Below are 288,358 nucleotides of genomic sequence, written 5' to 3'. Positions count from 1 at the left end.
TGGTGTTTGCCCCACTTGCTGATTGTTTATAAGGTTATAAAAATTGGCAGATAGAAAAATGTCAATAGGTGTGTCTGCCATTCGGACCTCATCATCCATGACTATTTTGGTCCATTTGAGTTGTTCTTCCAATTCTGGGAGTAGCTTTGAAGTTAGGACCACTCCTAAATGACCCTATTTTTGTTCTACACTAAAACTGTGTTGTATCAGGTAATTTGTACCCTTCCAGCCCGTCATTACAAATCCCTTACAACATAACTTTCCTCAGTTATAAAGTCTGTAAATAATTTTGAGATTTTCTTCATAAAATATTTTCCTACCACGTATGTGCTTTAGCAAGCGATTCTGCATTTTAGTATTTTGTCTCCAGGCTTCATACTCTGTAATGGCATACATCACTTTCTCACCATGTGCTTGCCTGTTCTACCACTCGGCCACACACCAGAATTTGCAACAGGGTTCTTATTCCATGTAAGAATTTCCAGTATATTTTTTATGTAATTGCTTAACATTTTAACATATGCACTGTATTTTAATAACACAAATTTTAAACCCAAAACTATGTTTGGAAAGACAGCTGTCTATTGAGCAGCAGAGGAGGCTTTATAATTGTTTTTTTCTATTACCCATTTTATCAGAGCGAGTTACTTAACATCAGGATGAACTGAACTGAGTGATAGACATGGGTGATAGTATTTGGGTGGTCTTCAAAACACACGTTTACATTGACTTAGGTTATCAAGGGACAGCAACTCAGCTTTTCCCAAATAATGTGTCTTTTCAAGATGTCACAAGAGAGGAACTCCACTGCTTGCATAGATAGGGAATGCTTCATGAAAACTGGTGTTTCATTCAGCAGCTGAAGGCTGGATGGAGGCAAAATGGGAAACTCTCACAAAGAAGCACCTAATTCTACTGACACCATGTTATAGCTTTTTAGCTATGAAGGATTTCCATTCAGGAGAAATCAAAGTGGAGCTCGTAACTACCACAAAATTCACCGTGAGAAGCACTAATAGAAGAAAATACCTTTCAGGAATCTAGATTTACCCTAAAGCCTATTATAGTCTTTTCATAGTCTTGTCAAGGACTGCTTCCCTCTATCTAGATACAATAACATTTCTTCAAGTTTACCTGAGGAACCTGGTATCTGGGACCAAAAAAAAAAAAAAAAAAGACTCTAAACAGTAATATATAAATAATATTTACAAAATTTCAGTGGAATAGTATCCATCTGAGTCATCTATGAGTAGTAAGCATTGTTTAGAAATCTCAGCTGTTATAATCAGCAAAGAAGTTAAAGAAAATCAAAAAAAATTTTTTCTCCTTTTAGGCGGGGCAAAAGCATTCGCGACGAGTTACCTACTGATAGATTTAAGAAATAGAATCTTGAATGTTACATTCTGCCCTTGTTTGTACTTTTGGTACAGACATAAGAAATAAAAGCAAAATAGACACAAAGCCCATAACATTCCATCTGCAATCTCAAACTAAACAGAAGAAACCCAAAATACCATGTCTTCATTGGCTACCATAAAGCAGCTAATAATAAGACAGGCCTGCTCCCACACAGCATAGTAGTGGCATTCCCGTTGACTCCCGTGGAAAAAGATCAGGGGTAATATACTCCAGGAATTCAGAGAAATTACTTGGAACAAGACCTCCCATGTCAGGAGCTCATTAACTGTTCTTAGTCCTAAATGAGCTAGGCATTTCAGTAACATCCCTCCCTTCCACCCTCATTAAGTCTTATAACACTGCTGGTAATATTTCCTTCAGAGCTGATGAACTTTCTTTAAAATCATTTACTAAATTGTGTGCCACCTCTAAGAACAATGTAATGTTTGTCACTCTCCAGTGGTTGGAAAACTGACTTTCCATCAAAGACATTTCCTAAAATGTGTATTTTTAAAATTTGTCCTTGGCTTGCCATTACACATTTTATTAGGGAAGTGTTTGATTGGCTCCAAATGCATGTGATAAAACTCCACGTGTATAAAAACATTTTTATTTAACTTCTGTGACTTTCACAGGTTTGGCTCAGAGAACGTAGTCACCTCAGATAGTGCTGCTTAAACTGTCATTCACAGGCCATAGAACGGTATGGGACGCTCTCACCTCACCAGCAGCGTGATTTATTTCATTTTTAGGAGGATAATGGTCTAACAAGATAATAGCCTAAATGTAGTCTAGCCACTACATTTGGGGACCCACTGAAGTCTAATGCCAGGTCATCTATATGTTGCTTACAGATTCTTCTATGCACCATACTTTGCTGCTGTTTTTAGCATTTGTCTGTATTCCAGCTGTATAAATGATAAAAGATTGCTGCTGTGCAGAGACAAGAAAAGGCACAGGAGCTGCACAAGATCAGTACTGAACTAAGCACGTTCCTGTTTTTACAGGCAGTAGTCTGTGGTTTGAAAACAGGTCAAGGAGGGAACATAGAGCTCGCTCTCGCATGGTCCAGAACACTGTGCCAGGGAGCTTGGGTTCCCTCCAGGGGTGGTTTTTCTCCCCATGTTCTCCGCTTTGAAATTGGTCAGAAGGGGTCCATAACAGCACAGAGCTAAACTTCATTCAGTGGGACCCACCAGCTCCTATGCCAGGGCTGAACCCCAGAGCTCCTCATCAAACAAGGCCTGGCTGCAAGGCCTGGAAGGAGTGGTGTAGGCCACATCCCAGCAGCCTTCACTTTTGCTAAGCCTGTCTGGAATTACAGGGGGATTTTTTGAGTCTCAGGAGTTGCTCTGTGACAGTGTGCAGCTTCAGTTCAGATAGTTGCAGCTGGGAACACTGAAGTTGGCCAAATTTCCAGTCAAATGTTTTTTTGTTTTTTTTTTTTTTTTACTTTTTAGTTTATTACACAGATGATATACATGGTTATCGTGTTTCTTGTGGGTTTTTGTTTTCCTCCCCACTCCATAAAAAATATTTTATTATTTCATATACCAAAAGATGCCTAAATTTCTGCAAGTTGAGAAGAGTAATCTTCAAAACATGACATAAGAACTTACTTTTATTTCTTTGACTCAGAAAAAAGAATATAGCTCTGGCTTATGCTCAAACCATAAGTATGTCTATTTCAAGAAAGGATTTATAGGACTTAAACCAAACACTTCTTGAAGTTGCAGATACCTACAGAAATCTACACATAGTTCTTGTAGGGCATATTATTTAACAGTGATTGCGCAACACAACTTCTGACATGGACAGGCTATCTTTTGTCTATTTTACTTTTTAAATAAATGAAAGTGTAAGGAGTATGGAAAGGAGCACTAGGGATGTGAATAAGACCCAGAGCCTTCAGGAACCAGGCCTGTTGACATCGGAGACACAGATATCAGTGTCTCAGCCTGGCTAGGCAGAGTGCGACTGATGAGGTCCTGCCTTGCCCAGTGACTGTACAAGGTGATGCAGCACTTGGGCAACGTGGCAGGAAGCAGAACACCAGACAGGTCCCAGAAAACTGAGCAGCAAAAGATCAAGCAGTATCAACATACTGGCTGCAATCTAAACTGACAGTTCAAGAGAATCAAACTGAACTTGCCCAAGCACAGACTACAGAGCACGAAAGCCACAAAGGAATAGTGCTTGGTGATGTGCAAACACACACAACTATCCCTCCCTGGGAGCCAACAGAGAAAGTAAGACAGAAAACAGATTTCAGACCTATCCAGGAGATGCTGACAATTTCAACTATAAATAAATAAAATAGATGCTTAGAGAAAATGTTACAAAAAGGAACTGAAAAAACAATGATACTGCTGTTGTATACATTATTTACACCTATAGGGCTTCTGGTCTGGCCTTATCTCAGCCCTAACTCATGTCAAGAGAGCACGTGCCTTATATGACTGTTTGCCCTCACATTCCTAGCAAATTCCAAACTCCTGCAAGATGAAGAGCAGTCTGGGCATGGCAGAAACACAGGACTGGATCTACATTTGCAAAACATGCAGAGCTATTTTGCTGTGAAATGTGTTAATACACTAAATGGTGAATGAGTAAATAATGTAGAACATGGTCTTGAATCATTATTCTTTGTTCCCTTCAGAATGAAGTTTGCCCTAATTTGGATGCCTTCCTGCAATATTAAGCAATAAAGGAGACCCCTGAGCCATTGCATACCAATGTATTTATACTCCTCAACTAAATCAGCCGTTATGAGCATTTGTCTGTAGGACAGGTAATGATGTAGAAAAAGTCAAAAGTAATATTGAAAGAAAGGGAAAAACTGTCAGCTGTAGCATAGCTGATAAAGTTACATTCAGGAAACCTTTTCAGGTGCTTAGAGGAGCCAAGGATGTGCTCTGATGCGTTCTAATACATAGCAGAGACCTATTTTATAGCCTAATCGAATTTGATGGAGTTATTCAGCTTAGTTTGGGCCAGACACAATAGGATATCTCATGGAAAGCAGCATCTGACTCAATATGATAGAACTCCCACCATAAAAAAATAATTTAATGAATGCCCACCACTTCCAGAGGAGCTTAAATTACATAAGTGGATCAAGGCACATTTAAACCTGTTAGTGCACCAGTCCTGAAACATTATTGCAAAATGGCTGAAGAGTCTGCAAACTACAGCTTTGCAGATGCCAGACTTCTGATTACACTGGGTTTTCATAATCTCAACATACCATTTGTCATCTGGAGCACAAGGTGCCTCTGGCAGGGAGATCTTGTGCTGAAAGGACTGAACCAGTGGCCAACAATTAGAGGACAGCCAAAGACAGAGGCCTTGTAGGTCACTTTACACGCAGAATAGTATGAAATGGTCTTCATAAAGAGTGGGCCAGACTCTCAGCTGATGTAGATCAGCACAGCTCCACTGACATCAGCTGGAGCTTTTCTGTGTTTATGCCCTGTGAGAACACGGTGCTCCATTTCTTCAGATACTTAAAAAAAAGTCTTTGTTCTTCATTGCAGTTCATCAGTCTCTACTGAAATCGTCACTAGCACTTTTTACCCCACCACTACAGATTTCAAAACATTTTTAAAGAGAAAGATCATAAACCACTATCTCCTTTTCAGAAAAGTAGATTGAGGCATGGGTAGATCAGGTGACATGGTCTAACACAAACCAACCTCACATCTGAGGACAAACCTCATGATAACATTGCTATAACAATGCAACAATACTTCTGTTATATTAGGTTGTCCATGTCTAGATCTAACCTGGTTTTCGAGTATACCCCTCACAAGGGCTGTAAGCTGTATGCATGCATGTTATCTTTGCCAAAACCAGCAGCTGGCTGTTGTACACTTCATTCTTTCCCTAAATATGACTGGGTTTAGGAGCTCACAAGTGGTCTCCTAGGCCTGCAGTTTAGACTTCAGTGACCAACTTCCCAACCACCTTTTCTGTATTGCTGCCTTCTTTTGCATATTTAGGTTGCATAAATACTGAGCTTCCTCCCAGCTCCACCTTGAGCTCTAAAAGTGCTTTACAACCCATGGAGGCTAATCATACCTCACATCTAGTCAGACACATAAAGGATATATTGACAACATAGAATGTCTCATGAACAGCTTCTTTAAATGTATTTAGGGAAAAGGTTGGAAGAGAGAAACAAAGCAAACTTTCCTGCAAAAGAAAAAACGTGTATTCTTCTGGGACAGTACAGTACAAATGTGACAAAGGAAAAAATATAAAGAAGATGAAGCAGTTTCATTAAACATGCTATTGCCATTGCTTCTGCTATGAAACAAGTATCACAGCTCTTTTATTACCACCTTCTCACTGGCTTTGCTTTTCTCCCATTGTGTTTTCCTTCAACCAATAGTTTCAGCTACACCTATATTTTTTTAAAAGTGTATTAACACCATTTATCTGGGCTTAAGTTAACAACTCTTGTGGAGTCATATGGTCAAACAAAAAGCCAAAACGAAAACCGTGTTATGTCCAGTCACTCTTTCATGTCATGACTGGGTTGAGCAAGCTGGCAGAGAGAAAAAATATGAAGGACAGAAAGTTCCAGGAAAACTTTCAAACTTGCAATTCTATTTACTTTTATCCTTAGAAGTCTGAGGGCTAAATGTATTTATTCTCATTCTGGCACTGCTTTGCATCAAAAAAAGTTGTGTTAAGGGAACAGAATTTGAGAAATTCAATACAAAGTGAAGATCCTTCCCTCATCAACATGTTCTTGGAGTGTGTAAATTCACGTCTCAAACTCAGAGCAGGAAAATAATTTTGTGACCAGTTGTCTCAGCTTAAATTACAACTGTAATATCTATAAGGTACTCTGAGATTTCTAGAATTTAGAACAGGCTGAAAAGTACATATGGCTAAAGACAACATCTCCATTTACATAAAAAGGGAAACAAAAATATTGGGGAATGGGTATAAATATAGAACAGCGCTCATGTAGAAGAGGATTCAGAGCTCTACTGCATCTCCTTAAGGGATCTAAGCAGACCACAAGGTTGGCCCCCAGATTGGATCCCTGAAAGAGCAAGTCTCCAATACAAGCATTCAGATGGAGAGAATCACTTTGGGGGGGTCACTTTGTCACATATTGCCTCCCATCCACACCTCTGCCCAGGCACTGCAACTGCTAGTGTCTGCAAAACCTTTTTATGACCCATCTTTGCCTCCCCGTACCCAAATCTGAGCTATGTGGAGATACAGTTGGACAAGAGCAGTAGGACTACACTAGGAATGTGTATTTTGCAAATTATCTACTAGGGAATCTAAATGAACAGCTCTTACCTCTCAACAACTCTTACTTCTTTCTCTATGTAAAAATGCTCATGCGTGAACTTCCTTCCAAAAAAAAAGCATATGTGAAATACCAAACGAAGGGGGCAAAGGAGAAACTTTTCCCGATTGATAACACAGTTAGTTGTTCAATGTACTGTTTCAGATCTATTCAGAAGTACTTGAAACAGATTTCCATGAAGAAAACACTCATGCCACCAGCTTCTGTAATTCTACATGTTAAGAGAGGGTTAATAACTGCTCATAAATTGTTGTTTCAGCAAATCACCAAAGATCAGTGATGAAATCCAGTTCTGTGTTCTAAAGAAGCCACAACTCTGAACTGTGGACCAGAGGCACAGAGAAGTGACATGGGTGCTGCCCTTCTCTGAAGCCTCAGGCATTCAGAATGAGCTTGATGGATCATTGTTTGAAATTTCACAATCTCTGGTATTGAGTAAGATGCAGAAATGTATTAAGGGGGGTGGGATAGAAGAGAGACAGCATTCATTCTTTTTTCATGCCTTTGTCACAAATGAGTGGACATATGGGAAGAAAAGATGAAAAGATGATACTGAGCTTATAGGAGAGGCAAACAAGTACGCTATAAATCTCTGAATTGCTGGTCATTCAAAGGAGAAAGAAAAATGAAATGTTCTGGTTTAATCCTAAATCCTCTACATGAAGGTAGACTAACAACTACCAAATATACCCATCAGCAAGCAGTTTGGCATCTCTAACTTTGGGGATTTCATCACTTTAACAACTCATCAGGGACTCTGATATGATCTTGCTATAGGGAGAATGAAGAGTGAAAACATTTACTTTTTAATCCTTTGTTTTCAGGATCTCACCCAACAGAGAACAAAATTTAAAAATATGAGATGAAAATTAAAATTCTCTTCCAATTCCTCCTTAGATGTGAATTTTCTCTTCATTCCAATGCACCTTTGCTTTCTGGATGGAAATCCTTCCATACAGTTTCCAACACTAGACCACCTAATTGTTTTTCTAGCTCTTCAGGAGACTAAGGAAGGGACATCTTGTGATTTCTCCCAAGTGTGAAATCTGAGGCATGATTAAAATCTTCTGCTGCTCTTTTTGTTTGTTTGTTTTAAAGATAAAAAAACAAACAAGAAAACATGGTCAGGTTTAGGTCCTCAAAAAAGCATCTACAATCCGTCTAAATGCAATATAGTCTCTTCCAAAAGTAGGTGCACATATATTAATAACAATAGAGCTGAGTTTGCTAGCATTGCTATTTCTACTTTAAGCAGTTTTCCTTTTACAGCCTTTTGAATAGCAAGAATTGGCATTTCTGCTTTGTGAGAATAAAACTGCAGTGTCAGCACTCTACATCATGCTGAGACCTCTTTGCAGCTGCTCAACCACAGGTACTCTTGCTGTGGGGAAGAGCAATTCCTGGAGGGGAGGGGAAGGGAAGGGAAGGGAAGGGAGTTGTGAGAAACACTAAAACCACTAATCATCTGGATGGATGCAGTCTTGGAAATGGGTGTGAAAAAGGGTAATATGGATCCTCTTATCTGGTCTTCCTGATGATTGTATAACTTGAAACATGTCCATTTAGAGCTCTGTGCTCAACAATTCTCACCACACATGCACATTTTCCTGAGGTAAAAGAGATATGCAGGGATGAAACCAGTCTGTGTCATGTTTCTCCTCTGCTTCTGTCAACATAAAACTGCAAAGAGAGGGAGTTATCCTTCACACCCATTTGCTCTGTCTGCTGCATGCTCTTGGAAGTGAGTAAGCATTTCCACAGGCAAAGCTGCTTTTGTACTCCTTCATTTTAAAATGGCTGTAACTTATTCTTACAGCACCAGGAAGAGCCAATCTAAAGGCTACCAGAAAGGAGTAGTTAGTGGATTCACCTTGAGTTAAGTGGGCTTACAGGTGAAGTCCTGTAGAGCTCATCATTTTTTCCCAGTTGGTATCTGCACTGGAATCCTGTTCCCTCTATACCTCACCATTGCTTGTAGTATTGTCTATGCTCCTGGCTGCCTTCAGACATATCAGGTAACCCTTACCAGATCCAGTTTTCTTAATTCAAGTAATCATAAATGCATTTTCTTTCATATTACTTTATCTCTAAGTTACATCTGTCCATATACCTCAGTGCTTCACAGGATTCTTTCCAACTCTTAGGAAGTAATTTTTGTAGGTACTAATTTCAGTTTCATATGGCTTGCTTGTGATTCATAAATCTTTTGATCCAGTGAAATGTTCTGGCTTGGATGTCATGCTTCAGGGCTGAATTCAGCTTAGAATCTGCAGTATATATAAACCTGAGACAGAAGAGACCTATTTTGTTCCATCTGCTTATCTTACTACCAACGCTGAGTCATGCCCCATGGCAGATTTACTATTAACTGCTCATCTTATATTAGAGCCAAAAGTCTCTCTCAGACTTGGGGCTTTACTGTGTCATGTACCACACAAGCAGATGGACAGCCCTTGTCCAGGAGGGACAACGAAGCAATCATCTGTACTCTAGCACTATCCTTGTCTTTCTTCTCTCGATAATAGTGAAAAGCGCTTCTGATTCAGATATAGAATCTCTTTCCCCTGCCTTCCCAGAACGAAATTCAGAAATTTATGACTGGATGGCAGATTCTAGAATAGAAGCTGATATTGCCAGGGCGGAGGCTAACAGGCCTCCACATCATCACTGAAAAAAAGGAGCTTGTCTGCAAGAAAAAGAGGTAACAAAATGACAACTAAGAAGTAATCTCCTGCAGAGAAAACAGTTTTGTAGATAAAGAAGCAGCACAGTGTCAAGATGCTTCAAAGACGTAGATTATAGAACATCACAAAGGTTAAGTGATGATGATGCTATCATTCAGCATCACTAAGTATTTGCCATGAGTTGTACTTTTAGGACTTGGATTCAATTTATACATGCTGTGCTTTTATTCTGCATGGTGTGTTTAACTTTGAGGATTCTATATCCCAGAGAGCTATCAGAGAAATAACAGCTGAAATCAGAGTTCTTTACACAAAGAGAGACTTTGCAAGCAAAATGTTTTCCAAGAGAAACAGCTACTGGAAAGAAGAATTAACTAAAGAACTAGATTAAGGCAGATAATGCAGGAAAAATATCAAATTTCTGACTTGAATTTGGCATGCTACTTTCTTCTAAAAGTTTACTCATTCTCAGTGGAGAGTTGTTTTTTCTTAGCCAACATTCTTACCAACTGCATCTAAAAAGTTCTTCCCTGACCCACTCCTAAAAGGAACATATGTAACACCATGCTTCTGCTCCAACATTTAAAATTAATTCAGTTTGGAGTCCGTTGTACTACTTGCACTCTGGCAAAATCAGCACAAAATCACAAAGGTCCCTTCCAGCAAAGGTAGCTAGTTAAACTGAAAAAGACTGAGGAACTGGGGACAAAGCAGAACATTCAAACAGCTTTCTCCTCATTGTTACACTACTGAATATGAATGCCAGAAGATAGATGAGGTGTAATAAGAAAAAAAAAATAATAAAAACACAATGAGAGAGAGAAAAACAAAGAGAGGAAAAGTTCATAAAATGGAAAGATACGTATGGGAAATAGACACAGTGGAAACAGATGTTGATATATAACATCGTCTCATCGTGATTCAACTGACTAAACCTCACCAGAGGTCATGCAGCGTAGGAAGAGGTTTCATTTTCATTTGGAGAAAGATAAATGTCACCACTCAAACAAACTAGCTGCAGGAACTTTTCCTGTCTGAGTTGCTTTTGCTAACTCATCTTTAAAAAGAAGCCTGGCTCTACTAGTGAGGCCTGGATCACATTTAAGGGTGGGACCTGAAACCCTTGTCTTCTTTTTAGTGGAGACTTAAGACATGGTTGTTTGGGACTTTTCTTTTTCATGCTAAGCCTCTCCCAGTTCTTAGTAGGGTTCTAACAGGCCTACAGCAACACCAAAGAATCTAAGAAGTGCTGATTTCTCCCACAAAACTCAGGGCTTGCTATGTTTAGCAGTAACAACCACACAGCTCATCTCCCCATCTCAATACCTGCATAGCATTTACCAACTAGGCAAGCAAGTCCTCAGCACGTGAGGAGGTTGAAAAGGCCAAACTCGGTGACAGATCTGAGGCAGTAGGTACCACAGCCTCACTGAGGAGTGGTGGAAGATGTGCCTGTGGGACAGGGCTCTTAAGCAACGGGCAGAAAACCAGAACAGACCAGATGAGGTTGCTACAAGATTTCCTCCAGTGAGAATTCTCACAGCTTTAACTGACTCCAGAGATTTTCACCTATTGTTTTAGGCAAGCCTTCTGACCACATAATCCTCGCATACAGCTGCAAATGTATCCACCTACATTCAGCATACCCTGGAAAGATAATGGCAACTATCTTCTGTGGGATATCTTTTAGCATTGGTTCTTACATCATCTTCAGTAAATAAGTCAGGGCGGATCTAGTTGCATGTGTTTTGGAAAGAGGATAAACAGTAGAATTTTATTCTGGAACAGTCAAGTAAACATATTTTAATTTTGAAAAAGTAAAATTATGCAACAATTCTGTAGTGTGACCTTAGACAAATACTGAATTTAAAATTATTTGACTAAATTAAACAGACAATGATTCTGAACTGCAAAGCATATGCTGATCTGGAAAAGGCAAAAATATAAAGAACTACACAACTACTAACTTTGTTGTTTGTTTTCACCTTTTGCTCCCCTGTAAACACTTTAGGACAAATTTTACTTTCTGTATCACACTGTGAAATCATGCCAGGTGCAAACACAATAAGCCAGGCCCAAAGAACATAATATAAAATATAAGGAATGAAGTTTCACCATTAAAATAATTTACTCTTTACAGCTACTGTTTCAGGAGGACTGCAGGAAGTGACATTACAGATTCTCTTGGAACATATTCAGTGATAACAGCCCAGTTTTACATCTAGTACAAAGTACATTCCTGTAAGTCTAGTGCAATGCTACCAGTTTCAGAGTAGTTACATGAAATATACATTGGAAAACTGAATTTGCCTTCATGTTTTTAGAACCACAGCTCAGGTCCAGAAGAAATGTAAAGGAAGATGTAAATTGATGTGGTGCTTCTCTATTTCCTCCCCTTGGTGTATCCAGTACAAAGATATACACCTACTTAGGTGCACATTTCCGACCTAGCATTTCTGAACCAAATAAAGCCCTGAGTAAAGACTGAGTTCTGCACCACATTAATGTAATTCCTGTGCACCTGGGAGCATCAATAGATTGATCTCTTACCTACCCTTATGAGCTTGTATTGCTATACTGAGTGCAATCTACTTACTGATCTGCAATTAACATCACTCACGTAGCACTAAGAGAATCAAAGGAGAGGCCAGAATAATTTAGAGGGTCTTACTTGAAAATTCTTTGTTCAACCTTATGCAGGGCCATTACCACCTGCATGATTAGGGCCAAATGCATTGCTCTAGGTGATGTTAATACAGCGACTATAAACCTCATGACAGTCTACAGCTTCCTCACGAGTGGGAGTGGAGGGGCAGGCACCAATCTCTTCTCTCTGGTGACCAGCGATAGGACCCAAGGGAACAGAGTCAAGCTGCGACAGGGGAGGTTCAGGCTGGATATCAGGAAAAGGTTCTGCACCAAAAGGGTGGTTATGCACTGGAACAGGCTCCCCAGGGATGTAGTCATGACACCAAGCCTGTCAGAGTTTAAGAAGCATTTGAACTGTGCTCTCAATCATATGGTCTGAATTCTGATTTTTGGGTAGTCCTGTGTGATTGGGTAGACATTAGAGAAAATGTTCGACCTCTAGAGGGTGTTTTGAGGGTGTCCCCCCCCTCCCCCCCGAGGAAAGGTGAAGCCAGGAAAATATATTTAGACCATGCTATTACAGAGATATTAATACCTGAAGAGGAAAATTTGGCTCTCCTGTAAAAGTTACATTTATGCCATAAACGTCCCCACTCAGTGGAGAACATATATTACAGCAATATAAAAAGGAAGTTAAAAACATGTGTAAGACAAGTCGCAAGGGAAATGATGAGTGTTGAAGGCTATGTGTTATGTGTTGGCTGAAGATGTGGGGGAAATGTAAATTAGTTGGAAATTGATTAAGCAAGAGGTAGCTAACAGAAAATTAAAAATAATCATAGTAATAATTAAACAAAAAGACTTTTATTCAGATAAGGTCAATAAAATGTAAATGAAAAGTAAATCATTTCTGTGAGAAAGTACATTGTATGTCCATTCTGCAGCTATTAGCAGTAAAATGGGAAGCAAAATGACAGTTCCTTGGGATTTCCAAGGGTATTCCATGGAAAACTGAAGTAACACCGTAAGATTAGACAACACAAAAGATGATGCACTAGAATATCTGTGTTTGCTGTAATTGTTTCTCGAACAGGAGGCCCTTATCCCAAATTAAAAAGCCAATTCTATCCTGATAAAATGAATGCCATCCATATTGGTCTTAATGACTTTTCCATAAAACAAACAGCAAGGACTGAAGAAGATCATAGAATCATTAAGGTTGGAAAAGACCTCCAAGATCATCTGGTCCAACCATCCCCCTACTACCAATGTCACCCACTAAACCATGTCTCTAAGCACCACATCCAATATTTCCTTGAACATTCCCAGGGATGGCAATGCCACCACTTCCCTGGGCAACCCATTCCAATGCCTGACTGCTCTTTCTGAGAAGAAATATCTCCTAATTTCAAACCTAAACCACCCCTGCAGAGCATCCTTAGGATGACTTTGAAAGAGACACTTCAAAGAGAAAGGAATTACCTTGCTGAGATCTCAGGAAGAACCGTGCTAATGTGCTACTCCCCTACATTTTTTTCCCTTTCACTTTAAAAATGAATACATTACTACATAAAAGAGAATTCCTAACTAAAATGCTCATACTGCAGTGGCTATTTTCATTCATCCATTGGCAATTGAAATATTAGTATTAAACATAAAAATGAAGAAGTATTGCATGGGTAAGAAGAAAGATTAATAAAGTTAACAAGCTCTAACAAGAGCCACAAGTCAAAATTAAAGCCAGATTTCTTACTGAGCTTTCTGAAGAAAGAAATATCTTGGGTTATATGAATATAGGGATTATTTTTTTGATTTGTTTCTGAAGTCAACTTTGATATTGTATGTGACAATTTTTTATTATTATTTCATGTCAAGTATGCGTTAATATATAGTAGATTTACTGACAAAAGTAATCATAATATACCAAGTCAAGTTCTTTTGCTGAATTTAGTCCAGGAGAATAAGAAACAAATGCAGTTCTGAGAGGGTAACTGGAGTTGAATTATAACAATGGAATAATAAAGCAGAGTGTATCCAAGAGCAAAGCCCAACCAGAAGAAAAAAAAAAAATAAGTAAAGGAAGAAACCAGATTAAAAGTTCATATAACAATAAATGTCTATAGTATGATGAGCCAAAATCATCTCTAGAGTTTCATGAGTGTTGAATTTGGCTTTAAGTAGGATTCCTATTTATGGGGAATTCAGACGATGGGAAAGAATCATTACACAATACCATTTCAATGAAAACTAACGTCATTCAAAATCAAAGTGGGAGTTCAGAAAGTTATCTGAATCATACAAGCTGTCCTAATCCAAATATTCATTTTTGTTGGATTCAGGCAATAGATTAGTTTTCTTCTTTTCGTAATGATGGACATGCACATGTCTACTTGGCTGATTGCTCCTGTGGCACTTTTACAGAAACAATAAGTCACCCAGAGAAGATTTCTATCCTCTGGGTATTCGTGTGCCTCATAGAGGTACTCCAGCAGTGCACAGAGAATGGAAATGTCTCCTAGGTTATTTGGTGCTGTTACACTAGGTTATACTTCCAAAATATTGGTCTGTCAAGGTACATGTATGCTTACCTCCATATGTGTATGTGTATGAACACATATGGTTTTCTGTCTCCTGCTCCTCCACCTCTCACAGAAGAAACTAATAGCACGATACTTCTGGATCACTATAAAGTTATTTTTTGATTGGAGCCAGAATACAAGCAAGAAGTACCATGAACATAGTTAAACAGCTCGTAAACTTGCTAGCACTCAGACTCTCTCTTTTGTGTTGGTACAGTACCTCAGGCAACAAGACCTAGCACTCCTAGGTGATAGTATAGTATGAATATCACCTAGTATAGTATGTATGTGTACATATATATATATATATAGTAGGTGATACTGATACATATTTAAAAGAAATACTTGGCACAGGTGTTCTGAAGTTTTAGAAGTGGATTGACATGTCAAAAAATGCTATTTTACCTGAAAATCTACAAGCAAAGTTTACTGCCTTAGAGTCACTGACTTCTTCATCAGAAGGGAAAAAACTGTACTAGAAATTCAGATTGTTACTGGGTAATCACAGCTGGTTATAGAGAACATGTAGTGGATGAAGGTGAAGACCAGAGGCTTAAGCATTTAATGATGTTTTATTAAGTTTTTTAGTTACCCTCTCCTTCTGTACTTCACCCAGTACTAAGGCAAGGAAAGTTTTGATGTTGAGGAAAGCAGTATTCATCCCCACCCGAACTTTGTAACTCTTGGTAAATATCTTTCAATTTAATTTTCTCCTTGCACTAAGTGCAGATGGTGTACATGCTAGCAGCCACCCGGCACAATGGGAGAGGACAGACAGAGCACTTGCACTGCAGGGAGCTTTAATAGGGGACCCCACTACCTAAAAAGCATTGGAGCAACCATTGCATGTAACTAAGACCACTTTTTGCTCCCTTAATCAAAGAATTGGAAGAAAACCAACAATGGGAAAACAGAATGGGAAAAAAAACCTCTCTCCCTTAGAGGAGATTCCCTGTTTGGATGTGCAGAAGACGACTGTGGACAGGCCCTTTCAGCAGCAGCTTGTGTGTCCTACCCCAAACTTCCAGTATGCTGGCTCCGTGTCTCTTGCCTGGAAACATTCCCAGCCTGGAGACAGACATCCCCATATCACGTGATCCCTTTTATTCCCACTAGTAAGACTGTTTCAGTCTTGGTGGAGTCAGATTTTCCTCAGAGTTTCCATTCAGACGAGAGAGAGAGAACTTGCAGCCACCACAGTACTCACAGCTATTAGTCCTGGCCAGCTGCAGTAAATCCTGCCCTATTCAGTCAGCTTATTACTGGAATAAAATATCAACTTCATTTTATCACTCTCTTTGCTCCTCAAGTGTATAATTACAAGTCAACTGTGGGTCACACCGTTTCCATAACACCAAAGAACAGAGAGCCTGATAAGAGCCAGAAGAACAACTCGCACTGATTTTAATGGGATTTGCCTCAAACCTTTAACAGCTAGCACACTGGCAAAGTTGTTGCAGGTCACAGGGTTAAAACACAGAAGGAGAAAACAGGAGAGTGTCTGCATCTTAGACATTATTTAGGAAGCCATTTGCCTCTCTGTTTCAGTACCCATCAGAAACATGGAGGCATCAGTAACTCAGTACATTATGAAGCTGTTGAAAGGCTTTATTTATACACATTTTGTGGGACTCACAGGAATAGCACTGATGAGGAATAAGAACTGAAAGAGAAGGGTCTCTCCATTTCCACCTTTCACTCAAGTGTGACATTAACTTCTAAAACAACAATGCAGTCACACTTCATCTTTATTAAAGGCCTCAGACCTTTTTGGTGAGCATCAGCTTTAAACAAAAAACAAACAAACAAAAAAAAGCTCTCGGCAGTGAAATTGTCAGAGTCTGCTCTCCATATCACGTCATCCAAAAAACATTAGAGAAGGACCCCTCAGCCATCTAGAAACAGTCAGGCAACTAGCAGCTAGTATGTCAGCAACAGGATGAATTATGGCTTGTGTGATTTATTTGTTGGACATTGATATAGAAATCATTTTAAACACATCTATAAGAATTTTAAACCACAGCAGTGGTTTGATTTTCCCAGCGACAGCTTTAAGACTAGATAACAGCAAACTGCAGTACAAATAAATTGGGATCTAAAATGAGTTGCTTCACTGAAGTTCATGCCTTGTGCTAGTCTATATGCACATGTTTGCAAATGAGTAAACTAATCCTCTTTTATTGTCTGGTATTCCCTAGTGCCTCCTGAAACCAGTATTTAATTTACACGTTGTATTCCTGGTATCCAGTATGGTTTTCAAGTTCTTGAGAAAAGTTCTCTGCTTCAGTTCTCCACATTACATCACATTCCAAACATTTAAAAATAATAATTTTAAAACAGGAAGTTGAAGGTGCAATCTTTTTGCTGGCTTGACCACAAATAAAAATGAGAAAGTATTGGAAAATCATGCTTTTCACCAAGCCATGGAAAACAGATGAAGGTCAAATCACAGCTATCATAGCTGGAAATTCTTTCAGACATCCTGCAAAGGCATTACATGATTAAATGTTGTGGTTGCTGGCTGTTTTTTTCACTCTGAAAGAGATGTGACCAGACCTGGGTATACATGAACAGGAAAAGGAATATAGTTCCGCACTTGCATTCAGTTATCCGTAATACATTCACATGGTCTTACATGAGATTTCAGAGGATATTTAAGCCAAAGTAATAGAGCACTGATGCTGAAAGTAACAATTCCACCTTTTTTTCTCCCTACAGACACTTGCATGGTGCCACCCCCTCCCTTGTCTTTTCTCTAGAGCTTTTGTGACGTTTTGTAGAGATTTTCCATTCTGTGATTAGGAAATATATACAATTTTTTTTTTTCCACTTTTCTTCCCTTTAGCTTCAGGAGTTTCTCATGGAATCTCACCTTACTTGTGTTTTTCTTTGCAAATACATCCATCCTGTAATTTTCTTCAATACTTTCTGCTCCATGACCCTCCTGCTGGTTATAGGCAGGTCACATAAAACCCCTGGTACCAGTCTGACAGGAGGAAAACTGTGACACATGAAGCTGAAAGGCCTTGGTGCACAGCTGACAACTAACCCTGCAGACAGACTCTGTGAGGCAGCTCTGGTGGCCAAACTCTCATTCATCCAACAACAACAAAATAATCTCACCTTCAATGTATGCATTCACTCCAGATATTTGATGCTTGGCTGGAAGAGCCACACCCAGACGTGCTCAGATATCACATGTTACAAGGCCCTCTATAAGGAGCAGTGCCTGCCTCTGGGACACCGCTGCACAGGGAAATCAAATTCATTTCACAGTGTCAGGAACATTCCAGCTGCAAGGCTAGGTTTATTTGCTTATTTTCACAACTCACACGAAGGAAATCCATGAAATTCTGCATTGGAGGGAAATCTTTCCCAAGATCTAGTTACAAAAAGAAACTCTCCAGACTGTGTGTGGCCTCATTCCCAGCTGTGCCATTGTTCATTAGATGTAACTAAGGAGGAGGCTGAGGATGAGGTCCATAAAAAGCCAATACATTTCTCTTATCCTGGGGCCAGTTCTTTGCCAGCCCAGCCCTTCCATAGATGAAAGCACTCCAAGAGCTGCTCTAATCTATACCAGCTGCTTCGCCAAAGCCTGATGTCGGTTGGGAATTGCTGCAGCACAATCCAGTCAGGTTCCCTTCCCTACGCTGCCATAATCTCCACATGTAAGGCTGCAGAAACACATAACATAGGAAGATGATATGTAACAGGGAGCTGCACACAGAAAAGATTGCTCTCCCAAGGCAACCTGACTGCTTCCCACCCTCTTCCTAACAAAGCAGCAATGAAAAGGGAATGAAAGGGAGACCAGCCCCAGCTCCAACAAGCCTCTGCGCATATCAGATGCATTTATTGTTACCAACTGCTCCAGCTCACAACATTCTCTCAGAAGTCTGCAAAAATGGCCCCTTGGGGTTAGCAAGAACATGCCCTATGAAAAATGATCATAAATCTTTTACAACTCTGCAGTCCTCTAGGGATTTGATGTGCTGAGGATCTCAGGACTTAGGAGAGTCATGAGTTCACAGCATGACAAAATTTTAAGTGTATGCTAGCTTAGCAAATGGAAGTGGTCAAGTGTATTTCAAAGCTCTTTTTGAACTGTTGCTGTGAGATATTCTAGCTCTGCAAGTCAAATATCATCTTGGAAGTAGGGAGACAGGGAAGGGATGGGCACACACACAGAAGTGAAAAGTCTTTCTCCAATAAGAATTTAAAAGAATTAAAAAGTATAGCGACAGTAAAGCCATTGGTGGCCAGTTAGCAGAGCAAGCCTGCAAATCCACCTAGCATTCAGGATTTGCACCTCACTGTCCCTCCAATCTGTAACATGAGTTTGGTAGCAAACATGTTAAGTGAAAAGAAAAAGCAAGAGAGTCCCAAACACTATGCACTAGAATAAAATGGTTATTTCTCTTATTTAATAGTTTACTTATGCAGAAAAGGATAATTCTGAAGTAGTGAATTTAGCCTTACAGCAAATCCTGACTAAAAAAAAGTGGCAATAATTTGTGTGTGTGTGTATATATAGCTTTTCCACTGAAATTAAGTTTTCACAAGAAACATACTTTAGCGTTAGCATTTTCTGTGTTTTTTCCTCAAAATACATTTTCTCAAAACTTAAAAATTTCAATAAAGCTTTTTGGTGAAAAAGTGTTCATCCTCAAATCTTTAAGAACTTGGCAAAAGTTTTTTTAATTCAAGCTTGCCTTTTCCAGTTTCTTTAGTTTTGATGTTAAAAAACATTTTCACATAAAATGAAGAAATATCTTTTAAAAATTATTTTGGTGGAATTACTTTATTCATTAAAAAATCATAAAATACCTTAATGGCAAATAATCTTCCCTTCACCTCCCTTCTAAAGGGTGAGAAATTAGAATGAAGGGAAATTGAACTAAATTTGTAGCAGAGTCAGGATGAGAGCTCCATGCCTAGCGTGGCTCCTCACATCAGCTGTTCTCCCTGGCGTGGGGGGAAGGAACTATTTCATATTTAAATACCAATTCTGGGCCTTAAGTACATTTATGGATATCTTACAGTCCAGGTTAATGCTCGCTAATTAAAGCAAGGCTTTTTAGCTCAACTTTTTTTTTTTTTTCCTGTGACCCTTATTCTACAGTAGAAACGGCATATAAGTGAAATCTCCTTTTTAAAATATATCCACAAGCTGTTCCGCTGTCTTCCAAGCCAAATAGCATGTCAATGGGCTCTGTGTTTTCAGTGATGTCAGAAAACGCAGTGGCAACACTGCAGAGCAGTGTGAGGATCTTCGCACACCAGCTTCCAGGTCAGAACCATGCACCACGGGCACGCAGCAACAGCCCAAACTCCCATTACCCCAAGGCATTTGCACCACCACATTCCTAGTGTGTTTGGTATACAGCATTAAGATGTATTTTGCTTTATTATTAGAGCATCACCAACGTAACCTTGCCTAAATACTTATCAGTGGCATTTTATTCCCAGTGCCTCCTCTACAAGGTGCAAGAGCATTCCTGGAATTGCATCTGCACACTCTCTGCCAGAAGGTTTCAAATCACACAGAAGCACTTTCAGTTCCATTACACACAGGATAAAATGTAAGGCAGTAGCTAAAAAGTTACTGCTTGGCTTTCTCTTAACACCCTGTAAGGCTTGCACAGAATTTGAAAAGTGTATGACTGGGTTTAAGACATGACATTTTAAGATTTTAAGTTTTTAAGATTAGAGTAGTAATGCATCGCCACTGAACAGCTATGTTAGAGTGTTTGCTGGGTTTGGTCACAAAGGGAATGCACCTACTACTGCTGTGTATGCAGCAAGTTCTGATTATCTGAGGTCAGAGAGCGAAACCAAGTAGAGAGGTACTGAAAGCATGATGAGATATACTGGAATTAGGAGGAAATACTGTTTTAAATGTGTGTGCTAACTACCAAGGTAACTACAATGAGCTAAGAGTAAGTCACATCTTTGAGAAAGTAAGTGCCCAAGTGAATCCCATTTAACGTTTTTCTCATCCATCTTCTCCAAACTACATTGAAAAGATACAAATACAGATTGGCTGGAAATGTATGAGGGTGGCTGTATTCTGTGAGTAGCTTTAAAGAAACTTAGTTGATGTAGAAAATTAAACCATTCCTTGTTCCTTATCGGCAATACCCTGAAGCAAAAGAACACCATGAGTCCTGGCCAAGATCCCTAACTGTTAACACAAACTCCATTCATACATTTAAAAATCAGTGCAAGGGCAAAAGCAGGATAAAAAGGCTGAAATGTGAAATATCAAACTTTCTGCTTTAATTATTCAGATCTAGATCTTGGGCTGTGGCCAAGAAGCATTTTGTAATGCTCAGGAAGGGGGATTGGAGTGGATATGTATGTATGGCTTTAAAATCATGGCTTGCCCCTAGAGTATATCACAGCAGCCAAGAGACTGTTCTAATTAACACCTGCTACTAATAGTTCCAAAGGGTAATTCTGACATCTAAGGGTCCCAAAGCAAAAAAATAAATCTGTTTTTCTTGCATCAACAGTTATAAAGGAGGAAGAACTGAATTTCCTTTGCTATTCTTGCTGTGAGGGGAAAATATATCTTCCAATATGTGGAAGAAATTTGTTAAAGGAAGTTTTGAGACAAGAGAATGTCACCAAATACCTTTTCCAGTACTGGAAAAATCAGACCTTCAATGTGCTTTGCTGTACATCATGAATATAATTGTAAAACCTTTTACTCTTAGTCAGCTTCTTCAAATGTTCCCATCTTTGCCAGAGGGATTCCTTTGTGGAGACAGAAGAAGGACTACAAATTTTTCTTCAGAGCATATTTTTAGCTGAAATATGAAAGGGTTTGTTTTTATCTTAATTCAAATGAAATTGATAAGCCAATTTGAGAAAAGCTGCTTGAGTTTTTTTTGTCCTCAGAACAGGAATGGAAAGCATCTTTTTCACAAGTAATCCAGATCTCCCAGTTGCTCTAGAATAAGTTTCTCAGTTTCCCATGCTGCACTTTAAGTCATGAGCATCAAGCTGACACTCAGCAGCTAAATACTTCATAGATGGAAGAATGGAAGAGGAAAACTAGAGACATATTAAAAAAAAAAAAAAAACTAAAAAAAACTAGAGACATATTAAAGGAAAAAAAGTATGTAACTCGAACTGCTTGAAGTAACAAATGTCAACTTGGTTTTAGCCATATTGAGAAAATGAAACTCATGCCAATTTTCAAAGATTGTTTCTAAATTATTTTCTTTAATTAATTGGGTATTAGAACCACCTTCAGCTTTCCTCCACAAGTTAGCATTTTTTAGCACCTCCCTATAATGGAGCTGGGTGAATTCTCCTCAAAAATGACCTTGATCAAATACCTTTCTCAATAAAAAGCATCTTAAATTATAAATTTACTGCTGCAATTATTAGATACAAGTGTGCTAGCTTAAAAACATATACAGCATGCATTTAGGGTCAGAACTCACAGCCACCAAGCTGTAGACAAAAATATTTTCACTTCACACTCTTAATGCCCCTAGTCCTTCTCTCTCCCCACAGTGTTCTTTCAGTGGTCTCTTAATCTCTCACTACTTAATATCTGGCAAGAAAATCTGAGCAAAGGACAAGGGAAGAGTTGGAAAGTCACGTGGCTTCAGGACGTAGTATGTTGAGGGGCTTCTAATGACTAATTGGTCTCAGCAGTTCTCCAGCTACTGACCTCCCTCACCCTTAGCAATATTACTTGGAGAATTTTAAATGAAAAATTTCAAGCATTTTAAGAAAAAAAGAATCTAAAAAATTAACTGCAAGACTAGAGTGCACTCTTATGTTCCTGCAGACATTTATCTAATGACTAAATTTATCCATGTATAAACAAGTTTATACAGAGGTACAAAAGCTTCAAAAATCTCATCCAACTCTGGTAAACCACTTTCAAAAGTCAGGAAATTCCAATGGGAAGGTTAGTTACATTTGCATCTGTATTATTTTCAGTGAAATTTTTAATATAATCCTAGCCTCTTTGTCTATACTAAAAAAATGCATGAAGCGGTTAAACTTTTATCTTTTAAACTAAGGCTAATTATGCCACTCAAGCAAGCAAGCATGAGACCATGAAGAATTTCAAATTGTTTTTTCACATTTTGAGTCTCTTAAAACATTTTGATATCCCTCTAGCTTTAATTTTTATTGTTGTTGTTGTTGTAAGGGCAGTCAGATGCAAGCTCTGTAGAATGGTTGTGGTAAAGACCTCAGATTTAGGAAACTTCTGACTAAGAGCCTTATTTTTTCCCATCTTAAAATCCCATTTTAACATTTAATAAATCTGCTTCTCTGAACATACCTCACCCTAGATGAATTTGAGCAGAATAAAGAAAAACAAAAAGCCCTAAGGAAAACAATAAAAATAAAACCGAATATATTGAACTATTCTGCAAGAATAACTAGTCCTTATAGTACGTCCAGAAACCTGTCAGAACTGAACACCCCTAGCTTACACATTGCATGAGCAGGATGCATTTAAAGTTTAAGGATATACTTCTAAACGTATTATTAACATTGAGATAATTCAGAGTACTTAATGAACTTTAGATTTGGATCAAAATAATACATGGCATATGAAAGGAGGAGGGAAAGAAGGATAACATTACATGTGTATAGTGAAGATACAAAGATGAACAAGAAGGAAAAAAGAATACTGTGAAGCAGTTTTTACTTCACTACACCTACTCTATGCTTATCTGTTGAGAGCCATTTCCCTACTACACAGGTAGGTGTGTCTGCATGCAACGGGGGCTCTTCTAGTATGCATGGGTACACCAGACTGGTTCCTCCTGCTGCTACACACGTAGCAACACCTAAGCCATAAGCAAAACCAAGACAGAGTAAAGTTCTACTACATTCAGTGTTCTTAAGTCACCAGTAATTTGAGCTATCCTTAACATTTTTAAAGGGTTGCTAACGAAAAAAAAAAAAAAAGGCAACCAAGAAAAAAAAAAAACTGCAACAAGTTTCTTGTATTTCATACCTCAGCTGGTACATGAATCAGTGTCATCACAACTTCTCATTTTTCTCTGGGATCAATTCTCTTAGCTGAGAAGAGCTTTCTTTCTACTAGGGATATACTCCTTTTTCGAATGGAGTATATGCAAAACTGAGGAACAAGGCTGATAAAATAAAGACAATTTGAAAGATTAAGAGCATTCAGCTGTACTGCCAGAGGGGGAGATTATCTGCTTAGTGCCACACCCCAGCTGTACTAATTAGAAGTGAGGGTAAGGTGGGAGAGACCAACCCTCCTAAGATGAGTCCAGATTCTGTTTCATAATGACTTCCTTAAATATATTCTGCTCTATGGAACTTAAAAAAAACTGTTTAAGTGGTCTGAAATAAATTGACTCAGTGAATGTCAAACTAAGGGAGTGAAGTTTTATTCATTCACAGAACATGTATAGTGCAGAAAACTGAAAGGAAAGCTTCCCCCACAGACTCTTACCATTGTTCCTTGCCCTGGAAGAATGCTGGATACTTTGAGAGATAAGAAGCACGATCATATTAGAAATAAGGGATAAACACACTTATAGTATATATCATCATCACCATCTCTCAAAATCATCATCCACCATTCATATAGCCTGGGTTGGTGTTTGCACCTTCTTTTCAGAGCACTGGCATTGCTTCCTCTCTTTAAAGCAGGATACTGCATTGGGTGGAGCAGGGGTCTGGTCCTTCTGTCTTCTGAGTCTGCTGACCAGGTTGTAACTGTAGTGTGATCTTGAAGGATGGATTGCAACTGACCAGGAGGAATCCCCAGTAGTCACAAGCTCATTTTCCAACAGTGGCAGATGATGGTTAAACTTGCACCCAGTCACAGCCAAAACACTGAGGAGAATGCCTCATGAAGAAGTGTTCTTTCGTTTGAAATTACTTCTTTGAAGGATTATGCGTATGGTGACCTGATACAATTTACCAGAATCTGATCAGAAAACTATTGTTCCTTTGTGCTCTTTCTTCCAATTTTTGCATTCATTTTGCCTTCTTTCAAATTGTTTTGTAAAGTCTTCAGAGAAGGGACCATTATTTACATATCCATAAAGTATTTACAGCTTGTCATATTTAGAACACATATTCTTGTAATTTCATTTTTCCAGCATTTATTCCAATTGTCTTATTTGTATAATAAATGAAAAAAAATACTGATTAAATGAAATTAGGAAGGAAGTAACAAGACTTTTTGTATGGGAGAAGAATAGAAACTGAAAGGAGTCGAATAAAATCAAACACAAACTATTCTTAACATGCACAGCCTTTCAAAAGACTTCATAGTGTGTCCTTTCTCTGGGAAAATTTTCTAGGATCTGAACTTCAATGCATATGAAATATCGGTGCCTATATGCCCTCTGGGGTCTCTCTGTAGTACAACAGCTTTATCTAACCAGCAGATCAGATTGACTAAATCAGATAAAATTTTCCACTACAGCTTTTCTAATGCAGCTTAAAATATTCCCAACTCTACCACTTATTTCTAGCCAGCTGTGTAGTATACCATCACTGGTGTTGGCACAACTGTTTGTGGTATCACACCTTACGATGAATTAGAGAAATGATCCTGCTTCAAAACAACCCAGCAGAAAAGAAGGGTGTTTTTCAGCCCTTGATCCAGTTTACCACATGGTCCCACAAAGACTTGTGCCAGCAAAACTGAGAGGAAAGTGCCAATGATAGTGATGAAGTAGGGCAGTGGGTGCTTTGGTTCTTGTCCCATAGGGCATGGCCTTCTATAATGAACTGAGCTTTTTAGAGACTTATTTTAACATTTGGACAGCACTCAAGTTTCAATGGGAGCAACCACTGAGCTTTTTTAAGCACCTGGAAGCAGCAGACAAATGATGCAACACATTTTCCTGATAGACAGCCATGGACAAGACTAAATATTAGTCTTTTCTGTTGGGAGCTTATCCAAAGAGCAAGCCTTCCAACTCATGGTAGTTATGTTAGAAAATTTATTCTGTGTCTTCATTTTGTTTCATCAGTATTCCCTTTTTTTCCTTTTAAGAGTTTCTATATCATACCATGTCCACTGTCTATCTAATCCAGAAGACTTGTGTCAGATGCTACAGAATAAAAACAACACCCTCATGTTTTGCACTTCAGAAGCTATGTTATTCTCCAAACTCGTTAAAGTTTTAAGACTACAGAACTGTCCCTCACCCACTTCCAACCCCCATATTATCAATGATCTTCAGTATGCAGAAGAGCACAGCCATTAGTACAGCATGTGAAACGACAATGGGAAAGGGAATCCACCCGGTTTCATTCTGAATGTTATGTCAGTTCCTGCTAATCTTTTCACTGGAAAACCATGACACAAGGAAAAACTGCAAAGGTGAAAGGATTTCACACAGGGAAAGCTTATCTTATCTCCATTGCTCTTCCAAATCTTGTACTAGGTTCCAGGAAGTATTGATTCTTTATTTATTTTTACATTACTGGAATAGATTCAAAAGAGACTAGTATTCTTAACACTGAAAGAGGTGAAGGTCTTATCTTTTATCTGGGAAAAACTAGAACATCTCAAAATTTCACAGTACTCGTTTGTCACATTCATGAGGCCAGGATCGTATTTAACAAACTTGGGGTCTGGTATGAAATCATCATAAAGTAAGCAGTAGAGAAAGATATTTGTGAGGTTTAGGGCAAGGAAATAAAGGAAACAACACTGAATATGTAATACTATGTTGATGGGTATTGTAAAATTATTTTCTATTCTTCTGATGGCTTGAATATAAGCATCTTATAAATGGCATTACAGCTACAAATGCAGAATACTAAGGTTGACAGCACTTAAAATGCTGTAAAAAGTCTACAAAATCAGGAACAAACTATAATCAAAAAGAAAAGAAAGAGCTTCTGAGATGTATATTTAAAGTTGCAAAAAAAACCCCACCCAGAACTAGTTCAATTGGCTTCATTACAAAATAAACTCCATTTCACAATTGACTAATCATTTTAAAGTTACTGTATCAATTAGGAATCAATATCAAGAAGTATAGTTATAGTGTCTTTTTTTTTTCTTTTTCTAAAACTGGAAGTAAGAAATAAATCTTCGATATGCTCCATTCTACCGGAAGTACCTTATTTTTTCTCTTCCATCTTCTTTCACCACTACAGATCCCTGTGCTGCAAAGGCACAGATGGCACAAGCAGCTAGGGTTTAAACATAGTTCCCTATATCAGAGAGAGCTGTATCAAAGCTTCCTATTCTTTCCTGCAGTGTATTCTATGCCCCCTAATCTTCAGTGGGGCTCAAGGCAAAAATTTGTAGATCCAAGACTGAACAACTGATCCAAGGCATTTTAAAATGTTCTCTACTAAAACTAAAAGTTTATTGTATAAACAGCATTTATAATAGCACATAACTCTAAAGCCCTTTATTTACTTTTAATGAAATATTTTTAAAATAGAGCTACATTGCATATTATTTACACCAAAATGAACAGAAAAGTACATATGGAACTACTGTAAATAACAATAATAATAATATTTTTTTAAAAAAAAAAGATGTCTTCTGCTTCCTGGAGAAATAGATTATGAAAGTCAAAATGTGTCCAGATAGCTTCTTCTGTTAGAAAGAAAAGAAGGAAACTAAGAATAAAAAGAAACCACACATACTGAAAGCTGAATATGCTGAGAATTCATAACACCAATAATCTAAGTGTCAACATATTATAAGTACTTACTATAACAACAGACAGCACATGTGAAGCAACATGCTAGAGGTTACAAAGAAATCAGTGCCTGAGCTAAGAGTAGAAGCCAAGTATTCTTTTCTGCACCACTCTTTTTTATCATTATATTACATAGCCATATTTATAAAACAGGTCTGCATTAATACATCTCCAGATAAGCAATTCTCAGTGTCTGACCTTTTAAAATGAACCATAGTTTAACATATTAAAGAAATGTTTTTCAGTTCCATTAAGAAAAAAAAAATCATTAGGTAGTGAGCATGTTGGTATTTTCTTCTCTTCATCCTATATCTGTCTTTTCCTACTATTTGCAACTAGCCATATGAAATCTTCAAAATAATAATAATAAAAAAAAAGTATTTCATGGGTCTTTCTTCCTTAAAATGTGGAGTTAGCAGAATAAAGTGCTGTTTCTCCCCCCTACATCCACAAATTTTGCTGTTTTCTTTCTCAAGAGAAACCCCACACATCCCAGTTCTCTCTCTCATATTTCCCGCATTTATTCCTTTTCCTCCACAACTGCCTCCTGAAGCAACCAGTCAAATGCTTGAGAAAGAAGCAGACTCCTTTGAAAGCCATTGGCAATGATCTCTCTGTTTTTATTTTCTTTTCTTTATAGTTAATTTGTAATATTATTTAAGCCACTGTGTTAGTGAAAATGCTGACTTGCTAATGGGACTAAGATCATCCTAGCAATAGCACTTATTATAAGAGCAAGAGAGATCCATCTGGTGTTTTGGCTGTGTGACAGTCCTGAACTCTAAAGATCTGAGTTTAATTTTCTGCTCTACAGCAAACATCCTGTATGCCTTTTAGCAAAATTTCATGACCCTTAACCATCATACATTGGTGAAGTATAGGTAATGCTTTCTTGCTCTTGTACAGCCACGCCAAGTGACTCCATCACAAGAAGTACACTCCCTTCCTCTGCACCCCTTCTTTCTCTTTGCTAAGTTCTGTTCTACTGCCACCATTATCAGCATCCTCCCATAGCTTGGAATGGCCACCATTTACTGGATTCTCAGGAAAAACTAGTACCACACTTAGAAAAAGACTGAAAAAGGTCCAGAAGAAAGCCAGCCTGACTAAAAAGCAGGATAAAGTCAGATTCTAAAGCAAGAAAACACTTCATAAAACTCAAGCGTTGGCATGTTAAGTGAAAAAAAAGCACAGTAAGACAGGCAAAAAAAAAAAAAAAAGTGTGGGAAGGAACTTGCAAAAGATGTAAGAAACTAATAATGAGCCATCAGCAACTGCAGTTCACCCCAAAGTTCTAAGGGAACTCAAGATGAAATATAGAAGTGCTACTTGTAGAATAAAGCTTCTTGCCTAAAATTGCTTTGGTACTAGAACAAGGTGCCATTTTTTTTCAGAAATTCCAGACAGATGCAAGGAAGACCTAATCAATGAGCCACACAACACTCTGGGCAAGTTAGCGGAAATTATTCTGAATAATAAAGTTAGAGGACACATGGATAAAAATGAATAGGGAAAAGTCAACATGATTTGTTTGTTTGTTTGTTTTTAAAGAAAAATTGTGCCTCATGAATTTATTTAATTTCTCTGAAAAAGCAATTAACTATGTGGACATGGAATATCCCTTTGATATGGTCTACTTGCATTTCCAAACTGCATCCAGTAATGTTCTTCAACCAAAGACTCTTAAATAAACTAAAAAATATGGGAAGGTCCTTGGATGGATAAAGAATCGTTTAGAAGATAGGAAACAGAGCTGAAGAATAAAAATCCAATGACATCCCATAGGACTCTGTGCTGGGACCTAAGCTTCTCAGCATATTCAGAAATGAATTAAAGGGGAGAGAATACTGAGGTGACAAAGAATGGTGATGACACTAAACTATTTAAGGCAATAAAGAAGAGAGACAGTTTCAGAAAAGCCTCATGTTAATGAGTGACTTGGCAAAGAAAGAGCAGATGAAATTCAGATTAGATAAATGCACGTGGGAAAAAACAACCTGAACTTTACATACAGTTGCTTTGGGCTGACTATTACCAAGCAGGATGATAATCTCGAGGTTTTATTAAGTAGTTCAATTAAAACACAATTTTAATATTTTCTAACAGTCAATAAAGCATGTGGAATATCAGAATTTATGAGGACAGGATTATTCCACTGCATAACTCCCTGATGCATTGGTATCTTGAAAACTGTGAGTCAGTCTGATACTTGTTTCCCAAAAGAAATAAGGTAGAATTGGAAAAGATATCAAAAAAGGACAAGTATTACTGAAGATAGGGAGCACAAACCAGGAAGACTGAAATCATAGAATCACAGAATATCCTGAGGTTAAACCATATATCTAAGATCATTGTCCAAAGACTTCTCAAACATTGACACACACGGGTTGTCCCTTCCCAGGTGCAGAATTCAGCACTTGCTCTTGTTAAACTTCATATTGTGTCTCTACTATGCAGAGAGCATGAGCTGACCAGCACCAGCATCACCTACCTGGCTTCATGAACATCCCTGTCTCAAAGATCCTGCTGCAATAAGGCTCAGGCCATGTGAGGGAACCACTGCTCCACTAACCATTCACTTCATGACCAGTTCTGGTCTACATCAGTTCTGCTTCTTTCCCTAGTGAGTGAGACCTGCTGGAGTTAGGACATTGGGTTAGATGGATCTTTGGTCTGATTTAGCATGACCTTTCTTACATTCACTACTATCTGCTTTTCTAACTCCAGTCTCTTCCTCACCTTCTTCCTCTATACCCTATTTCTCACAGCCTCCTGGAGTTGCTGCTGTGCTTGACACACTCCTATTGGCCATGTCTCTGCAGGCAGGAATGGCTAAAAGTAGCTGAAGATGCTTGTGAGTAGAAGTTGTAGGACGCAGTGCACAAGGACATTTCTCAGGTCACTGTCTGGGCAGTGGCAGCAATAATTATGACTCTCTATCCTTTTCCAAAGAGACATCTAGTATCAGACTTCTGCTAGCATATTTATAGCAGACTTTTACTAGCATATTCAGAGAGAAAATCAGAAAGGCTAAAGCCCAGCATGAGCTCAACCCAACCACTATGGTAAAAGATAACAAAAAATGTTTTTACAAATATCAAATATATTAAGGGTAAGAGGAGGGCCAAGGAGAATCTCCATCCTTTACTGGACACAGAAGGTAACATGACTACTGAGGATAAGGAAAAGGCTGAGGTTCTCAATGCCTTGACAGATGTTGCAATAAAAATAAAGTCTGGTAGTCATGGCCATTTACAGTCTTGACATTCCATCCTTCTACAAACTGGGTCTGGATAAGATCCTTCAAATCCTATTCTGCTGTTCTTAATAGCATTCTGGGATGGGGCAGCAAAATAAATGATCTGGCAGAAGGTTTAAGGCCAAAACGAGAGAACTTTTCCCTCAACACACTGTTAAAAAGAATTCATTGCTACATGATATGAGCACTAAATAAACAAAAAGGTTCAGGAGATAGACTATTGGAAAGTAGGTCTATTATCATGACTAAAACTCAGTGCTCTGGATGCAGTTTCTAAACCACTGCTTGAGGGAAACTGAATATAGAGTTCACTCAATACTTTCTAAGAATCTTCTGTTGAACAGTATCACAGACAGGCTGGTAAGCTGGATGGATCAGCAGTTAGACACAAAAGGGCTGCTCATATGTTCTTACACAGGCATTTCTGTAATTGACTGATGTCTTTAACTCCATTTCAGTGGGGAAAGGAGGTGAAGGATGGATTCACTAGTAAAGTAACCTTTGGTAGAACACAGTTTGAGATTGATGCCATTATAAATGTCAGTCATTAATGTTTTTTTAGACTGGGCACTCCTAGCATACAGAGCAGTTAAGTTGACAGATTCATGCTGAACTTAGTAATGTCTGCAAGGTAAAGGTGAAAGTAAAGAAGCTAAGATTACTTTAGCAAAAAAAAAAAAAAACCTGACTGCATTAGTAAGTAAATCTGTTTCTTAGTTAAAAGACACCAAAGTTCCAAATCTGGACACATTATTTATACTTTTTCTCCTAATGTTTAAAATCACACTAAACATTTTTTTTCCTTGGCTATATGTTAGGAAAAATAATTAATAGCTATTAATACATTAGTATATTAGTATTTAGCACTTAGACTGACTGGTATACCCTCCTGAGGTCTCTGCCAGTACCAAGATTCACTGTATTCACAACATAACAGAGATCTTTGCAAGGACAGTACTGCACCACAGAGGTTATAGCCTAGGAAGGAACGTAGTGTACAGAAGAGAAGGTAGTGAAGCAGCCAGATAAAATATTTTTGTGAACTTCTTATTTAAACAGGCAATTATTCCCACTGGGGCAGCTGTGCGCTATTGCTCCCAGTGAATATTCAGGAAGAAATGAATAGAGTGGACACTAATCACTCCTGTCAAGCTCTGGATAAACATCAGTAGCATCTCAGGTAAGCAATATTAAAGGCATTTGCTAAATCTATGATTATAAATCTAATTCATCAGGAGTTCATCAGTGAACACAATCTGATCACTTCCTGAAGAATACATAATTGTGTGTGTGCGTATAACTCGCATGTCACTGGAGATCCTCCACCACATCTGAAAGGAGAGTGAAAGCTTCAAAACAGAGAGAAGCTGGAGATTTTTGTTAGCATCAGGAGATGGCTCTTCATTATGGAAGCCAAAGAAAACCCAGAAAAAAGAACCCAAAGGAAATTGGCACCTTGCCTTTTAGATGGAAGGCATTCAAAAATAAACTTCAGACAATGGCTCTAACACCTCCCTAGTGATTTTTACCAGCCAAGAAACAATTTGCATTCACAGCTCAAAATTGTGCCCGCAGCTCTAAAATGTCAGTATGGAGCACTGGCTAATACTAAAGCAAAGATGACAACGGCATTTGCCTCCACAGGACTGAATTCTGCCACAATGGAAGCAGACAGTGTGGTCTGAATTCCAGCATCTTATGGACTCCTTTCCATTACAGAGTGTAAAACAATGCAAATTAAACACAAAGCTTGTAAGCAGGATCTGTTCTACCAGCTACACTGTAAAAGCTGGTTTTGGCTTCAGAATTTCATTTCAGTTGTGTGCTTAGGTAGTATTATATGGTAATGGAGGTTGGCCTACAAGTTAGGGAAAACAAACTGTAATTTCATTTAAAGCTTTCCCACACAAAGAACAATGAAAAGACAGAGGTTGTTCTCCACATTCTTACTTTTTAAAAATAATGTAGCTGGAGATCAAAAACTGTGATATCAGTTTCTTCTGTAGAATACAAGCAAATGTATCCAGATTCTGCCATACAGTTGTTAATCTCTTGAAATCTCTGATTTTTTAGTTTTTCTGTTTTACAGTTACAGTTGAAGAATTTTCTTTTTCCTATCTTGAAGTAGATTGTACTACTATAATACTATCTAAGACACTTAGGAAAAGTTCTGCATAGAATATAAAATATAAAAAGTTTTTGCAGTTTGTGGGAGGGTCAGCAAAATCAGTGACCATTATCAAATGTGTTAGTAGTTCTACAGATACAAACTTGCTGGTTTTCGGTAAAATTTGCTTAGGCATGACCACTGGTGACAAGAACAGCTCTAGTTCCCAACTTCGTACTGAAAATATGCCTTTAACCACAACTAGTTAAAAGCTTGGACAGGTCCTTCAACTTTTGGTGGAGTTCTGGTAAAGAAAGAAAAAAAAAAAAAGATAAAAATACTAGAAGTGAAATGTATCATATTTTAACCAATAACTGACCGAGGAAGTCCTGAAAACACATAAATAAATAAATAAATAAAAATCCTTGTTCCAGTTTTCATTAACTACATACTTGGGAAGGTATTTACTTACAAATATCATAAACTAAATCATGTTTGATGTTTTATGTCAGCAGTGAGATCGGAACACATTTTCAATTCATGTTCAATGAAGAAATTACTCAAGGTTAAAGAAATATTGGAAGTCTTTCTTTTCTGTATCTACAGATACAAAGTAAAGCTTTTAATGTTTTCTGTGAACATGAATTAGCATCATTCTTATGAACTATAAATGGCAGTTTAGCTCTTTGAAAGAAGTAAAGTATCAGCTGCTTCCTCAGCAGTAACAACTAATCCCCAAAAGCATCAGGGGACTGCAGAGACATTGTCACTTCAGACAGTGGACAGAAAACTAGTTGGTCCTTCTCCTTGTCAGTCATCTCATTTCAATATAAAGGAATTTATTCCCGATCATCACCCCATTTCGTAGCACAAAAATAAAAATAAACAGCATTGAAACACGTACTATTAACAGCATTTATAGCATTTGATGGCCTTTCAGATTGGGTAGTCTGTCAGGTCTCCCCACAGATACAACAATGAATTAAATTTTCATCAAAGTCCAACTTTTGGATATTTTTTCAATATCCAACAAATACATTCAACATTATTTACAGACACAGAACGTAGTTTGAGACAGTACAATGACTATGAGCAAAGTCAAGGAAATTCTCCACGCTCAATTAGATGATAGGGCAAAGAATAAGACTGTTCAAGTCAGAGGTAAAAGACAGATGAAAAAGACTGCCAGTTCACTGGTATGTGAAAAAGAACAATAGCAGTGGTACAGAAGTTTCTATATGAATGTTAGAAATCAGAAAATTTAAATGCAGAAACTGGTACATCTTCTCCCCCCAAAAAAAGAAAAAAAAAGTCACAGAAAATATTGCCTCTCTTTCACCAAGATTTGGATATGGCTATCTCCTTGGGACATTGTAATACCAGGATACAAAATACCCAAGGAAAAAAGCAGTAAGCTGTGTTGGTAATATAATATTATTGTATGTTAAAGAAAGTTTGAAGTCAAAAAAAGATTAAAGAGGTAAACCACATCAAGAAATAACATAGAATCCCTACCAACTGAGATTCCAGATCAGTATGAAACTATAGTATTGCATATACTTTACTGACTCAGATGGTGATGCTTACTTCAATACAGTTACTTGCAAGGCTAACTGTAGACTTCAACAAGCTCCATGTATATAGAATGGACATCATACTGGAATATGACACTGGTACTATATTTTGATGTACAATCAACAAATGGTTAATGGGGTGGACAATTATGGATCCCATGACAAAAACAGCCCTTGACCTGTTGCTGAGTGGTGCTCAGGACCAGGTTTAAAAACTTTACAATTAAAGAATTGTGGCATTGACTTTAACATGCTTAGAAAACAAACAAACAAACAAAAAACTCAAGAAACAACACAGTTGCATTCACCTTCAAAAATGAGAAATAGATTAAAATGAGAATATATCCTTTAAAAACAGGTCCAAGAAACAACTGAGAGACTTAAATCCTTTCAAGCAGTATGGTGTTCGTCTAAAGATGCCCTACTAGATGCACGTGGTGAATGTATACTACATATTAAGAAAACTTACGAAGAAATAGAATAATACCAATGTGGCTAGCTAGAAATATGAGACATAATTAGTAATTTCAGAAAACTGGATTTGTATTCAAAACTAATAAACAAATAAATAAATATCATTAGCTGTTATGAGTTAACTTTAAAAATACTATGATTCTACTGTTCAAAACCACCATGCTTCAGAGCTGAACTTTAGAAACATATTTCCAAAAAGCTTAATAAATTATAATAAGTATTTTTTTTGAATAGATCAGAATTAGGAAGCCTGTCAGAATCTTTAGGTTTGAGAGATGATCTGTACAAAACAAACAAAGAAGCCATCAAACTCTGAAAAAAATAAAACCATAAGTAAAGATGCTAAATGAATACTTTTTGTATGTGCCCAATATGGAAGACTTTTGGAAAATTCCCATGAAGGAATCTACTTTAACACAGAGTCCAGAGGTCTGCTTGAAATTTAAACAACTATAGGAAATATTATAGGACAAATAACAAAATGAAAAATTACCAGTCACCAGGACCAACAATGTCCTAAAAAATCTGTGAATAAAACAACACTCTTGTGTAACCTCTGTTACACTGTAGCTTAATACAGTTTGGGTACCTAAGGATGGGAAGGTGACATGTTTGAGGCCAGTTAAAAAATAAAAATAAAAAAAATCCAGTGGAGAACTGGAAAACTATGGATCAGTAAATGATGTATTGATAGGATCTGTAACAGAGAATAGAACTGATGGAAACTTGGATAACTCTGATATCCTAGGGAAACATTAGGATAGCTTTGGTAAAGGAAACTGCAGCTCACAACCTTGTTGAAGCTCTTTGAGGAAATTGATAAGCACATGGGTAAAGGAGATCTGACTTTATTTGGATTTCTTGACTCACAAAGACAAACACAGTAGCTCAGATGTTTCCATGGCAGTAAATGCAAAGTTCCTAGTTCTAGATCACATGCTAAAGGACAGATACATTCAGAGGTCCCAGGAATCCTCCCTCTCAGACGGCACATGGAATGACAAGAAAGCATATCAAATATACCCCTCAAAGAGACAGGACTTCCCAGCTCCTGCTACTTATTAAAAGAAATAATATCACATGGGTATGTTCTCTCCCTTTGCTTCCAACATCTCAAAATCTTTTATTCTTTGTCCATCCTCCAGCTGTTAGGCATAGCCGCATCTGCCTCAATCCCTCAATTAACTTAATCCTTTCTCGTCTTAACAAGCAGTTGTAGATGCAATGTATTTTTTTGAAGGAGGAAGTGGAGAGCCTTCAGAGTTCTCTGCAGTATTCAGAAAACTTTCCTACAAAATAAAAATTCACTTTGACAGACATATTTTAGAAATATAATAACTTAACTTTCCCTCCAAATTCTAGCAAAGGTTGGAGCAAAGCTGAACTCACACTGTTTGGGTATCCTGCCTGTTACAGATCAAGCTCTAGGGATAATACATGTTCCTTTAACCACCGTGTGCAAAAGCCAGCAGTCTGAAAAGCTGTTTGGCTGCTCCTTAAAGACATGCCTCTTTTACCTATTCAACTGCTGTCCATGGAGCCAAAATTCTTGGGGCTCCACTTAGAAGTTGCCTACTTCAAGGGTGCTTTGGTTTGCTCTCCACAAGGAATAGGACCAGAAAAATCCTCCATTAAAAATCTGTCTGGGAAAGAGTTAATATCTCAGTAACACACAGTTGCTAACACAAGATGATTTAAAGAAGAGTGTGGATCTGAAAAGAACACAGTTTCACAGAGAGAAGCATTCAGCTTTCATTCTAAGGGCTCTGGTGTTTTGCTTTAATAACAAAACCATTGTTCTGTTTCTCATAAAAACCAGCAAAACTATATTTGCCCAATATTGTATTCATCTAGATGAGCTCAGCTTTAAGATGCTTGAAAAAATTGTGCATTTAAGTGCAATTCTGACCATTAAAGACCAGGTAAAATCAGCTGGCAAAGATACAGCACAGGGTAAGTACAAGCAGGATGCTCTCACCATCTGTCAGGCTCTGAATGTCATATTTATTCCCCTGATGCTTTGGGGCATTGTGAGGGCACTTTTGTGCCAAAGACTTAGCAGGAATTTTATTCTGTTGCTTAGCCGGCTGGCTGATTTTCTTATTACTTCTCCCTTCAGATGGCTGTTTTTGATTTAAACCATATGTAGAAATTTTTTCATCCACCTTCAAGATATTCCTCAAAACTAACGATTCCATAGTGCAAACAAAACCTGGAATTTAGAGAATCATCAAATCATTTAAGTTGGAAAAGACCTTCAGGATCAAGTACAACCATCAACCTGACTTACCAAGTCCCATCACTAAACCATGTTCCATAGTGCCATGTCTACACATCTCTTGAATATCTCTAGTGATGAGGACTCCACCACTTCCCTGGGCAGCCTGTTCCAATGCTTAGCCACACTCAGTGAAAAATTTCTTCCTGACATGTAATCTAAACCTTTTCTGGCACAACCTGAAGTTGCTTCCTTGCATCCTATCACTTGCCACCATAGGAAAGAGACAGACCTCCTCACTGCAACCTCCTTTCAGTTAGTTGTACAAAGTGATGAGGTATCCTCTCAAACTCCCCTTCCCAGTTCCCTCAGTCACTCCTTATATGTCTAGTTTTCTAGTCCCTTCACCAAGGATTTTGTTGCTCTTAACTGCACATGCTTGAGCAACTGAATACCCTTCTTGTGGTGAGGGGCCCAAAACTGAATGTAATATTTAAGATATGGCCTCACCAATGTTGCATGCTAAGTGAAAATCACTTTCCTAGTCCTGCTGGCCACACTATTTCTGATACAAGCCAGAATGCTACTGACCTTCTTGGCCACCTGGGCACACTGCTGACTCATGTTGAGCTATCTGTCAACCAGCACTCCCAGGTCCTTTACTGCCAGACAACTGCCCAGCCACTCTTCCCCAAGCCTGTACCGCTGCATGGGGTTGTTATGCCCCATGTGCAGCACCCAGCATTTAGCCTTGTTGAGTGCCATAGAGTTTCACAGGGCCCACTGATCTAACCTGTCCAGTTCCCTCTGCAAACCTTCCTACCCTCAAGCTGATCAACACTCTCACCTAACCTGGTTTCATCTGCAAACTTACCGAGGGTGCACTCGATCCCCTTACCAAGATCATCGATAAATATGTTAAACAAAACTGGCCCCAGTACTGAGCCTGCGGGAACACCACTTATGACCAGCCACCAAACAGTTTTAACTCCAATCACAGTGAACCTTTGGGCCCAGACATCCAGCCAGATTTTACCCAGCTAACAGCACATCTGTCCAAGCCATGAGCAGCCAGTTTCTTCAGAAGGCTGTGGGAAATATTATCAAATGCCTTGCTAAAGTCCAAGTAAACAACATCCACAGCCTTTCCCTTGTCCACTAAATGGATCTTCTCATCATAGAAGGGGATCAGATTAGTCAGGACTTTCATAAACCCATACTGACTGGGTCTGATCATTTGGTCATCCAATATGTACCATGTGGTGGCACTCATGATTATTTGTACTATAGGACAAATGTAAAACAGAATTGATAACAATATTTAGAATACCTCGAGCTATACATAAAATTAAAGTTTTACTGCTTTCATGTGAAAGCTTCTAAATACCAATAACCAATTCTGCAAACTGAGTCACTCATGTTAATGAATTATCCACTCTATTATAGGTATAAGCTTGTTAGCGCTGTAAATTCATTTTTACAGGGTTTATATATATATATATAAACCAAAAACATAAAAATAATGAGTATACTAATAGTATTGAACAACTTGCAAGAATTGGAACTCTGGTATGTCTGAATTCAAAAAGATTTCATGTTCCAGCACTGTAAAGTTTTAGCATGGCCAAAACTTGAAAAGAGCTGAGAGTCGTGTAATTTGGTGATATCTTCCAGTCTGTAGCATGAAATATTACTTGAATTTCATCTTACTGTTGTGGTACTTACAAAATCTTGCCTATATGATCAAAGATGGGACCCATTATTGTGGATCCTGCACATGAGCATTGTCAGTGGTTCCATACCTATGAGAATCAAGACTGGAGATTGCAAGGTTCCTTAAAGTCACAAGAGAAGGGGATATAGTCAAGAAAAAGAAGGAGAATCCCAGTTGATTTTTCTTCCTGACATTGATGGACATTTTGCAATTTAAGTACAAGGGGCTGGGACACCAAGCCAATGTAAGTATACCACCAACGTAAGTACAAGGGGCTTGTACCGGGACAGGATTTCACCCATGGTCTGCATTAAGCAGACAGAAACTGAACTTTGATTCTTTGATGTCTTGCCTTTATTTCCATTGCAGAGGGTTAAGTTAAGTGATGCCTCATTTCTAACTACTTTTGCTTACAAGTGGAAGTTCTACTTTTTATCTAGATCTGTGAGACTTCCCTTCCTTTTTACATATGTCAATTATCTTTCAGCATTTCAGTAATGAACTAGTGGGTGTTTAAAATGTTGGCCAACAGAACTACCTTAATAAAGAAGTCACATAAAAGTACAAGCTCAAGCACAGTTTGAATTAAGCACATCAGGTTTTGTTCACTCAACTGGAAAACTAACATTTGCTCAGCTTGGCAACACTTTGTGTTTACTGGTGTCTGAACGTAATGTACAGATCTCTCCAACACAGTGTTTGTTCAGTACCTGTGCAATCATCCATTGCTAGGTTAGAGTAAGCTGACAAATTTCCAAAGGTGTTTGGCCTTCCCAAAGAAAATGATTTAAAAAATCTTTAATGCTTGGAAGAATTCTGTTTTCTTCTGTTTCATATATTCAGCTGTGCAAATTGGTATGCTTCTATTGTTGAAGAAGTTTTGACCCAGTCTCATTTTTTATTTAATGTGTGCCATTTAAGATGAACAATTCAATTAATAAAAGTTGAACTACTTTTACCAACAACTCAATAGCTGTGGGCAAGTCTATTCTACAAAGTCTATCCTACAAGAGAAATTCAGACAAGCTTTAAGTTAGCCTACTTGGAAGGAAGTCCTGCTGTGGAAGTACAGACCTCAAGACAAGCTATATATCCTGGATAAACTGAAAGTCAGGCCATTCAGGCTAGCAAAGCATTGTCTTTTCCTTTTACTTAGAGTAAATCTGAAAAAGCCTAGCTTGCTTCAGGAGCATGAGAGGAGGTGTTTTAATATGTACAACAGTGCAGTTTTCATTTCCAGGGACAATTTGGGTTATTTCTCACAAATTTTTCCATGAGCAGCCTGCAAATTATATTGACCTAGTAGTCATAAACTTGCATTATCACTTACTTGTTAACCAGTAAACAAAATGATGTTTGCAGTATTTCTTTATATCTCAACCTAATTGCCCTCTCACCTTTTTAAGAAGGCAAATAAAGATCACAGAATCATAATGGTTGAGGTTGGAAGTGACCTCTGGATGTCATCTTGTCCAATCCCTCTTTGATATCATCATTTCCATCTATAAATTCCTCTCCAGGAGTTGCCAACTGGCTATTATTTCCTCAGCAAACAAAACAGCTACTAGATCTACTGCATAAATTTACGACAATTTATGCATGCAGAGCTGCCATTGTTCCTAGGTGATCATGCTGAATTTCTCTGGTGGCAACTCATCCTTCTACATTCTGTCTTCCCTCATTTAGCATCATTTTCTTGCTCTGCTTTTGATGAATTTTGTTTTCATAGTCTCCTTAACTGGTCTTGTGCTGCCATCTCTCTCCTACAGTTCTGCTGCTTACAAGTCTCTGACTCTCCCCATTCCTTCTGTTGTGTTTTATACGAGTTCCCAAACAGATTCCTCAGTACTTGATAACTTTATCCTGGTTGCTGGACTTTCATTCATCCATTCTTCCCACTGTCAACTTTGACTCCTGCTTTCACTGAGCAACAGCTTGAGAACAGAAGAGTCCTTTGGTTTTGGCAGCAGCACTCTAGCCTCTCCATACAGAGACAGAAAAGCAGATGAGACTAACTGTATGGAATGAATTATGAGAAAAGCAAGAATAGAATATGATCCAGTCAAAACCAGTGACAACTACACTTGAGAAGTCGTTCCCTAAACGTTTTTAGGAAAGCTTAAACTACAAGAAAGAAATATAAAGCACTGGCCTTTTTTCTTTTGTAAGTACATTGCTTAATTTGTCATAAGATCCAAATGATACTGTCTTACCCTGTAAAATAATCTGAAACTTTAATGGAAAATACTAAGCATAACTCTAGCTGTGGTAGTAGAAACTGAGTATGATCGTCCAGTGCAATAAAAGAAGTATGACCACAGAATTGTAACAAGCAGAAAAGGAATATAGAAACTGATTGTGTTACGGTCTCAACATATACACCATCAAACTTTTGATGCACATTATTTTCACTCAGATAGTTTGCAGCCGAATAGTACCTAGTATCTGTGAGGGTAAAAGTGGTTTTCAAGAAAAAGTTTCAACAGAGCAATCTGACACAATACAAGAGCAGAATCAAAGCAGCTCATTCTGAGACTCCTACACCTCAGCTGTCTGCTTTTCAGGGATCTAAGTCAGCCTAGGTTCATTTTGGTCACCTAGAATGAAAGGGGTCATGAACATGGTTTGAAGTTGCCTGATGGCCCAGCTCTTGTTTCTGGTGTCTCTGGTAGGGGTTGCTGTGCATTTAACATGCTGGAGTGAAAATTCTAATTTAGTTTCCACTATATGGAGCCTTGTTTTTATGAAAAAACAGACAAACAAACAAACAAAACAAACAAACAAAACAAACAAACAAAAGTTAAGTGTAATAATATTTAACAACTTTTAATTTCTAGCAAGTTGTACTGACCGTACCTTGAGCAGCAGACTTCTAAATAAGTTTGTGGTCAATTATAACTGTCCTGAAGGGAAATACCCATCCTCTCTCAAACTTAGTATCTAGACCCTCAAACACGCACATCTAGAACAAAATATTAAAAGAACCTTTTGTAACTCTGACAACTATACTGAAATTCTGAGATTGTATTTTTAAAGTCTGGTGCAAAACAGCTGGCTGTATATCTTTTTTTTTTTTTTTAGTTTTGATCACCCACAGAAAAGCAAGAGGTAATAATGCTAATTAGCATGTTGTTAAATCATCATCCCTTAGCTCTGATACTCTGTCTTTCACACACTCCAAAGTCTTCTATTTCCCAGTAGCATGGAATATTTCTCGTGATTCATCCTCAAATGAGAGTTCACTCTGAGGCACATGACGCAATTTCTATATGAATACAGAAAAAGTCAAAGTTACACTTAGCAGCAACTGCTCCACTTCCACAGTCTCTGTGGAAACAAAGTTCAGCTGGAAGCAGTGTGGAAAAGGCAATGCAATCATCATGGTATTTTAAATTACTCACAATATTGTGTAACCCAATTAGGTTATGATATGTCTGAAAAGAAATGTTTTTATAAGGCACTACTTTAAAGACAAATGTGGATAAGAAAGGCTTTATGCAAGATAAAGATCATAACTGGAACTATCAGTGATTCTCTGCTTTTGTGTTTTCAAACTAGTGTAAATTGTATTCCTCCTTGCCTTTTTTTTTTTTTTTTTTTTTCAGGATATGTGCCAATGGAAAGTCTGATCAACTCTGAAAAACAAATAGCTTTGTGTGGCTGTTAGTGATATTCACTGGCCAATTTTTAAGAAAGGTTTGTGAAATTTTGGGAGCTGAAAGGTAACCATTATTTTTTAAAAGTTCTAATTAAGATGTCAGACTGGGCAATATTTAGAATCCCGTGTAATTTGATTGTGTTGGCCTATTTAGATAAATTGCTTTGGAAAGACAAATAAACCAGCTACTTAAAATGTCCAAGAGGCTCAGGCTTCGTTCCAGTGTTTCAAGCGATGACTGAAGCAACAGCCTTTTGTAACTAACAGCCAATCCAACGATAGACATCCAAGTGTCAAAGTCTGATACAAAGAATGATACAAGTGCCTGGATCACCGTCACTAATAGAATAAACAGTACACAGTGTTATTTAAGCACAAGTGCTCCATTTGTTTCCTCTTTGAACTACAGACCTTTGGAGACTTGCATTAAAGGAAATGAACACCCAAAGTTTGAAACATCTGAAGCTGAGACAGCGTCCTACGTAAACCCATGGGATTGTTTGGGTTTGTTTAGTTAGTGTGATTTCCGTTCAGTAGATGTACTAAATCTGCATGACAAACCCAGGGTTTAGGACATATTAATACTGTGCCGTCAGTAACCTGAGACTCACGCTCTAAAATCCAATGCTATCCTTGAAAATTCAAAATAGATTCTGGCCCATTAATATATAGTTTATCAGCTTGCACCCCAATGAACTTTACACTCTCTGTTGCCTTTTCCTTTTATCAGCAGTGAACGTCAAGAGTAGAAAAGGTTAGAAAAGTGTGTCTGATTTCCAGAGGAAGCAACTTAATACTTTCTTGTCCTTGTATCCATTGTTGTAGGGTAGGTTTGGGCATGGACAGCTCTCCCAAGAGGAGGCTGATGATCTTCCTGGCAATCTATCCCAATGGCACATTTTTGGTGCTGTCAGAGCAGTCTTTTTTTCCCTGATCACTGGTTTTATCTGCTGCTCCTACACTGGTTTTATCTGCTGCTCCTATGCAATGGGCAAGTTTAAAGTCAGAGGTAGTGTTCTGGCTTTGGGATTTTTGTGCCATTTTCCTTGTACAGCAAATCTCATGTGACACAACCATGGCTCAGTTTCAGGGGTTTAGAAGGGGAATTGTGAAGCTGCCAGAACAGATGGAACAAAACTTTCCCTTCGAGCTGGGGGCATGGAGAACACAGTAGCACTCTGTGACACTTTGGCATAGCAGCAGGAGCACTCTGCAGCCCAGGTCCGCTTCCTGTTCCCAGGCTGTGCTGTGGATTATGCTCTGAACTCCCTCCAGCGCATCGGGACACCCGACTACACTCATGCCAGGCAGCACCAAGGAGGATAAGAGAGGTATTTGCTCCTACTTGGGCAGACCCTCGTGGTTCCTTTGACATTTTTGTTGTTGTTAAAGGGGTACAGAACATTTTCCTAGCCGGAAGGCAAACAAAACACAGAAACAATTTTGCATGTCTTTGAAGCTAATGTACCTGCTCTAACACTGCCTGGAGACTTCATTGGGAGGGATAACACACCCTGTTTCCATTCCCTGTATTTGCATCTGAGTTTCTAGGGCTTAATGAAACAAAGTTATATTAAAACTTAACTTGCTGCTCTTCTCCTTTCTTTCAAGATAACAGGAAGAGTAGGGCACTAGGATCTGAGAAAGTTATTACAACCATTAATTGGATGCTAGTACCTGAAGTACTAAATCAACACAACTTCCAATTCATTAATCAGGTTTAAAGCAGCAAGAACAGAGTATTGTGGCACAAAAACAAAATAATCCCAAAGCCTTGAGGAATGGCAGTTCACATGACAGGCATGTATAGGAGTTCCCAGCCAGGGCAGCAGCCAAATTATGTGAAACTTTAGATACAGGGTAGGCCCTGGCATGCTCAACTTCCCCAGCTTGTTATTTTATATAATTAAAATTAAATTCTTCAGATTTCTTTTCTTTCCTTAAATAGCAAAGAAGATTGGGAGCAGGACTGATGTTTTCTGACAGCTGTAACCAATCACAGACTTGTGCGTTTTGAAGTACTGTTTTCCTTCCATTACTTTTGCATTTAATTTCACAGTCTTCCTGTGTTGATTTACTCCCTACTTCCCTAATTCACATCTAATTCTCCTCTGTGCTTGGCATGGCTGTGCCCCACAAATGCTCATATACATGGACTCAAAATTAGTAATGCAAAATTTATAAAGGTTCTGCAAGCCTCTTGCCATTTCTCAAAAAAATAAAATAAAATTGAAAAATGAACAGTAGAAAGATATATTACACTTTCTGGTGAAAAACAGAAGTGCCACTGTAGTCTCTCTTTGCTTAGCCTTCCTACTAACAAAGGCAACTTGTTATATTGGTTAATGTCATTGTTAGTGCAGATAAAGAATTTTACCTATAAATACTGTAAGATTACTGCAGAGCTACAGCAAGGAGACTTGGGACCAGGGCTCTTCCTGGTTTAGCCACAAGCTTGCATCTTTACTTTGGCCAAGACACTTCATATATGTGAAAATTTAGCCAAAAGTTAAAAGTGGATATTCCTCCTTACCTACCACATGAGAAAAAAGAGGGCAGATTTAATTACTGCTTTAACATGTAGGAAGAAAACCTGCAGAAACAGTATGAATAGTAAAATACTTTGCAGAAGTACCAGCTCACTGAAGTTACTCGTAGTAAGCCAGGGCCAATTTTTAGAAGATTATTGTTGCTCATAATACTAATTATTTTATTTATCAACCATCTCCATGCATCCTCAGTATTTGGCATGCAGCATTAAAAGTATAATAAATAATAATTAAAATTTCATCAAGCACACAATAGAGAAGACAAGCAAACGCTAAACAGAGTAATAGAGCATTGAAAAGTAGGCTTTTACATCTCATCCCCTGTGTAGCTTCCAGCACCATGCTGGGACATTGTTTCGGTACTGACACAGATGGAAGAGCAACCCCTGTTGAGTCACCCACATCAGTCCTGGCACCATGGAAGATACTGCTGTCAGCACCGACTTGAGTAAAGAACAGCTCCTCCCTACAACACCCTCTCTGCTGCCCATAGCATAGATACTGCTAGCAGCAGGCCAAGACTCTGGTGGTCATAGCAATTGTTAAGGAAAAACACTCCTATACTCCACAAAACAATGGACTTCCCCCAGAATTACCAACTTGGAAAAAAACTTGCACTCTTCAGGGTCAGACAAGATGAAAACACTTCCAGACGGGCAGGGATCAGAACTGATTTAAGAGCCCAGTTATACGCAGCAGTGGTTGCTATTTTGCAGATTAAGTTTTGTGTATGCTTGAACAGAATGTGTTATAGGTTTACCTGCACAGAGCAGCATCTCACAAAGGGAAATTCTTTCCACTTTACAGCAGTCTGCTGGGATCCCACGAAGATTACACAGGCTTTGAATGCCAGTATAAAACAACAATTGAATATAAAACATGAATTGTCTACTGTTTCATAAAAAGATGCAGTTGCAGTCACATACCTGACTAGTCTAGGCCATTCATCCCCACCTTCATTCAGAAAAGCCACTTTGAAGAAAATGGTTTTGCTAGGTTCCAAATGTCTTCTGTCCATTCATTCTGTTCCAGCTTCTAAAACAGCTAGTCTCATTTGTTTTATTAGCTGACCTTATCTGTTCAGCACAGCAGCTCCGGTTCCTCAGTAAAAAGAAAAAAAAAAAAAAAAAGAAAAAAAGATACTTTCTCAAGAAGACTGAGATGTCTCAAAGTGACAGGTCCTCCATCAGAGGTCATGGGATGTCTGGTTCATATGTTGTCTTTCAAGTGCTGCAGAATAAAGCCAGAAGGGTCTAACCTCCCTCTACTAACTAATCACTCTATTAAAAACTCATCCTTGCTAAAAAATCCCCATCCAGACGGGATCATTGCTGCTGAAGCACTTCTAATACCAAGCAGCAACCACAGAGGCTGATCAGGAAAAATATAACTTGTATATTTTATTTTCTATGTTAATTTTAGAAGAGCAAATTTTAGGATACAAGAAGGATCTTCAGGAGAAAAAAAAAATCTATTTTACTCTATTAAGAATTATATCATTTGAATTAGAAACTTGCAGAATGCAAGGGTGACAACACCCACACTGCATGGTCAAGTAGCAAAGCTCTGCTGAAGAATCTTATGGATGTTATAAATTGATATAGATTCAAAATGTTTCAGCACAAATTCATGGAAGAAAGAAGAAACCCTGAGGCTGTTAGTAAATATAAGTTTATCACCACCGGTTCAGGAACTCCATGAAACAAAAATTGTTGGTTGCTAGGAAAATACCCTGAATAAGAAACCCATGATGTATTTGCACAGTTCTTGGTATTGTTCCTTGATATCCTGAGACAGGATTCTAGAGTAGATGAAACTTTTGCTTAAAATTGTACCACTGTTCTTGTGGTTTACATTCCTGAAAGAGTATTTATTGCCTTACTTTGCATTCAGGTACTTTTTCTTTCTAACAGAGTGTTTAAAATCTTGAGTGGTTTGCTCCAAGCTCAGTTCTTGCCAATAAATGTATGATGAAAGTTGGATAAATCAGGGGTTATTGCCAGCAAGTGCCATGAGTAGCCATAGCATGATGGTACAAGCAGGCAGTGATTGAACACGTGGAACAGCTAGAATCGGGCAAGAAGGGTTTACGATCGTGAATCTAACCAGAAAGAATCTGAAAAGAGCTGGGATATGTAACATTCCCTGGATTACCCAGAAACTTCCCTACCAGAGGGATCATGTGAACATTAAGTAATGATGTGATAGAAAGAAGAAAAAAAATCTCTAATCAACTCATGACTAGTTAATTGACTGCTGGTGCAAGAAGAGTAGCTGGCTCCACCAAGGTCAGAGGCTGCAACTGAGAACAGGAGGCAGGGAAGAGAATTGGGGGACAGATTAGAATGGCTAACAAATAACAAACAGGAACAAGAGAATGAACGGACACAGGCACAAGCAGATAATCCAGTTGAGCTGGAGACTTGTGTACTGAGACCCTGAGGTAAAGAGTAATTAGCGGTGCAGGAGTTCACCTGCTCTGAAAGGAGATGGAATTTTGAAGAAAATTTACTCTATTAAGAATTATATCATTTGAATTAGAAACTTGCAGAATGCAAGGGTGACAACACCCACACTGCATGGTCAAGTAGCAAAGCAACAACCAGGGATGTCGTGTGGACCACTGTGAACCCTCAACTTAGAGCCAATTCCCCCCTCAAAGACTACGAAGGTTTGAAGCAAGAAAAGAAAAAAAAAAAAAAGAAAAAAAAAAAAGGACTTTGTCAGAACACAGGTTAGAATAACTATCCTTTCCAAAAAAAAATAAAAAAAATAATAAAAAAAAAATCTTAAAATCTTTAAGTAAAACGGAGTAAGATTGATAGTATCTACAAACAAATTTCCTCCTGCCCACAAATGAGTCCGTTCTTTTAGGCATGGTCTCAGGCCAGCATCATGGCGATTTTCTGAGCTGCAGCAAATGCTGCACAGTCCCTCCTAAGTCCCCAGGAATGTTTATTTCCATCACCTCTTCAGCTTGGCAGTGTCTGTTCCATGCTTCTCTCTGCAATGTCCTACTTTTGCCTCTTGCTGAGCTCTCCCTCTCTGAAAACCCCACCCCACATTCTGAAAACTCTGCCTGAGCGCATTCATTACTCCTTGGGGAGAAGTCTTCCTGCCTTTCTCCAAAGGTTCCTGACCCCATCAGTCTCTTTTTAAAGAAGCATGTCATATAAACTCAAACAAACAAAGCAAATACGACCCATTGCACAAGGATTACAAGACAAAAAGTTTTGGGAAATGGAAAGTTGCATGTGCCCTGAGGTAAGATCAACAGATGAAATGCCAAGAGAGCAACTCTCAGGAACTCTGAAAAGATGACCCAAAACCTAGCCATGAAATCTGAAAAACTATTCTCCTAACTTGCTTTACGCTGGTAAGATTTATTATATCTGTATTTGGTGGATGTCCTAATGGTTTTTATTCAACAATTTCTACCACAAAACAGAACTTACATTAGGCCAAGAGGAATAACACTGCTTTTCTAGACAGGGTGGATGTGGGTTGAATTTTTGGGAACAATTCTAGTAAAGCCAGATTTAGTTTGTTCTGTCTCTATTGCTGATGTTGGTTGCAGCAGTCTGTGCTAAGTGCTGCAGTATGTTTTATCATTGCCTTTTGGAAGTCATCACAAAATTGACATTTAACTGATTTGCACATTGCTCCAGAGCAATTCTCAGATTCCAAGATAAAACCCGAATTTTAATTTTCAGCACTTCTTATTGTTCTCATTTCACATCTCCCAGGAACCTTTTGTAGACCCAGTCTTGTACTCTGGTTTAGTTCCTAACTGAATTTGAGGCACCAGGAGGTAGACAGGGGAAGGTCAGGAAGAAATACCACTTCATACTTCAGTGGCATCCTCAACCACAAAACAAACATAAGGTAAGATCCACACTATTGACCTACAGCTAGATGGAGCTTCTGAGAAGGTAACAAATGCATTTTCCTGATACTACCACTGAAACGTTAGCGAAACCGATTTGCCCACTCTTTCTATCAACCTACCTTCCTTATTCATTGAAAAATCTTGTGTGAGCTGTAATGCAGTGTGCAAGTGCATCAGACATGCTGACTTGGCCTCATAGTCATCCTGTTCTGTGGAGATCATTTAAGTTTCGTTTTTCAGTTGGCCTTTTCCAGACAGTGTTTGCTGGTTGTTTTTTTTCAGTTCTACCTGATGATCACTTTATTAAGGTATTCAAAAGGAGACTAGAATAAACTTCTTGTTTTAAATTTGTAAAGAGGCCAGCAGGTTATTTGTCTGCTTCAAGAGCTGTATTGTCAGAGGATAGATCTCAGGCTGAAGCCTCCATTAGCAGCTGTAGGCTGGTGCCTCCTTCAGAGGCGAAGAAGAGAGATCTCATTACTGTAGGACAGTTTATGAGGCCAGTACACAATTCTACAAACCAGGCACACAAGAATGCCTCACTTAAAGCTGATCTCCATCCAAAACTGCCAGCAGTTCTGACTACCTTCCTTCCATGCCTATTGCTAATGAGGAGAATTCTATAACCCATTCTTTAGAGCAGGTGAGCTTAAACAAACTAATACAAAGCTTGGCTACCCATTCCTACTTTTGGAAGTTTTTAAAAGACAGCTATAGTAAACTTTCTTCTCTTTGTGGCATTTAGCACAATGGGAGCCAGGAGTTAGGCCAGTTCCTATGTGATATAATAATGCAAACACTCTATAGGATGTTCCTGGCTTTTCTTTTCTTTCTTTTTTTTTTTCCCTTGTGGATCCTACACTACTTATTATTCTTTTGGTAACCATTTCTTCTTATAAAGTGCCATCAAAATTACAACATGTACTCCCTGGAGTACCTGTGACTTCAACTAACAACTGGCCTTAAAAAACATTTTAAAATGTAACATAACTGCTTTGTGCTGAATACATTCACTAGAAGCTGCAGATAGAAATAAGGAACACTAGTTGATTTGTACGTGCCTGAAACATCCACTGGAATTAAACACCACAAAGAAATGGATAAAAGCAAAGTAAATATGCTATATTTAAGCAGTTGCAGTGTATATGCATTGTATATACAGCCACATGCAACACTCGCAGCTCCTTCTCCATGTTGGTACTACTGCAAGACCATATAATTTATATATAAGCAAGGTGATTAAAAATGTGGACCAAAACATATAATGACATATTTTATTATAGGTTATACATATTACATAGATATAATACCATTATAGTTTTATAACCAGATCAATGGCCCTGTGCACCAGAAATCATCTCTGAGAGACAGAAAATTTATATACCTATGTCAGGTATAGAGGGTGTAGGATAGGACAGGTCTAAGTTCGTATCACTAAGATTCTCCGTTTTATTTCCCTGCCCTTATCACTTTAGACTACTCTATCCTTCCTCCCAGAGAAAACAGGAGTGCAAAAAATGTAACATTAATACAAAAAAAGAATTCCATATCTCAGTGAAGGGCTAGAGGGGAGACAAAGCGTATGTAGCAAATTAAACCGGAATTTGGCAAGAGCTTCCAGGTTAAATCTTGGATGCTGGTGAAGACTGTAAATAATCTCAGCTGAGAGTTATTCTAGCTCAATAGCCTTTAGGCCAACCCACCCCTAGAACCCCATAAAATTAGCAGTGGGGTAAGCAGGAGCTGGAGCCAAAAATCACTTTTTAAAATCCAATTACAACATACCACTAGTTAATGTCAGTTACTGTTCGTTTGAAACATCATTTTGAATGCAAGAATGTGTTTAAAATATATTGCTGTAAAATAACATCTCTCTGCTCCTATAACATCTAAAATAGTCACAGTAAAATTTGTCCTTGATGCTGTTGCTGTGGCATCTGTGATTACTCCTATGGCTTTACTGCTTGTGTGTATGAAATCTTGTAAATTCATGATTTCAGTTGACATCACTACAGGACACCATCAAGTAACAACTCCTTTCTCAACCTTGCTGACTTTAGTTTTACAGGTAACACTAGAATTTACCTGCTGATGATAGAGAAAAAAATGGTCTGAGAAGGAAAAAAGATGCTTACCATAAAAACAAAACAAAACACAACAACAACAAAAACCACCTGCAGATCACATAACTATGTAAAAGACAAGCAAAAACTCTTAACTGCAAGAGGAAAGGGAATACATAATTGAGGAGAACTGAATTAATAAAGTAATTACAGGCTTTTAACGAGTGATTTCTCCTGATATAAAGAAAGTGTAGCTTGGCCATCAGTCAGTCAGTCAAGAGAAACCAGAATGAGAAAATATCTTTATATAGAACAATGCAATGCGTATGCAATACAATGCAATGCATATCATCTTAGTTTTGGTTTTACTTTGTATTTGAAAATATAATGCAAGGCTTTGTTTTTCCATGAAATGCTTCCATAGAAATTTAGATCTACAGAACTTTTCAGGAACGATTTTTTTTCCCATTAAATACTGTAATAGCTCAATCATTTTGAAAGTTTAAATGCATCCAGTCCCACTGATTTCAGTGATCTTTTGTTTAAGGCAATAAAGGACTTACCATGGAATCCAGAAGAAACACTCAAGGAGAGACCCCACTGTGCAGGCGGACACGGTGAACCCCACCTGATTTAAGTGCCTATGCAAGCCTATGCATTGAAAGTAGCTGTCTGGTTTCCCTTTTTCTCCCCCAATGGAGATCTAGTGAACACAGTTAGTACAGGTGGCTGCAATTCATTTGATCAAGGCTTAGGTATTTCCTTTGGGGCAAGATGAATCATGCCATAGGTCCTGGGTACTCTGCTAACTGCAAAGGTAGGTTTGTTTAAACAGAGGCATGTATTCTGTACAAACCCAAGTTTAGTCAAATGAATCTCATTCACACTTGGTAAGAGGCTTGTCCCATTCAAGGACACCTCTGAAAAAACATGGTGATTCACAGCCAATGTAAACACCCACCCCTATTGTAAGACTACATGTTGCCAAATTTATTTTTTGTACCATAATGGCAAATAAATCTTTTATCTAAATAAATGTTTTAAACACACCCTTCTAAAGAAAAATATTGTCTCACCTCAAAACTACCATCTTAGTTTTTAAGCAAATTTTACAGTAGACAAAAGAAAACAAATCAAAAATCCAAGAGCATTTTGTTGTTCTCAGAGCAGGCTAAAAAACAAAATCAGACAAAATAAATCCACATCAAGCATATAGATTTCACCAAAACAAACAAAAAAAAACAATTACATAAAACAGGTTTTTACATGAATTTGGCAGTGTTAGGCAAATGAATACAGATGCTATGTGCTGCTTGGAAAAATAATTTATTTTGTTAGCTTACAAAAATGGTATTTCATGTTACACTTTAAATTATGAGTAAAGCTAGCAACTTTGAACCTGCAAAGGCACTAACAGTCTCCTGAGATGCGATAAACACTTGTGATCTTGCTTTAAGAAACAGCTTGGTGTAAGTCCGAGTCAGCAAATAGTAACAAAGATTGATATTTTTGTTATTATCTCATTGGCTAACATTTTACATTCTGATTGCAGAAAGTAGGTACAAATGTTGATGTTACATTAACATATGAACTTTCTTGGTAGAGCAATAACCAAACTTATACATAAACATACCTGCAGATCCTATGTCAAGCCACCAATTTACAGCAGCATATTCAAAGCACAATATAAGGCTTTCTTATACTTTGAAATGTAATCTACATGATCTCACCACTTAGTATTCTGCCTGGTACTTTATTTAAAGCGAGATTTGATTCTCGCTGCATGTTGATATAAATTAGGCATAGGCATACTGAAGTCAGTGCAACCATACAACAATAAACCTGGTACGCTGATGTGACACGAGTCAGACCTCATGCATGTAACTGAGCACTGCAAACTTCGCAGGCTGACAAGGACACATGCTTAGAAATAACACAGAAAGAAATTTCTCCTTTTATACTTCCACAATCATTTGTTCCTAAATACATGAGAGGTGTTCTGAAAATGCGAACTGTAGATTTAATTGTACATGCATTCATGCAATTCACAAAAATAATAGCCAAGCAGTAATTTAATTCATTATGTAGTTTTTAGCACTGCTGAGATGATTTTTTTCCATCCTAAAAGATGGTAGCTAATGAAAAAAAAAAACACCAAAAAAAAAAAAAAAAGATGAAAATATCTTGGAAAGCAACCTGGTATCAAAGCTATCACATAGCCAAATGTTGAAAGACTTACTGCAGAAGTTAGAGAATATCTGAAAAATAGACAAAATTGTTTTTATTTCAGAAGTCTCTTTTTCAAAATAAAGAAATAAAGGTATAGCAATAATGTTGCTCTTTAGATGTAAGATATAATTAGTTTCTGCCTACATATATGAAAATTTTAACTTTAGGTACTTTTTGAAGTACTGTTTTTTGTTGAAAAACTGTTGTGAAACAAAACATAGTGGTGAGTGTTGTGAAATACAGCTGATACATCTTAAAGAGATGAACTATCCCTCCTTTAAGGTTTAATTATTATTTTGAAAAACCTGTAGTAACCCACAATAACAACAAACATTTTTCTGAATTTCTCAAATTTCATAGTTTCATATTAAGGCCATTAAGTACAGTGGTTTTCATTATATAATTGAATTTTAGTCTTCTTGAAAAATAAAAGTACTTATATGAGAGCCCAATTGAACCCCAAATCTTATTTCTGAGATTTTTTTTTGAGAAAAATTCTAGTTTAGAAAAAAGTGATGGTGTGTAATTTTTCCAAATACTTACAGTCTGCTAAGAAGATATTTTGATAAGATATGGATTTTTTAGTATGTATTTGTTTGCTCACTGGACCATCACATATAGTGGACTCGGAGACCTCCAAAATGCAGTGAAATATAGGTTGAGAATATTTTTCCTTCTCCTTTCTTCAAGCTCATCGTGAAATGCTAACTCCAGTGATATTAGTGACAAGGCCTCTGCTAACTTCAGTGAGGTCTGGATTTCAAAGCACAAAGGATTAGTTTTCTTTTAGGCCAATAAAATTTTACAGTGTATGATCATAAATGTTTACGCATGTCTATGACTGTAAGATATGTAATTATGTGAACAGGACTATACTTGATGTCTACGCAGCTATCGCAAGTCTCAACACACCTTTACACTTTGGAAATCAAATATGGAAGAAACTGGTTACTTCAGCAATGTCAGATTCACTAAGCTGCCTCTCTACTATGTTTTAGAGGAATGAAAAGTAACTGTATGTTTATACAGACGCACAGAATCAAATCTATGAGACAGAATAAATAAGATATAAATTTAACAAAGAAAAGACATACACATTTTTTTACAGAGGTTTTCCTAATACTCTGCTGAGAGTTGAATTTATATGGGAATGTGGTCAGGTAGCCTTTTATATTAAATCAGGAGCTGGAGTCCTTGCTGAACTACTACTGGCAATGGTCTTTCAAGGACTTTATGTCAGGAAATAATTGCTTGCCAATGAATTTCATTCCTGTATGCCTATCACCATTACATTAACAGGTAGGAGGTTTAGAGGTATCTAACCGACCTTTCTGACTTTATACCAGTACAGAGCACCCTGCACACATCTAGTTCAGTGGAATTCCGAGATTTTGTGCAGTCACTTTACAGCATACTGCAGCAGCAACCCTAGGATGTGTGGACTAGAAAATGGGGACTAGAAAATGTGATGTAACATGTCCACTGTCACATGTGTTGGATGCCTGGGCAACCTGAGCTTGAGAATTTCCCAACAGAAATGCCAAATCACAAGATTCATTTTGTTTCACTTTTAGAATACTAAATGTGAAAAGCATTGTATTTTATTTCAATTAAATAAAAACAAAAGATCTGAATGAAAATTACTCATGCAGCAGTTAACTTAATTAGGAGAGCCTGTTATGTGGTATTGGGATTAGCTGCTTTTTTATTTATCCCTAAATTAAACAGGAACTAGCAGCATAAAATGATAAAACATTCCAGAACCGAAAAATGACTGTTTTTTTTTTCTTCTCACATAATCCCAGGGGAAAACAAACAAACAATACCAAAAAAAAAAAAAAAAGCATTTGCTAATAAGCAAATATATAAATTTCAGCTTCAAAAGTGATTCACCTTCAAAAACAGTGTTACACAGCATGAACACTCTTGCATTACCTACTGTCTAAATGCCTATTTGTCACTTTTTTCCAGCACACCTCATATAAGAGAATTGCCCAAAGTATAATCAAGTCTAAGACAATGTAAGTGAGTCTCTTACAGTAAAAGATGATATGAGATGGGACTGATGCCTGTTGATTAATATATTCAGGGGCTAGAAAGGTAGTCTATAAAAGGCAGTCACTCCAATTTAAGAAATGACTTGCATTGTGGAAAAACGAAGTGTTTCTTGACTTTGAGACTTCATTTTTCTGCTTTCACAAAGATATTTCTATTTTACAAGAAAAATCCACCCCACTTTTTTTTTTTTTTTTAAACTTTTCTGATCAGTGCTTCATTAACATATGAATCTCTAATCACACAGTGGACAGCATGCTAACAGATCCAAATTCCATGGCTGGAGAGCCTGCTGATGTATCTCACACTGACTATGGATTCTGTGCTTTTTAGCTTTATGACTTCACCAGAGACCTCTCTGGTGAAGACAAAACAAACAACTCCATGGTTTCTGATGGATTTACTGACATTCTCTTAGTCAAAACATACACAAAAATTCTGCCAGCTACATGATGTCTTCATGGTTGCAGCTGTTTGGATGAGATTGTGTTGTCAGTGTTGGACCCGGCGGCGAAGGCCTCACTAAAAATGATGCACTCACTGAGCTGCATATACAAAATAGGTTATTCCACAGATGCTAACTGTTCTCTTGGCCAGTAGTAAAATACAGCTCATCTTCATCATTTTCCACAGTAAGTCCAAAACTGGGTCACTGGTGGTTTCTGTGAATAGCCTAATGCCAGTACATAAATTAGGCTGACTTCCCAGTTTAATGCTTGCTTAACAATGTGAGTGACACAGAAATCTACATTTGCAGAATGATACTGCGTGATCTCCTTTAGCAAATTTTAGTATTGCTTCTCAAAAATATTTTAGATATCAGCAACTGTTTCTACTGAGGGTCAGTAATAACACTGACATACTGAAGAAAAATTCTTTGTAATATGAGATTTTGTGGTTCTACACTGTACTTAGGCAGATCTCCTGCATTAGTCTGTAGTCCTTTTTAGGCCTTTTTTCTGCCTGGAATTAATAATATTTCAGGATTACCACAGTAATGTTTATCTTCCGCTGTTTTCCACTACAGACTGATAGTAAAATGAATGATAACACTTAGAAAAATCTCAACAAACCTAGCAAGATAAATTTGCTTTTGCCTGTGGGATAAACTCTAAAATTAGACTTGTGATCTGATAATAGTTTACCAAGTAAACTTTATTCTGGCAAACAAATAAGAGTGGCAGAATTTACAGGAAAAAAAGATGTTATAGGCAACAAGTGCCTTCATAATTACTGTCATTCCCTGGGCATATCAACTACCAAACTATTAATGTGGATTAAGTGCAGAAATTATGATATGTATTCTGACATACTAGTGCAATGTAGATGACAGACGAGAAAAACAGTCCAAGATAAAAACAATTCTGGTCTGACAACAGATGAAAATAAAACAAAGGAAAAATTCCTGAGTTATTCAAGCAAAACACCAACTAAGGATCCATTTGCCTAAGTAAAGATAGCAGAATTAATCCTAATAGAGGTTTATTCATACAGTTTCTGTACTTAAATATAATATTTTAATGAAAGCATGTTATAATCAGGTTCCAAGATTATTTAGTTTGAAATAGTACCACACAGGTGCTTAAATAAAATGATGAGAAATTAAAAAAAATCGTCACTGCATATTTTCTGAAGGCATATGATATTTCAGATTTTACCACTATTATGGCAAGAAAAAAAAGGCTCATTCCTACAGGCTAAGTAATGGCAGATTTGCAACTTCAGCTTTGGAAACACGACTGCTATTGTTGTTGGTACAAATGATAAATGCTGGAAGTTGCTGTATTTTAACCACAGTAACCTCTTTCATTTTTGTTGTCAACGTTCCCAGAGGCATTATGTTCAGATTTTTGAAAGACCAAGGTTATCAGATTCTGCCCTGCTGTACTTCTGTATACAGTACTAATATGTTTTTCAGATTTAAGATCTAATTTAGTTCTTTATATAGTAAAGAAATAAAGCTCCTAAGAGCTCCTAATGCTTACGGTAAGAGGTGGAGATGAGTTGTGCTAGAGTGGAAAATATTTTAATATGTAAAGAAAATAATTCATCCAAGATGGGATCTTACTTAGGGATTGCTTTTATATAGATGCAGATGCCAGTTCTAAAGCAGTTCTTAAATTAAAACACCAAGAACAAAAGTGTTCTGAAATTCAAATCATAAGCTGCTTCCCATTCCTTGTACTACTAGGTTTTCTCTATATCTGCTTCTAAAGTCTTCAATTTGATGAAAAATCCGGAATGTGTGTTATATTCTTCTGCAACCCCAGATACCGACCTGCAGCTCTCACTAACTTCAGTATCAATTACTTCTGTGAGGTGAAGGCAGGGCTTAGAGAGACATAAATATGTTACTAATGCAGTTTTACAGAACCATGGTAAAATTTCACTGTAACAAGCAGTCTACAGAAGTGTATGAATGAATTCTTCTGCATATTATAGGTATGAGAATGTATTCAGGTCTTAAACTACTAATTTGCTGCAATAAAAATGGTATCTGTATTACAAAAATACACAGTTCTTTACTGTAATAGTAACATCAGCATTTTCATTCATGAAAAATCCATTCAGTGCTATACAGTGCAGACGCTATGCCTTGTAAGCCAGAGATGAACTGATATGTAGATTCCTTAGCTCAAAAAAATGGACTTTAGAGAATATAAGAATAGTATTTCCTTTGTTCTAAGGAATTTTATCTTCTTTATTGGCATTGGTGAGATAGCTGAAACAAGACTAGTAATGTGGCTGAGGTCTGATTATTCAAGGAGTACTTTCACCATCACTGAACATTGGCTTCTATGAAAATTTTGAGACATGTAAGAAAATTGCTTTGTTTTATATCATAATTTAGTCCTGCTCCACTTCACTCCACAAGGGACAGACACTGTCTCCTTCTACTTTTATTATGAAGTTTTTTCTTAGGATAACAATTACATAATAAAAATAAATTCTTTTAAATATTTAGCAATTATCTTCTCAAAAGTAATTAAAAATAAGTACTCTTAAGTCTACTGTACATCACTAAAGAACTGAAAGACATTACAAAATTTAAAGGTTACTGTAGTGACAATTATTTGATGCTGAAATGAAGGTCCAGTGCATTTCTGAAAGCCTTATATTGAACCACTGTGTTCCAGGACAGCATTAAACAACACGGATGCCTTCTATTAGCTTGTCATATCCACTAATTAGTACATATATACAAAGTTACCTCGTTTACCAAATACTGACCAGAATAAAAATAAAACACCAATTTATGTGGGGTTACCACATGTTTTCATTATCGAAAATTACTGCTTTAGGCAAGAATGAAGGAACAGGTCATTAGAGGGTTAAAATCAGTTCTGATGACCAGAAAGGACAATAATTTTTAAGATATGAAATATACAATATGCTTTATACAAAAATGATCTGGTTTTCTACTTTAAAAAACTGAAACTGGTCAGAGGAATACTATTTCAGTCCAATATGGAAAAAATGTTATTTCTTAAACCACAAAGGGACAGTTTCATATAATGTCATGAATGGAACTTCAGCCTTCAGTAAAAAGGAAACAAAATTCACTTCGTAATATGAACCTCTATCAAAGGTGGAAGAGAGACAAATATTACATGCTATCTGGATTGCCAGGCCAAGAGGGTAAATTTAAGAAACAATTTCCTGGCTTTGGAAACTATAAGCTTACTCATTAAAAATTCCTCTTTTTGTGTGTGTGTGTGTGTGTTTGTGTGGTTTGGTTTCTTCCCTTCTATTCCTTTTAGAAAATTTTTTAAATAGGAAAGAAACCTCTACTGTAAACCCACACACAGCTACAGGCAAATATACTGAGCACTGAACATACCAAATTTATTCGCCTAGCGGTCATTTCTGTCCTGCATTGTTAAAAAATGATTTAATACTTTATGCAGTAGTGAGGGAGTGCAGAATGCTTATCCATAGTTGTCAAACACTACAAAGTAGTAGTGATACTAGCAGTTTTAAGGAAAGATATTTCAGATTTCTGAGTTACAAGTGAGGAAAAAATGTATAAATACATAAAATGGTAAGAGGAATGAATATCCAGATTTTTTACAAATTACTTAAGAAAAAGAGAGGATGCTATTTTTCATATTGCTTCTCATCTGAGACTCTTAGACCATCATTCATTTACCAACAGGTGCTTTAGTTCAAAATCTATTTCAGCTTCAGTAAAGTGGGTTGGGCATACACTTAATCCATCAGCAATCCATGCATCAGACTCATTTGAAAATGTAATTTGAGAGCATGATTTACTGTTGTATAATATATTTAAAAATTACCTTCCTATATTTTTTGCCATATTTTTTAGGTACCATAAAGTCTGCAAGCTGGTGACATTTTATTTTGCAATTTTCTAATATTTCACCAAACCAGTTAAAAATTTTAAACAGTCTATTTCCAGCTGTGCTCTGATCTAATTAAAAAAAGAATAAATTACAAATGTTGGATACACTTAAAGTAAGTTTAGTTTATGGTAACTGTGACCTGAGTTAAGCACTGCTTCATGACTTCCACACTCTTTGTCGACCATGACACAAACAGGTTTCTGTTTGTCTTGCCTTCTCCAAAACAGATTATTTGTTTTTATTTTTGTCCTGGCCTTGTCATTGCTGTTGAGATCAGAAAAGATGAATGTGCCTGTTTTGCTTTCCTGACCTTCTGAATTAACAGATGTGCCAGAAGTCTGCAAAAAGCCAATGCCAGCACTACCATGCATAGCATTATACGCATACAGAAGGTAAAGAAAATGTTTTAAACCACGTTAGAAAAAAAAAAAAAAAAACAAAAACATTGTATAGAAAACAAAAGCAAAATTAATTCTATATTTTCTTATTTTCTTGTCCAATTTTGTTGTTCCCAGCAAGAAGTTCTGTTTGAAACAGGCTGAATACATATACATTCTGACAAGTCCACAAAACCCAGAGGGACTTCAAAACACTTCTTTAGAAACTTAAAAAGATAAAAAGGTCCTATTTCCAGGTGGCACATAATGACCTGAGCATCTACAGTGCTAAAAAATATAGTTTTTCAGAGAAACACTTCTTAAGTATGAAAAAGCATACAAAACAGAATTGTTGTAATGGTGTTCATGTTGCTACAGTACTCTGGTAGATTTGGCAGGTTTTTTTTAAGGCACATCAGTAGTGATTCAACCAGAAGCACTGAAGAAGGGAAATAAAACCAGGACCATAAGAAACACTAGCATTTCTTCTGACAGCAAAAGATTCTGCTGCAATGTGCTGTTTGAGATCACAGTAATGCAGAATTGTACCTTATTTGTTTAAAATAGAGACATCCACATGAATACAACCATGCAATATCGTATTTCCATAACATTTTAAATTCATTATGACATCTCTTCTAATAGAGAAGAAAACAGAATAAATAAGTGATCATTAAACATTGCTATTAAAATTTTCACAGCCACATGGCAGTGCCCTTCAATGTGCTTCATACAGACGGGTGAAATGCTGGTGCTGTTAAATGCCTTACCACAGGTTCCACAAGGTCAGATTTGCCAAATCTAATAAAACTATTCTGATCAGAAGAATAGCACTAAAAAGCTTACAAGTGACATATGCTGAACCTGAAAGCATCATATCAATTTCCACTGATTTTGAGGAAATTTGGTTTTGTTCAATATTTATTGCTTCTTCCTTAAATGATTGTTGCAAATTGAAGAACCTGAAATCATAAATGTGTCTATACAACACTGCATAATGACTCTTTTAATAAATATTAGGACAAAGTAATTTCTGAAAATTTTTTGATTATTAATAGTGTTATTAAATCTTATCAAAAAACAAACGTCCTCTATTCCTGTGTAGGGGTAAATACGCTCATAGCAAAGATTAACATCACAGTTCTTTCATTTCATAATATTTCAGGGATACAATAAAATTAGTTTAGGACTGCAAAAACAGATGTAAGAGGATACCATAGTCCCAAAACCACTTTGGTGCACAAGTTACATAAATTATCACAGGAGCTCATTAGACTTGTTCTTGGGGCTCTTCCACTTTGGCAGGGTTTGGCAATTGCTGAGTCATTAAGAGTATATCCTCCTACAGCAGATGAAATTACTACTGCTCAAAGAGTGAGAGTGAGAGTGGGATGGAATTTACCACAGAGAAAGCTTTTGCATTTTTGTACAATGTTCTACTGCTTCCCTCTTTCTGCTTGCAGCTTCATTTCATTGACAGCAACGTTAATGGAATCTTCCTTGGTGGCACTTGTATCAAAAGGAACCATTCTTTTCAAATGTGCTAAAAATAAGAGACAAAAAAAGTAATTAAACATCTTTAGAAAAAACACATAATCTGCTGTCTGAGCATGTATATGTTTATTTGAAATATGTTTCATGATGTAATATTATCCTTTACACAGCTATAATATGGTATTAATAAATATTCAATATTAATAATGGTATGAATTGAGAAACAGATTTATTTTTCTAAAGGAATATATTTTAATGCTATTTTCAATCACAGAATAAAGCAGGGTTGGAACAGACCTTAAAGATCACCTTGATCCAACCACCCTGCCATGGTCCCACCAGACCAGGTTGCTCAAAGCCCCATCCAGCCTGGCCTTGGACATTTCCATGGATGGGGCATCCACAACTTATCTGCGCAACCTGTTCCAGTGCCTCACCACCCTCATACTAAAGAATTTCTTCGTAATACCTAATCTAAATGTACCCTCTTAGTTTAAAGCTGTTACCCCTTGTCCTATCACTCCACTCTCTAACAAAGAGTCCCTCCCCAGCTTTCCTGTAGGCCTCCTTTAGGCACTGGAAGGCCACTGGAAGGTCTCCCTGGAGCCTTCTCTAAATGAATTTGCATTTTGCAGTTTCCAATTATTCCAGGTTCTTACCATTGTGCAACACTGGACGGTTTTGTTCTAGAATGGCGTCTTACAGCATTATGACATTGTCTTCTTAATTTTAATTTAGTTATTTATAAATGTCAATTCAAATTGTCTTAAGAGCTTATGAAAAAGTATGCATAGAGGGATAAAGAGAGACATCAGCATACATTGCGGGACTTAATTGTCATGACAATAAAAATCAACATTTACAGCAACTTGTTTTTATTCCGCCATGATATCATTCCTACTATATACCATGTTGAAACAAGAGTGTTGTTTATCACTAGGTCCAAAGTGTCAGAGAAGACTGTGATCCTAGATACAGAAGTTTGGAAAACTGGTGGCTATTTTCTTCTCCATAAAGTCATAGCTTATGAAGCCCTGGAACATAAATTCCCAACAACACCAGAAAGCCAGAAAGCCATATGGCTGCTGGGAAAAGATCCATGTTAAAACCTTGAAGTGATGAACCGTACAGAGAGAGGAACCAATTCACAAAGTTAATGTAAAGCATCTGTAACTCTTGGGACCTTCGTGCTATAAAACTGAAGAAAAGCACAGTGGCCATGAAAAACAATTTCTGAGGATTATTCTTTAGATAAGAACAAATAGTAAAATTTTAGACTAACCATTTGGTCTGATAAAAACGTAGACTGCAAACCATATCTAATGAACAATTCCTTGTATAAATTATGTCAGTTAAATATTGTGCTTTCTAAGAACTTCTTCTATAAACATGAAGACCAGACATAAAATAGTACTAATTACTCCTCCTTTCACCTTTGTGCTGATTGGCAACTTTATGTTAAATGGATGCAGACTGTTTTTTCTAATTATTCTTTCATATTTTCTCCCCTTTCTTCAACCAATTTGGAACTTAAATCTCAGGTTTCCCCTTGAAGATAAATTAAAGTATATTAAATGCATCTGCTCTCTCCAAGTCACATGAGACACACATTGGGAAGAGACTTTCTAATACTACCTATTGACTCTATAATCTGTAAGGTTTTATGAGTCTAAGAGAGATGTAGTGGAGATACACTAAATCACAAAGGCTTGCAAACCGCTCTGGAAACTGAATTTTAAAAAAAAAAAAAAAAAGTCTTCTATTTCTGAAGAAGTAAGGAGATGAATTAGTCACAGCAAATAGGTGATGACACTTACAGGTAGATTTATTAAAAGCTACAGGAGGTTAGAAGCAAAAGACCTCAAATTAGACTTCACTGTCAAAGCCTCAAATTATAACTAATTAATATCATCACTGAAATTAAAAGTTCATGGAGTTTATGTGACTAAGATGAGTGAAGTAGCTGATTTTATCATTTGCTGTTCAGTGCCAGTTACAAGAAAAGCTTCTTGTAACATTAATAACGCTGCAGAACTTTCACTTGAGAACTATTGCAACAACTTTAAAATACACTTTAAAATTTGAATGGTGGAGTACAGGGTCAGCATAAAACATTCAGTCACTAACCAATGTCTACGGATTAATTCAAATGCCTTAAGGTATCACAAACATCCACAAAGGGATTCAAAAGATGTGATGGGACTTATGGGAAATCTGTGCCTTCCTGCAAAGACAGCTAGACGGATATACTAGGACTTATATAACCAGTTCCTTTCCCTTAAAAATGAATAGGAAAAAGTAAAAACAAACAAACACCTCAGCACCACTCTGGGATTTGGAAAATATTGGAAAATATGAAATATGAAGATCTGCTTCACTTGTGATGTGGAAAATACCTTCCTGAAAGTTTTAGACAAGAAAAAAGTCCCTTAGCCATGACTGAATGCAGTTTCAAACAAAGCCTTCCTCAAATGCTTAAGACTTCGCAAATATTTCAGAATGATCAACATTGAATCACTACTGTCTTTCATTCACCCCTTATTTGTTACCTCTGGAAAGCTAAGTGTTGGTAAAAACCTCTCCCAATTGAATTAGAGAAAAAAATGGTTTGTCAGATTGGTATTCTGGTTCCCCACACACAAACTCTACTGTACCTTGGGCTCTCCTCTTTCTTCCCACAAATTAGAAATGTTAGAAAATATCTCTTTCAAGGGCTTGTTCAGTTTATGTCTTTGTTAAGAATGCCCATCAAGTACTGGAACATTAAGAGGATAGAGTTTGATAAGAGCATCTTTTCCACGGGAAATAGAGAGAATGATTCATATTTACTACCACTACTCAGAATAAGCTACTGAAATAAATGAGTTTTAATCCTACTATCAGGCTCCTAACATAGCATTAAATCCAACTAATGCTATAAGCAATGTGTGTAACTGTGATTACTTTTAATGTTTAAAAGAAAATAATATTTAACCAAAATAATAATGAATTGACTAGATACACTTCAGTGTTCAACCCAAAGAAACATTCCTGTTCCTGATAATAATATTCTTTCCTGTATCAAGGAAGCCCCTATGAAAGATATTATATTTTTATGCAAATAGCAATACAATCCTGTTTCAGTTTCAAAACTATAATCCACCAACATTATGTCACTCCTTTGTGAGGCTGATCACCTTTAGCATTTATAAGTCACCGTATTTCATAGAATCATGGAATCATTCAGGTTGGAAAAGACCTCTAAGATCATCTAGAAAAGACCATCCAAGATCATCTTTAACTAGTCCACCAACTTATTCTATCAAATTCAGTGCTCTTTGCTGGTAGAAAAAACAGAATAGAATAGCTTCAGTTGAAATGGAAATTATTTCCCATTATTCAATTTATCTCATTAACTGATCAGCTATATAAAAATAAAGTCTACTTTTCTAACGCCGCTATTCCATAATTGCCTCATTTGACCACATTAGAAAAATGTTGCAAGGACATGACAGCACCTTATCGGGCACTTCATCCAGCAAGTTTTTGCAGCGGGTTTACAGAATCAGGGAGTTAACTGAGGTAGAATGGACCTCTTGGAGATCATAGGATCATAGAATGGCTTGGGTTGGAAGGGACCTTAAAGACCATCTAATTCCACCCACCCTGCCATGGGCAGGGATGCCACCCATTAGATCACGTTGCCCAGGGCCTCGTCCAACTTGACCTTGAACACTTCCAGGGATGGGGCAACCAAAGCTTCTCTGGGCAACCTGTTCCATTGCCTCACCATCTGAATTAAGAATTTCCTCCTAACCTCCAATCTAAATCTCCTTTCTTTAATTTAAAACCATTCCCCTTTGTCCTATTGTTATCTGATTAAGCAAAAAGTCGCTCTCTTTTTTATAATCCCCCTTTAAGTACTAAAAAGCCACAATGAGGTCGCCCTTGAGCCTTCTCTTCTTCAGGCAGAACAACCCCAGGTTCTCAGCCTTTCTTTGTAGATAAGGTGATCCAGCCCCTTGATTATCTTCATGGCCCTCCTCTGGACCTGTTCTAACAGTCCAACTTGCCTGTAAGGTATGGTTTGTATTTTTTTTTTCTATACCCCTACCAGGCTGAGCTGTACTTTAACTTGGAAAGACATTGACAGGGATGATATTAAGGAAAATGGAAAAACAACTCTGAGTTGGGGGAAACTGTTCCTGGAGTACAGAAGAGATTGAGGCTTTCACTCATATGCTTTGTTTCTATTTTTATTATTTAATATACTCTGCAAAAAGATACTAATCACAACCTACAGATTTTGAGAGGAAAAGAAACCAATTAGCTTTAACCTCATCAGATCAACTCAAGATTTATTGCTGATGATTAGCAGTGTACAATAGTGTACTCATTCCATGACAAAGAGGTTTGGAAGTGCAATGAAGCCTGAAATAGGACTTTCCATGACATAGAATGGAACTGGTTCCACTCACAAGGTTGCCAGAATGCAAACTGGCTATATTGAAAATAAATGGAAGGTGATATCCTTCTGAAGAAAAGTTTTTCATATCCACATGCTGATATCTGGTGCGCTGAAAAAAATTATTCAAGAAATTTTTCCTAAGTCAGTAATGACACGGAAGGGTGTTCCTGCACCTGAGAAAGATCTAGTATGTCCTATCTTTTACTGAACAGTTCCTAGCTGTATCAGAGATCCTGTAACCTTTTATGACTAAGTTATATGTACACTAAGGGATAGAAAGAATAGTTAAAAACAAATTTTGAAGTACAAGCAGAATTAGTGAATTCAACTCTTACTGTTAAACTGCTTCAAAAACATAAGATTAACCAGTACAAATGAAAAATGTGGGAAAGAACTTTTTGGCTGAGGATGTGTCTTTGGAACCTGAAAAAATACACAACTTACATGTGTATGATTGTTCATGGAGAGATTCAGAAAACAAGTGCAGCCCTTTTATTTGGGCTAGGTTTGGATGACAAACAGAAAATATTTTATTACCCAGTTAAAAAAAAAAAAAAAAAGTATCACTGTGATGTAAAGTATTTCCTAGACAAAGACACCCATCTGGTATCTAATACTGAAATACAGCAGGACTCTTAAGATGATTCTAGCATTTTTTGTCAAAAAGTAGAATGTCTTGCTCTTTCAAGTAAAACAGCGTTAAAAGAGGAAATAGATTACTTGTGATTTTTTTTTTCCTCTGAAACAATACTTACAACCTGATTCTGAGAGCAGCGAGGTGGACAAAAAACTGTTTTGAGTTCGCCAACTAGAAGAGGGAGCAGCCACTTGTATATCAGAAATGTCAGCATCCATTTCCACATCCTATGAAAGCCAAACAAAAATAAACAAACCTCTTTACATTAAACAGCTGTAATCTTTAACAAAATGCATACAGTAATACATGGGTATATGCTGTGATTTCACACATCCTGGAAAACACCGTTTTGAATTCTCAGACTAAGTATTGCAGTTAGGATCAAATTAATTTGCTCATGAGTTTCATGCCTGTTCCATCACTACAAAAATCTTAGCACAAACTGCTTTGCCTTGAGAAAAGTATTGGGAGCACTACAAGTCTTTGTTAATATAATAATTTGTTGCAAGAACATTCTCTTCCCTGTTTACATAACATCCACAGTGCAGGGCGTATTGGCATGGCAAACATCAGGAAATAATGAATTTTTCATCAATGAACAGTCTACATTAATTTACTGAAGTTCAACCTGTAAATAATAACAAAACTTAAATACATTTTGCCCACCACTGAAGAAACTAATTTCACTGATTTTTCATAACAAAATACCTCAAGATGTTTTTTTCATTTTTTTCTTTTAGCCATTAAATAAAGTTTGAATCACAATATTAGTATTTACATCTAGACCTATACAACACAGCTTTTCGGTGAGCAAAGTCATTTGGTCTATAAGCTAGAAGAAGAAGATAATTTTTAAAAGGCCATTTAAACAAAAATCTCTGTAAATCTTTATCAGCAATACAGCAAGCAGTCCACAGTTGCGTTACCTTCCAAAATAAGATTAAAAGCTTGGCTTGGTATCCAAATTACTCAGTTTCTTGAAATGAGAAGACATAATAATGCACAAATGCATCAGTACATAAAACATGCCATTTTGCTACTGAATTCTTATCATAAACACCCTTGGAGAATTTTGTTAAAACATCATGCAATTTATTATCCTACTAAGATTTGAAAACCAAACAGAAAACAAAATAAAAATTCAACATTAATTTAGAGATACAATGAGCTTTTGTCCCATCAATGAAGAGGGATTTACTTCTATTAAGACTAATGGGAATTATACATATTAATCCCCTTACGTGCTGATGAGAGACTTAATACCTAAAATGTACATAACACAATAACAACTTCAGAAGAATAAAAAAAAAGTTTTTTCATTCTGCTTCCAGAAATGCTATGTTAAGGTAGATCTTTTTATTTTTTATTTTTTTTAAAAAAAAAGGCACTTCTACCAGCATCCACAATACACAATGCCTCTCTCATTACAGAAATTTCAACTTTCATAATGCACCTTTTCTCACATATTTTACTCACATTTAGGTATGTTTGACTAGATCATAGAGCAGTTTATGTTATATGGACCTTAAATATCACCTAGTTCCAACCCCCCGCCATGGGCAGGGACACCTCCCACTAGATCAGGTTGCCCAGGGCCCCATCCAGCCTGACCCTGAACACCTCCAGGGATGGGGCATCCACAGCTTCTCTGGGCAACCTGTTCCAGTACCTCACCACCATCTGAGTAAACAACATCTTCCTAATGTCTAATCTAAATTTACCCTTTTTTAGTTTAAAGCCATTCCCCATTGATAGTTGTTGGTCAGATGTTTATAGCAGGGAAACTGTCCTAAAATATTTAAATCTATCCATCATAACATTTATCTTTAGGTTTCTTCTCACTTTTTCTTTTGATTTTGCTTTAGTTGGTATTCTCTATTATTTATTTTATTATTACTGTTTGTTTACCTTCTTTTCCCCCAATTTCTTCTTTAGCTACTATCCTTTCTTTGTTGAAAATCACCGTCAGCCTCCGGCCCCCATTATTAGAGGAAATATTACATTTTAACCTATACAAATAGCAATTATGATTTTCCCAGGCTTCTAAGCAACAGGTATTTCATGGACATCTGACAAGGCTATAGCGAACTGGAAAGACTGAGGGGTAACAAATCAAATCATAAGGAAGGAAGAATAATAACTGTTTTTAGGAGAACTTTCACATTGGTTTCATTTTTGCTCCTTACAATGAAAGAGGCTAGGACATGGGATTAGTTAATATCTGTCTGAGATTAGTGCTTGCAAGCAAGCTGAATGAAGTGTGTTACACAAAAGGTTAGGAAGAAGATCATATCTGAGGAGAAAGTTTAACAATTTTGGATAAATTAGTTGTGGAATTAATGTAAAATATTTTACAAAAAACTCCCTTTCTTAACACATCTATTTTCTTATTTACCAAACATATTTGTCAGCTTTATACAGCAGAAGCTCTACATTGTGTATAGAGCATGAAACAAAACCATCAGAAAGAACGAACTTTGATGTCCTTGACTATACACTTCTACCAATCAACTTTAGAGACTCCTTACTGACAAATCATCATTTTAAAAACATGAAACAACAATGCATTTGAGTTAGTTCCAAGGGAGGGTAAGAAAGGCAAGCATTAAAAAGGGATTTTTTAGACTAAGCCAGCCTGATCACTGAAATCAGATTAGCACCCGTCTGTTACTTGTTTTTGAACATTCTGTTCTATTTGTAACAGCTGTGACAGCAAAGAAGACTGTATGTCATGCAAAAACCCAATTAGGCCTGACTAAAAGAAAGCCATTAAATGCTCCCTCTTGTCTAAAGAAAGAGGAAATATTGTTTTGAAATCAGCCTTTTACGGATTCTGAACATAGAGTTCAAATCACACGATTCGTAAGCTCAGTCAGCTTAGTGCAATACTATATTCTAACTCTCAGCTGATTGCATTCCACTTAGATTTTCAATATTTTCCAAATTTCAGTGGTTATTGAATTAGTAACTCTTGTGTGAAGGCAACACAAATTCCAGAAATTGAAGATTATCACTAGCAATAGTCTGAAAGAGAATCTGCCCTGTTTCTTGCTTTCTTACTGAAGAACAACATGGCTATCTCAAGTAGCTCAATACCTTCTTACAGCAGCAACTCACTAAGCTAAAATACACTGTCTTCATTTTACCTTTTCTACTTTTTAGAAGACCTACTGGTAAGTAGGTCAACATTTCACAAATCAAAGACTGCTGCAAAGGAGGCAGGGAACACAAACAGCTTGAAGTTTTTCGAAACATGGTGCTCGATCCTAGACTTTGAGCTCAGCTGCTTAGAGACACACCTGAAAATACATTGCTAATGAATCTTGATTCATTGCAGTAGCAGAAACACTAGCACAATTCTTCAGTTCTGGTCATTTATTTGAATCACTGCCTAGTTCTGTACCATAAGAAAATGTAGGTGTCCTAAAGTAAGGTGCTATCATAAGGACATGCAGTAACATGAAGTAATATGATAAGGAACAAGCTAATATGAACAGAAAGAAAGCATGTTAACAACTGGAAAGGTGGACTTGTTCCAGGCAATGGTTCTAAATTAAGAGCCCTGGATTTGTATTTCAGGGAGTTAGGAAATTATGCTTAACCCTGCTATTAGTCAGATGAGTGACCTTTAGCAAATCACTTCGATGTTTGCCTCAGTTTTGTTTATGTATGAAATGGACATGATCATTTGTAAAGAATGCAAAAATGAACTAGTGAAAAATCATTATATGCAATATACAAATTAATATTCCCTTTAATGCTGGAAACAGGTTTCAATATTTACCTTCTACATGAAAGGAAAAGGGAAAAGTGAACAAACCAAGCCAAAAATTGCTATAGAAGAAATTTGACAAAGCAATGGCATAAGTAAACACTTGAAAATAGTAAGACACAGGATAGCTTTTCCATGAAATTTTTAAGATTTTTTTTTTTTTTTTTTGGAAATTTTCACTTGGTAATGAAGACACTTCTGTCACCAAATTTTACACCAGCCATAGTAGCTACATAAAATTCTGCCACTCCAGGACAAAGCAACATTCACGTATGATTTATTCTGTGTTAATACTATGAGATAATATTACATTAAGTAAGCTCAGATTGCTGAGTGAAAGTAATCACAAAACAAAAGTGGAGTACACACACATACCTTGAATTGTTGGACTCTTTGTTTTGAATCTTCCAGCTGCTGCCGCAGAGAACTCACAATTTCTTTATACTTTGTATACCTTTCCTCAATCATTTCCCTTCGGCAGTGGGACTCCTAGAAATGCATCAAAACATCTAAATGATTTTGTAATGTGAAAAACAGTTAGTAAATGTTGGCTGGCTATTGTAAATACAGGTATCACCCAGAATTTTCCATACAGCAATGAACAAATGAATCACTAACTTTTAGAGGCTGAAATACAGGGACCATATGAAAGCATGATGTTCTGTACAGAAGAGTAATATTAAAATGAATACAGGTTAAAATGTGAACATTTTAATGCCTCATCCTTAACTGGTAAACGATATCTTGTAACTCTTTCTAAAATTGATTAGTATCATAGCTTCTAACAAAGAATTGTGTAATGGAGAAAAATTAATTACAATTCTTTAGAAACAGATGCTTCAAGAATAAAGTCCAAGGATATGGACTAAAGCAGTATTTCAAAACAAGAAAACCTAATGCTTCCCATAAGTAGCTAAGGATTCACTTGAATGAATACAGCTACCCCACAACTTGTGAGGCATTATTAGATGAAGATTTACTTTGTTTCCTTACACTTACAGTGAAAGGAATAAGGGAACAGCTTTCTAACTCTAGAAAGTCATGAATGGCTTTGAAATACTTTATTCATGCATACCACTTGAGAATAAAATATGCTAGATATGAATCATACTACCATAGGACATTGTTATATAGCTCTTTGACAGGATCTAGAACACTTTTCCTATTGTACAAAATATTCCAACGCACTACTTCAAATAGAAGAATTAATGGAAGTTCAAAACTGACATAATTCTCACAACTAAGGTATAAAACTTACTTTCCTTGAATAATAAATGCATAAATGATAAATTACTTACTAAACAACATACACTTGTTGGCAGGGTCTCATGTTAAGAAAGCAGTCTTTAGAAAAAAGTACATGGGAGAGGAACAGAGCTCAAATTAAAACAAAGGATTTGGGTTCCAATCTCATAAATGCTGGCTAAGTGATAACTAAGGCAAACTAGAAAATGACAACATAATTTCATAGTTACTTCAAGTAAAGAGTGAAACTGTGAAGGAGATCGTAGGAACTCCACATTCACACTTCTGTTTTGCCTAGCTTAGAGCAGAATTTTTCCTACAGCTAAGTAGAACCATCAGAAACAGAAGACAAATGTCAACCTCTGTCAGAGCAAAAGCTCTTCTGGGGATACTTGGAAACATGAAATTGAAGTTATACATCTCAACAATATTTTTCTATTAAAAAAAATCAGTTAGCATTTTTGTTCCTAACTCTATTGATAATGACATCAATATCACACCATAAAACAAGGTCTGAATCTGTTCTAGTATGTCTTAACACATGACCTCATGCAAGAACATTTTGAATAAACAATGTTCCAAACAAGTATGTTTTGAAAGGTTTGTGAATGTGTGAGGAGGAGAAACAACAAATGAAATGCAAAATGTTACGCATTTATCTATGATTTAATACTGATTTAAAATTTATTTTGTCCAGTGAGAACCCAAATTCTCTTTTAGTAAACCACTGATTTCATTCATGGGAAGCAATGATAATGCAGTGGTTAAGCCACTCAGCCACTAATTTAAGGCTATATGTTCTTGACAGTACCTCACTGCTACTGTCAAAAAGTTCCACCGACAGTGATAGTGAGAGAGAAGATTTGACAATTGTAAACAAAAAATATGTTTAAAAATAATAATAAAAAAAGCATCTGAAAGCTCATCTATTTTCACTCATTACTTTAAATGTTGAAAAAAACTGGTAGAATGTATTTTATTACAGTATTTTGAATGTTAAACAATGAATATCAGAATTCAACACTCAGCACGCATACTCTGAGTCAGTAATTAGGCCCTGACCTTTTACACTCAGTACTCAATGTTGCTTACTATATTGAACACCCCAGCAGTAGTACTAACTAGGACTAAATTAATGACATCAATAAAGCTATATTAACAACAACAACAAAAAAGGTTTACTGTATGGTTTTTTCATATGTAATTTTATATATCTCATTAACTGATTTATCTATACATATGGGGAGGACATTAACTAACCAAAATAATTTAGAACTACTGAAAAAGAGTTAAGTAAAATATTTCTCACTCCAGTATCTTTGAAATCTTCTAACAGGCTTAGTTTCTCAGGAACAGACTCCAGATGGTCTAAAGCAACTCGAGTACTCTAAGGAAAAGAACACAAGAGAAAACATTAAAAAAAGAAGGAGAAAATAAAGAAAAAAGAAGTAAATCAAAGAGTCATACAGTTTTTCCTCATACAGTTGAAGTTTCATGCCTTTGATCATTCTTATGTCTGATACGCCATCAATTTAGAAGCAATTATGTTGTCTGTCTTGTTGTATGTTTCTTTCCTAAAAATTCCTAACATTGTTTTTAAGGTTGTAAGAGATACGCTTCCTATTAAAAATAGGAGATCAAGTTTCAGACCAAATGGGATTCATTTGCACCTCACAAAAATGAACCTGAAACCAATACACAGGCCCAACAGACCAAATTGGCTAGTGAACATGAGACAGTGATTTCTCTGCTTCTCTAATTATTTAGTTTAATTAGGAAAAAAATGTACTGGCAGACAATGATATTAGGATCTATTCCTATAAAACAATCACTTCGTTAACAATTAACAATCACCTTGCTCTCATCCCACTGCTAAATTCTGCACTAGGAATGGAAGATTCAGTAGGAGAAAAAACAGACATACACCTGGCTTATCTTACTTTAGATGAAGTCTAAAATATGGCTCTTTTTTCTGAATAACTTCTGCTCTTCACACAATGTACAATGAAGCAGGAAAACATTCCAGTCAATGGTGCTTGAAGAATAGGAACATTGTCACCACAGGTAAGAGGAAAGAATTTTGAGAGATGGTTGAACAAGAAGCTCTTGACACTTGCTGCTTTGAGAGCAATAGGAAGAGTAAGTGGAGAGCCTACAAAATGGGGGAAAAAGGATTGGCCAGCAAGGATATTTTACATTTGAGGAAGCACAGGAAGAGTTGTCAAAAGTGAAACAGAGTAAAACAAAGATGCCTTAGTCATTTAGTGAGAACAAGAAAATAGAAACGAGACATGGAAAATAAGGTGGAGATAATCTAGGTATAAAGCTAAAACACGAAGCACTTTTATACTAAAGCATTAATTTTGTTAGATTTAAAATCTTAATTTTAAAAATAGTACAGGAATTATGTAAGACTGCGTATACGGAGATATGCCTGGAAGACAAGTAAACCACTTCCTGCCATGGGAAGCATTGAGGACACCCAGTACGAACAAGTCCTTAATTGCAAGGTTGACATCTGACGATGACTAATGCTGACAAAATCCTGTAAGGACAGGAAGGTGCATACTTGGGCTGATCTCCAGTGAAGAAAGTAGCTCCAATCAGTTTCGCAAAATTCAGTCAGAACTAATAAAGTTTATTAACTTGTAACAAGAAAATAGTACATTCTGTCTCAACAGCTGCATGAGGTGTTAGTAGATTTTGCATTTGGCTAGCTGTGGTTAGACCAAACTAAAATTTATCATCATAAGAAATCTTGTATTTTAATGTGCAATTTAATTCGCTGTCAAGTTCTTTTTTTTAACTTACAAAACTCATCTACAAAGATTTATTAGGAGAAAAGTATTGTTTTTCCTGTAACATATATGGTTGTTTACCAGAAAAGAACTATAGAACTTGCAGATATATATTAATAATGAATGTATAAAATGGATTCTTCTTCACATTTCCAGCGTGCAGTCAGGCAGGAGGCCTACATATAGTGTTTAAAGCGTTTTTCACAGATTATAGCATAGAATTTTTTTATAGCTATGAAATACTTTTTTTTTTTTTTCCAAATGTTACTATACATCTCCACTTCAAAATACAATTGCCCAGAGGTATCTATCACTCACTAATGTTTCCCTCTTCTAAGTATCAACCATTTCACTTTTACCACAGTAAAGCCGTAGTCATTCATATTTCATGCTTCATTTACAGTGGCCTTATGTTCATCAAAGCATTGATTTTCCACTACATTAATTTATGATGAATTGTAACGTTTGCTTCTTCTTTCCTGAGTAACCCCTGGTCTGCATGCATGCTTCTGAGGCTGAGAAATATATGAGAGACGATAGACTCTAAGCAATCAAATCTCTACCTGGTCTCATGAAATGCAAACTTAACTATATGTGAATCAAAATATTGATTCACAACATTCAGCAGTCATCCTGCTATCATACAGATACATGTCCATGAAGTTTTTGATTCTGAAGAGGAAAAACTCTCCCACCCTTTCAGAAAAACTCCTTCCTCAAGGAAACAATCCAAGAATTGTAACAAAACACCATCTCTTTTCTTGGTCCAGCACCAAATTAAACTATAACTACTTTAAGCTTATGGTATATATTACCTAACACATTTGCTGAAGGAGTGAACTGCTGGAAAACAGACATTTGAGATGTCATACAGAATTGAAATAAAACTGTAGGGGACACAAGACAAATTTAACATAGTGGCTTCTCATGATGCTATGAAGTATATTCAATTTATAGCAGTTTTCTTTTCCAACTACAAAGATATTTTTTTTTTTTAATAAAGACCTGTAATCTTTTCTCATCATAAAAGGAACTCAGGTACTAAGTGTATGCCCACGTCTTAAGCCATCCCATTTGTCAATTCCTTCTCTGAATTCCAGTGACAATACCTTATGTCAACACACACTGTAAATGAAGGAAGGTGCTCATCATTTCTTCTCTCCAAGTATCTCCTGAACATATCCCATCTATTTCACATACTACTTGTGAAAAATTTTAGCTGTGCCTCAGCTTGTGTCGTTTAAAGCTACTGTTACGTTATTAAATGTCATCTTGAAAGCAGAAGACCAACCTTTGGGTTATATGCATACTCAGTCCTTAGTTTCTGGGTCTTATCAAAATCACGTGGATAAGGGTTGATATAGGCTTCTTGGATTTCTGACAGGTTTTTTGGCTTCATGAAATGTAATCCTAACTTCACACACAAAATGATGGGTTCTGAGCTAACAATTACCGAGCAGGAATGAGATCATGAGGTAAACGACACGCAGTTCCAAGATTCTGCTAATTCGGTGCTCAATAACAGTTAGAAAAGCTAAATCAACACAGGACATAATTATGAAAGGAAAAAAGCAAGCCAGAGAACATAACTATTCTGAAGTATGACTCCACAGCAAGTTCGCATCTTGCCTACTGAGTGCAGCAGTGGGAAGCTGATATGAAGAGAAACAGAATGGGGAAAGCTCAGAGAAGAACAAGAAGATCAGCCAAAGCCATGGAACACTTCTTCCACATGAGGAATGATTAAATACAATCATTCAATGGAGTAGGACTCTTCAGAAAAGACAACAGATGCCTGATGGGAGAAATGACCAATTTGCTTAAAATCACAAGTCACACAATGAGAGAAAATTTTATATGGGTTTAAGCAGAATTCGGGTCAGTTCATGAATGAGAAACCTCAGGAAAGGATTCCAAATGCATAGAAACTACATCTACGTCCGGAAGTCTCTGAGCTTTGAATGGCTGGAATCTGACCAAATGAATGAATGGGAAACAAAATGTTTGCCTATCCTGTAACATACACTCTTCCCTAAGCTTTATATTTGGGTCATTGTTGTAATTTGGTTGCTTTTACATTCTAAAATTGTCTTTAGTTTTCTGAGCAGTTTGTGAAGTGATTTGAATAGGACAACATACACTATCATGTTCAGAGACAGAAATGTGTGGCAATGGCCACAAGATAGAGCACAGGAAGTTCCGCATCAGCATGCGAAATAACTTCTTCACATCGAGGGTGACAGAGCACTGGAACAGGCTGCCTAGGGAGGTTGTGGAGTCTCCCTCTCTGGAGATATTCAAGGCACGTCTGGACGCCTACCTGGGCAGCCTGCTCTAAGGAGCCTGCTTTGGCAGGGGGGTTGGACCCGATGATCTTTCAAGGTCCCTTCCAACCCCTTCGATTCTGTGATTCTGTAATATGTTCCCTTTTCATAAAACCAACCAAGAAAATTGTGATGTACAACTAAAAACAGAAAAAATAAAAAGCAAAGTTTCCTAGGGAAACGTCAATAAAGAAGAAGGAAAGAAAATAGTATGTTGAAAAACGTGAGAGAAAGGTGATGAAAAAGCTTTTAGCTGCCCCACAGAAATTGGTCTGGTAATTTAGTGAAATGCACAGCAACCTCTACAACACGGATCAAATGCCACACTTGTATCATTAATGACTTGCATCATTAATTCTATTAAGAGAGATGGATTTAGCCACACAAGATAAAATATGAAAAAGGATGTTGGAAGCACCTGAAACGGAGGGCATTTAAGTACTGTTAACTTTTTTCCAAGAAACTGGAAAGCTATATGCCATAATGCATACAAATAATCCTAAAGAGAGCAATCACATCTGTTTGCTCATTATTTAACAGGGAACAGAAGGTACTGATGGAACTGATAAGAAGAAGAAACACCAATTGTACTGAGTGAAGCTGTATTCATAGTATTTTATTTAACAGCAGACTCCTCCATAGAGTGAGTGCTATTAATCTTCATGCTTTTAAAATAAAGACTATTTACTTTGAAAAGGGGCATCATATGTTTTCAGAGAATGATAAAACAAATTACTCATTTTCCACAACTTCATACAAACATTTTGATGTTCAAACTGCATGTGAACAGTTAATCCTCCTATACTGATGTATTGTTGTTGATAGACAGTTTCACACTATCTCAAGGGACAGATCTAAATTGAGATCACATACACATATTATTTTTAGTTTTGAAGCTTCAATGCTAAATTCACAGAAATCAAAGCAGGTTTGTGTATAGTTCTCTTAAATTTTGTCTTTATATTCAATAGACTGAAAACATAAAACAGAAAACAAACTTCACTGACTTTCACATATGGTGCTTTTTTCTGAGGTAGGTAAAAACAAATGACTATCTGTATAGCACAGATATTTCTGAAAATTATAGCTGACTTAAGTAACCATTAGCTAATCCCCAAAGAATATCCATAAAAAGATTAAATGCAACTATAATTTTAACTGACTGCAATGCATTTCATCAGGGAGTTACGCACAATTCAGATGAAGGATGTAATCTTAAAGGTGACCTATGATGACTTATTTTTAAATTGACTTAGCATGTTGTATACCTAAATAGCAAGAACAGGATGTATCTGGCACTTTTAAAGGTATCTTTTGCTTTCCCTGTTAATCTCTGCAAAACTGTGCATTGTCAGCTTCCATCTCCAGAACTAGATTGATGCATGATAAGCTCTTCTTTTAACAGTGTGTGGTTCTATTTAAGAGGCCTGAGTTTGTTTGTTGACCTTCATATACCAGGCAAATTCCACTCTCAATGGGACATTCTGTGACCCAGTACATCTTCCATATGGAGGGAACTTTAAGAGAAAACAATATAAATATTGTATATCATTATATTCCACTTATACCACTTCTCAATTATACCATTGTTTTGATGATTTCAGCACATTAAGAAATCAATTTACGTTTATGAAATAAACAATACATATAAATCTGAGTTACACAACATAAAGTTCAATTGACTTTTATTAAACAATATTGTTTCATTGATGTTCAGGCTAGCAAGATTTTTTTTTTAAGCAAAAATTGCACTTGTACTAATGAAAAACAGCAAACCTTTGTTAACAAAGCATTGCAAACGTCAGACTAACTGAACTTTTAATTCAGACTCCAGATGATTTTGTATAGGGTGGACAACATTTTAATTAACAGAGCTTCATGGATGCTTCATTTAACATTCACAGTGACATGGACCATCTCTTTTCTCATTCATTATCACTTAACATCCCTATGGTAACTACAGGAATTGTTTATAGGGAAAAACATTAGATAAGTGTTTCACAAATTTTCAGTTTGATGCATACTAGTAGCTGGAAATGTGGAGGAGGTAGTACAGTCTTCTGGCAAGCCAGCTGTCTGTGAATCATCAGCTAGTGCTCTTAGTACTACTGGGGTACACAGAACTAAATTTTAAGAATCTGTTCTTTATCATTTACTAAGATTTTGATCAAAGATATCCAGAAATAATTACAGGATATTAAAAGAAATATAACATATGAGGCAGAGTGTGTAATATAAAGTTAGTGGGCACAGATTCTTAAAAGGTATAAAGACTTCCTTGTCATTCATAATGCTAACATCAAACTTCTGAAGCTTTGCAGACTAAAAATCTTTACATGTAATTTACATTATTTTTTTTCTACACTAACAGTATTCATTAAGCCTTTCAGAAAACATTACCAAAATTAATTCACAGTCTCCATGAACAAAAAATATTGTTCAAATTTATAGCTGAAAAAAATCTGAATGCAAAGAGAAGTGATTTAGCCAAGGTTTCAGAGCAAATTAGTGTCAGAGTAGGAAAAAAATTAGGAATTTAACTTATAGATTTCCCCACTTTAATCAAAACTTGCATGACATTGAAAAAGTAAAAAACACTATAGTAGCATTAATAGTTCTAACTAATTTCTGTGTTTCTAAGGTTATAATTTGACAGAATATAAAATTTAAATCTAAAATGAAGGCTTTGCAGTACATTAGAAACATTCTAGTAAACAAGACAACTTGTTGTCAAACAATTTTAACTTTTATGATAAATTAAGTGAGAAAATGCATGCTATAGCACATATATTTTTATCTTATCACACTATAAGCATCCTATATTCTGTGAAAGAATTCACAGATGCACCCTCCCTTGATGAAAGGTCAACATTTTTAAGTGGAAGAAACAGGACTCCTCTTTAAAATTACACTTACATGCATATATATTCACACTACATTAAAAAAAATCTTTGGTGATGACCACTGTATATTAATATTCCTGGGTAAACTAAGAAATAACTTATGATATCTAAAAAAATTAGTCTCTTGTAATAAAGATTCATACTGAGATTTCTACTTTCTCTAACAGAAAACCAGGATTATTTTGGTTTATCAAAATCTGGCAAAAATGTTCAATATTTGCAACTTGTAGAACATGTTACACTATCTTCACAATACCAAAAGGAGCTTTCTGCCTAGAGAATCTACGGGCTGTGTTAGGAGGAGCGTTGCCAGCAGGTCAAAGGATGGGATGGAATGGGAGTCATTTAGGTTGGAGAAGCCCTTCAAAATCAGCAAGTTCAACCATCAACCTGACCTACTCAGTCCCATCACTAAACAATGTCCTTTAGTGCCATGTTCACATACCTCTTAAATAAAGGAGGCGATCCTTCCCCTATACTCAGGGCTGTTGAGACACATATGCAGTGCTGGGTCCAGTTCTGGGCTTCCCAGAACAAAAGAGACATGGACATACTGGAGAGAGTCCAACGAAGGGCAACTAACATTGTTTAAAGGACTGAACCATCTCTCTTATAAGGAAAGGCTGAGAGAACTGGGATTGTTCAGCCTGGAGAAGAGAAGGCTCAGGAGGGATCTCATCAATGTGTATAAATACCTGATGGGAGGATGTAAAGCAGACAAAATCAGGCTCTCTTCAGTGGTGCTCAGTGACAGGACAAGAGGCAATGGGCATAAACTGAAACACTGGGGGTTTCATCTGGACATCAAGAAATGCTTTCTCACTGCAGACACTGCACTGATGCTGCAGGCAGCAGCAAGGAAGAAAAGGAAGGTGAGTGCCAGGAGAAAAAAAACACCTGGCTATGAGTGCTATCAGGCAGCAAAAGTTACTTGGTGGGAGTGAGCAGAAGAAGGAATTGGGGAACCTTAGGAACGTTCTCTACCCCCAGCAAAAGGAAGTGACACACTGGCTTAGTGATGAAAGGAAAGGAAAGGGAGTGGCAGGCAGGATGGAGGATCTCAGAGTGCTGCTCCTCTCCCAGGTGTTTGTATAAGATCAAAGAGCTGCTGTATTCTGGGAGGACCAGAAGGCCTTTGATGTAATGGTAGTCTTGGCAAGACACTACATAAGCAAACTGAGAACAGAAGGAACTATTAACCCTTAGATTTAAAATGTCCTAAACATTCATGCATGCAAAGTGTGACAACCATGAAATAGTCACAAGAGCAAATTGCACGGTGTGCTTATTGATGGAAGGCACATTGAGAGAGAGAGAGAGAGAGAGAGAGAGAGAACAAAAAACAAAGAGAGCCCTAACATGAAGAGCATCAGGCAGTCCATAATCTCTGTGTGAGATGCACTGGGGACAGCCAGCCTTCCTGTTCTTCTTTTAAAATGGGTGATAAATCAGAAAACTGATGCAACATTGAGCCTGCTACTACAGTAGAAGAATCTGGTAACTTTCACATTGCTGAGTGTGTCCAGACAAATTTCTTTTTACTGGTATTCAAAACCTTATTTTCATGAATATAAAACACAAGTTAAACCAAAACACACAAATGTTCATACTGGAAAGGAAATTTATATTAAAAAACCAATATGCAGAATACTTAGAAAATGACTGGAGTTATCCTAAATTTATGACTTTAACAAAAAGCTGAATAATGTCCAGAAAAGTCTGATCCAAATAATTTATGCAAGTGGTATCCTCAGTTCTGGGTTCTCTACCAAAAATGCAAGCTGTCTTACTGATCAAATAATACATAATGCATATGTTCACTGGAATAAATGGTTGATTTCAAATTCAATTTCCCAGTATTTTTAGTACTACTAAGGCAGAGGAATCTGACTTGCAGTTTATTCTTACAAAGACTCTGATGTAGAAACCCACCGAAGTCAAAAGCACCACACAGTAGCAGTGTGTTAATTATGAGGAGTAGATACACTTCCCATTGCAGCTACACCTGAGAACACAATACAGACTTTTTTTTTCCAGGAAAATCATATAGCTTTATATGTAAATAACATAGGACTAAATTCTATACGTAAGAACGAAGCTACACCCAAGAAGATACACTTTACTAAACTACACTTTACCTGTAGAGAAATCATACTCATTCTTGCAAAATACCAGACTACATAACTGATTACTAAAGTAATCAGGAAAATTACTCATTAATAGCTATGTAATATTTAAATCCAATGAATTGAACAGTATTTAAAAAATCCGAACAAAACACAAGTGATTTGCCTGGCATAATAAAGGAACTTTACAGCAAAAGTAAAATCAGTGCCTTGGGAGCATTCAACAGCCTTAGGGACAATCATACCTTTCTTGCCTGAAGTCTCAGTGTTTAACATTACACATCTTCCTATGTCAGCAATAATGAAAGAATTGATTGACTTCAAGTTCTAGGATTTAGTATTAAAAACCTGCACTCAGATGTTACCTCTCAGTTTGCAATATGAAAATGATATTTTACTGATAATAATCCTCTACCTCTTCTATCTGAACGATAACTTGAAACAAACAAAAATATCGGGAAGATTTAGAACTAAATGGAGGAGATTAAAAGTATATAAAAAAAAAGAAAGACTTCAGAAAAAAATAGAAACAAACATCATCACCAAACACACATTGAATTTGCATGAAATTTTGCTATTTGCAAGCAATTACCCTCTGCCTGTGCCAAAACTGGGCTTTAGGAGCAGAAAGTACATGGCATTTGCAGGCAGCTTGACTCATGGTTCGTGAGAAATGGATGGCAGTGGATACATGCCTGACTAGTTGTCATGTAAGCAAACCATGATTAAGAGATGCTTCTGAACAGAACTAATGTCCTGGCAACAATTTACATTCACACAGCACTATGCAAAGTGCCAGGCCTCTGACTTTGAGCATTAATTCTCTATTCCTACAAGGCAGGAGTTCCAACACTGCACTCTGATTTACAAAGGGCCTTTTATGTGTGAATGCAAGTTGTTTGTTTGTTTTTTGTTATGTTTTTTTTTTTAACATATTCAATACATTTTAAATATATTTTTGAAATCCGAAGCAGTTTTCAAAGACAACAGTTATCAAGGAGGATGAAATAATTAGCACTAGCAAATTTTAGAAGTCTATATTTGCAGACTTACACTGTCTCATTACTGGTTTCTTTACATGAAATTTTCTGAGTTTCCAATAAAAAGAAACTATAGTTCTTACAGATACTATTGTATGATGTCTTATTGGAGTTGCCTATAAAAGAAAAAAAAAGCAGACTCATCCCAGCTAGTCCACCTGGTAGACTTACTAGCTTGAGTCATGCGGATAATTGATCCAGCTGCATTCATGGCACGTACATACATTAAGGTTTTTGTCCTTCAAACTTATTATCTTAAAATGATATTCCTCCATGCTTTTGGTTCCAGTGCTAATGTGGGCAGATTCTGTCTGCACATCCAGTGAAATGTGCACACAAGTCACTGGAGTAATTATATCTAACACATATACCTCAACTATTTGGCAAATAGTTTAATGTCTCAACTATGTTGAAGAAAAACATCCTCAGTATGGCTCAAATCTACCACATTTCTCTTCCTAGGGATGTGGACTGAACTGTACAGAAAAATACAACCTTACACTTCATGTGATATAGCTGTTGTTCACATAGTAGTGAAAATACTGTAGTGAAAACCTCCACAGGAAGGTGCAGTATAAAACTACCATGTGTCTTCATCTTCTTAAAATGACAGTTAAAAACCCAGATGGCACCTTTTTTTTTAAAAAAAGAAAAGTACATAAAAATCACTTTTTTTGATCATCAGTAATCTCACTGTGATTGGTTTGAAAAAGAATTTAAGAAACTTACCATTTCTAAGGACATAATCCGCTCCTACAAATAAAGTACAAGTCGTGGTTAGAAAGTAAAGAATATAAATGCAACATAAGGTGAACAAGCATGAAATGTTTCATTTTGTGTTTTTTTTTTTGCAGTTTGTATGATGTGTAATGATTTTGTTAAAACGTCACTTAAAAGGAACTGCTGTACCTGATTGTACCTCTGACCCACTTATCAAACTAACTCTGAAATTTGCTCTGAAGTAAAAGAAACATCCTAAAAACCAAGAAAGAATTTAAAAAATATTTACTCCAATATATATTTTTTTCAAATAGTTCTGTTAGATCTTCAATATTGTTGATTTTACTCATGTATCCCAAAGTTTGCCTTCCCTTTTTGATGATCTGTAGCTGTAAATCTAGCATACTTTGGAGTTTATGTCATGTTAGCATCTGTTTTAATTTTCTTTTAGGCATTTATTTAGAAAACTAAAATATAAATTCCATAGCATTATTCTGTTATCCAGAAATAGCTCTGAAGAACAACTAACGTCATCTCGTTATTAATAAAACAATGGCTAACGTCAGACAGAAATAAAATGCAAGTAAAATAAACTTGTGTCAGTTTTAATTCAGTACAAAATACAGGAAACATAGAACTTGTATATATTTTAACATTCAGTTTTCCACTTTAAATTATCTTTAAGAAAAATATGGAGCTAGTAAAATCAAGATAATGTACTCTGGCACTATGTCCTGACTGGTCATAGTATTTTAAGGAATTTGAGAAAACGTACATTTAAGTGTTTAGCTGAGCCCACCTGACCATTCAGACAAGAATTCACAAGAATTCTCACTTTGCTCACATATTATCTTTTTGAATGTGTGGGATAGAATAGGTTTTTTGTTTGTTTTCTCCTCCTTTCTGGTTAGATAAGAATCCTTATACTTTTCCTGTTCTTTTCCTCTCTAACAGTTAAAAATGATTGTAATAATCTGGATTTATTCTAGCAACATCCAAAGACAAAATCCTGAACTGGCTTCACTAATTTGGAAACATTTTCTTAGACCAATGGAAGAAATTGGGAGCCAGAAGCAGATCCTGTTTGCAAGAATGTGAAAGTAATTTTCTTTTTTTAAGCCTAGGTGAAAATGAGCTACAAAGACTCTTCAAGAGTTATTACTGTCTCAGAAAACTGTAAAAGAATGGTTATGTTCACTAAATGAACAAGTGTGTAAAACCAACATTTACATATTGTGTATTTACTTATTTGTGTAAAACTGGTATCACTTGGAGTACTGAAAAGCTAACTTTTATTCATGTAATCTTTTGAAGAAAACACACAGTTCACCCTAATGAAATGTTTAAAGTTCATTCATTGAATGATCTCTGGGGTACGAATGATTTTAGTTTTCAGCATCAGCTTACAGAAGTTTTGCCTTTGATTACAACAATAAACCATGGGCAGAAAGAGTGAGAAAACATACTGTAGGAAAAACAACTGTAGTAAGTGAGGATGAAAAATATAAAGTAGTGTCTGGAAAAGACTGATTAGTTTTGAAGATGTGCTAAAAATAACAAGCAAGACTGTTCAGGAAAATATGTATGAGGAAATATATAAAGGGAAAACAGCAATGCACACCCAAACAAGTTTGATGGAAATCTAGTACACTATTAAAATACAACTGTTTAAAAAAATGCTGACATTTTGCCAGTAAAATGTGGATGACTTATAGTGGATCACTAAACTGGCTGATACTGGAACTACATGGACACTGACATTAGTGTGTCACTAATTCCAAAGTAGATGAAAATGGTTTGCAGTTGTTTTCACAGAGAACATACATGCAGTTGAATATTCCTATTATCATGCACAGTATACTATTTTCATTAAAGCCATCTTTTGTACCATGAAACAGTTTTCACAAAAAGAAAGGTGAAAACATTCAGAGGCTTTGTCTTCCAATGAGGTAAGAAAAGAAGTGAGGTTATATTCTTGGAGCAGCCATGGAAAAGTACATAGAAAATGTTCCAGACTCCTCACAAGCTAAATATTATATGATTATGCATATGACTGCACATGTACCAACAGAGTAAGCATATACGTAATGAGAACATAGATACTGTCTAGAATATATCTAAGAGTTTGCGTTACAACTATATAAACTCTCATAAACTTGTGTATAACATAGAGATTCTAGGCAAAAAAACATGAAAGAAATTGAAGATGCAAAACCAAGAGTACAGTGATGTCACCCAAAGCATCAGTCTCTTAGCTCCTAAAAAGCCCTGTATCAAAGACCAGCATATAGGTTCCATCTCCACCACATAGTATAAGACAACAGTCAGGTCCATGCAGTCCAACTTATTACCTAAGCAGAGGAAGACATGAAAACTATATGCCCAACATTTCCTTGAACAACCTTCATAAAATTGCTCTTTTCATTCTGTTAGCTGATGGCATTGCAGAGGCAATGATTTTACTCATCTACATCTGAATGAGGAATACCGGTTATTTTCTGAATCTTTGTTTGGGTAACTGTAAACACATCACATCCTAAAAGGGAAATTTCCACTGGGGGCAAAATATAATCTATTTAGTTAGAACCTATTAAGCCTCATTCAAATTATTTTTAAAAAAGGTGATGTTTGCCTCCCCTCAAAAAATGAGCAAATGAAAAATACAATAAAACACACATCCCTAGCTCTGGGGAATGCTCTTGCTACTTGATGAGAAAGAACCTCAGAGTATCCCCATTCACCATTCACCCAGTCACCATTTCTCCACGGCAATACATGAATTTCTGATAGATTTCCTTTCTTCTCTAGCTTTTCTAAAACTATGATTGGCATTCATGGCTCAAGTGTCAAGAAATAACTCCTTCAGCCATGATAACCTGGCTGCTTTCAATCGTCTGCCCGTAGTCTAAAACATAGGCTTTCTGACCACCTGTTTCCTGAATGTGCTTTATACATACATTCTATTTAGATGCAACGAAAATGCATCAAGGATTGACTTAATACACACAATTCTCTGTACATATACAATGCTTATTAAAACAGGACCCCAGGAACTGTAGACAAAACTTTTACAGCTATCAACATCATCTGTTGTCCATTGAATCAAGGACTTACTGAGCAGGCCCTAACACCCAAGAAATCCTATTTAAGGCCTTAGGGACAAAGAGTATTACTTTATATGCTAGTGGTCATTAATGAGAAATAATTAAGTTATAGCAATCTACTTCAATGAAAGCATTCATACATCAGCCAGCCATATATATGCTTTGCTGAACTGGGGCTCAGAAGTAACAAATGCTCCATGTCAACTGGTTAAAAAGGGTGAGAGTTTCGGTTCTATGAAATGTCACAGTTAAAGAAACTCTCACATTCCTCTTACTTCCTATGCTTTATATATTGAGATGCAACAGCATGGGGATGTTCAGTTGCAACTACATGAACTGTTTTTTACACCTATTTTCTAGCAAAGTTTTATATATTCAGCCACTGAAAGATTAGAATAAAACATTACAATAACAGAGCAAGAACAGAGCATCCCAGACTGGGACCACTTTGAAACATATGGACCATAGTGGACAATTATTATCTAGAAAAGTAATTGATGTTCTTGCTGAGTACTTCAACTGTGAAAGCACATGCATTTGAAGACATAAAAAAAAAAAAAAAACAGCTATCAAGCACTTGAATACAAATACAGCAGTCAGAGCAGTACAAGACACATGCTTACACAGAACGGTCAGTTAGGGAAGGGCATGGAGTAATTCAATCACGAACTGGACAGACCTTCAGAAATACACACAAGTACATACACACACACACACATATATATATGCACACAAGACACTAATTTGACACAACTTTTCTCCTGCATAATATTCGTCATTCAGTCAGAAGATTCACATCATTAGAACAATTTGTCAACTATAGTGCTTCACAGGAAAGCAGATACTGAATTTCTTCACATGAAAGGAGATCTTTTTACATTGATGTAACTAGATATGCACCTGTGTAAACTGCTTGCGCAGACAAGCTCTCAGCCTTGTTGAACTTGAGCTGCCAGAACGCTAGGCCAAGATTTTTGTTTGAACAGGAAACAGCTGGATTGGTGTGTTGTGTAATTTTTGGGTCTTGCAACTTGTCTCTTCTTACTGGATCAAACTGTTTCTACACTAACTGTTTGATACTTCTAGCCCTCAAAATGCATTATATTTACGATATGAGCAAAGTCAGCATGCCTTCAAACAAAATTCTTATGGTCAAAAATAAAAATAAACAAAATTACTTTTTGACCTAACAGCTTTAGGGTCATCAATTGCCTCATAAATGTTCTGCTTCCACTACAGTTACAGAATCCTGTTCCACTGATACATTATTCTTGTTGTATCTATGCTTTTTTATATTCATGTTGGGCATTACTTGCTGTGATTTTTTGTTAAAAATTTCTTTTTTTCACTCTGTATTCTGAAGAATACATGCACTACCATCATAATTTCCCAAACCTCACTGTTTAGATATTCCAACTTGGTTTTGTGTTCCTAGCCATTTTCATTTCAAAGGAGCACGTTTTCTTTGACTGTAATGCTTAAATATTATTCCAGAGCTGAGTCTAGGGTAACTCTCACTTTCTAAGCACAAATGTAAAGGGCTTAACACAAGCAGCTTTACTGCTAGATGCCATACAATGAGGATTTACTTATGTTGTATCAAGTCCTAGCATATATCAGCTGGTCCTTTCTTCCTCAGGATGGTGATAATGGTAATGACATTTAACATTTCAGAAATTTGAAGCACTTCAAATCTTTTTCATTTTCTTCCCAAGGTACAGAAGAAAGCGACATACTCCAGAAAATCTATCACAACCAATGAAGTAGAATTTAAAGCATCTCTGCAGTTCTGAACGCAGATTTACACTACCTCTATTCCCATACAGTGAAGCCAGTAGTAAGACATACAACAACTTCAGTATATACTGTGACTTGAAAGAAGCATTCTTTTCACTAAATAACTAGATTTATTGACTCATTGGAGAATGTTAACTACTTTAATCTTCTCTAATGTGCAACTTAATCAAAGGGCAGAAACTCAACAGTGAGTCTTACTAGCTATCAAGTCTGTATTTAGCTGCATATATTTCCAAAGCTGAATTCAAGACAAAAGCAAGTTCAGAAATTTGTAATGCTCTAATACAATTTAATAATTTCAAGTATTAACAAATTAATAACAAAAAGTGTAGCTAGTTAATAATACAGAAAGTATACCTGGAGAGCTCCCATTTCTTCCTCTCTTCTGAGAGTCTTCTCTAACAGCTCTGTAAAATGAAAAATGGAACAAGTAAATTCACCTTCTTGCCTTGCAGCCTCACAGAAAAAATACTGTGTAAAATAGTCTGAGGTTTTTTATTTTACAGCTTGCACAGCATTCCTTTTGACATAATTAAACTAATTGATGAAATGTGTAAGTGATACAATTGTTTCCAAGCACAGGCTCTTGAGGACAGTTGATTGAGAAACAGTTTGATTCAGTAATTACGGGTAAGACCTCCTTATGCTTAAATCAATATTTAAGTGTGGTTTTAGATTTGAATGAAAGAAAGAAGCAAAGAGATTCACTCTGAAAATTGACTAAAACAGCAATACATCATCAAAGCAATGCAATTATTTATCAACATTTACTCTAGACTGCTTTTTCGTCAACAAAGTTACATCCTCTCGGGAAAACAGTGTGAACAATCTTGATTATTGTCAAGATTATCAATAATTATATCCTCTCTCTAAAATGGAATAAAACAATTGTGATGACAGAAATAGCCAGTTCACTGCAACAAAGATTAGAAGAGTTTTTGCATTTTTTAATAGTCTTTCTACCATAAAATCCCACTAACTTATATACATAGCAAATATATAGATAGGCACATACGTATCAGTTCATGTTAGAAATTAATTTCTGTTTGAGTTCTGTGGAATATGTCACATGAACTCCTTTCCTATTTTGTTTCATTCACATACTTTTATGATTACCATTATGTTTCTGATCAAGTGCATTGTATTTAGAATTCTGGGAATCCTTAAAGTTAAAACCCAATGGAGAGCAGAAAAAAAAAACCACCAACCTGCTGCAGGCTTATTACTACTTTAACTATCAGAAAGATTCTTAAAATCTTTGCATGAAATGAACACTGCTGTAACTAAGCCAGTGACTGAATCAAGATGTGCTGCAGTTTCCTAGCAATTAGGAGAGTTATGAGATTACAACATTGCCTTAACAAGCCTCAGAGGACTGAATTCTGACTGTTAGTTCCTTTAGCATCCAAAGACACAATACAGCTAACTGAAAGTACCTGTGTACACCTAAGAAATAATGATTGAAAATTAATACACATAGTTCAGTTATCAAAGATAAACTCAAATGATGTACAATAAATACTACTTAAAATATTCTACCAACAAATATTTGCCTTCTTCAAATTTTCTTCTTTTTTTTCCTTCTTCTGTTTTACTTCTCTTATCTTTACTTTTCGTTCTCCTTTCTCATTATGATGTCTCCTCTTGATCTCCCTAACCTGTTACTTTTATTCCTGTATTTCCTCACCCATTTCTGATTACATGCAGGTTACCTGAGACTTGTTTTTGGACACTAGTCCTTTCAAAGGAATATAGATAACATACACAAAATTTTAATTATTTCATTCACAAGCAGAGATATTGACTTGCTGTTCTTCCTTCCTAGTTTCTACGCAGTTTTTTCAATTCCTTTCTTTAATGAAATAACTGTTTCTTCATTTTCTTTTGGCATGTTCATATGTTTCTGTATTATCCTTTTGTATGCTTTTCAGTACAATGATTCAACTGCCATGTAAATTACTGTAGCCAAATGTGCTGCCATCACCATTAGTTACTAAGAGATTTGGGTTTGGAAAGTGGCTGCCTTGTATGTTTTCCTTGGGTATACTCCAGTATTGTAATTGACTTGGTAAAAGTTAGTATTGTAGTACTAACTTTAAAAAAAAGAAATGAGGAGGGAGGACTAAATCTATGAGAAAGGGATGGGAAATGGAAGATTCTTCCCTGCATTCCATCTGATCAAAAAAAGATTTCTATACTCAACATTGCTTTATTTTAATTATAATGCAACACTTGACATTCCATTGTACTGACATTACTGTTCTAAGTGAAAAGGATGTTACTACAAGGTTCTTTTCAAAGGAGTTTTATAAATGTAATGCAAACTGAACTGATTTCTGCTCTAGATATTGAAAGTTCTGTATCTGAAAGTAGCGATCTCAAGAATTCATTTTCTTTACGGTACCACTGCCTAAATTGGCTGCCCTGCAGGATGCTTCACAAAACTTTGCCCCAGAAGAGTAGATAGTTATTAAAGTGATGTTATTTAAATGATAACATATTCATACTTTACGGACTTGCCCTCTATGACCATATATTTAAGAATTAAGTTCTGTACCAAAACTGATGATTCTGCTTAACATTTCATCTAAGAAAGCAAAGCTGAAGCAAAAGAAAAAAAAAGAAAAAAGAAATTAAAGCAATACATATGAAACAGCTTTACAAAAAAGTCCACTAAAAATGCAGCACATCGCATCATTCTTTTAAACATGGCTATTCATCATGACAGAATATCTTTGCCTACTTGATCTAAAAAGCTCTGTTGATTTATTTTACAATTGATAAAACATATCCTGTATTTAAATTTCTATGCAAACATATTTTAAATATTCAGTGCCAAAAAATAACATTACAATGAAATATAGAGAATGCATCATGTCTGCAATATAACAAAGATGGTCACTGGCCCTAGCAAAGGCTCCTTCCATTCATCCAGTGAACAGTCTCTTGAGTTCCTCTAACGATACCTTTCTTCTTAAAGGAAGTTGCACTGTGCCATGAGTTTCTACGTCTATCAACAATCCCGCTATGACCATCTTTTAAGGTCTAACGCAACCACAGGATTCTTGTTTTTTTGTAAGCAATATATCTTCATTTTCATGGAGCACAGAACACATCAATTTATAGATTGTCTAGAAGAATCAGCAATAATGAAAAAACATTACAAAGGCAGCTTCAGGCATCAATGGTTCCTCTCAAAATATGTCTCATATACATGGAAAAAGACAAGAGAAATTACTTTTACAAATAAAGGTATTGATCAACATATTTCCCTTTTTTATTTTTAGCTCAGTAAGAAGCACATAATCCTATAATAAGCAATAAGCTAAAATCATTCAGAAAATCAAATATGTTTCAGTTGTTTTAGTAACACTTAAAATCAAGAGGTAATTCAGGATATTGTGTGAAAAATTAGGGATCATACTTTGTGTAGTTTTACCAAAAAAATATTAAAAATGGTTAAACAACAAACCATCTAAGGTTTATATCACATTTAGCTTATGAACACCAGTAAGCACAGCTGAATTCCTTGATGTTATACCACAGCATTTTAGATTTATCTGATCAAAATTCCAGGAAATACACAGGTTACAATTTAAAACATTCCATCATAACTTTAAATAAATGACAAAAAAAAATATGCAGAACTAATTCTAAAATGTTAAAAAGTAGCTCAACTCCTTTATATCTATGCTGGGAGCAACAAGCTGGGAAACAAGACATTGACTCTGTACAACCTGAAGCAACTTCCTAAAAATTTGAATTAAAAATCAGAGATTTATTTCAGAAAGGAGACTGAACTGCCTTCATTCTTTATTAAGTAGTAGGAACTCGTTTTAAATACTGCATGACCTCCCATTTTAAGAAACCAAAGACAGTGATTAACTACATTCTGCTTCATATTCTCTGTGAAGATTAAAGTGTCAGAGAAAAGTCAACAAATCAGATAAACACCAGATTTGTACATACACCACAACACATTATAATTTGGTATCTTTAAATTCCTAACTTGTCCTAGCAAAGGCAAATGCCCAAATACAGATGTGTACACAGAATTAGTTCTTACAGTCACAGGTATCTAGTTGTACAGTCCAAGGACTCTAAAACATATAAAATTTATTAAAAAAATAAAAATAAAAATAAAAATAAAAATAAAACAAAAGTTGACATTTGCACTTCAATTCAGTTCCCCATACACAGCTAAGATACCATAAACTATGCAAGTTATCTGCATGCTGAAAGTGGATTAGACACAGGACTCTCACCCCTCTTAAATAGCTACAGATTACACAGGAAACTGTACGTCAACTCACACAACACTAAACATCTGTCTGTGGGCCACTGGGGTTGGCAGAATAGCTGCCTAAGCTCCACTGACTATGACTAGATCTTGACTCACTGTTACAGGAATTCAGCCAACTAGTTTAATGTAGCCACCTGCATATAGATGTCAATTTCAAAATGAGTCCCACCACTAACTTCCCTGAGTGAAATTTATCTCTAATGTAATACTAATAGGAATTAGTATTAATGGGAATACATTGGAATCAGTATATTGGCAATACACTAATACTCGTTTGGTTTTCTGTTAGTTCTTCCACCTGTAAAATGGAAAGTATGTAGTTAGTTACCTTACACCTAGTAATGAAGCTATATTTGGAAGTTATTTTTCAAAGAAAACATTAAGCATTATTAGCAAATCGCAGATTTAAAAGAACACAACCGCATGTTTAAATGAAACAGACTTCAACATTAGTTGGGGTCAGTCAATAAGGAAGGCTGCTATGCAGGCTCTGCATAACCATGTTATAGCACTCAAAGAAAGGGCAATCTCAATACTTCTACCATGTGGTGGTAAAACAAGAAATCCAGGCTATTGCCAGAGAATAACAGCAGTTTGGAGAAAAGCATCAACATATTTATCTCATCATGCTAAAACCTGTTCTTCTCCAAGACACAAGTCAGGAATTTCAGTTATACATTAGTAAAATTATTTTTGATTTCCCCAGGTTTGCAATCTTGGAAATTTGTATTTTATGTTATACAAGCATACAGGGAAGCTCTTGAGAAATCACTTAATTAGGTATGCTGATAATTTCATCCTTAAATTTACTTTGATCGAAAATTGCTGTGGATTTATTTCAAGTCTTCCATATCATTTTGACTTCAAATATACATGCTATGGCTTTTAATCATCATATGGATATATTGCCCAGAAAGCTGCTGAACAGATCCTGCAGCATTCTTGTAGATGCACAAGGCAGCCAAGCAGGTTTCCATAAAGTGTGAGGGAATTTTCAAGCAGCTGAACAAACCAGTTTCTCCCAGATATAAATTACTTATCTCGCATATGCCTGCAGAGCAAAGTTGAATCATATATTATGCTACTTACAAATTCTTTCCTTCACACAATGACTCTGACATTAAGGCCCTATTTTGGGGGAATGAATTAAGCTGTTTCTAAATGAATCATTTTAAGCTAAATGTTTCACAATGCATACGCTCATGGCTATTCCATACAGACGAACTGCTGTTTTGCACTGTATCTATATTGGTATGGTTTTGGCGAATGGCTTCACAATATCCTGACACAGGTCCAGAAACACTGGATACTAGAAGATGATTCAATGAGTCTGGACCTTTGTACAGTTATGCTGGACACTACAAATAACCTGAGCATTATATACAACTGAGACAAAAAACAGTATTGGGACTTGCTTTGAACGACTAATTGAAATTGTGCTTGCCATGCATGTAAACCATTAAGAGAACTTCTATATATTTTATCTTAGAAGAGCTCTAGAGAAATAGGTATTTCTTAGAGACTTAATTTTTACTAGTGTAGAACAAGACCGATAAATTATCAATACAAGAACATTTCTAATAACCCCAAGCAAGATGTTTTTCAAAATGCGAAATTATAATTTGTACATAAAATACTGAATATTTCTATCCTGCTACTTTCATCCTTACCATATTCATAGGTTTAGAACACAATATGCAGAAAATAGTATAAATATGAAAATAAAAGGATAACTGAATGAAAATTACTTACACTCCCACTAGATTGCCTGCATCCCCTGACTACAGGCTGTGCAGTCTTCAGATCATAAATTACTTTAGCATGCCTGCAGCACATATTACAGTAATAACAAATTTTAAAATATATTCCTTAAACTGTAAATGAATTTACAACAGATTTCCAACTGCACACTGTTCATGAACATAAAGATTTTTTGCTATATTAATCCCCTTTTATTAATGAACTTTCTTCTTTTAAGCATTAAAAATTTATAAAAACATTGAAATGATGAGCAAAAAAACACAGTGAAATATTTTTCAACTCCTGAAAGAAAATAAAGCAGGGAAAAACCTCAAAAGTATTTTCAAGTTATTTCCTTTGGAATTATATTCAGATGGTCAATGTTTGTCACGGCCAAACTCAATGGTCACTGTGGGTTTTTTTTGTTTGCTTTTTATTTGTAGCTCTGCTAAACTTAAAAATTCTCAAATGATTTTTAATACTCATTACAGCTTACTCGTTCATTAGCAGCTTTTTATATTTGCATGGAGCACCTTATACAATCTTTAAAGATTGTAATTTGGTTACTACCACTGCAATCACTGCAGTGCTCATCACCAACAAGAGTAAATCAGCTGTTTATCTGAATCTAAACCAATAGCTTCCTTATCAACATGTAGAAAGACCTCCAACCTCAAAGGAGTACCATTTTTTAAAAAGGAATTTGTTTTTGCTGAATTCTTTGCCTCAACAAACTCTTAAACTCTAGCAATATATTAGCTGCTGTAGTCTTTAGTAACATAATATCTGGAAAGGAATATAGTTTACACAAACTTTTTTATTGTTGTTTTAAACAAATTCATTTTTGTGAAACCTTTTTGGTATACACTGTTATTTTCACTATGGAACTTGAAAACAGATTCTTAAATCTACAGTGGTGTGTTTGTTCACATGAACCTGAAGTAGCACCCATGATCATAACATAAAAAAGAAAAAAAAGGCATCTGAAGCTGAGAGAGAAGTTTAGTGCTCAGATTCCCCACAAAAGAGACTTATTGCTATGCAGAAAATTGTACACGCTGTGATTTCTTTCCACTCCCTGAGGCTTTGAAAAATATTTCCCTATCTTCACACAGCTGATGTGAGACTTAAAGTGCACTGAAATCCATGCAAAAGGTATCATTATCACTGTAAAAGGTGATAACAGCACAATCATTTTGTCTTAGCAATTGCCTAACTTATCAGCCAAGGAAGATGTTAAACTACGTTGACTGTAGTTATTTTGAACCATATTCATTCTAAAATGAGAGCTAGCGCAGAAGGAGCAAGAGGGAGGGCTGTGAACAGGAATATACATATATATGTATATGTGTCCATCTTAAAGAACAGCTATAGGTAAGCAAATTTTGCATGACTTTTCTGTACGAACAGACAAGCTGCAGAGGATTCCAAGCAGCACCTGAGGGACCTTAGTTAAATAATGACTGTAGAAAAACTTCACAAAGAAAGCATCACTTCCTAGATACTTCACTATGCTTGAGGAAGAAACTCTTGAAATATGTTCACATTTTTCCACGGACATGGAAAAATCAGAGGGCTAACCCAAAAGTGAAAAATAAAAAGGTTGCCTTATTCTCAAAGACCATTATGAAAGCATGATCAAGGTTTAGAATAACGGGGGTCTCCATGCATCAGTGGTCTCAAAGTGGTGCGCACACACCTCAGGTGGGCGTACCATTGACAAATACAAAATATTTTAAGTGTTTACTTTAACTTTATCTCATCTCTTTTTAATTTTTGTTTTGTGTATGTTTTATAACATACTTATTAGTACAGCAATACCTATATATAATGAGATACATGAGAATGCATTACAGACTTTCCTGTTTCATCAGCCATAAAATGATACCACCATAGCTTTTTCTTATCTCAATAATTTTTTCAACAGGAAAAAAATAGTCTAAAAACAATAATTAGAGATGTTAAGTATAGTAGAATGACACAAAACCTGAACAAATACACTTAAAATTGATTCAGTAAAGCAAAAGTTTATCACAAATGCATCACTTCTGCCATGATAATTAAAAGAGGACACAACAGACACAGTTGCCAAAATTAATTTTGTATCAATGTTTTTTAACTAGTATCTTGGCTGACTGTTTTGAAAACAGTTTAGAGTTCCAGGATGTTGTTTCACAATTACAAATTAAAAATCTACTTCTGAAAAATACATCCATAAATCTGTAGTAAACAGGTTACTGTGAAGATTAAATATAAGTCATACAATCATTGGTTGAACCTATCCTCAAATCAATGATTTAAAACATATAAAATGTGCAGTAGTAATTGTGAACCACTCCCATCTTGGGACATTCTTTATGGCCTGTACAAATTTAAATCCATCAACAATTGTTGTAGTAACCTAATAAAGATGCCAGTGAATAAAATAATCAGAAATCTACAGTGTCAGCGTCACATTATTTTCCATTTAACACACTCAAGGTTGTAAAATTGATGGAACATAGCAGGAAAAATCAGTACTGCTACTGCTTGTGCCCTTCTCTCATGTGAGCCTTAGCTTACAGCATTGTCCTGTAACCGCACTTCAACACTTTTTATCAACTCAAAATCCAAATATGAAACATTATGGTAAAATTCTGGGCTATGTCTTTTACTCACAAGTAAAAAGACAGGTTTGTTTGTTTGTTTGTTTTAAGCGTAAGATGAACTTTCTTCATGGGAAACAAAATTCTTAGCACCATTAACTGCAGTAATTAACATACTATTTAAATTTCAGTACCAGGGAATACAGGTGCTACTTCATCTTGCTTATTGTCGGAGATACATGATCCATAAGAGAACATACATTAACATACATACATACATTTGAAAAGAAACATGATTTGGAGTAAGCTGCAATGCTTTTCTTATCACTCTTTACTGAAAAACATATCAAAATATAAAAGTAGAGACTACTACTCTTCCTTTTACTATCCTTAGGTTGGCAAGTATTGACCACAGTCACAGAAGTCTCTTTTCACTTAAAACTATGCAGAGCTTCTCATGAAGAAAAAGCAAGATAAAGAACACTAAAAAGAAAGATAATTGAGGGAGACAAAGAAGGTCATTGAAGTCAACTGAATTTAGACTTATTTTGACATTCGAGAAACTTAAAGGCAACAGAAGTCAACTTGAAAATGTCAAAGTGGGGAAAAAATGCTTAATTTACTTTTTGCAACCATCTACCAGAAGATTGTGAAGGTTAGGTGAAGATGCTATAAATCAAGTTATTAAATAGTTGTTAGAGACCATACTGATATTATCAACTCTACAAAAGACTAATAAATACCTGCTTTTTCCTCTACACGTTTACAGAATCTGACAGTATATAAGAAGTAGAATCTCCACTAAATGATGAAATGAAAAAGATCAGTCAAGATAACCACAGGAACTTCAAGAAAACTCCCTATCTTTATATTTTGTTTTGGTATCTTGAACAGCATCAATCAAAATGATTTCAAGCTTCTTCTTGAGCAGGTATAGATGCTCATTTTAAAACAGATTTTATCACAAGTTGTATACAATTCTATCTGTCCTGGGGTAAATATGATCTTCCATATACCACATAAGGGTCCAGTGCAGGGGATGTAAATAAACATATGTCACCTTTCCACACTGCATACTCTTGTTGACTTGTGAATCATTCAATTTTAAGTAGATGCAGATACCAGTTCCTTGCTGAATTACTGCCATTATTTTGTGAATTTTATTTTGTGAATATTATCAATGCTTCTAAAGCCTCAATGCCAGTGTTTCATTAATGACTTGACTTGATTCTACTGTGTAGAACAGAAGCTATTGCAACCCCAGCTGACGTGCTGGTACTAAATACTCCAGTTCCAGAAGATGTGGTCAGGTCACATCATACACTGCATTTGCTAAAAGGTATAGAGGTCTTCTTGCTCCCTGCTTCTGCTCATGTACTGCTCTGGCATGCTCTGTCTTGGCTCTAATGGTCACTGAACCTTCAACAGGGACGACTGAGTTTATTACAATGGGAATAGTCTATATTGGCAAAAAAAAAAAAAAACACAGATAGCCGTACATGGTTAAGAATGAGAAAAAAATGGTTACAGAGGGGTCCAATGATGAGAAGACAAAAAAAAAAAAAGGAAGGAGTAAATGCCACCAATGGGAGTGATAAGGAAGCAAGAATGTAGCCTTTTGTCTGCAATAAGAAATTAAATAGCTCAGATAAATATGAAACTATAGTTTGACCCACTAATTCCTGATCTAGTGGTGGGTATCTCTGCCCATGGCAGTGGGGTTAGAACTACACAACTTTTAAGGTCCCTTCCAAGCCAAACCATTCTATGATTCTAACTCATGATTATTTTGGATTTGAGTATGCAAGCTGTAATCACACTTCTGGATACAGTGCAGTGCTATCCAGGCTAACTGATCAATGGCTCCCCTATCTCCCCCCCCACCACACACACACTTTTGATTAGAAGACATATTGAATAACCTGGGGAAAAAAAAAATCATTACATAAAACAGATTAAATATAATAAGAAATGTTCTCAAAGTCAGGTCTTCAGAATAGTTTATATTTTAAACAGAAAATATAGATGAACATCCTGTTTTTTTATTGCATACAATATAGAATTGAATTTTTACAATTCTCTCCTAAATAGAGAAACATTTTCTTTCTGCTGATGAATAAAACCTCCCAGAAGTACAGAGAAAGAAATTGAAACTTAATTTGTTTTCATTCACCAAGTGCAAGCGTGAAAATATAATTTGTCATTTCTTGTTTTAGAAAATTATGTTGATATGTTTATGGGCATAGTGGCTACATAAAAATTATGGTATGGCATATATAAATGACAAAACAGGAGATTGAATGCCACTTTCTTGACTGAGATCTCTGACTTAATATCTTATGTTTTTCTTTTTCTCATGTTTATTATCCCAAACATATTTATGCATATCAGCAGATTTCCTTTTGGCTACATCTGAAAGACAGCTGTGTATCTTAATACCCAAAAGTACAGAGAACTGATCTTGGACCTAACAGCTAAGGACAAGCCAAAGATTAAGGATAACAAGTTTTCTGAAGCAGCTAGTACAACTCAATCAAATTGTAGTAACTGGGAAAACTGAGGAAGGCTGTCAGCTGCGACATGGAAAGTTTTTTTAGCAAAGGACACTTGTTATTTGAGCTGAACAATTGTTTGGAGCTTAGAAGTGTATTTTTAAGCAGTCCATTTGAAGATCAGAGTGAAACAAGCCCTGCAATGTTTTCAGCAAAGGACAGCAGGAAAAATAGAAGGCTGAAAGGTGCTAGTCCTTAACATTTTTTCCCTACCTATCTCAGGAAAAAAGGGATCTTTCAGCTGCTTGGGCATGTTAATAAACAGGCAAAAGTAAAGCATGCAACAAAAGTTAGCTTTGTGGGATTCAGTCCTTGGTAAATAACATACGCAAGCTTTTAATTCTACCTGGTTGTCCTATGCATCACTAAGACCCAAAGATCTTCTAACAAAACACTTCAAACAAACATATGCACACAGAGGCCACTGTGTCCCATCACAATACAGACAACTTCCAAAAATTCACATTAGTTCCTACTAATTAGATAGCTATTAGCAACCACAGTTAATACAACAAGCAGTTATGTCAACTATCTGTCAACTTGTGCTTTAGAGAAAGAAACTGTAATTGTTTATCCCATTCTCCCACCACTGCATAATTTCTACAGATAGACAGATATTCAATTAACATTTAGCAAAGAAGTGGTAAACAGTTCATCACAATCCCACAAAAAAGCCAATATAAATGGGAGAACACACTGTATAACCCACACACCTAATTCTTGTATTTATTTACAACATAGTTATATTATGTCTATTAAATCCCTCCAAAATGCTGGAATGAACTGAATTTTGCAAAGCTGATAAAATGTTTGATATGATTTTATGATAAAGGACTCTTAAAACACAATTCGTAAAGTATATTGACAAACAGAAACCTAGAAAGTGACTTTAATAGTGGGGGCATCATCCCCTAGATTAGGAATGAATTCTCAACAGTATCAGGAAAGGAGAGAAACACCAAGCAAATATTAAGTGTTCTCGACTGGGTATCTCCTTAAAGCGTGCAACTTATTACACATACATTAAAATACGCATTTACCTGCTCTTGCCAACTGAGAACTTTCTACAGGAAGTTAGTCTCTGAAAATATGCACTCAGTGTTGAAAAATCATACTATTTTCATACCCCTTAGCAATCTTAATAAACTGCTAAATTTGTCTTTCCTCATGTTTTTTATGTTGTATGAGATAAAATACAATAACAACATATTAAAGATCCTGAGCCTAAAAGTAAAGGTTTACAATAATGTTTTGCACTGTGATTCTATTATTTCAACAACTGGACAATTTACATAAGTTAAAATGATATGTTTACAACCAGAACTTGAGTGAAGATCAAAGCTTTACTGTGTAGTTTATAAAGTGAGCAATGAAGGTCACTTCATTAGTATACGGTTTTCAGAAAACTAGTAAAATTGTCATTAGCTAGAACAGATTAGCTAACTCCAAATCAAAAGGATCCAAACACATGGGGTAAGAAGCATGCATATAGAGGGCAAAGCTAATGACAGTTCAGTAATGTGTTATATGTCCATAGCTTTTACAGAAATATTTACTTGTCTCCAATACCTTTTGTATTTATTTGTGAAGTCTTTAGTAATGCATTAGGAAATGATCCAGCTCTCTGAAAAAGAGCATTTAAAAATCACATTGCTGTGGGTATTGAACACCATATAGAATTCTGCTAATAGCTGCCCAAATGGTATCTGTAATTTTGACATCCTAATTTAAAAGGGAGAGCATGTTGCAGTCAATAGCTGTGTCAGCCAACTGCAGATCAACATTCTGTTCCTAGAATAGCTCTGCTAGGGAGTTTATTTCAGACTTGTAATTCAAACTTCTATGAGTTATGAAACTTGAGAAAAAATACGGTTCTAAACTTTTTCAGAAAACAAGAAAATAAAAAAAACGAAGTAGGCTTTGCTTTTCAGAAACTGTATTATGCCTCTTACCCAAGAGGCTGTATCCTTTTCTGTGGATTCCTAGCATAATCTCATGTTGATGTGACATTACATTTTTGCTGCCAGCATACTTATTCCAAAATGTCTTTTATGCAACATAAGGAACAGATATTTTTTTCTGTATGACACAACAAACAATGAAAATAAGATACAAATCATCATAGACAACTTTTAGTTTCAAAATAATCTTGGAATTTAATCATGCTATATTTATCTGACTATATCAAGTTTTCTGACAGCCTCTTTTCCAGCTCTATCCTTTACTCATAGCATAATTTCACAGTGCAGCACATAACTGGGCTTCTCCTGAACACATTTGACCCTCAAAGTTCATTTGTCCTCATTTCTTCCAAAGAACTAACTTTATCTATTACTGAGATTTTTCCCACTGAATAACAACTATTTTATATTGTAGATGTCTGTCTTATAGCTGTCTTTATGTGTGTTTTAGCAAACTTAGGCTGAAGGACAACAGTATCAGAACCTCTTCTGGAACAAAACCTGCTTCTGTCAGGTCTTCTTTGCTATGCTGAGAAAGTGCAAAGATGATTTTAAAGCCATTTACTTAATTGAAGAAAACAAATATTTTCTTTTACAGGCCTCAGATCAAGAGCAAGGCTCATGAAAAAGAATAACGTGAGATATGCAACTTGAAGCCCATAGACACATGCACTACACCACAAGAGTACAGAACATATGCCACCAAGTTTAATGTATGAAAAACCTGATACAGCTTTGTCTCGACTCAGTGACTTAGAATTGTACAGTCATATCAGTGATTCAGATGAAGTAAGAAGCTACACAACTTTTGATGACCACACATTTCTTATGCAGCTCAGTAAACATGCCCCAGTTACAGCTAGTAATGGTGTCTGTGAACTGACCATAATTGGTGGCCTTTCTTCTAAACCCAGGTGCAGCATGAGTGGTTCCTGGATCTGTCCAGTACCATAATAGTACAACTCACGTAAATTAAATTAATAGAAGCCAGCAAATCAAAGTGCACTGTTTGATTCCTAAATTAATCAATAAAAAGAAAACAAAAGGAGTAAGTTTCAAAAACTAGACAAGTAGCAGAAAATAAAATGTGCACCAAATTATACCTTACTTCCATATAGTATATTTTGAAGAAACATGAAACTACAAATCTGTGAAGTAAAAATATTTGTGAAGTAAATTTGTGAAGTAAAAATATTTCACATCAACATATATCAGGTCAGCGTATGAAAAATTCATAACCATGTTACTGAATGAGCTGTACAGACATAGCATTGATTCTCAATCACAGTGAGGATGAAAAATTTTCATCATTCTACAATAATAATAGTAGTTTTATTGTAAATGATTCTATAGAAATCATAATTTCCTTCCATACACCAAGCATAATATGTTGATTACAGCAAGACTACATAAGAATTATTTTTATTTAATCAAGATATTTTAGAAAGCAGAATCCAAAATGTTTTAAGATCAGATCAGAATAAGCATTCATGTTGCACTGTAAACATACTGAATTTAAAAACATGGTCATTCTCCTCACAATGAAAACATCTATTATGTCAGAAGTCAGTCTGAAGATGTTATGCTATATACGCACTATATATGAAATCCATATATAAGGAAGGATAGAAAAATTTGGTATCTCCAAAACTATTTCAAATTTGAAAGTTAGAAATAGTCCAGGCTTAAAGATCAGGTCTTAATCCTATGCTGTTGTTTATTTTCTTAGCAGCACATTTCACTGTAATACATACAACATCCACAGTACCTCATTCAACCAGTTCTGTGTGCGTAAATCTCATTGTGCAACAACGAAGAATTGAAAAATATAGCATCTCCAGCTTTTAAGTAGAAAAAGCACACACACAAAATATTTATATTCCACTCTTACTTAAGAAGCTGCTTTAATAATAAAACATAACCCAGCATAATCCCTTTAATGCTCTTGAAATGCATCAGCTCAACAGCCTTGGAAAAGGAATTCCCTTCTTTGTCCAAAACAGACGATGTGAAGCTACGCAATGCAAACTTCCTCCAAGTTCCATCACACATCTCACGCCTTGACAGATGCAAAATAAGTTCAGAATCTAAAGAAACTAAGCCGTTTGTCAATTTAAACAGGTTCCTTGTAAAAGTAGTAATTAGTAATATTCCTTTAGAAGTGAATAGGGAAACCATGGATCTCCAAAAAAAGCTAAGATCATGACAGAACCCACTTCCTTCCTTAGCCTGATTTGGACAAGAATTAGATGACTTGAAAGACAATAAGACTCTGGTCAAAGACTACCCTCTGACAGCTGGAATTGCTAATCCCACTACATCTCTCCTAGCTATGCATTTGCTAATGTATCCTTAGATGTGCTCAAGGAAAAATAGAAGGATAGAGACCTATATGAAGCTACTCAGTTTAACAGTTCTTCATGCAATTAAATGCCTGTGTTGATTGACAGAATCAGACTGATACAGCAATTCAGTAATGGAGTCCACATTTTCTGAAATAAATTACCTACTTTATTTTTTCTGGTGTAAACTAAGCATTAAATTTACTTCATTACTTTACAAGCAAAAAAAAAAGTACAGTTAGAATTTTTCCTTCAAAATTCTTTGAACCTTGGAATTAGTCTTTCAGACTATTTTCAGTTCTAAACAATCTCTGAACAGAAGAAATTTATAAGGAATGAGATTCTAAAGGGGGCAAAAAGCCAGACACAAGAAAACTCTTTAAACTGATGTCATTTTTCAGCACGGATTAAATATTTACAAATGCCTCAAAAGATAAAGAAAGTCAATCTAAGAAAACAAGAAAGACATGAAAAAATATATAAACATATTACGTGTGATATTTATTTAAAATTATGCTTTTCTATTGAATTCTATTCAAAATAAGAAGCATGATCTTTGGATCTTAGGTTTTCACCTTTATTTGATACTACTTCAGACATCCAACATAAAAAGGACATGGACCTGTCGGAGCAAGTCCATAGGAGGGCCATGAAGATGATCCAGGGGCTGGAGCACCTCTCCTATGAAGAGAGGCTAAGAGAGTCTGAGTTACCTTATAGTAGCTTTCCAGTACTTAAAGGGGGCCTACAGGAAAGCTGGGGAAAGACAGCTTCAGGGAGCTTCAGCTATCAGGGAGTATAGTGACATGACAAAGGCTAACAGTTCTAAACTAAAGGAGTTTAGATTAGATACTAGGAAGAAATTCTTCCTGGAACAGGTTTCCCAGAGAAGTTGTGGATGCCCCATTCCTGGATGTGTTCAAGGCCAGGTTTGATGGGGCTTTGAGCAACCTGGTCTAGTGGAAGTTTATTGGACAGGTGTATTACCTGTCCATGGCAGGGGAGCTGGAACTAAGTGATCTTTAAGGTCACCCAAGCCATTCTACGATTCCCTGATCTCACCACTAGGCCTTTGCTAAAATCTGTAAAGCATACTTTTATTGACAGCATCTTTAGAGTGTAGCATTTTGAGAGGTGGGTGCTTCCACTCAAGGCCTCCGAAAAACACTGCTGCTTGAGCCAAAAGCCACCGTAATGCCTTCTCAAGAAGTGAACCAAAATTCAGCTTTTTTGTTTTTTGCAAACTATATAGTTGATTGTGCATGCTACTGCCTTCTTGACATTGTCCTATGTCAAAATGGAGATAAAAGAAACATTCTGAACTCAACTTCCTTAAAAGTCACAGCATTTCTTAACCAGAGAGCCAAATGGGAGCCAAAATATGAAGAAGAAGAAAGTGTTTGAAGGGCATAATAACAATAACTGAACAACAAGTGCTACTGCTCTTGATAGCACACATTGCTACCGAGGGACAAAAGTTTGGGAAGAAGAGAAAGTTTCTATTACACGTTTTAAAACAGTAACATCTTCAGTTTCTGATTCTGAAATTATTTTTTAAAAATGGCCATTTTTATAATCTTTGCATTATACGCAAGATTGTGTTAATTTTCCTTTCAGTTCTTCTCTAATTAAAAAGATGCTCCATGAATTCCAAGTGTATTACAGTAAAATAAAATGCTTTCATTAGGGTCTACGGTTTGATATAGTATCTTGCAAGATGGCATACTCTCTAGTCATTTTACTTTGCAAATGGAAACATTTCTCCTTAAGTACAACATTTAACCATTCTTTTCAGAAAATGCTATTCTTAGAGCTTCAGAACAGTCAAGAAAGTAGCATTTTATGGGCAAAAAGTTTGATTAACATCAGAGAAACTTTTTATTTAGGCTGCTGAATTATGTGCAGCATATGTTGATGAAGTATGTACGTATGAATGAAGTGCATATATCTTTCAAAGAGTGTATTTTCTTGGGCTTGTACTTCTTTTATCTTTCTCTATCTGAATTTACTAGCCATACTTAAAACAAACATCAAAATCATATAATTGTGAAATAATGATTAACATGATGAATAATTTTTAATTTTAAATGTTTTCTGTTGAACAGAGATTAAGATACCGGTAGTATATAATGTTGCCCAAAGCTACTGGTCAAATACCAGAAAATGAGGACTGCAATATAAAAATTTTTATTTAAATAAATAAAATCCTCTTAAGTAGAAAGATGGTCTAGAATTAAGAAATTAGACTGAGAAATAGGATACACAGCTTTATCCTCAGTTCTCCTTTCTTTTTATTACATAACCGGGAGCAAGCACATTATCTTTACGACTCAGATGCTGTACCGGTCCAGCAAGAAAACAGTATCATACAGCAACAATGTGTTAAATAACAGAGTTTAATAATCAGCAAACAGACTTCTTTATAATATAGGCAAAAGTATGCAAATCATGTACAAGACTATGTTATCGCCTAATATTAATGGCGATAACACACCCAGACAAGAAAAATGCTGTGACTCTTGGTCCCTCAGTACAAAACAGAAGATTCAAATGTAAGTGCCCATTACTACAAGTGGATTTTAAATGAATAACTGAGACACACTATTTCAAAAGAAACACTATAGATTTTTGTTCAAATCATTGATAGTATATGAACTATACAGTTCATTTGTTTCCCTTGCTTGGCTCAAAAGCCAAAATCCTTAAAATTGCTTTTAATTCAAGTTTTAAATTCTTTACAGACTTTGTAAAGTACAGTTCCCACTTTGTAAAAACTCAAACCAAGGAGACTCAGTCAAAACAGTAAAGGAAACAAAAGCTGAATTTCAGATACAGCTCACTATTACCTTGAAGTTACTAATCAGAGTTCATTAAATTGATTAGAATATAGCACTTTATCATATTTAAACCATTAGATGGAAAACAATGCAAACCACTTAATTAAACACTTGTATTATATTAAAAAAAAACCACAGCAGCTTGTTTTCCCTTTTACAAGGATTCACTTATAATGTCTATTCTGTAATCAAAACTATTTTGTTGTTTACAGTCAACATTAAGAGGAGACTTTACTGGTGTCTAAAGCTCTTCTCAAAGAATTTTCTTGGTACTGAAATAGAACTGAAACTTCAGTTCTCTGAACACAATATCATTAATACTAACTCTAGGAAATAAAGGGTTTTAAATAGCATGTCATCTGAAAACAAAAGCTGTTGAACTTATCAATGAACTACACTGAACTACAGGAGTTTTGTTATACTAAAAATCATAGATGCTCAGCAAGTTTCTTTTCATTTCTGCTTAAATTTCCAACATGATTCACCTGTCTTTTAGATGAAAATGACTTGACTATGGCAATAGGTGAGAGGACCACAGAACCCTTGGTTCAGATTCATTTCCTGTAAGACAGTGTATTATTTAATTAAAACAAGCATCTTATCATATATCAGTTTTCTGGGAATGCTATTTCTACCTAATGAAGACTGAGTGACATATAGCATATTTCTGTTACGTAACTGTCAGGAAATTATTCAAGACAAGTTTGAAAGCACCTGTATTTCTTTTTTAATAGTTGTAAATCAATGATACTCGTTATATTATTTCTTCAGTACTGAAGAGTATGACCTGAAAACCTGATGAAGCCTTCCAGAATAACATGATTTCTAATCAAGCTGTACAGATGCTTACAAGATTCTCTTTTTCATGCAGTGTTAAAGCAGCATTACTGTATCCCTGTGATGATACGCACTCTTATGCCATCAGTTCAACAGCTGGAGGGGTAAAAAACACAATATAGCAGTTCTCAGAACACCAGCTCTTTAGCCTGGTTTAAAGAAAGAATAATTCACAACAGGAAAAAGAGAGGATTAAATAATATATTCTACCTATTTAATATGCATTAAATCCACATTCCCCAGGTTACTTTTGTTAATTTTGATTTAGGTTCCAGTATATATAAGTAAAATTAAGAGGTAAAACTAATGATTTTAGCATCTTAATGTCCATTACAAACTCATCAATTTAATATTTAAAGGACACATCATGCTTCTTAAACTATAAATCTGTACATGAGTTTCAAACAAGCATTTAAAGTATGTGATTGAGAAATAAAAAATCAAAAGAAGTCTTAAAACATCTCAGCTACAGTTTGATCCCATGTCTTACCTTCACTTTTTCACAATGGCAGCCATATTTTTATGATTGCATAAAAACATAATGGCAAATAAAAACAGTTGCATAAAATATTAAATAGTTAGAGCAGTGGATATCCAGACTGTTATTTCCAGATTTTCAATACAAAGAAACACAGAATAAGATTTCCAAATGATTTAGGTTTACTTCCATTCCTCTAAGATTCTGAATGCAGGTTCATTTTGGCAAAGTTTAAAATAACTTAGAAGTCCTCCCTCCTCCTTCCCCCACCACACTAAAAAAACCAAACATTACTTAAAGGGCAAGAACACTATTAAGAAGAAATTAATTATTTGAATAGTAATTATATTTCAACTTAATGCATTTTCAAGCTCACCATAAAAAATATGGAGAGTTTCTCTGAAACCCTTCTGATTCTTTCCTTTATGAATGCTTAGAAAGACTTTTCTTTACTTGATGGTACCATTCACTAGTCGATAAGGAATGACATTAAAACACTATGTGATGTTTCTTGTTGCCACAGAAAAAATTGTGTTGTCATACAAGGACAATATGAGATAACAAGGAAAAAAATAAAACAAATGGGAAAGAAACAAGGCTGAAAACAAGGTTAAAAGGTAAATAAACAGTATATGCACTTCACTATTAAAAAACAGTGGTTCATAAGAGAAAGATTTTGCAGTATTTTTATTTTCACTGATATTCTACTATTTTCTACTTTTATTTTTCTCAGCTTAAGCAACAGAGATTGCTCATTGTCAATGTATTTGCACTGAATGGACTGCATGCATACAGTCTATATTTTAAATTGCTTCTACTTTCTGCTTTAGTGTTCCTTGTTTAAACAAAAATTAGACTTACTGACTTCTAAAAGACAATAATAATAATTTGAAGGACAAAATTTTGTCCAAGCAAAGTTTTATCTAAATTTAGAATCTGCTTTAAGATAACAGCCTCTTTGAATCTCCATCTTCCACAGCAATTAAATCAAAAATCATCCTGGCTGGACATAAATAAATAAATGTAATCCCAAAACATTAAAATGGATGCTTTGCTTCAGAGACCATCTAAATTATTCAAAATCATTGTAAATATAACTTGATCTTCACAGGTGATGAAACTAGTAGCTAACTGTATGATTAACACAGATGACATTGCCACTTACAAGCAGCCAAAAATGTAAGAGTCTCTTCTGAAATTCTATTTTCTATGCTCAAATCTAAGACAATGCATAGAAAAAATAATTCTTGTGACTCTGGATTATAGTGAATGCAATCAGAATGAGAACAGAATGAATGGTAAACATAAAGCATAAATGCATAAAGCATAACACCTGACTTGCCTGGTATAGTTTTATGCATGTGACAAAACCATGCAACATAAATCTATCCTAATTCAGGACTACAATCATTATACTTCTTAGGCCTTACTTAATAAGTATAATTTGGATCAGAACAATTCTAAAAATGCAGTACTTTAGACGTGAATATAGACTGTACATGCTAAAAAGTCATACAGAATATGCCTGACATCACCTGGAACATTACAAAAAGTGTTTGCATTACATAAAGAGTGTTTGCAGAATATTTATACTACGTCTTTGTGATAAATTGCATCAGTATAAGGTCTGCGTATTAGAGCAATTCACCAGCTCTACTTACATCACCATTGCTTCACTAACTTTACTTTATAAAAAAATAGACAGAGCCTTGCCAACCATATCAGGCCTCATTTTGCTAAACAAAGTCTCTTTGTTGACCATACATGTCTTTATTGAGTAACAGTGTATTATCCTGAAACAAAAGAGTTATGCAAACAGAATAACAGTTTTCGCCATATCTAACTTCTATATATTTCAATACATTCCAAGATCGATTTTCTTGGAAGGATTGTGTTCCAAAATTTCTTTATATCATTTATATCTATTCATATCTTTCCTCTCTGTATTCATTCCCATAGTATACATGAGCCTTAGTGTAACACGATAACAGATAATAGTACTGTTGTATGGAAGAGGTTACATGTTTATTTGTGTAATATCTGTTACTTAAAATCACATACTCTTAACACCTTTAAATAAACAGTTATGCCAACATTACATTACCTGTAACATTTTAAAGGGAATTAGGCAATAACAGAAAAGGATCACTGCAGCTTAATGTTGTTTTTTCTTTTAATCAGCAACTTGAACAACACTATGCATACAGGATTAGCTGTCATCAGACTAAATTTGAGATTATAAATACTCCAGCACACTGACAAATATGGATAAAGTTAGTGAAATCTCACAAAGCAAAGATGGCAAGATCACAAAAGAAGAGAGAAAGCTATCCATCTGAGCTAAGGCTAGCAAAATACATTGCTAAAAACATTCATAATCAGAAATTAAGAATTTCAGACAAACAAAATGAGAATAAATTACAATTGTGTATACATAAATAACAGTTTAGAAGGAATGAATGAAGATGGTGAAAGATTTAAGGAGTTTGAGTACGTTTTCCAAGAATGCTGATGTTCTGCTCTTGATGAACACACAAAACTAATACATTCTTTTGACTAAACCAACCAGTAACTGAAGCAGATCTAAGTCTGTAAAACCAATGGATGCTCCAAGGCTCAAATATCAGCCCTAACCAATTTGGTATGTTAAGCTTTTCACACTACCTAAACTAGTTAGATCATATAAATTTGGGTAAATAAAATAAATTTGGGTCAAGTTTTGGGTGTGATTCATGAAGACAGCATTTTTCCTACCTACAAACATTTCTCTATTATAACAATAAGATCCCTGTAGTTTGAACTAATTTTGAAATACAGTTGTAAGAACACCTCCCCATACTCAGTCATCCCACAAGTCAAATGAAAGTTAGATAGCAAAACAGAATTTATATATTGTCTTTCCTCAGACATTGTCAACTTTGTTAAAATACTGAATACCTAATGCAATGCTCTTAAAAATGAATTTGAACTGAGTTTGAACTCCTAATCAAGAAAACTAAGAAAATTTAATTTCTATCCAATTACTCATTTACTCACTGAAATCATGTTAAGTGGGATGCTAGATAAATAACTTTAGTGAACTGTATCCAAACGGCAAACCCACTAACTTGAAAACAGTACCCATATCACCTTCAGTTCTTAGGTATTCAGAAATATTGCTGGTCCTCTGAATTTCTCAGCTCTCCAAGATGATATGATCATCAAGACAGGAGGACAACCAAAGCCAACCTCAACATGTCACCACAGAGCTATGGAACTTAGGGTACTCAGCAAACACTCTTGAGATTCTATACTACATTATTGTATTTTCCTTCATTTACTATTTTCCTTTTCAGGAATCTTGCTTTTATTTGTCAGGATTATAATATTTAGACGGTCAGTTTAAATAATAACACTCCTACAGAATCATGGAATAGTTTGGATTGGAATGGAGCTTAAAGATCATCGAGTTCCAATCCCCCCTGCCATGGGCAGGGACACCTTCCACTAGACCAGGTTGCTCACCATGACCCAGCAATGTGCACTTGCAGCCCAGAAAGCCAACCATACCCTGGACTGCATCAAAAGAAGAGTGGCCAGCAGGTCAAGGGAGGGGATTCTCCCCCCCTCTTGTGAGACCCCCCCCTGGAATACTGTGTTCAGCTCTGGGGTCCCCAGCACAACAAGGACACAGAAGTATTAGAACGAGTCCAGAGGAGGGCCAAGAGAACGATCAAAGGGCCAGCGCACCTCTCCTATGAGGACAGGCTGAGGGAGTTGCGGTGGTTCAGAGCCTGGAGAAGAGAAAGCTCCAGGGAGACTTCATTGCAGCCTTCCAGTACCTAAAGGGGGCCACCAAAAGCCTAAAATCAAGAAAGCTCCTAGGTATTTGCATATGCTTCAGTGAAGAAAGGAAAAGGCAAAAGACTATGTATTTAAAATAGTTTTAAGAGACTTATTAAAGTTCATAAAACTTCCTGAATCATGTTTGTAAATAAAGCAGTTTAAATAATCACCCTACCTACTGTATGTTCACAATAAATCTTTTTATTTCCCATGAAATCAAACACAAACAGGCTGTAATATAAGATCCATAGAATGAAAAATCAACAAATTATTTTTTCAAGTACACAATTTGTCTTGTTTTCATAATTTTTTACTTAAATTCATGAAGTATTTTTTGACTACATTAAGTACTCAGACAAGTGTTTTGTGTTACGCTGTTAGTAGAGGCATTCAACCACATCCATGGATATTCACAGAGTTGGTCTTATAAACTTTTCATCTAAAATTGAAATCATTCCAAATGCAGAAGAGAATAGTTTTAGCCATTTGCACAAAATATGACTGAAAATCCATTTTATTAAGAGGTACTGTCAACTATACTTTGGTATTCAAAACGAAAAGAGTGGGGGGCCTTCTTAATTAGAGAAAATCCATTCTGCCTTCATTTGCTTTATTCCTGCATCTGGGATTTACCCATAATGTCACCACTGATTGTCTTTGTGTTCTGTAAGAATGATTTCATCCATTATTTTATCTTCAAGCAACAAAAGTCAAACAACATCCTGTCTCCTTCATTTGGACTCTCTATCACTGTTGCATTGTTTTCTCCTTTCAGCTTAACATCTTTTCTATGCTATTAGTAGTGTTCTCCTTTTCCTTTGGGAAAATAGCTTTTCCAATTTTCTTTTCCAAGTCACTTATACATTAAACTATCAACAAGTTTACATTCTATTAGTTGCATCATAGTTAAAAATTGGGCTTTTATGTAAGAGTATTTGCCATTTAAATAGCCATAATTTGTCCTGGAACATTATATAAAGGGGAAGAAAATTATAAACATTTAAATGCATCACTTCATGAATAAATTCAAAATTGGTATAAATAACGGTACAAAGAGATTATAAATTTAACTTCCTTCTTTGACACCAGGTAAAAGCAATTAAGCGATCCCATGATCCACTTTCTCTGTGTATCAACAAAACCAATGAATTTTCTAAGGCTTCAAGTTTTATTATCATATTCCTTACTCTCTATACTAAGCTAACTGATGAAGAAAAGTGAGTACACAGAGATCTATAAAACAGTATTAAATAACCCTTTCACTAAGTACCCATCTGTCCCTCAGAGTAGCACATTCATTAATCTAATTTATAGTTCTTATATTTAATTATTTCCTACACAGTCCCACGTAGGAAGGGAAGGCTATACAGGCTACGTACTATGGCATGCTATGTCTTCCGCTACAGTTATCAGCTAGTTGGTAACTACCAGCTGTCTTATCAAATGAAAGAAATACCAGGATGCTGGGCTTAGATTACCTGTAGTAAATCTCTGTCATTTTATTTCCATGTTTCTAATTATTCATTCTATAAAAGTTTGTTCTAAAGCCTTGAATACTATTAAGAGTGGAGGACCCACTATTGGAAAGCCTGTGACACCACAGCATCTAAAGCTAAATAAATTCATTGCTACAAGGCAAAATTGTATCTTCATCTGCATCCATGAAACCTGTTGCCTATGAGACCTAATCAAATTAGAATGTGATTAGATTAATCAAATTTGCACTCATGAAGACTGCTTAATTGTGTACATAATTAATTAGCTTTGTAGATGGAACTGCCTGCCTTCTTTCTCCAATCCTCCAACACTGTTTTTGCAGCATTGTCCAAAAAACAAAACAAACCACAAAATCAACATTTTAGAACTTAAAAAAACATCTTACACAACCTGGTTTCAAATTACATCTCAAGAAAACAAGTGTAATGAACTAATAAAGTGCTTGGTATGTACCTGCAAACCAACCTACATATTCTTGACCATTTCCCTATAAACAAAATAACCAAACCTATAACACTCCATCATTAATTTAAGTAAGAAATTTTTTAAAAATCTTTTAGGAATACTTTTAAGCGAAGACTGCAAGGGGTATGTTTTGGGAAAATCTATCAATAGTAGTCAAAGCTAGTTAGTTCATCTGATCTCTCCTCAATTCAGACTTGATTAGCAGTTTCTGGATCATCAACACCCTTTCAGCTCGACCACAGCATCGGCAACGCTTTGTAAGAGTAGAAGTTATAACTATAGCAACATATGTGGCTACTTAAAACTGAAGCCTTTGATTGTTGCTCCAAGTATGTCAGCTGGTATTCCTGGTTCCCAATACTTTTATCTTTGGTTGCTAACCTCAAATTGGCTCTAAAGCCAATGCTGGGCTGCAGGGTCTGCATCCTGTGACCTTTCAGAAAACTATTTCTTATACTGTATTTGTTGGAATTTTAAAGCATGTTTATTGTTTTGTGTTACATAGGAAACTAATGACTATGTAACCGCATTTTAAAAAGTATTACTTCCTTTTTCTTAGCTACTTATAACCAGCATGTTCCTACAGAAGTAAACACAAAAAGACCATTTTTTCTTAGAATTACAAAGATTATCACATCAAGTAATGTGCAAATGTGCATGTAATTGTGCATATTTGTAGGGAACAAATGAATGCTCTTTATAAATAGAAGGCATAAGATTATATACTATCTTTTGTGCTCTGTGAATAGATTAATTTTCACCACTCTTTTCCATATAATATTTAGCCATAACTTTGCCTATAGCTTGAAATAAAAATGCAGGCTGAGAATTTTTGAGAAAGCCTGAACCAGATCAGCTACAACAGAATTAAAAACTAAGTAAGTTTTGCTTTATTTTCCTATGCACTTAAATTAAAAATGGTGAATAAGGCCTCAGGGAGATCAGCTTAGCAGATAATTACTCACTATTAATATATCAGGGTGTTGGTGCTATCATTTTAATCAAATGAAGGATAATAATAGAAATGCTCAAGCCTGAAAGATCAAAGCATGTTCTCTTTCAATGTTCTTTATAAGTGGAGGTAGAAAATCCTGACAGGATCTTACTGTTCTTGTAAAACAAATAATCTGTATTGTTCTACAAAATATTTACGATAACACTTTGCTTTTATTTGTTATCGCTAATGTTGTTTTGTTATTGTTTTACTTTTGTTACAATATTTCACAAAACATTTTTAATAATAAAATCAGCCACCAGAAGCTATAACTAAACTTAAAAGCTTTCTCTCATCTAATCTGAGTCTACATCAAATCTAAATACAAAATGACTAACCAAACAATTAAAATATAGTACTTACTCTGTCTGACAATAATTGGCCCATAATTATCAGTACTGAGTCTTGAATGAAAGCCAGAACAAAGTTTTTAAAGAAAACATATGAAAAGAACACCTTATAGGTAATGTGTTCTGCTAAAACTGAGGGAATAGAATCAAATGAAAGATTTATTCAGGTATGAAATAGGTTTAGATCTTGAGATATTCAAATACAAGTCTAAAATATTGCACAAAGACACAAAACAGATAAGTCAGTCCTATTTATAGACTATATCAACTCATAAGGCATGTTAATAGTTCTCAAGGTTTATCTACATGATAACTCTCAGTAGAAGTATTTTATTCTCCTCCATAGGTCAGGTTAGCTCCAGCCATTTATAGATGTCAAAAAACAGTCTTCTCACCATTTAGCCCTTCATTTTTCAGGCTTAGTTAGATCCTCTATCAAAAATTTGTATGAAAGAGGTGGAACCAAAGAATCTACTTCAATATGGAAATTATGATGACTATAAAATCATTCATTTTAATCAGATCCAAAGCTTGACTTACTCCATTTGACAACACAGAATAAAGGATTGGAAAAAAATTCTTTGTACATACGATGGAAGCAAAAGAGAGTAACTGCACAGGACTACGAAGTGCTTTGGGCTCTTTCGTTTTGACAGATAAAAGCAGAATTACCAGTGCTGCCTCAGAAGTTTCTGTAACTTCTCCCTAGGTCATGGAATGTCTCAGACAGTACAACTGAAAAATAACTGCTGCATCCACTGCCTATGGTGCATTGTATTATTCAGCCCATACTGGGTTGAAATGCAGTTGTTGACCAAAAAATAAAAGGCAAATGTAACAAATAGAAAACAAACAAAAATAATTGTTTTTTTTGGTTATCACTAGCAAGTCTCCAAATCAGAGTTTGTAATAATTAGTTGATAAAATACATCTGAATGCATAATATAACTATTATTTTTTAAAATCGTTCTTTCATTAACAAAAGGGAAGCAGCAACATACCTCTCTTCTCTCTGTGAACTTCTTCCAAAAGTTGTTCTTGCTTTTTTATCTGTTTAAAGAGAGACTGATGTTCAGACTCCTTCATCTGTGTAAAGTGCTTAAGCTGTTCTCGGCTCTGCAATAAGTAGCATCGCAGCTTTTTTTCCTTACTTTCTCTCTCCTTCACCTCCTCACACAGCCACTGAAGTTTAGTCTACATTAAAAAATTGGGAAAATAAAAGAATTCTAATAAAAATATTAGGACATAAATGTTAATTGAGCAAATTACCTTTGGAATTACAGCTTATTTATTTATAGATATTACTGCATAACAATAATAAAAGGGAACATTAGGATATATTACAAGGTATACAAGGAGCCTTGAAGAATCTCTAAAGAGATATATTTTGGCTGATAACTGTATGTGAAGATGAAATACACAGATTTTATTATTTTAATCAGGAGCAAGAATTTGCTGGTGTGGGTAAGGAAATTCAAATTTAATTAGGGTATGTTTATAGACACCAAGAGGTACTCCCTCCTTTCCTAGCTGCATTAAAAATTAAGTGACATCAATCCTTTCAGGTCAGCAAAAGACAACATTTAAGGTTCATATAGAGGAAAAAGAAAAGAGAACTTATAGATAACATAGATAATGGTCAGGGTGAATCTAAAAGCGATAGAAGACCATGTATAAATACATAAATGGCCCAACTCTTTGATCAGAAAAGGGCAAACTTAAATAATATATTGCTCTGGACTCAGAAGAACATAAAAAGTTATCCTTATCTTTTACCTGTAGGACTTAAGACACACACAAAATGAGACATATTCTTCTCTCTGGTAACCAGCAAATAGGACCCATGGGAATGGCATGAAACTGCAACTAAGGAGGTTCAGACCGAATATTGGGAAAAGGTTCTTCACTGAGAGGGTGGCTGGACACTGGAACAAGCTTGCCAGGGAAGTGGCCACACCAGCAAGCCTGATGGAGCTCAAGGAATGTTTGGACAACACTCTCAGATACATGGCTTGATTTTTTGATCCTGGTTGGAGCCAGGAGCTGGACTTTATCCTTGTGAGTCCCTTCCAACACAGGGTATTTTATTATTCTATTATATTCAAATTATTAACTATAGACCTACATTACTTTCTTTCCATACTAGGAAACAATTTTTTCCCCTAAATGTTTTCAAATTCATGCAACTTTAAAATACATGTAACAGATCTGAACAGTACAAGACAGTAGGGGAGATTCAGCATACAGTCACATGGACGATGTACTCCTGAAAGCGTGGCAGTCAGCAGCATCATGAATAGTGACGCACATTTTCCCCTTAAAAATTTATGCCTAAAAGGACTTGCAAGATCTACACAACTTTTATGAACGGGGAGAGGGTATAAGGCACAGAAGATGGAAATGGGCAGGATCATTAGCACTATCAACTGGATGAGATGCTGATTTATCATCAGAGGACTTGAGAGAACAAGTCACCACTGAAAGAACTCAAACACTTACTTCTTCATCTATGAGACTGAATGCTTATTGTGTAACCTTTATTCAAAGTGTTCTCACTCTCTTTGTTGCTGACTAAATTTCTGTTACCATCAAAGAATCAATCAAATCAACCAAGACAGAGTTGGAGTTTCAAATCTCATACATAGAGTAGACGGGGTGTATCAGGATCCATTCAAAACAGTCAGCATCTCCTCTAGTTAATGACTGGCTCTGCTCTGGTACCTTCGCTTCCATGTTGAATTTACATTCTATATATTTCAAAAGTCCCAGAATGTACCATGTTATATTAACTCCTACTGGGAAGATGTTTTGCTTTTTGTCAAATTCAGCCACTTAAGAAAACAGGAGAAAGAGTCAAACAAAACTCAGAATTTGAGGACAGAGAAGCAATGACTAGCATGACATTGATGTACAAATGCTGGTTATAAGCTACTGGCAACAATTATTTGATTTGAAGTCAAACTGATTGACCTTTTTTCTATGTCAGTAAAAGCCTATAGGTTTGAAAGTGCTCTGCAATGTAAATTTGTTAATTGGTTAGATGAAGTGTTGATCAGTAAAAAAGAAATCTTCCTTCTGTCTTAAATAAACATTCTTTTTAGATAATACCAAAATAAAGTAATCATAATAAAATATACTGTCATCTCTAATTTCTATCCTGATTTTAGCAGTGAAATATTAACACAATTTCTTTTTGATACAAAGAACTTTTTTTCTTTATATCAAAAAGATTTCTTTTTGATTTCCAGAACTCAAAAAAAAAAAAAAGAGGGGGAGGGGGCAGGGCAGAGGAGCAGTTTAAGAAGAATGAGGAAGAAGACAAAACCTGCAGAAATTCTAAAGGCAAGCCCAACCTGAGTAAAGGGAAATGTGGAAGTAGTATGGTGAAACGTAACACAGCAAACTTTTTGAAAGTATGGGTATCCCATAAAGACAAAATCCTTTTTTTTCACTTGTTCTGCTTGCAAACCTCATACTGAAACCTAGGAATCCTGCCAGGAACTGATATACTATATCCTAAATTCATCGCCAATTCATATGTCTTTAAAAGACATGAAGAATCTTTCCAAAGAATGAGTTGGAGCTACCTAATTTCAAACATTAGTTCTAAAAAAGGCACTGCAGTACATTAAATATCTCACAGCTCTAATCCCCTTTTTTTGTAATGTAACATAACACAGACAATAATAGAGCATCTTATAGCTGGTGTTCCCATACCCTCTGTCACAGTAAGTACTGTATCTGAAACACCTGTTGTCAAGAATAAGCCTTTACCACAAATTCTTAGTATAATCTCTGCAGAAATACACAATGAGATTCCTCCATAATGAATTGCAATTATCATGCTGGGATATTATAAATATGGGATTTTCTTCTGTAATTTTTACAGTGTACTTCTACATTTCAAAAAGCCAGAAATTCGTATCAGAATTCCTATTTTCAATCAGTAAAAAATATTAGTTCACAAACATGAGGAAATTAGTGAACTTCCTGAAAGGCTAAATAATCCTTTATTTTAGACCAAAACTTCGTATTATTTCTCAAAATAGTAGTAACCTTAGAACTTCCAAAGATTCTTAATTTAGACTTGATTTCATTTAAAGAACATACTGGAGACAAAAGGCATCAGAAAAAAAAAGGTTAACTTTGCCATGGATCAGGAGCTGTCATAACTGCAGAAGGGAGCATCTCTCCTCCCCAGCTAAACTATTTAAATTAATCTCTTTAAAGCTGCAGGTTTTGGTACTGCAAAAGTACAGCACTTTTCTAAAGTGGTAGTTGTTATAGCCTCAGTGCACAAGCAGTATTCCCTCACGCAAACTGTGAAATTTCTACAACACTATTAATATACTCTACAGCTCATTCCCATAAACTTTTCTTCAGTGGAAGCACGCAACACTAGAAACATACACAGCACTTAAGGTTGATGTGGAAAATGTTATGAAAAATGCAGGGACCACACTAAAGTTCAGAAGTCGTGTCTCAAAAATATTTGTATGTGAAGCAAGTTTTTTTCCTTCTACAGACTGCAGTAGCTGAGAGAAAAGTCAAAAGATAGAAGAGAAGAAAAACAACTCTTAAAAAGGGATGATTTGTAAATACTTCTAACTACAGAAGTATCTGAAAAAGCGTGCACAATAATTATACTACAGAAAAAAAATCAGTACTGAGGCCATTATTATTACATACAAATTTTGCCACTCCTTGGACATGATGTAAGCAATTTCACTTTTTGAAATTTAGGAGAAAATCAAAAGACTTTAGGTTTTGAATACCTACCAGCAGTTGCAATAACCCAGAAATAGAAATGTGGTTAACTATTATGGCAAGATATTTCCAGATTCACATTATTTTTTTTTTTTTTAATGAATACTTTCACTGCTTATTTCAACCAATAAAAGAAAGGGTGACACCAAGTTTTTCATTCATTCTAGACTTTCCCATGGTAGCTAAAGAAACTTACATGAGAAATGCATGCAAATAATTATTAGTTGTACTTTAAAAGGTCTTTTTAATATGTCATTGTCACTTTTTAAAGTAATGAAAATGTTTTCTGCGTAACATTTCTTTTTTGATTCATTTTATCTTTGTTATTTATACTGGCAATCTTTCTTGGTCTACAGTAAACCATACATCAACAATAACCTCATGGTTCTTAAATGGAGACAGTTGCAACTTTTCCTTAAGTTAATTCTCCTGTGGCATTCTACATGAAGCAGAAATTTTCATGTATTCCACCAAGCTTAGTCCTTTTAAAAGATACTGGAAGTGAGTCTGTGTGTGTGTACTGGGGGGAAAGGAGGGAAGCAGCGGAATGAAAAACAATGGTTTTAAGTTACTAGTCATCATTTCTGAGAAGTTTTGAAGCGTGTATGCACCTGCATTATAGAATTCAGAAGCTTTAAGCAATGGTGGAAGGAAAGATCATTTTCCAGAAATCCAATCTAAAAACCTTTTGATCCAATAAAAAACAGCCTTATTTCAAATTATTACTTGCCTTATTATATATCATCCTGTAAACCAGCTGACTACATTCTCATGTTTTTCTTGTCTCAAAATAATTTATACAGTGGGAAATTCAGATCTAAAGGCTATCACTGCAGATACTTCAATTCACTTTTTTGGTATAATTGCTATTTATTTGCCTATAGAAATATTTATTTCTTGTTGATAGGAAAATCTATAAAATTATTTTATCAGTTGAAATAGTCTGATAATATCATAACTGCTTCCAAAGGAATGGTTTTGTGTTTCTTCCCCTTTAACTACCTTTTCAAACACACTTTCTACTGAATGATTATGAATGTTGGATATTACATTATTCAGTAAGATTTCAAAAGACTTGACTATTACCTTTGTTTCTGCTAACCAGCGATGAGGATCATTCAGCACCGTTGGTGTAAGTGATATTGCCTATGGAGTAGTGAGGGAGAAAGAAATATGCATAAAAAGGGTATTAGACACAAAAAGGAGAAACACTTTCCAGCTTACTGAAAAATCATCAACTAAATATTCTCTGCTAAAAAAAACAGTTTGGAAATCATATCTGTAAAATGGTTTAATAGAACTGTAACTATAAATTAGCCACAATTAAAAGCAAAATAAACAAACTCATTGACTTCTCTCTGCATCAAGGTGTATAGTCTCAGTTTGAACCTATGTGTGTTTTTTTTTTTTGAAAAAATTATAACATTTCCAACTTCACAGCAATTCAATTGTATAAACCAAACAGTATAAACCAAAAGTAGCATAACCAATTGTTAGTCATTGAATTGTTACCAGTATATCTACAGAAATGCTACATGCAGCATGGTAAGTGACTGGTCACAAAGTGAAAAAGGGCAAATCACAAAAATCTTAAAATATTTATGTTTCACGGTGATGGCCTTAGTGTTTTCATGAAAAAGAAATCACTTGCTTGGAATATTTCATAGGTATAAAAAGAAAAATTATAAATTTCACTAAGTTGATAAAAAGAGAAGGAACTTGCACTGGCATGCTTCATTAATACTCCAAACAAGAAAAAGTGATATGCCTTTTTTCTGCAAACTGAATGATGTTAAACATTTCCAAAAAGGTACTATTACACGTTTTCTATATTACTTACTAAAAAAGTGGTGATAATGGATTTTTTTTCATTGTTGTAGTTTTAAAATGAAGCTGACTATTAACCTTATGTCTAGGTCATACTTTATCTTATCTGGCCCTATCTCATGATTGCCTTGTGCCTTTCTCTAATTTAAGGAGGATTTTTTTTTGTTTGGTTGTTGGGTTTGTTTGATTGTTTTTTAGGCTTTTTCCCCCATTTGTTTTTTAGCACATTTTGAAGTTCAGTGTGTATTTATGTACTTTTTGGACCAGGGCTGATAATTTTTATAACAAGCATATTTCTTTAACAGGTATTTACAAGGGCTTTACTAAACACCAAGACCAAAGAAGCCTAAGAAGTACCAGTTGATGACAGACTTCCATGTTTTATATGAAAATTATCACCACAGAAGGACACAGCTGAAAAGAAGAAAGATTTATTAGGCATGTTGACCACAACCAAAACAATGCATAACCACCACTTGCGACTTCCATGGCAGCAAACATTATTCTTTTCCACAACATTCAAACAAGGCAGTATACAGTTCATAGTTTAAGCATGACTGGTGTAGTTATTCCAAGTGTAAGATTTCTTATAACAAGAATACTTGTTGGAAAAGTAAATCTGATCAATATATGTAGAATTATTTATATTCTTTGTTTAGAACACCAGTATATGGTGATTTTAAAAATTCCTAAATTCCTGTTTATTTTAATTCAGGGAAGATTAAGCCAGGTGTTTATTTTACAAGTGTTTATCCACTCCTTCACTGCTCACCTCAGTTGCAGTGGCAAATCCTCCTTGAAGTAAAGAACTTGTCTGAAACCTTGACAATAACTAAGTACTGGGGAGAGGAACAATATAACAAAGGGAATTTCTCACCTTTTTTTTTTTCCTAATTTATTTCTCAGACCAGACACCACAAAGCTGTGTAACATTTCTATTCACATGTCTAGTCAAAAATTCAATTTCAAATCTTTTAAGTTTGCCAATAAGGCAAATAGGGGCATATGAAAGGCAATAACGAAACTAGACAAATTATGAGAATTATGAAAACAGGAACAGCAAATCTTTATCCAGAAAACAAAAACTCTGCAGGAGGTGGGAAGCAAGTCCAAAAAGGCATGGTTTGATGTTCAAGAATATATCAGATCACAAAGGCTTAGTAAGTAACAACAGATCTATAAGGACACGGAGGAGAAAGCTTGTTTGTCAACTAGAAAGATAAACTTCAGATAGAAAACAAAAAATATTAAAAAGATAATGGATTTTCAGTGTCAATGCAGAAAAATGCCTATTTCAAAGGCAGCCCAGCCAAGGGACCATGGACACCAGATCAGAAAGCATGCTCTGATTAAATGGCAAGAGAAGAACGGGGTAATCTGAGTGTACTCTATGGTTACAGCCAAAACCAGTTGGTCACATGTTGCAAGTGACCATAATGCCAATGGGTACAGGGATAGGCTGAGTAGGATGTCAGCTATGTATAATGTTAATTCAAGAGGATTAGTCAAATATTGCACCTGGAGGAAGGAAAAGAAGGTTCTGTACCTTGGAAAATGCTCAGGGAAAAAAGCTAATGGGAGAAAAGGGTTGCAGGAAAATATGTGAAACAGAGTGGAAAAAAAAGTACAGCAAGCTAAAAGTTTGTTGAAAATCAGAGCTTGCGTTTTGGAAACAAGGACCTGCTCCACAAAATGGAGGATATAAACTCTTTTCACTTCCAACATTTAATTCTCTACATTAAAAAAAAAAAAAAGGTATTTTTTATTTATTTCATTTATTTATTTATTTATTATTTATTTTTTATTTATTTATAAAGTATTTATTTAATTTTAAGGGGGTTTTGTTTGTTTGGTTGGTTTTTTTTTTTTAGGCCTTTCTGGGTGACTTTCCTGTAAGGACGGTATCTAGGAAAACCTGTCTAAAAACTCTGGCTGACAGAAATTGATTTTAGACAAGCACACAATGAGAACTATTGCTCACAAAAAGAATGTAATTCACAGAATGTAATTCACAGTAATGAATAACACATGGACAGATCTTCACAGTATCTCATTCTAATACCTAGTAACCGGTACCTACATCAGCTAAATATCCCTAATCCTACTGTCCCTAAATTATCTACACCAGATGGGTGATATGTGATAACAGCGCACACAAATTCTGCTACAATCACCCATTAAGAAAACAACAAAATCTGCAGCATACTTAAAAACTTAGAATTACTTTGAATTTCTCCATGGAATCCCGAGAAAAAATTTCACAAGCAGCATCAATTTCACTTCCTATCATGGTGAGAATGGATTTCTGTTCCATTTCTAAATGATGCAGTTGATCCTTAAACTGCAATCTGACTTCATCCATCCTTCTCAAATGATCTTCTTCATAACTGATCTGTTTATTCTGCAGTCAAAGGTGAAAAAAAACAAATTGTTGCATTAATATCATAACATGCATAAATAGCAATATATCTTTCAAACTTATAATCACACTATACTCAGGCACTGAGTTCAGTTCTTTGCCATGGAATATAATACATTCTCACAGGACACAAAATCTTCTATTGATTCTTCTTATTCACCTGGAAGTCTCCTAGTTGAAACCACACCAAATCCAAACCCAACAATCGCAGAGCTCAATTTCAGAGTCAAAACTGGACATTCTCTCATGAAACTTTTTTTCATGAGTAGAAAAAGAGCCCACAATAAATACTCCTTTCATTTCCTAACCCTAGTACTCCTTTTGACACTAAGGTCATGACCCTAATACACCTTTTCATTTCCTGAACATTTCTCACATCCCTTTCTGACAACCCACACTCAACACAAGGAAATGGAACGCATTGCTACTACTTTATCTGCATTTACTTACAAAGGCTTATTTGCTTAAAAATGATTCTGTCCTTAAAAGCTTCTCCATTCTTTTTCACCTTAAGCATAAAAGACCACCTCAGTCCAAAAGATGTATTTTTCTAGTACTACAAAAGTTGGAACTAGTTTTCAACTGACTGCAAAAGACTACATGCACTTCTACAGACACATTTCCTCAACAATAAATATTATAATGCTAAAATCCCAACCTAGACAAAACACAGTTTGAATTGGAGTACTTTTTATTAGCTTGAAAAGTTGAACTTTTAAAGCACTTCCTTTTAATTTAACAAAAGCAAGCTAAGAGAAAGGCCAGATTTCATATTCATGTCCTGTAAGTCTTGGATGTACTATTTGAAAATTATATGAAAATAATTATTGTAATAATGGAAAAGTAATACAGTCTTTTGAATTCATAGGAAAATCTAATTTGAAAAAAAATAATTCAATACTGATCCTAAATATTTGCAGAAAAAGGAAAATGCAGGAGGTTGGAATATTACAGTAATTCAATTAAACTTCTGTTCCAAGATTTTTTAATCCATAGGCATTTCACTAGCAAACTACGAAAATAATAACTTATACAACAGATTTTGTACCCTGAACAGTTCTACCTAAACAAAATACACTAAATTTTCGGAATATAGTTATCACAACCAAAGAGTTGATGCAGCTAATAATACCAATGTACAGCAAAACCAGCAGCCTTCCTCACTGTTTTTAAAGGCTTTTAAGCAGCATTTCAGCATATAAATTAATGTAGTCAAATTCAGCATTTAATTCAGCAGGTTATCAATAAATTTAAAAAGTCTGATATCCTTCTCAGACTAGAAGGAAAAATTGGCAGAGAGCAAACTAAATTATGTCAAGAGTTTTTCATTCCATTCTTTCAAAAAAGAAGAAAACATTTTTTTTACTCAGGGCCAATATTCACAGCAAACAGTCATTATATGCTGAAGATAGAAAAAATATGACAAAAGGAGTTAACAGCATTTTCGAATAATCCCTTTACCTAAACTACATTCAAAATGAACTCATTAGATTTTAAGCTCAACTTCTAGGTGGTTTTTGTACACCTCATTTATAGTAACAAAATATGAGTTGAAAATTAAATTGAAAAACCTGAACAGCCATAAGGGATCTACAATATCAATAGGCAACTGTTACCTGATTTAAATAGTTTGGAACTATTAACCTAATGAAACTGACATGTGCAATGGATGAATAAACCTCTTGTATCATTTTAAGATAAATACTTATATCACAGAATTAAATGTCACACGGATGAAAAAATAGTAATCTAACACAGAAGAATAAGAAGCAGCTAGAGGCTCCTTTTTTTTTTTTTTATTTTTAATGAGGATAGAGTGCAAAAAATATGTTTATATAAGCAATTTCCTGCAGAATGCTTTTTTCTTTAATGTTTTCTTGAATTTTAATTTAGGAAATGAACTTAAAACTGTCAAAGATGAGAAATAATCAATGCTGTCTTAATATGAATTAATCACATACTGACAGATGCTTTATACTGGAAAAGGTAAAACTTCATCCATGCACAGAAATACTCATCTGAGATCACAACATTGCAGAAAAAAATAAGATATAAAAATTGCATAAGGTAAAATACATTTGTGTTAAGAAAAACATTAAAAAGCAATGTTGTAGAACCAATCATGGAAACAAACAAACAAAAAAAAAGAACTCAAGAAAGCAGTAAAAGGAGTTACAACATATGACTTCAGCAACTCTGAATTTATCACTAGATTTATAAAAAAGAAAAGCTGACAATTGCAGGTAGTGAAACTGCAAATTTGTATTTGATAGTAATTATTAATAATAAGAACATTAAGCAACAAGAACGGCTTGCAGAGAGAATCTATCTCTAGAAATACAATGCCAGTATAAGAGAAGAATGCATATTTCCCTAAAAGCTTGCTGTGTTTAAAATATTCAAGCAGGAAATAATTTTTATCAAGATATTTAGAATTTATTTTACAGTGATTACCTGGCCTATCTAATTCAAATTTTCTCTAAATTATTCGTAACTTAACTGCAACTCCAGAGAATGTGAAGAAAACTGGAAGAACTTAAGTATTTGTTAGTTGCCCGTGTTAGAAGTATAGTATCACAGAATCACAGAATCGTCTAGGTTGGAAGAAGAGACCTCCAAGATCACCTAGTCCAACCTCTGACCTAACACTAACAAGTCCTCCACTAAACCATATCACTAAGTTCAACATCTAAACGTCTCTTAAAGACCTCCAGGGATGCTGACTCAACCACTTCCCGAGGCAGCCCATTCCAATGCCTAACAACCCTTTCAGTAAAGACGTTCTTCCTAATATGCAACCTAGGTACTAAATATAGTACCTATATTCCTACTCCGATAAATTATTGATATAACTCACTGATAAATAGTATCAGTGTGTCTCTGGAGGGATACAATTCATGACTCAACCAAAGCACTTTTGCCTTGTTTGATTTGTGTGGAAACTTTGTACTACAGTATGACTGCATATATTCTTGAATGTGTATATGTATTCTTTGCATTTTAGATTCATCGCCTAATTCTTTAGTTCACAGTTTATTTTAGATATTTATCCTAAAGTTTAAATAAAGCTGAGAGACTGATGAATTATGTTTACCTTTTTCTCCAGTTCTTGTTTTACAAACTCACATTTTCGCCTGAGTTTTATATTTGCTTCTTCACTTTGGGTTAATTCTTCTGTCAGTTTATCACATTCAATTTTTATCTTCTCCAGTTGTCGACACTGAGTCTTGACTATGCTTTTCTCTTCTACAAGTTCCATCTGGTGGTAACAGATGAACAGATGACAAAGTCACTACTATATGGGTTATTTTAAAACATTCCCAGACATTAGAGCTTTAAAACCACAGAACATGATCATGGAAGAATAATTATCTTTAATTTTTTACATTTAAGTTATATTAAATGCAATCACTTATCTGAACATGGAAAACATGTATCAAAAAATTTGAAGATAATGATCAACTCAAGAACACATAATGAAAATAAAATTATTGTACAGTGACTTAATATCACTTATTACTTGTTATTATGATTTATTAGTGCTGAGACAGAAGTTAAATGATATGGACTTTCCCTTTAAAGTGTAGAGCTTTCCCACATTTTACTAATAATGCAAATTTAGCTGCAAAACCAGATCAATCAGCTTAGAAGAATGTTGATGCTTGCCAGGTATGCTGTAAATTTCTGCAAGACACTGCAGCACCATACACCTTTTTAAAAGCAGTAAATAGAAATCTCAGATTCTGCATTTCAACTCTGCTACACTCATCAGCTGACATCACCTTAAAAAGGTCAGTATTTATGCAACTTTTCCATTACTGAAATAATTTGGAATCAGAAACTCCAAAACTCATTTAATTGCAGGACCTAATACTAAATTTTTATCTGCATGGAAATAACTTTAAAGATTTGGTTATTTTTTCATATCTAGAATTGTGTGGGTTTAACGCTATTTATAAAGATATTACAGGTAAGAATGAAAAAAAGCAACTTCTAAGGGTCCTAAGAGCCCTAAGTAGTTAAGTGAACAAAACATTGGTTTCCAGTGGAAACACAATGAGACCTGTCTTTCTAATTAAGAGGTTTACTGTTCATTCAACTTACTGAAGCTGACAGATTTGAGAAATTCTCCAGAATATCTACAAAATACAAAAAAGTAAACAAAGCTAAGAAGAAAATTATACACACATAATATCGTTATCCAAAACCAGCTTCGTATAAGATGAATTGCAGGATGCAGTTACACACAAAAATAAACCTGCAAAGTAAATTCCTTCTTGAGGAAAATCAAAAATTCTGTTCTTCTGATTAGACTATAAATAAGACTATACATATACATTTTTATGGTGAAGAAGTATAAAAGTTTTACAAGTTAGTTTAGACTTAGGACACAACCACAAGCCTGCAGTGCTCAAAATATTTTCTGTAAATATGTTTATAAAATCCTCTTTTCAGTTCCTACTAAAGATAGCCATGTGATAAAATCTATACAGATGGAAACAATCCAAGAAACAGATTCCTCCTGTATATTATCTTTGAGACATAATGGTGAAAATTGTTATTAATTTCTAATATGGACAAGGCAAATGTGATCATAATTTAATTGATCTAGATTTAAACCAATTTCCACTTCTGATTATTTTCAGGAAAAATAAAACTACACCCACTTGTTGAATTTTAGAAAAGTTAATTCAAAAAGAAAGACACATATATATATACAATTTTATACGTATCTCTACATAATCATACATTAAAGACGTAACTTGAAATTGCTGTCAGCCATGAGTAAATTTTATATTTCCTTATTCTAAAAATACATGGATGTTTTTAAAAGTAAATGAGGGCAGTTAGTAAAATCAGGGGACAGATTCAGGGCTTCTGAATGTACAGTGTTTGGGAACCACTAAGCAAACTACTTCATTTTCTCTACCTAGTTTACCTATCATTTTGAAAAAATTATAGAGACACTGTGACTCCTGTAGGGGTTCTAGCAGAAAGAGAAGTAAAAACTTTAGCACCAGAATCTCAGTACTGAGACAGTAAGATCCTTCTCAACACTGACATCTCATACAAAATGCTGAGTGCTTCTCCAGTTCTGCAGCGACATGCAATATCCCTATGCTACTGCCCCATTACATAAAAAATCCTTAACTACCCTATATTTTTTTTCTTTTCTTTTTTTTTTTTCTGCCTTTCTTGCAGAAGAGAAAAGAGAGGGAAGAACTATAAAGGATCAAAAGGCACTTTCAACATCAAAATTCCTTCTCTAGTTCAGATTAGGCTTTGAGCCTTAAGAAATGTGTTCAATTTGCCCTTACCCCTACTACATGCCTCCCAACTGACTTTTATATTTAAGACTTTGCCATTAACAACCTTTGGACAGGGTTATGTATATTTTTTCACAAAGACAGTTACAAGTGTCAGAGAAGGCTGACGTGTAAATAAAGTCAAGATTACCTATGTAACAGACAGTTGCTCACTGGGCATAAAAAAAGATGAAACTTTCTTTTAAATTTCCCTAAACTCTAATCCCAAAACCATAGTATTTAAATATACTTTGCTAACTAGCATGAAAAATTTACCTTAACTTAGAAGACAACTCTATCCATAAAACTGAAACCCAGTTTGGATTGTGAAACAGAAACAGGAGGAGGGCATACAGGTCTATCAACCTGCAGTCTTTCCATCATCCAATGGAGTTGTTGGCATTTTGATTACTAGTGTTGTCCAAAGCTTGCCAGAGGGATGGTATTTGCAATTAAATGATGAGTTCAGAAAAAAAACAAGTCACCTGTACGACATATTCTTAACAGATTTTCCAAGGGATGAGTATGACTAGATATTTCATTGCTCTTACAATGTTTGAATCAAGAGACTATTTTGAATTATCACTGTGTACTTCTAAAAAAATAAAGTTGCCTACCCAAGTTATCTTATAAAATTCATTCCCCTTAATCCCTCCACTCCTCTGTTTCAGAGAGATGAAGCTGTAAAAAAAATGCATGTATATTAAGGATTCTGGTTAAGTCACAACTCTGTAAATGAAACAAGGAAGTGAATTCTCTAAAGATTCTGTTTAGGTACAACAACCAGTATCAATATCAAGGTCCATCCTATAAGACTGACTTTTCCTTCTATGGGGAACACATAGTCACAGTCAACTCATTTTTTGATTACTACCATCTAGAACATATTCCCCTTCCCTCCCCTTGACATTAAATGTACAGTCTTAATTGCAATTTCGTTGTCAAAGAAAATTAATCATATTTGGATAGATCACTTAAATAACAATACTAGACACATTACAAATTAAGTCCCTAAAATGTTAGGCATTGCTGTCAAAATATTTTCTATTTTTAATGATCCTTCCACTAACAGCTACCTAGATTTTTTTACTGCTATCTTCATTAAATGCAGTGCTTATGAAATATTATCAATTATATTATGATTGATATAATAACTAACCATCCTTTTCTAAGTAACATTAATTCATAATTGCCAAGATGCAGAAAATATGCATTTTGACTGACTCTGCATATTTGTGTGAAAAGAAATAGACTTGTTTATTTTACCTATGATGAAGTACACCATGAATCACTGAAGTTTTGATTAAGGATTTTATAGCTTTTTATGATTAAATTGGCAGAATTTTGATATGAGCAAATTTTAATTAAAAATATCTGATGGGACTGAGGCAGAAAGTGCATTTATACTGCTTCCGAAGCACATTCAAATTATGTTGGTAATTTACAGCCTATCTGGAAAACTACTGCCTCCACTAATATGTCCTAATAATAATTTGTATATTCATAAAAAATACTATCTTACATATATATTTAATCATGTAATCAAACTGCTTCAATAACAGTGCAATGTTAGCTTATACACAAGTTTTCATACAAGTGTTGACAATTAACTGTGCTATTTAGAGTATCCATTTCAACTTAACTTCTTCAATTCTCTTTAGACCACTTAAGACACTGAAATACTTGTTTTCTTTCCAATGCAACAGCCTTGAATTAGTAGCAAAGGATGTGAACTAAAGACATGAACTTGTTTCTTAATGAATAAAATGCTATACTTTCATAACTTACTGCACATGTAGTCACTTCCTTGAGGAATTATACAGAAATTAGAAATTCTAAAAAACCTTCAAAATAGAAGGAGCTACAAAAATTTATCTTAACGAGATACATTATCACTGTTCACATTCTGAAAGTTCTTCCAGGTACACCAGCATTATGCAATTTAAACATTTACAAAAATGCACTATCCCTGAAATAATACAAGTTCTATAGTAGAACCATGAAAATAACTTGTTAAAATAGTAGTTTAAGAAGAAAGGATCAAATGATGTTAAAACTACAGCCTTACACATCTCCTCCTGTTCTGATCACTGACTACCTACTGTCATTACTTCCAAACTAATAGCTTTTTCCCTTAAACTATTATGAGATTACATTTTCGACCATTAATTTTAAACTTTTATGATAACCTGCAATAAAGAGTGTGTGTGTGTGTGTTAAATGTTTTACAGCCCATATTTCATTACTTTCATCACTCTATAGGAAGAAAATAGCTTACTTTTGGAATTATTCAGAATAAGTACCTTTAGCATTCTAATCTGAGCATCTGCATCATCCTTTTCTTGTTTAAGGAGTTTCATGAGCTCTCGAATGTTTCGTTCATGTTTGATTTTAACATTCTGTAACTCTGATCGAAGATCTGCTAACTCCTGTTGGTGAACTTCTCTTTCCATCTTCAACTGCCTGTTAGCTGAAGTCATCTCTTCATGCTTAGAGTCCTGTTGTTTCTGGAGATCTGAGAGGCTCTTATGTAATTCTTTTTTGACTTTCTCTTCTTCTGCTACTCTGTTTGTTAGTTCCACACGTATGGCACTCAGGTTTTTTACATCTGCTTGCATTTCTAAGAGTCTTTCCTGGTCTTTTTCATGAATTGAGTTACTAGTTGCAAGTTCTTGCTCCAGGTGTTCCTTCTCAGCTTGCATTTGATTTTGTAGACAGACTTGCTTTTTCAATTCATTCTCCAATTTATTTACAGTACCTTGAACTTCTTTAATCTCTTCTTCAAGGCACAACTGTTGCGATTTCATTTCATTCAGTTTTACTTCTTTGCAATGAAGTTGTTCTTCCTGCTGGGCCCTCTTTGTAAGTACCTCATTCAGCTCTTTCCGAAGGTTTTCTATTTGGTGTATAGCAGACAGAAGTTGACTTCTGAGGTCATCCTTTTCTTTGAGGATCTAGGAAATACAAAAAATAAATCCAATGCCACCTAAAGTAATTAAAGAAAATTGTTGGAAACTAACATCTAAGGAACATGTAGGATACTCTGTTCTGCAAAAACACAATCCAAATTGCTTCTAATGAGCTCAGTTATTCAGTGTATTAAATTTAGGCGCAGTACATTTGTGATCTCAAAGTATACCTGTCCTTAAATGTCCAAGATGCCTAAGCAGGGATGCTTGGGTTAATACCCAGTTTCTCCCACCCTCTTGTCTGACTGAGATAGTTTTATTTGCAAATTTTTCAAGTAGCAGTATGGAATGAGAAAGGCAATACAGTAATGAAGAACATAAGGAAAACTACTGGCCATATATACCTTACCTATAGGTCTATTTATAGCCTGGCTTGTTTTGCTTATTTTCTAAAATATTATGTAATACTTTATTGCCTTTAAACTCTGAAACTACACTCTGAAGAGTTCAAATGAAAGCTAAGGAATGAAGACTTTAAAATGAAAATCAGACACATTTAATAAAAACACTGCTGTTTTCCTAAAGAGCTTAATGGTGTGAGGTTTTGTGTTTTTTTTCCCCCCAACATTGATATCTCAGGTTTAAAAAAACATCTAGAAAATACTTGGACGGAAATATTTCACATTGCAAGTGCATGAGTTACTAAATCATAGAATCATATAAATTTAACAGAACGTGGTATTCTATGATTCTGTTGCACTCACCATTCCTGATTCTTACTTATCTCAATTTACCATGTAATTTTTTAAACACTGTCTACAGTACATTTACCACAAGTAACACAATTGCTACTACAGGGAAAAAAAAGGTAACGAGATCTTCCTGATGTATCAGCCACTACTGTATAAAAATATACTTAAAAGAAAAATTATTTATAAAAATAAACCGTAAGCTTACAAATAAGAGACAATCTTACCTGATTATTCTTGTCCATCAGTTCATTGATAGTTTCACTTTGTTTTTCCACCTCACGATCTAGTTTCTTACATTTCAACTTCCATTGTCGGATGGTTTCCTGTGCTCTCACCTTCAAATCTTCTCTTTTTTTCTCAGTCTCTAGCCTGAGTGCCTCTGAATGCCTGAATTCAGCGAGGTACCGTTCTGCTTCCTTGGTACTCTCTTCAACTTGTTGAGCTAACTCAGCCAACTGGAGTTCAGTTTGCCTACGTCCATTCTCACATGCCTTGTAGCAACTCTGTATTTCCTTTAGCTGGTCTAGCATTTTTTGCTGTTGCTTCTCCCTGTTTTCCAGGTCAGATGTTAACACCTAGAATCATCATAGCAAAATATGAAAATTTCATCCCTAAAGATATACAGTATGAAACCTTACTAAACTACATACAGCAATGCTTACATAACTTTTCTATCTAAAATATGAAGAGAGTAAAAGATCTCTGACTATCATGTTAGTACACAGAATCTCCCGCTCTGCGATGGTAAAGAATTTCACCACTGGATGTAAAAATACATCAACATTAGCAAATATGCATGAGGGGAAAAAAAATAACCTTGACATGACTATGCAAATATAAATGTGAATTTTAAGGTTTTATTTTTACTATTAACAGAAATAAGATTGATCTTTTCTAACAGGTTGCCCTTCATTCAGAAAAGGTAAGCAAGCATAGACCCAAAGCAGTTGATGTAAGCTGAAAAATCGCAGCTTTATTTTCATATTTTCATAACTGGAGTCCCAAATGTACCTGTACTTTTGAATTCCTATTGTGACATTTATTATTTATTGTGATATTTATATGTATATCTGTATGTTAACCTGCATGCAGGTGTCAAAATTCTGTCTGATCTATAAAGGTATTTAAAACATTAAATAAACAACTTTTCAGATACAGGCTGTCATAAGAAAAGGGAAAAAAAACACCTTTTATTAAACTATATTTATAGTTTAATATAATCACAGAATCTTTAGGCAGGAAAAGACATGTAAGATCATCAGGTCCAACCATTAACCTAGCACTGCCAAGCCTACCGCTAAACCATGTGATCAGGTTACCAATAATTTTCCCAAACCTCCCTCCAGATGTGGTGCATATGTTTATTCACACTACGGGAACAGACATAAACAAGCACTATTTGTTGGAGGTGGTTTTGCTTCAGCATCTATAGTAACACACCTCAAACTTCACTGTCCACATATGCTGCTTATGAGTCAATAAAAAGGACAGGCTGTGGTCCGGCCTTTTGGTTCCTTGGAAAATCCCAACACAACATTAGTTCCTAGGCATTCATTGAAAAAAAGGAGGAGGATTGATGGCGAGCACAGTTTTAGATAATACTTCTAACAGAACAGTTACAGGTAAGTAATGTCTTTGACATTTGTCATTATCTGTCTGCACACATCAGTGCTGATTTGAAGCAACCCTCTACTGCAACAAACATCTGTAAGTCCAAAGAATCCCTATGAAAGATAGGGCTTGACTAAATGACTTAATAATTTGTATGTCCCCCTATGTGCTCAGAAATAGATATAGAGAAAGATACATCATAGCCTATAGCTTTGTGCTCTAAGCTAATTTTAATGCCAGAATTATCCTACATGAGTTAACTTGAACATATTAATAGCCTTCTAGCAGCGCCTAATGTTTTCTTAAGGAATAATGTGTTTTTTTTTTATCCTTAATCCTTAAGTATTTAAAAGTAGTTAAATAATAATTATTTTTTTTTAATTTACATTTATTTCAAAAATTAAGATTTAAAGTTCTGAGTTAAGGTTAAAACATACCGTTAGATCTCCAAAATAAATACCAAATATTCCACATTTTTAAAATTGACAAGCCAAGAGCAAATGCACCATCTTCAAACTCTGATAGTTCGATAACAAATGGCTACATTGGTACTTTAACATCCATACCATCGTTTAATGAAAACTGTCCTGTAAGATGGTTCTGATTGGAAATAACAATCAAAAGAGCCAGTAGAGCATGCATTGCTAAAGATGATACCCCTTTCAGACAAACACTGCTCAGAAAATGATTACTACTTTTTGTGGAACTATACTACCAGCAGACAGTATATGGTTAATACAACACATCTAAAGTTCCATTAAACAAGCTAAACTATTATGAAATTTTAAAAGCCAAATTTTGATATTATGGGAACGAAGGTTGTTTTGATAGTAAGGAGTGATTATGTAAATTACTGTTGTCATTGGAAGAACATTGTACTTGGCAGTGGTAAGCTGTGAAAGCATGACCATACAGTTTCAATTCATAAGCATGACATTATAACCTTAGCTTTTAGTTGTAAAGGTTGTTTAGAAGGAAATGAAAAGTAGTTGATAATTAAGCTGGATACATAGCATCACATTTTTCAATTTCAGTGTATTTTCAAAAACCATTAGATTTCATATTTAAAATTCAGAGTGCTGGAGCACCTCTCCTATGAAAAAAGGCTGAGAGAGCTGGGGATGTTCAGTCTGAAAAAGAGAAGGCTCCGGGGGAGACCTCATTGCAGCCTTTCAGTAATCAAAGGGGACTTGTAAAAAAGATGGAGAGCAACTTTTTACGTGGGCAGACAGTGATAGGACAAGGGGGAATGGTTTTAACCTAAAAGAGGGGAGATTTAGATTAGATGTTAGGAGGAAATTCTTCACACAGAGGGTCATGAGGCACTGGAACACATTGCCCAGAGAAGCTGTGGATGCCCCATCCCCGGAGGTGTTCAAGGCCAGGTTGGATGGCATCTTCAGCAACCTGACCTAAGGGGTGGCATACCTGCCCATGGCAGGGGGCTTGGAACAAGATGATATTTAAGGTCCCTTCCAACCTAAGCCATTCTATGATTTTTTTTTTTTTTTAATAAATAGCATTTGCCTATTTTTCATAAGTTTGTCAAGTTCTTCAGTCCTGAAAGACATCCATTTTCACTTCAAATACAAAAACAAAATATCTTGCACAGGTTTATATCTACATCCTACTGTGGAAGCACACACAGTCAGTCTCAACTATTCTCAACTATTAATAGCTGGAGTAAATAGGTACCCCCTACTTCCCATCATGTTTAATATTTGCATAAAAACATATGTAGGAGTCTCATTCCACAGTTTCCCTTCATCCTTTCTGTCCTCAGTTTCCTTCCAGCCTTGGTTGCAGGGACACAAATACAATATACCGCAAAATGCTGTCCTTAGTGTAAGACACAGAGCTTGACTATTTGCTTTGCACAGCTGGTTTTGTGCACATTCTATGGCAGCTGTGGCCAGAGCAGTACTAAGTTCAGCATAGCCTGAAACCCAGATAGTGGCTGGTTCAAACACTTTGAGGACATTCTGGTATTATAATCAAGTGTGACACCACAGGATTTTCTTGCTGTGTTTTTGTTTGTTTAGGAGGTTGGATTGTTGTTGTTGTTGCACTGAGGGTGAAATACTGTGTTATCTGTGGGAAAGAAGCAGTCCTATGATACCACAACATCCAGAAGCTAAAGAAATTCATCCTTCAGAGCTGTGGGATTTGAAGGAACTGGTCAAAGAGAGAAAAAAAAAAATCAGCCCTTACCACAGACCACACCTTAACATAACTCCTTGGTCCATTTAGATTTACAATGCCCAGAGACCTATTTGAGCTAGACTAGTTACCATTGATCTCATTTTCCACCTTTACTTTAGTAATATAAGGTTTATAAGGTTTAATAAGGTTTAGCTCTTGAAGTCAGCAGGCTCATGTCCAAAGGAAGATGTTTGAAAATATCCTTGAGTTGTGTTACTGAGGCCTGGACAATGCCTCAGCATCACAGTCATGTGTACATAGTGACAGGGGTTCTACCAGGCATGGCCATCTGCCTGAGGCTTGCATACTGCCTTTTTACTAGGGCATAAGAAGTTGGCAGAGTAATATTTACTTAACCCTTATAGATTATATCAAACTTTCACATTCCTGTCTTGTATCTTACCTTTGTAGGTAATTTAGAAATTAAATATTTTAAGGATTTGCACAAGACAGAAATATAGAGATGTGATTTATTTAATATTCACCCAGCTTTCTCTCTCTCGTTTGTGACTGCAGCAAACAAGACTTAGATCATCTAAGAGAAAGGACAACAAATATCAGGAGGTTGCACTTACTGGAGAAAAAAAAACAAAACACATTCCTTGGACATCTGAGTTTCTCTTCCAAGTAAATTACTAATTCTGTGATCCACAAAAACTTCTAGACAGATGAGAAATGCTGCCTTTATAGAATAAGGCCTCATATTCCAAGGAGTACCCCATATCTTTGATGGCTCAAGGTTGGTCAACAGGAGACCTCAGTGCTCTGAATGTAATAGAAGCATGACCATGTTCCATGGCATGTATGGAGGTTCTCTTGACAGGAGCAGCCCATAGTATTTAGAACAGTTGCTTGTTAAATGTGTTCTGAAGATCTGTACAGGTTTGTTGTTCTGTTTTGCTTTTAAGTGTTTTCAGCATTGCTCTTACTATAGAAAAGCATGATTTGGGCACATTCTTGCTTCTCAGTCGTTACACAAAACAATTCTGGGTCGCAATTTTTCTAAGTTGACTAAATTTATTTCTGCATTTTCATTGTTCTACTGCTTACAGAAGCAAGGGGAAAGTATTAGAATACTCATGTTAACACATTTGCCACCAAAATAATATCAAATAACCTCCCACCAGCATTAATATCTAAGGATTTTTATAAAAGGGAATTATTTCCCTGGAACACTTAAAAATTCATAACATTTAATTAATGGATCCTGGGGGTGCAGCAAGTTAATGCTCTAGAGATCTGAATGCAAGCATTATTTTCAAAACTGATGAAACTTTGTATCATCCCTCAGATTGCAGCAGCACCATGAACGCTTCAGTTGACAGACTCCGTCTAGAGATGATTCAGAAGAGAGGTGATCAACAAACTCAAAGATAGACGCAACATTTGCCCTGAGTAAAACAGTTGTGCTTAGTACTTCTAATTTACTACATAACCAACATCCAAATATATAATCCATCTTTCAACTTTCACAAGAAATTGGAGGCAGCAGAGAAAAAGATCAACATTTTCCAGTTAGAACTAGTTATTTATCCAAAATGTAAACTAATCAAAATAAGCTCTAAACACATGATTAGTGCAGTTCAGATTTCCAGTCCCTAGCTTGACTACATATATTGTATTTTTGACCTGCATTTTCAACAGCTCATTTAAAAATAATCACCACAAACTGCAAAAGAAATTCCACTCTAGATACAGAAAATAAATCACATCACATATTCAGTGTAACATTCCTTAAAACTTTCATGAACACATAAAATACAATTAAGGATCATTCATTTCGTACAATTTGCCGTAATTCAAGTTAATGCCTTAGATGAGTTATGATGTGCAGACATTCTATAATGATAATACAATAAACCACATTTCACCCCAACCACACTAATTATGTTGATCACCTAAAGTAGATCCATATATAGTGTTCTCTTTTTCTATAATGGGTCTCAGCAGTACAGTCACCAGTTTCTAACACTACGTAATCATACTGCTTGTCATTGGTATTGTTTTCAACAATGTTATCTAGATCGTGCACCTAATTATTTCTCTTACCAATTTTTTATGGAATACAGTGCTCAAATATTTCTTCACAATCTGATCTGCATCTCTTACTAAATATAATGTATCTGACCATGAAGAATCATTGATCCAGGAGGTTTAGATCTTTTATACAAACACAAGTTCTATGAATTGAAAAATCAAAGATGCATATGGTCAATCAGTCAAGAAATGTATTCTTTCAGTAAAAGGTATATTGTACAAAATCAACTGGTTAAAGAGGTACCTTTTCCATACATTCCCCAAGCATGAACTGCTACTGGTTCTGATCGCTAATAGTTTATATAAATACAAAGATACAGCTGAAACATCTTAAATTTTTAGGTTGATTTGTGATTTTGAATCAATTTTTAAAAGTACATATGCTAGTCACTTTATTAATAAAGTTTCTGTAGCACTACTTCAATGTTTAAAAACCATTTGACACAGCAATACAGGCTAGTCTATGCCAAAAGGTATGGATTTCTCATATTTTGTGAGAATTTCTGTTTAAGTTTATAAAAGTGGGTTATGGTTATTGGTTTCAGGTATCTTAGCTGACCTGTAAAATTAAAATAATTGGCTAATAGTGTCGTCTTCAGTGAAAGAAAAGCCATAAAATAAATTTTAATATGGCTAAGAATTTAAATCAATCTTTATAAGATTAAAAGATTTCTATTATTCATATCTTAATCAAACAAATCAATGTCTCTCCCTCAGAAAACTTGAAATATTTTTGAAATATTGAAACTCGAAATATTTTAACAAACTGACTGCCTGCTGTTACACTCTACTGGACAATACTGTAAGACCCCCTTGACCTAATTAGAATTAGAGAAATTTTCAGTAAATCAAAGGATTTCACAAGCATAAAGAGTCTATATAAGCTTATGGAGAAACTAGCTTATTGTATCTTTACAATTTGCATACACTGTTTACTTCTTATCCATAATAGTCAAGTAGGACCAAGTTCTCTGTTAGTTCCATACAGAAAAATATATTTAAAATAATGACATACATTTCCAAGTTCTTACAGAAGCATCCTCAGGTACACTACAATAATTGAAATTTAAATTTTCTCTATTAAATTTAAAAAACTAAAGATTGAACTCACTTCTAAACATGAGATTATAATCACATTCTTAAACTTTCTCATCCAGTCCATTCTATATCATATTGTGATTTTATGGCAACAGGGACTAAGTGTACAGCACAACTCAAATTCTTTAAAACAATAACATTTAAATAAATCAAAAGAAATTTCTAATATCACATGTACACCAGAGGCAAATACAGTCACATCCTCCCCACTAACCAAAGATAAGTTACACTCAATTCAAACATGACTAGTCACTTCCAACTGGGAATCAGATTATCTGATAGGAGCAGCTGTTAGAACGGACTTGACAAAATGCTTTGTTAGTACATAAGTTTAGAAATTCACATCCTTGTATTCCTTGATGTTTCATTAAAAGAAAAAAAACTAGCTATTTTCCTGTTGCTGCCTCTGTAGGAGAATGGCAGTGGGAAGCAGATAAGAAGTACAAAGTATTTTCTGTTGAGATAATCAGGGAAGTCTGATTTCTAACTTGCAGCAATGACAATGACCCTGACTTAGCCCTCTTCCATCAGTATTTTCACAGAGCAGGAAATTAGTATTAGAACATCATTCAGACCCTTAAAAAACCATGTTTTACAAACAGAAGTTAAAAGATGTTTTTCTATTTGTTTGTATCCTACTAACTCCCCCCACCCAAGTAACTGGAATTTCTCAGACCATAGAAATTTTTTTTAAGTATTTAAAAATAAAAACCAAATTTAAAAAATTAAAAATAAAAATAATAAAAATCAATTTTAAAAAATTAAAAATCAGCATGCTTCACATTAGTCTAGAGATATATTGGTCAGCCAGAACACAAATGCTGAGGGCCATCAGAAATGCATTCTGATTGCTGTTTTCTCTTGGGGGCAGCCCAGATCTTCTGAAAGCCTTTTTAACAGCCAACTTACATAAAGTGTGTAAGAACTTATTCTGAGACTAAATTGTTTTCCCTAACACAACTTGAGGTATTTGTTTGATTTAAATTAGCACAGAAGTTGACAACAGAATGGTAGAAAACCAGCCAAAAGTAAACTGAATAGTGTAGGCCTGTAAATCTATGATAACGCACAAAAAGTAGCTCCCACTTTTGAATTTGCAAAGTGATACAACATTATTTCAAAGAGCAATACCTTCATTAGAAAAATATACACAAAATACAATACCTCTGGGTTACTAAATACCTCAATACAACAAACATTAAGTGCTCAACTACTGAAATCCCTCATTGGGTTCTGAAAATATCCTCATTTTTTCTGACAGTCACTAAAGACAGTAGAGAACACTTACTGTTCAGGGATTTCACTACAATAACAAATCTAGACAGGAACTAAAACTACAGAAATGTCCTGTCTTATGAAGGCTGCCACCTCTTACATCTTAATTAATGTTTAAGTTAAAAGTCTCCCAACTGAAATTCCAGTGACATAAACACTGTTATTCTTTGTACAAAGAACAAGAGAGCCATTTGGGTTCAAAGGGGACCTTTAAAGATCACCTAGCTCCAACACCCCTGTCCTCATCCATAGGTAGGGACACCTTCCACTAGGTCAGGTTGTTCAAAGTCTTGTCAAACCTGACTTTGAACATTTCCAGTTAAGAGCATCCATCCTGGACAATCTGTTCCAGGTATCTAACCATCCTCACAGTAAAGGATTTCTTCCTAATGTCTAATCGAAATCTACCCTCTTTCTTTAAAACCATTAACCCTTGTTCTATCACTACACATCCTTATAAAGAGACTCTCCCCATCCTGAAACTGCAAGAGTAGTTCCCCTTTATGTATTGGAAGGCTGCAATAAGGTTTCCATAGAACTTTCTCTTCTCTAGACTAAACAACTCCAACTCTCTTAGCTTCTCTTCACATAGGAGATGTGCTCCAGCCCTCTGATCATTTTTGTGGTCCTCCTCCGGGCTCACTCCAACAGGTCCATGTCTCTCTTGTGTTGGAGGCCCAAGAGCTGTATGCAGTACTCCAGGTGGGTTTTCATGAGAGCAGAGCAGAGGAGGAGAATTACCTCCCTCAACTTGCTGGTCACACTTGATGCAGCACAGGATATGTATGATTTCTAGGCTTCAAACACACATTGCCAACTCATCCACCAGTACCCCCAAGTCTTCTGCAGGGCTGTTTTCAATTCATTTACCACCCAGCCTGTATCTGTGCTTAGGATTGCTTCAACCAAGTTACAGGACCTTGCACTTGGCCTTGTTGAAGTGCATGAGTCTCACATGGGCCCATCTCTTGAGCCTGTGAAGGTCCCTCTGGATGGCATCCCTTCCCTCCAGTTTGTCAACTGCACCACTCAGCTTGGTGCCATCTACAAACTTGCTGAGGGTGCATTCAGTCCATGTCACTGATGAAGATATTAAACAGTACTGGTCCCAGCACAGACCCTTGAGGGACATCACTCATCACTGGTCTCCAACATGGACATTAAACTGTTGATCACAACTCTTTGGATGTGGTCTTCCAGCCAATTCCTTGTCCAGCAAATGGTCCATCCATCATACCCATGTCCGAACAATTTAGAGGAAAGGATGTTGTGTGGGACCATATCAAATCACAGTCACAGAATGGTTTCAGTTGGAAGGGACCTTTAGAGATCACCTAATTCCAACCCCCCTGACATTGGAAAGGATACCTTCCACTAAATCAGGTTGCTGAAGTCCCCATCCAACCTGACCTTGAACACTTCCAGGGAGGGGGCATCCACAACCTCTCTGGACAACCTGTTCCAGTATCTAACCACCCCCACACATTGTATGTGTGTGCCATAAATAAGTATGCTAATAGTTATTACTATCACTGCATCACATCTAATAGTGAAAAAAGAGAAGTTACAAACTGGTGTTGTTACTGTACTTCACCATTTCATAGAACAAGGGATTCCAGTTTGTTTGAAATTACTCTTGATAGAATGGGGGCTAAGCAAGTAAAAACTAATTTATGAAACTAATTCCACAAACCACTATTAATGGCAACTGATGACAAAATCAGATTACCTTTTATTTGGACATCATAAAAAGACAAATAATACAAACCATGAATTCAGGGGCAACAGTAAATACTTTCTTTCTTTGGTTTATTAAAGAGGTGGGAGAAAAAAAAACTTCTGCAAGCTCAGATCACCTTTCAATGTTATTCATAGAATAAACTCAATAGAGCATGACAGTCACTCAATTTTAAAGGTTGCTCCCTAATCTGGTATATCACATATCTTAAAGATACGAGAAATGACTTACAAAGAAAACTTACCTCTATGTGCGTTAAAAGCTGTGCCTTCTCCTTGTCCTTACGCTCTATGCATCTCTTTAACTCTTCTACCTCTGACATTACCGCATTATGATTCAGCTTTGCTTTAAGCTCCAAAATATGTTTCTCCAGTTCTTGCTTTTCTTTCTCATATCTTTCAGCAACTATAAAACAGTGGGAACAGAACAATATGCCCAGCAGAAATACAGACTTGTGGAAAATTACTTTTTTCACTCATTTCTCTTTTGGCAATTTTCTTCTTTACATGCGACTATTATACAGCTACTGATTTTATTTGAAGTATCTGTGAAAAATGGCTATAGTTATATCATAACCTTCCATTGAATGAGACAGTATTTTGGGGGCTTATTATTATCCAGTTATTTTAGAGGGGTTCCCTCCCATATCCACCCTCCCTTTTACTGGAGAAAAAAAAGGGAAGAAACTACTGGGGAAGTTCAGGTGAAAATGAAAATTTTCCACAAATTTCAAGGCCAAGGTTTTATCCCATCAGTGTGACTTCCAAGTCAGGAGGTGTTACTATCTGTGAATTATATGTTTCAGTACTACAGAAGAAGTTCCTGATGAGAATAAGCTGTAAATATCCTCAGACAGAAATTCAAAGGTTAGTAGTTGTTTATGGCTAAATGAGGCAAAAAAAAAAAATCAGTCTGTATTCTTTGCATGCATCTTTAAAGAAAAAGAAATAATGCAGTAAGGAAAAACAATTGCTTTAATTTTCATTTCTTGCGTGTGTCTCTTAATAACTCCAAGTACATATTTTTTTCATGTTTTTACACAGCACTTTTTATAAAACAAACGGAAAAATAAAATATGCTTTCAAGGCAAGCTAAACAAGAAAAGCATAGTTACAAACAAATTTCCTTTTAAGCAGATACACTAACATCCAAGTGACTGAACAGAAGAAACTATTAAAATGACTATCCTGTATTACAACTCTGACCCTAAGCCACATACCATTTTCCAGGACTCTGGATGAGATTTGTTAAAAAAGGGAGTCAGAGTCCTGTTTTAATAATCAAGATAATTCAATAGCTGAAGTCATTAACCAAACCAATTAAACAGTTAAACCACTAAGACACTGTACTAGTGCTACTCAAGATAATAGAGGAATACTGACTCCATTTCCTTGTTAATGAGGAGAAAGACAAAGACGTTCTCCAATGCATTTTGATTACATTTGAAAAGTTTAAATACAGATAGATATCTAATAATATAGTCCTCACTAAAGCTATAATTTAATTCACCATTACATGTTGAAATTTTTTAATGAATTTTTCTTCTAAATATCATGGTTCCATCTCTAAAATTCTCACAAACTGCAATTAGAAGCCCTGGACTGAACAATACTGGATTGTATTTATAAATACTCTGGAATATGTTGTTACTCATTAGAAATTCTACCAGAGGTTCAGCAGCTACATAATGAACTTCTGTTATGATTTTCAAGATGACAGGATTTAAACTGCAAATGGACTGAAACGTAGAATTTCAGAAAAATTAGTATTTAGAAATTGTGTAAACATACCATCCACTTTCCTTTAATTCTCTGTAATACACTTCATTTGTTTTAACCACACAAATCAAGGTATTTCATCCTAAATTTTAACTGTCATTGATATTTATTTGTTAAATATTCAGGCACCGGTGCTTATTAACTTAAAGCTGAGAACTTCATCAGCTATTTTAGTTGAAACAGTAAAGGAACTGAAACTTCAATGACAGAATTAACGTCCAGGTTAACTAATTTGCAGGCATCTAGTGCAAAATTTGAGAGCTGTACCTGTTCTAATTCTCCTTTCATCTTCTTGCACATCCTGGGAGCTCTGGCAGTGCATAGCAACACATGAAATTTGATGTTGCAACTCTACACGATCTTCTTCTGCTCTCAGAAGTTGGGAACGAAGATCCTCAATCTAAAACACATGTAGAAGTATCAAATTTTTAACAAAAAACAGAGTGAAGGAGTAAATAGGATATTTTTATTAAATTGTAAAAGAAAAAAGAGACTGTACAAATAATATTTACAAATAAATTTCAAGAGTGCTGCAGATGGTAAACGATAGACAAATGAGGTAGTTCCTAGTTATAGGCCAGAAAGTGTTTATTCAAAAGGAATGATTTTAGTCTTTTATGTTGACCATGGCTGAGCATCAATTTCTTTAGATTAAAAAAAATACCATTTTATGTGTTTCAGTTGACTTTCTACACTGTTAGTGAAGACATCAATACAAATTTAATAAGTAATATACTTTATGTAAATTCTTCTCATTAAAAATACATTATTGATATTCTCAGGAAACATACAGGGGGGTTACATATTTATTTTTTATTATATACAGTCTAATGCTTGCAACAATTACATTGCATATGGGAAAATAAAGGAAACAGACACAATTTAGCATGAATTGAAGGAAAATAACTCATATTACCCGTATGTGTTACAGTATGTATGTATGTCATGCACAATGAGTTAAATTCAAAACTGTAATATAGCCATCTCAATTTTTTTCTAAATACACAAGTGAAACAACTATTTCTAAAAGGTAAGTACACAACTTGCTCCTTCCCTACTTATTTCAATATTCTTCTTCAGCTCCTCTGAAAGAAGGATGGGCTAGAAACATTTAGGAAAAAGGACATTTTTCTAATGCTATAATCCAAGTTCCTGCATTTTCTAAATTCAATCATATGTGCATTAGTAGGTATTGTTTAGAATACATTTTTGATTGTTTTCCTGATGTTTGTCTTCCCTGCCCCCCCCATATGATAGCACGCAATACATCTATGTCACTGGTTTATCTGAAGTCATGCAATTTGTATAATAATTACTAATACAGAAGTTGTTTTAAAGCACACTCTGAAGGGTATTTACAAATAGTGTAAGATTAAGTACCACCATAACTGCTACTACTGTTCTTATTATTAATACATGAACATATATGCAAGAAGGTTTGGAAAAGAGAAAAAGTATCAAGAGCAATCAGTCTCAGTCTCTTTTAGACTCAAACCTTTCTTTCTGTATCTCCTTCTCAAAGCAATGTTATCAGAATATGAGAAAGGAAGATTAATCAAAAAGACTATGACACAGCCAAATACGAAGACTTTAGGATTTCCACCACCCCAAAGCAGTTACCTGATGCAAAAGAGCTTCTCTATTGCCTTCTGATTGATTCAACTTTTTCCGGGACTGCTCCAATTCTTGCTCAAGCTTTCATTACAGAAAAATGATGAAGAAAGAAAATTGAAGTATGCATCAATAGAAAAAAATTACACCTTAACTAGTTAATTCTGGTGCAAATTAATCAGTATAAGCAGCTACTTAAATTAAGATATAATATTTTATTAAGATTATTAAGATTAAGATAAATATTTTAAATATTTATTAAATTGTTAAATTGTTATTAAATATTTATTAAGATAATATTTTATTAAATTAAGATATAATATTAAGATATAATATTTTAATTTGTCCAAAACTCTAAAGCAAGCTTTCACTTGTACTGAATCTCTGCTATATTTAAATTAGACAAGGAAAATTTAACTTAGTCTATAATTTTTATATACTTTTCTATAACACGTGAAGATACAAAGTGATGTATGTACTCCAAAACAAAACAAAAAAGTATGAAAGCAACTTTTTACTAGGTTAAAAAAATAAAAAAATAAACTTTTAAAAACTGTCCCAGGGTTTGTGCCATGCATTCAAATTTGGATAAACACTGAGAATGAGTTAACATTTGAAGCCTTTGTTATACAGTTTATTCATAAAAATGTTAAAGATGACACTTATTGGCACAACTGGTAATTAGTAAATTCTGTTTTTCCGTGTTGTGCAAGAAGATATAATTATTCTGGAAACAAGACGACTGAAAAATTGAAGTGCCAGGACTTTCAGACAATTAGAATTTTCCCCAAAATATAATATCAAGGGAATTTAAAAGCATGTAAACAGAAGTAGTCAAACTGATTACCATTTCCAAAAACAAAAAAGTCATGAAATATTTTGTGAATTCTGCCACAAATAGCTCAAAGATTGCAAAAATGCACATAGAAATAAAAATAGTTTTGAAAGCGGAAATTGTTATTGCAGAGATAACATCCTTTTTGTGATTACTAAGAGGCTGGCAAACAGGCAAAGTAAATAGGACTAGAAGTAATGGAATGAAGAGGGTAACAATACATAGATTGCTCAGAATAAAAGCTTTAGCATAAACTTTGGAAGTATTGACAAAAAGGTTAAACTTTATATAAGTGGGGAAAAAAGCCAGCAAAAGTGCAACATTGCACTAGCAATCTGCAGGAACAGAAATATAAGGAATTTTTTTCCTACAAACAGGATGAAAGCAATATGTCAACAGATAGGTCAGTAAAAAGAGTGTTTAATAGTCACCAGGTTTCAAAATAACAAAACACGCATTAACTGCTGGGATGAAGAAAAGCTGTACCTTTGAGCTGCCATAAATACATGACGGCAGACTGCATCTGTTTGTCTTTTCAACAACAAATCAAAAAAGAAATCAATGATAATCTACAAGTTATAAGTTTGTTTATCTGGCAGGATAGAGTAGCTTTTAGAATAAACACAATATAACTAAAAAGCTTTGTAGGAAAGACAAGTTCAATATAGTTGCATTCACTGCATGTCTGATACAACAAAAACCGCCATGTCATCTTAAAGGGTAAAGAAAGTTTTATCTTGCTGCTTTCTCTGAAAGAGGAAGCATATACTACAACATATAACATACATTTAAATAAAAAAAGAAAATTAAGACTTACTTGGTTCTTTTCACTTTCATATTTCTCAAGTTTACTTTTCATGAGCTCTTCTGTTTCAGCTGCTTTAGCATCTCGTTTCTTTAAAGCCTTTAAAGTGAAAAATATAATGTGAACTTCATTACAAAAGTTACAGAAGTCTTCCTTATAAGTATGTTAAAAGAAAACAATCTACTCACACGTATAAGAAAAGATCTAGACAAGTGCTGACTTTGTCTAATAATTCTAGGTGAAGCCAATGTACATTGTTATGAAAAGATAAATATAAGTCCATGCATAAACACACCCATGCACAGAACTGGGCCAAATACAAAGTCAAAATTAGCATTAACATCCTTCCGATGTATAGATTCCCAGATGCTCAAGACTGACCCTAAACATTGTGAGATGAAGGACTGAGAAGCTGAAGAGAACCCCTACAGACAAACAAAAAAAATTTATTTTTATCTGAATCTTGACAGATGCTTAGATGTGCAGTGTTAAGGCAGGATCAACCGAAACATTCCTGATCTAAAGTTACTGACACTGTCATGCCTTACTCCAAAAATAAATAAAGAAACCAACCAACCACAGGGACTTTTCCTGTCCCCTTTCTAACTGAAGAGTCTAAAACCAGCTACATACATTTTCTAAAGCATCTTATAAAAATAAAGTTACCTTGAACATCAAATTTGAAACCTCTTGCTTCTTTAAACCAACATTTTTTGCTGAGCATATACCATAACTTGGAAAGGAATGCAGCAGATATCAAAGATATTAATGACACATTAGATTTGCAACATAAATAACCCAAACTTGGGCATGCCAAGCCATAACAGTGCCATTGGCTTATCACAAATACCAGGTAGAAACACAAGGTGATGTCACTAGCCATGCTGACATAATTTGCTCTGAATTTGAGAAATTGTGTCAAGCATGTTTCTTTGCTGTCAACATCACCAAGAAGTTTTCACTCTAGAATTTCATTCACACTTTGATTAGAGATCCTTAGGCCTTTTATTTTCAAACCAGTATCGCACAGCATAAGTACATCTGGCCTTTCCACCATTACTTGGTGAAACTGCAACCAAACAACAAAAACACATAGCCTGTCCAGAAATGCCTTTTTTTCCAGTCTATTCTTTTTGAGCAGCATTTTTATTTTCATTTTAAAGGAGTATCTCCTTAAACAGATACCTCTGAAACTTTTCCCTGTCATTAGTGTAATATCATTCAATTTTTGAACATTTTCTCTTCACTGAAAACTGAGGAAGGTTTTCACTTGACCAAAAATTCAGCTGTAGAAGTTTTGCTTTTATAAGTAGCTTTGCAGAGAAAATAAATAGATGTCTATACAGCCATATATCCTCATCTCATAAAACATAAGGGTTTCAGTATATTTTGGCTTCCTCTCCTGCCTGAACAGTTTATACTAGAAACTGAGATTGTGGAAGCTATTTATTATAACTATGCCACTGAAAATATTATGCTACATAAAGAATTAGGCTTTCGTCTTACTGATTAATAATCAGACACTGCAAGACTGTAACATATTTAAGGTATTTCTCTAACTACTCAGTACAGATTCAAAATCTATCTTACCAGTTAACCTAAATAACTCACTGCACACAAACTGGACGAACCCATTTCACTCAAAATGACTCCATGAACCCCCCCCCAAAAAGCTAAGCAATAGGGGTAAAAAAAACAAATAAACAATAAACCTAAGATCAACACTTCAGCTAATGTCATTACTGCACACAAGATTGTTGTTTTAAATAACTAGAGGTACTAGTTTGGTCTACTAGGGATGTATATATACACTAACTGCAATTCAACTGCAATTCAGTTTCATTTTTCAGCAAAATTAGAAGCTTTGTTATAAAGAGTCAACTGTATGCCAACCTTATTTTTGGTACTGAATTAGTAATTAATTGTAAAATATACATATATATATATATGTCTTCATATGCAGATTTTATTATGGAAGTCAGCATAAAAAAAATTAAATTCAGTTTAAGGAAAGTTAAGCTTTAACTGAGATAGAATTAGAAACACTAGGAAAACTTTCAAAGATGTCCCTACTAAAGGCAAAAAGTTTGCCTCAGTACCAGTAATACATCCAAATTCATAGAATAAGCCACAGAAATCAATGTCGTTTCAACTTACCAGGATCACTGAATGATATTTAGACTATTAAGTATAAATAACATCACATAAAAAGGCAGTCTTTCATATCACTGACACTAAGCAAATGACATTCACTTCTATTTTCTGTATATAGTTTAAAAAGCCCATAACAATTTCATTATTAAAACAGCTCATATATATCAGTTAAAATACTATAAAAAGAATGTGGTTTTATAATAACATTAAATATATCAAACATGCACTGCTTCAACTGTGAAATACAAGTTTTTCCACCAGGTGCTAGATAGGCCATCAGTTAAGCAATCAATATGTCATTAAGAAACAAATATTTGGTCATGTGGAACTGGACAAGCAGTAGATCTTAATAATGGTTGAGAAATTACATAGGTAAAAGTTAATTTTAAGTTTGCCCTCCTTGTTGTGTTCCTTTTTAAATAATTATCCCTAACTGGCTTTTGTCACTCTTCTTTTTCTCCATTAAAGATTTGTCTGTGAAAGGATTCTCTTGAGAAAGGAAGGGTAAAATAAAAATAAAAATGCCATGTAAAGAGCCAACTGATTTTATTTCATTTGTTATCTCCAGAGACTGGGGGAGTCAAAGGGTCAAACATGGGAACTAGGAACTGCTGTACTCAGCATCCCCTTCCAACACACTCCTGCTTGATGTCTTCCAAAAAGCGGGCAGGCATGGCCCAGGGGACCTCTACCTGGAAACACTGAAGCACCAAAGAATGGAAACAGGCCTACAGCCCTGTAGATTCTCCCATCAAGATCCTCCTCTTGAAGACTTTAATATCCAGGTTGCCCAGCAGATGGCTGACAAGGAGATTATGCAACTTGGTGAGGCCTTGGAGGCAGCAGGCAGGTTGGAGGCCACAAGAAAGCAGAGAACACGCACACGAAGATGTCTCCATAGTATGATTTCAGGATGGGCCAGCTAGATGTTCTACATCCTGCTCAGACAGTTAGATACAGACTATCATCTCTGACAGGCTAGACACACTTATGATTTGACCCAGGGGAGCAATTCTTAAGGTCTTTTTACAGACTTTACTAGCACAAAATAGAATCAGAATATCAACATACATGGTGTACCCCAGCTCACTTTACCTCATCCATACATCAAACTTCATAATTTTAATAAGAAAATCATTTATTCCCTACTCTATAGAACTTTTCCTCTTATATACGGAGAAAACTGTGCAGAGGCCTCTGTAACAAAACTTCTCAATCATTTGCAACATACAGAAATAACTTTTACTGATAGTAAGCCTACTAACTTCTCTTAGTTTGTTGTTGTTCACAGAAAATAGATTTGAAAGTAGTGCCCAGACCACAAATTGAAGTCTCTTTTTTCAGAGTGAGACTGATCAATGAAATTGATTGATACTAGCCAAAATATGCTAAAAAAGACCAACCTTGAGCTATGTTTTAAAATAAAACAAAAATGTACCTCATCCTAATCTGAATTTTTTTCTCTAACCTGCCACATTAGCAGTCCATGTTACTGCTTCCTTAAATGCAATGCATTTAAAGACAGACTGCCTAGATAATTCAGTGACATATGTATGAGACCTGCTTGTGTTCCAATGCAGAGATGTGAGCCAGACAAACTACAATTAAAACAAAACCCACTAGCCATAGGTGGCATAGCACAGAGTCAAGGGGCAAGTATCAACAATGCATTAAAACATCCAGATGTCTCAGAGCACAGATCAAGTTTATGTTTGTCTAAAAGGATCACAGAGAAGGTCATTCAAAAAGAGAATTTTTCAATAACATTTTTGACCAATCTACCCCACCCTCTGTTTGAAGTTTGCCAGTATCTTGCACTTCACAGTATGTGCAGTGAGAGGCGAAGAGATCTAAGTATCCAGTTGCACTAAGAAATGAATAAGTTATTAGCTTAAGACATACTCATAGTCACTGCCTTAATACAGTCAGTGTGTTCAAAAATGTTTTATAAATATGATACTGTTCACCTAAAGTGAGCAAAGCATGAACACTACCTCATTTTACCAAAATCCAGAAAGCCGAGCATAGGAATTATTGAAGCCATCCAGAACACCCTTTGCATATAAAAGCTGTTTAAAGGCTATTTTTAAGAACTATATTTGTTTCAGAAAATGGAGGCATATATGCAAACAAACAGTACAAAGTGGATGGTATCTTTATATTCAAAGCAAAGCACTGAAGAATCTCAAAGTAATCTTAATTTAGACAACAAATGTATTTTGTTAAAGCGATCCATATATACATGTTAGTAGAACTGACAAGATGAACTTATTTGTTCTCCTTTCAAAACAGGAAGGAGTTTCTATCAGGGAAACAGAAGAAAGTGAAGATGCATGACTTGCACTAATTTAAGATTTTCTTTATAAATAGCGTTTAAGTACACCTAGAATACACATCAACTCAAGATACAGAAATGCAGTGGAAAATTTTTATCCACCTACACACAGCACATATTGAATGCAGATTCAAAAAAACCTCAGTTTTAGATACTAAAGATGCAAAAATTATACGTCAAGCTTTCTTTATAGTCAGTTTATAACCAGATATCATCTTGGTTAATGATCAGACCATGATGATGATAATAATGAAATAAAATTAAAAAGTTTGCACATCAAGAGAAAAGCAAAGACAAGTCAGACAAAGAGAAAGAAACACATGTATCATCACATTCAGTTAGATCCTGAAAATATATAATTAAATAACTGAGATTTAGGAAGATAACTCTCTCAAGGTGGTAAAATACTGACAAGTAGTGGTCACTTATGGACACTGCACTTTCCCTAAAGATAAGGACTTAACTTTTAAGACTCACCAGATTTCTTAATTAAAAGAACTGCTGATTAAATCCAAAAGTTAAATTTGATTTTGTTGGGTTTGAAATGTAGTAACAGGAAAGCTAATGAAAAAAATGTTTCATTAAATAGCCACAAATGCTTTAAATAGCATTTCTTTGTAAATTATCCAGGCCATATTGAATGACAGGATTTCAGAACTCAGTCCAAACACTATCCTCCTTCCAGTAATGTTACTTGGGAAGAATCTTGGTGAAATAAAAAAAAGGACAGAAAGAGACTTTAATAGAGCATTAAATCCACGCAATGGTCACCACAAGACTGAGGCCACTGACAGAGTTAAGAGTCCATCTAACTCGTAATTCAAAGTACAAAGGACAAGAAACAGAATAATGAAGTAAAAACCTCCTTTTTACAATGATGTAGGAGACATGCTTCACACAAATAACTTCAGCAAAATATTTAGCTATTTGCTTTATTCTCACTAGGGTATATGCAAAAGTACACACAGCAATGCGAGTTCAATCCTATTAAACTGTTTCTAACAATTTAGTGATTAACAACATTCAGTTCTCAAGCAATGCGCACACACATATTTACATGGGTGAATACAAGCACCATTTGGAGTGGGGACCAAAAACATTCCAAGACCACCACTATCCAGGTTAGTGTTATTATTGAAGATGAACACCATTAAAAATGTTAGGACAATGAAACCTAAGTTGTTACCACCATCTCCAAGCCTTCTTGCAGTGGACCAGCACAGATATTTACTATTGAGTTTACTGACTTGGGTTCCATGTTTTATCCCTAAATGCATTCATGTTTCATTAGTGAAGAACATTCCTCACTTATTGGAAAGCACCTTGGCTGCTTGGTTCTAATACTCCTGATAATTCAGGCCAAATGGAAGGCAGAAGAGGAACAGCTGATCAAAAGGTCAAGCTGCAGAAAAAGCTAGGGAGCTAGCCTCTCCCTGTGTGGATTGTGTTCATTAAGAATATTTTCACCTACAATGTCCCCTAGGAATCTGAGCAAGTACAGAGTCATATCAATGTAAAAAAAAAAGAAATCCACATTATTAAGTAGCTGGTCCTTGATATCATTCTGTACATCCCGTGAGAGGTCAAAGGAGTGCACTAATGAGACGTGCAAACTTGAGAAGAGCATCTGCAATAGCTGAGTTTCAAAGAAGTATCAAATGACAAATGTCACAATAAGAGAAAATCAGCAACATATATTGCGTGAAGTTGCTGTTCTTAATGTACAATGAAGTCTAATGAATGCACAGTGTAAAACAGTCAAGAAATAAGTAAACTTCTACACTGGATTCTCTGAGAACCTCTGGTCTTGAAACTTGTCTCACCTATCAAGCAATCTTTGTGACAAATGCTACTGTTAAGTGATGGGTAATAAGAAAAAGGTAAAATGACAACATGTATTACAAACAAAAATCTAACATTTCTTATCAGGAATTTTCTTTTTGTTTTTGTTGCTGAATACTTACCTTGTAGGCTTTGCAAAGATTGCCTATTTAAATATAGGATATAAAAAAATTGTGAGAAATAGTGTAAACTGAAGAGATCTCTAATGGCAAATTTAATATTTCTATAATACAGAAAAATAGAAAAACATCTTAGCACAATACATCAAACAATTACACTGATGCAAGCAACGAACAAATTAGCAAAAAGTCAGCTAGTATTCAGCTTAAAAATACATTGTTGACAACCTTATAAAGCTATTCATAAATTTTAAATGCTTCATAGTCACAAGTTATATTATTCATTCTATTTGGTTTGCCATACTGAATCTATTCATCTGTATCACCACATACAAAGAAAAAAACTAAGTAGTCAAAACATACAGCTCAAGAACTCAAATTCTTAGACTGTTTTGTTGCTGCCATTTTTTCCTCTGCTTGTTTTAAAGTCAAGATTAGATCAGTTCTAAACCTTTTGTCTCCTTAGAAACTCTCATATTCCTATTTCTTGTACAGTTCAATAACAAAGTAAATTTCTTCACAAAACTCACACAAATAAGTCTCGGGATGGTGGTACACAGAGGCAACATATACAGAATTCCTATTATTTTGTTCTCAAAAAGAGTGTTTTCCAAAAGGTAAGGCCTTACTTGGTCTAATTTGCTTTTCTTTCAGATAATGTTTGTGCCAGTTACCAAAAAGGTCTAAAACAGTATCACGATTCAGAGCAGCATCACAAATAACAGAGACTACTTGTCACCAAATCGAGAGGAAGTGGGTTGGATACAGTTAAAAGAACCTGCCAAAAATATGAGCACTTTTGCCAGTTTGACAGGTACAGGGTCACAAATACAGAAAGATCCTAATTTAATCATACATATACAGGAAGTTTTCATTTGCATACCTCTTGTAATTGAACAGACATCTGTCCCAGTTGGTCCTGGCGCCTTTCTACAAGCTGTCTTTCAGCATGCATTTCTTGTTCTATCTCCTGAAGTCTTCTCTCTACCCGTACTGACACCTTCAAAAGAAAAAACAACCTGCAGGAAGTTAGGGCGCATTTTTACCACATACTGAGATACCAACGGAGAAAATAGTAAAGAGTATGGGACAGAAAGAAAGAAAAACAAAACAACTTGTATTTTGTGAAGTAAGATTTAGAATGGCATAGAAAATAATCAGAGATATAGTACTGAGTACTCAAGCAAGGAAATAACCTGCTATTTTGTGAGCAATATCCTCCTTTACATTTATGATATTTTTCTTTACGGTGGTGGTTCTGATCAAGTGCTAAATATATCAAGTTTGGTGCAGGCTAAACTGAGGCTGCAATACAAACATCTTGGCTTCTCTGCCACAGGTCTGGTTAATCTTTGGAGAGTCACTCCTGTCTGTAAAACAGACCACCATTTGCCTCCTTACTCAGGAATCCATGACTGACAAGCAGTGAGATGAGCTAAGTATGAAAATGACTGTAATAGCACAAAATATTTACATCAATAAGACTTTTCCCCAATATTTTTTCAATTCACATTCAACCTAATGTAAGTACCACCAGTCAATTGTTAAAGCAATCTGGATTACAGACACAATGGTTCAACTTTAAACTACAACCAGAAATACTCTATTTTTGCATTTCAAGCTGCTAGCAGAGAGCACCCTCTTGTGGGCAGCAAATTAAATTTACATCATTGAAGTTAAAAGACTTCAAGGAAAAGTTAAAGACTAACAAGGAAAATACTAATATATTGGTTTCCTCCCTACTTCAAAACTAATAGCTTTAAAGAGTCACTAGAAAGCAGTATAACTACTTACCAAATGGTATCTAGATAAAACAAAGAAAGACTTAAAAGACTTGTTCAATTACGAGTTTCTGACATATGTGGAGGAAAGCAAGTTCTCACGTGCACTTTCATCAATAATCATGCTTTTACTAGCATTTATACATGTGTATGGATATAGAATTTTAACAGGAACAACACAGTTGTGTAGCAACAGATACATAGTTATGGACACATTCATACTTCATGAGTACCATAAAACATTAGGTTTAAAAGAATGAAACAGTCATTTTGTCTTTATAACAAAACGTGGTGCTTTGAAAAGGTTTCTTGTTTGCACAGCCAGATGAGCAGTCAGCTCACAACTTGGAATTTTCTATTTTCTCTTAAAACCATCATGAGAAGTTCAAAAAAATGTACTTCATCAAATCATGTTCTTTCATGTAAGTTATGAACGATCTGCAGCCATAATTAAAATAATTATTAAAATAATTACTGCAAACTAATGCATAAAAAATAATGATCACATCACAACTCACGTATTTCTATTGTGAAATCTACTACTTACTGTTACTTCTAATAATTCACAAAATAAGCTAATGATAGTATCTAACAGTAACAAAAAATAACACTATCATTAAACTTGTTACATCTCTGCAGAAAATTAGGGGATGACTGCCATAATTTTCTTCATTTGTGTACTTTAAATACACCGGAAATAAAGTTGTGGTTTATGTTTTAAAAAAATCCTAGTTACACGTTTCTGAAGGCAGAAGCTTTCTCAGCTCTCTTAGACATCTGCTTCAAGTAAAGTTTGCAAGGGAACACTAATGGTATTAAGAAATAAAAATATATGATTTAGGCTAGACAAAGATTGAAAAGTAACATTACACTACCCTCAAAGACGACATTCAACAGGAGAATTCAGTAACTCCCCCACCGGCCTAGTCCACTGTGGGCACAGCAGCTCACATGACATGAAGAAGCACAAGGCAACGCTTTGGATTCCTGCAAACTTCAGATTTCATTGCCACTAAAGCAGAATGAAAAAGAAAATAACTTTTTTGCTAACTACAAGATATTAAGTGATTGCATTGCCTCTTGCTTCTTTCAAGTCCCTCCAGAAGACAATTGCCTTCTCATCTCTAACAAGGTAAAGAAAGAGATGTGTGTGTTGTTTTTGTGTTTTTGTCAGGTGCATGGAAATTTCAGTTACAGATACAATCCTCTTAAGAAAAAAAAAATAACACAGGAGTGCCACACATTTTGATGCTACTTATAACTCACAAAAAAGAAGTCCATCAAGAAACTATAGTATATGTAGTATGTTGTTAGTTCACATTCTCTGTACTGCACAAACACATGGAAAAAGGTGGCTGGAATGGACTTCAAAGGTTAGCAAACTTGCTGCCTGACTAACCGCATGACTTTTTTTTTTCCTTTAAACTGCTCAAAAACATTCATAGAAAACTTCTATAGCCTCCTGGGACAGTTTATTGCATAGCCTCTAAAATAATGTTTTTCCTACAGTACAATCTTAGTCTTTCTTTTTTGAATTTTGCACCTATTATCCTTGTTCTACCCTCTAATCCACAACCAAGGGGGGATATTGGATTTCATTTCTTTTTTTTTTTTTTTTTTTTTACTCATCTGAAGTCCACCTGCAAACGTAATAAGCATCTCTCTTTTACATCACCTAAACCACTAAAAAAAACTTGAGAGAATCGGATCAAGAATGCCATGAGTGCCAACACACTTCAGTAATTCATCTAATTTTAACAGTGAACAGTTTACAAGATGCACAGATATCTGAACAGTCGCGTTCAGATTTTCAGAACAGTTTTGCCATATTTTACTACAAAGCTTATTCTATTGTTAAGATTATTGAGACTATTCAAAAATGAAATTACATCAAGACAGAGTATTGCTTCTGCCTTTTAAGTTCATTTCATGATAAGAGAGCATAGTTTTGCTTGACAAATCAGTGTCAACTGCTGCTGAAGTTTCTTGTTTGCTCTTAGATATATTCCAATCAAGTTCTGGACAAATAATCAGTAGTTTCTCCTTTTTTCCCCCCTTCATATTTTCTCATTTTCAGTATTCCAAGAACAGTTTTTCTAACCTTACACTTGCAGTTGTCTATGAATACTCCAAAATAGCCATTAGTGGTTTCAAGATCACTTCACACAGTTATTTAAGTATCTTAATTAATCTGCACCAGGTGAGGTCAAAATATTTTAATTTTTACTTTCCGCATTCTCTTTTTTTTGTCTTAAGTAAATTCAGAAATTCTCATTTAGTCAAATATGCATATTGCTGTACTCTACATTTCATTGTCATCTTTTTCTAAGAGGATTTGCATACAGTATTCTTGGATATTTGTCCAATTCTCATTTCCTCCAAAGACTGAAGTTTTTTCTGCACGTAATGTCATTTCATAAATACGAAGTTCGCAATCACAAACTACTCCAACTACACATGAAATAACAAAAGACATGGCAAACAAAAAACAAACCTTAGACTATAAGCAAATTAATTACGTAATCACGTTTCCATCAAATTTATTTTTATTCTTGTAAGATAGAGCTTAGCATACAGAATGGTTGACAGTTAAAGGGGGTTATTTTAGGTTAAAGGAATAGGTAGCACATTGGTTAATATTTCTTCAGAGGGGAAAGTGTTTTCTGGGAGACAGAATGCTTATTATAAAACATTTTCATCAGCTCTGAAAAAAGGAGGATTAAACAAAGGCAGCCTCATAGCTTGCTTTATTAAGAACAATATTTAGGAGACCAATGTCTTTCATTTCAAAACTCTTTTGAAATTGGCCAACAGATTCAAATGCTCAGCAATGCAGAGCTGTCAAATGTATTTAGACACCATGAGGGTTTTCAAAAAAAGTAAGATCTTCAACACAGGTGATTTCATAAATACACCATGCAGGGAAAAATAGGGAGAATTCCACCCTTATTTGCTTTGGCTGTCAGCAAAGTGCATGTGTTTAGTCTGAAATGAAGCATTTGGCTATTTAGTATTTAAAAAAATACATGTAAAAAATACGTATGTTGGAAGTACAAGGAATTAAAGGTAGCGGGGAAGTCAGCATGATGGAAGGAAAGCAACATGGCATTTTGGAGGACTAGCATGGTGAGGAAGCATAATATGGGAAAAACATAGGAGTTCTTGTTACAAGGATTTACTTAGCTAGGATACAACAGAAGTTTTTGTAGGGTGGCACAAGTAGTCAGGGAGGAGACTAGGCAAAGAAGGCATAGAACACACAAGTCCACAGCAGATCAGGTTTATTATGTTGTATCTTGCAATAGTGCAAAAGAACCAAGTACTATCATTAGCAACTTCCTCTGCATTCTCTGTGACAGCTGCTATGTCACATTCATGTCCTAGCCATGCTTAGTAATAAGACTTTCTGGAATGCAGTAAACTTACCTTTTCTGTTTTGGAAAATTTAGTATCACCACAATAGCACAAACTGGGTCACTTATCACCATATTTTTGAAACTAATTATCATTTATGCTATGGAACAGCTGAAGTCCAAGCACAGGTCCCTCCAGATCCAACACCAATCTTTTTACGTGTTTCTATGCTGGAGCTTTCCAGAAGCCTCTCTGGTAAAAATGGATGCAAGACAAGGAACAGATTCTGCCTCCTATCCTCTCCACAGGTGTTCTCTTCTCTGAGCATTGTTTCTCATTTAATATTTTCTCCTAGTGACACTATGGCATTAAACAGGGTTTATCAGTGTGCGTACCTTTGGAACCTCTTCGCCAAACTGTTTTTAACCTACCTTACTCCATTTTTATATTTAGCTGATGAAGTTTATCTAACCTTTCTACTTCTATCATTTGGCTATAACTTCTGGAAGGACTTCTTGTTACCTTGTGTAGTTCCATCAGATATCTTTTGATTTCCTTCAGATCTTCTAACGCATTAAAGTCATTATTGTAGTGTATTCCAATTTCTTCTACACTGTCTTGAACTATTTTATCTTCCTCATTGCCCGACATTTTTCAAATAAGCTTCTTCATTTTTGTGCAACTCCCTTTTAGAAATCAGATGTTATTGTAAAAAGCTTTTTTTTTTTTTTTTTGCTCTGGTAGGGGTGCCAAACTTATGTTTGTTGTTTCGGTGATTGTTACAAAGTGAGTCTTTCATAGATTAAAAGCCACATGTAGGACTTGGTTTATAACAAATAACTGCTTTTTCTTCTGGAATAGTTTGTGTTTATTTGCTCTACAAAGTAATTAATATAATACCTAAAAATGTAGTTCCCCCCCCAACATGACAGTTACCCATCTACAGTGGTTTAGACATTATCTTCCATGAGAACTATGTTTCCTGATTTTGTAGCCTCTCTGATCTTCCTTGGATTGTCACAGAACCTGTGACATGCAACAAGAGCGATAACAACAAAAGGAAGATCAGAAGCAAAGGTAAGCAAGCAGTAAGTTGTATATGAAGAAGAGACTAAAATTCACTTCTCTTCCTCTATCCTAAATGACCCTCATTCAGGACAACATTCCTACCTGAACAGTACACATCTTGTCCCCAGATCAAAAGCCGTAGTGCAGACAAGTGATTCACTGAAGAACAGTAACAAGAAACATGGAGGTTCTACATAATGACATGAAATGCTAAAACTAAATTATTGCATTCAGTGCATATTAGAACATGATTGAAGGATGTATTTTCAGCAACACAGCCTACCTGAACAATAATCATGACACTAAGAGCTCTATCTCTGTGTTAGGTTTTCAAGTAGCAGCAAAATCTATGAAAATGGATTGGGCTATCAGAAAGTTCTCTTTTCTTTTTGCTTAATTGGTGATAAGAATGTCCTGTTTAAAACCAGGGTGACATTTAAGTCATGTAGCTAAATTTAATTCTGTGGAAGATGCTGGATGCCTAATGTACAAAAAGCAGTATCCTACTTCTTGAGTTTCTCTCCTGTTTTTCAGCTTTCCACTGTTATTTCTGGTGCAGAAGTCCTGCTGACTGAAATCTATTTCAACAGATTTTTTTCGCTTTTGTTATTATCTATTTTATCATCAATGCAGACTTGAAGCAGAAGTCATAAAACCACAAAAATGGCAAAGTACTTTCACAGATTTCATTCTGAATATTGAGTTAAACATTCCCCTCATGGCAAATGCTAATGCATGAAATGCATTTTACAACAGTCACCTTTGGAAGGCCAAAAATCTCTACATCAGGTCTTCTGAAGGACAGTTCCTTATCTAAAAATAACCTTGTCTCTCTGGGATACCTTAACCACATGAACTCCATGTGAGATTCATTTTACTTGACATCTGTCTTTTTCCACAGACACAACCTACGCTAACCTTCCAATGGCACCATCTCAACTGAGCATCTACTTACTTTGAACAACTCTATGCTTTGGAGCAGTTGCCTTCTATGCTATTTGGGATGAGCCTTTATATGAGGAGATGGCAACAAAATATCCAAGAGGGATACCTTATATAAACATAATGTAAATAAACATTTTTTCATCAAAAAGGCTCTCAAATCATAAACCTCTAATGAATAAGAAATTCTAAGCAAGTAACTCAGACTGACTGTATCAAAGAGACCTTAGACCTTTATTATCACATTTATATAGTTTATATATAAGCAATTTTCATACAGTACTGACTATTCTGAACAGTACAGCTGTAAGAATTTGGTTACAAGTCCCTACAGAAATGAAGGCTTAAGGACACTAAGCTGAAACAAATGTTCCTGCCACAAACTCATTCTGTCAAATTATCGAGATTTCAAATTGACAATTTACAGTCAAAAACCCTAAAATGGAATGCAAATAAAAGGATGGTAACGTTGAAGATGATAAACAACTTCTCTGAAGTGAAGTAATAAAGACATGGAGGACATAAGTTCCTGCACAACTTTTCATAAGTTATAAGAATAAAAGTATTTCTTCCTACATAACTCAGTCAGACTCATCACTGTAACAATAAATCATTAGGCTTTGAACAAGGGAAAGAGTATCCAGACCCAGTTTTGGAGAGCAGACGTAAAGCAAGCAGCACTAGCCTACTACTGCTAGCCTTTTCAAATGAGGTGGAATCACATAGCTAAGACTGTCAACACATGTCAGAATTCTTCAGCCTTAGAAGAGGAACCCTCTGAAGAACCTTTGAATAATCTCCTCCAATGAAAACTAGACATGGAAAAGCAGATTTAAAAATGAAATAATGAATAAATAGAAATAATAAAAACACACCACATGTGGCAGCTCTCCCCACAATATGTAATCTATCTGGATAACTTTCTAAAGGATGAGAAGTAACATGATAAAACTATGCAATTTATAGCAAATACTGGACAAGTTAAAAAAAACAACACAAAAAGCAAGCAAATCCACAGAGAGATTCCCAAGTACAAAAAGTGAGAAAGTACCACTTGCAGATCAAGAAATTCCCAACTCACAAGTAAAGTAGTATTGTACAGAACTATCATTAGATGCATTTGTATCCTAGTACTGTTCCCTAGACATTTACTTTTTGTTACTTTTTGATCTTCCATCATACAGGGCTAGGTCTCTCCTCTCTGCATAACTCTTCTGCAAACTGAACAACAGCAATTGCTTTAACCTTCCAGAGAGGTATCTAAATGAGTGACCTGCCTTCTCCATCCTCTACCCTTCTGGTTTTCCCTCCATTTTGCCCATGTTCTTCCTACAGTTAATAAACAGCAATGAGCAGAACATTCCTGTTGAAGTCTTACTAGTCCTACCCAGGAAAACCATGTGACTGCAGCCAACTGCAGAATTTTTGTCTTCATTAAAAGTGTTTCATTAAACATTTCAGCTTTCAAAGCTTTATGGGATGATAGTTTCTCTCACAAATAAAAGACATTTTTTTTAACGGTAAGGGGAATATCAAAGAATACTGAAGGCTTCCTTGTTACACTTTACTTCTCTCATCTTTTGCTTCTCTCAGATAAAAATTGTAGCAACCAATTTCAAATCTTGAAATCCTGCTGTAGGAGGTCACAAACAAAAACTAGTTATTTCTTTCATTTATGTAAAGACAGTGGTTGCCAGCATTCCAGAGGATTGAGGAGGAAGGTTTGTTTCTCTCATTCAACGGCACAGAACAGTTGTGGCGTAACCAGCTGCAGCAGCTGTTTTCTCGTGAACTGTCCTATTTAAAACTTAGAGCTTGCTAATTTCCTGGTACATGAGAGAGAAAAAAAAAGTATACTGAGAAGCAGGACACAACACTCACAGTTCCAAGTATCAAAGAATTCCTTACCATATAAACAGTGCTAACATTCTAACAAGGATGGCCTGTTAAATTCTTCTACAAAGGCTGAACAGGACAGTCTTCTTCCCCTGATGGATTCTATCATATTAAGTGTATAACTGGTCTTGATAGATCATAGCCTCTTGAATCCCTCTCTTATTTCATCTACAGTCGGGAACTTACACAAGCACAATTACTAGTTACAATTACTGTTGGTGCCAAGAAGCAGCCCTCGCCAACAATACTGATATCAGTGCACAAATGCATCACTAAAGCTCTTGCCAGGTCATTTAGAACCAATTCATGCAATTTTAGGGAAGGATGATCCACCTAGGAGAAAATAACACTTGCTCTGAGATGTTAGCACGGCTACTGATATCACATTAGCATGTACATAAAGCATAGACTCAAGTCTTCAAGTCAAGAACTACCTACAGGATTTTCACCTCCTAACCAGTGAGGAGATTTTCAGCTTCTCTTGTGTCTATAGCAATACTGCTTTGACTTCCATCTCAAGAGCTGAACTCTTCCATATTTGAGTGATATAGACTGGAGTATCTCCTTCCAGCAGATACAAGAGGCAAAAAGTAAGAGAGTATCTATCATGGCTGCACTTCCTCCTTTGATACATTTGTCAGAGCCTCCAGCGAAGAGTATAGCCACAAGAGACTTTCAAAAGGCTTCACAGATAAGGACTGAAAACGATAGGGAGAGAGGGAGGAAGAGGAATCAATATTATTACTCAGATTTCATGGTTGTTATGGAAGTTCTTCAACATGGAAAAAACTAACATGTATATTTCAAAAGCTATCTATCACACTTTAAGTGTTAAAACCAGTGTTCAAAGTTAAACAACAGTTTTCTCTAAAAACATGATTTCTGAGAGAGAAATTCACTATATACACATTTGTAAAACATTCACTTTCAGTTTAAACAAGTACCTGAGATACAGACACTTGTTTTGCTAATTTCATTATGGAAGGGTAACATTATAATCACCGATCCTAGCCTAGATAGAATCCTGTTCAGATATACGCTAATACATGGTACTAATCACCGAAACATACATTATACTAGTAGCCCACATCCTGCTTAGACTGTTAAATAGACATCATTTTTCCATGTTATTCATACTCACCGTTTCTTGTCTTTGGGACTCAGTAAGCTTTTCAGACAATTCTGCTAGAGTTTTTCTCATTTCTGCATCAGTCCTTCACAGAAAAATACAGGTAAGACTTATATTCTGCAGTGCAAAAACTAAATATCAACTACGATAATTTTAAGCAGCAACAATTTCATGGATTTTTAGGTTACTCCAAGTCATTCTACAGCTTCTAAAACCCCAGCATAATTAGAGACCAGCCTCAAGTGGAAAATTCATTATAGAAAGCATTTCCATTCCTCTAGTGAAGACGGAGCATCTAGGTAGAAAGGCTAGGTATCAGGTCAACAAGTACAAAATTATGAACATGTCAACACAGTCTTTTTGAATAGGACTAGTTCTTACTAGGAATTAGAGTACTAATTCCTGTTATTGCGATTAGACGAAGCACCATATGTTGAGACAGCACGTACTAAAAAAAAAAAAAAACACATTATGGCCTGCATAAGAGCTTATCCTCAAGAGACTCCAGTATCAAGAAAAATAAAGGAACAAAGTTTTACTAAAATAAATTCCCAAGTCCCTGTCTTTTTATCCACATATAAAAAGAGGGAGATGACCACATATAATATACAAATTGGAATGTGCGTGCGTCATTTATACGTATAAACACTGGACAAACCTTGTGTAACAAGCCTTTCATAGTACTGGTTTCATCTGTACGTTGTATAATACCACTCTCCAACATTATTTTTTTAATACAAAAGAACAAAGGAATTTAAGAATTATTTATTCTCATGGAAGTTATATTCTGTTTATACCGGTTTCTTCTTGAAAGCTCCCGACTGATGTCATCTCCTAGACGAACTTGTTCACTACTGAGATCTCGAAGAGACTGGTGGAAAGAATGCAGCTGTAAATTAAAGTACAGAAATTATGCTAAAGGTTAAGGATGCTTTTATCTGTGATATTCCAAAAATACATATATACACACTTTTGAAAAGAAAATATTAAATGAAGTGCAGCAGATAAAAATAATCTGGAAAATAAAATTGCATGAATTGAAGATCAGCCTGAATGAAGCCTGCGTGCTTCTATTTCTATCAACTCTCCAAAAAACTTGCTCATCCAGTTTAATTTCCAGTACATTATTTGCTAAACCAAGTTTCCTGACTATAAGTTTTCTATCCTTCAGAGCTAGTTCATTTCAGATACCTGACATTGTACCATCTTTTTAACTTAATGCAAGATAAATTAAAATATCTGAACAGGTGGCATCAACACAGACATTTCCTGTTAATAAATACTAGTATGAATGATACAAAGTTCTGCTCAGCTACAGATACTACTATAGAAACATTGCATGTAAAACTGCAAGTGACCAAGCAGAACACTACGATGTTTTCAGAAACTACCAAAGCATTGAGGAATTTTATTTTATTTTGCCCAAGATTTCTATATACTATCCTAGAAAGGTTTTTTCAGAGTTGGAAAAAACCAACAAACCACTATTTTCCTCAATAGAACGTCACACTTAGATTCCTGTTTCCCTTATTTAGCAGACCATGGTTTATAGTCATTATAAACTATATAGTTTATAATGACTTAACATTATAGTCATATAATGTATATAATAACATTATAGTCATTATAGTCAAAGCTTTTAAGGGAGAGAATAGAAAGGTAATAGGTCATCCACCCCTCATGGGAGGAAAAAAAAGCGACAGTTCAACTACCAAACTGCTGTAAACAGCCCAGAGGTCAGGGCCACAGTCTGGGAAAACCCTCACTTACAACATCTTGTTCTATATGCAAGACTTTAAACTGAATCTTCCACAGCCCAGCTGATTGCCCTCAATATTCAGGCACAGGCACCAGTCTCTCCCGTGTGACAGACCAGAAATTTCATCCTGGCCCAGGAGACTTTGACAAACACAATACATTTTCAGAATGTATGAGTTTGAGAAGGACAAAGATTCAAATGTGTCAAAAACCCATTTTGCTAGAAAATTACCTTCCCAGAAGCAGTCAGAACAGAAAAAAGGGACTGTGGTTATATAAATAAGAAAGAGACGCAGCTTTACTCGAGTAGTACTACTCTATCTCTGCCCGAATTTCTGCCTATGGTCATAACAAATGGCTATTTCTAGAGAGTTCAACATTCCTCAAAGCATTATAGTTTTCTTATAAAATAGCTGATGATTCAGTAAAGCTGTATTCACTCAATGAAAAGCAAGGATAAGGAATAAACTAGCAGTCATCGTCAAAAAAAAAGAAAAAAGCTATTTATTTACACAGTCACTTAATATAAACCATTAAAGTAGTTAATTCATATTTTCTGAAGAGTCTGCAAGTAGACATGAGTGGAGAGGTCTGAAAATCACCCATGCCATAGACGTCCTCTCCTCCTCACAACAACTGCCTGAAGTACTGAGTTAAATTATCCTACTCACAGGTCAGACAAAATTAAAACAAAGAACTAGCTGGCTAAAGATCAGTTCAGGCTATACTGAAGTGAATGGCAAAAGCAGTAAGACGCAGTGCTATTAACTAAAGAAGAGCTTTATAGCCACACCTATAAAGGGCTTTATGGCCCTTTATAGCCACACCAGATTTCAGCACATGCATAATGCTAATTAAATATTCAGAGATTATTTCTGTCTCATATGTTGCCCAAAAAGTTACAGAAATCATTTTCATAACTTTTGACATCACTACCATCTGCACCCTTTTATCTATACATTTGTATGAAACTTTGTGACACTGATAGATACCGTAGATGACTGTCATGAAACACAGCACAGAACACTGAAAGGACACTTCACAGCTGAAACATTCTTAGTTTTATCATCAGAATAACTTCATTTGATTTAACATTAAAGAGCCTGGTAACCATGTATTGCCTGTGCGGGGAAATAGCTTCCATTAGTGCTCTTACCTGGTCCAAATTATCTGCCTCATTGACAAATCGAACGCTTGCAGATCTAGACCTTCGATGTCTACTATCCTGTGAGTCTCCATAATCCCTGAGAGGAGAAGTAGGCAGAAAGTGGCGGTTCCCTTTATGAGAGAAAAGAAATAAATAAGAAGGGCAGAGCTTTGTACAGGAAACATTTAATTTTGCTTTGAGAAAGACTTGTGTTTCACTTGCCAATATGAAATACATTATAGACAAAAGTTATATAACTAAAGTTACATAAAATGCAGACATATAGTTGAAATATTTTTGAATATTTGGATATACGGGATGGGCAAGAAAGAGAAAGAGCTTCCCTTTGTTCCTCCAAGTAGGTAGATTTTTTCTTCAAATTTTATTTGCCCAAGCAATGTTTTTTCCTCTATTTGGATCTACTACAGTTTCAAACTACGTCACAGATTTTACATCAGAAAAAACAGAAAACTTTAAAAAGTTTTCTACTAAAATATATTAAATGCTATTTCTGGAAAGAATATTCCTCTCAAATACACATTTCCCCCCCTCCAAAATAATGAAATTTAAGAGATGTAAAAGAAAAAAAAACTAATTTTCTGTATATTATACATTGGTTTACTTTCTTCCTTTTCCACTAAGTCTTATACAATTTTACCTACATATCCATAACCTTATGCATTTAAAATTCATGTTTTCATTTTGCTGTGAAGCGAGCTTCAGAAGGTGCAAAACAGTTTGGGTTTGACTTACATTTACCTACAAGTCATGAAGCGGGCAAGACAGTTTTCATGTATCAATATTTCATTTGATCTCTTGAGATATTAGCAGGAAATAACAAAACATGCAATGGAAATCATTTACCAAATAAACAACTGCTTAGCTTAATGCAGGTGTCACAGATTTCTAAACTGAATTTCTTTTAAATAATCCATGATATCTCTTCATGCCAATACCTTTATTTATTTTTTATTTCCTCATTCAATACAATATCAATATGACATAATTTAAGTACACTCAAGCACCTTAAGTATTTTACCTGACACTGCTTCTCCGTCCAGATCACTAGGGTACAAGCTTGAGAGAGAAGCACTTCTCATTCCAGAGTTTCGGTTTAATCTTTGACTCCTTAACTGACCTATAGACTGTTCCAGTGTTTCTTTTAACTGCAAAGAAATTACATTTTACTGAAATATGAACACAGCCACATATGAAAACACATACGTAAAATATTTTTCAGAAAAAAATGGTCATTAAGACAATCAGAGCCCTTTTTTAGCTAAGTGCCATTACGGATTAATAACAGCTTTTCTTATTTATCTCATACTACACTACCATACTATAATATAAACTGGTTTATAAGCTCCAAATAGAAGTGTAATAAAGCTACAAAAATTGCTAGTTTCATTATATAACAAACTACTATAGTTTGGTTTAGACCGTTCAAATAAATATGAAAAGTTTCTGTTCATGTCTTCTTAACTCTTGATGTATTTTGCGTATCGCTACGAAGTTTTAGCTATGAATGCTATTAGGTAAAAAAAAAAAAGATTTAAGAAGTTAAGATAAACTGAAAGTTGCTCACAGTTGCTATTGCTTCCGTTTGTTCCTTGTTGTATTCTCTGTATTGCCCTAGTAAATGGTCAACATGTCTCAGATTTCTGTTGGTATCCTTAAAAAAAGTTTGAGGAAGAAAAGTCAAAATAGAAACTTCCAACAGTCGTCTTTACTATTCTTCATTTATGAGTACATCAATAAAACAAGTATTATTTTTGAAGGGTCTCAGCATTCCAAAATTCCAAATCCTAGTCAAGTAGTCAGAACCTGAAGATGTACAGTGCAGCTAAAGGAACAAAACAGAACACTTCATATGTAAGCGAGGACTCAGGTTCAGACTAAAAGCGTGTACATTTTCATCCACTCTCCGGAAAAATATTTTTATCCAAAGATCTTACAGTAACTTAATTCTATTTTATGGGCAGGTAAACTGAGAAATAGCAAATTTTTGAAGATGAGCATATTTAGCTAAGGTAAGAAACTTCACCAAGCAGGCAACAGAAAACAGAGCTACAGCAGATATTCTAAAGCCACCCATTAAAACATTCACCTCAAGAAACAAAATTAAGAAATTATTAAGGCTGTTACGTGACATCCCTCTGATGGCAGGAAATGGGCCTCTTAAATAGGATTTAAGAGGAAATAACTGACTATGTTAACACACTCTCTGAAAGCCACTGCAAGATAATTCAGCCCTCAAAACTACATTTGTCTGTGCCATGTACAGCATTTGCCACAGCCTGTAACAAAGCACAAAAACTACACAATAATGGAAAGGACTGCCTGGTTAAAGATGACCAAGTCAAAACATACTTATTGCATTCTTTACTGTGAGACACCTTGACCAAGTTCCATCATTTAGTTTATATAGCATAGTTTCTTAGCAGCTCAAGGCACCTTAAACCAGACTGTGACAGTCCTACCCTTCCCTTCAACATAATTTTGCCTCCTCCTCCTCTATACAAGCACTCCTGTGACCAGATGAAGAACAGAATCAGGTAGCAGATCTGCTAAAAAGCAGTACACAGAAAGCAATTAGCTTAAAATCAGATTCTTAGAAGAGCAGCTAGAAAGAGACTAGACAGGAACAGGATGATTCTGAAGACTGCCTTTTAAAAAAATATTGTCAGCTTACATTCTTATTACCTCATCTCTTTCTAGCTTAATGATCATTTTCCAGACAAAAAGTTGTCAAATATAAATTAACCATTGAATATGGATTTTTCTCTTCTCGCACTGTATATATATAGGCCAAACAATAATTAAACACAAGTGATAATGCACAAGCCCTTTAAGTCCTCAGAACTGTCAGCTAGAACAGGTATTCTCACCATACAGGTTTTTAATTTTTTTTTCATACTGAAGAATGTGAATGACTTCTGAAGTGACAAATGGTGTCAAGAGAGCTAAATGTCTCCTCCCACATGCAAAACAGATTTAGAAGCCTCATCTGCTGCCTCCACTGAAGAAGCAGGAAGCAGACGAACGCTTTCCTGCTCAGGGATGAATCCATTACAAGTTTACAAGTACTGCTTCTCACTATGCTGTTCCACATCTCAAAATTATTTCAGTTGTAAACTCTATTATGAGGAATAGAGTACCTACATATTTTCTTTAGTTAGAACTTAGAAATTTTATACAGTACAAGACAATGAAGAGGGAGCTGGAGTTTTCTAGTACAAAATTCAATGCCTCTTCTGACAATCTGAAAAGGTTAATTTTGCATTATTCATTTTGCTAGTTTTATAAACAGCATTGCCAAACACATCATTGTTTCTAACAATACTCTATTACACTTTCATACAGTTGTTATTTCAGACCATAGCAAGCCATCTACTTTCAGCTCAAGGCAATATGATCAGTTTCATAAAACCTTTTGGTTTGCACAGAAAGCAACATTTTCCATCGCTACAGTATTTTGCAAAACTTCAGAAGTGAAAACTAGACTCTATTTTACATATTCTAAATATACTTTAAAACTGTATTTTGTAAGCAACCTGTAAAGTGCTTGCTAAAGTATGTATCTTCTCTGTAACTTCTTCAGCACCATAGTTCCGAGCTCTGTTGAGGGATGCCCTCAAAGGTGGCCGCCTTCCTATTCGACCCCTAAGAAAGTCATCTGAATCACTGGATGAGTGTGCCATTAGTATCTTGAAACCTAGACAGGAAGACCAGAAAAGGTAATAAATGTTAAATCCCGATTGTAACTGAAGAGATGCAACTTGCATAACATTCCCAAAGCAAGACTACTCAGACTACTACATTAGAACCATATCACAGAATGGCTTGGGTTGGAAGACACCTTAAAGACCATCCAGTTCCAACCCCCCTGCCATGGGCAGGGATGCCACCCACTAGGTCAGGTTGCCCAGGGCCTCATTCAACCTGGCCTTGAACACCTCCAGGGATCAGGCATCCACAACATCTCTGGGCAATGTGTTCCCATGCCTCACCACTCTCTGAGTGAAGAATTTCCTCCTAACATCTAATCTAAATCTCCCCTCTTCGACTTTAAAGCCATTCCCCTTGCCCTGTTATTATCTGCCTAAGCAAAAATCCACTGTTCATCTTTTTTTATAAGCCCCCTTTAAGTATTGAAAAGCTGCCATAAGGTGACCCCTGAGTCTTTTCCAGGCTGAACAGCCCCAGCTCTCTCAGCCTTTCTTCACAGGAGAGGTGTTTTTCATTCATTAGCAGGATGTACTTTTGAAGCAGGATGTACTTTTGGAGCTGATCTACCAACTGTTCCTCGGTTATTATGCTTGTTCACACCATGAAGCAGTAGCCAAGATGCAAGAAGCAGAGCCCATTAGGACAGAATTAAACTAGTAGATGCACCCTCATCGCAGCCGGGTGTTCAGTATTCAGGCTAAGACCATAGCCCAAAACAAATTCTCTCTGAAAAACATACAATGGTACAATGGAGACATCAGGAGAGCAGAACATTTGATGACGAAGCCCTCAAGAGGCCAGACAGTTGGACTCGATCTTTGAAGATCCCTTCCAACTGAGCTATTATATATTTATTCTAGAAGAACCATTCCTCCTTCCTTCACACTAATTTCTAAGCTATATTCAGACTGGCCGGGCTCACCTAGGACAGTAACTCCTAATAACTAATTGTGTGAAGCAACTCTAAGAAGCAGTGTCTTTAAGGACTTGAGGAGAACTGGAGATACTACGGAAGGAGGCAATGCAGTGTCATTAAAAGAAGGGAAAGGAAAGAAAATCCACTTGAAGTTAGATGGAACTTTTTTCTTAAACTATTATGCACTGCAGCAGTTTGCCTAGAGGTCACAAGATCACCATCAATAAGATTTGTGTTGACCACATATGTTTGGAGAGAGCCTGAATCTACTTTGGGGAAAAGGAAATAGGCCAGCAAACTTTTGAATTCCTTTTGGTCCTGTAGCAGACAAAAAAAAAAAAAGCCACAGTAAAGGTATCATTCTTCTAACCATTAACGCAGAAGTTTCCCAGTGGAACCATGGACTAGATTGAATTCTTATGCTATATTTTATATACATGCTGCTCAATGTTTTTTTTAGAGTCATATGTTGCATTTTTACGATGTAAATTCCTGTCTGCCAAGCTTGTATAAAAACCTTTTGAACACGAAAGAAGAGTAAATCAACATAATCAGCTTGTGCTCAAGTACACCAATATTCCTTACAGCTGTTTTCTGAAGTGATGAATTTATCACATCTTCCCTGCCCTTATCTCACTAAAGCCCGTTCTGCCTGCCCATATCAGCATTCACTGCTCCAGAACCTCTCACTCTAATCAGCTGAAATGAAGCCTAAATATGGCTGAGGAAGCACAAACATTGCGTACTGGCAAAACAGTAACATGGAGTATTTTGAAAGAGAAAAAGAAAAGAAACAAACCACTGGTAGCAAAAACAACGTGTAATCATTTTCATTTTTACCACGTCTTGCTAATCACTATATCAAGCTTTATTTTCCTTGTCAGTCTTTACCAGAACTTCACGTGGATATCAGTGAGATCCCCATTCTAGGGCACAAACCACAAGTATCACTGGTAAGCGTGAAATGAGACTTCTCTCAAACAGATCTGGCATCACCTGTTCTAGAGGAATTTTTAAGTTCTCCTCTAACTGCACTGTCAGTTCTCTGGGCTAAAACATCTCTTCCTGTTCTCATCCACCATGCACAAGAAGCAGCACAATCACTCAAAACCCAATAAACAATGGCTTCAACAAACAGCTTCCTCAAAGCTTAACAAAGGTTTTCAGTTTCAAAGCATCTTTGGAAGATATTTTTAAGACACCAAGCAAAGGAGAGATGTAATTAGAGGCCACATTAACAATGAAGCACGAGATCAGCCCCATCACAGATCAGGAATTCAACCCTGAGACATTAATCCACAGGAATCCAGCCTTCACCTGTTCATGTACCTAAGTACCAGCCTATTTTGCCTGACCCATCACACTTACAGTTGAAACACATTTAATTTTAATGATCATACCAAATGGTTGATGGTCTGCGCCTGTCATATTTTTTCTCAACTACACAGTCATAATAAATGTTGTTTTGGCAAATTAGATTCTTCAAAACTGCAATAATAGTTTCACAGGAAGCAAATGCTCTTTTCCTCACAAACTGTGCAGAAAAGCATATGTTGGATCTACACTGTATGTAGAATATTGCACAGCAGTACCCCATGAGACCTAGAAAAGCAATCTTACATTACGCAACTCATACAGCTTGTCTGAGTTGAACAGTTCTAAGATTAGGCTTAACTCTTATTTCCACCATGTCACGTTTATTTCTAGATCCACGAGCCCCAAAATAACATCGTTTACAACATTATCAGTTTTGCATTAGCAAAACAGTGTTTTTTTAAGGATACCTGAGTAGAAAGAGAAATGTCAGAACACTGAAGTAGTCAGAAGTGTTTTAACTCATTTCAAAATGAAATGGTGTAAGCCAGCAGAATCCCAAAGGCTAGTTATTGCAACTCAGTTGATGGGAACTACATTCTTAAAAATTTCCCAAACTCAAAAGCAACTGAGTCTCTGAACACAATGCTACATGTACCTCTATGGAGATGAATATGGCAAGTCATGTCAGAGGAGAGATAGGCATTGATAAAAAGACAACGAAAAACAATAGTTGACTGATATGCTCAAAACATAATTCTGAGAAGTATCTCAATCATAAGAGATGCACAGAAAAGCTATGACATTGTAGGAAAAAAAAAAAAAAGGGAAAATGAAGATTTACAGCAGAAGAGATCAATGTCTGTTTTCAGCTGACCAAAAATAGCTCACTAAGGTACTGGTCAAAGTACCAAAGAAAGGCTAGTGAGTGAAGGAAACAGAAGAAATGCTATACACAAGGACACTTGCAGAAAACTTTCCATTTACGGTTAAGCAGCATTCCTCTTTGTTCCTGCAGGCAACCTAAGAGGAACTGTAGGCAACTTTTAAGTTGGAGAAGTCTCACTTCACATAAAGCGACATCCTCATTTTAAAAGGAACTACAGAAGTTTCATTTTAGATAAAGAATAAAACCATACAGAAGAAGAAATCTGTACAAATATTCTGCATGGATTTTTGCTGTATTAACTTAAACCAAAAAGAAAGTATTATCACTCTTTCTAAACACCTAAACTGATTTCAGCACACAACCATACAGCCTACCTGACAGTGAGAATTATTGGTTGCTTTTTTGTCTTTTATTGTTATTTTTAGTCCACCTAGACATCTCTCGCACTAAGGAAAACATCAACGCTCAGCATCCACCTTCCCTGTTGGAACACCGGCGTTTCAGTTTCGTGGGGACTTTCCTGATAAGAGCAAGCACGAAGGCAGCTGACAGTCTCCACAGCAACCGCTCCAGCTCAAGCGAGCAAAAGATGAACTCGGTACACACAACCTCATTACTTCTCAAGGGTTTTATTTGTTTATCTCCACATACGCTAATCCATCGCTAGGTAACTGTGGCTAAAGCCGCGTTTGGAGCCTTACAGCTAAGGCTGAGCTTGACATAAAAACCTTTACGGCCACAGCAAATGGGGACAACACGTCAGCCCCTTCCCTTCAGCGCTTCTGCTCGAGCCGCGAGCAGCTTGCAGGCGACAGGCAGGTCACGCAAGACGCCCACGTCCCCCCGCCGTGCTTGCAGGGACCACCGCGGCATCCTACCCTCCAGGCACGGCCCCTGCCCGACCCACACCCGGGCACGGAGGGCGACCCCTCCACACCACTCGCCCAGGTAACGCGCCGTGTCAGCCTCCCCCCGCCGTGCGCCCACCTAACCCTAACCCTAAACCCTACAGCCCACCCCAGCCCCGAGGGACCCCCCACAGACTCCCTCCCTTTCCCTTTATCCCCCCCCACCCGGCGCAGCCCCCCCCTCCCCAGGCACGCGGCCCCCGCCCCGCAGCACCCCCCTCCCCTCCCCTTACCTCGCCGCTATGGCAACTTGAACTAGCCGCCTTGCCACCGCCGGCCGCGGCCGTCTTCCGGGAGCCCGGGCTCTCCCGCAAGGCTCCATGGGACGTGTAGTCCTCCAGCCGCCTGTCGGCCATGGGGGAGGCATAGCGGAGGACTTCAGCTCCCAAGAGGCTTTGCGGCGCGGCCGGCCGAGCCGAGCCGCGGGCGGCAGCAGGGGTGGTGACTGAAGGCCGGCCCCGCCCTTCCCCTTGGCCGTTGGCACTTCAGAGGTCGCGGAGGGTGGATTGGGGCCCTTCACGGGCCCGGAGTGGTGTTTATAAAAGCTTGTAAAAGCTTTTAGAAAATGCACGTTAACGTTTACAAACATTGACGTTTGCCAAACATGATAGTTAAATAAACAAGAAGAGCCAAAACAAAAACTGTTGCCCTGTCAAAGCGGGTGTACGTGCCACATGCCACGGGCGTGAGGAGACTGACGCCTGGCTGATCCACCTCAAACAGCACACATTTGTGACAAGGATGATACCTCTGTCCCTCTCCCACAGCTTTTCCTGACTTGTTTCTTTAAGCCAGACATCTCCCTGGTCATAAATGTTGTATCTACTACCCGTGTGTGCAGTAAAAAGGAGCAAAATGCTACAGATTACTGTGCTAAAAAGCCTTAAAGAGAGAAAGAGTGCTTTGAATGATCACAGGAAACATTGACTGTGTCTCTGAAACTTGGATGGAGCTTGCAACAGTCCTAAAGTCTTAAAATTTGTCTGCAAGTCACCTGTAAGCAAGCACTCAAGCCCAAGGTACATGCAATCTGATTTTAAACCAACGTGTGTCCATGCTGCCTTTGGAGTCCACTCCAATGAGCTACCCCAGGCCTCTAAGCACAGTCATAAAGTGTGGCTGATATCCATACTGGCTAGCTTCATTCCTGACTTGCAGGACTGATTGTTGACTCCCCCACAAGCCTCTAATGCAGCAGGCAGGACTGCATGCTATACAATTACAGCACACTTGAGGAGTGAGACAGGCCCCACACGCTGGCAGCATCCACCAACAGCCCTGACAATTGCTGCTGGCCCCTGCTGCTGTAACTTTGATACCTGAGATGAAGGCAGGTGAGTTACTCTGGAATATAAAACAGAAATGGGATGGTATAACTCATTTCACTGTGAGCTGAAGCGTTAGTGAATATTTAGTGAAGAAATGTCATCCCTGGCTTTCAGCACATGACCATTGCCAAGGCCTTTGCTCAGCAAACTGCAGCGTGGTCAAGTTGTGCTGGCAGACCTAAATACAGGGCAAGAGTCAGAGCTTCTGCTTCTCATCTCATCTCATCTCATCTCATCTCATCTCATCTCATCTCATCTCATCTCATGAGGCTGCATATGGAGGTCTCTGGGGAACATGCCCTAAAACTTCCCAAGCTCTCTGAAAGCTTTCCTCTCCTCCCACCTTTGTACCTGACAGTGGGCTTGCTCCTCCATAGTCTCCCAGAAGTCATCCATATGCATATTTATTTTCCTGACTCAGTAGTCTCTCAGGCAATCACAGAGTGGTTGAAGGGGTAGGGAGTGTGCCCTGGATGTGGCTGGAGGCAGGAACTAATTTTAAGATATCTATAGAGGAGAAAAATAAAATGATGAATTATTTGTTTACTTTTGTAATAAAGATATTAAATCTAAGTGCATAGGATTGCTACAGAATTTCTCTTCAATTTAGGGTATGTGTGAGAAATCAATGATTTAACTACGTTATTAAGCTACTGTACCAGGCATATTTCTAAAGAAGTTTAACTTTTCAAGCGCAGAACACTTTCATGTTATATGAAATCAAAAATATAAATCCCAGCACTCTGTTATCTAAAGCACTGAGTTGCAAGAGTCACTTGACAGTGTTTGCTTTTAGAGAGGCCAGCATTTTCTTTTTCTCCTTAAGGCTAGCGCTGCTTGTTTAATGTTGTTGTACCCCTTGACTCACAAACTTAAGAATGAGCATCCGTTTTTAATAAAAGGGAAGATTATTACAAACCATCACATTGCTATATATAAAAATACATGTACAGGGAGTCTTAGGACACAGACCTCAAGAATGGAAAATCCAGAAAAAAAAATACATTTGTTTATAATTTTGTTGTTGTTGTTAGGCTTAAGTTGAAATTTTTTAATTATAGGATTTGTCATGAGTGGTCTCTTTTTGTGTTACACCACTTATCCATGACAGGTCATCATCATTCTTGTGGCTTGCAGGAGACTGTTTAAATATTTCTTTCAGAAGAAATCAATCAAAAAGAAAAGAGACGACACCCCTAAGTAAATAAAAAAAGGGCTTAAAGAATCATTATTTACTGAGCTCAAAAAATGAGTTCTTTTATGAATAGGTATCATAAAAGAAGGTAAAGCACTGTGGACTAGATGTATTGTCACCTAAGTCAGTAAACTTCAAACCCATTTTTTATGTATGAGTGTGATAATAATGAGTCAAGTCTCTTTATTAAACAGTGCTGGTCTCCAAACCAAAGCAGGTATATGCCGTGACCCAAGTCAAACAAAAGTGCAAGATCCCTCTAAAGTCTGAATTACGAGGGCAGAGTAGTTTTTGCTGGATGTTATTTCTCAGTATAGAGGCCTATGCAAGAGATGAAGGTAGAACAGAATGGAATCAAAGATGTCTAGAAAGTTGACTTTAGATGAAGAGGTATGGGCAGTATAAGCCTGGGGGCGGGGGAGGGTGGGGGGAAACAACTGAAAGTTTTTTTAGGATGAATGGGATGAATGCAGACAGGAAGAAAAGGTCTCGTAATAGTACATAGAGCAGCCATCTTCTGTACCCTAGTCTGGTGAGGGATGACAATAGCAAGAAGAGGGACTTCTAAAAGTGTGTAAGTAGCAAAAGGAAGACTAGGGAAAATGTGGGCCCACTGCTGAATGGGGTCAGGGGTCCTGGTGACACAGGGGATGGAGAAAGCAGAGGTACTACATGCCTTCTTTGCTGAGTCTTTTCTACCAAGACTGGACATTGGGAATCCAAGGCCTCAGAAACCAGGGGGAAAATCTGGAGCAAGAAAACCAGGAGGAAGTCTGGAGAAAGGAAGACTTACCTTTGATGGAAAAAGATCAGATAAAGCATACTTGACATATGTAGGTCTTTGGCCCAAATGGGATGTGCTAGGGGACCTACTGACAGGCTGAGACAACTAGAAGTATTCAGCTCCAGAGGTAACTCCAGAACAGAAGTCTCAAGGGGAATCTTATCAATCTGTATCACTATCTGAAGGGAGGGTAAAGGAGTATTTAGTCTTCAGTCAACTGAGTACTTTTTTTTTTACAGCTTTTTCATGGCTTTTGTGTGTGTGTGTGTGTGTGTGTGAAATACAGCAAAAGGAGAAGCACAAGAGTTCCTTAAGTCTCACAATAAGTTGGAGATAAATTGGTTATAGAGACGAGAATCTTCAAGAACCCAGAAAACATTCCTTCATGTAGCTAGTCAAACAGTTGGACTGATCACTAATGCTACGTCAAAGCAGCATCTCTAATGTATTTTTTTGACAGAAATTATTCCAAATATCAAAATAGAAAAAGGTAGTAACTGGCATACCTTAGAAATGTATAGAATGGCTAAATTTGTTGATTAATCAGAAAAAAAAAAATCCCAAGTCTTTATTTCACTCTTTACTGAATGATTTCCCCAGTTTGAACACTTCCTCACACAGATATTACAAGATTTAACTGTTGACATCTTGTAATCCCATGGGGAATTTATGTAGAACAGCAATTAGAACTAATTGCTTGTTTGGAAGAACCTGTTGTGGTTTATCTGATTTGCATGTTAAACATATAATCAGTGCAAAGATACCCAAGATACTATATCAGATCTGGCAGCAAAGAGTAATGTTATTTTTTTTTAAATTACCTCCAAAAACAAAAGGAATTCTGAGCCTTACAGTGCTTGGGATAAGTACACGATGAGTGACCATGGCTGTCACTAGAGGGAGTGTCTGTGACAGTGGAAAAATATACTTGTCAACTTTTGCCATGGTTAACATAATAGGTACTGGGGGGGGGGGGGGGGGGGGGGGGGGGGGGGGGGGGGGGTGGAAGGTAAGCACCAGGAAAACGATTGCAATCTGCAGTTTTACAGCTGATTTCTGTATTATTTGTTCATTAGGACTGGAGCATAAGCAATATCCATCGCTTAAAAACACATCATTTTGTTATACTCAAGGCATACGGGATTTTGAATGTCTGTTCTTAGGATGTATACATAGCTGTGTATGTACAAATGTGGGTGAAACTTTTAATATGCTATGATCTTTAAGCATAAAAGAAAGGAACATTTATTAATAATCTACATGGTATGGCAAGTTGCCAGACAATCTGACCTGTTAAATGTCACTTTTCAGAAATGAAAACTACTGATCATTGTTCTTTTCTACCTTCCAAAATATTTGAAGTCTCGCCTATGCTAAACGAAACTCTTCCATAATTCCTTCAATGCAGGTTATGTTCCTAATCCTTCTATTTTCCTTATTCACTACCCTCTGAATAATCCTCAGTATTTTTACATTTGCCTCAGCAATTAGTGCACAAACCCAGATAAAGTATTCCAAATAACTATAAATTCAAAGTAAAGTGGAATAATTGAATGATATTCCCATTTTTCTGCCGGGCAGGAGGAGTCTTCTTGCATGTAGTTACCTGCACTTTTCTCTTCTGAATTACAACCTGTTAAGCTACCAAAGTCATTTTAAAATCTGATCTAGAGTTCACACACCTCACTAGCCTGGGGTTATAGGTAGCTTTACAACTGTACTTTTTGCTCTGCCATTCACCTGCCTGTTAAGGAAAATGTTGAACAGAAGAGCCAGGAGGTGTCATGGGGAAGCCAAAGCATGGCTGCCAAGGTGTGCAGGGCAAGGACCAACAGGTAGCGCCCATACCATCGTGCCAGCCAGGAGCAGGGCAGCTGAGAGCAGCCCCAGCCCCAGGCACTGGGCACCTCCCTGGGGATGAGGGCTGGCAGAGGCCAAGCTGGGACATCAGTCCGCTATCAGGCCAGGCTCACTGAGGCCCAAGGCTAGGGTGCTGGGGTCTGGAGACTGGCCTGGTGTGGCATCGCTGGACTGATGTTCCATCCAGCAGAAAGGACCAGAGAGAAGATCAGAGACAATGCTACCTTCTGTATAGGTCCCAAGCACACCCAGGGAAAACAGCCAGCAGCAAGGGCTGTAGGAGTCAGGCCTGGTTCAACCTTTATATAGCTCCTGCCAAGTTCAGGTGTCCAGGCCTAGGCTGGCATGGAGCCCTGGGTCCTGTGCAGAGGGTGTCTGGCAATGGGGTGGGGAGGTTGGCCAGGGGAGACCACTGAGAGAATTAAATTCTGGTTGCAGACTCCTAGCTGGCAAGGTCCTTATACATTTTGACCTATGTGAGAAACCACAATGTAAGCAATGTCATCTTGCTCAGAACATAACTTTTCTGAGAGCTAAGCAAGTGCCCATGGAAACACGATGTAGTTAGCAACAGCCCTTTTTCTCCCCAAACTCTTACAGTGTTCCCAGTTCTGAACGTGCAAGCCAGGTCTCAAAAGCCCAGGAGGCAACACACCCAGACTTGGAGCTCTCCCAGGGATGAAGTTTTGTCCTGTTTCCTTCAAGGTTATCAGGCCTTGAATTAGAGGAATCCAGTGCTTCTGTCATTCAGGTTCAAGTCCAGAAAACACATTATGGTTCTTACTCCTTTTGAAATCTACTTAGAACATCTACAGCTTCAATGTCAGCTTTGCCATTTCTTTGGTCTGCAGTCTTTAATAGTTGCCATTTTGGATCTGTTAGTAATAGCTAGGAAGATATTTATTCCTTCCATTAACACTTTCTGGACTTCTGTGGCTGCCACAGAGCAGCTGACATAACAAAGTTTCTAATACCGATATCTGTGTACATGCTTTTCTTCCCACTAAATAAAATGTAATTCAAATTACTTTGCCGTCAGTGAAAGAGAATGAAACAATTTAGCCATCTTCTAGTTAAAGAGCCTGAAGCACTATTACTATGGAGTAGCTAATAGAGTAGCTTATTAGTAAAGATAAGTAGCATAAGGATATCTTTAGTACACCAAATGAATGAGTGTGGTTGGGTTTATGAAAACCTACTGAAATGACTCAAATCTTGGGACTACTTATCTGTCCCCCAATAAAACTATTATTCTTTTGCTTAGTTCACAAAAAGTACATAAAAAGTAATGCTGAAATCAGAATAAAAGTGAGGAAGAGGAGTTTGCAAGAGTGCACACAAGAGGTTGCAACAAATCACCCCAGCAGTGCTGTCATTAAAGAGGGGATGCACCTCCCCGCTCTCTTCCTGCTAACCAGGTCTTGCTTGTTGTGAAAGGCAAGGACTCTTCTGTTGTGCTCCAAGTAGCATTGCGTCTTCAAGATCAGTTATGAGAGGACAGAGATTAAGCTGGAAGAGGAGTTTAATGCTGGTGCTCAAGTTGACAAGCTGCCTCTGGCAGTGTCAAGCAATGTTATTTGCTGTGTGAAACAGCTATGGCTTTTACCCACTGCCTGGAAATCAAGTGTAAAATAGACTCATGACAGCTAAGAGCATTGATCCAAGAGAAGACAGAGTCCTCTGGTGATCCATTTGTTTTGCTAGATGTACTCCTCTGTGTCAGCCTGTGTCATCCAAACTATTTCTTTGCCCAAGCCAAAACGAATGAGATTTTCATGTCCAATTGCTAATATGGAATACAGTGTCCCCAGGACAAGCTGGCTACTTTGGCAGTAAGAACAAGAAAACCAGCAGAGAAGTTTGATATCCTAGGAACATCCTGTAGGCAGCTGAAGCACTGTCTGAATTTTATAACCCATAGAGCATTAGATGAAACTAAGTGGTTGATTACTGTCTTTGGGTAGAGGGCCCAAGCCAAGCCTAGCTCTACTTCACTGAACTTTTCTTCTTGTTTGGTCTTTGATGTATCTGCATTTCATTTTTTAAAATTATGGCTATGTGGCTACAGCATGGAGATTGCTGCTGGAAGGGGCAATGGTCCCACCCTGTTTCTCTCAAGGGTAGATATTCCCCCTCTCTCTTTTAGCGTAAGGATTTTATCTTTTCAGATCATTCGGGAAAAGTTATTCTTTCCGCTTTGCTCTCTTTTATCGTGTGGCTTTCAAAACCGCTCGCTGCAATTTCTAACACTGTTTTAAACTTTTGCACTTAGTCCACGGCTACCTGGCAGCTAGCGGGCTCCCACCTGGTGAAAACCACAGCCCGGCAGAACGGCTGTGCCTGGAGGGGCCCCTCACGGACCACCGGGACCACCCCTCCCGGGCCGCCCGTACCGGAGCCAGCCCGGCGGTGGGCAGCGGGGGTGCCGGAGGCTCCTCTCGGCCCGGCTCCTCCTCGGCAGGTGGCCCCGGGACCCCGGGGCGGGCCGGGCCGGGCGCTGGGGATGGGGCGAGGCAGAGGGACGGCGCCCCGAGGGGAGGGCGCGGGCTGCGGCCAGACCTTCCCCGACCACGCGGAGGGCGGAGGCGGCGCTGCCCAGCCCCGCGGTGCCGCCTTTGCCGGGCGGCGCCCCCCGGCCGGGCAGCGCCGGGCGCCCCGCGGCTCGCCCGTCTCCTGCCGGCCCCTCGGAGGAGCGAGGGGCAGAGCCGGGGAGGGAGCGGGCAGCGAAGATGCTGTGCCTGCCGGTCGCCTTCCAGCTGGTGCTGGTGCTGGTGCTGTGCAGCCAGGGCACGGAGCGGTGCCCGTCAGCCTTCTGCGAGTGTTCCGACTGGGACGACTACAAAATCACCTGCAGGGACATCCACTTCATCCCCAGCCTGCCGGAGCACACTCAGACCCTGTGAGTTCATTGCGGTGGTTTAAGCCTGTCGTATTTGTTCTTTGCAAGCAGGAGATGCTCTGAGCTAATGCCCTGGGAGAGGAGAGAGGGAAGTGGCAAGGGGGGAAGTGCCGTAACTTACCTGGGCAGCACAACATACAGGGAACGGCAGCGCACACAATCTGTGTGCGTCTAGCAGACCTAAGAAAAGTGTCCCTCAAACCTTACAGGGATGTGAAGAGATGCTTGACTTTAAAAGTTCAGGGTAGGATATGGGAAAATTAGTCACTGGACTGCTTGTGAGCAAGCTGATTGGAAGGCTGGATTTTGTGTGTCCCGTGCGTGGAGGGGACACACAAAAACAGAGTTTTATAATATAAAAAGAATAGGAATTGGATGTACCACATCGCAAATAGTTTTAAAAGCTTCTGTGCACTTTCAGCTGCTTTGCCAAAGCCTGACAAAAAAGAATCCATGGGAACTGGGAATCCCAACATGCTATCTGGAAGACAAAGTACTTCAGGAAAACAAAACTGCACAGCATGTGATCAGCAAATTTGGGGCTTGCCAAAGTGATAGACATTTCAGAGCCATTCAGGTACCTAAACCATAGCGTTTAGTACCATTACAGGCGCTTTAGGCTATGTTGTCTGGATTCTCACTGCCCGTCCAAAAGAGTGCTGCATGTCCTATCTGTCAGCTCCATGCAGGTGTATGAGACAGATACTGTGGGGAAACCAAAATGGCACCAGTCAGCTTTAGCTAAGCAGCTGAATCACTCCTTGCCTTTAACTTTGTCTCCTAAGTTACAAAAAGTTTCTAGTCTCCAAGGGGAAGTTCATTTGTAAGTAAATTACTTCCTGATGAAAGAAACAAACTCAAACTCATTTGATTTAACTGCAAGATAAAAACATTACAGGTTGATAGTTTTATATCTTGATAATGATTCTCAGGACTTTATTTTAAAATAAGAACCATGAAGTTTTTTGAAGTTATTTGAATGGGTTTCTCAAGATGCACTTTAACACTTAAAAGTAAAGGCTTAGCAAATTAACCAGTTAACTGAAAAGACAGAGAAAACTCATATGTTATTTCCATTACTTATGCATGTCTTTAGGGTTTTTTGGACAATTAGACTGCAGATATGCAAGTGTTTCAATTGATAAGTAAGATCTTAAATTAAACATTTTCTATTTTATTTTATACTTTTGTATATAATGTTTATTAAGCTTGAAATTGCAGTAAGGTTACCATATGTAGTATATAGTACATTCTTTGAAATCTGCTACGATAAGCTAGAAAATAAAGGAGTTTCAGTTTATATGAGAAATCCATCTCTGTACAGGCATTTAAAATAGTTAATAGAAACAATGGGATCACATAATGGAATCGGATGGTTTCTATGAAAAATGCTGGTATGAGGACCGAGAAGTACCTCTCCATATGCAGCTTCACAGGTAAAGCCCTTGGCTGTTGCACTTCTAGTGTTTTATTCAACAATTTAAACACTAAGGGACACTAAGATCATAAGCCACTGATTTATAATAATAATAATAATAATAATAATAAACCTAGTGAATATCTTCTTTCCATGAAAAAGTACGTAATTCTTTTATAATTATTTGGGTGCATTTTAATCATCTGAACCAATTGGAATTAGCCTTGCAAACTGAAGAAGTATACTCCCTAACATAGCCATTACAAGACAAGAAAAAAAATCAGCTAATGACAATTGTTATTTATAGTATGTACTAGAAAAGGTAGAACATGCACTGTATAGTCTGATTTGAAAACTAATAGCAAAATTCTCTAACAAAATAAGGAAAAACACATCTCTTCACAAAAAAAAAATCTTTTTTCACTTCAGTGTATAGTTTTCTCTCTGAAGAAAGTGTGTACATTCTCTGTCTGTGTTATTATCTGAAGTACTGAAGTCCAGTGGACTGTGTCAAATACTGTAGTCCCTTCGTCTTAGCAAATGACTTTCTTTCCCTCCATATATTAAATGGAAGTTATAACAGTTATTTTCATCTGTTATTCATTCAGTATTTTCAGACACCTTGGAATGATTTTCACATAAAGGAAAAAATACAAACCATTTTCGTGAGGAATTGTAAGATGTGTGCTGCCGCTTCTGTCATGTTTTGCATCCTTCTGCTTTACAACTGACAACAGCTCTGAATTAGAGACAAAAGATTCTAAAATAATCAAAGTTTCTGTTAACTGAAGCCTTCTTTTGAAGTGAAGTGCATATTTGCTCATTATATGTTGAAAATATCTAAAAATTTCCCCAAATTCAGCAGCTTTGTTACGTCAGGTAAAGTAACTTCGCTTCTTGGTTGTTGTGTGTGGATCTCGAGATGACTGATTTTAAAACTTTCTTATGTGGCTATTCAGTTTTGTAGAATTTGTAAAGCTCAGCAGCTGTGGTGAATCTAGGAACACTTTGCCAGCTTTTGGAGACGATGAGCTCTTTTCAATGCATGGGATCTTGAAACTCCAATTAAAGTTTCATTCCAATTATTCAGTCGGGACTGTTCTCATTTCTCTGCCCTACTTTAAAAGAGCAGTGTGGGCCTTTTTTTTTTTTTTAACAAGCTGTGCTTATAAGAATTTGCAAAAATGTTTAATTCCAAACTCATCTAGTGGAAAAGTGTCATGAACTTCATCCAGGAACGAGTGTTTGATTTAAAGTGTTTTTAATGTATTTGTCCAAATATAGTTAATGCAGGTGCTTATCCGGAACGCCTAAGTGCATAGATATATGCACTTATATGCACAATAGATAATTGCTTTTGGTGTTGCCTTTTTTTCAGTACAAGATTTCTATTTATTTATTTATTTTCACCTTGTCGAGTAAACTAAGTAAGTAGAGAGAAAGAGGTTTTGTGTATTATGGGCAAAGCTTGCCTTGTTGCCTGATGTTAAGGATTACATACCCATACCATACTATGGTAGGAAAGCAGGTCTAAGCGGCACTGAAATACAGTACTAAACAATATGAAATTAAGTGTTGATAATTTTGTGATAGCTATAATATCTTTGTTCCTCTCTGCACAGCTGGCAGCCTGGCCTGGGCTGGCCCCATTTTGCCCCTTCCTGGCCCTCCTTTGCTTCTGCCTCTGCCTGTCCTTCCTCTTCCTTCAGGCAGTGGCAGTACACGCACAGCAATGATGGAACCCCTGTCCCAGCCCCACAGATGGCAGTGCTCTTCACTTTCACCAGCACAGTGCTGGAGCAGAGCAGTGGTTGGTGCTCTAACCTCTTCCCTGTTTGGTGGAACATGCCATGGGAGATCCTGGCCTTTCAATGCCAGCAGATCTACTAGGACATGGGGGTTAATGACTGCTAAGAATGACTTAAATTTACAGATCACCAAAACACCACTGAACCTTTGTCCAAATATATGCTTGCATCATAATGCTTGAAGTGTTTTTCAAGTAATATCTTGAAAGCAGTATCTTTCTTGGCATCATTATGATGAAATTCTCAGATGGTGTCTGAGTATCCCAGCATAATCTCAACAGAGTTCTGAATGCTTTTCATTTTATGAGTCTATTATTTCTTGCTGTTAGTTTTTTCCTTTGGCAATAAAACAAATAAAGTTTTTCTTGTTTGTTTGTGCTCTAGATCATCTGCATTCACTTACTAAAATAAATTCAGCTCCTTTTCCAAGCCCCAATATTCTCAGTATCCTGGCTGGTGCACGACCATGTTTTCCCGCACTTCAGCCATATCAAATCAGTCCAATGGCCCTCATCTGATGCAGTATCTCATCTCCAGGGTTTCTCTTCTCTTAATTTTCCTCAGGTGTCTGGATATAGAAAAGATAAGTGGTACCTTCCATGAATAGTGTCACAACTTTCCATTATTTTTTCCCCATGGGAACTTTCTAAAGTTAGTGTAGTTTTGACCATTGCTCTTCTGTGTACTTATTCAGTTGTCTCTTGAGCCCATTTCAACATCCTTTGGCAACGTGTTCCATACGGATAACTGAACTTGCAAGAACTTACTTCTTTTTGTTTTGTTGCTGAAAACGTCACATTGTCCTCGCTTCAGCAGCTTGCATGCACAGCATCTTCAGGCCCACATTACGTCCCTTTAGCTTGCTGACAATATCTCAGCTCCTCCCCATACCTTCTATAGCAAGTCAACAGTAGTGTCCTGTATTTCCTCCCATAAATGTTTCTAAAAGCAGTCTCACCTGCCTCCTAAAACCAGTATGAATGTGACTGGACAAAAGGCAGCATCTCCTGAGGCTAGACCAGATCTGTGTGAGTGCTGAATGATTGTTCCCCACAGAATGGATAAGGGCTGGAGCCCTCCCTGATTCCCCACTCCCCCTTTTTAACAAAAGGGATGATAAATAGGTTTCTATCCTCTACCCAGATGCTATTTTCACATTACCACGATCAAATTTGGTAGAAATTGGACAAAATATAGCTAGGGGAGAGAATGGAGCTGCCAGATAAATAGACACAAAGACAGTACAGTCTTTAGGAATATGCTTTTTACATGGGGTATTAAGCTACCATTCTGCATCTGCTCCAGGATATTGGCCATATGCATGATACTGCTCTTTGATAAATGCAAGGTAGCTGACCCTTCAGGGACAAGGAGCCCAGATGTACCTGGTGTTTGTTATGTTGGTAAGGGTGAGCACATGGACACCAGGATAACAAAGTGTAGTGAGTCAGTTCGTCTGTGTAGTTACCTTTGTAACTGTCAGCTTCTGATAAAAGAGATACGATAACTGTGTAACGTATTTTACACATTTACGATCTTATGTATAGAACTATTATGTCAAGTGTTCATAAATACTTATTGATAAAATGCTTTTTTTGAACTGCAGAACAAAATGCGTAGGGACTTAACAGTTTTACCTGTGATAACTGCATCACTGGCACCTGCATTTTTTATAAGCTTAATGAGTAGTTCAGAACATTCTGAGCTCACAGAAGCTGCAAGTAAAATTGAAGAAGATGGTGTCTTTATTTTATATTAAAAACTAACTGATTTAAAAATATATTTTTCCCAAGTCTTTGTCTTAGGAACTGTCTGAAATTCAGAGATATTGTGATTTCAGGTAATTCTATCATGATCTTTTTGTACACTTCATTACTTCAGAATTGAGTATGGAGTCTCATAAATGCAGCTTCATAAATAACCTCGCAACATAAGCACATAATTATTACCTCTATTTTAATGATGAAGTACTGAAATTCTGAAAGAACAGGAAACACACTGACATGGTGAAATAGCCGACTGGAGGAAGCTATTAGGGCATCCTTCGGAAAACGGAAGTTAAGTCCAAATAAGGGAATCTCTGGGAAATGAAAGTAATATAATACAAAAAGGGTTTTGAGAAGAAACATGTCAGATCTTAAAAACTCAATATATTTGTTCAAACACAAAAGAGAATGTGTGGAAAAACTTCTATCAAGCTTGAACTATCAGAATAAAGCTTGTTTGAAACAAATTGGAAAAAAAAAATTCCCTGAACCAGATAGTACTAAAGTAAGAATTCCAGAAACATTAAAATACAAAATTGCTGAATTATGTACAGTAGTATGGAGCTTAGTGTTAAAGTCAGCTATGGCACCAGAACAATGGAAGGTCACAAGTGTAGCATAATTCTTTAAAAAGGAACTGTTTAAGTGAAACTGCCTGTGAACAGTCACATGATAAAATATACTATGATAAAATAGTAGGTGCTTCTTTGTTAATTTCATTTGTTTTCCTTTCTTAGTAAGTTGTAGATACATAGATTTTAATCTATGAGGGTTCATGGGATCATCTAGTCTGACATTCTGTATGATAAAAGCATAAAACATCTCAATTGTTACAGTTACTTAGAGGTCTCTCTCTCACTCTTTTTTTTTTTTGGTTGTTGTTAGAAAAATCTTACATTGTTGGTTTTGAAGTAATATTAACAATAGTCACATACAGTTCTTGACAATTTGTTCCAATGGTCAAACATCCTTGCTTCTTTCTGTGTTTGTGGTTATTGCTGTGTGGTACGAAGTGGAGAAATGTATTTAGGCATTGAATTTATTCACTTTTAATTGCCACTCTGGAGGCACCAATCACTCTGCACTGACTCCAAGAAATTCAGGCTTCTTATTTTGATGCACTGAACTGCACATAAGGACAGTGCCAGAACTACCCTGGAGCAACTAGCTGGGATAAATCCTTTCTCCCAGAGCATGGAATCTGTGCAACTGTATCTTTACACCACTAGATTTTGTGGGATCTTTACCTGTCAGATGAAAGTGTCCTGCATTCTCACAATTAACATTGTGATCCAATCACTCCTTTTTGTTTTGATAAATTGGGAACGTTAAGATCTGGTATCTTACACTCTAAGGCATGTTTTTTCAATAATTTGTTTAACCCTGTGATCCTTTTACATACTGTCTGCAATATTTCTATCTCCTTTTTCAGCTATGAGTATTACAGTTGAACTACCCATATGTTCTATGAAACATTTTTGGGCATAGAGTGCCAATCAGTCATCAGTTGAGCATATCCCTTAAGTTTTTTCAGTCTTTGTTATTGAGAGTAGTGTCTGCTAAACGTGTACAAAGAATTTGCAGTTCACTGTTCTTACATTTTTTTCTGCTCATCTATTTTTAGTGTATATGGTCTGCATGTGTTCAGATTACCAAATTTACTGTTTATCCAACCACTGTTTATCAGTGTCTTGTCTTCATAATTTACAATTCACACAAAATTTGTTATCTGCTTGAGTTACATAATTCAACACCAATTCAGCACATCAGAGCATCTGCTTTCCTTTATTCTTGTATCTGACAATAGCTGCTTTTACTGTAGGGATTGCACACAATATCCTCCCCTCATCTTCTTTCTCTTTCAAACTGTTTTACTCTATTCAGCTCCTCAGATGAAAATTTTCACTTACCAACTTAATAAAAACAAGATGGTGCTTAATAAAAACAAGATGGTGCTAGTATTTAAGAATCATTTATTGACTAGGAATAGTAGAGTTTAAATCTGAATATTCCTTAAAAATAAAAAATATTTTAAAAATCACATAATCTAAAAATCTAATAATAAATGTTTACTGAAACTTTCAAATCTTCTTATCTTTGAGATAGGTTTTCTTCTCACAAAGATAACCATTCCCTTCATCACAAAAACAGAAGATCAGTATAACAACATTGTCACTGAATGGCACTTTCACTAAGAGTTGATCACACGTCCTTTTTTCTGTCTCCTCAAATTTTCAGGTTTCCTGTCCACCCTCCTCTTGTAACTGAATTATTTGAAAAGTAGCCTATGACATCATTAACCCATGGAAAAAATACTGTTTAAAAGTACCTCAGAAGGAAATTCTTTTAAAAACAGAGGAATGGTTGTACGTGGTTGGGCCAAAGGTCCACTGTCCTGCTCCTGGTAGGGTCCATAAGTAGGTGCTAAGAAGAGTATAAGAAAAAGAGAAGTGAATATTATACTTTTCCTCTAATACTCTCTTTACCTCTAACAATAAGGGGATTCATGAGCCAGATGTTCTTCTTGTCCCTATGCAGAATCATGTTTCTTCATGTTATTTCCAGAAGATATTTTGTTTTTAAAAACATTCAGAGATGAAGTCTTTACAGGTTCCCCTCAGCAATCTTCTCCATTATTTCACTGTCTTCCTAATGCTTTTCTTTGGATTCTTTCCAAGTAATCGACAATTCTCCTGACATATGATGTTCCAACATGTATCAGTATCTGTACTGTTTAGGTATTATGAGTAGAATTGATGTTGCTAGATGTAAAATGACACATGTAGGGAGGTCAGGAAGAGATATATTTTTCCTGGAAAAATAAAACAAACAAACAACAACAAAAACATTTAACTATTTCTAGCTGCTATGGGATGGAATTAGCAAAAATTCCATTACTTACCTAAATAGATTTTTTTGAGTTATAGGAGTGAAGTTAGTCTTCATCTAAACCAGAAACACTGATTTTATTAGGTTACAGCTATGACAGTAAGAACATAAGAATAACCCTGCTGATTGAAACCAAGGACCCATTTCACCAACTATCCTCTGCTTGAGAGGGACCACAGATAGACCAGAAAGATACGAACAGGTCAAGCACATGTTAATACTTTCCCAGATTCTGAACTATTTCAACTGAGGGAATTTTCTGAGCCTGTTCATTCACAGAACCACAGAATGGTTTGGATTGGAAGGGATCTTAAAGACCATCTAATTCCAACCCCCCTGCAATGAGCAAGGACAACTCCCTCCAGACCAGGTTGCTCAAAGCCCCATCCAGCCTGGCCGTGAATACCTCCAGGGATGGGGTATCCACAGCTTCTCTGGGGAACCTGTTCCGGTTCCTCACCACCCTCATAGTGAAGAATTTCTTCCTTATATCTAATCTAAATCTACCCTTTTTCAGTTTAAAACCATTACTCCTTGTCCTATCGCTACAATCCCTGAAAAAGAGTCCCTCCCAAGCTTTCCTATAGGCCCCATTCAGGTACTGGAAAGCCACTATAAGGTCTCCCCAGTCTCCTCTAGACTAAACAACCCCAATTCCCTCATCCTGTCCGTAGGAGAGGTGCTCCAGCCCTTTGATCATCCTCATTGCCCTCCTCTAGACTCATTCAAATAGGTCCATGTCCTTTTTGTGCTGGGGGCCCAGAGCTGAAGGCAGTACTGCAGGTGGGAACTCATGAGAGCAGAGTAGAGGGGGAGGATCAGGCCGTGCTGCTTTTGATGCAGCCCAGGATATGGTTGGCTTTCTAGGCTGCAAGCACACATTGCCAGCACATGTTGAGCTTCTCATCAACCAACACCCCCAGGTCCTTCTCCTCACAGCTGCTGTCAATCCATTCTCTGCCCAGCCTGCATCTGTGCTTGGATTGCCCTGACCCAGATGCAGAACTCTGCACTTGGCCTTGTTGAACTTCATGAGGTTCACACAGGCCCACCTCTCAAGCCTGTCAAGCGATGGTATCCCTTATCTCCACCACTACACCGCCTCAACTGCACCGCCATTTTTTGCCTATTCACTGATTCTTAGTAGATCTCTCTTTCAACTGCATGTCCAATTTCACCTGGTGCCCATAATGTCTTTTGACAAGGAATTTCACAGGTCTACTTCCTGTTGTATGATGAAAGATTTCTCTTTGGTTTTGTTGTTGTTTTTGTTTGTTTGTTTTTCCTAACTTTCTCAACTTGGTTTTCTTTGGCTTCATACATATGGCATTTTGTTCTTGTTTTTGAAGGTATTCTAAGTGCAGGCAAACCCTGCATTTCTACAGTGGCATAAGTATTTTCTCTATCCCTTTCCCAGTATTTCCTAATATTTGATTTGGTATTTCTGACTGTTCCTAAGCACTGAATCCATGTTTTCGTGGATCTAGCATAATGCCAAAACCTGTTCTGGAGTGAAAATGGTGAGCTCTGAACCTGTCATTTTTTATATATGCAACAGAAGAATTAAATTTCCCCAGTTACATCTACTGGCACCAAGTTTCATTTACCCTTTTATTTTCCAACCACTCAGTCCTATAAAAGCCTTCTGAAATTCCTCACAGTCAGCTCTTAGCATTACTACCATAACTTTCTAGCCTGAGTAAACATAGTTACCTTGCTGTTTGCTCCCTTTTCTAGGTCATTTATGAATGTATCAAACAGCATAAGCCTTTATGCAGATCCTTGTGGAACTTCATTCACTCTTATCCTTTGTTTTCTATTTTAACTAATAAGTTATTTGCAGCATGTTTATCCAAACTGTCACAATCTTGGAAATGAACTAGACTTTTTTTCTCCAAGAGGAGAACTAACTTTTCATTGTATACTGAAGTGTCTCCCTCATGAGGAGATAATTACATAAACTTGTTTTTGATATGTAAAATCTTGACATAAACATTTATGCATGATAAGAGTAACAGTTAAAGCTATTTCTTAAGGAAGATCTAAGAGAAAATAACAAAAAAATATATGTTTCTTTAGGAATTACTGAATATTCTCTCTTTGATTGGCCTCAAACCCTGAATCTGTTTAGCTGTATATTATCAGCCTTATCACATAATTGCAATACCATGTTTGCCATCTTTGGCTCTTCATCTAAGATTTTAATTTTGTGGATCAAACACCTGTAACTGTAGGCATTGTACAAGGACAGGACGTAGATGGTTCCTGGCTTTGAAAATAATGGAGGACTACAGACAGATATAGACAAACGTTGGGGTGAGGAGGTATGGCATCTGTAAGACAGTAGAAAGCTGTATATTTACATATATAATATATGCAGATTTCTAGAAAAGTTTTTTTTTCCTTCCCCTAAGGTAGGGCTCTGGCACTACTGTAATTTATAAATGAAAGTCCTATACACTAAGGTAATATGAAGCCAAAATTACTATTTGTGTTTGTTTTCAGCAGAAATTCAAGCAGTTCTGAAGTAACTTCCTGTGTAATTTTATTTCTAAAAGACCTCTGGTGAATCTTAACAGTATCATAACAAAAGTTTCTTTACATTTTCATATGGGCTTTTAATGTTTGTCATATGTATGAAAGAGTGGATTTGAGAGATCTTTCTGAATTTTAAAGTATTTCTGACTGTTTATAAAGGCCTCTAAGATTTTTAAAGCCTGTTTCCTTTCTATACATATGATCTCAGCACAGAGTGGCTTTCTTTGTCTCACAAAGCCACATGTTACTTTTTTTGTTCATATGGAATTGCAGGAAGTTTCTTTACATTTGAAATTTAAAGAAAATTATTAACTAAAGCATGCTGTTCTATAATCCCTGTTCAGCTGGTCAGATTCCAATCAAATTCGCTCCTTATTCCCAAATAAACCTGCAACGATTTCTTTAAAGCTGGTCTTTGTTGGAAATACAACCCACCGTAGCATTGTCACAGTCTAGGGGGATGGCTTCTGTACTGTAACTACTTTTTAATCCATATGTCTGACTCATAGGGAAATCAAGAAAATGAACAAAAAAGTTGAAAAAATCTGTAGTATATAAAAGTGGTGAGAACGAAGAGCTAAGTAGGAAAAGTATACTTAATTTTGGTGGAGAGGATGAACATTTTCTTGTGGATCTGTAGTAAAAAACTAATGCTGTGGCACAGAGTCATGATTTTGCACTCCACATAGACACATATGTTCAAAATTATATTGGGAACAAACATTTTGTTGTGAGCTACACAAATTTCAGAGTTGCCATCAGGATTGTCTCAGCCTTGGTTGCATCTATGGATTCACGTTCAGGTATGACAAAATATTGTAATGGAGATAGCCTCTGAAGACATCCTTGAATGATGTTTTCTTTGTAACTGAGTTTACCAATAAAGGAATAAAAATATTTCCTCAAAGCTGTGTCAAGCTTTAGGCTTTCATTTTTTAGCCTTTGTTCACTCTCTTTTTGACAGACAATTCCCCTTTTCCCACTTTGCATCTTGCCCTTGTCAAGGAAGGGAGAGGAATTTCGCCATTGCAGAGAAGTTTGGCAAGAAAATTTTATTTCGTATAGTTCTAGTTTGTATTACCGTTTGTGGAAACTCTGTAATTAGGTGGCTAAAGACAAAACTGCATTTTTTAACACAGTCTTTTTCACTGTTTTGGTGGGCATTTCCTTTCTGACAAAGGGGTCTGAGTTGAAAGCAGCTTACGTCATTACCTCCTGTGGGACAAGTGTGTGTACTGAGTCTTTGGAGTCTCCTGGAGCAGAGAAATTTAAGAATTATTGTACTGGGGAGCTTTTTGATGTCATTGTGAGGCCACTCTTTATTACCTTTGAAAGGTCATCATGAACATGGAAGATTCATGATGGCCGAAAAAGGCAAACATCACACACACCTTCCGTTAAGGCAAAAAGGAGGATCTGGGGAAACACAGAGCTGGTGGCTCCTATGGAGTAATTTTTGTATGGAAGCCATTCTGTACTTTGGAACATCCTTTTTCAAGTGCTATATATGCTGCCTTTCCAGTTAGGATCCATACAGTGGCAAAACAATTTTATCTGTTTTGTTCTTTATTTCTGCTGTAGTAATTCCTAACATTCAGATTGCCTTTTTGACCTCTGCGGAGCAGCTGGCAGCAATTATAGGCACTTAGTGGTCCTCTGATTAGAAACAATAGTAGCCAGCAATTACAGCCTGTTCTTGCTCTCTTTCCTGTAGGAAGTGAACCTCTTCTGGCTGCTGTTTTCTGAAATTTCACAATCCCATTTGAACTTTCTTTGCAGCCGTTAATAGACTCTTAATTTGATAATTTAGAAACGCATTCAGAGTGTGCACTCCATCCTGCACAGGTGGAGCAAGGCAATAGGCCCTTTGAGCAGTGGCCAGCAGAGGGGTCCGTAGTGCCAGGTAGAGCCTCTCCAGCATCAGTTGGCCTCAACAGGTCACCCTGGTCTTTAAAGAATGCTTGGGTGCGAGCTGAGGCTGTTAAGAGCTTTACAGCAGATCAGAGTGAGCATATGCCAGTATTTTTATGAAACTGTTATTCTTATTAGTAGTTGTCAGAAATAAATCTAAGAACGAAATATTCTTCCACCTATGGGACTCTGTCTTAGATATCAGGGATAAGAGGTAACACCAGGGGAGAAATCTGCACTATTTCTGTAGTAGAAGATTGAGGTCTTCAATAGTCTTAAAACCATCATTTTTTTGCCATTACACTGAAGACATTAGTAAAGAAATCTAGGGATTTTCATTAAATTAATGATTTTCATTAAGTGGGGATAGTAATTGCTGTATATATTGCCACATTAGTTTTTATTCAAAACAAACTCAGAAGAATTCCTTAAAAATAATCTATGATGCTTTCTTTAGATCCAGGCAGATCACATGCTTCCTTGAAATCAAGAGAGAACTGGTCTGATTTTAGCATGTGTCAACAGCTTATTATCATATAGAGATTTAAATTGCAACAAATTCACTATAGGTGCTTTCACTGTGTTTACTTCAGTTAGGAGCACTGGATTTTGTGGAATCCCAATTATCATTGCTTCTCATTAGCTTGGGTAGGGTACTGGGGCCCTGGCTGGATTACAGAATCTTCAGTAGAATAAAATCTGTTGACAAGAGGTGGGCTTTTTGCAGATATGACCACTTTTTATTTCTTGAGTAAAACAAGGTATTTTTTGTACTCTAAAACTTTGGCTACCAATTAAGATGCATATAAGTGTGGCTGATAGGCTGCTATGCTATTTGCAGCTTTACAACTTAATTTGTTAGATTTTTTTTGTCTCTTTAACGTTTATCCTGTCAACATGAGGATGTGCAAGGGCTGACTCCAGCAGAACACAAAAGCACATGTTTAAAGTTAAGATTTTGAGGAACTGAGATTGTGCTACATACTTCTCATCCCTATTTTGGTAAATCAGCATTTGACAGTAGTCTATCTGTAGTACATGTGAAATTTTTCCGTAATAGTTGTTGATGAAGGCAGGTCATTTATATTTCCCTAAACCACTTCCTGACAATGTCCAGTTTTCAAAATATAATCGCCTTTTTTAGACTGTTTTGAGGTTCTGTAAACCCTTGTTATGGAAAATAACAAACATTTCTTGATTTTGCAGATATATAAAACATCTGCACAAATCAGATTTGTGAAAAGTTGCTTTCTTAACTGATACCAACAGAAAATATATATACTATTCTTAGCTTTTTACAAAATGCTTCGTAAACAGCTCCTTAACAGTTACAGCATTTGGTAATCTTCAAGCTTTTTCTTTCCTTTTACAGTTATATCAATAAACTCTGTTTCTCAGTTCAGAAGAAGGCTGTTGTGTGTTTCTGAAGTGGAATGGGTTGGAAATTTAAAGTCAAAAGAAAACAACATAATGAAAACTGACTGCAGCAGCAATTCAAGATTCAGTGAACTGTAACACTTATTAAATGACTCTTGAAATATTCTCCTAAGATAGAGTTTTTAAATTGTAGTGAAAAAAAATTCTTTGCTATTGAGATGATCACAAGTAATTATCTTCATAGACACTGAAAAGACAAACATAAGTTTCTACTGCAATATCACCATTGGCTGACCTCATTGTCCATGAGGTCAGTTCCCTTCTTACTGTTCTTACCGTAGATTTCTTAAAGCCTGAGTGCAGGAGTAGTCCATGAGACGGCACAGTGCAACCATAGGGGTGGAGGGAGTAGATTCAAAGTTCAGGAGACAGTAAAAGGGAAGAAAGAACCATCAGACCTTGTACTCGTCCTAGAGAAAAAATAAGATTCAGGACTTGTATGTAAGGTGGAGTTCTTCAGTAGTCTGTTGTGAGTGGAAATGATCAAGTGTAAATAAAAAGTGAGAGACTCTGGGGTAAAATCTAGTGTATGTAATAAACGATACTTTAAACTAGGTGCTACGTATTTTGTACAGTTTTCCTCCCAGGGCAGATCTGGGAAATCTAGAGCAGTACAAATGTTGAATTAATCTAATAAATATCAGAATTAATTAAGTGAACAGTTTAATATTTGTAGTTAGTCAAATATTTCTATTTGCATTACAACGTGTATTTTCTAATGGGGCAGTATTTGGTGAATTTTCATGCTTGAGTAGATGAAGGTGCTTGAAAAACAAGTTTTGTTTGGTTTGAGGGTTTCAGACATGCAAAATTTTAAAATACTAAAAACTAATTCTGGGTTGTTTTATCATGCAGACCAATTATTCAAGTTACCTGTAAGAATAATGGGAAGGAGAGAGTGTACATCCCTAAGGTTATCAATGACTTGTCAATTGGGATGCTAAGGCAAAGGGAAGTGATAAACAAAACATACAGAGATGCAGACCTGACAGGAATGACAAGAACAACAAAATAATGACAAGAAACCAGCCTGGGCAGGCACAATAATTGATGAGCTATCAAGAAACTGCAGGCATCACTTCAAAGAGGGGCCAACCTGGACTTGATAACTGATAAGCATGCAAACCCGGGGGTCCTGCATATTGAGGGTGGGAATTGGTGGAACCATGCAAACAGATCAGGCAATGTGCAAGGGAAGGGGGTTGGGTGGAACAAAGGAGGAAAAGACAAAAAGGGGTGTACGGTTAAGGTGTAAAATGGGGTTGGTCAGTATGTTTGTCTGACCAAGCCTAGTGCCTGATCACTGCAATTTGCCCTATCTACTTAGTAAATCCTCATGATATTGTCTATTAAGTTCTATTTGATTTTGCTGAAAAATAACAACTATGTAGAATATGAAGGTCATATTTATGTATGGTACAGACATTAATGACGAGTCAGTATGGATAAAATGACAAGAGGGGAAGGAAGACAGCAAATACAAGTTTTACTTACTATGCTTAGTTTTGCCTCTATCAGGGTGCTGGAAAGCCAAAAGGGGAGAAAGAAGAAAACTCTCACAAGTAATCATTACCTTGTGTCTGTTTTGAAATATTCAACACCTACCACCTGTGCATTTCATAGGATTAAGGAAGCCTGTGCTGGGATGAGGGCTCTTTAGCACTGAACTTTGCAAGAGCTCCCCATGCCCAGTGGCTTGCACACATAAGCACAGAGGATTGGCTGTGCAGGATTAGGCCATCTCCATCTCTCCACCTTCTGCCTGCAGCTGTGACCAGTAAAGTATGCCCCATGAAGAGTGTATGATACAAACATGCAGTGACACTGTCACAGAGTACTGTCCCAGCCTACAATAATTTGTGGTTCATGCACTTACTGAACCCAAGGTTTTGTATTCTCTACACCCAGATGTATTTTTCTTCCATGAATATGTCCAGTCAGTTTAGAATCTGGTATTTTTACCATTTCTTCTGGTACTTTGTCATCTCATAGAAGGCTGAAAGGAACATGTTTCATTTTTTCTATCACCCAGGTCCCTGGCCAGTGACTTAAGTTCATATTCATATGCTGGGCCTTTTGAAGGACAGCTAAGAAGTGAACACCCAAATTCTCCATCTAGTTTTACCATTATATTGTAGAAGAACATGTTTTGACTACCTTAGATCTACTTGCTAATGTGCACCAGACTCCTCTTGCAGTTTCTCCCATCTATTATTCTGCACTTAAGAGTCTAGGTTCCTCATTTACCACAGTTTTCTGTATTGTTTTTTCTGGTCTGTAAACTCAGGTGATGGACATGGCTATTCATCCTGATCTGTGCTTGGTATAGGGTACTGGAGAATGAGGGCAAGAAGTCATGGTACATGTTGTTCAAAGAAAGCATGCTCTCCTGTGTCATCTATCACCACCAGGTGATATTTATCAGCACCAGGTGATAGATATGAAGGATTCCCTTCTTCTGCTCTGTATGAACAGTCTCGTGCTTGGGAAACAAACAAACCAAAAAGAGAGAAAGAGAGAGACTCTTGAGAAGCTTGTGGTTAAGTACCATTGTAAACATCTTCTAAAAAGAGCACTGTTTTTTTTAGATGGCTTTAGTGTAAGGCAATAGGTATCTTACGTATGCCTTTAAGCTATTGAGGGAACTTCAGCGCTGAGGGAGGATTCATCAGCAATGAGAAGTAAAGCTTTCAAGTGATTCACCAAATAAGGCAGAGAGCAGTAGAAATGTTTTCTGTTTAGATTTTCATGTATTCTATCAGACCTAAGTCTGTAAGTCCTTCACACTCTGCCAGTATTTTGGCTACATAATGCTGTTAGTGCTACTTACCAGATGAAGAGGTGTTGTTAGAGTGATGTATACATTCTCCTGTGTTTTTTTTTTCTCTCTAACACAAGAGGTTAATAAAATTGATACAGTCAAACACAAGTAGGCAGAGGCTGCAGCAGTACAAACTTACACCCAGATTGCCTGTACCTCTCAAATGGAAAATGGCTTGATGTTTTTCCTCTGGTCCTGCTTGCTAGGTGTATCTGATATTCGCTAATCTCAATGTTTGAAAATGACCACCTGTGAGAAACAAAATACATTTCTATCAGCATTTTGAGTTTAACCTCCTTACATGCTAAACACTGACTTTTGTAAGTCATGGGCCAGTTTCTATTCTTGTGTGTGTATGCATTCAAAAGAAAACAGAGATCATCACTTGAGTTTTGCTGTAACTCCTTGGTACTAGTCTTTCTGTAACTGTATTTAGTGAAAAAAATCAGCTGTGCTGCAATTTTGACTTAAATGCACAAATAGAAGTGAAGAACTTCTGGCTTCTGAAATGAAACTATAGCTTTACTTAATGTTAAAGTAGAGGTCTCCTAAATGGATAATCAAAAACTATAATCTGAATAGTTAGTAGTGTTTCATATATGAGCAAAGCTTTTCTCCTACTTTTTTTTAATCTTGATTTATTAGTGGAATATTTTTGTGAAATTATTTCTTATTTTTATTATTATTATTGCCTTGTTTTAAGCCATCTGTAAATTGCATATTTTAATGGTTCCTATTTAAATATTTTGAAAGTTGCAGTGTAAAAAAAAAAAAGAAAAAATGAATGTGATACAACCAAATATACTGAGGACAATTAACATTAATTACATTGCAAGTAACACCACTTGCTTAGTTGACAGATTCATTGTCTCATGCATACCTAAGGCTGCCTACTCTTATGGGTCTTAAATGATGGGACTAATTAATACTGAAATCAACAAAATATTTATTCTTAGGTAGCTCCTACCTGATGGGAGTATAGGCACCAACAACAGCAAGAACAGAGTTCCTTGGTGCATTATCAGGTAGGACACTAGATTAACTGTCATAGAAGAGCAAAGCAGAAATAATAAATCAGTGCTTAGTAGTACTCGGAATGTAGTGCTTTAAAGAGATATGATATTATATACTAGATGTGTGGGTAATGCTCTGTGCATTGGTACTGTAAAGTCATTAAAACGAAGCAAATATGCTTAATTTTGAATAATTCACAGTCCTTGTACCTGTATTTCTGTTAGTCAGAAACTGGGTTGTTCCTATGCAGATATAAAATATTCTAAAGTCTATCCATATGGTCTTACATTAAAAAACAAACAAACAACAACAAAAAACATTAATACTAACACTAATTCTTTTGCTTACCAGTTGTTCAGGTAGAGAGAGTCTTTCGGGACATAGATTCTTTCAGGAACACGCAGGGTAAACTTTTGGTGTAAATATCAAAGCAGAAAGAAAATTTTAAAACTTCAACTGACTGTCTGACCTGTGAAACTAGGAAATGCAAACTAATGTCAGCCTACAAAACTTAAAATGTTTTATTCAAACATTTTCTTGCCATTTTTAAAACAACTCATTTACTAAAAATGTGGTTTGCATGCTTTTGCATCTTTGCAAATCTGGATGGCAAGTTTATAATGAAAATGACCTCAGACTTTGGGTTCTTCTTTTTGAAAGATTTTATGGAATACAGTCTGAAGATTTTTTCCAGATTTAGTATTTATTGAAGCTTTCAATCTGAATGAGAAAATAAAAGTAGAAATAAATGGAAGTACTCAGGAGCAATTTTTCATTAAATGAGATTGAACATTCTTGTGTGTGTTGTCTTTGCCTTAATATAGAAAGGAAATTAAACGAGCTATTAAATGTGAGCACTTATAGTTTTTTTTTTTTCTTTCTCCCATGGAAAAGTAATGTATATTTTGCCAGTAAAGTTTTTTCCTTCATTCGGAAAAAACTTACTCTCTTAATGAAGACCCTGTGGGTGTCTAGATACTGGACTCACTTGCCAATTTGCAAATTGGAACGTTCAGGTTTAAAAACAATTTCTAATACACGCAAGACAGGAAGAATCACAGACAATTAACATAATGAATTCCCAATTATTTATCATATGCTCACACTGTATGTTAAGGTTGGTACCTGAAACTGGCAGGTTGTCTGTCTGGAAGCCCTGACCTGTCTTCTAGGTTTTTTTGCTGAGTTTTAAGTTGCTTATAACTAGCTTTGGTGTATCAGTCCACAGGTTCTTCAGCAAGAACTGGAGCTTTGCAGATGATTGTACAAAAAGGTTGGCCTAAAAGTTTGCCCCTAGCTCCAGGCCTATTGCATTGACTCTATTTCATGGTCTGCATAAGCATTGACTCTGAACTCAGTCAGCAATCTGTTTACACAGCAAGTAGTTGAAGAATGACAGCTAGCATACACCATGTCACTATATGCTATATATGTGCTATATATGCTATTACTTAGTGTATTGCTTATGTAGTAGGTGTATTGCATGAACTTGGAGTCTTTTATCTTTGTTGATCTTCTCTAATACTGTTTCATCTCACAACTAAGTTCTTGTCATGAAATGTGCCATTTTTGATCTTCTGCCTAAGATTTCTCTCTGTCTTTATACTTCATTGTCTTTTTACTTCACTGTCTCTATTTCCTTTATGATACATTCTGCATCACCTATGGTTTCTCGTTATATTTGCAGAATGTTGGTATATCTTTAAACGTTAGCAAATAAACAGGAAGAAATATGTTGCTACCACTTTCAACCTATAAAATAAATTTGTGAGCTGTTCAATCTAAATATAGTATTCAAAGCTAATGGTCTTCATTGTGCTGTACTTGAGATATTAGAAGCCTTATCTAGAAAGCTGTAAATGCAGAGCCATTTCATAGTACAGCAATTGATTTATATATTATCCAGAATTTCCGTGTTTACTGATGGGATATGTAAATTTCAGGTATGTCAATAAAAGATTAACATGAATTCTCTTAGCTCATGATGGGTCTGACTCAGTTCATTCTGTGGCAAAGATGGAGAGGGCTGAATGTTTGACATAAAAGCAGGAGGTCAAGAGGAGATTTACAATGGTGTTTAAATTCATGCTTTCCTGGAACGTGGAATTACAGGTTAAGTGCGACTGCTGGTGGGAGGCAACTATGGTGTCGTGAGCCAGCATTTTGTAGGTGAACAGAAGACCAGAGGGATATGAGACAGGTTAAAAGTGAGCTTGGATAGCTGGAAGCGGCTTAACCTATGTTTTCCCTGACTTCTGGGTTCTAACAGTCTTAGGGAGAAGCTTTAGGTCTCCTTCCTAATGCAGCCCAGGGTACTGTTAGCCCTATTTATGGCAAGAGCACACTGCTGGCTCATGCTCATCTTGGTGTCCATCAGGGCCCCCAGGTGCTTTTCTGCAATGCTGCTTTCCAGCTGGGTGGCCTCGAGTTTGTACTGGGGCCTGGGGTTGTTCCTCCAGGGGCAGGATGTTGTGCTACCCTTGCTGAAATGTATGAGGTTTCTGTCAGCCCATTTCTCCAGCCTGCTAAGATCCCTCCACTCTGTTCTACAAGACTTGTTAAAATCTGTTTGGAACCAGAAATTTCTCAGTCATCATTTTCAGCTTCCTAAAAGTGCTCGAAATACAGGCAGATGTTGGATCACAACAGCAAGATCAGCAGTCTGTAGTTGTTGTTTACAAACATCTTGTTCAGGACTGTGATAATAGGAGGAAGCAGCATTATGAAATAGAGGAGGGAGTGGTATGGGTGTCAAGGTGCTATGGGTGCAGGGGAATAGGCTAGTACACCCATAGACCAACCGATGTTCTTCTGGTTGTGGGCTCGGTGGAAGCTGGGTGCACTGAAGTCAGGAGAAACATCAACCCCCTGTTAAATAAACCTGTCTTTAGGTTCTTCCTACTCGTTCATGTAACAACTCTATGGAGTAGGGGATGTATACTTAGGAATAGGCAGAGCCTTCACCTGTGATGGTAGAAGAGTATGTTTTCTTACTTTGTATTTTTACTCAAGATGGAAGTTTTAAAAATCACTACAGATGTTTTTATTTCTTGCATACAAGTTCCAGAAACTTGATAAATCTTAAAATAATAATATTTTACCTGTGTAAATTAAATATAATTATTATAATCTGATACTTCATGTTACAAAACAGAAAACATTAATGCTTGTTCATTTATGTTCTACTGAACTGTTCAAACAGCAGCTATGGGAAACATTTATCATTTGTTCTTTGTTACTCTTCAAACTGTTCATTGACTATGTATTTTGTAAGTGTATTTCCAGATGTACTGGAAAACCAAAAATGCCCTCATCCAGCAATGACATGTTGTAACTTTAAATCTAACAGACATTATATTCTCATTTTCTAAAGCATTTCCTCCTTTTTTTGTTGTTTTTGTTTGTTTTTTGTTTTGAGCAGTCAGTCTGCTAGGAATTCATTCTGCTAAGAACCTGGCTGTTGATAAGTGTCTCCCTTAAATATTGTCTGTTTTTCTGAAACCTCTGCAGGTGGGTATGATACATATTTCTATTCTCACCTGAAGTGCAGCTTTAACTGGGCTTGTTAAAAAATGGCAATGTACTCTGCCATCCCCACATCAGATGTTTATGGAAGAACGGTGTATTTACTACAAAGCATATAGAGAATTTTATGGAGGTAGCATCCAATTGCTCTAATTGAATTTCGGCTGGTGTACCTGAATTTCCTGCTTGGAAGCGGGGATGGGTCATCTCTGAAGAGCCTAAAATGGTTAAAAGAATGCTTATACTCTTAGTATTTCATTTACTTCAATGGACAGATACGTTTGCTAGTAATGCTCCGGGTTTTTGGAAGGTCCATCATTACCACTGAATGCTGAATTCCTGGGTGAGATGATGCAGAAGGTTCTAATTTAGATTGAGAGACGACACCAAGCAAACCACAATGCATGAAACAGGAATAACGTGAAGGTGGAAACACTGAGAAAAGGGAAGATAAAAACAGAAATATTGGAGCAGAGCTTGATTTGTGTACAACTTTTTAATGTTAAAATGTGCTTAACAGGGGATATTAACCCAAACTTTTATTTCTATAGGAGGTTTATGGAGACTCATCTAAGAACAATTCCAAGTGAAGCTTTTTCCAATCTCCCCAACATCTCTAGGATGTAAGTTCTGTTTCTGATATTATTCTATTAGCTCTTCTATTAAAAATCATGTTTCTTCCCCTCATGTAGTACTCTTGCACATTTGCTACCTCACCACTCACATTTTAGAACTGCAGGTAATTATCCAGTTTTTTATAACCTGAACTGGCCATAACAAGGCATGCTAGGCATTAGTGGATGAGAACTTATCTTTATTGAAATAGATGTGATAGATAAGTCTTTTTTTTTTCATTCAAAAAATATGAGAAATGGTTTCATTCACAACAAATTACATATTCTACTGCTGGTCCAGACTAAATTTTTTTTTTTTTTTTTTTTAGCTCCCAGCATGATTTTTAACTCATTCTATTGGAGAATCTATGGCTTTTCTAGAATAGGAATGCATTTTCACAAAAACATTAGTATTTTTGTGATGCAATAAGGACTTCTGTTGTGTTACTTCCTTTATATGTAAACATGCATGGATACAATCCATAAATGGAGGCCAACAGCCTCTACACACTTGCCTCAGATCAGCTTTTGTTACAAGTTGGTACCTGCTTTTGCACTGCCCCGTTCATTGATGTCAGCAGTCTTGAGGCAAAGGTGTCCCAGGTTTATTAATTCTTGCTCGTAATCCTGTGTATGGCCAGTTGATGCAGAAACTTCTCTGCCCTCTCTCAGTTCACTCCCTAGAATCATGTAATTTGGAAAGGACCTGAAGAGGCCTCTTGTCCAACCACCTGCTCAAAGTTGGGCCAATTATGAGGTCCAACCGTGTTGCTCAGAGCTTTATCCAGCCTGGTGCTCAACATTTTTTGTGTCCAATGTTAACTAAATGAACCACCACTGCCAGCAAGAAGCCCACATTTTTCTTATTTCAGCCTTTTATTACTAATGTAGTAATATGAGACCTTCTTGTTGTCCATGACATTCCTTGCAAGTCTCATCTCCAGCTCAGCATTGGCTGAATGGCTGAGATGGATTAGTAATTAAGAATTTATGAAAATGGGGAGACCTGGAGGTTTGCCTAATTACATTTTATAATTTTACTCAACTGTATTGAAGTAATTACTTTCTGAAATCCTTAAAAATAATTGTTCTTGAATATCTGCAGCCTAATTCGCCGTCTCAGTTTTATCAGATAGATGGTGTATTGTTTTGGTTTTGTTGGGGGATATGTTTCTCATATGACTTGCAGTATCATATGTAAATCTGATAAACTTTGTTCAAAACATGCTTTTATTAAATGTAAAAGGATGTCATCTCTGCTTTGGCTTTGAATAACACACAATCCGTTGATTAGAGGCCTTTTGGATTGCAAAATTCTCAAATTGTAATAGTTATGAATTTGTAAAAGTATAGGTGTTCATTTAGAGAATTAATTGAACTCTTCTCTAAAGATGCCCAATCAATGACAACCTTTTGCCTATACTGTTTGGTAGTAATATGGTAGCAGATAACCAGCAGATAATTTAGTGAAAACGAAAGTCACATTTGCTAAGTCCTTATGGGCTTGAATGAGATAATAGGTGCTTTTTACACACCTTAAAATAATCCATTGACATCCATGTCAGTTTATTTGGTTGGTGATTTCAAGGCTAGCTGGGCAAACTAATGTCAGTATCTTCTTCAGAATTATTCTTCAGAGGTATTAACTGAATACAGATTTTTACCTTCCCCCTGTTCCACATTTATGTGTAGGAAAATAGCTTATCATAGAATCATACACACAAATAGCATACATACAGCATGCATACAGTTGATATAGCAATAACCTACTTAAAATTATGGCCTGACATGGTAGTGTTACATTCTCTCTCCTACCGTTAGATGAAACGTGCCTGTTCTCGTCTTCCGCTTGGTGCCAGGTGCTTCATGGTAGGAAGGAACAGAAAAACAAAGATGCTCCTCTAGAAGGCATCAGTGCTGGGCTTCTGCTGCGGAATTATTTCTGGATTACAACATTTTCTGTTGTTAATTTGTAAAAGCCTGTGAAGAATAGATAAAGATTTAAATTTCAGTAACGTCAATGTCCTTCTGGATTTTTTTTATAGCATGACTACTACTACAAATCATGAACTCTCACCTTCTTGTTAAAAAATTTGGGTTAAGGAATTAGTACCTATGTTTTAACTACAATTCTTGTGTGTGTTTTTCTTGGCCTCTAATATACCTCACACCTCATTTGGCTCTCCCAGCCCATAATTGCCATTAATAATGAAAATTACCAGATCATTCCTTGCTTTGTAAACTCATTGAGAAAATGTTCTGAAGTTTCAATAAGATGATATAGACCATGTTTACTGTTCCAAATATACTGTGTTTTGCTATATGGTTTCTACTATACAGTTTCCACAAATAAACTTTTTTTTTTCTCTGAGCTGAATAAAAAATTTAGTTGGCCTCTTTATGAACCTTGTTTAAACAAGAATTTTAAAGCTACTATTCTCTTAAATTGATGTGTCTATGTACTCTTGATAGCTAGAAGTAGAGATTGTTTCCCTTTACCATAGGAATGAAAAACAAAAGCATTTCAATGAAATGCTCAAGTGCAAAGCTAATTCCTATCAGGAATGCATCAGTGCACTCAGGTACATATGCTTCATTCTGACAATAACAACACTGAAAAAAATGTTTTATAAGGTATTCAGCTGCAATAGAATTTTTTTTTTTCATCTTAAAGTTGAAAAATCTTGGTAGAAAGGCTTTGCCTGGTATTTCCATCCCCTTCTGACTTAGGACAGGTGGAACATACAGTACTTTTAAGGTCAAAGATAAAGAACTTTTTTCCTGGGCTCAGAGGGGCTGAAGAGGACATGGATGATACTTGGGGGTTACATTTGTGAGTATCTTACAGACACCTGCTGCATAGCTCCCCAAGCAGTTTTCTCCACAGCTTCTCTAAACAAGGCAGCAGCCCTGCACTGCACAGCTCCCTTTGCCAGTAGCCCCACACAGAGCATAACATTTCTTCTGTGCACTGTGATTCTCCATGCTATTTCTTTATCTTTCCAAATCTCCAGTGCCTTTTCACACCCCATACACACTGCTCCCACACTGCACAGCACCTCCCCTGCTCCCCAGTGCCAGCCCCTATGCTCCCTGAGGCACCCCACACATCATCGAGCTGCCCTCCAGCAGGACCAGATGGGAGCTGGAGCAAGTGGCAGGCAGCAACGCAGCCCAGGACAGGGAGCGCTGAGGCTGGAGAAAAACAAAGGAAGGTGGAGAGATGGAGAAAGAAGAACAGTGAGGGCAGGAAGAGGCCGTCGTGGCTTCTGCCACGTGCTTGTTTAAAATCCTGTGCGCTCAGGCTTTTTCTCAATGGTGATTAAAGTTATTTAACTGCAAACAGACTTTTGCCAAAAGAGAACTTGTGCACGTAGTGTTTAGGTTGTGACTGTACTCATGATGGGTGTCAGAGGCATTTCGGAATCCTGCAAGTTAAACACAGCTGGTACAGAGAGACAGTGCTGAATTACCAAATGTCTTCAAACTGGGAATTTCAGCACACTTTCCCTCTCTTTCCTGTGTAACTCCTCCTGGTTCTGACTGCTGGGATTTTTATTCCTTGCATTTAAATGTGTTGTATTATGTGTTCATTAGCCAAGGCACTGGTTAGTTCAGAAGCACTCTGAATACTTGGAAGTAAATATTTACGTACAATTAATGCTTTTCAGTTTGATATTTCTTTCTCAGAGGAGATTGTATGTTTGTGCACGTTTATCAAGTGTTGATCTAGGTGACACTAAGACAAATAAAACTACGCATGTCATCACTGATAACGTCATTTAATTAATATACACAATTATACCTGCTTACAAAGCAGGAGAGCGGAGGTCAACACGCAAAGAAAATAAGCCATTTCCTTCCCACTTTCATCCCACAGCTGTAAGATGTAAAACTGTAACTCAGCCAGCTCCAAGCCAGCCAGTGCAGTAAAAATGTGATATGCAGAGCACTGGGAAGTTGCAGCTGCAGGCATGAGGGAGGGGAGGAGGAAACACCACCCCCACCCCTGCTGCTCTTCTGCCTCCTCTCATATGTGAGAAAAAGGCACTCACCTGCCTGGGGTGAGCTGACCCGTTCTGACCATGGGGCACATAAAAAGTGCTGTATAATTCCCAGCCCCAGCTGCTTGGCATGAGGTGATGTTTGCTCATTCTCTGGTTTTCATTTCATTTTCTGTCAAGCTGATTTATATACAGCTGTTTGCAACACAGAGCAGCTTTTTATCATCATTATTTGTCATTGATATCACCTATCTTTTGGTATGTTAAAGTGTAGGCTCTGCTAAAATGGAATAATTATTTTTTCTGCTAAGACTGGAACTTCAATTTCTTGGGCAGTAGACATTTACCGCTTACAAGAAAACAAAATTAAAGCATCTCACATAAGCATCTAATTCTGCAATAATCACAGAGATACAGACAGGAAATACATTATTGTATTCCTCTTTTTTTTTCCTTCCTTTTAGAGGATCTGAGTAGCTTTTTAAAAGTAGTATTACCATGGAAAGAGAATCCATTGGTCATGAAATCTCTACTAGTAACTCTTCTGATATCTTTTCAAACGTTGCTGACTACATCTCCAAAATAAGCAATAAAAAGTAGATCTCATGTTAGAAAAGTTAAAAACAGCTCAGGAAATATGTCTTTAGCTCCAGCATAGGCAGGACATAAATTCCCTTGAAACAGTGAGTGGTATTCTCTAACAACCAGCAGCTGACTAATAAGCTGCTCACAAAGTATTGCTTCCAATTTTTTAAAACATTTCAAGTATTTTTGAAATATCCATTGAAAGAAGTTAAATTTCAACTTTCACAAAAGTTCAACAAAAGAATAAAAATCTGATCCATTCTGTCTTGCATTCTGTCAAATCTGTCTTGCATTTAAAAGCCCTCCTGAGTTAAAAGATCATATTTATATTTATATATTTATATATTTATATTTATATATTTATATTTATATATTTATATTTATATATTTATATTTAACATTGTTAGATTTTTTGCTTTGTTTTGTTTACAAAACACAACACAACCCATTTAGAATAAAGGCAAAATTCCAGTTAGATAGTTAAGATCTGACTCTGGGTCTTTGCAGGCCTACTAAAGAGGAGGAAAGGCATATAATACTCTATTATTATATTTTATTCAATTTTGACATTTAAAATTAACTTCTAAGTCTCTTCTGGTCAATTTAATTTAAATTTAATATTGAAAATAATGGCAAAGTTGCTCAGGGGATGTGTAAACATGCAAAATATTAAAAACTGAGTCAGTAACTTCAGTTGGAACCAGGATTTTTTTTTTAATCTTTTAACATTACTTTTGTACACACATGATCATGTGACATTCAATTTAAGAAAAATATTGTCACATTTTTAAAAACTTAAGTAATTTATTTTCTTTTTGCTTTCTTTTAGTTAAGTAGCAAATTAAGTAAAGATAGCAGTTAAATATTTTAATATAATAAATATAATGAATATGCAAGGAATTCCAATTATTTTTAAGGATCTATAGATTAGAAATATATGAAATGTGATTAGAAAAGTAAATAAAATACAAGAATACATCATTTAAATGCTATTCCAGTACTGATCAATTTTAAAACATTTTTAAAATTTTAAGAGATTTTGAATTGCATAATCTGAGTAGTAATGCCGATGTTACTCTGAAAATTTGCACTTGTTAGTTGTATTGCAGCTTTATTCACACTTCAAAGCCTTTAACAGAGTAGTTCCAGTATTACCATATTCCTAGTGGTGATGGAGAAACTCTGAAAGGCTATTTTCTCACCACATTCAGTAGATCACCAGCAGTATAATTGCTACTCAGTCTAAACTGTTTTGTAAATTAATATTTCTTAAGCTTGTTTTGTTTTGGAGCCACATTACACCTTATACCCTTTATGACATTCACTGCATGGCTAGAGCTTCTTTCTAAATTCATGTTACAGCATATTTTTTTCCTCAGCAATTAGTAAATCATTTGCCCTGATGATAGAGAAATTGTGACAACTGTTGCAGTGATGGCCCAAGGACCATCTTCATCTTTCCTTTTTTTATTCATGGATGTAGAAAAATACGCCAATTTACCTGAGAACTAGGTCTCCTTAGACAACACTAAGGTGATCTTGGTTCCTTAGAGAACTCCAAGGTGAACACCAAGTGGGAAAAGGGAAAAAATATGATTCTAAAATGTGAAATCTGAACATTTAGTGCCTATCACATTGCTGTTTTGTTTTTTAATGGTAGTATAGTATACGTCTAGAACATCAGCTCAAATCAAAGTCCTGTTAAAGGTTCCTCTGTCAGACAACATCAGTGCCACCTCCCATGAGGTGGATGAGAAGAGAGAAGAAAAATAAAGTGGCTTGTTGGGCACTAGCCATTGCTTGCCAAGGTCAGTGACTTGTTTCTTTTTCTGTTTGCTGGTGTTTAGCTACATCTCCATAGATGAAACCCTTCAGAGTCTGGAGGCTCATTCCTTCAACAGTTTAAGTAAAGTCACTCATATGTAAGTACTGCAATTAATTAAACGTAAATAAATGAATGCAGTGGTTCAAATAAATTTGAAGGTGTGTGGAGTAACATACATGTTGATTTATGAGTTGTCATTCTCTTCTCCTCTGTAGCTAAATATTCCTTTTCTCATTTTCTTTCTCCATATTGTGGAGTCGGCCTGTTTTTTCCCTTGTGCTTTCTTTAGTTCCCTTGCTTTTCCATATCCTCCTAAGCGTAAGAAATTTAGTGAAAAATACGTGGGACTGCACTGCGAGCTCTGGCTTGATGGCAAGTTTATTTAAACTGGCAGCTAAGAATTGATTCTGTCAAGTTACTAAACATAAGTGTAAAACAGTAACATAAGCATAAGAAGTAAGGCCATAGCACAGAGCAAAATGGCACTAGCAAGAGACATGAAGAGTAACAAGTAATCATTCTGGAAGTGCACTAACAATATAACAGAGTATTTGTCTGTTTATTAAATGGAATGGGGAATGTTATGGGTAAAGGTTTCTGACAAGTTTTTATACTTTTTGTTCTTATCAGTCCTCACCAAAAAAAAATCTACCATAAGGGCAACTAATATCAAGGACAAAGGGAAGAGATACCAACTTAATGTTCTTTAACCTCTTCTTTCCTTATTCTTACTTATTATTTTCAGATTGTGTCAAACGAACCTAACATTAGGATGTTTAAAGTCCTGTATGAAACAAAGTCAGCTATCTTTGAGAACTTGCAGAGGATGAGTGAGATACCAGAAAAGAAAGAAAGGCAAAAACTGGGTCTGTCTTTTAAAAGAAGCTGTGATGAAAGCAGATTAACTTCAATTCCTGAAAAAAATCTGGAACCAGTAATCAAACTAATTGTGTGTAAACACAAAGAATACTATAAAATGAAATTACAGCTACATGGATTTAAGAACAAATCAGATCAGGCTATCTAATTTCCTTCTGCAACAGGAAGAAGGTGTCAAAATTACAGTACCATGGCTTTTGGCACTATATTGTATGACTCTACACTATGAAAAGGCTTGCAGAACAAGGCCTAACTGAAATAGTACTGGGGCAGATATAAAAGTAGCAGGATACCTGCACCCAGAGAATTCTTGTCGTTCAGCATTACCTGTCAAAATGAGAAGTTAATTTACTGAATAGGGCTTCACAGGATCCATCCTGCACCTGGTTTTCTGATCCAAATGAGGGCAATGCAGTGTGTCAGTATCAAAAAGCTCAGATAAGCTGCAATTTGGCACATTTTAGAGATTTTCGTGTGCAGAGGCTCCACGGGAGAGCAATGCCAGTCATTAAGGGTCCAGAAAACTTTATCTGAAAGAGTTTCTTGTCCAAAACTAAAATATGGCAGAGGCAGCTACATCTTTTAAGCATATAAAAGGTTGCTGCAAGGGATGAAACTACTATCCATTTTTCACAACTGACAAAGCAAAACTAATAATAAAATTAGATTAAGGGGCAATCTAGGAAAAGCTTTCTTATGGTTGGCATAAATAAATACAATTACTTTCCTAGGGAATTTGTTTTTGTCACTGGAGGCCTTTAAGTCTGTAATCAGAAACTCCACAGGTCTATTTAACCTTCACTCAGAGAAAAAGATTGAACTAGGTGATCTCTCAACACTGCTCTATTTTCTATACTTCTTTTCCTTTTAATTTATACAGTATGAAACAGAAGGGTTAATAAAAATAAAGGAGATAATATAATTACTCTTACTGTAAATAAAGAGCAACTAATGCTGGAAAATGGAAGTGCCTACCCTACAAATCCCTGGCAGATTAAGTTAGGAGTAGAGTCCAGGATCCTGAGACTTAGTTTAGTCCAATAACATGTTCCTTTAATATTCCTGAATTGGTGTCACAGAAAGCTTTGGTGTTATAACAGTACTTATCTTTGGTTTGAATTTAGCCAGTCTCTTCTTCTGTAGATGGTTTTTCCAGGCCCATGTTACTCATATTCTCCCTTCCTGTTTCACAGTTGTTGTGTCTTTAGGATTTCTTGTTCAACAAAAAAGAACATTTAATGAAACGCTTACTGGCATCCCATTTTATAAGTAATAAAGTATTTGGCACTACACACCTTGTGGTTCACCTTATGAGAAATTAAAGACAATAAAATACTCTTGGGCCATCTCATTTCGTTGAAGAGTTCTTCCATGCAATACCCAGGGTTGTATCATATTTAAATTATATGAATATAAAGTTTTCTTAAGGATGGCTTAAGGAAAAAAGGAACTAGCTGGTTAGATAGCTACTATTATTTATGTATTAGATTCAAAGTGAATAATGGATTAGAAACGTCTACCTCAGGATGTTAATTCATAACACAAAAAGGATCTCTTCCAAAGGGTAATATAAGCTTTTGCATATAAAGGACACTTCCATAAAAATGTGCATCTTAAAATGTGGCTACTTTAAAGGAGTGGTAGATGGAGCTATAGTGTTTTCAGTGCCTCCTCTGGCAGATGAAGGCTCCTCTAGAAACCATCCATTGTTCTACAGAATGCTTCAGCACAGAGCACCCAGCTGGCTGGCTGTAAGGCACTACATCCACACCCACTCTACGGGCCTTCTTTCCCAGAAGCCAGGTGAGAGCACAACAACAAGGTTTGAAGCCACCACATTATCACACCCATGTCAGATCCATGGCCTGCACATGCTGTCTGTGATGCTGCAGCCTGTGTAGGAGTCAGTGGAGCTCAATGGCACCTACACCTTCTGCACCTGTGGTACCGGCTCTGGGGAAGGCATGGTGGGGAGGAGTTTTCCTCATTTGTTATAGAGGGTAATGTAAGACCCCCTATATTTCTCACAAGGCACTACCAAAAAAAGAAAATGTACATAGACAAACTATATACATATAATTATCAAAGCACCATAAATACTTCTCAAGACAAGACACCAGAACCAGAAGCTTACTCACAAAGGCAAAACCCAAACCTCTGCAGCTAGGCCATGAAGAAGGGCTAACCGTACTACTCAAAAGCATTTATACACTTTTAAAATCTGTTTGGAGGTAAAGCATACACATTATTTAATCAGAGAATACACAAACATCTGGCAAATTAGGCAGTTGCATATAAACTGGAAAAGAAAGCTATTTATAAATTTGACTGTTTTTCTGAATTGCTTCCATAACTCCTCTGATTTGTTAACACTTATTGTTGGGTTTGATTTACTTTCCAAATAACAAGATTATTCAGGGATAAATGTATATGTTGTGCTATGCATTTGTTTAATGTTCTCTACTTACATAGTAATTTTCAAAGAATTATTGCTAAAATAATACTGGATAAAGAGTAGCATAGGATATGTTAAAGGAAGTTGAAGTTACTCTAACAGTTTTGAAAAGAAGTCATTTCATAGAGGTTAGCTTTCATAGGTTCATTTTTTCATGGACTTTTCCTAGAGTACGGTTTTATGTAAATAATCTTTTTACCCTAATTTAAATTTATATACACAGTTTAATTTTTAAAACATTTATTTTTCTACAGAACTTCTTATGAGAAAATTTAGTGTTTATGGAAAGGAAGAACTAATTGCTCGGCTTGAGTCAAGTGTCATGTGAATAGGCATCCTGTGTTCGTCACCACTTCATGCCAAGCCTGCTAGTGTGCCTCACTTTTGATCTTCAGCACTCCATTTTCCTGGTCCTTGTTCCGTTCTGCTTCTGTGCCTCCATCTTGACTTTCTGTTCCCTCCAGACCTTAGCTGCATGTATGCAGCTAGTCCGTCTTCCCCTATGAGCAATCTCTGAGCATATATCATATTTATATGAACCTAATCCATTTGAGTGCTGAGTAACTTCTGCAAAATGAGGTACTGATCAACTGCTGTGTTTTAATGAGATGGATCTCATTTCAGTTGTAATTAATTGCAAAATTCCCACTCTTTTAAGATTAAAATCAGGGCCAAGACTTTGTATTAATTTTTCCCCAGTGATGTTAAGTTGGTCTAACAGTATTTTCTTATTCCTTATTTTTGTCATTACTGTTTCTAAGTATGTCTGCGAGACAAATTTAACATGTTTACAAATTACTGTCTTTCCCATACAGTGACAAAACTGTATTGTAGATACAAATGTGAAAGTGTCAGATTAGCAATGTCTGTGTGTAGATATCTTACTAGTGTGCTGCAGCTTGGTAGCATAAGACTTGAGAGCTTTTCGAGCTAGGCCTTTTTTCTCAGGAAAACATTTTCAAATAAGAAACTCCAGAAAAACCCTTTCTTTTCCCCTTCCCTGTGTCTCTGCTCACTCTCCTCATCTCTCCCTCACTTCTCCCCAACTCCTCCCTACTTCAAATGCTCTCTCCTCTTGAGCAACCACATGAAAAGCCCTTTGAGCATATGGGAGTAGCGCCAAAGGTTGTGGTTCAAGTGGCTTGCCCTTGTATATACAGCGTCATTTAGAGAACTTGCATGGACTGCTCTCCATCTCTGCACTGGGCAAGCGCTGGGGCAGCTCCCCCAGGCTAACACTGCACTTCTTGCAGCCAGCTCAGGGAGCCAGGTCATGGGATATTGGGCTGCAGAAAAGAGAGATGATTTTATCAAAGGGTCAGAGACAACTGGAGAGGAAGGCTGAAGAGGGAAGAACTGGCCCTAATATGAATCTGAATGAAGGGGACTGCTGTAAACCTGCAGCAAATTTCAGGGCACTGAAACTAGTGCTGTGTAGAAAAATCTTCTTAAAAGCTTATGTCTGGAGGTGGGGAATAGACAGGCTGAGGCAATTTTTTGGAGCTAGCGATGTGAAAGCTTGACAGGTGTGTGCAGGTGGAATGCCACGGATAGCTGCATTTGGGGGGACGGCAGCTAGGCTGCACAGGGAGAGGGAAATGTGGAAGTCTATGTACAAGTCAAAGAGGCCAGGGAAGCTATAGACAAAGTAAATCTAAGTGGAGAGGGGTCTAGTTATTACAAGAAAAAGAAAACAGATGATTTAAAACATTTCAGAACTGCTGACCTAGATATCCTTATTATTCATACATGTTTCAGCACAGTAGCATTATATTGAGACCTTGCTCTGATTTGCAATATCTGAGCTCTGGTCTTGAGCAAACTCTGGGGTACATCAATATTGCAAAGCAAGTTTGAAAGATACGTCTGGTAAATGAATTTTAGAAGCCACATAAATATGTGAATGTTTTTGCTTTTTTAAATTCATGTAAGATGTGAAGTACCTTATCAATCTTTCTGGGATTTATTTTGCAAACTTGCAGCTCATTAAACCAAGTAATTCATCAGACTAATATTCAAATAATGATTATTAGTTTCAGTTTTAGATTAATTTTGATTTGGAACTAAATACTTGTGTCTGTTCACGAGCATAAGTATGTTATTTATAGGTATTTGTAAGTATTATCACAGGACCTTAAGTATGCCACTAAGTAATTTTCTTTGCACATCTGTTCCTAACACTTAAAGGTTTTTAAAGTAATTTCTTTAAAAAGCAAAACTTAAGTGCTATTCATGGACAATAAGATTTTGGTTTGATTGTGAACCTAGCACATTTTTAATTACTAGTCTGAGGGCCAGAAGTGAAGTTTAAAACTTTGTCTTTAAATCACACATAAGCCAAGTCTACATGGTTTCACATACTTTTAAAAAGTAAAACAGAAGCTGAATATTTTGTATTGTAACTTTCAGTAATTTTATAAGTGTTCCACAAATAATTCTGTTATCTTAAGGGTAGATAGCATCAGCCTTCTTTCTTATTAGCATTTCTAAGTAATTTTAGTTAGGATTGTGAAGTGAAAGATTTGTTCGGGACACCTTTCACCTCTCTGCATAAATGCTCAGCAAGGATACCTATTAAATATCTTAGTTTTTTTTATATCTTTAAGCACTTTGCTCCCAGAAATACTCAGAATTGTTACATTGCTGCTGGGCACAGAATTTAAGCCCTGTATGCTAAGATTAAATTGTATTTATATTGTCTATCAAAGTTCCATTTCAAAAGTTACCTAAAGTCAGCTCTCATAGGCACTTATATACCAGGGAATTAGCCTACCAGACATTTTTAAGTATATACTTTGGCTGTATCTACGTTTTAGGCAGCTAAAACTACTAATATTTTTTTCAGAGCTACTTTTAAAAGGAACCTTAAGTTTCTAAATCCGTGTGTTTCAATCTTTTCAATTCACTGATTCAGAAAAGATTACTGATAGAAGTGCAAATCCTGTCTAATGAATCTACCGATACTCAACAATCTTCTCTTAATTTTTGGAACCTTTAGAAGTAATCCTTAAGCCACAAGAGTCTTTTGATTACAATTTGAAAATTGCTATCATATAGCATTTAGGCAACTTTGAATGTATACTATTCATGACTGATTCACATAGAATAAATTATGAAATCTATCTTGTGTTATCGCTATCCTGTTAACTGATGTGATCAGAACTATTTAATATCTTTCATCCTTTCAGAATTACTTCATAGGCTGCAATACTGATGGAGCTACAGATATCCTTTATATCTGAGACAGATTTTAGAGAAGATTCTTTCCAGTATTGTGATATTAACGATGTTTGAGTATGCAAAACAAGGACAGTTTCATGAATAGAACTAAATTTGAAGATCTTTCTCTTTTTCATGCATATGAAATGAGAGGCCACATATTCAGCCAGCCAAGTTCAAGAAACACATTTGACTGGACAAGAAGCAGAGAAAAATGAATTTTTCTCCTGATTTTTTTGTAAGCTTAACATTCACTTGAGTCAAATCACCTTTTCCCTTTTTATACCTCTCTAACCCACTTTCTCATCCATTTTGAGAAGAGACTTCTAGGCAACTGTTTGTCTAAAGTGCCCACAACGGGCCCTTTTCGTCCTTTCAGACTATAAGAAACCTCTATAATACAATATCTAGCATGAAATGCAATTATAAAAATACATTATATTTCAAAGTACACTTCTTCCCTAATCCCAGCATCACCAATTCAAGGAAATGGAACAGCAAGGGCATAAACCTTTCCCCATTGTTCAGTGTATATATTGATTTCCTCACTAACAGTCTTTAAGCTTTTCTCCTATTACTGTGCCAAATGTCTCATCTGGCAATTTTAAATCTTGTATTCACAGGTTAACTAGTATTTCATTTTGCTCTGTTAAACAGCACTTGCCCTCTTTTGGCCTAGTTACTTAATAAAATCTGCTTGAATCTCATTGCGTTATTCTGTGCTTCCAATTTTAGTACCATCCGCAGATTTTGAATTCTTACTTTCAATACCCTCCTCCCAACTGCAGAGTACTACGAATAGCAAAAAGCCAAAACTCAATGACTCTATGGTAGTCCAATGTATTATGCATTTCCAGACTGAATGTTAATCTGAAAACTCTTTCCCTGGAATACATTTGGTCCACAACAAAGGAATATGCAGCCAAGAAGCTCCTGACTCCAACTTTTCAAATGTAGCCAGTGATGGAAAAAACACGTCAGTTCAAGTTTATGGAGCAAATTCCACTGTTGGGAGTATGATTGCTACATAACTAATAAAATAATTTGAGAGAAGCAAGAGACTGACACTGAAGATTTCTCTTAATAACAGAAACAGTACCGTTCAAAGAAACTAACAGACATGAAGAACATTTGAATACAGTGCTATAGTAGTAGTAGTATAGCTATTAACTACATCAGTTTAACATACAAGTAGAAGCTAAACCCTTGTCTCCCTACAATGTAAACACAGTAGAAATGAAGGCTTGGAAGATGGAGAACTGTTTTCTCAGTAAAGCAGCATACATAGAAGATGAAGTCTTGGTACCTGTCTCCACATACTGATTTATCTATTGTCTTATCTTTTCCTACTTTCATTTCTCAGATAACTTGGTTATAAAGATTTTATTATGTAAGAATGATTCCAGTGGCAGAGGTATTCTTAAAATCCAGCTTTGTGATACCCGATGTTGTCGAGACCGATCACTGCTTTGGGTTGCTTGGCAGTGCTAAGGCATGCTAATTTAAATACTACTGGTTTGCACTGTGTCTATGCCCACTTTTTGGACTGACCTAAGACCAGAACATCACCCACAAAACCCACACCATCATGCCACCCATTTTAACTTTCATTTTAACATTGCTGCTTTCTGTTACAATAAAGAAATGATTAATCATTAATTATCAATATAGTAATGTTTCCCCTTTCTTTACAGTGAAATTCGAAATCTTAGAAACTTGGATTACATAGATCCAGATGCCTTTAAGAACCTCCCACTGTTGAAATATCTGTAAGTACTTAGCATCTGCAAGTAGTTGGCACTTAAGCCTTACAGATAACTTTTTTTTTTTTTTTACACTACAACAGTTTATTTGCATTTCATTTTGGAAATGGTTGCAATGCTTTTCCATACTTATTTTAATGACAGACCACCAGCTATAATAAGGGGTTGGAACTTTACTTTTGCAAGAAAGGAAAAGGTTCACAAATTCATCAGTAATTTCGCTATTCTTGTGATCCATTAAATGTCTTCAATACACAAATTTTTGCCTGACAAAATTCCACAGCTAGTATTCTGCTAATGATAGTGCTGTCATACTACATTTGTCTAGGGAATAGTGGGAAGAGGGATACAATAGAAATTATACATCTTTTCTATTTGCTGGATATTTAGATAGAGTTTTAAAGAATATCCATCAGCTACATGTGCCAAATAAGTCTATACCTGATTTCATATGACTCCTATGGTAGAAAGGAGTCTTGAGGGATTCTCTATATCCTAGTGAAGAGCAGCAGAGTAACCAAACCATAGAATTATAAAATTATTGCACAGGAAAGAGAAGAAGATAAAGAGGATATCTTCTGTAATTTTTAGTAATGTTCAGAAGACTCTGGAAAGGGTTGCGTGTGTGTGGTGGGGATAGCAGCAAGGAAGAAAGATTTTCCAGATTTTTGCTATATATCTGAAAGCGATTAAAAAAAAAAAAAGGGGGGGGGGAATGTAATCAAAACTATTGAATTTCAAAGTAGTTTTAAAATTTGAGTACTATATTTTCTGAACCCTACAGAATTTCAGAGGTAAGGGGAATTAACTGTATTCATGTTAGAAGACTGTTTGGAAGACAAGATTTTTTTCCTTTTTAGAGGTATTTCAACAGCTCTGAGCCTCAATGAAAGACAGAGGATTTAGGGCCCAGACAATAGTCTGAAGCAGCCTTGATCTCACAAATGAGCGCAAAGTTGTATTTTTTTTTTTCTCCCTACTCACTTCACAGGCTCCTTCCCTCTGCAGACCTACTTATCTTTTATTCTGTGTTCCCGTCTTTTAGATTCTATCATTTACCATAAATTTAGTATTCGGATTTTTTTTTTTTTTTTTTTTACTTCTTCCATCCTTGTATTTTGGACAGTTGATTATATGTGAATTGATTGACAATAGAGAAGTACTGATCCTGCACTGTTGAATGATTTAAATACACTGTATGTCTTTATTTGGTGATCCACTACATGTAATTCTTTCTCCTCTGCTTCAGTGGTATTTTTAATACTGGACTCAAAGTATTTCCTGACCTCACCAAAATCTACTCATCTGATGTGAACTTTTTACTGTAAGTATGTGTCCTCACCGTTAGAATTCTGCCATCCTCAGATCCCAAGAAAACCTACAGTAAAGGCTTACATTTTAGAGAAAAATACCAAATAAGTCTGTCAAAGTACTTTTCCTCAAGCTGTAGTTCAACGATCATTAGTATCAAATCTGGGAAATGCCAGGTCACCTAGCACTAAAAATTTGACCTGAATGAGACACACAATCTCATTTTTCTTAAGTTACAGAAAGTACATGATACGCAGTTTCCATAGGTCTTTTGCTCTTATTTTGTTTTTACGCTGGCCGTGCAATATCTGAATTAGCCTGACATCAGAATAGCATGGGACCTGGTCTAACATGCAGCCTGCTAGCATGTAGTCAGCCTGTCAATGTCCTTCTAACAAATTTGTGCTGGCATGGTGAGCTTGTGGTACACATTTTTGGATACTAGCATCCACTAATGTCCCACATTATTGAATCATAACCTCAGCTGGCTATGTGCCTTCTTTCTTTTGCGCACAGACAGCTCAAGAGCAGGAGAACTGGAAAATCTTTAAAGCAATTGTTTATTGCTACATTTCTAAAAAAGCTCAGAGTTGGCCTGAACCTTAAGGAAGGTTTCACAAGAAGAAAAGTTTTAAGGAAACCTTCACATTTTCATGAAGGTTTATTTTACTCCAAATATGTTGCTTCATACAATTCATGTTTTAATACAGAAAACCCCAAAACAGAAAAGGAGTTTAAAAAAGCAAATTACCAAAGCTTGGAAATAGAGTTTCTAAGTCCATAACTCAGGAGCACCTTGGTTTCATGACAATGAGGTCAGCTCAGGCTGGCACACGTGTGCATCCATGCGTGCAGCCCTAAGAGTACTTCTGAACATCCTAAATGCCTGTGTTACAGCAAATACCAAAAAGCCTTGGAAAACCTGGGAGGCCACAGCACAGCATGCTGTGCCTTAGCTAATTTGCACTGCTTCCTCAGCTTGAGCCCATCACAAGCCTCCTTTGAGAGACTGAGTTCACCACAGGCTGTCTGAATTCACACTGCTCTTACTACACCAGTATAGTCACAGGCAAACACCCATAAGTTTGGGGGGGGGAAAGATCTGTGCTGTAGGAAACTAGTAGCAACTAACATCAGGCACAGCCACTCTTTATCCTAAGAACCTACTTGCACTGCTGAATTTTAATTATTGTATCTCAGTGCTTCTGGACGTACATTACCAGGCCTCAGACTGGTTGATTGTTAATGAGCTGCTAACACTAGTAAGAGCCCTGGGGCTCTGTGGGAAGAGCTAGCAGTACCTCTAGCATGACAGCAGTCCTACATGTAAATTCATATCCTCAGCTGATGGACTCCATTAGTCCTGACTGTAATATCCTTATTTCATAACTGCAGCAAGCACACTTCTCCCTTCCCTAACATCACAAGGCTCCTTCAGGGTCCATCACTTTTGCCCTGTGTGTATATGCCTATAGCACACTGAGGAGGATTGAAGATGGATATCCATCACAAGTGGATGCAGCAACCTCCAGCATAGCCTCTTGTGTCCATAGACATTGATGTAATGCTAGTAGCACCAACGCATTTCACTAGCTTGGATATTCTGAACTCCTTTCTTTCTCCACTACTTCCAGTCACTTCCCTTCCCCTTACTTTTCATAATTCTGCCCATACTGTGATGGATAGCAAGTCTTCTTTCTGTTACCAAAACATCAGACAGCAGCCTGCCAGTACCAATTCAGCTAAGGCAGAAAAGCCTTTCACCCAGAAGCCTCCTGTGAACAAAGAGCCACATCTTTCCTGGAAACTATTTGGCTTCACTGTGAGAAGACACCCTTAAGAAAGGATGCCTACCTCCTTTCTGTCACTCACCTGGTTTCACAGTAGTTGAACAAGGTACAGGTCTTCTTTTAAAGTCATAGTATAAGCCTATATGAATAGATACCTTGCCTAAATGCTCTTGCCTAACATTACTTGTACAGTCATATTTCAAGCACAACTCTGTTATCCCACTGAACAAGCAAAACAGCAGGAGTGATAATTGACTATTTTTAAGCAAGACTTCCTAGGTGGAGCCCTCTCTAATTATCTACAGTCCTCAGCTGGAAAGAATTGTCCTATTAGCAAGCTTCGCCAATTTACTTGGGTTTGCTCACATAAAGCACTCCTACATCACACTAAAACACCTTAAAAAACATTTACTTTAGCTGAATTAAAGACCTCTTTTTCTGCCCACCTTTCACCCCCTTCCTTCCTCTTCCCTGATGGCTTGAAGCAAATTGCAGAACAGCTTCTTGGAAAAAGGGAGTGCAAACATGGCAGGGGTGGTGTATCTCCCACTGTAATCCTTAAAGGTATTTCAGAAACAAAGAGTACTGCTCCTAAAAGAACAGGCGTTCCTTTCCATTTAGAAAGCAAACCCTATTTCCTTCTCTGTGCCCTAACCTGCAATTTGAGCCCAAATTCAGGGTTGCAATCAAGCCAAGGAGGAAGAGCAGCTCGGATGAAGACTTGCAGGCTGGTAAAAGTATCTCAGTCACTACTTAGGTGTTGCAGTCTGTATATGGTAGCAGCATTCAGACAGAAGAGGCTTGACAGCTAGATGGACTAAGTAAGAAGCTATTAAAAATCAGAAGTATTATTCTAGAAGGTAGCTTGCAGAGACCTGATTGGTGGAATACCTCAGGTGTTGTTTCAATGCTGCTAAGTGGTGTTCCTAGTCAAGTTGGAAAGAGCCCAATGTAGGGCCACCAAGGTGATGAAGGGTCTGAAGCATTTCTCTTATGAGGAAAGGCTGAGAGAACTGGGACTGTTCAGCCCAAAGAAGAGAAGGCTCAGGGTGTATCTTATCAACGTCTATAAGTACCTGAAGGGAGGGTGCAAGGAAGACTGATCCAGGCTCTTTCTAGAGGTGCCCAGTGCCAGCGCAAGAGGCAGCAGGCACAAACTGGAACACAAGAGGTTCCGACTGATCAACAGAAAACACTATTGCTATGCAGGTGGCTAAGTACTGACACAGGTTGCCCAGAGAGGCTGTGGAGTCTCCCTCCTTGGAGCTCTTCAGAAGCCACCTGGACATGGTCCTGGGCAACCTGTTTTAGGTGTCGCTGCTTGAGCAGGGGAAGGGTTGGACCAGATACCTCCAGAGGTCCCTGCCAACCTCAACCATTCCATGATTCTGTGAATGTTTGTTGTCCCTGCTGTATTCATGGTCTGCCATTGGCAAGGTAACCCTCAGAACTGGAAATGCTGGCTGTTTTGCTGAACAGTCTAGACCTGCAGTAAGCAAGATTTTACTTCCCAAGGATCTTCTGAGACTAGAGGTAAACCTTGTGCTACCTCCTGCTCCATAATCTGAAGCTGCTACGTTTGCCTTAGCTGTAGGCCTCTAGGACGGAAATCTGAGTTAGCTAGAGCTCTGAGTGAAATATATTTAATCTGAAGAGCTACTAGGGAGATCCTCAAATATCAAATGGGCTTCAGCTTAAGCATTATTGTATTGTGAATTAAACTCTATCCTTACTATATAGAGAGAAACAAGAAGTAAACAGGCTATATCAAACAGAAGTAAAAGTTCATACAACCACTGTGTCTGTGCTTCCAACCGAGTAATTTGGCCTCATGGACACCGACAGAAGTGTCCCAACAGTGCAACTTAGAAGAGCTCAGCCCTCCCAGTGACAGCAGGGTATAACTGAAGTTACTGATTGCAGATGCTTTTAGCCAAGATTGAGATTATTATTTCTTGGAATGACTCTTACACTAAGTGAAAGCAGAACTGGGTATCATCACTGTTTAGAAATGCCTATCTTGAAATTGCAGGTGAATGCTTCAATGAAAAATAATCTTTTCACTTCTATCATCAAGAAAAAGAACCTACTCCTGAAGAATAGTAGGTTTTGAAGTGATACATAAGGTATAGCTGGGGAAAATGCATTTGTTATATCAGTATTCACCTTTGTGGTTGTCCTGGTTTCAGCTGGGGTAATTTTCTTCCTAGTAGCCAGTATAGTGCTATGTTTTGGATTTAGGATGGAAATAATGTTGATAACACACTGATATTTTAGTTACTGCTGACCAGTGCTTGCATAGCCAAGGACATTTCTGCTTCTCACACTGCCCTGCCAGTGAGGAGGCTGGGGGTGCCCCAGGAGCTGGGAGGGGACACAGCCGGTACAGCTGGCCCAGACTGACCAAAGGGAAGTCCCATACCACATGGCATTGTGCTGAACAGTAATATGGGGGGAGTTGGCCAGGGCAGGGGGCTGCCATTGCTCAGGGACCGGCGGGGTGTTAATTGGCTGGTAGTGAGCAATTGTGTTGTGCATCGCTTTCTTTGTCTTTTTTTCTTTGTCTTTTTTTCTTTGTCTTTTTTTCTTTCTTTTTCTTTTTTTCTTTTTCTTTTTTCTTTTTTTTCTTTTTCTTATTAAACCATCCTTATCTCAACAATGACATCTTGCATTTTACCTGTTTTGATTCTCTCCCCCATCCCACTGCAAGGGAATGAGCAAACAGCTGTGTAGTGCTTAGCTGCCTGCCAGGTTAAACCACAACAGTGGCCTATAAGCAACTTAAAAGTAAACACTTGTTTAGAAAAATAAAGCAATCTGAAAAATGCCAAACCAGAATAATTTGTGATGGAAAACAGCTACTGGTGAAAGCTACATGGAATGAAGATGGTTGTAGTACAATTCATTGTTAACATATAATATGCACAGGAAAGGAACAAAATTGTTCTCATCACATGAACTATTGTTAGGACTTCTCAGCTGATGTACATTATAATCTGGCCTTAATAGATCATGTCTCATCCACAAGAATGTCATCTGACAAAAATAAAAATGTGCAGAATATTTCATTTTCCAGACTGTAATATGATTCAGGAAAAAGCAGGAAAGGGACAATCAGACACTTTTGTTTCTGCCAGCTTTTTCCTCCTCTCCATTTTAGTCATAGGTTTTGTTTTTTCTTTGTCTCTTTATCACAACAAAGTTTTGCTCTGAGGATACAATTTTCTGAAGTATTTATTTTATTAAGGTTTTTTTCTTTATTAAAGTATTTCTTAAGTATTTCTTAAGAGTGGGAATTAAGTATTTAAGAAATGACAGACGGTGAAACACCCATTTGGACAAGAGTTGAGAAAATTCATTAGGTTAGATCACACAGTAAATTTTTATTTCACTTGTGTTAGATGCAGTTCTGTAAAGTGAAATGCCTGTCCTGAACAACGTATTATCTGATGGCTTAGCCGAGCATGGCTAAACAGCAGGATCTCAACTCTAAAGTCATTTGGGTTGACTCAGTTGACATTGCAGCATTATTTACTTTGCTAATTCTTTGGCTTTTGGGAAAGTGGATCTGTCTGTGCTGTTAACCATGGGAATCACACAGGCTGGCACACCTCACCAGGACTTTAAAACCCATCTACTTCACACGCTCACTTCCTGACAACTGGAACGTGCTTGATTCTTAATCATCCCACTTGTCACTTCTGGCCATAGGTGTAACTAAACAATTATTCTACACTTTTATTTATTATCAAGGGAGAAAAGAATTAATAATAAGACTGTTCTGGAGAAGCTCTATTAGGCAGATGTTTGACTGTGATGTTTTGTCTCCTTTTCCAGTGAAATTGCAGATAATCCTTTCATGACTTCAGTGCCTGCAAATGCTTTCCATGGGCTCTGTAATGAATCTCTAACCCTGTAAGTCCTTCCAGTTTAAGACACAAGGCAATTATTTTGTCTTGGTCTCTCAAGCATATGGTAATGTTAAAAAAATAACTTGGTTCTGCTCTCTAAGTAGTCACAGAGAACAGTAGTAACAGAGAAGCATCATACGTAGTATCCATAATCTAGTTTGCATAAATACTCTACCGTGACAGTAATTTGAATCAAGCTGCTTTTCTTTAAACTAGCTTACTAAAGCATTCTTGCTTTTGTATGACAATGGCAAGAAATGGTTATACTGGAGAAAATCAAAGGCAAAAACTTGTAGTTTTCCTTCTCTAAAGCTACAGCATGGTTAAAATTGTATTTAACTTTTTTGCAACCTAAGTGGCACATACTATGAAAACTAATGGGTGGCAAGTGCCAGAAGTCCTATTTAAGAGAAAAAAATGTTCAGAATTATATTTAAGAATAATAATATAAGAATTATATCTAATTCAGTTATGCAAGTCATACTCGGTGTGAGCCACAAAAAAAGGACTCAGGAGAGGGGAGAGAAAATGACTGTAATGAGTTAGGATCTCAACTAGGGAGGACAGCACTAAAAGGCAAAAGAATGAATTCTAAAGAAATTTGAAATATTCAGGCAGGTCTTATAGTAAAACGGTACCTATGTTGTATGTATTATTTCCTTAATCAGTCCTTGCAGAATTCTGTTTCCTTGTTTTTAGCTTGGGAGTGGGAAAGCTATGGCAAACCATTTTAGTCTAGTTCTATCTTTGCTGTAAAAAGAAGTAAAAAGATAGCACACCTGCCACACGGTATTCTTAATTCAGCGAGAATGCTGCTGGGCATCTGCTTGACCTTGCACTATAATTGCTACTTCTTCAAGATATTAAAATTAACTCATCCATATATGTGCTGTTGCCAAGGAAAATGATACATAAGATGATAGGTATTCAGTTACTGAAGCATCCCAAAATACACTGATTTTTTTTTTTTTTTTGCTTGCAGCAAACTCTACAATAATGGTTTTACCAGCATCCACGGTCATGCTTTTAATGGGACAAATCTAGATGCTATGTAAGTAGCAGATCATTTTCTTCTTTCAGGGAAAAAATAAAACAACAAACAAACCACAATTAATACTGTATTCTTGCTGGAGGCTCTCAAATGCATATCTTATTCTAATTGTTTTTAAGGAGCAAAAAAAAGGATATTAATTTCAGCCAGCAATAAAAATATGGGCATTTTAATGTCTCTTGCGGTGTGCTTTGATTTGAGGTATATACATATTAATAGCTCAGAAATAAAATCATGGCAGGTAATTCCACTGTGAATTTTGTTTAACTTTCTGGCTTGAAGCTATAATAAAATAAATTATGATCAGTAAGATTTCTAAGAGTATTTCAAAGACAATTATGCTGTTTTACCTACAAGGCAGTTTATTTTAATAAGTGCAATACTGATAATGGTAGCAGCCGTTTCACAGAAATCTCTTACCTGGAAAAAAAAAAAAAAAAGTAAGGTGCTGGAAGCAATTGAGAAGAAACAGTCATTTGCACTAGAAATAAGGGGTGTGCATGTCCAAAACATGAAGCAACCATTCCAGCTTTCCCTTCACCTTATTGTAGTTTCTGGAAAACAACTATCTAGTGATTAAATATCCTTTTTACACCTTTCCCAAAATAATCTTCATCAATCATTAACACATAACACATCTCAAAAGATTTCAGAGGCTCCATTCAATTTGGCAGAGCTTACTCAGCTCCTACAGAGGCTTGACTGGAATCTGGTTGGCAATCTATCTCATGAGTTAAAGAGCTTTTTTTATTGCGAGCTCTTAAGTTAACCAGAGAGGCATGAGGATACACAAGTATTGTCAGTACTTCTTTATTTTCAATAGGACTTGAATTGTATAAAAAAATTCTGTAAGACCATTTTTCACATGGTCTGAATCTTTGCAAACCACCTTTTCCTCCTTAACAGCTAGCTGGACTTCTTGAATTTTGATAAGATTCAAGTTAAACTAAAAAAATTGGGATAGGTCTTATTTTACTAACTTTAGTTCAGTTATTGACCTTTCATATGAAAAAGGAAGTTTTTCATGGTGACATAGCGTTTGTACTAGTGCCTACAAAAATCACAAGATGTAAAATATGGCTAAATGCATCCAGTGTCTTGACCAAATCCCTCTAAGCTGTATATGAAATGCTTAATACCTTTCTAAGTATTAGCCAATATATGAACTGTGCAGCTCTTCCACTTTGACAGTTTGTAAATGATTTTGAAGAATTTTTTCTTTTTGCGTCTCTGGTAGTGTGTAAGGACTATTGCTTCTGGTCTTATTGGAATTTTCCTTATTATTATCAAGTGAAAATGTAGTTTTATGTGATTCAGCGGCCAAAGCATCTGCTTTATTGAATTGGGTGGAAGTAGAAAAGGAGAAAACACATATCAGGTTCTGCAGATACTGCTTACTTTTTTTCAGAAAAAGTTTATAAGTAGTATTTTTTCAGTGAATCTTTCCAGAGACTGGTTATGATGTGCTAGTTAAAAGCATTAAAGAAAAAAAAATATACTAAAGAATTAAAAACAGGCTTACCTTCAGGGCTTTCCAGCAGGAAAAATGGTTCATTACAACAAACAGTTTTCTCCTAATTAAATCATATGACATTTACCTAAAGCAAAGCACTACTCCAGATTTACAAGGCAAACTAGGGGGCAGAACATCAGTGATGAAGTCTTTATCTGTTTGATAAAATATATTGAAATTTCTAAACTAATTTTCTGAAGTAGTTTGATTACCATATGCCAAGATAAGGTGTAATTTTGTTGAGTGCAAGCTTGGAGACTTGTTGTTTCTAACGGCAACATTAAGTTAATGCGAAAGGCAAATATTTCATTTTCTGTATTCTGACATTTCTGATTTGAACTCCTGTTTATCTAACACTGAACTGCAAAGAAAGTACCTGTTTTCCTCTGGGTCTGATGCGAGGCCCTTTGGACTAGATGTAATGAAGAGCGAAAAAGAGTAATAGAAAGAGATTTTAATGGGTTTTGAACGATGACCTCAAGGAAGAAAACAAGCAAAAAAAAAAAAAGGAAAACATTAGGATTTTGTTTTTTTTTAAGAAATCATTCAAAGATTCCATATACCATCTATAAATTTTAAGAAATTTTGGGTATCTCAGAGGATACCTTCTACAACGTAGCGTCTTTCAACCACTCTTGCTGTATTGACTTACGTAATTCAAGGAGGTTAAAAACTAACGCAGATATAGGTGTGGAGTTGTGCATAAATGATTTCCTTCATCATATTAAATAATGGTGCTACCTACTGAATCTCATTCAACAAGGATTTGTGTTTTAGAGCAAGCCACAGTATATCTGTACTTGTTTTATAAAGGCAGGGAAGTAAAGGAACATGAATGAAGAGGTGAATGCTTTTACTGAAGTGTTCATCTGAAAATTGAATCCCTTGTCTAACACAACATTAAGATCCAGTTTGAACTGTGTCACTTCTGCAGACTTTCTCAAAGTGGTGCTCCTGCACCAATGTTTATTTCTGCAAGGAAGGAAAGACATTCCTTAAAAATATAGTTCCAGTGAATGGCAAAACATATTTGAGATGAGCTTTTACAGAGCTAAATTACTGAAACGGAGAGTGTTCAATCTCAAAATCTAATTACAAAAATAAACTCCAAAGGAATATATTTACTTTGGTATACACTCCCAGGAATCATTTATAATGGTTGGCTGAGCTCAGAGTCAAGATAAGCAATGGTGCGGTAAAAGCACATGATGAATCCTTAATATTGCTAATTTACCAACACACGTCTTTTGTCTGCTCGTCGTTTCTTTAACGTTCATTTCATAAACCAACAATATTTAAACAGACTAACATGTTACATGTCCAGAACCCATTTAATGCTATAGTGCTGCTCTGTAAATGTGTGGCCAATGTTGTTTTGTGGGTTTGGTTGTTTTTTTTTTCCTCCCTGTTTGTTAAAATCTATGGGCTTACTTTAAAACCAGAAGCTGAAATAAAACTGTAACTTTAGTTGGTTTTAACTAAGTGATCCTTTGGAAGAAAATGTTGAAAAAACTCCCTTCTTCTCTAATCTGTTTATTCTTATTCCATCACTCCTTGTGCTGATAAATTGGTTGTAGGACTGCTGTAAACCTTGTCACTGAAATAATCTAGCTTAAAAAAAAAACAGTAGAGAAAGCTGTGTCCAGCTATAATATGGGGGATGGCATAAATGACCTTGGAATATGAAAGAAGAGAAGTTTTTTAAACACTTTCTGAAAAAAGAAAGGTATGTGGAACTATATATTACTTAAAATATCTGGTCAGTACTTTTCATTCATATCCTTAACCCCCAGAGGAAAATACATTTTTAGTAAAAATATTTTGTAAAAATATCTTTGGACCTGTTGGCATTTTTCAGTTTTTCATCTCAGTTGAGGAGTTTGAATATTCAGTATTTTGGTTTTCTTTTACCATCTCATGTTCTTCCCATTTGCTCTGTATCTCCAAAATGGTATCCCTAAATAGTTCCCAGAATGCTTGCGGTAATTTAACTTTTATACCTGCTCCTTTTGTTTACTTTTAAAGAACTTTTCTCATACATATGTATTTCTCCTTTTTGCAGACTCTAACTGTGGTGTATTCTTTGGCTTTTTTGGGCCGACAGAGTTGCTGATTATCAGTACCTGGTGGTTGCTCTTACAAAAGACTTTAGACAGTAACATTTTGAAACAGATCCCAAGAGCCACTCAAGTTGAAATCAAGAACTGTTTTTCCTCAGGTGGACTCTCTAACTTGTTGCTTTATGAAGCATGCATTGATAATGTCTTAATACTCCTATCTTTGTCATGCCCTGACATGACATCGTCCTATTTTACACAGCAGTTTAAATGCCCTATTACTGTCTCATGTCCTCCTAAGGTCTCTTGATGCTCCTCTGCATACTACAGTCACATTGTCCTGATGGGGCGATGGTAGTACAGACTTGAAAAAATATATTTCCCACCTACCCCTGGAACTTGAGCCCATCAAGATTCAGTATTAGTCATTGGTTATTAGCTTATCATTAGCTTATTGATCTGACTTAAAAACAAAATGAACAAAACCCCTCCTTTTACTGAAAGCACTATGAAACCATCCGCTTATCCTACTCTAGACTTCCTGTGTACTTTGTGTCGTGATGTTGATGTTGTTGACATCTGATTGCCTTCCACCAATTTTCCAGAACGACTGTTATTCTAATGTCCCTACTGAGGGCAGATATTCCACTTCACCGATGTGACTTGTTAGCCTTTCAACCTTTGTTTATACACATGGGTATCACTATTGTGGTTTTCTTTTCTGCACCGTATTTAAATGACATTCTATACCATTTGGCAATGCGTAAAAGCAGGATTAAAGGAACTCTTGGAAGGAGTTATGCTGGCTGTACATAAATTTTCTTTATCAAATAACTATTCACTAGAGTCTTATTTCTTTCCATTTTTAAAGAGGTACCTACCAAAATAAAAGCTTAAACAACTGAAATCAATTAGCATCAGGAAATTGTACATTCTGATGCGCCTGACTCATCTATGTGGAAACTGGCAGCTAACACTGTAGCCCCTCCTTGGTAACACATGGTTATGACCTTTCCATAAGTCTCCACCTGGCTGTTTCTATTTGTAAGTAAGAGTTTTATTGCATATGTAAATTATTATATTTGAGGTTTATCACTCACTATGGTGTTCAAATGTTGGGGAAAACCTGGCTGTATAACAATGTCTAATTATTAAAGCAGACAGGTTGTATTAGGCAGGTTTTTCTGTCCTTCAAAACTACAACCTAGATATTGAAATCTTAGATTAATTCTTAGCTCTTGCTCTGTTTTTTATTTTTGTATTAATTTGCAGACAAAATCATGAGGAAATTTGCAAACTGAAGCAATAGTTCAAATCAAAGGTGACTAGGCTGTCATTTACAGAATATAAAAGTCTGAGTTCTTCTGAGAAAGCACAAACGTAAGGTGATACTATAATGCCACATATTTTTACAGAAACAAAGCTTATTTCAAACACCAACAGATAAGGAGAAAGAATAAGCTATTTTTCTCTCTAAGAAGCAAGGCTTTAGGCATGGGTAATGTCCAATAAGTAACATGCCAGAAATTTTATCCTGGCATGGCTCCCTAAGATTTAGTGTTGTATAACCCAGCTGAAGTGCATTTACTTCTGCTCATTTCTCACCATGGTGATCAATGTAAGCTTGTATACAACAACTGTTATGGAAAATTTGCCAATGACTTCAACTAGGATGAAATTAGAGTTTTTACTTGATTTTTTTTTCCAAACCAAACAAGTGCTTTGACTTTGTTTTTACAGCCAAACCCCAGTTCACCTATCTGAATTTGAAACATTCTTCCAGCACAGAGGTAAAATGGTGGTCTTCTGCATTTTATGAGTTGACTGAAATATCTCCACAGCCACCATCTCAAATGGTGTTTTTGTTACAGAGGTTAGAATTAAGAAAGGTTTGACAAGGAATATACCTCTGCCACTAACTTACACAGTGGGCACAGCATCTTCACTGACACCCTCTGAAAGCAGGTGTACAACCTTCCTTTCTTTTTTTTTTTTTGTCTTACTAGCTACATCACAAGCTAGCTTTAAGATGTTTATAATAGTTACAGTACCCAACATCCTGACATTTACCCTCCCCTCTTCACCTTTAGTATTACTGCCTGAATCAGTAATATCAAATTCTTTACCCTTTCGTGTCATTTAATTTCTATAATAGGTCTGGTCTAGGTATCTTATCATTTCTGTGCCAACAGCACTCTGAAATTTTACAAAATTCCTCTTTTTAAGATAATCATAAGTATCTTGACAATTCTGACAATGACATTCTGAACATGACAGGTGACATTCTGAACAATGTCACCTGGCTTCACGTGGGTAAGGCTGTTTCTCTCCTCCTGTTTCTCTCTTTTTCTGTTGAACACATCATCGGCAATCTTCTCTGCTTTCATCTACCCTTCCAAACATGACCTCCATTAGGCAGTCTGTCTGCAGTCCTTGCAAGGTTTCTGTCCTTTAGCTGGACTTAGGACGAGCAAGATTTTACCAATCATCTGCTGTCATCTTATTCATCATCATTTTTGCATTGCAAGACCTCCACCAGCCCTGTGCCCTTGTTGGCAATACATCAAGGGATTCCGTCGCTTGCAGTTGTTTGGCCTGAGTGACCCACTGTTGTCCCACTCATGTCAGTAGGAGCTCCTCTTCCTGCTTCTGTCGAACCTGAGCTGCCTGTAACACTGCAGTCCGGGGCTATTGTTGCTGCTCCTAGACCGCAGTCTCATGTTTTAATCTGTGGCTTGCTACTGGGCCATTAGACTTTACCTTTCTCACTACCCAGAAAATTGATAAAAAGAGGAAACCCCTTCTGAGTATAAACAGGATAGTCACAGGTGCCTAAGACACTATGTTCCTTCAGGGCCTTTATAGCACTGATCATTTTACCATCTTTTCATCAAGGGGAATCACACATTCCCCTTGGCAATTTTCTGTGTTCTCTTTAATGGATTGCACTGCACTTCTGCCCTAAAGCTCAGTCCTGCAGCTTTTCACCATCTCCACTGCTGCCTTAGTTCAAGCTTCTCTCAGAGGTCTTGACTTACCATAGTACAGAAACAAAATGCTTGGACTGTAGTGTCTCATTGCTTATGTAGTGCCCCTCGGCCAAGAGAGCTAGATGTTCGTTCATCTTTCTCCAGGGACTACTATATTTGGTAAATGACTGCCATCATAAGACTTCAATTTCCAACTCAATTAAGTTAACGAGCACAACTAGATTTGATGCCTGCAAGCTATTTATCTTGTAAACATTGTGACAGAACTTGATTGAACTAAGTAAAAACACCATTAGGTTTAATCCCTAGTTGAAGGAAAGAATTATCACAGTAAAGTCCTACCTGTATTCCTACGCGTATGTGTGTGGGGTGTGTGTGTGTATACGTAGATAGACACACACGCATATTTATGTATATATCACCACCTCATCTTCAGTCTCTCTTCATTGCTCAGCAATTCCACACATTCCTGCCTATGTTTAGATCTGGCTGCCTGCAGTCCTCCTGGCTAACCAGACGGGTAATGGGATTGGCATTGAAGTTCCACCTTGTCAAGGAAATTAGCATGCCCATGGCGTTTTGTGAAGTACTTTTTAGCTGGACAGTTGTTCCAAAACCACATTTTTGTTCTAACTCTGTGTCTAAACCCAACTCACACACAAGCTGGCACCATATGCATAAAAATAATGCTTGTTTTTCCACTTCATCATGTTCTGTATCTGCTCTTTGCAGAATGTCATTAAAAAGTGTTCAATGCTACACATCCATTGTGACTCCAGCAGAAAACTAGGATGCTGGTGCTTCTACTGCTCCTGAAGGTTTTTTATGCTTTCTCTTTGTACACCTGCAATTGTGGAATTACAGAAACAAAATATTTCTCCCAGATCTTTCCACAAAAACTTCATTAACTGTTTTAGGCCATTGAAAGCAAAGTCTGAGATAAATATAAAGCAATTTGGAACTTGACTGAATTACCTCCAATACTAATTCATATATTTTTAAGCTTATCAAACTACAGTTTCAGACCATGGTAAACAGGAATTCAGCTTAAAAATATATATATATTTAAAAAATGTTCTAATCGATCATTTTAAAATGTAATCTAAAAAACACAATTGAATTAAAAATTTATTGTTCCACTTGGGTTGTATTAATTTTTTGAGTGCTCAGTAGCACTGCATTACCTGCCTTCAATCATGCACCTTCAACTCAACACTGGGACAGGGTGGCCCTTTACGTATTATTTTTGTAAATCTGCTAGGCAAGTAAACTGAAGATCTTTAACCCATGGATAACTATTTCCAAATACCTGTGTTTTGTCTGTTTCTGCAGCTATCTTCACAAGAACAAATACCTGAAAGTTATCAATGAAGATGCATTTCTGGGAGTGCACAGCGGACCAACTCTACTGTGAGTAGGAGAAAAGGAAGTAGAGAAAGCTTTAAAAATAATACAATGTCAGTTGTACTTTCTTTCCAACTGTTATCAGCAGTAGAGCAGCAAGAGTGGGAATGGCATGTTTACAAAAAGATGATCAGCAGGGAAAGCTGTTCTTTAGGGAACTCATTTATTGTTAGAAATAGTGTTCCTATAGGTTTTTTTTCTGAAAGACTCTGTGCTACAATCTGTCTCCTGACTATACAACTGGAGTACAATTGTAAAACTAAGGACTGTAGTAGCATGTATGTAAAGGAAATGGAAACAGATTAAAAAAAAGGAATTTTAGACAGAATAGAGTTACTTCTGGTGCTGTCTTTTCTTCTTTCTCACATAACTCAGCTTCCAGTCTTATTTCATAATCCTTCAAAAACTCTCCAGTAAAATTAGAAATGGCAATATGGAGTGACACAAACAACTTTAAGAACCATATTGTCTGACTCCGTTCATTTAGTATTTAACATAGCATGTAGAACCAATCACGGGGAGAACTGAGGTGCCAAAACTGAGATTCCCTCCTCCACTGCAAAACCAGATGGTGCTGGCAATGCTCCCTCCATGTAAGAATCAGTTTCACTTTCTGTTCTTCAGAATGGCACCTTTACATCAGCATAATGGTGTGTGGTTTCCATAAGGAATCCTAGTAATTAGCTATAGTAATGAAAAAATACAGATGTTTTTCTCCCAGAATCTTGCTGACTTCAGAAAATCAGGCTGGCTACCAGCTACATGCAGACATTTCAGATATAACCACTTTATGCTAAGGAGAGTTGTGTACCTACTGTGCAAAGTTGCAGCAGACCTTTGATAGCGAGGTCATTATCAAATCTCTGATTCTCTCTGTTCCCTGCATCTAAATGCAGATGCATTGTGAGACCTGTGTGTGGATGGTAGCCTGTCTTCTGCTTCAGTTGTCTAAATCACTTGGCCTTGTTGGATGAAGAGGAAAATCTGGCTGAGGGCCCACCTTTCAGGGCCACATTATTCTTCCACATCACTCTCTACCACAAGGTCCACTGGAGTTGCTAGCAGGGAACAGGGTCTGAGACAAGCTCTGGTGAGTATCAGGTTTTCCTTTCACCAGCTTGGGGGGAGGGAGAAGCACAGACCATGCACTCCTAATTCTGAAGCAGATACTTGAAATAACTAGACACTGGGGGGGCAGTCCATAACAATCAGAGTCATTCCAACAACAAATCATGCCAAAATACTCCTGTCACACAGGGATTACATTTTGTCTGCTTCCTTAAATCCTCCTCACTTTCCCAGTGGCACATAATGCATCACCAGCTACCCCCTTTCACAGCAGATCAGAAAGAGGAAGCACCAATCCTACAGTCATGCTCATAAGGGCGCACAGGCCAACTCTTCCTCCCGTCCTCTCACTCCTTTCACTCCCCTTCCCTCTGCAAAAAGGTGCTGCAGGACTACATAGGTCAATAGGGGTAACGTTATGCCACAACCTTCTCACCTCAAAGGTGGCAGCTCTATCTGCTAACTGGTGGGCCATGTCAGCCAGTGCTTCTCTCAAGGGAACCTGCAAAGGGAGGAATCTAGTCCAACCCTTTTTATTTTAACTTGCAAAGTCCTGGGGATACAGGTAGGTATGAGAATAAGTAAAGGCAGTAACACACTGCACTGTGTTTCTCAAGATACTGTCAAAGACAGTACTTTTTTGCTTACTTTTTTTTATCCTGTCACTGAATCACCTGAGGGCTAAACTTCGGTTATGCCAAGAGTGGACAGATCCTAAGACAACAACGAGGAGGTTGTGTTTTCCGACTGGTTCCTAAAAGTTACATATTCCAGCCAAAAAGAGTACAATTGAGATCAGGAATTGAGGAGGAAAACTGCCCATTTAGGCAGAGCAAAAGAGGCTACTCTGGAATCAGAAGGCAACAGATCAGGAGGGAACACTGAAAAAGCTCACAAAGAGGCTGTTAAACTTCCTGCTCAGGGAACCTGGGTTGATAGCTGTCTCCCAGAGAAGGCCATTGCTCCTCTGCCTCCCTGCTGGTTGGACTGCCTTCTACCTTCCAGGAAGGCTCAGGCCACCCACCCCTGAACTGAGGTGGTCATGGTAGTAGAACTAGCAGAGGCTGTATTGGTGCTGAGTCAGCCACTATTTTCATTACTATTTGGCTGACGAGGTCTTCTTAATATTGCTCATGGCAACAAAAAAATCCCTTTCTCATTTTGTACCTGACCAGAAATACATTTTTCATTTGACATTACCTAGACACCATATTTTCATTATACTACTTTGTCACATGCAATGTACAGTCTCAAAACAAGTCGCACTCTCATGCTATGTTTGAGGTCTCATACAGCTCACTGCACATCTTCCCTCTGGGACTACAGGTGGCACAAAGGGTTGAAAAGCTCCTCCTAGGAATGGCAAAAGAAAAAAAAGGGAGGTGAGAGCTTGCGGCAGCAGATATTGACTCCTGGAGTTACTGTGGGCATTTAGAGCAACACTGTCATCGTTATGCCAGAGAGGTGTACAAGTGATGACATGCTGCAAAGGGTCATGGGTTAATAATATGCTGTATGCTGATGTATGTAAGCTACACAAACCTCTTGTGTCAGAGGCTAGAGATCACTTCCCATGATATACAACATATGCAACTGTAGAAAACTGCCTTCTCACCCTCTCTTTTTGAGACAGATTTCTCAAGTGACTTGAAAATTTTCTAATCTTCTGTAATTATTGTGTTAGCCCAGCTGTCACTGATCCTCCATCTCAGGGCATGTTTTACATCTGCAATCTTAACAGCCAGTTATCTATCTCCCATTAGAATGATAGACTATAGCCACAGTAGTATTTATAATTAAAGAGGGATGTGATACTACAGTGATAGTATAGAATCATAGAATGGTTTGTGTTGGAAGGGACCTTAAAGATCATCTAGTTCCAACCCCATGGGCAGGGATACCTCCCACTAGATCAGGTTGCTCAAAGCCCCATCCAACCTGTCTTGAACACTTCCAGGGATGAGGCATTCACAGCTTCTCAGTGCAACTTGTTCCAGTGCCTCACCACCCTCTGAGTGAAGAATTTCTTCCTTATATCTAATCTAAATCTACCCTCTTTTACTTTGAAGCTGTTGCTTCTTGTCCTATCACTACACTCCCTGATTACAGAGAGAGGTATTGTTCTCAAAGGCAGAAGGTATAAAATAGCATATAAGCATCAGTATATCAACAGTGATTAAAAAAAAAGAGTATTTCGCATCACAATCTTTTGATTTGCTAGTACTAAGCTAAAAAATCTTATGAAAAGTGCAACAGAGTATTAATTTTTAATTTAATTTTAATGGAATTGTAGTAGCAATTTTAGAGACTTCTATTATCTGTGAATAACCAGGAATTATTCTGCATGTGTTATGCAGGAAGAGTTTGTTATAAAGCAGATATCTTCCAAAACCAATTTACAGCAGAATCCTTCCACCTCCACAGATCTCTTATTTGATACTCAGAAACTACTTTAACAGGAAAAAAGTTTCTGAAACTCCCACTTACGCGCTTCCTTAAGAAGGCTGAAGTCAAAATGGATGAGAATTGAGTGAAACACTGCGATTTATCATTGTGTCATATCGAGGGCCAGTAACATCTCCCACGGGGGACAGAAATGTGCTTGCAATCAGTGCTTTATTACACAACCCCGCAGTACCATCACGACTAACGTTAGTGAGTTAATTATAGAGAGATGAGAGATTTCTTAACTTGCATAATAGCCTCAGAAGTCTGACCAATATGGCTGTTCCATATGCCACTTGGGTAGTGTAAATGACTTGGCTTACTTTAATAAATAAATTAAGTCATTTTTGGTTCAGGCATCTCGCTGTTGTTAGCTTCGTTAGCTGGCATGGGAATTCGTGGACATTGGATCTTCCTCAAGAAAAAAGTTCCACTTAAATACTCTTTCCTCTTAAAAAATAACTCCATGGAAAATGATTGCCAGAAGATAATTATTCCTTTTCCTGGGGCAATGAAGGGCATTGCCTACAATGGTAGCAGTATTAAAAATAAAAAATGGGAGCATCTATGGAGCTCAAAAATGAGATTGTCTTTCTGCCTTGCCTCCCTACCAAGCTGTCAGAACTCATCATCTCTGGCGTGTCTTTTATACACTCCTGAAGTGAGAGAATTTGAGGTTGATGGAACAAATATCTGTGCCACAGATCTATTGTTTACTGCTTTTTTTCCTGATCAGGATTTCAGCAGCAACAGCAACTTAAAAGATCAAAATAATTACCTTGGATATACCCCAATAGGGAAATTTTCTTCCATTTTAACTTTAAAAAAAGCCAATGGAAAATCTTTAGCCACAAAGAATTATCCTTGTTTAGATATGTTACGTGAGTTTGGGCATGCTCTCAGACCACCTAGTTAGGAGGTATATTTAAGTAGATATTAAAATTTAGGTACTTTTTTCACGTATTTGCAGTTTGCAGAAGCAGAGGAAGTGAGGAGTAGGATCACTGAAGACAGAACACATGCCAGTCATTCTGATTCCTCTGTCACTGCTGTACATTCAGATGTATACATAGATTGCTGCCTTTGGAAAACTATTTTAGCAGCCTAATGACACTATACTGCTCTTCACCTGAAAACAAATTATTGGCTAGTATTCAGAGATTCAGTGGACTTGATTTACTAAAATACATCAAGAAGAGCTGCTGCCTAGAACACAAAATCAGTAAAATACAACAAAAATATAAACATATAATCAGGCTTATTGTGCAATTGGCTTTCGCAAAACATGCAGCCCAAATTCAAAACATTACTAACTGTCGCATAGGATACATGTGGGCAATTCATCATCTTTAGAAAGCAGAAGCACTCTTTAAAATATTACTTCCCAGTCTAGGAAACAGTCCTACCTTTGGAGGTTCCACTCTGTTCCTGCCACTGAGCACAAGCAAGTCTCCAAGGAATGGGAACACCCCGCATTCTGCTAATCAAACAGTGCGAATTTGTCGATTTAAAGACTATTTCAGTAAACAGAAATAATATGAGGAGTCTAAGCCCATCTGTCATATATCTTGTGCTTTTTAAACTATTATAGTACTGCAATACTCAGAAATGTATGTGTGATTAGGTAAAAATTCTTAATTGTGCTACTACGTATTCAGTCTCATTTTCTCAACCTTTTAAATTCTTATTGTTTGATTTCATACTACAACCACATTTCTGGCTGTGAAAAAGGTTATTGAAAAAAGCTATTACCCATTACATCTAGTTCTGAACTTCATAAAGAAATAGTCCAAAAATAATAATCCAGAAAAAAATATAAGACAAATATTTAGCTGCCCAGATTTAATACTTGTATCATACATACAGTTCATTCAGAAAACATCTCCTAGGTCATAAACTGTGTTTTACTCTCCTATTCCTCTGAAGCTCATCCACGTCTCTGCAATGTTCAATCTAATGTGCAAATTTCATGTACGTTAAGCAACAGCTTACCTTAGAAATGTCAAAACATTACCTAGAAATGTCTTGAGATTTATAAGAAACCATGAGGAAAAGAGAAACAGCTAACGAGCCACAGTTTTAGAAGTGGGTGAGTGCACTTTGGTTACTTTTACACTCCACAGTGCAGAGCTCTGTACTACTGAAGATCGACCACTTTCAGTTACCTGAGCAGCTCTATATCCCAGCTAAATGCTGAAGTCTGGTCTGGATCTGGGCTAGCAGGAAATTTTTCCAGCACTTCAACATAACCCTGGATATTTGGTGTCTCGCATAAGGCTGCTTGGTGGTTGTTTTATTACGTATTAGCCTTTGGTGGCGGTTTGTCAAAGGCCTTGTGGAAGTCCTAAGAGACTCTAAGAGCAATTTTTTCTTACAATGCTCAGAGAGATTTCTTTCTAAAGCAGGACTTTACAAAAGCCCTTTACATGCTGACTTCCCTCAGGTATATCATATTAACCCCTATCTTCATTAACTCGACTTTTTGCTAGAATTTCTAGGAAAAAGCCCAGTGCAGACATTAGACTGACAGGCCTGTGCTTCCACTGATCTTCCCAACATTTCAAGAACTGGTGGCTCATTGGCTACCTTCCTATCCCGGGACTATACAGGGCTAAGTTGGAGGCTGCACACCTCTTCTGCTAATTTGACCGTTTCGTTCCTGACTCATTATCATTCATTGTCTCAGTTTTCTTGCCCAAACTCTTCTATAGTCACTTAATTTTGTGACATATGCTCTTGCTGAGTCTATCAGACCTCTTGTATATTCTCTTGTGTGTCTTTGAGCCAGCTACAGCCTAGCAGTAGTAGCAGGATACTTTGTGTGTTGTACACTTTGCTGTGTTTTAATAATGTCTTAGTTATCTATGTAAATACGTATTAGTGAGGCTGTCATAACTGCAGTCATTTCCCATTTTTCGGAGCAGCCCAGAATAAGGGCTGATCATACAGTGAAACAGAAGAAAAACATTTAAGAAAATTTGTCTTCCATATTAATACAGACACAGATTCAATTATCTGCCTGATAACTCTGACTTCTTGGATTCACATTGCTCTGAAGATTAATAGTTATTATTAAAAACCTTTCCAATCCCTCTGCTTACTAGTTTCAAGACAGCTGCTGAGCTGTTTGAAATTGTTTGAGAATCTGAACATATAATCTTCAATACTGGATTGGTAAAGTAAAAAAAATCCCGACCAAGCCCACATTTTTCCTCTGGCCAGTTGACACGCTCTGCTAACAAAGCGTGGGCTTAGGTAGGGTAACTACGTTACCTTCCACAGAAGGACAAATTATCACCAGGCTCCCAAGAGGGTTTTCCATTTACAACAGCAGTGGTACAGACAGGTGATAAGACCTCTCGGTGGCAGACACAGTACCAGTAGTTTAGGGACTTCCCTAACTGGGGACCCAGGAAACTTCCAGACTTCTGAGCCTTCTTAATCAAGCTTCTCTATCTACTCCTTATTACTTCATATAGGAAGTATTTGATACCTCTGATCATCCTTGCTGTGGTTTTCTATGCTTTTCTACTTTATTTACACACTGTGAAATACATGTAGTTACAGAACTGCATACAGTATTTAAGATGTAGTCACGTTAGATTTACAGAGTGATTTTTTTTTGTTCTATTTTCTCCTTCATTCCTAAAAATCCTTAGCATTCTATTGCCCTTCAAAGTTACTGAAATGCACTGAGATGACATTTACAGTGAGGACTCCAAGATGTTTCCAGAGTGATAGGTAAATTAAACCTCATTGTCATCTACGTACTGTTAAGATTGCTTTTCCTAAGCACACTTTACGTTCATCAGCATTGAATCACATCTATTATTTTACCACTCAGTCACTTAGTATTACAGGATCCTTCTGCTCCTTTTCCACAGTCAGCTTTAGCTTTCACTACCCTGTATTATTTTGTAGCAGGAACAAACTTCGTTGCTTCTACTCATTCTCTTTTCAGACTGTTTACGAATATTTCAGTATTACCAGCACTAACTTAGCTTCTGTGGACCTCTGCTGTGATGATGTGTATATTCTGATACCAGTTCATTTTCTGTTCTTCTCCTAGTATGAATACTTCTCACAAGGTACCAAGCTACTCCCATACTTTTAATTTTTTATTAATCCATGAGAGACATTCCTCTTGTCACATAACATCTTCGTTACCTCAACTGCAATTGATATCTAACTGTCAAGGCTTTTCAGAAAAAAAAGCTCATTGCACAAAGAGCATCACCCTTCTCCCTGTGTTTGTGTGAGAATACCTTCAAAGAACTCCCAAGAGTTTGTGATGTGTCACTTCCCTTCCAAAAAGCATTAGCATTTCCCATCACATGACATTTAACCATGGTACCTTCCTGCAGGTAGCTGCCACCACCATGAGTACTTGATAGGGGTTGCCAAACAGCCAGCTATGTCTTAGTAAGGTCTAGTCCAAGATCTGCATTAACAAGATGTTTTGCTTCAGAAGGAGGTCTACATAAAATGAGGAAACTAGTGAAGAATAAAAAGGTAAAGGTAACTAAGTTAACAAGGGATTAGAGCATCTGTCATTCATGAAAAAGGTGAGAGAGCTGGGAATGCTTAGCCTGGAGAAGACTCAAGGAAAACTTAGCAATGTCTATAAATAGTTGGAAGGTGGGGAGGGAGCTTGGAAGATGGATCCAGACTCTCCTCAGTGGTACGCAGTAACAGGAGAAGAGGCAAAAAAGCACAAAGTGAAATACAGAAAAGTCCAGTTCAACATAAATTCTTACTGTGCAGGTAGTCAAATGCTGGAACAAGCTACCCAGAGAGGTTGTAGAGTATCCATTTCTTGAGATACTGAAAACTCAACAGGACCTAGCTCTGAGCAACTGGCTTTAGATGACCCTGCTTTGAGGATGGAGGTCAAACTGGATGATCTCTGGATTCAACAAAAGATAAAATGACAGTAGGCAGCATTCAGACTGTTCTAAGACCCATCTCAAGGGCTTAGCAGAAACATGTACAATCTACCAAAAAAGATCTGAGAGAACAAAAAAGAAGTTGATGTTACTGAAATCAACTACTTGTGACATATTTGAATATGTATGATAGCAAAGAAGCTATTAGAAGTAAAAAGCCCTCCTTCAAACAGTGGAAGCAATTTCTAACTTAATTATAAACACTAGCAAAACCAAAGAAAAAAATAAGGCAGAGTAAAACCAAGAGATTGAGAAGTAATTTATTTAAAGAATAAAATTAGTAATAATTTTCTTCTAGACACAAGAAACCAGCCAGAGTGGGTAAAACACAGTGACAAGAACAGCACTCTTGGAAAACAATGCATAGAAAAAAACTGAACTATTTATTACCGTGGGTGTTTATGATGCAAGAGCTTAGTGTTCCTCCTACACTTTAAACTTTTTTTACTGATTTATTTCTTTACAGAGAGGTCTAGGGACAAAGCAAACAGATGAGTGGAAAACACTAGCAGGATCAGCTGGCATGCACCTGGTAGTTCTAAAGGAAATCCAGAAACTGGGCAATGCAACTGCTGAGCTGAACTCAGAAAATAGAAAGCATCAAACATACTAAATTTTCTGATACACCAAGGTAGAGGAACTTAATTTCAGGTTATGAAGAACATTGTTTTAGCAATTATAGTGCTATCTCTTGAAGTATCCCAATAGATTAAAATGAGTCTAAGCCCAAAAGAAAATAGCTCTTCCAGTGGAAGATCCAGTTTCATTGAAGAATTTTTAAAACTTTGTTTTTGTACATGCATTACATGGTTGGCTCTAGAAGTGTAATTTTGAAAGTCCTAATATTTCTTCATCATGTCTATTCTCCGAGACATTAAAAATAAGCTTTAAAACACAGAGAAAATCATAGAAGGAATTAATTTTGTACTTGAATTTGAATGGCATCAGAACCTAGCAAAGTGATATAATAAATCTTTGAAACATACTGACAGCATGTGTACATGCCTGGAAGGTATACATAGTATACCTAATGAAGGAAATGGAAGCGTTCTTGTACATAAAGTTATTTATACGCTAAACTGTTAGTTGAATCTGAGCCTGTGAATTGATTGAATCAGTCCCTGGTGTCAAGTTAGGGTTTATTTAGTTCATAAGAATATGCTGTAGCTGCTTTTGTGCTTCAGAAGCGGAAAATACCCGTGCAGCTTGCTAAATCCCCACCTCCCCTGGATTTGATTTTTGCTGTAGAATTCTATGAAATTCATAAATCGCTGTAAGAATCTGAAATTTCAGATCCAGTACTTAATTTTCTGAAGTTTGTCTACTTCTTCCTTTACCTAGGGATATATCCAGAACAGAGATTGTTAATCTTCCAGCCAAAGGACTGGAAAGCCTTAAAGAACTAATGGCCAAAAACACGTGGACTTTAAAGAAATTACCAGCTGTAAAGATTTTTCTTCAACTAATGCGAGCTGATCTGTCCTATCCAAGTCACTGCTGTGCTTTCAAGAACTGGAAAAAAAGCAGTGGGTGAGTTTTTAAAGGAATTAAATGAAGACAATGTTTTAGTACTAATATACAGTTACATATATTGACACTTTTATGAACATTTTTCTAGGTATAGAGGACATTCTTTGAAACAGAGGTTACAATTCCAAACTGAGGGAAGAAAGAATTTTTCATACAACACAATGTGTAGGACCTTTTTCTTCCTTTTGCTAAGCCCAGAAGGAAAAAAATAGGGAAAAAGAACAACCAGAATATGCTACAGCAAGGACTAGAAAAATAAGTTTTAGAGGGTTTATAACCTCATGTTTCATATGTTTTCTAACTGAAAAGCCAAGGATATATGATATTCTGTAGTAATAATTTTAGCAGGATTTCCAGCTTCCCATCAGAAAAGGTGCTGATAGCTTCTGGAGGGAAAAAATACATTTATAGATGTCCTGATGCAACACAGCAACTCATCTGCTGCATGAACGGGGAAGGGGAGCACATAAGCGGGAATGACTTGCTGTGGTTAGCAGCAGCATTCTACTTCAGAATTCAAATTCAGTGTAATTTTCTACAAAATTTAATAAGGTTTAGAGCCATGAACAAGAGTTCAAGAGCTTACTGAGGCCAGCCCTTGACTCAGGAAAACAGCCTCAATCTTCAGTAATGCAGTATTTGCCATTGCAGTGTATATTAAAAAATATGCTATGATAAGTGCATGAATTATTCAAGAAAAAACTCACGTACCAATAATATTCACAGTTAAAATGGACTGGGAAAATGAGGACAATCAAATAAGACGGGAGAGAGATTCAAAACTTGGACAGGAAGAATGTGCAGAAGGAACTCAGCACAACCTAATAAAAAAACACTAAGGACATGCATGTCTACTAGAGGACATGAACATATCTCAGACTGAATTGTACACAAACTTAAATTTTAAGCAATTTCAAATTCTAAACAAAAAAAAGATGCTGAATTGCAACTTTCTACTTTTTTTTCTACTAATAAATAAATATAAACAAAATTTGACTACAAATGCAAGTGCATCACACCATGATGCACTGTATTCCCAACTACTATGGTACTAGTTAGCTGTAAGGAAAGTAGAGGAAATACACAGAACAGAAATGAAAGCTATGAAAATTCTGGTAGAAACTGATTTGTGAGTAAAAATGAAAAGGAAAATAACATTGCGTGTATTATTATCTAAGAAGTTATAAACAATCTTGTGAACTACTACCAAGAAGGAAGAGGGATTATAGGTGGTGGCAGGCCAATTTACTACTGGGGATATCTGACAGCAATAGAGAAAGGAAAGATGTAGACTGAAAAAAACTAGCTATTGTGACAATGAAGTCTCCTGAGATGTTTGACCCCAGAAATGCTCAAGCTTATTTTGTTCACTTTATGTTAACAAAAATATGTCTGATTACACTTTTATAGCTACGTTCTTATTCAGTGATTTGTTTTTGAAGTGTTCCCTTTGTTTACCTCAGGCTGTAAATGCCAGTGGTAATTTTCCCCTGTACTCTTTCAGAATTCTGGAGTATCTGATGTGTAACCAGACCAGCAGTCACAGCTTTCGTAAGAGAAGATCAGCCAAAGCTCTCAGAGGTCCACTTTACAAAGATTATACAGAAGAATACACAGACCACACTGATACTACGTATGACAAAAACAGGAATTTTCATGAAAATTCCCAATATTACATTTTTTTTGAAGATCATGGGGAAGGAAATGTTGGATTTGGCCAAGAGCTGAAGAACCCTCAAACAGAAGACATGCAGACCTTTGACAGTCATTATGACTATCCTGTCTGTGGAGGCAACGAGGACGTAATATGCACTCCAGAACCTGATGAGTTTAATCCCTGTGAGGACATAATGGGATATCAATTTCTGAGGATTGTGGTATGGTTTGTGAACCTGCTGGCCATACTAGGTAACATTTTTGTCCTTTTCATCCTTATGACCAGCCACTACAAATTGACTGTACCACGCTTTCTTATGTGTAACTTGGCCTTTGCTGATTTTTGCATGGGGTTATACCTTCTCCTGATTGCTTCAGTGGATCTCTACACCAGGTCAGAGTACTATAATCATGCTATAGAGTGGCAGACAGGGCCTGGTTGCAACACAGCAGGCTTTTTCACAGTCTTTGCTAGTGAACTTTCTATATACACACTCACTGTGATCACCCTGGAGCGCTGGTATGCCATCACATTTGCCATGCGCCCAGATCGGAAGATTCGCCTCCGTCATGCTTTGGTTATCATGCTGGGAGGTTGGCTCTCGTGCTTTCTTCTGGCCCTTATGCCACTGGTTGGAGTCAGCAGCTACAGCAAAGTCAGCATCTGCTTGCCTATGGACACAGAAACACCAGTGGCTGAAGCCTACGTTGTCTTTGTTTTAATATGTAACATCATCGCTTTTGTCATCATTTGTGCCTGCTACATAAAAATCTACATCACTGTGCGAAACCCTCAGTACAAGTCAGGGGACAAAGACACCAAAATTGCCAAACGGATGGCTGTGTTGATTTTCACTGACTTTCTGTGCATGGCTCCCATCTCTTTCCATGCTTTATCTGCCATTATGAACAAACCATTGATAACGGTCACTAATTCAAAGATTTTGCTGGTACTCTTTTACCCACTCAATTCTTGTGCCAACCCATTTCTATATGCTATTTTCACCAAAGCTTTCCGAAGAGATGTGTTTATCCTGCTAAGCAAGTTTGGAATATGTGAGCATCAGGCTCAAGTCTACAGAGGTCAGACAATCTCAGCCAAAAACAGCAGTGGCTCTTACGGGCAGAGAATCAGCCGAGGTGTAGGTCAGATTCTTACAAGTATTCAAGACCCGGTCAATGATTACCTTCCTGCTATGACAATGCAAAACCAAATTCTTGTGGAGGAATCCAAGCAAACTGAGCTATGACATCTCACAGTATCACAACCACAATCTGGTCAACAGCTGGCTGTGCATACAGAAAGTTGAGTGAGAAGATAATGTTTTCTCCTTATCCTTTTTTCCCTACCCTATCCTTGTGATGTCTCAAATAGCTTCTGAAAGATGAGTCTTTCACTTGAACCTTGTCTCACATTCTTATCAGTGCAGGTGACAAGATACTGTTCCAATGATGCTGCTGGAAATGGATGTGAAAGTTCTATGTAAATAGGAAATTTAATATACTGAAATAAAGTTAGCAAATATGAAATGCACCTTCATCTAAAAAAAATAAGGAAGCAGGAGACCAAGCATAAAATGTCAGGGTACTGTTGACAGGGTACTGTTATGACTAAAAAGGACGTACAGTCTTAGAGATAAAATGAGGTTAAAAAATATTAAACGTTGAAGCTCTTCAATGTTAACTGCCTATGTGTCAAAAGCTTTGGTTTTATAATAGCAAATTCCTAAAACTTCCACTGGGGTGTGAAACAAAACAGATTCCTTCTGCTTCTACCATCCCGACCTGAAACGAAGCCAAGACTTTGTTTGCAGTTTTTGGTTTACTTAGGTGAAGTGAGAAGAGAAGCTTCTTCATATTGCCCTTGTAGCAGTAAAAGACAAATGCCATTGATTTTGCTGTTGTTCATAACTGGTGACAAACATTAGGGCATTTGTCTGCGTGTTGCAAAAATATCTCTTACTATCACATTCTCTCACTTTCTGATAAACCTACGTAGGAGATGGTTTAATGTGAATTTCTTTCGAAGAAATTCAGTCTACCCAAGTCAAGTTAATGTTGTTCATATTTTTTTGATGGTTGAAAATGTAAGATTGTACTAAATTTTAATGCAACTCTCCATTCTTCACCCAACTTCAGTACTGTTTAATTTGAACATCAAAAAGCTCTTTACTGTGCAGGTGACCAAGCACTGGCACAGACTGCCCAGACAGGCTGTAGTCTCTCCTCCTTGGAGATCTCCAAAAGCCACCTGGATGTGGTCCAGGGCAACCTGCTATGGGTGGCCCTGCAGGGGGCTGGACCAGATGACTTCAGAAGTCACTTCCAACCTCAGCCATTCTGTGATTCCATGAATCTGAGCACGTTTATGTTGAACACCAAGTACTGCTTCCTTACCACTGCTGTTCCTACTTACCTCTCTCTTATGCAGCTAGAATGACTTTCCTTCCAGCGCTTGCTATGCTGAGCTGCCTCAAACCTACACTTAGACAGAGGGTGCGGATCATGCCTTCAGGTTACTTCATGCCCTTCGGTTACTGAATTGAAGGCCAGCTGCTGGCTCTTCCAACATGTTTTAAGAACATCTCTCCATCTCGTGGGGAGATCTGTATCTGAATGTTGTAATGTCTGCAGTACAGCCACATATACCACGTGGTTATCTTTTGGCTGGCCACTGCATGCCTGCAGCTTAGGTGCATACCCACCACACTGTGCTTAAAGAAATGCAAGCTCAGACACAAGGAACATTGCGCAGGCTCTTGCTACAGCGAAGCACTAAAGCACCCTTCTGGCACACCAGCTGCAAAATATGGCCAAACCTTAGATCAGTCATGGCTGTGGTAAGTTCACCCACATGCCACGATCAAGTGAGCTGGGGCCTGGCTCTCTGCATCTCCTGCAGAGATCAGGACTCGGGTTAGGAGCTGCTCTGCATCAGCTTGTTAACTTGTGCGGCATGAGTGCCTGGTTCTGACAGCAGGATCAGACCTGTTCTCTGCCAAATGTAGAGACTAGCTCTGTAGGACTGGTACTGAGAGTGCCATTGATTATTTCACCTATCTATTTGGAAGGCCTACCATGAGAACAAAGAATACTGAGTGAGTCTCTGCCTTCAGGTGTATTTTAAAGATTATTTTTGTAGTATCTATACAATTTTAATGGAGTTACAGTCTTTGGGGAATAGCGATTAAATTGAGCAGACAGCAGTCAAACCTTTTATAATGAGAGTTAGTAGGATCCAGACAAACATAATGGTAGAGCCCTTCCAACTATGAGCTACTACAGCCAGTAACTGCAGGACTGTGAATGCCACGTAAATACTCATTCAAACACAATTTGATTTCACATTCCTAATTATAAATAAAGGCTGCTTCAGTGAACAGAAAAAAGGGCCTACCATTCACTGACACTGCGACATGGTCTTATAAAAAAATTATTCCATCACTGTTAACTCCATCTTGGAACAGTAGCATTCAGAATGCCCTAGTCCTGTCCAAGAGTACCATACACAGCAAGCTGCTACAGTTGCAACCCCCTGCCCTCAGATTCTGCTATCCTTCTGATACAGAAATGATCATTAAAGGGAGAAAAGGTTATCCGTCCATACTTTCCTGAGTGCCTTTATCACTTCATCAGAAGCAAAGACAATCAAGTTCCATGCACATACTGTATATTTATGCTACAAATTCCATATGCACTAGTGTACCAGTGGGGGGGGGAGAAAATCCAAGCTTTAATCCTATCCTTTTTCAAAAAGAGAGGAAAGACTAAATCAATTATAATTTTAAAAGTGTTTTTAGAAGTACCACAGATCACTTATTTCAAACATCTTTTCACCTTAAATGAAACCAGAAGATTCACTCCATGGAAACTACTAGGACATTGGAAGGACATGGAGTTTTGGACTGCCTGCAGTATGATTTTGAATTAATACAGCTCTTTGCTGTTACTTATGGAAGATGTGCATTTACACATTATTGAACTTTATCTCCCACCACTGAATATATTTTGTCAATTGAAAAGATTCTGTGATACTGCCGTTATGAACAAAGTTAGATATTTCTGTTTTGTCTTGCATATTCCTTCTTGTGTTTATCTTGATGAAAAATATTTAAGAAGCTATGGGAAACATCCACGTAGTAGACTTCAAATAAATTATTTTTCATACGTTTATTTGTAAATAGCTGTATCCTGTAGATATTCTCTTACATTTCTGCTCTGGTCAGTCCTTTCAGCCATTTTTGGTTTTGCATACACCCTGATGTAATACTTGCTATTTTAAATGTCTCAGCAAGATGTACTATTTCTGGCAGTAAGCACTTTTTTTTTTTTTCCTTTCTCTAGAATACTTTAGAAATAACACAGAGCATTGGAATAAAATGTTTTGTTTGAAATTTTAAGAGGCCCAGTGAGCTTTTCTGAAGGTTTTTAAATATTTTGCCTCTAAAAGAAGTTAAGACTATTTGTTAAGACTATTTCTCCTGCATTTAATTTAATTGTTCTCCTTGGCTAGCACACAGCCAAAAAAGACTGACACTATTTGACAGAGAATTTGTTTTTTTCCCCACAACTAGCAGGGAAAAGGTTGTCCTAAACAGCCATTTCAGTGCAGCAGAGATGGAAAGAGATATGTCAGCATTTTACTGAGATTACTGCTGAGCTCTGGGGTTCCAAAATCATTATTGAATACATTCAAGATGGTCAGAAAAATCACCTAACAGCCATGAGATCATCTTCAAAAGACTAAATCTGGTATCTGACCTTTTTCACACTGCTTTCTAAACTTAATTTGTATGTGACAGCCACAATGACTAACGATTGGATACTTCATGAGAAAACATGCACAGTAAGAAAATTGTGTGGTAGAGAGAGACTGCAGCAAGAATTCTCACATAGCTAAACAAAGTATCAGTCAAGTCTTGACATACCCTCCCTGTCCTAAAAAACTCAGTTGACTTCAGCATCTGTGCACCATGCCACATCTTGTAATTATGCTTCTCTCATGAAGCTTTAGGGCTCAAGGAATCTCTTTCTCAGTTGTAGATGCTAACTGGGACAAGTAGGCTAACAAATGACCATGAATAAATAGTTCTTTCCAGGAGGCCTGTACTGTTCAGCATGTGCATAAGGGACCTGGAATAAGGAATGAACAGTAAGGAAAGTTTGCAATAATACTAAGGTATCCAGAGAACCAAGAAGAACAGATACGACTATGAACAACTGCGGAAAGACTCCTTAAGACTGAGAAATTCAGTGTAGATAAAGTGATATGCAGGGCAAAAAAAAGACAAACACACATCTTAAGTGATTTGCTCTGAGCTGAAAACCAGTTCAGGAACAAGATCTTAGGGTTATAATAGATACGTCCATGAAAGTCTCAGCACATGCTTCCTACACATCAAAAAGGCAAATCAAATGATATTATGAAGAAAAGTGTAGAACATAAAGCTAGCAATTACTATATCACTGTATAAATCTGCATCTCATCTACACCTTGAATAATGTGCAGCTCTCATCTCTGTAACAGAAAGATGTAAGAGAACAAGATAAGTTTCCAAGCGGGGTCGCAAAGAGAACCAAAGGCTTGGAAAACTTGATAAAGTTGTGAGCAGCCTAGAGCAGCTGAGTTACTGAACTTGTCAAAGCATGCTGTGGGTAGTAGAAGTTTAGGGAGCGATTAAGAATTCATGGAAGATGAATCTGTGGAAAGGTAACTTAAAAACACCGAAATTCTGTCTCACAATACTTCCAAACAGCAGTTGCATGGTAGACGGGTGTCCTTGCGAAGTGAATCATACATGCTTGCCTATTCTTTTATGCTTCCCGCACCACACCTCATTAGCAGGTAATGATCAGGATTTTGGCATAGACAGACTCTAGTCTGTTCCATATCAGCCACGTGGCTCAAGTGCAAGGGCACAGACTGGCTGTCCTCACTCAAAACCCTGCACAGAAATGGCAAGAGCCACAGTCTTCAGGACTTTGGCTGGCTCTGGGATTTTGGATGGGAGAACAAAATATAAAAATCCTGTTTCAGGGTGGCAGAAAATGCCAACATTTTTTCTACATAAACTTGTGAGATTGTATTCGCATAATTTATAGTGCCAATACATACACAATGAAAGACTTCCTTGTTCTCAGACACAAAGAAGAAAAAAGCTGTAAAGCTGAGTCACAGACTTGGTTGTGAGACTTGGAATTTTCTGTGAGCAATTTAAGCTGGCTATAGTTGACCTGTGCCGATCTCCCTTCTCCCCACCCAAGGACAGACACGTTTTCTTGTATGAGTAGACAGATGACAGCACCTGCAATGGGTCAGCTACAGTCAAAGTAAAGCACACCCTGCTATGAAATCCTGGAATCTGAAATAAGTAATAAAAGGTAAATTTCAAATCACTACCATAGCTTTTCAGCTTACAAACATAAATGAAATGCACTTCCATTTCCTTTCTTGCCAGATAGTTTATATATTAATGCTCACAACATAGCCTTTGGAAAATTTGTATGAAAGAACTCCTTAAAGAGTGAAGCTTGATTTGAGCAGGCCTCCTATACTCATGTGTTAAAATGAGCCAACCCCTCCTTTCCAGGCTGTTTGGCAATAGCAGCGTAATCTGTATTTTTTTTTTCTAACAGACGCAAGGCATCCTTGGTCTAAAACCCCTCAGTAATCAAATGGTTTCTGGCTTGCAGTTAAAATTGAATAGGGTAAGGCACACAATTAGTTGAACACCTAATCGTGCCTTTTTGTTGTGCACTCCCCTCCTCCTTGGAAGGGATTGTGAAAACATATGACACTGCACTCTAATGTAGGCTTTGTGGGCTAAGGCACAAGTTGTGAAGGGCCATTATCGTGCCCTGGAACAGAAGGTGGTTAAGAGGTCCTGGTGACGCACACTGAGATGTTCTGACAGTGCTGTAGACCTAGAATTCATACTGGTCCAATAACACATCTACATCAAAACTGAAATACTTTTAAGCTGTTTAGTTTCTTCTATCTGACCTAACTTATTTTTGTGTGACTACAGTGACATGAAAGCAAACAAATGGATGCTCTAAAAGGTCCATACATGGACCATTTTATCAGCAGAACCCACCAGTTTTAACCTCCTTTCCCCATCCTGCACCCAGGAAGTGCACACACATTGGTGTGAATTGCTACAGTACTTCAGATTATCTCAGGGTCTCAGATTAGACAGAATACTAATCCCATGGATTTTTTTTGTTTGTTTATAATTTCCAGTCCTTATTTTCCACCCTGAACATCTTGTGTCAATATTCAAAAAAAATGGAAAAGTCTCATCAACTGCATCATAGGACTTGGATCTGTTTTGGGCCATAGTGAACTTACTTCTTTGAAGAGTTCACCTTCTGCTTTAATATGAATCAACCCAAGCTTACCCTATTTTTGGGTGGTAGCACTCCATGTTGTTCTGATTCTATACAATGCCAAGCCTTGTACGTGCGGCCACCTGAAGCCACATCTTTACTGTTGTGCATCTGTGTGGTTTAGCCGAAGCTTATGGAGCTTTGTTAATGCATTAGGTGAAGAAAAGCACACTCGTTTTGGTTCTCAGACATTCACTATGCAGCTGTGGTGAGGACAAACAGAGAACCCTTTAGTTTTGTTGTTGTTTTTTTTTTTTTTTTGAGGAATGACATCTGCTGTGAACATCAACTTCATTCATAATATGTATATAAGAGCTCACTAAACAGTCGTTACAGTGGGATAGGAATTGTTTGACTGTTCCTTGCATATATATTGTGATACTTTTTTAAAGAACTACTTTGCTGCCTCTCTGTTGCCAACACTGAGACAGCTAACTGGCTAGACTGTGAAACCCATGCTGGTTGTCTTACAGCTGAAATGACAGTGGCTTTTCCTTGAAAAGGTAACAGAGGGAAAAAGACAGTACTCCCTGTCTTACGTGAAGGCAAAGCTGCAACAAAAAATCCAAGCAGTAACGTGGGTTTTAACAAAAAACCTATCACTCGAATTTCTGAGGCTCTAATTGTCTGTCCTCCCCATGGCTCATTGCTGACTGACACATATAGGATAGCACTGAAATACCAAGCAGCAAGACAACTGTATTTGTGCTGCACCTACAGTGCTGTTTGTAGGCTGACTGTAGTCAAAGAATTCCCTAAATCATAGGTGGATTACTGCTGCTGCCTAGAGGGAACTGGGGAAACAGCAGAACAATTCTTTGTAGCTAGCTGCAGACTTCCAATTAAACCCAGCAACAAGGTGTATTTTGATAAAAGAGAATTGGAATGGATGGCTGATGCACTGGCAGATGTAATTTCCCAAGAAAAGTCCTGGAAAAAAACAGTTTTTTGGTCCTTACATACACTTCTTTTTCTACCATTAAGTATGTTTGCACTCTCTCAGATTTTGTAAAAAGTCTGGCTACCTTATCCTTATCCTGTGTTCTCTCAGTTTCCTCCTTCCAGAGTCTCTTTATGACTCTTTCCCTTACCACGGCAGAAATCCCGTGCTCTATATGAAGTACTTTACATTTTCCATATACCTGTTGTAGAGAACTGATTTCAGCTACATGGCAACATGCACACAGCCACCTCAGGGAGAAATTATAGGAAGCTGCATAAGGGTATGAACAGAACAATTCAGAACAGAAAATGAAAGCCAAAAGTTATTCTATGTATACACTAAGAGCAATTTGATCTCTTAAAATTAAACGTTGCTTCACTTCCTCTCTGCTCCCTTCCAAAAACAACCTGTGATAAATGCACAAGTGGCCGCAATGTCTTCTTTAACTGAACAGCTTTTAGCATCAGCATTGCATCATTGCACTTATCAAGCAATTTGTTAACTCTCCATATACACAAGAAATTTTACTAGCTGCTGCTTTAGTGTTTTAAGATTAAAACTATTTGCTGAAATCAGACAAATTCAGGTCACAGAGAACAGTACATTAGAAATCTTATCCCCAGTACAAACCTTTTCATCTTGTTAAAAGCTCTGACAAGGTAAGCCCAGAAGGAAAGAATTTCCATCCTACGAAAATTTTCTGAGAAACAAGCAGCTCAAGACAGAACAAAATCTACAAACAGAAGTTCCGCAGGAAGTTCCGCAGGTTGAATTCTGCCATGTATCATCTTCAGAAATGCTGTACTCCCTAGAACACTGTATTTCTCAGAAAATATTACCTGCTGAATCAGGGCAGCCCACCTGGAGTTCACCGGTTCCTCTGAGGGGAAAGGTCTGCATGAAGTCCTCAGGCACTGGTCAGGCAGGACACGTGGAGGAGCCCTATCTCCAGGGACCTTGCAGCAGGATTCCTAGGAGAAATGGGAACAAGCCTTTGGAAAAATCAGGAAGCAAGGTGGTTTGGTTGAACAGACTGCCTTCCTCGCTTTGATAGTCCAACCCATTTCCTCCATCACCATCCTACGCCTGCTAGGTAGGAGTTTTCTTTACCTTGGCATTAAACCCTGCCAGCTCCTGCACTGACTCCTGCAGCTTGAAAAGCAGCACCCCAGCTGCTGATTCCAAACACGTCTTCTGTTTGGGTGTCTGGAGGGCTTGTCTGCAGTGCAGTTCTGCTTCATTTGGTACCTCTAGCAAAAGAAAAGCATTTCTAACATGACACAATTGTGTGTCCACACAAGTTTTTGGGTTTAAAGTTTTGTTTTTTTTTAGTTTTACCATTTATCAATAGCTTTGAATTTGTTATTGAAATACACTTGTCTGAATTAAACACTGTTTTCAACAGCTTTTTGTACAAAAATGAACTAAGAAAAAAAACTAAAACAAGAAATTGTAAACCAAATACACCCAGCTGTATTTTTAAAAAAGTAAGCATCACTAAAAGGCACTTTAAAATACCAGCTCACCAGTATCCATCTCCAGAGAGGGGATTTTAACTATGGAAGCTGATGGGTCACTTGGTATCACTTGGAAAGCAAAGTGTATTTTTAGCACTTCGTTTCTCTCCATGCATTACCTTGTTATTTCAGATTGTCCTTCAAGTCAACCAAGTACATGCATGTTTATACCATGTAAAAAGATTTAATTGTACAGGCATTTCACATCAAAATAATTGGGAAAGTCTTCACTCTAAGGAATAATTTGTCATAAAAATACTTTTGTGATTTTTAGATATCCACAATGAAGGTAAAAAATAGTACAGTCAAATGAACTGCAGCTGAACGACAGATGTCATTACATCTGAAAGGATTAGAGTGGTGTTGGCGTAATCCCATTAGCGGTGAAAAAATACTTTGGAAAGAAAAAAAAAGACTGACAGAGCCTGCTCTGACAATAAGCAGCAAGATTTACAGTCTTCAGCCAGGCTTCTAACAAACGAAAGCCCTACTTCAAAAAACAATGCAAAACCCAGACTCCAAAGGTAACACAGTTATAAAACAAGTAGTAAGAATGATACCTAACTGAGATCAAATGGGGATACAGTAAATGCTATGCTAAGACCCCTTATGCTCTCTTACTTCAGCAGTTAAAGAATAAAGCCATAAAGAAATCAACTAGAAAAAAGCTGGTATTTTAAATACATTTGAATTGTCGAATAACCACCCTTAAAATACTTTGCTCATGCACGGCTGGGTGAGCAACAGTTAACATTCACAATAGTAATGCTTTTATCTTTAAGGGATGAAAACAGCTTGGGTTTTGTTTTTTTAAACTTGAGGCTGCTACTAATTTGTCACTGTTCTGCTTTCCCCCCCCTTTTTGGGGTCCTTTTGAAAATATTACGGCCACAACTACAGGCTATTTTTCCAAGCTATATTTTTCTTACACAGTATGCAAACTCAGACAGCAGTGGTAGGACTAAATAAATATCATAATTTCTGATACTTATTAAGAATCATCTCCAAATCCTTTAGAAAATAGTAAATAAGACAAATTTTATGGGAAAAGCAGTATGGTTTTTCAGACTATCCAAAACTAAGATGTCACCTGCTTACACTAGGAAGTTATTCTGTCAATCGGTGTCACTGCTGAAACCTTTCTGATCATCCTGCTCTCCTCCAACAACTCTTTACTTTATTTGTGGTAGTCCTGCATTTTCATTTACAGGACTAATACTCCAGATCACACACCATGTTGTTCAACCAATCTTGTCTCAAGACACGAGTCTCCAGTTATCATAGGGCAATAATTCTTAAATAAATACAGATCTCTGGCATCAAGATTAAAATGTGACTTTTTATGACATTCTGATTATTTTAAATAGAAAGCCTACAAAGCAAACTCAACAAGTAGGTGACAGAGAAGTTACTCTTGTGAAAAAAATAAATTCAGAATCTTCTGTGTTATTACAGTAATAAACATTCAACATCGTGTATAAAACAAATGCACATGCAAGATAGTAAATGAAGTGGCAAACATTTTTAAATAACATCTTTAATTAAAGTTTTTGCAAAGGCAAAATATTAAACTTAAAATAGGTCTTAGTACATCAAAATACTAAGTTCTCTAATTGTATTCCAAGCATGGCCTTTGAAACATAATATCCTGTATATCACAGAGGAGCAACCTTGATCTGCAATTGTACAGAATGAATTTTACAAACATAATAAATATATTTACCCCCTTACACATAACAGTATATGTACAACAGCAGTTGACAATAGTAGCTCAGAACAGCAAAAAAGGATATTCCCCCACTCCATGTTCTATTGGTACCCTATGCACTCTGGAACATGTCTCATTGGATGACTGTACATATAGCTAACCCAAGGTAGTTCACCCTGTTAAAAAAAAACAAACTCCTTTTGTTCCACAATGTCAAATCCACCAAATAATAATTAAAAGACACACTGCATGAACTCTCTAAAAAAAAAAGTAGACAACAGGGAAACCAATGGACTGGTTTTTTACACATTTCCCACCCAATCACAGCAATGGGAAAACAAGACTTTAGATGCCAGACACCAATACAAAACAATGTGCAAGTTTCTTCGTCTTTTATAGTCATTACTCTCCAAGTCTGAGAACAACTCTAATTTCAGTTGGGTGTGTGTGGATGGGGGTGCGGCACACAACAAACCCCACGACGCTGTGTAAAGCAGCCCAGTGTCAACCAGTGCGCATTATCCTAAAACCACTCTTCACCTCCTGAACGACGTTTTATTGCATTCGATTAGGAAGCTTTTGCTTTGGGAGGAATTTTGGTTCTTCTCATTTTGTTTTTAAAGGATTTTTTTTTTTAAAACAAGTTGAGGAGATTGAATCAAAATGAACCGTAGTTAACAAGGTCTCTAACTGCTTCACTGGAATTAAGGAATTTTCCTCTGCTAATGTTTTACGGTGACGTAATTACTGCTAACTGTCAAGTGGTGGAATTATTTTCACAGACAACTAAATTTACTTTTAACACTCCTATTCTGCAGCAGAAATAGAAAAACGTTTGTAAAAAACCTGTTCCATGAAAAAAACATGCTCTTTGCTCTTTTCTAGAAACTGTGCTTCAGAATCAGGTATCTTGTTCTTGGAAACTAACTCAGACCATAATTATCACTTCAAATTGTGTTTAGGAAATTGCATGACGCTCAAATGCAACTTGTGAGTACACTGAGGGAACGAGGAGTATGAAGCCTCAAAGAAATCTTGTCACTAACCAGCAACTCAGGGGGAATAAAATCACATTTTTATTTAAATAGTCCAATATAAAGTTCCTTAAGTGACTAAATTATCTATCATCTCCTTAACAGAAAACATATTTCCATTTGTTTTCAACTTAGATGTTTTTAAATGATTGCACACACTAGAACCCAACAGAATTAGAGCAAAAAAGTTGCTTTTTTGATTGAAGCACTGCAGGAAATTTACTCTCTCGGGAAACCAAAAACAAATAAAAATAAAAAAATATCATACTGGCAAAACAGGTATTCTGCTGAAACTGAAAAGGCACAAGACTCCCAATTTTGCCCAGTTGCTTTGCAAGTTTCCATCAGCCATCGTGGTTATAATTATGAAGTTATCTTTCCCCATTTTTTCCGTCATAAAAAGGTGCTCCATTATCTGTGCAAATTTTAACATAAGCCCTCTTGAAATCATTAATTGTTTCCGTAATACTGAACTATTTGAAAGAAAAGAATCAGCAACAAAAAACTATTTCAAAGGAAAAAAAATCATTTATGAACTATGAACATGGGAATCCCTTGCCCTCTGAAAGGAATGGTTTCTGCGGGACCTACTGAAATGGTCTGTTCAGTTACATTGTTAAAACCATGATTAAAATTCAAGTACAATAGTAAAATTAAGCAAACTACATTCTTACAGCAAGCTGCTACAATAAAATAAAATTAAAACATGCTTTTTGACTTAAAAAAGGAACACTTGATGTAGCAATAAGAGCACAGTTTGGTATGGTCATGTCTGACTGGCTTTCAGAAAGCTTCACAGGTACTTGTATTTGAAGACAAAACTTATCTGAAAAGCATACCATACAATTACCTTGCAAGAGACTGTGCAAGTTCAGATAGCTTCATACATCCTTTAGAATAGTACAAGCTTAAGTTACCTGTAATGTTCTGCTATCCCTTAAAAATAAATAAAAAGGCTATGCAGCTTCTAGTATGCATATGTGGGTGAAAAAATGACTAAGACGTATGAAAATAAAGTGTTGTCCACGTAATCTGGGTTCCAGTAGCATAAACAGGAATCTATAAAAAAAAAAGTGATTTTTTTTTTCTTTTTGTTGGTTTGGTTGTTCAGTGTGATGGGAATTCTTCTGAAGCCCATTACTTAAGACTCACTGGCAATAGATATGGAAAAGGTGAGGGAAGGAATTAGTTGGTAAATTATTGACTTCATTGCCGTTGTACATAGAAGTGTCAACAGTGGTAAAAATAAAATAAAGTATCTGCTTTGTTCAGAAGAAAGCAAACACCAGTTTGACATACCTTGAAGCCCCGAGCCAAAAATGTACTCTAAATGATGATGACATTACTTAAGAATGAATTACAAAAAATACCAATTAACTTATCATAAAGCTTATGTATGTAGATAGCTTACTAACAACCACATGGTTCTAGACACGGCCTACAGGCAGTTTTAGTCTTTATCAATGAGAGCACAGGTGTACAAAATCACAGCAAAAAAAAAACACTCCTTGCAATGTATTTGGAGTTTGTTTGTTTGTTTCTTTTACATACTACTGAGACTATGAATGAACATACCTGAAAGCACGTAATTCAGAATGAAAATTAGGGCAGTGCTTATATACTGCCAAAATACACTTGTGACTTTGTTAAATAACGTTTAGTAAGTTTCTTTCTCAAGATTAAAAATAAAGTCAGAACTCATGGGTCAAATGTCTGCTTCTGTAAGTCTTCCCCAATTTATTTAAAATCATCTTTGCTGTTCTCCATTTCATTGCCTTCCCAAGCACCCAGTGAAAGACATTTTTTTGAAATGGTGAGCCACATGAACATTCCCTCCTCAACAGTTTCTGAAGTATAATGCCCATTCCCTCTCCTCATCCAAAAGTAACTGCATTTCTGAAAGCAGGGTTTACAAGAATAACCTATGCATAAAGAAAAGGTGTTCAAGTTCTCAGGAGGAGGGGAACCAGGGGGGAGCAACCTTGTTGCTTTTCACACACACCAAAAAAAAAAACAACACATACCTTTGGAAAAGAGAAAGTCGCTACACAAGATTTAGTGCATCCAACTGCTCGATTTTCTGTTACCAAGTCAGTCTAAGGATGCTTTAACAAAATTTGTGTTCTCAAAAGCTGTGCATCTCTCTTCGTGAGATTATATGCCACCTGGAAACTTTAGAGAGATTAACTGCTGCAGGTAACTTATGGCTATACTTTTCAGTAAAGCTGATCTTTGATTAACAGAGTTGCAGCCAGGATGTTAGAATCTTTATGTTACTTCCTATATTAAAAATTTAGTCTTTCTTGTGTTCTGTTCAATTATTTGTGGATGTCTGGACTACAGATGTAGTAAGTAGGTAAAGGAATGCATCTATTATGTGATTATCTACACATCTGATTCAAAAGCTCTCCAAAGCATTTTTAAGAAGTCAATGAAAATTGTATTATTCGTTTCAGTTCAATGACGCTGAACCACCACCAAACAGCAAGAATATAGTTTAAAAGTTAAGCAGTCTGACTTTGGGACAGGGGGAACCCAGAGCTACAGGTGCTTAGTATTTAAAAAAAATACAGCCCCAAATGAAAGGTATCACTCACATAAAATAATTTTGAAATATAAATGATCATTTTACCATTTTATAATTGCTAGGAACAACAACTCGTTTATGGGGAACTGAACTGAAAACAACAAATAGATATTATAATTAATGAGCATATCAGAATTAAAAATATTTTCCTTATACAAGTTATTTAAAATTTAACACCTTAATTCTTACCCTTCTGTACAAAGCTTGCGCGCAGTTTAAGTAACATTCTGACCATCCTCACTACCAAAAGGAAGTGTTCAAAGCAAAGATTTGTACACACAATAAGCATTTTCAGATTAATAATCTATCAAAGGGAAGAGTTCCTTCAATCAGTGGAAGAAGTATTTTAAAATCTTAAACCAAGGGAAGAAGGGGGGACAAAGCCTTACATGCTAAATACCAGCTGTAGGTACCTGTATGTAGAATTGATAATTAAGGTATTCCTAACACACAAAACCAGCTCCCAGACAATGCTATAGCTGCTACAGTCCATGGCTTGCTCATCTGAAGTAGTGTCTTTGTTGCCACATTTTACCTTTGTTCCAATACTTTTGTTTATGCTTTATTTCTGATGTGCAGATACACATTTTGGTTGGAGTATAAGTCCAAGTCTCAACCTTTCCTGCGTTTGATTTTTTTCCTTTTACAGGGAGTTTTTTTTTTGTTTTGTTTGTTTTAAAAACTTCACCATTCTGCATCCCCAATGGCTTTGGAAAATACATAATCTCTTCCATTAAGATTCATGATGCCATCTTTGAGATGAAATTTCCATTTGTTTTTACTTCTATGGATCTAAAAATAGGGAAAAAAGTTGAAGTATTACTCTGCATCAGAAATGGGTAGTAATACATAAAGTACATTTTACAGGCAAGAAAAATGAAAATAACAATTAGACACACATTACTAGATTGCTATAAACATCTCGAAAAATCAATTCTGCATTTAACTATGTCAAACAAAGCCTAATGATGCATCTAGCAGCATTTTTAGCTTCCATTTTTTAAACCAGGGAAGACTAACAGCAACTGATGAGAAACCATGCAACCACAAAGGCATTGTAAAATCCAAAGCACTTAGAACATTTTCGGATGTGGTTGAAAAGAAAAAATGAAAAGTATATATCCACCTCTGCTGCTTTTATATGATTAAATTATTTTTGATTGTTACATGAAACTCCACTTGAAAGTCAGATATTCTTATTTCAACCACCATAACAAAGACTAAAGTTTTAAATTAGTCCTGAAAGAGCCAACCACTAAATTTATTCTTTGCATCTCTTGTCTAAACTCCATTTCGCTTGCAAAATGTTTTGTTTACTTTATGTACAGACAATTAACATATTCAACTTTCAACTTATAATATTAGAGTTTGACTCTGGAATTTGGAATGTTAAGTATTGGTTAAAGGCAAAAGATTATTTACAAGATTTTCAGCCTGAAAATCTCTACAATAGAAAATGCACAAGATGATATAGCTGATAACACATATATGCACTAGTCTTCTATACTTTTTCCTCAATGGTAGGTCATTTTATATGATTTACATTCCAATTCTCATCTCAAAGTGTCAGGTGAGATCTCCAGATGGAGATGGAATGAAGCTGAATGTTCAAAAAGATTCTAGCTTCCACTTTAAACTAGTCTTTCCAGTTAAAATGTTAGACATTTAAGGTGTGTATAAAAGAAATTCATAAAGAAAATTCAAAAAGAAATTCATAAAGATTATGCTGGCAGATTAGCCCAGCTATCTGCATCAGCCCAAGAAAGACTGAGATAGAAAAAAAAAATGAAGACATTCATTCCATTCCTCATCTACAGCGAGTCCCTATCATGACAGTCTGTGACATAATGGATATTCACGTTATAATAGATATTCCAATTACCATAGAATAATAGAAAGAATAAAACAACAGCTTTATTCCTGTTCGCTTTACAAAAACATCCATGCAGAATTAACTCTAATTTCTTCGTGCCTATTCCCAAACCAGTAGTACCTGACTAAAGGAAACAGATTACCCATGCGGTCAAGGAGATCAGAAAACACACAAGGACATGAAATAGTAGTAAGTACTACTGGTACTACTAGAAGCACTACTGCTACCAAGAGTAGAAGATTTCAATTATCTTATGCCTTCTGAGTAAAGGTCAATGTGCAGCACACTGGGGCTGTTTTAGGTACTGTAAAGTTCAGTCCTACTTCATGAAGAAGCTAATTCAGGACCCCACAGAACATAGAACCATCTTCTTGGTCTAAGACAGTGAACTGGGGGCTTCAGTCAGAAAACATCCCCAGAACTGACAACAAAGACGTAAGACAAGCATTTTCCCTGGGCTAATAAGTTGGCAATGAACACCCTACAATGCTGTATATGTAAATTTGTGTTCTTATGTTTAATTTAAAACTAAAAGAAACTGACCAAAATTCAGTCTAAAGGTAGAAGAGTTTTTGTATGTTTTTTTTCAAAAGAAAGCATACTGTAAACACAGAGCAGAAGATCACCAGTACAATTAAGCAGCAGGACAACCAGATATTCAAAGAAAGCAAGGATCTTTCAGAAAGCTGAAATGCTGTCCGAAAGAGAAAAGATCATTGTAAACTACACCAGATTAAACAAAAGTGTCATTAAGCTCTATTAAAAAAAAGTTTAGGAAATTTTACAATAGGCATATAAAAATCAAGGAAACCCCACTGCAATTTTTCAAGTTTCATCAAGGACAATAAGTCTCATCGTTTATTATTAATGCTGTAGAACTACAGTACTCAAACAATCACTAGTACTATTATCTGCTCTGTGGTCAATTTAAGCTAAGTTACTGGAATCAGCAAATTAGCTAACAAGAAAAAGACTGTCTTATATGGCGTACTTGCACCTCCAAATGGCACTCAACACAAATCTCTTATCAGAAACTTTGGAGTTGCTGTAAGGTAAGCAGGAGGGTCCTCTGATAAATTGGTAAAAGATGGGAAACCAAGAACACTGTTACTACGGTGAAATGAGATTATTCCAAAAGATATTTGAGCTGGCTGAAGTGTGCATAGTTTAAGAATTCACTAATCATCTGGAAAATGACAAATCATCACCGATCATACAAAGAAGAACAGTTACTGAAGAGCTGCAGAATGACATCACTGTCCTAACTCATTGTGTAACAAAACAATGGTGACATTCAATGTATATTGAAGGCTGTAAGGATGAAAAAACAATTGCACAGATAGAAAAAATGATAGGTTTGAGTGGACAGTTACAACTCAGGAATGAGATCCCAGTGTTCCAAAAGACTTTTCTATGAAAACATCAGCTCTGTGTCCAGTGGGGTCAAAAGCACACATGAAATACTACAGGACACTGTTGCTTCACTTCATAAATGGAATGTTCAACTGTAACTGAATAGCTCTGATCCTCCCTTAGCATTATCCACATATTATATATATATATACAGAAGGATACAGAGAAATAAAATACCTCTGGAGAATGAAAGAAAGAGTAATCAAATGTTTGGACAGCTGTACAAGGAACAACTATCCAAAGCGTAGTTCTGATTTCAGAGACGACTGAGGAGGCATACGATGATCTATGTTACCATATGAGGTACCAAAGATGGCGGAGTGCTCTGTGAGCATCATCGCTACCTGTTCGCCCTCATTTCATTGTTCAAGATGCACCTGCTGTATCAGCTGATGCAGGACAGTATGTTGTACAAGACAGTGAACTTTGTTCAGAACAACTGAGCTGTTGGTTTTATATTTTAGAAAAACAAACTGAACAACAATTGTTTGATAAGTGAAGTGTTTCCAGAGCACTAGAGGCTTCATGGTGGACACTTCCCTACTGAGTTCAAGTTCTTAACTTTGCAAAGGGTGAGTAGTTCTTGTTGCTCAGCCTTAGCAGCTCCCAACAAGCTTTTCTAACTGCTATTTCGAGCTCTCTCACTGCCTTCATGAACTGCCTTGAAACTAACAATTCCAGAGTACGGTCTGGAGGAGAAAGACAGCTAGGATGTAGATATTGATATTACTTTCCTCAATCTGATGACAAGCACAAATAGAATACAGACATAACTGAATATTTTCTATTAAAATCATTCTTTGCAATGAAGGGTTTTTTTCTTCAACAATCTTCTCTCTGCTTTAAAAAGGATCCTTATTCCTCACAGTGCAAGTAAACTCTCACAGGCAAAGAAAGAAAATCCATATTGAATAATCTTTCTGCATACTACTTCAATAAAAAAGTGCCAAGAGCCTCTGGACAAATTTAAAACAATTCCAGACATAAATGTATCCTCACATATTTCAGGGCAAATATAAAGAAAGAAATTAGTCATTCAAGGGAAGACAGGACAGCTCAGTGGAATTTAAAGCAAAATAAGTATAAACATTCCATATTGCTTTTTCAAAATAAAAAAAAAGCATGGCACAGAAGGAACATTCTCCTCTGAAAACTATTTAGTCACCACGAAGAGACATTTTTAGTGATCAATAAGTAGTTTTCTAACAAGTCTAAATCTTAATGACTGCTACTTTCATTTGTGGCTACAACACAACAAAACTTGCAAGAGTTCACTTCTCATGAGCCCAGAGGACTAACCCTTTTTTAAAAATACGTCAGACATGATAAAGAAAAAAAAAGAATTCAACCAAACTTTTCTAAGCTTTCCTCGCTACCACCAAGTCTATCAAAAAACACCTTTCAGAGACCCATTTTAAAAACAGTTGTCAGTTCTTACATTAACATTCATGTTATAATCTTTACAGATCTACCTATACTTGACAGTCACACAGATATTTCTGCGTCACTTAAAAGTTATGACTTGATAGGAAGAACAGAGAAATTAGAACTCTCACATTTATATTTTACCTTATCATACTGGCACACAACAACATTTTCTGTATCGAACAGTTCTTGTCCTTCCTCATCACTCACATCATCTTCACTGTTAAGAGGCTCCTGGAAGAAACGTGTGAAAAGTTACACTGTAAGGTTATTACTGTTACTTCAATTACTCATATCAGGCTACAGTCTGTCTATGAGCTATGAACCTAAATAAACATCTGACACGTGAAGTATTAGGCTTCCCAGTGGAGGAATCAAGTACATTTCCTTTATCCCCTCCATGATGATTCCTCAGGAGATGTCCTTAACAATTTCAGTGCCCAACTTCAATGTTCAAGCCAGATTCTGGGCACTGTAGCCTTTCAGCACCACAAACATTCTTACTCCTTTATTGCAAGTGTTCTGGTGCTTGTCATTTGCTTTTACAAAAATCTATCACTATGCAGATTTTCATTTTTCTAAAGCCTCTAAGCAGTGGAAATGCAACATTACCCACATCACTCCCTACATGCCATTAGAAATACAAACTCCATGACTTAGTTATGTTTGTAACAGAAACAGACCTCAACAAAAGCAGAAAGTTTTTAGGGGAGAAAAAAAGGTGTTTTTAAGATGATCTTGCATTGATACATAAAAAATAACTTCCCTAGATGTTCTAGTATTTTCATGTTCCTTAAAAATTACTTTCAATTTTTCCTCTTTCTACCAAAGGTCTCTCCACCTTTCAAATCTTTCTAAGCTGTGCCATTTCCTTTATCATTTTACTATTTCTATTTACTATTTTACTCTGCATGTCTTATGAAGATAACCAAATAGCTTCACGAGGATACTTACAAATATCACTACTCAACTGCAAGTCTAATTTCTTCTTTCCAGCACAGCCTTCCCACCTGTGCTTAAGAGGATTGTCTTAAAGCTCATTTCTAAACTGCATACCTCTTCCAGATCCTTCTTGCTCCTCTCCTCAAGCATCTGGCAGTTTGTATTGCCAAAACTGAATTCTGATGCACCAAATTCTTTTCAGTATGGTGAGAATAGTACAGCTGAAGTTCGTTTCCCCCCCACATCTCATCTAAACAGCAAATATTTTGAAAGCTTAAAACAACCACTAATAAAAGCAGAACAGCTTTTCTTAAGACTTCCGTGTAATCCTCATCTTCCCACCTGCCCCAAAATATATAAGCTATACTAGGGAAATGCTAATGAGGGAAGAAAAAGGCGTACTAGAAGTCCTAATTTATTTCAAACTAATGTTATATTTAAGTGACTTGAAAAACTTTTAATGGACTGCTCTACTCAATAACTAGCTCTTGATGAACACGGGGAGCAAAAATAATAGGGGCTCTCTGGCATGCTGATAATAAAGCCTTGGCATATAAAAAAATAGCACTAGCATTAAAACAATATTAAAGAACACTTGATATTTAAGTATGATGACCTATACTTTTAACGCATTCAGAGTGATATCTGTACTGGTGCTTAGCTGCCTGCCAGCTTAAAGCATGGCAGTCTTAGTGTTTTATTTGAAAGAAAAAGAATATTCCTATAATCTTGAGAATATCACTTCTATCCCTGTACTTCAGTTTATTTCCCATATTGAGGTGGTGGGATGGGGGAGAGAATCAGGAGGGGAAAAAAAAAGTAAAAGCTCATGAGTTGAAATAAAGACAGTTTAATAGGACAGAAAACGAAGAGAAATAATAATGATGGTAATAATGAAAAAGGTGATGTGGATTCAACTTGTAATGGAAAAATATTGTTTGACACCATTGTAAATGTATTACAGAAAAACTGATTTAACTCCTTAATAAAAAATTTAAGTTTTATCTGCATATAATATATGGGTGATACAGATGGTGAAATGCTACAACTGCTCCTCATACTGGCATTTTAAATTATATCTTAAGATAGTTGGAAAGGCTGCAGAGAACTGTGGAAGTGATCTGATAGTTCAAAATGCATTTTAGGGATAGATTTAGGAAGTGCTCAATTTCCTGTCAGAAACTGAAATAAAAGTACTTTTAGCTTATTAGGATTTTTTTTCTGTGTGGCTTTTTGGTGTAACAGAACAAAACCTGGTAAGAACCACTGGCTCAAGTTCAAAACCAAGCAAATTCAAAGTCTAAATTAAGCACAGTGTTAAGAAGGCAGCAAGTTACTAAGAACATTCACTCCTGCTCCTGACTTTATTAATCAAGGATGTGCTTTTAAGAAGGTGTTTTATAATCTGATTTGAGTTCTTGGGCTCCTTCTAGTTTAACAGAAAGCAACTGAACAGTGAGTAAGATACAGGCCAGACCACATTATTTGTCTCCTCAGTGTATTAAAAATATGCTCTCCTTTTGTCATTCTTCCTAACATCTTGCTATTATACGCACTCAGTCCCAAAAGCAGTTGACTACTTCTGTTTGCTTGTGAAGGTTTTATGGCTGATCCTTCCACATCATCAGAAATACTACTGAAGTTTTCAGAAGGGTATTATAATTAACAGTATTTTCTGTTCCCACCCTACACACACCAACTGCATTTCAAGGTGCTCTGCTAACAACAGTTTCCACAGACTCAATATGGGAAATAAAGAAATTTAAGTACAAGGATAGAAGTGATATTCTCAAGATTACGGGAATATAACATTCCTTGAGGTATATAGTTTTCTTTCAAGTAAGACTAAAAGACTGTTATGGTTTAGCCCAGCAGGCAGCTAAGCACCACAGAGCCATTTGCTCACCACCCCCATGCCCCAGTGGGATGGAGGAGAGAATAAGGAGGAGAAAAAAAAGCTCACAAGTTGAAATAAAGACAGTTTAATCAGAGAGAAAAGAAAGAGAAATAATAATGATAATAATAATAATAGAATATACAAAGCAAGTGATGCACAATGCAATTGCTCACCACCCACTGACTGATGCCCATCCCCGAGCAGCAGTGCCCCCAACCCTGGCCTGCCAACTCCATATAATTGTTCAGCATGACACCATATCATTACGGTATGGGATATCCCTGCAGCCAGTTTGGGTCAGCTGAGCTGGTTCTGTCCCCTCCCAGCCTCCTCACTGGAAGGGCGGTGTGAGGAGCTGAAAAGTCCTTGGCTTAGTGTAAGCACTGCTCAGCAACAACTAGAACATCAGTGTGTTATCAACATTATTTTCATTCTCAATCCAAAACACAGCACCATGCCAGCTACTAGGAGGAAAATTAACTCTAGCCCAGCTGAAACCAGGACACGGGAGTATAATTTTTGAGGTATATAGTTTTCTTTGAAATACTGTTGAGAAAAAAAAAGCTAAATAGATGCATACTTCAATCATCTAAATTAGGGTTAATTTTACCTCTTCAACCTGGCCATCTTCACCTCCATCTTTTTCTTTGTCCTCCTCTTCATCATCATCATAGTCTTCTTCCTCATCTTCTTCTTCTTCAGATGATGTGTCTCCTGCTCCATCAACTTGAAGAACAAGTGGTGCTTGTGGTTGTGCCTGTTGCTGTTGTGGTTGCTGCTGACCAGCTGCAGGAATCTGTGCTTGAGCTGGTGTAGGGGCTGCCACTGTTGTAGGTATGACTTGTGTTTTATTTCCTGTAAACAGGATCTGCTGAGGCTGAATAATTACTCCTGTCTGCTGGGAAATCCCTCCAGGGATAGGAGCCAAAACCTGATGAAATACCATTGCAAGTACAGTGACTGATAACACAACAGGCTACCACACTACTTACAGAAAACGATTAAAGCACATCAGTCCAACTTGGACTAATTAGAGAAACAAAAGTTACAAATACTCTACCTATATTAGATAATTTAATCTTCAATAGCAGCTTCTCTCACTACTTGGTGTTCACTTTCTGCACTTTGTGTTGCTAAACCAAAGAAAACCTACTGTCTCATTTTCCATTCTAGTAGCTAGCACTACCATAATCATCCCAAGTTCTAAGCACTGTTAAGAAATGTTTAAATTCAAATAAAAAACTATTTTTAAAGCTTCTTCTTAAAACACTAAACTCTCTACATATTCTTATTCATGTCTAAACTGCTGAACTCTTGACACAATACTAAACTCAATGCCAACACATTTTGGATGCACAGTTGACCTTGTAGCTGAACAGAAATCGTGGCAAAACACACTGTATTCAGTAATAAAATGTCCAGTTTGGGGTTTTGTGCTTTTTGTGGGGGTATTTTTTTTAAAGGTACTTTCTTCTATATGTTATGTAACACAGAATCATTTTAACTAGTAAACACATTTGTGAAAGGATGCAGATTAACATTATGCACATAATATAATTGTCATCGGAGCCACATAAAAGCATTTTTAAACTAAGGCCAGTCGAAATTTTGCAAGAATAAAAATGACATTTAAAGCAACATTTCAAAATTATTAAGAACACTCCTAATGAAACCTTTTTTTTTCCGATATATTATTATTGTCTTTGTACTCCATTTCAATTTGCCATCAAAAATGCAAACTTGATTAATTATTACTATCAGGTTTCTACTTTCAGGAGTATATATTATTTTTTTTTCTTTACCTGCTGTATAACCGGTGCTTGTACACCACCAGGTTGCATTTGTGGTATGACCTGCTGCTGTAGAACAACTGGCTGCTGTGGCTGAATGATGTACTGAGCTCCATTTGCAGTCCTAACTACTTGGAGGATCTGGCCTGTAATAAGATAAATAATTATCAAATGAATCAAAGAGGAGAAATACCCATTTAAAATTATTGCAGTTTAGAAACTTGTTTCCTGGAAGAACACTTATAACAATTAAAGAGCATTTGTGGTCTGTTTTCACCAGTGAAGACACTAGACTATAGCACCTGTGTCAGAAACAAAGAGCTAATAAGGCTGTTTACCACTTCTGATTATGAAGTATGCAAGTCAAAAATAATTTACACATGCAATCCAAGACTAAACCTTTAAAGCAGCACAGTATTTCAAATATTAGTTCCTATTTATGAACATAACTTATGTTTTAAAAGATAAATTTTACAGATAGAGACAAGCAAATATATACCAAACCAAGAAGTACAGGTACTTACACCACTGAAGGTTTAGCCACTGCTAATGCTATGTTATTTCCAGGGTCTTGTCAGATGGCCCCCCCATTCCCAGACTCCAACTGGAGTCCCTCCAGTTACCACACTGTTAGAAATTCTTCCCTGCATAACTTTCCTTACAATATTAACACGCAGCTGCCTTTTAGAAAAGTCTGTCCTTACACTAATTATTCATTTCTCCTTCCTTTTCCCACAATACCTACTCTATTTCTTTAATTACCCTATAGCTTTATTACACCTGTCCTCACTTCACAAAACACAAAGACTCGCCTTCAGAGATGGCCTCCAACTCTGAAAAGAGGGTGCCAGGACATACTTCAATACACTTTTTACATTTCTATTCAGAAAGACAGAGGAGGAGGAGAAGAAATGAAATTAGATAATCCTCAACTTCACACCTTTCCCTCAAACGATGATTTTTTCTGTTCTCCCTCCTCAGCAAAATGCAAAGTCCTGTTTAATCAAACAGGTAAGTACATCTGGAAGAAGGAAGGAAGTACAGTTCTGCAGGCCATCCTAGTCCGTTCTTCAAGAAAACACACTACAAACAATTTTAACTGAAAAAGAAAATGACGACCATAACAAAAGTAACAAATATAATACTCCTGTAAAGCACAGATGTGCTTCCTTAAAAACTGGAAGGACTTAAACTTCTAGAACAGCTACACATTTCAATTTCATTTCAACTACATATCCATTAAACATTCAGATGTTTAAAGCAGGGAGGCTAAGTCACAAGTGATTCTGAGTAGACTAAGTGAATTATTCTGGCAAGAGCAAGTGATTCTAGAAAACTGAGCCTTCTCAGATCTTCCTTTACTGTCGACACAGAGTCTACCTAGAATCAAGCTTGCATAATACATGTACAAGTACATAAAGCATCAGTTAGGCTGTTCATAAAAATCACGTTTATACTTTAAGTGTACAGCATGACAGGATTTAAACATGATAAATCTAAAATAAAATTAGCATTGCCAGCAAAATTAGAAATTCCACCATGTGCTTAGCAGATACCCAAAACTTTAATACACTCCTCATCTGCAGTCACAGATGAAATGATCCTGATCTTTTATAATCAGTCTAGTATCTCTGCTCTGATCATGATTCATAAAATTCAGAAATATACAAAGCGGAGAGACAGCAATGCCTGTCTTCTTGCTTCATGCACCTGTCTAAAAAGCACAGAAGACGTGCACAGAATCTAACCCAAACCGCTGTTAGGTTCATAGGACTAACCAGTTGGCGAGCAAGAGTCCAGGAGTCTAGTGAAGAGATGACACTACTGCCTAAGGGTTGATTCCCAGATTTTGATTTTTATAGCAAGGAATAAAATCCAGGATTTCTCCCTCCCAAGCACCCACAAAACCATTGTTTGACCTCAGTGTTATGACAGTTACCTGAATTTGTAAGTATCTGCTGAACAGGAGTAACGCCAGCAGGGAGAGCCAACGTAGCTGCAGTGGCTGCGGCACTCTGAAATACAGGAAAAGCTTTTTAACCAGAAGTGTTATTGCCAGTGTTCCATGTCACAACATACTGCCTGAAAATACGTACCTTTTTTTATATTGCTATTTACAATGTTTGCACACATGCAATCCAAAAGCAGGCATTAATCAACTGTGTATTATAATACATATAAAAAAAATTCCCTTCTTCCTTAATAGGAAGAAGACAAGTAACAATCACTAAACATCACACCTAAACCCAGCTGCACAGTGTTTCTTGGTTTGTCTTTATGCTCAGCAGATTTTGTTCTCCTCTGCCCTTTTTTACTTGCACACTTTCAAATCCGAAGGAAAACACGGTACTTAAACAAGGATCACGTTCACCTATCTTGTTTTCACAAGGAGTTTGCAATTTTCTTCATTCTACAAATGATTTGCATTTCAAGTTCCAAATAACATACCTCTTTTGTGAGAATATATGCATACAGCGTACTGACTGTTGACAGAATGACTGATATTTTCTCTCAAGACATCTGGCTAAAAGAGAAAGCCAAGGACTCTCAATGGGTAATGATTCTATCTTACAAGGAAATTGAATTCCAACACACTCACGTGAGTTCCAAACATAAAAATCTGCATTAAGTCCTTTACTCACACAGGGACATAGACTTCTCCGGAGGCTTCTCCATTTCAAGGGTCTAACTTCAATTATCTTTTGAAAAGCCTCCCTTCCCTCATCATAGAGGAACCATGGGAGATTACTGTCTGCTACAGAAAGGATTTAAACTTTGTTACTGGGTAGAGCATATACCTCTTGTTCCTAAGAAATATTATCTCCCCTTACTAGCTGATCCATATAGTAGTTACAATTTCCGAAATAAGAGAACACCAAACAAAACTTGAAAGTGCTTTACTGCATCCTCATGTCCCAAAGGCAGATAAATAAATTCTCATTCGTCTCTGCACTCCAAGATACTCAAGGTCAAATCCAGTCTCTAATACCAACCTAAAAGTCTATCAGAAATACACAATAATTCCAAATAAATTCTGTAAAAGGGTATTTATTGAATAGTACTCTTCTGCCGTATACAATTCATCTGCATTTTGACAACAGCAGAGTTTTAAAATTCCTGCATACTCATTTTTGCCCAAAGAGATCTAACTGAATGGAGACAGGAAAAGAAAACACAAAACATTTAACCTTTGTACTATGGGAGTTACAAGTTAAATTGAAATAGCTATAAAACATTTTAGAAAACCGTAGATATTATTGTGCTCTCAGCCCCTGGGTAAATCATGCCATTTAAGTAATGAAGTTCACATTCTTTTCTATAAGGTAAGCAGCTAATGGAGAACTGAAGGTTATGCAAGTTGCTGATGCTTTTTGTCTAATCATGAAACATTGTTTCATGTGCTTTTACCATAGAAGTGGCAAAAAATATAAATATATAATTAGAATAAAAATTCACTATTACTAGCTGTTGTTTTCAAGGACCTGCAAGGGCATTTAAAGCAAGACAAACAAAATTAACCTCTTGAGATAAAAACTGAGAGAAATGGATAAATAACGAGACTGTTTTATATCCTCCTATAAAATTCATGAATCTCAACAATGAGACCAGAAAAGCTGGATCTGAATTGCTAAATAATCCCTAATTTGCAATAAAATTAAATTTTCAGAACAGTTAATGTTGTTTCCTGCATCTAGCAATACATTCGTACCAGTTAACACAGCTGTGTTGGTATATGACAAGCATATCATCATGCATATTTTCACCAAATTTCTAACTTAAATAAAGTTTTGGTTTAACCCACTTAAAGCAGAATATCAAGATAAGTCCTAGATTAGTTACCAAAACCACGTCCTGGGTTACTTCTTCTAGACTATCATTACAGCAGCAGAACTCAAAGATGACAGACAGCTTTACCGATGTGTCCTACTTCTCTGATGACTACCAGATTCGTGTTTACTATTTAGTCAAAACAACTTATATAATGACAGCATATATATGTATAAACTTTGGCTTTTCTTACCATGCCGGATGTATTCATGTGTGGTATCAGCTTGGAATCTGGCACAATAACTTGCTGCTGAGGTGCTAAAACCAGAAAAAAAAAAAAAGATAGCATTTCATGAAAATGATTCAGTTGGCCCAAAAAAAACATCCAAGCCAGAATAACTTGACATTACACAAACATCAGCTGGGCTTCAGAACAAAAACAGCTACTGAGCAGCCTCTGACCTTAGTAAGTTTTACTGTGAAGGCAATACATAACAGCAGCTCTGAGAGGTGGTATGGCTATTTTGGCTTTACGATCTTATTTCAATGGCATCAGTCTGATCTACTCTGATCCTATGTAAAGCAAAATTTAAAATATATTTCTGAAATGAAAGGTATATAGGAAATTTTTATAAATTAGCTGATGTTCAGATCCAAGTTCTCCAAAAACATCAACTAACAGTGATTAACTCTTAGAACAGACTGATTGCAAGGACTGCTGCAAGGTCAAGAAGAGTATGTTAACAGGACACAGCAGTTAGCTTGAGTGTGGTCTAGTTAGCACAGCTGTTAACAGACTTGTGATCTTCACTGATATTTTTGATGTAGTAAATGAAAAATCATCAAACACCTGCCCCAAACAACACAGTAGTTTTGGTGTGCTACAGAAAATAGATGGCTAAACTATGTGAACAATCAATCTATTGGTCATCTGTAAGTGCAAGTGTCCAGAATGCTATGGAACAGATTGTGAGTGCCACCATCAGTGACCGCAAACTGGGAAGTGACAGAGCAATATGAACTAATCATCAACAAGGTATTTTCCGTGCAATCCTGTAAAATCCTGTAAACTTAAGATTATTGAGGTAACTGAGAGTTTCTGGAAAGATTCTGGAGAGGGAAGCCCCACAACACTACACCAAGATCAAAGGCCATCTTTCCAACTTTTAGGAAGCCGTGACCCTGCACTAGAATCACACACAGCACAGCAGGAACAACCATGCTGACTGTCCCAGCCTTTCTCTGGGACTGCACCAAGTTGTGTAAGGAACCACTACATCAATTCACACAATCCTCCCACTGCACCACCTCCACCATGGAACAGGGAAGTCATGTAATTTGTTAAACTGCATGTATCTGTGATCAAAGAGCTTCAATATCCAAATTCATTTAGCCTCCACATTGTCATTTGGTCTTAGGACACAACATAGGGCAACAATTAATCAGTTTTAAACATGTTACTGTAGGCAGGACTATATTCTACCCTAGGAAATGAATGGGGGAACAGGGACCTCCGTATCAGTAATGGGCAATGTGATCAGTAGCGTCACAGCTGTTCATCTAAGCAGCCACTAGAGGTCTGGGTAAACAGATTCTGTAACTAGAGTTGAGACACCCAGCTCATTTCAAGATGCGTTAGGGGATCTTAAATCTCAAAACAAATTTTATACCAGCAGTCCAAATTGATTTATTTCCAGCCAAAAACAAAGTAATATTAGAAGAAAACAAACAAAAAACAGTAACAAGTTATTTTCACACTAGTTCTTCTCTGTATTGAATAGAAACTTTTTTGGGGGGAGGGTGGAGCAGGGGAGGTCAATTTGTAGTTACCTCTTGTGCCTATGACAACATAGGTCCTGACCAAAAGACTGAAGGCCCTGACTAAGACAGATAAATATTTTTAACCAACAATTGCAGTAGCACACTGAAAACTCAGCTCATGCAGTTTATGGGTAGCAGATTTGTTTATATGGCAAATTTGCAGTAGAATCCAGTACTGCTCATCTTATTTATTAAATGAAAGTGTAAATGGTGAAAATGTTGTTTCTCTTACATTATTAATGGAGAATACATAAGACAATCACTACAAGAAACAATGCTCTTACAGCTAACTCAAATGTACCTTGAACCCCCACTGTACAATCTGCTACAACCACAAGAAAAATAGCCATTAAGCTTTTCACTTGAAACCTGTTCTAACATGAAAACATCTACTATATATTCAGAACATTATACAGGTATTTTTCACATCCTAGCATCTACTTATGCTTAACAAACTCTTTAAATGTTTTTAAAAATAATTTGCTCCTAATGACATTACTGCCTTGTGAATAAGCTGCCAACTGCATACATACATTGTCTTGAAATTACGGAGCTGTTAATGGATTTTTGCCACAACCTGAAAGTCATGTATTTTGAAAACATATGTTAAGTAGTAAGAGAAGAATTCAGCTTTTCCAAAATCTTCTGAAGAATATGACTAAACGAAACGCCAAGATACTTTTCCACCAAGACAGCTCTCTTGACCCATTAAATAGTCAAGCAGAGGCAAAGTCTGACATAAGGACAGCTATCCACGGGATAAACATCCTTCCCCTAGACTTCAAATATGCTACAGAAGGAGTCGGTCTAATCTGAGAGTCTTTCACCAGAGATGTTAAAGAGTAAGTCTGACCTTGCTGAGACGTTGGAATAAGAACCTGTTGTGGCTGAGACTGCTGCTGCACAGTCTGCTGTGGCTGAGGTTGTGTGTGATGATGGTGGTGGTGATGCTGTTGTTGCTGCTGTTGCTGCTGCTGCTGTTGCACCTGCAACAAAAGCTGCTGCTCTTCTGAATGGAAGCCATCTACAGCCTTGGACTGCATCAGCTTGTTCTCCCACAGCTAGTTTGAGAAAGAAAAGAGAAATCTTTCTGTACCATTCTTACTCAGCAAGACTTGTAACAATATAAAGACAGTACTACATAATTGAACTTGTTTTCACTGTTTATCTCGTGCAGTCTATTTAGCCAAAAAGCCCCCAGCAAATACGGATTGAAGAGATAACTTCACATAGGTAATGTTTTAATAAGAATTAAATAATCCCTTCAGAATCGTCAGTTCAGGCTTTAACATTCATTCTTTCTTTCTTCCATTTGTGGACGGATCATAACAACCCTAACAGAAGAATGAATGAAGATAAACTGATATCTTTAAATAGTTTTCAGGTTTGCCACTTCTCTACCTTGTTTCTTTCTCATCTCTTTCATCACAAAAATCAATTCTTTATTACAGCTTTCCCCAAGCCATTTCTTCCTGGAACTTCTCAATACAAGTTGCATGAAGACTATTACCTGATAACACGCTAACAGAAACTACCAGTGTACCTAAGATAAAGTCTCTGTACATGCACTGAAAGTTTCTACTACAGTATCAAACTCAGCCTCTCCAACCCTGCAGCTCGGGATGTCAGTTGAAAGTCTCTCAAGAAAAGCCACAACCACCAAAGCAGCAGCTCTTGCAAAAACAGTAACATGAGTATTTTGTAACACACTAGTCAAGGAGACTATGGGCACCCAAGACTCCTGATATCAAATCCTGCCCAGGACTCCCTAAGCCTTCCTTTATTTCTCTTCTTGCCACTTTCTTCATTGAATCTTTTCTGACACGATCTGCAGAACACACCTGTAACACAAATATCAGGTGCTTTTCTTAGAGCGCTCACTCTCTCTTTCCCTCAAGCCAGGTCGCAGTTTCATGGAAAGGAATTCTTCAAACGTTTCTTTCTAACCAAAGTTCATACGCCACCCGTTTTTTAATACTTTAAAAATACTCATGATGTGGGACATCCAGTTTATTGAAGGAAGCCTTATTCAACAGCTGAAGTAAGTAGGCACCTACTTCCACAGTTTCCTTTTACTTTATTTTTTCCCTTTTTTTCTCTCTTTTGAAAACTTCCTACTTTTGCTCAGGAAGCTTTTGGAGAATGGCATGGCAGACCCAGTACAGCTCAGGTCAACACCATGCCTTTTTTTGGCCCCTTGTTAACAACTCAAACACACTGTATATGAAGTGAATACTCTGAATCAGAGATATTTGGAGTAGTGTGACATGCACAGTGCGATTTATTGCATACCACTCCCCCGAAACAATACTTCTGCAAACCACAAACAGTATCTGCAATACTCTGACAATGGAAATAAGTCGAAAACACCAAGCAGAACAAGCATTTTATTTTTCCAGCACGGAAACCTTAGGAATTGTTTTACCTCTAAAATGAACATATTCTCCCTCCCTTTTCTTTTTTAAAGAAGTAGTGATACAATTTTTCAGAGACTGAAACAGTTACACTGTGAACTCAGATGCCGCTGTTAGTTTATGTCAAGTTTGACATGCCAAATTAGGGCAAGTAAACAAGGTGGGCAGACCTCTTTCTAGAGCAGTATAATGCAAATGATGTGGGGATACAGACATGCACATCAATACACTGCTTTGATAATTAAAAGTTAGTATTTTACTGCGTACAACAGAAGACAGATCCAAGAACTATTTGGTGCATTGGTCTATTTAAAAAACTTTTCAGATGCAACTTACTGTTTTGAGTTCCATAAGAACTTGTTCATCCACTCCTTCATCCAGAAAAACTTCTCTGACATCATTAATGACATCTTCAATTACAGACCTGTACAATTTAGGCTTAAAAAAAAAAGCAAGTAGTCAGCATTATTTTTGAAAGAAATTTAGTAGTCTAACATTAAAATAAGATTTTTTTCCAAAACAAATAAACCCTCTGAAAAGTGCACTACAGAATATGCTGCACATTTGAGTGACTAAAATATGCAAGAAAGTATAAATCAGCAAAAACAGCTCAAACAAGGTGAAAAGGGAAGGGACCGTTCACTATCTTTTATGTCACAAGAGTCTTCAAGCCATGAGCAGTTTAGCTCAAAACAAGGAAAACAAGATTGTTTTCCATTTTAGCAAAATTTGTTGCCTGTTTGCCAGTGTACATGCTAAATGTGTAAAAAAAAAAAATATATATAGATATATATATATATATATTTGCATGTGTGCAAAATATTTAGGTTAAAGAAAGCCAGGAGTTCAAAAGAATATTAGGTAAATGCATAGAGAAGAAACTCATCAGTGCTTGCTACCTGAACAGGAATCGATTACGGCTCAGGATGATGCTGAGCTGAAAAATGTTGAAGCCTCAGAAAACTGGAAGCGTTCATATATGAATATCCTGTTCTTCCTTAACACATCTATTTACAGAAACTACTGAAAACAGAATATTAGACTAGACAGACTTTTCTTTTCACTCAGTACGTATGTTTTTACACTACACACTTTTCAGGGGGCAAAACTACACATACTCATTTTCTATTATACTGATTTCATGCCTAAATTGTCATTGGCAAAGCAAACTTAATTCACTTTAGGTTGCCCAGAGAGGCTGTGAACTCTGCATCCTCAGGGACGCCCAGAAGCTGCCTGGATGCAGTCGTGGGCAAGCTGCTCGAGCAGGGAGGTTGGACTAGGTGACTGCCAGAGGTCCCTGCCAACCTCAGCCACTCTATGAAGTTTGAAACACGGGTACAATTTTAAAAAGAATACTTAACTTTACCAATTAATGCATAATATTTAATTCATAAGACCGTAGGCCAATTGTACCATACACGTGCTGTACCTTTTAAGCAGGTACCACTGCTTGGACCTCTCTACACGTGTAAACCTCAATGGCACTTTGGTGGGATATTTAATCCCTGCTATCTAACTGCATGGTAGAACTTGGAGGTCTGAATTAATCAGCCTGTGAACTGCTCAAGGCTGTTCCCTGTCTGAGTACAGGCTGTTCCTAAACTAACCTGAAAGCAACTGCAAATTTCTCTTAGCTGACATCTTCCTCCACCTCACTCCCTGACTTCCTGCCAAAAATCCCAAATGATGCCACACATCAGATATGCTGCACACGAGTAAAACAATCATCCTGCACTTGTAGGGTGGGTTTCACCCTCCAGGACGGCTGTCCCTCCAATGGAGGTGTAGGAAATCTGCACCGAGTGTACACAGCGAGATAGATCGGCACCGCTGGAACTACACAGATTTACTGCATGCACTTAAAACACATCTTTAATGCACGCACAGTTGCTTAATGCATCCCAGAAGTGCTGAATTCGTTACAGATATGCTCAAGATTACACTGCACACGTTATGAAACGGAACGGTTACACCTCTGTTATGGAATAAAGGAGGAGGGAACAGCACATGATTTACCAGCCCTGAATGAAGCTGAGAAGCCAATAAGCACAAAACAAATCACGTACCTTTGCCTTTAAATGTTTAAAACAAAACAAAACAAAACAAACACACCACTACCACTCTGATCAGAAAATCCACCCCCAACATTTTGGGGAATGGCATGCTATCAGCACCCTAGTTTTTTTTCATTTCACATTTCATCCGGTTGCCCCTTTGCAGCTTCAAAACACTTGTCTCTGCAAAAACTTTCTGGCCCCAATTAACAGGGGGTGTTTGCCTTACCTGAAAACTACATTTACAGCACCTATGTCCAAAACTCAGTTTCTCCAGAAGAAACAAAAAACAGCAGATTTGCATTTTTTTCTCTCAAAACAGTACAGTACTGCATGCCTACATCTCTAAGTTGCAAGTACAGCATTATTTGTGCTTATAGAGACATTTGAAACAGACTTTCAAAAGCTGACTACTCTTGTGCACTAGCATTTTAGTTCTGCGCAGTGAGGAACTTAGAAACACCAAGCATCATTAATAAGATTATTTCTCCACTTAGATTTAATGCACAGCAGATGCAAAAAGACATTGTACTTAATAACATTAAGCCCTATTATTTCTATAATTAAACAAATTGCATACAGCTTACACAATTCAATTAGAACAGAAACGCCACTTGACCTATTCTGCATATTGTTCCTCACTGTATTAAAAGCAGCTGTTTCCTAAAGACAAAACCACGCTCTGCAAATAAACACGCTGATCCGTAGGCACGTGAGTTGCTTCACTTCAGTCAATGGAACTTCCTCTACGCCTGAAATCACGACCCAAATTCCTGGAGGCTGCATTTTCTCCTTCAATCATCTATTGGGTCCACTTAACTAATAAAACAGATTTTACACGAACAGGCCCTACTGACTTCCACCAGCAGTTACATCCTCCTGTCAGGCATTCCTGGAAGGTGTGCTTACAAGGCTTTCTTGGAATATAAAGCCCTAGGAAAAAATATTAATATTCAGGTACAGCAAACTGACCTTACAGCTCAACAGTCTGCTTGGGAACATTTTCTTTTTTTTTCCTGCATAGTTAGGGGGAAAAGCAAATGTGAAGACCCGGATACTGCCTTCTTGAGCTCAGCACCAGTTTAGCACGAGAGCAGAAAGGCCGGCTAGGAGCACAGGTGTTGGCTCTGCCATCGACGTGGTGTCCCTCTGAGGTACCTCCAGCAGCCCAGGTGACCAGCTGAGACCTCAAGGGCACCACAGGCGTGCAGCGAGCCTGAACAAATGGGGCTCAGGAACAAGGTGGTTAACAAACCCACAAGCCATGTGCACATGCATGCCTCGCTTTGCATGAGCTGTACAGCACACCGGACCTGATGATGGGCCAGAATTTTGGGGCACTGGTCTGATCAGCCAGTATCACAATATGCAATACAGCCACTGTTATATGATTAGCAGAAAAAGGAAAGGAGCGCAGAAAAAGGAGAGGAGCAAAGAAAAAAGTATCTATGCTTTATGATGAGACAGTGTCTGACCCCCTACATTTCCCAATTTTACATACACATTTCCACCATACTCAGACAAATCCTGGCTTGGCTGGCTGAAAACATTTTCTGTATATGCTCATACTGAACATGCAGTCAAGAGAGATGCGACTCCTATAAATGGAGCAGCAGTGCCTTTTTCAAAAGCCATCCATAGAGGAATTTTGAAAAATACCACAAAATGCTCTTTTGCTACTTCAACAGAAGTAAATCCAGCAAGTAAAACCACAAAACAGTCTTAAGCCCTGACCTTCAAAAGGAAGCACGCTGTATTGTTTTAGATATACACTAACTGTTGGCTTCAAGTATTATTTACAGGATGCTCAAGTTGCTTATATAAACCGCCTAAAACTCTGCAGCTGACCGACAATCTTTTTCATGCACTACTTACGCACTCAAAAACCAAACAGAGGAACACAACTACTGAGCGAGCCTACAAAGATGGGACAGCAGGTGAGCTAAGCTCTGCAATAAATTTTCACGTTCAGTCAAAGAAAGCAATGAGAACATAATAGAAACTTAAAAGATCGCTATTAAAATAATCGTGCTTTCATCTGGTTTATATTAAAGTGCTTCCCTCATAAAGAGAGCATTACTGTAAACTTCGAGCCCTTTTAAGCGCAAACATACTCAAATCAGTCTTCAATAAACACTATCCCAAACACTTACCATACATGAAAGAAAACAATTAAAATTCCTGATTTATTAGATATAACCGCAAACACATAGAAAAGATTTAAAATCTAGTACTTTCCCCTCTGGGAACATAGGGAAATGATTATATTTCACTTTCTCTGTACATCTTGTAAAGAAAACTCTGAGCATGGTGAGACTGCTACCCGTGCACGCACGCTCTCCAAATCTGAAGAGCAAGCAGCCGGCTATTTTAAGAAATGCCACATGCCTTTGGGGGCCTACACTTCCTACATTCCACCAGTTCAGAGGGCACAAAACCTGCATCTCTTTGTCATTGTTATCGCGCCACTCGGGACTCGGCAGCTTGGGTTTCCAAGAGCCAGCACATCACGAAGAAATAGGTGCCGCACGCTTTGTGCGTGTGACTGCAGTTTATTCCCAGCTACTTCTGCAGATCCCCCTGCAGTGCTGCCAGCCCCTTTCTCCTGGGGTGGAGACGCAGCCAGAGGCCAGCTACAACACAGCCAGAACAGCGTGCTGCAGAGGTAACTAATTTCAGCCACACTTACATCAAAGAAGAGCGTAAGAAGAATCAACATATAAAATCTACACTGTAAGTCATTAATAAAACGTGCTTTTTCTTTTAAACATTGTCATAGACTTTTACAAGTAATTACGTTTGCCAGCTACAAAACTTTACACTGCATACAACTGTTAACATTTTATATCGGCCCTTTACTAGGAAGAACAGCTGTCTAGCAATCCAGATTTGATAGGATGCTGATGTGATACTACTGCACACCAGGCTCAATATCTGGCTTGCTAAAGCCATCATCTGGCTGCAGTGCTTCCGAACGTTCCCGCTCCTCTTTGATAACCCTGAGGTAAGCACCGTTACCATTGCTACAGAGCGAGGCCTGATTTTTAGCACAGATTGCGAGGTTTTACTACTTTGTTGAAATTTAGCCTAAAGCACGCCTACTGGAGTCAGGCTCATTTTAATTTTTTTTCTTCTCTAATTCTGAACACCATGTTCACACACAGACACCTTCCAGGAGAGCTCTACAGAAGCAGAGGTGCAGCACTGATAAGCCTTAGAAAATTGCTGAAATAAAGTTATTTACAAGTGCTCTGAAGATTATTCAGTACATGTATTATCCTATTCGGTAATAGCTTGGTAGAAAAAGAGAAGTGAAACCTTGGATTTACTATACGGAGACAGACCCTTTTCATTCAATAGGAAAGTAAAGGCAGCGGTTTACGAACAGGACAACTAGCAGGTTCAGATCACACGCAGTCGAAATGCATCCTGTCAGCACTGACCTGCGCGTAATGGCTGACTGCTGTCCGAAATTTTCCTGATACAAGACCTGACAGAATGCTACAAAGCAACGCCACTCCTTTGCAATTGCATGACCTTACTTCACAGGCAGCCTATAACATTTTGGATTTGGAAAGGAAATCCCTGATGCTTTGTACGTGCTTTCGTATAATGTTTTGTAGGATAAGAAATATTGTAATTAACTCAAATATTGGTGAAAATTCCAAAGTATTTATGAAAATTCCAAAACCTTTGCCCTATTCAGACTGCAATAAAATCTTCTCAGACTATAGTAAAATCCGCGTGCATCCATCATCTTTAGTTACCAGAAGCACGTAAAACTCGTTAAGTAGTATCTGCGGCACAGGGCCCCCAGACAAAACTTTAATATTAATGGTACTTCTGGTGCGACAGCTGTAGGCAGATGTTGGCAAAGCGCCACGCAGTAAGTATCACATCACTCCGTGACATACCGGGGAAGAACCATTTCAATTCTACTTTCCCCATCCAGCCGAAAAGCTCGGTGGAAGACCGTGCGGGTAACACGCGACTCTGCGCTAGCTGGATGCTAGTGACCAAAAAAAAAAAAAAAAAAAAGGAAAAAAGGGAAGAATGAAAGAAAGGGGGGAGAGAAAGGTGAATGCTTTTGGAAGGCGGGAGAGGCTGGAGGCGAGGGGAGCGCAGCGCGGAGCCCGGCTGCTGTGCGAGGCGAGGCAGCGGCCCCGGTGCCGGTGCGGGGAGAGCCGGGGCCGGGCGGGCTCGGAGGGACAAAAAGCCCGGCTGGCAGCCGCCGCCGCGGATGCATGCACCTCCCAGCCCGCGCTCGGCGGCTCTCTCCCTATTTAAAGGCTGATGTGGTGTTTAAATGGAGAGGCGGTGACGTGGGGCTGGAAAGCACCTTCCCATCCTAGCAGAGTCTATATTAGAGAGCGGCAATAGCTCTATATAAACAGGGCAGCCACAGGGAGGAGGAACACAAGGAGCAGGCAGGCAGAAAGGCAGGGGGAAGCCATGATGGATCTGAGAGCCACAAACAAGGGGGCCGAGCCTGCAGCCGGGACGCCGGGTTTGTCTCCGCCAGCGTTTCGGGGCGGGGGGCGTGGCCGGGGGGCGGACCGCGGGGGAGAGGAGAGCGGCGCTGGGGGGGCTCGATGGCCGCGCAGGTTGGTGTGACTGCTTATTGCGAACCTGTGTGAGCGCAAGCACAGCAGCAAGCCACCCACGAAGGTGCAGAAAGCACGAGAAGGGACACGGGGGGGAGAGGAGAGGGGAGGGGAGGAGGGGAAGAGTTTGTCTTTGTAAAATAAATACTGCCTCGCTCGCTGCAGAAAAAGTTCCGGGCTCGCGCCCGGCCGAGCCGCCCCGACCCGCGGGGCTGGGAGAAGTGCTTTTCAACCATCGTCTCCTTCGGATAAAGCAACATAAAATGGCTCCAGCGGGGCGCGGGCCGGGGCCGCCGCCGCACCGACACCGGCCGGGGGCTCCCAGCGGCGGCGGCAGCGCTCCCCCGCCGCTCGCCCCATCCCCGGGCGGCTCCCTCCGTCGGCGGCGGCGGCACCCCCGGCCCTTCCCTTCCTTCCCCTCCCCGCCGGACCCCGGCCTCGCCGCCGCCGCCGCCCCGCGCCCCCCTCGGCTCCCCCCCGGCTCCCCCCGGCCCCGCTCCCGCCGCCCCCGGGCTCCGCTCTCCGCCTCCCCGGCGCCGGGCGCCACAAGTTGGCTGCCCCGGGGGGCTGCCCGGTGCCACCCCCCCCCTCCTCCTCCTCCTCCTCCTCCTCCCCTCCCCGCCGCCCCCTTCCCGCCGCCGGGCCGGGGGCAGGGGAGGGGGGCCGGGGCGGCCCGAGGGCAGGCAGCGCGGGGGTAGGGGCCCCCCTCGCCCCCCGGCCCGGTCCTTACCACGGGGTTTGTGTTAGTCGAGCTCGCCATGTCCCGAGCACCCCCGGGACGCCCCCAACCGCGGTGCGGGGGGGTAGGGGGGGGAAGTCGCCCCTAAAACAATAAACCCGCCCGGCTGCCGTGCCCCCCCCCCCCCGGCCTCTACCCCCCGCCTGCAGAGAGCCCCGCGGGCCTGGCCCGGCCTCGTTCGCCGGCCCCGGGGGCTGCAGCCGCCGCCGCCAGCCGCCCGCTCTGCCCGCCGCGCCCCTTTATATAGCGAGAGCCCCGCCGCTGCGCGAGCCGACAGGGCGAGAGGGGGCCGCGGGCGGGGGGTGGGGGGGGCCGGCCCTGCACCGCGAGAGCTGCGCGCGAGAGCGCCGCCGCGTCACGTGGGCCGACCGCCCGCCCCGCTGCTGCCGCCGCCGCCGCGGCGAGGCGGAAGTGGCTGCGCGCGCGCGCCCGGGTTCTACCGAGGCGGAAATGGCGGCGCTGCCGCCCTCAGGGGCCCGCGGCCGTGACGTCACGGGTCGCCCTCAGGGGCCCGGCGGCCCCCGGGGGTTGAGGGACGTCGGCCACAGAGATCGGCCCCGTCTTGCAGTCACTGCGGTGTCCCCCCGGCCCTCACTCACGTCCAAATTCACTTGTTTTCGCTGTTCCTTAAGAGCCCACGGCCACAGGACCTCCCAGCCGTGCAGGGAGTTGTCTGAGCCCTGCCAGTTGGCTTGACTTCCCTTTTCCCCTGCTTACCGCCTTCCTTTTCCATTCCCTGTCCCCTCTCTCCGTGGCAACACGTGAGATCCACGTAATACAGCAAAAATCTCCTCAACCATAAGCATTGCTCCATCAGTTTGCACTTCTGAATCCAGCTTAGACCTCCACCACTAAGTCACACGTAAAAGTCCTGCTCAAGCATAAATGGAAAGCAGCACTTAATTCTGACTCAGTTCATTACATCGCTTCAGCACAAATACTGCAGTACAGGCCAACCCTGTCACGTTACCTTCAACCTGAAGCCCTGCCTATCA

General features: G+C 37.0%; 3 protein-coding genes and 1 long non-coding RNA gene across 9 annotated transcripts; 1 reads left to right on the top strand and 3 right to left on the bottom strand.

Annotated features, from left to right (window-relative positions):
- Positions 1-55,267: 55,267 nt before the first annotated feature.
- CEP128 (centrosomal protein 128) lies at positions 55,268-175,569 on the bottom strand. Of its 3 annotated transcripts, XM_040558771.1 has the most exons (24): positions 175,468-175,569; positions 171,033-171,193; positions 169,064-169,150; positions 168,518-168,644; positions 167,488-167,609; positions 165,371-165,462; positions 164,586-164,658; positions 155,287-155,403; positions 147,966-148,052; positions 146,323-146,397; positions 144,970-145,102; positions 143,169-143,329; positions 133,188-133,538; positions 131,606-132,256; positions 127,091-127,255; positions 123,802-123,978; positions 120,837-120,896; positions 115,985-116,177; positions 88,575-88,624; positions 83,326-83,349; positions 72,715-72,792; positions 70,536-70,649; positions 66,507-66,615; positions 55,268-61,353 (listed from the first exon to the last, which is right to left on the bottom strand). In XM_040558771.1, exons 2-24 carry the CDS (start codon positions 171,177-171,179, stop codon positions 61,247-61,249), a joined length of 3,300 nt encoding a protein of 1,099 aa, XP_040414705.1. In that variant the 5' UTR covers positions 171,180-171,193; positions 175,468-175,569; the 3' UTR covers positions 55,268-61,246. The 3 variants fall into 3 exon arrangements, with proteins under 3 accessions (XP_040414705.1, XP_040414704.1, XP_040414703.1); XM_040558770.1 differs by lacking the exons at positions 55,268-61,353; positions 66,507-66,615; positions 83,326-83,349; positions 88,575-88,624; positions 175,468-175,569 and adding an exon at positions 171,874-174,520 and having other exon boundaries at positions 70,539-70,649; XM_040558769.1 differs by lacking the exons at positions 55,268-61,353; positions 66,507-66,615; positions 83,326-83,349; positions 88,575-88,624; positions 175,468-175,569 and adding an exon at positions 171,653-171,700 and having other exon boundaries at positions 70,539-70,649.
- Positions 175,570-183,028: 7,459 nt separating this feature from the next.
- On the top strand, positions 183,029-252,358 carry TSHR (thyroid stimulating hormone receptor). Its single transcript, XM_040559502.1, has 10 exons — positions 183,029-183,300; positions 204,978-205,049; positions 211,477-211,551; positions 219,702-219,776; positions 221,020-221,094; positions 226,709-226,786; positions 227,765-227,833; positions 235,726-235,803; positions 245,598-245,786; positions 247,291-252,358. The coding sequence occupies exons 1-10, from the start codon at positions 183,131-183,133 to the stop codon at positions 248,690-248,692; spliced, it is 2,283 nt and encodes a 760-aa protein (XP_040415436.1). The 5' UTR covers positions 183,029-183,130; the 3' UTR covers positions 248,693-252,358.
- LOC121071278 lies at positions 190,386-223,097 on the bottom strand. 3 transcript variants are annotated; one of them, XR_005820500.1, is made up of 8 exons: positions 222,954-223,097; positions 206,856-207,020; positions 201,250-201,378; positions 200,855-200,929; positions 200,044-200,136; positions 199,897-199,952; positions 197,343-197,476; positions 190,386-191,103 (listed from the first exon to the last, which is right to left on the bottom strand). It is a non-coding gene; the product is annotated as an uncharacterized LOC121071278 (long non-coding RNA). The 3 variants fall into 3 exon arrangements; XR_005820499.1 differs by lacking the exon at positions 190,386-191,103 and adding an exon at positions 196,022-197,253; XR_005820501.1 differs by lacking the exons at positions 190,386-191,103; positions 201,250-201,378 and adding an exon at positions 196,022-197,253.
- A 6,454-nt stretch (positions 252,359-258,812) lies between the features above and the next one.
- GTF2A1 (general transcription factor IIA subunit 1) lies at positions 258,813-288,149 on the bottom strand. Of its 2 annotated transcripts, none has more exons than XM_040557292.1 (9): positions 288,081-288,149; positions 280,300-280,401; positions 278,403-278,610; positions 275,982-276,046; positions 273,900-273,975; positions 271,973-272,106; positions 270,781-271,101; positions 267,476-267,565; positions 258,813-263,412 (listed from the first exon to the last, which is right to left on the bottom strand). In XM_040557292.1, the coding sequence occupies exons 2-9, from the start codon at positions 280,312-280,314 to the stop codon at positions 263,305-263,307; spliced, it is 1,017 nt and encodes a 338-aa protein (XP_040413226.1). In that variant the 5' UTR covers positions 280,315-280,401; positions 288,081-288,149; the 3' UTR covers positions 258,813-263,304. The 2 variants fall into 2 exon arrangements, with proteins under 2 accessions (XP_040413226.1, XP_040413225.1); XM_040557291.1 differs by lacking the exon at positions 288,081-288,149 and adding an exon at positions 287,355-287,655.
- Positions 288,150-288,358: the final 209 nt, after the last annotated feature.

The sequence above is a fragment of the Cygnus olor genome, chromosome 5 (assembly GCF_009769625.2).
Source record: "Cygnus olor isolate bCygOlo1 chromosome 5, bCygOlo1.pri.v2, whole genome shotgun sequence".
In the NCBI taxonomy this organism is placed as follows: domain Eukaryota; kingdom Metazoa; phylum Chordata; class Aves; order Anseriformes; family Anatidae; genus Cygnus; species Cygnus olor.
The sequence above is the reverse complement of the archived record's forward strand: the minus strand, read 5'-3'. Positions and strand labels throughout refer to the sequence as shown.

What these genes read in the sequence shown, in the direction of transcription:
- TSHR (XM_040559502.1), top strand. Translation starts at nt 183,131, where the DNA reads ATGCTGTGCCTGCCGGTCGCCTTCCAGCTGGTGCTGGTGCTGGTGCTG. An exon ending in TGTAATGAATCTCTAACCCT is followed by an intron (nt 226,787 to 227,764) that starts GTAAGTCCTTCC and finishes TTTTGCTTGCAG; the next exon opens with CAAACTCTACAATAATGGTT. An exon ending in GGGACAAATCTAGATGCTAT is followed by an intron (nt 227,834 to 235,725) that starts GTAAGTAGCAGA and finishes CTGTTTCTGCAG; the next exon opens with CTATCTTCACAAGAACAAAT.
- GTF2A1 (XM_040557291.1), bottom strand. Translation starts at nt 287,384, where the DNA reads ATGGCGAGCTCGACTAACACAAACCCCGTG. An exon ending in AAGCACCGGTTATACAGCAG is followed by an intron (nt 271,102 to 271,972) that starts GTAAAGAAAAAA and finishes GTATTTCATCAG; the next exon opens with GTTTTGGCTCCTATCCCTGG. An exon ending in AAGATGGCCAGGTTGAAGAG is followed by an intron (nt 267,566 to 270,780) that starts GTAAAATTAACC and finishes CGTTTCTTCCAG; the next exon opens with GAGCCTCTTAACAGTGAAGA.
- CEP128 (XM_040558771.1), bottom strand. Translation starts at nt 171,179, where the DNA reads ATGGCACACTCATCCAGTGATTCAGATGACTTTCTTAGGGGTCGAATA. An exon ending in AGCTTTTAACGCACATAGAG is followed by an intron (nt 133,539 to 143,168) that starts GTAAGTTTTCTT and finishes TGATGATTCTAG; the next exon opens with GTGTTAACATCTGACCTGGA. An exon ending in GGATTATGTCCTTAGAAATG is followed by an intron (nt 72,793 to 83,325) that starts GTAAGTTTCTTA and finishes TCTTTTCCTTAG; the next exon opens with AGTACTCGAGTTGCTTTAGA.